The sequence below is a fragment of the Gorilla gorilla genome, chromosome 3 (assembly GCF_029281585.2).
Source record: "Gorilla gorilla gorilla isolate KB3781 chromosome 3, NHGRI_mGorGor1-v2.1_pri, whole genome shotgun sequence".
Lineage (NCBI taxonomy): Eukaryota > Metazoa > Chordata > Mammalia > Primates > Hominidae > Gorilla > Gorilla gorilla.
This window is the reverse complement of record NC_073227.2, coordinates 118,749,716-119,038,073: the sequence shown is the minus strand read 5'-3', so window position 1 is coordinate 119,038,073 and position 288,358 is coordinate 118,749,716. Positions and strand designations below refer to the sequence as shown.

The window sequence follows — 288,358 nt, the reverse complement described above, 5'->3', positions numbered from 1 at the left end:
TCTGACCTCTTGGAGATTTGACTGGTTAATATCATGGAGGCAGCACTGCTCATCTGGAGAGTTTTTAAAACTAGGTGATTTGAGTGTGTCCTGGTTCCAGAGCGCCCTCTTGGGGAGTGGATAGTAGATTGGGAGATCTCAGAGAACATATGCTTTAGGGATAAAAGAGGAAACAGGACATATGTGCAGTTACTCAGTCAATCTTTACAGGTCATTGCACCTAATGGTACTAAACACCCTAGTTCTCTTACCCCTGGTGTAAAAGAAGGTAGCTGGGCAGACATGAGCAGGGTATGAGAGGTCCCCACAAGGAATGTCAGGTGACCATCAGGTGATGCTCAAGTTGTTGTTAACTGTCACTCTAAAATAATAATTGGACACAGCTGGCACCAGAGAAAGGCGGTCTCCCATTAGATAGAAAACACCTGAAGTGGGTGATCAGCGGCTTCCTGATAAGATCTCAGGAGCTGAGTAAGTGGACTCAAGCATGTGCCCTAAAAGGCAAAATGGTGGTGTTTAATTGGTATATGAACTTCTTCTAAGAACATTCGGCTGATGTATTAGTCTGTTGTCATGCTTCTATGAATTATACCCAAGACCGGGCAATTTATAAACAAAAGGGATTTAATTGACTCACAGTTTCACATGGCTGGGGAGGCCTCAGGAAACTTATAATCATGCCAGAAGGGGAAGCAAACACATCCTTCTTCACAGGGTAGCAGGAGACAGAAGTGCTGGCAGGGGAAAGCCAGACGCTTATAAAACCATCGGATCTCATGAGAAGTCACTATCATGAGAACAACATGGGGTAACCACCCCCATGATTCAATTACCTCCCACTGGGTCCCTCCCATGACACATGGGGATTATGGGAACTACAATTCAAGATGAGATTTGGGTGGGGACACAGCCAAACCATATGAACTGGTAAGGGAAAAACACCTCAAATGAACATGCACAAAACTTTGGTAAGCACACTGCACATGTAGCCCCTCCTAAGTCCTGGCAGGCCACCACATGCAGACAGCCTGCCCCAAGGAAAAAATCAAGGGAGAGACACAAACCCTGGAACCATGCCAATGTATAAACCCCCAAGTGAAGGGCTGAAAGTGCACTTGGATCTTTCAAGTTGCCTGCTTGGCCCTCTTCCAAGTATACTTTACTTCCTTTGGTTCCTGCTCTAAAACTTGCTTTGGTCTCTCACTCCGCCTTAGGCCTCTCCAGTGAATTCTTTCCTCTGAGGAGGCAAGAATCGAGTTGCTGCAAACCCATACGGATTCACTGCTGCTAACACTGGCACCATCTCATTCTCACCAAGACCCATCTGAGATGAGTTGACTCCACATAAACAGTCTCTGGGCCCCACACCTGAAGCTCCCACCAGTAGGAATTAGGAAGGCAGGTAGCTGTACTATAGGTAAATGGATGAGGTGGAGGAGAAAGGGCCTGCAGAATGAAATGACTTTTCAGAGATTCTGGAGAGGCATCTGGGCCATGGGTAAGGCCATCTGCAGACAGGCTGAATATGATGGACCTCCTCTGTACCCAGAAGCTATGGTCTGAACATTTGCGTTCTCTCACCCATAGTCTATTATTGAAACCTAATCACCAAAGCAATAGTATTAACAGGTGAGGGCTTTAGGAGGTGATTAGGTCATGAGGGCAGAGCCACATGAATGGGATTAGTGCTCTTATAAGAGAGGCTAGAGGGAACTTATTCTGCCCCTTCTGCCACATGAAGACACAGCTGGAATGCATCATCTATAAGGAAGGGGCCCTCACAGGACACTGAATCTGCTGGAGCCTTGGTCTCAGAATTCCCAGCCTTCGGAACTGTGAGCAATAAGTTTCTACTGTTTATAAATGACTAGTCTAAGGTATTTTTGTTAGAGGAGCCTTAATGGAAGAAGATAGAGCTATTTGGTTGAAGTCTCTTGACCTAGAATGTAGCCATAAAAGAGCCACAAAAACCTCTTTAGGTCAAATTCATGTATTCTGCCCCACGCGGTTTGCCATCCCAAGCACCTAGCTCTACCCTGTAAGTCATTATTTATGTGCCCATCTTCTCTATTAACATGGGTTCTCGTTTTGTTTGCCCTGTCTTTGCAGGAAAGGATAAGCTTCTTCCTTAAGTTTCGGGCTCAGAGTAGAGCTCCATGCACAGAGAGGGCACAGGGAATGCTAGAAGCCTATGTTTACAACAAACATGGTCTTGCAACTTCTTCTTCTCTACAGCTTATCCCAGGTCCCTTCCACAGTGGAAGACCCTTTCGGGCTTTACTTGAAGTTTTCACTAAAATGAAAAGCAAATGTGGTTTATTACAATTGGTCTTTGTTTAGGCAAAATGAAGTATATTTTACCCTAATTAAAATGGAAAATTTGGAGTCAACCTTAGACACTTTTAAAATAAGGGACTGTGCCTGTCCATGTGCCTGTGTGTGTGTGTGTGTGTGTGTGTGCTTGGTCCTCACTTAATGTCTCTAGTTGCTCATATGTTCTTGAACTCCAGATAAATATAAGGGAAATTATTTGACTTGGTCTGCATATGGAGTTGGGATTGTTCAATCTGGAGACATGAAGTCTAAGGGGCAACAGCCTGTGGGAAGTCATTGTTAAATAATAACTTTAAAAAGAAAAGCAAAAACAGGCAGGGCACGGTGGCTCACACCTGTAATCCCAGCACTTTGGGAGGCCAAGGTGGGCAGATCATTTCAGGACAGTTTGGTCAACATGGCGAAGCCCCATCTCTACTAAAACTACAAAAAAAATTTGCCAGGCATAGTGGTACATACCTGTAATCCCAGCTACTAAGGAGGCTGAGGCACAAGAATCGCTTGAACCTGGGAGGCGGAGGTTGCAGTGAGCCAATATCATGCCACTGCACTCCAGTCTGGGCAACAGAGACAGATTCTGTCTAAAAAAAAAAAAAAAAAAAAAGAAAAACAGCTTAGATTGCTGCACGAGAGACTTTTATATTAACGAAAATCATTTAATGTTGGAATAGGTTACATCAAGAAGACATAGAATTTTCTCCAAGGGTCACTAAAATAAATCTTGTAAGTTACTACATAGTTTGGCACTGGTTCTAACTGAAGGAAGGTGGGACATCTTTCCTCACATTTTTAGCTGAAGAAAATAATCCTGATAATTGTTCCTCCAGCTTTAATTTAGTTTTCGATCTTCTATGCATTTATAACCAAGGGCAAACTGGTTCTACTAGACAAATCCTGCTTAATAATACATTTTCATGAGACAAGATAGTGTGGACTAGTACAGAAAAATAATTTTAGGCTGGGCGAGGTGGCTCACACATGTAATCCCAGCACTTGGGAGGCTGAGGCAGGCAGATCACCTGAGGTCGGGAGTTTGAGACCAGCCTGGGCAACATGGTGAAAGCTCCTCTCTACTAAAAATGCAAAGGAATTAGTGGAGTGTAGTGGAACAGGTCTGTAATCCCAGCTACTCGAGAGGCAGAGGCACAAGAATCGCTGGAACCCGGGAGGAGGAGGTTGCAGTGAGCAGAGATGGCGCCACTGCACTCTAGCCTGGATGACAGAGCGAGACTCCATCTAAAAAAAAAAAGAAAATTAAATGCATGTGTACTTTATGTATTATTATATTGAGATCAAATTTTTAAAAAATTGTGGAAAAGAATATGCCTCAGCATCCTTTAAACACTAAAAAATAATAATCTACAATAATCTTTTAGGGTTTTTTTTTTTTTTTTTTGAGATGGAGTCTCACTCTGTCACCAGGCTGTAGTGCAGTGGCGAAATCTCAGCTCACTGCAACCTCTGCCTCCTGGGTTCAAGCGATTCTCCTGCCTCAGCCTCCCAAGCAGCTGGGACTACAGGTGCGTGCCACCACACCAGGCTAATTTTTTGTATTTTTAGTACAGATGGGGTTTCACCGTGTTAGCCAGGATGGTCTCGATCTCCTGACCTCATGATCCACCCACCTCAGCCTCTTAAAGTGCTAGGATTACAGGCATGAACTACTGTGCCTGGCCACATCTTTTATCCATTTATTTCTAGTTCATAGTTTAAAAAGTTACAACTGCTATTGATTAAACATACACACACACAAAAATACAAGATAAACGAAACACTAGGGAAAATCTTTGCAACATGTGAAAAATGCCTATTAAAATATATAAATGGTCTTTCAAATTTATTTTTACTTTTTTATTTTTTACTAGGCAAAGAACTTTATTAACCTTTGTTTCAAACTTTATTTCCCAGCTTCTGCAGCTTAATTAGCTAAAAAGAATGATTATGTATAAGCGAAAACTAAAAAGTGCTACAGTGTCCAAGGGGCTTGGGCTTAGAAGTATAGAGATCTAGATTTTATCAGATCCATGAACAAAAATTTCTTAAAAAGCAGTCATAATAGAAAATAGCAGCTCCCAGTAACTTCTTCAAGTTTTATCTTCTTCAGAAGTCGACTCAATTCAGCTTGCCTCATTCCTGGAAGCCTCATCAAAATTCTCCACAATTCTGGAACTCCATCATCATCATCCTCTCCAGTAGCAAGTGGTGCTTTTCCATCCGCAGGTTGTTTGGGCAGAACTTCAGCCAGTCTCCTTAAACTAGTCAGACTGTCTGCACCAAGCTGGCTTAAGACACTGGGTAGCATTTCTGTCACCTGCTTTGCCTCAGCATGACCTGTTGTGGTGAAAGTGTTCACTGCCAGTGATGCCTGAAATTTAGGGTTGTTAAAGTGGATCACTGTTCCTTGGTTTGTAAACATATTCACCTTTTCAATACCAGAGATATTGTTTACCTGTAACTTCTTTAAGGAGAATTGAAGCTTTTTATCATCGGCTGTGGCTGTTCTACGGACGACCTTCTTCTTTCTGTGAGCAGTTCCTTTCCCACCAATGCGCACTTGTGCCTGCAGTTTGGCGAGTTTTCCTGGTTCATGATCATTTCTTTCATCTTGTTGGAGCAGATAAGGGGCTGCTAGGGGGACTAGGGTTGGTGCTCAGGTTATCTCGGGTGGACCAGCTAAGATTAGGCACACATATTCGGGGATGCAAGATGGCAGCTAGAGGGAGGATCTTTCAAACTTAAGGAACTTACCGATCAGAAAACGGACAAAAGGCATAAATGGACAGTTCTCAGAAAAAGAATGTCAAAGGATGAATAAAAATATGAAAAAATATTCAGCCTCACTATTTATAAAAATTTGTTCCTTTACGAAGGTATAATTGACAAATACAAATTATATATGATGTGACATTTTGATATATGTATACATTGTGAAATGATTAAGTTAAGCTAATTAACATATCTATCACCTCTTATACCTTTTTTTGTGGTGAGAACATTTCAGATATACTCTCAGCAATTTTCAAGTGTGTAATACATTATTATTATCATCGTCATGCTATACAATAGATCTCCAAAACTTTTTCATCCTATCTAACCAAAACTATGTACCCTTTGGCCAACATCCTTCTCACTCTTCTACCTGACCTCCAGCCCTTGGAAACTATTGTTCTACTCTCTGTTTTATAAGTTTGCTTTTTTGAATGAGATCATGTTCTTTGTGGGAACATGGATTGAGCTGGAGGCCATTAGCCTTAGCAAACTAACACAGGAACAGAAAACCAAATGCAGCGCGTTCTCCTTTCTAAGTAGGAGCTAAATGATGAGAACTCATAAACACAAAAAAGGAAACAACAGACACTGGGGCCTACTTAAGGGTGGAGGGTAGGAGGAGGGAGAGGAGCAGAAAAAATGACTACTGGATACTAGGCTTAGTAACTGGATGATGAAATAATCTGTACAACAAACTCCCATCACACGAGTTTACCTATATAACAAGCCTGCACATGTGCCCCCAAACCTAAGATAAAATTTAAAAAAAAAAAAAAAGGAGCACACTGCAATTCAAGACTCACTTCTCAAAAGAAAAAAAAAGCCATGTTCTAAGGGAAGCTCAGACTTTCAGACTCTGTTCCTGGTTGTAATCAAATTATCTTTGTGTGTAAACAAACACCTTCTCCAGGGGAAGCTATAGATAGATCATATCATATCACCGGTATGTCTCCAACTTTAATGATCAGTTGTTTCCATTCCTTAAAAAGTTTGCATTTTTTAGATTCCACATAAGAGTGAGATTGTGCCATATTTGTCTTTCTGGCTTATTTCCCTTGTCACCTATTTATCACAATCAGATTTCCTTCTTTTTTTAAGGGTGAATCATATTCCATTGTATATATACCATATTTTCTTCAGTCATCTGTTGACGGACACTTAGGTTGTTTTCACCTCTTGGCTATTGTGAATAGTGCTGCAATAAACATGGGAGTGCAGAGATCTCTTTGATATACTGATTTCATTTCATTTGGGTATATACCCAGGAGCAAAATTGCTGGATCACATGGTAGTTCTATTTTTAATTTTTTTTATTATACTTTAATTTCTGGAATACATGTGCAGAATGTGCAGGTTTGTTACATAGGTATACACGTGCCATGGTGGTTTGCTGTACCCATTAACCCATCATCTACATTAGGTATTTCTCCTAATGCTATCCCTCCCCTAGGCCCCCACCCCCCGACAGGCCCTGGTGTGTGATGTTCCCCTCCTTGTGTCCATGTGTTCTCATTGTTCAATTCCTACTTATGAGTGAGAACATGTGGTGTATGGTTTTCTGTTCCTGTGTTAGTTTGCTGAGAATGATGGTTTCCAGCTTCATCCATGTCTCTGCAAAGGACATGAACTCATCCTTTTTTATGGCTGCATAGTATTCCATGGTATATATGTGCCACATTTTCTTTATCTATTTTTAATTTTTAAAGAACACTTTATACTGTTTTTCTATAATGGCTGTACTAATTTGCATTTCTACCAGCAGTATACAAGAGTTTCCTTTTCTCCACATCCTTTTCAACACTTGTTAACAGCCGTTCTAACAGATACGAGGCAATATCTTATTGTACTTTTCTATTGCATTTCTCTTGTCATTCATAATGTTGAGCATTTTTAAAAATACCTGCTGGCCATTTGTATGTCTTCTTTCAAGAAATGTCTATTGCCTTAGTATATTCTCTGTTGCTACAACAGAATACCACAGACTGGGTAAATTATAAATAATAGAAGTTTGCTTGGCTCATGGTTCTGCAGGCTGACAAATCTAAGAGCATGGTGCTGGCATTTGATGAGGGCTTTGTGCTTCAATATCCATGGGGAAACAGCAGAAGATAGAAGCAAGCACACAAGACTGAGAAAGCAAGAGGGGCCAGGCTCACTTTTATAACAACCTGCTCTCTTAATAACTGACTTACTCCCGTGACTACATTAATTCATCCATGAGGCTCTGCCATTGTACCTAGTCACCTTTATTGGGTCCCATCTCTCTCTCAACATTGTTGCATTGGGGATTAAGTTTTCAACCTGTGAATTTTGGGGAACACATTCAAAACAGTATTTATTCAGGTCCTTTCACCATTCTTTTAATTGAGTTGTTTTCTTGCTCTTGAATTGAGTTTCTAATATATTTTTTATATTAATCTCTTATCAGATGTATTGTTTGCAAATATTTTCTTCAATTCTGTAGGATTTTTTTTTACTCTGTTGATCATTTCCTTAGCTGTGCAGAAGTTTTTTTTTCTTCATTTGATGCAATCCTATTTGTCCATTTTTGCTTGTGTTTTCTATGCTTTTGGAGTCATATCTAAAAAATCTTTACCCAGACCAATGTCAAGAAGCTTTGTCTCCATATTGGTTTCTAGTAGTCTTACAGTTTCAGGTCTTACGTTTAAGTCTTTAATCTGTTTTCAGTTGATTTTTGTATATGGTGTGAGATAAGGGTTCAGTTTTATTCTACTGCATGTGGATACCCAGTTTTCACAACACCACTTACTGAAGAGACAGTCCTTTCCCTACTGTGTGTTCTTACTATCTTTGCCAAAGGTCAGTTGACTGTAAATGCATGGATTTATTTCTGGGCTCTCCATTCTATTCCATTGATCTATGGGTCTGTTTTTATGCCAGTAGCATGCTGTTTTGATTACTATCTCTTTGTAGTATATTTTGAAGTCAGGAAGTGAGATGTTTTCAGCTTTATTATTTTTGCTCCAGATTGCTTTGGCTACTTGGGATTTTTTTGTGGTTTCCTAAGAATTTTAGGATTGTTTCTTCTATTTCTGTGAAAAATGTCTTTGGAAACATGGAATCAACCCAAATGCCCATCAGTGATAGACTGGCTAAAGAAAGTGTGGTACATATACACCACTGAATACTATGCAGCCATAAAAAGGAACGAGATCGTGTCCTTTGCAGGAACATGGATGGAGCTGGAAGCCATGCTCTTCAGCAAACTAACACAGGACAGAAAACCAAACACTGCATTGTTCTCACTTATAAGTGGGAGCTGAACAATAAGAACATGTGGACACATGTAGGGGAACAAAACACACTGGGGCCTGTCAGGGGGTGGGGTGGGGGAGTGAGAGCATTAGGAAAAATAGCTAATGCATGCTTGGCTTAATACCTATGTGATGGGTTGATAGGTGCAGCAAACCACCATGGCGCACGTCTACTTATGTAACAAACCTGCACATCCTGCACATGTACCCCAGAACTTAAAAATAAAAATTTAATTTAAAAAAAAGTCTTTGGAATTTTGATAGGGATTACAGTGAATCTGTAGATTGCTTTGGGTGGTATGGTCAGTTTAACAATATTCTTCCAATCTGTAAACACAGGATATAATTTCATTTATCTGCATCTTGAATTTCTTTAATCACTATTTTATAGTTTTCAGTGTACAACTCTTTTACTTTCTTGATAACACTTTTTCCTAAGTATTATTTTCGATGCTATTGTAAATGGGATTGTTTTCTTATAGTTTGTTGTTACTATACAGAAATGTCACTGATTTTTATATGTTGATTTTTGTATCCTGCAAGTTTACTGACTTTGTTTATTAGTTCTGACCGTGTGTGTGTGTAGGGGGGTGTGGGGGTGTGTGTGAAGTCTTTAGTGTTTTCTTTTTCTTTCTTTCCCTCTTTCTTGCTCTCTCTTTCTCTCTCCTTCTTTTCTTTCTTTCCTTCTTTTATTTTATTTTATTTCCTCTTTCTTTCTGTCTGTGTGTCTGTCTCATTCTGTCACCCACCTGAGCTGGAGTGCTGTAGAGTGATCATGGCTCACTGTAGTCTCTATCTCCTGGGCTTAAGCAATCTTCCCACCTCAGCCTCCTGAGTAGTGGGGACTACAGGCATGTGCCTCCAAGCCTGGCTAATTTTATTTATTTATTTTTTAATTAAGACGGGTCTCACTGTGTTGCCCAGACTGGTCTTGAACTCTTGGGCTAAATTGATCCTTGTTCCTCAGCCTCCCAAAGTGCTGGGATCACAGGCATGAACCGCCATGCCTGGCCAGGTTTTCTATGCAAAAGACCATGTCATCTGCAACCAGAGACAATTTTACTTTTTGCTTTCCAATCTGGATGCTTTTTATTTCTTTTTCTTGCCCAATTTCTCTGGCTAGGACTTCCGGTACTATATTGAGTAGAAGCAGAGAGAGTGGGCCTCCCTGTCTTGTTCCTGATTTCAGAGGAAACGCTTTCAGATTTTTATCATTGACTGTGATGTTAGCTGTAGGCTGTCATACATGGCCTTTATCTTGTGACGGTACACTGGGTCTGCTGGAGCCTGGGGTGGTGGGGACTGGTCTCAAGCCTGGGTCCACAGGGGCTGACCAGTGTCAGGGTCTGCAGGGGTGATCCTGGCCCTGGGTCTGTGGTAGTGGGCCTTGAGCTGCAGGGGCTGGCCTAGCAGCTGGGGCTGTGGGACCCAGTCTGGCACCAGGCTTCCCTGAGGTGGACCTCGTGCTGGAATCTGGGACACAGTCCAGAGCTCACTTCCTTGCCCTCATGAAGGGTCTCTCTCTCAGTGTTGTGCTGCACAGGCTTGAGGGAGGGGCAACACAGGAAATGTGAAACTGTCCTTTCTACCTTCTTCAAGGCATCTTTTCTTATTTTTATGCTGTATCCAGGTGCTATAACCTCTCACCTGCATTCTTTAACTCATGTGATGGTATTTTTGTGTGGGAATAGTTGTCCAAATTGATGTTTCTTGTGAGGGATGAATGCTAGAAAGTCTTATTCCACCATCTTGCTGGTGTTCCTCTAGAAGAAATTTTTAAAAGTATTTCAGTGAGCTACCATTTTCAAACCCAATACATTGACTAACAGTAAAAAGAATAATATGTCAGTGGGAAGAATATGGGAAAACTGGCATTATAGGAGAGAAAAAGTAATATCTTTTCCTCACCTATTGCAAGGTTCATGGGTGACATTCTTATAACAAAAGACAGATCACAAATATACAGCTAGGTAGAAAGAATAAGTTCTAATGTTTGATAACTAAGTAGGGTAACTGGGGTTAACAACAATAGTTGAACAACTATTTTTCAAAATAGTTAGGATTTGAAATGTGCCCAACACATAGCAATGATAAATACTCAGGTGATGAATACCCTTAAATACCCTGACTTCATCATTACACATTCTTTGCACGTAACAAAATGTCACACATACCCCATACATGTGTACAAATATAATGTATCCAAAAAACCAAAAACAAATCTAGGATATTAAAAAAGATAGATTAATAAGAGAAGATTACAATAAATTTATTTAATCAGTTTTATATGACACAGGATCTTTCTGTAATGAAGACCCAAAGACCCAGGGAAACTTAGTCTGTATATGTTTATGCTTAGGCTCAGTGAAGAGTGGACAGTGTGTAAATGTATCATTGGGCAAAAGGGGCTATAATCTAATGGTAATAAGCTGGTGGGGGGAGCTTAGCAAAGTCTATTTGTTCAGATTCTTCTTGGCTTCTTATGTAACATTTCTTCCCTCTGAGTATAGGAAGGACACCTATTACTTGAGGGTCTTTAGGTGAAAGAAAGTCAGAGAGACCTTTCTGCTTCTGTGGTTTTCATGATTTCCTTCAGCTTAAAATACACAGTATGCCACTGTGCCACAGTTTGTATTGTCAGTTTCTGAGATGGACAGCATTCATCTATCCGACAGGCAGAAGCAAAATGGGTACCTTTCTGGATGGAAGTTAGGTGGTGTAAACCAACAAGCTTCAAATATACTTTGACCCAAGAATTTCACTTTTATGGATTTACATTATAGAAACAATTAGAAAACAATAAAATAAGATTTATGTAAAGATCACTATTCCATCATGATTTAAAATAGTGAAAAAATGGAAATAAATGCCTAAAGAGAAGACTGGTTATACTAATAATTTGATATCTATAGACAAAAACACTAGTTGCTAAAAATCACACTGCAGACGAATACTTATTCGCATGAAAAATGTTCAATTTATTGTTAAGGCTACACATTTTATGTGAGGTGTGATGTTATGAAATACATTCTTGTGTGTATGCTGCAGCATATACAACAAAGTTTTTCCTGATAGTGAAATTGATTTCTTTTGATTATCTTTTGCTGTTCCTTTCATTCCAGAAATTCCATTTGTCTGCATGGAGCATATATTACATAGTAGAAAGAAAAGATAATTTTTAATAATGATAAAAAGGAACAAAGTAACCCCAATTCAGTACACTAGCCAACTAGTCAGAAATATACTAGAGATCCCATAGTTATTTTAGACTATAAATTTAAACAGCTTTGAAATAAAAGGTAAGTTCTTGAGCTTACCACAAGGCCCTGTTCTCCCTTCCTCTTTGAGCTCTCTGTTATCTCTGCATCCCTTTCCAGGAGATGTGGGTGACTCTCCTCTGTTCCATGCACCAAGTGCTGGTCCTGATGGAGAGTTAAAGTCTTGACAACATAGCCAATCAAGCACAGGAGGCACCTTCAGCCACCTGCACAGAGATGACAGATTGCCCTACTTTAGGCCTTCACATTTTGGAAGCTCTATGTTTAAAATCTGTGCCTGCTTCCCTGCCCTGTTATTTATAGGTATTGCAGGCAGAACCTTTCATACTGTAGCAAATGAAGAATTATTAGAGTCAGTTAATTAATAGAATTTATATAACTAGCTGCAAGAAAAAATACTGAATGAGAAACTGCAAATCAACAAAGAAGTGCTTATTACTTGTAAAGAAACTGATTACTCAAAGTCAAGATATACATCAACTTTTAGAGGAGATTTCTCAGGTAAGAGGGAGGAAAACATCCCATTCTTTTCCTCTCCCTTGGAAGTGTTTTTTTTTTTTTTTTTAAGGTTTTCCTAGAAGATATTTTTTAATTAGTAACTTCATCAAACGGTCAACAAGCATTGTCTTATTTGTTAGGGTCACTAGTTTGCGTCTTTGTATTCTATGGTCTGGGTACAAAGGATTCCCTAAAGCCACTTGCAATGATATGTTGTTATATACAGCAAAGGAGTACAATGGACGAAGAATAAACAGAGGAAGTTTTCTTCACTCTGAATTGTTTAGTGTTAAAATAGCACAATAAATAATAGCAGCTGGTCCTGCAGTGATAGGAATTTACACTTTTATGTTGTGCCCCATTTTCAGGTCTATGAGAAATCTGTGTGTAACTGGGAGATATGGACCTGGGTACTCTTGTTTGCTAGGCACTAAGGATGGCTGGCACAAAGTCCTCTGGAGTGTTACATGGGGCTCCTGAAATCAGGGTTAAAAATTGCTAGCCTAAGTTATGCAAAAAATATATTCACAATAACAACTTGAGTTTGTTTAAGGAGGCAACATGTAAAAAGAAGAATCTGGAGCTAGCCGTGGTTCAGATCCTCACTTTCTTATTAGAAATGTAGCCTTAATCTCTACGAATTTCAGTCTTCTCAGCTGTAAAACTAGAATAAAATTATGTATAACAAAATATTTATAAAGTGCGTTGAGTTTTATAATGCATTTTCAAATACATTAGCTTATTTATTCCTTGCAATTATCCCAGGAGGAAGATATTATCCCTAATTTACAGTTGAGGAAACTGAGGCTCAGAAATGGAAGTGCTTTGTCCCTAAATCACACAGAATAGGGACACTTATCTTCTGATTCACAATCCTATGCCATTTCCACAAAATCATGTAAAAAAAATTGCTAAACAATCAATAGAAGAAATGGATTAAAAGAAAGATAGGTAAAATGCCCATCATCCAAGCACGCTCCTACTGTTGACTACACTTGTAGGTCCAGTCTGGCCTGTCATTTGCCCACCCCTGGGCTGCAATGCCTGTAAACTGAGCCATTCTCATAAACATCCCAGAGAAAAGTAGTAGTTAGCACACTGGTAAAGGCCTCTCTCTGCTTAACCCCAGCAGCAAGTCTGCCTGGACTGAGCTGAGAAGATGGTGGGAAGACTGCACAGGATGCCTTCTTCCTCCATGACCATGAAGGTGGCTCTCTACTTGCAGATGTGAATCAACTTAATCTAAATTGGTCAAATCAATTAGGAATCTCTGATTCTACCGGTAGGGAGCAGATTTTACACATCAGCAGTCGAAAATGCTCTCAATTAACTTGTGAACAGAAACTGGATATAACATGAAACTAAGGTTTTAATCTGAGCTACTGTGAAATTTAAACAAAGTAAGAACAGATTCCATGAAATTGACTCTGTCTTTGTGTACTTCTGGGCAGTTTCATGACGCTAGTCTGGATCATTAGCTCACTTTATTCCCTGTGGGTTCTTCTCACCCTCCACTGGATAACTTTTCTGAAAGCTCTGCCTGGTATTATAATTCAAAAGCTTTGAGAAACATGAAATTTGTGATCTGAGATTTTTCTAGTTATATAATGATAACCCTCTCATTTCCATTGATAACCCTCTCATTTCCATTAAAAAATGTTCCAAAAAAACTTGAGGGATAAATTTTGTGACATGAGATCACATAAAGACTGGATTGTTCAAAGAATTAAGTGTTCATATCTCATGTCTAAAATTCCTCTACTAGAAGTAATCCTCTAGATAGCGTCACAATCAAAAGCTTGAGTCTCAAAGTAAACGGAACCGGGTTTTAACCTCAGCTCTAACTGTGGGATCTCAGATGAGACATTTAACTTCTTTATGTGCTCGGTTTCCTCATCCGTAAAATAGTGACAATAATTGTACTTAGAGTTATTATGAGGATTTAAATGAGATAATTTATATAACATGTTTAGTAACTCCTGGCAAATAGTTATTCAAGATTGTTACTATTGTCATATTCATCAAGTTCTTATTCCCTCTCGTGTGCTAGACACTGCACTCACCAACAGGATTGCAGCTAAGGGTAGACATGGTTCTTCTCAGGAAGCCAAGCTGACTAGTGTCTGGCAAGTAGTAAGTGCTGAAGAACAATTAGCTTTTTTTTTTTTTTTTCTCTGATAAAACAGACCTTTTTTTTTTTTTACGCTTTAAGTTTTAGGGTACATGTGCACAGCATGCAGGTTTGTTACATATACTTGTGCCATGTTGGTGTGCTTTTGTTAATAAACAACACAATGAGAGGAGTAACTAAGGAACCCAACTTTAAGCAGGGGTCTTCACCACAAAATGAGCTCCCCACCTTAAAAGGTCAATTGATTTGGGGTCATATTCTTAATTTATAAAACGTTCCAACGATTTCATTATAAAGACAATCATCAACAGAAAAACAGTTAAAGGCTTTGGACACAAAATTTGTAGAAGGAAATATAAATAGTGAAAAAATGAATGCATAAGGATGATGTACAAATAAGTTTCCTATGCTTTCTAATTTTATGAATTTTTCCAAAGTTTCTGAACATGTGTTACTTTAACAATTATTTTTAGATTATTATTTCCATAGAACTAGGACTTAAAATACCTATAAATGAAGAAGACAGGATCCTCCTCTACAATCCTCCAGTTATAAGCGTCTGTTGAAGTTTTGTCATAATCTTGCTGCAAAAGAAAAGACCTGTAGGAGTTATTTCAAAAACTAACTCTTGGTAGTGCTTCTTGTAGGTAAAGAGAAAGTTAAATCTTCCTTGTTAAACAAGAAATGGAAAGAGAAGTTTTGGTTAATGGCCACAAGACTCTTCACTGACAGTCAACTAGGTAGGGATGTCAGTCATCATCCCTACCTAGAGATGATGAAGTCATCATGACTGCTTCCTAGAACAAGTCTTAATTCTATTAAAGTTTATCAGATAATTGCTTATCCATTTTTATCAGAGAATGCATATATTTCTTCCCAGAATGAGGTTGTAAATTAAATCAGACCCAGAAAGAGTTTGGGACAACTTTTCTTTCCACATCTTCCAATTTTCCTTTTCTTCCTCTAGTTCTTGATTTCTATGATGGGTCTTCCTTCCTAGTGAGCTACCTGATCCAGAAACCTGGAAGTTAATCTCTCCTTTGCACTTTCAGGTCCAATCACCAAGTCCTGGGTCCCATTTGTTAAATAAATCTCTCAGTTCAGTTCCCTCCTTTCCAAAGCCCCCAACCACAACTTTAGTCTAGGCCCTAACCAGTTATTTCACCCTCGGACTCCTGGGATTATTTCCTAATCAGTTCCCAAGCCTCTGAGTGAAAACAGCCTGGACAAATATAAATTCATTTTTTCTATATTATCAAAAATACCTCTGACATTTATTCTGTATTTCCCGATTTCCCAGTTATAAAAATTGTCACTTCATGCTTCAGTCACATCTGTATTTAATATTATTTTTCACGAGTTCTTTTAAAAGATGACTTTTGGGCTATGCATAGCGGCTCACGTCTGCACACTCTCAGCACTTTGGGAGGCCGATGTGGGAGGGTCATTTGAGGCCAGGAGCTTAAGACCAGCCTAGGTAACATGGCAAGACTCCATCTCTACAAAAAATAAAACAATTAGTTGGGCATGGTTGCACGAGCTTGTATTTCCAGCTACTCCAGAGGCTGAGGCAGGAGGCTTGCTTGAGCCCAGGAGTTTGAGGTTACAGTGAGCTGCAATTGTGCCACTGCACTCCAGCCTGGGTAGCAGCCTGGGTGGCAGAGTGAGACCCTGTGTTCCAAGTTAATCTTGGTTAAGAGATTCCTCATTCTCTGACTGATGAGATTCCCAAGAAGGGGATTCAGGACAGCTGAGCTCCTTCTGGACGATCTGTCTTTAGGTAGATAAGGGGAGCTCAGAGAAAGCCTCTGCCTGCGTCTTCTGTTCCCCAAGTGCCCCCCAGTTTGAAGTAATCAGCATACCAAAGCAGCAGGCATATTCCGGGGTGGCATTTCTTGAACTCCTTCAGGCCAATAACTTTGTTTTTACTTACAACTAAAATCATCCTAATTGATATACTCTCTCTCCAGCTTCCCTCCCAATGCATAACCTGAATCCCAAAAATAAATTGAACATTTTATGGAAGCCCATAAAAGCAGAGGTTTTTGAGATTTTTCTAAGGAAAATAGGAACATCAGTTAAAGCACTTAATAACATTTATTAACCAAAACTAAATTATTGCTACAATCATAATGGCAAGGGAGTAACCAGAAATTTTGAGGTGCAGCTCTTGCAAAATACAAGGAAATTCACAGAGAAGGAGCAGGATGCCTGTTGCATATTAATGGCTCTTTCTGAGCTAGGAACCTGCAGTAAACCGCCTCCTGGCTATATGTGGCTTATCTGTAAGATGTTGTCAAATACTCCCTCTACCCCTAACCCCAGCTCCAATCTCCACCCCTTCCCTGAGCTTCATCCTAGATGCAGGAGCTGGCATGAGGTGGGGTTCTGTGATGAGGTGAGATGAGTGTTTTGCACATGACTTGGTAATTTTTAGGAGTTGAAAATTAAATTACTTTCAGGCCACCTCAAAATATCCCTGAGTCAAAACACCTGCATCCAAGTAGCAGCTTCAAAATGCCAGGTATTCTTTGCCTTTTTCTGGCTGGCCTTGCCTCATTAACTTAGTTTCCATTCAGCCTCCTGAGGAATTTTTATAAGATCTGATCTAATCATGAATTTGTTTAAAAATTCTTCTGGCTTCTGTTTTCCTTCCTCCCACCCCATCTGCTGGCTTCCTAGCTCTGGTTATACCAAGCTACACACAGTTGCCCAAATGAGCATGAGTCATGCCTCCATGCCTGTGCAAACCCCTTCCCCTGCTCAGAGGCTCATTTCCTGCACCCGGCCTGATGAAGCCCTTATCTCGGGTGGTATCCTCTGGGAAGTACTCCATGTCTCGCAGGCAGGGGTTAGTTAGCCATTTCCTGCTCTGGGCTCCCACAGCATTCTGTGCTGATCCTCTAATATCACACTTATGCCTTCAGTGGAATTACTTACTCTCATATTTGTCTCTCTTGCTAGGCTGTGAGTTCCTCAAGGGCAGAAGATGTGTCTTCTTTATCTTTATAGCCCTTGAACTTGGCGTGGTACATCACAGGGCAAGTATTCAATAAATGTTTGTCGAATGAGTGAATGCATGGATGAATAAATGAATAATAAATTGATAAGAGAAGCCAACTATAATAGGATGATAACACTGGAGCCTCTTTCATAGCTACACAATTTTCAATTTGTTCATGTGAAATTTCATGTTGCTGTGGTTTTCTGCCTTCTACTTGAGGAAAAGGGAAGTTTGTGTTGTCCTTTCGGGTTTGGGAAGAAAGTTCTGATCTTTAGTCGTACTTGTATGTCATGATAGGTCATTGCCAAAACTTTAAGGATTTCAATCTGATTTAGATGGAAATTTCCTGGATACTAAATAAGAGAATCCATGGAAAGTGCATGCCACACATAGGCATTAGAAACATTAGCTCTTATCAGCCGGACGCAGTGGCTCACGCCTGCAGCCTCTTTTTTGGTTCCATATGAACTTGAAAGTAGTTTTTTCCAATTCTGTGAAGAAAGTCATTGGTAGCTTGATGGGGATGGCATTGAATCTATAAATTACCTTGGGCAGTATGGCCATTTTCACGATATTGATTCTTCCTATCCATGAGCATGGAATGTTCTTCCATTTGTTTGTGTCCTCTTTTATTTCATTGAACAGCGGTTTGTAATTCACCTTGAAGAGGTTCTACACATCCCTTGTAAGTTGGATTCCTAGGTATTTTATTCTCTTTGAAGCAATTGTGAATGGGAGTTCACTCATGATTTGGCTCTCTGTTTGTCTGTTATTGGTGCATAGGAACGCTTGTGATTTTTGCACATTGATTTTGTATCCTGAGACTTTGCTGAAGTTGCTTGTCAGCTTAAGGAGATTTTGGGCTGAGATGATGGGGTTTTCTAAATACAAAATCATGTCATCTGCAAACAGGGACAATTTGACTTCCTCTTTTCCTAATTGAATACCCTTTATTTCTTTCTCCTGCCTGATTGTCCTGGCCAGAACTTCCAACACTATGTTGAATAGGACTGGTGACAGAGGGCATCCCTGTCTTGTGCCAGTTTTCAAAGGGAATGCTTCCAGTTTTTGCCCATTCAGTATGATATTGGCTGTGGGTTTGTCATGAATAGCTCTTATTATTTTGAGATACATCCCATCAATACCTAATTTATTGAGAGTTTTTAGCATGAAGGGCCGTTGAATTTTATTGAAGGCCTTTTCTGCATCTATTGGGATAATCATGTGGTTTTTGTCTTTGGTTCTGTTTATGTGATGGATTACACTTATTAATTTGCATATGTTGAACCAGCCTTGCATCCCAGGGATGAAGCCCACTTGATCATGGTGGATAAGCTTTTTGATGTGCTGCTGGATTCGGTTTGCCAGTAGTTTATTGAGAATTTTTGCATCAATGTTCATCAGGGATATTGGTCTAAAATTCTCTTATTTTGTTGTGTCTCTGCCAGACTTTAGTATCAGGTTGATGCTGGTCTCATAAAATGAGTTAGGGAGGATTCCCTGTTTTTCTATTGATTGGAATAGTTTCAGAAGGAATGGTACCAGCTCCTCCTTGTACCTCTGGTAGAATTTGGCTGTGAATCCGTCTGGTCCTGCTGGACTTTTCTTGGTTGGTAGGCTCTTAATTATTGTCTCAATTTCAGAGCCTGTTATTGGTCTATTCAGGGATTCAACTTCTTCCTCGTTTAGTCTTGGGAGGGTGTATGTGTCGAGGAATTTATCCATTTCTTCTAGATTTTCTAGTTTATTTGTGTAGAGGTGTTTATAGTAGTCTCTGATGGTAGTTTGTATCTCTGTGGGATCAGTGGTGATATCCCCTTTATAATTTTTTATTGCATCTATTTGATTCTTCTCTCTTTTCTTGTTTATTAGTCTTGCTAGTGGTCTATCAATTTTGTTGATCTTTTCAAAAAAACAGCTCTTGGATTCATTGATTTTTTTGAAGGGTTTTTGTGTCTCTATCTCCTTCAGCTCTCCTCTGATCTTAGTTATTTCTTGCCTTCTGCTGGCTTTTGAAGGTGTTTGGTCTTGTTTCTCTAGTTCTTTTAATTGTGATGTTAGGCTGTCAATTTTAGATCTTTCCTGCTTTCTCTTCTGGGCATTTAGTGCTATAAATTTCCCTCTACACGCTGCTTTAAATGTGTCCCAGAGATTCTGGTATGTTGCGTCTTTGTTCTCATTGGTTTCAAGGAACATCTTTATTTCTGCCTTCATTTCATTGTGTACCCAGTAGTCATTCAGCAGCAGGTTATTCAGTTTCCATGTAGTTGAGCAGTTTTGAGTGAGTTTCTTAATCCTGAGTTTTAGTTTAATTGCACTGTGGTCTGAGAGACAGTTTGTTATAATTTCTGTTCTTTTATATTTGCTGAGGAGTGTTTTACTTCCAACTATGTGGTCAATTTTGAAATAAGTGTGATGTGGTGCTGAGAAGAATGTATATTCTGTTGATTTGGGGTGGAGAGTTCTGTAGATGTCTATTAGGTCCACTTGGTGCAGAGCTGACTTCAATTCCTGGATATCCTTGTTAACTTTCTGTCTCGTTGATCTGTCTAATGTTGACAGTGGGGTGTTAACGTCTCCCATTATTATTGTGTGGGAGTCTAGGTTTGTTTGTAGGTCTCTAAGGACTTACTTTATGAATCTGGGTGCTCCTGTATTGGGTGCATATATATTTAGGATAGTTAACTCTTCTTGTTGAATTGATCCCTTTACCATTATGTAATGGCCTTCTTTGTCTCTTTTGATCTTTGTTGGTTTAAAGTCTGTTTTATCCAAGACTAGGATTGCAACCCCTGCCTTTTTTGTTTTCCATTTGCTTGGTAGATCTTCTTCCATCCCTTTATTTTGAGCCTATGTGTGTCTCTGCAAGTGAGATGGGTTTCCTGAATACAGCACTCTGATGGGTCTTGACTCTTTATCCAATTTGCCAGTCTGTGTCTTTTAACTGGAGCATTTAGCCCATTTACATTTAAGGTTCATATTGTTATGTGCGAATTTGATCCTGTCATTATGATGTTAGCTGGTTATTTTGCCTGTTAGTTGATGCAGTTTCTTCCTAGCATCGATGGTGTTTACAATTTGGCATGTTTTTGCAGTGGCTGGTACTTGTTGCTCCTTTCCAGGTTTAGTGCTTCCTTCAGGAGCTCTTGTAAGGCAGGCCTGGTGGTGACAAAATCTCTCAGCATTTGTTTGTCTGTAAAGGATTTTATTTCTCCTTCACTTACAAAGCTTAGTTTGGCTGGCTATGAAATTCTGGGTTGAAAATTCTTTAAGAATGTTGAATATTGGCCCCCACTCTCTTCTGGCTTGTAGAGTTTCCACCAAGAGATTTGCTGTTAGTCTGATTGGCTTCCCTTTGTGGACAACCTGACCTTTCTCTCTAGCTGCCCTTAACATTTTTTCCTTCATTTCAACTTTAGTGAATCTGACAATTATGTGTCTTGGAGTTGCTCTTCTCGAGGAGTATCTTTGTTGTGTTCTCTGTATTTCCTGAATTTGAATATTGGCCTGCCTTGCTAGATTGGGGAAGTTCTCCTGGATAATATCCTGCAGAGTGTTTTCCAACTTTGTTCCATTCTCCCCGTCACTTTTAGTTACACCAATCAGATGTAGATTTGGTCTTTTCACATAGTCCCATATTTCTTGGAGGCTTTGTTCGTTTCTTTATATTCTTTTTTCTCTAAACTTCTCTTCTCGCTTCATTTCATTCATTTGATCTTCCATCACTGATACCCTTTCTTCCAATTGATCGAATCGGCTACTGAAGCTTGTGCATGCGTCACGTAGTTCTTGTGCCTTGGTTTTCAGCTACGTCAGGTCCTTTAAGAACTTCTCTGCATTGGTTATTCTAGTTAGCCATTCATCTAATTTTTTTTCAAGGTTTTTAACTTCTTTAACATTGGTTCAAACTTCCTCCTTTAGCTCGGAGTAGTTTGATTGCCTGAAGCCTTCTTCTCTCAACTCATCAAAGTCATTCTCCGTCCAGCTTTGTTCCATTGCTGGTGAGGAGCTGCATTCCTTTGGAGGAGGAGAGGCACTCTGACTTTTAGCGTTTCCAGTTTTTCTGGCCTGTTTTTTCTCCATCTTTGTGGTTTTATCTACCTTTGGTCTTTGATGACTGACATACAGATGGGGTTTTGGTGTGGATGTCCTTTCTGTTTGTTAGTTTTCCTTCTAACAGTCAGGACCCTCAGCTGCAGGTCTGTTGGAGTTTGCTGGAGGTCCACTCCAGACCCTGTTTGCCTGGGTATCAGCAGCGGAGGCTGTAGAACAGCAGATATTGGTGAGCAGCAAATGTTGCTGCCTGATCGTTCCTCTGGAAGTTTTGTCTCAGAGGAGTACCTGGCTGTGTGAGGTGTCAGTTTGCTCCTACTGGGGTGTGCCTCCCAGTTAGGCTACTCGGGGGTCGGGGACCCACTTGAGGAGGCAGTCTGTCCGTTCTCAGATCTCCAGCTGGGTGCTGGGAGAACCACTACTCTCTTCAAAGCTGTCAGACAGGGACATTTAAGTCTGCAGAGGATCCTGCTGCCTTTTGTTTGGCTGTACCCTGCCCCAGAGGTGGAGTCTAGAGAGGCAGGCAGGCCTCCTTGAGCTGTGGTGGGCTCCACCCAGTTGGAGCTTCCCCACCGCTTCGTTTACCTACTCAAGCCTCGGCAATGGCGGGTGCCCCTCCCCTAGCCTTGCTGCTGCCTTGCAGTTTGATCTCAGACTGCTGTGCTAGCAATGAGAGAGGCTCCATGGGTGTAGGACCCTCCGAGCCATGTGCGGGATATAATCTCCTGGTGTGCTGTTTGCTAAGACCGTTGGAAAAGCACAGTATTAGGGTGGGAGTGACCCGATTTTCCAGGTGCCGTCTATCATCCCTTTCTTTGACTAGGAACGGGAATTCCCTGACCCCTTGTACTTCCCTGGTGAGGCGATGCCTTGCCCTGCTTTGGCTCACGCTTGGTGCACTGCACCCACTGTCCTGCACCCACTTTCCGACACTCCCCAGTGAGATGAACCCAGTACCTCTGTTGGAAATGCAGAAATCACCCGTCTTCTGCGTCGCTCACGCTGGGAGCTGTAGACTGGAGCTCTTCCTATTCGGCCATCCAACAAAAATTATTTTAATTACATAAACGTAAACACGTTTTAATCATAATATATAAACATGTGTATGTGTGTGCATGTGTGTGTGTGTGTGTGTGCTTTAATAAAACCATGTGAAGGTGAGTGTTTGGGGGTTTTGTTTTGCAAAGCCCTCTTTCCTCTTCCCCTGGTGCACATATGGCTGGATTTTGTCTTGATAGGGTAATGATATACAAACAAGCGAGAAACCATTTAAGAATAGAATCGATTCTTTCATAATGTCTGTTTCTAACCAGACCTGACAAATGAGGAGTGCTCAGATCTAGGTTGTAAAAATAAAATTAAATGTTTGTACTGATTACCTGTAATACCATTGAAGCAGAATATTTTGATGTGACTGTTTAAACATTTCCCTGTCAGTATGTAAAAACGTGTTTGTTACAATCAGATGTGGCAGGTTTCTCTCCCATCTATTCTCTTGTTTTCTGGGCCATAACAAACTAGATTAATGAAACAGGGGTCCTGGTAAGAGTAAGTAAAAGAGACTCTTTTAAAAAAAAAGGATAAGACTCTTTAAAAAAAAGTAAGTAAAAGAGACTCTTTAAAAACAACAACAACAAACAACTCTGCCAAGTGGTGGCAATTCTGGAAGTCTTTGATAAGGCAGAGGAAAAAGATGGAGATACTAAGTAGTCTACTCCTTAAGACATTTTAGTACCAGACTATATTGGACTTAGCTAAGGAGTTACACAAGGCCTGGGCTCAGTGGACATTTCTGCCCCATCTCTAAGATTTAACCAGGTTACCTGTTTTGTATACTAATAATTTTAAAAGTTGAGTTGTTAATATTTTAAAAGTACATTGACATATGCATGTACGTTTAGAAACATACAGTTTGGAGATACCTTTGTTTTATATAAATGTCATATTTTCAGCAGCATATTTATAATTTTATAATATTCATATGTGATTGCTTTATTTTTGAATAGCATCCCTCCTTGCACTAAGCTCTCAGTGAGCAGAATCTGTGTTTGACTCACTGATGCAGAGTGAGTATGCAGAGTTCCTAGAACATAGCAGGTAATCAAATATTTGATAAATGAATAAACTAGAGATGGCCTGATGATAAAATAAATTTATGCTGACTAAGCACTTCATACACTGTCCAGTACTTAGTCAGCATTGAAAACATATTTATTCTTTGTACTGTTATTTATTCAGCATACACCTTCTCTACAATAAATCCCTCCTGTGCCAGTTTTACACATAATCTATCTCTGAAGCTCATCTGCAGCGTCTGTTTTTGGGGAGCCTTCCCTGAATGCCCCTTTTGGACTAGGGGTCCCACTCAGGTACTCCCATAGCATGTTGTGTTTCTCTCTATCACAAGATTCGCCAGTAATGTGTCTCTTTCCTCCCCAGATTGTCAGCTCCCAAGGGCAATGACATGTCATATTAGGCTTGGAATCTCCAGTGCCTGGAACACTCTTTGAAACATAGCAGGTGTTCAATAGATGTGTAATGAATCTTATTAAATCTCAGTTTCTCTTAGATTTGTTGCAACATGGTTTCTATTAGTCCATTTATGAAATTTGGGAAATACTAGCTTTATTAATAGCTTTTGCAAACCATCTCTTAGAGTTGTATGACTTTGGCATATGGCTAATATTCATTTTGTGTTGAAACTTTCTAGCTTCAGAATGAAAGATGATATATTCTGGTCACCTTTTACTCCTCTTTGGGAAATCTGTTCTCTCCTATACACTGACTAAACCTATTAATTTGGCTTTTGAGAAATCAAATACATGGAGACATAGAGTTGAAAGGGATTTCCTCCTCCAGTGACTTGCCTAAACTACCCATAACTAATGGTTGCTGAGCACATTTTCAAAGCTCTCCGGTGATGGTAATGACAGAGTTTAATCACCTTTGCAGCTGAGTTCTGCCTTAGGTCAAAGAATTCTCTGGTTGCATTCTAATCCAATTTTGTCTGGTTTTCATCTCTATAGAGACAGAGAAAAGCCAGCTAGCATCCTCCTCAAAATAAACCATCCTGTTCTTGAAGAAAGTTATTAAATCAATCCTTGGCCTATAATTTTCAAGGTGAAGGTAGTTCAACTTCTTTCACCTTTCCTCCTAGGTCTTATCCTTCATCCTCTGAATGGTTTCTGTCATTTCTCTCTGGATCTTTTCCAACTTCTCTGCCACTCTCTAGAAATTCAGAAACCACAACTTGACTCAACATTAATAAGCGGCTGACCAAAGTTAAATATAGAAAAAATTATAGGTTCTCAGCTTTGTGTGTCGTGCTCTGTCAGTACATGTCAGGGTAGGAGAATGCCATTAATCTAGACATTACTAAAGCATCATTTGTGATATCCTAAAACAAGGTTGAATAAGGATTTACCACTTTAAAAATAATCTTCTCCATAAATACAATAAAGAGAAGCACAGGAAGATATTTAAAATGCTTACAACAGTATACTATTTCAGGAATTTGTAAGTGAAAAATAACCAATATCACACATTATAAGCTGTTTTCAACTTTTCACTAGACCAGTTTGCCTAAGGAATTCTTTTAACGATTGGTTTAGTAAATCAGATTGTATTTCTGTGGGTATTTGAAAATGATACTGCATTTTGACACTGAAATCATTTTGTTCATTAGAGGTTTTATTAATTCAATTGCCTTCCAAGTTTCTCAAATTTAGTATTTTTCTGTATTTTAAAAATAATAATGACATATTTTTTAAATTGCTGTATTTTTTTAATTTTAACTTTTTAAGAGACAGAAACAGTCTTGCTCTATCATTCAGGCTGAAATGTAGAGACATAATCATAGATCACTGCAGCCTCAAACTCCTGGGCTCAAGTGATCCTCCTGCCCCAGTCTGTTGGGTAGCTAGGACTACAGGTGCATGCCACCACATGCAGCTAATTTTTAAATTTTTTGTAGACATGGGTCTCACTATGTTGCCTGGGCTGCTCTTGAACTGCTGGCCTCAAGTGATCCTCCCACTTCGGCCTCCCAAAGTGTTGGGATTGCAGGCATGAGCCACCACACCCAGCCAATAACTGTATTTTCTTTTATTATTATTATTATTATTATACTTTAAGTTTTAGGGTACATGTGCACAATGTGCAGGTTAGTTACATATGTATACATGTGCAGTGCTGGTGCGCTGCACTCACTAACTCGTCATCTAGCATTAGGTATATCTCCCAGTGCTATCCCTCCCCCCTTCCCCCACCCCACAACAGTCCCCAGAGTGTGATGTTCCCTTTCCTGTGTCCATGTGTTCTCATTGTTCAATTCCCACCCATGAGTGAGAATATGCAGTGTTTGGTTTTTTGTTCTTGCAATAGTTTACTGAGAATGATGATTTCCAATTTCATCCATGTCCCTACAAAGGACATGAACTAATCATTTTTTATGGCTGCATAGTATTCCATGGTGTATATGTGCCACATTTTCTTAATCCAGTCTATCATTGTTGGACATTTGGGTTGGTTCCAAGTCTTTGCTATTGTGAATAATGCCACAATAAACCATACGTGTGCATGCGTCTTTATAGCAGCATGATTTATAGTCCTTTGGGTATATACCCAGTAATGGGATGGCTGGGTCAAATGGTATTTCTAGGTCTAGATCCCTGAGGAATCACCACACTGACTTCCACAATGGTTGAACTACTTTACAGTCCCACCAACAGTGTAAAAGTGTTCCTATTTCTCCACATTCTCTCCAGCACCTGTTGTTTCCTGACTTTTTAATGATTGCCATTCTAACTGGTGTGAGATGGTATCCCATTGTGGTTTTGATTTGCATTTCTCTGATGGCCAGTGATGGTGAGCATTTTTTCATGTGTTTTTTGGCTGCATAAATGTCTTCTTTTGAGAAGTGTCTGTTCATGTCCTTCACCCAGTTTTTGATGGGGTTGTTTGTTTTTTTCTTGTAAATTTGTTTGAGTTCATTGTAGATTCTGGATATTAGCCCTTTGTCAGATGAGTAGGTTGCGAAAATTTTCTCCCATTTTGTAGGTTGCCTGTTCACTCTGATGGTAGTTTCTTTTGCTGTGCAGAAGCTCTTTAGTTTAATTAGATCCCATTTGTCAATTTTGGCTTTTGTTGCAATAACTGTATTTTCTAATTGATTTTTTTTTCTATTTCCTTTTAAGTTTTTATTTGTGAAACACTGCTCCCCAGAATAGATTTTCACATTCTCTGTTCCCATTTTACCTGGAAATATGCTGTAGTGCAATAGTGTTGCTAGCAGTTGTTGGCACCTCTCTGAAAAGAAGGTTGGCTCTTAAGGTGTCCCTGGTTTCCTTTCCATGTTCAGTTGCTCCTCATCTACTTTTGACTTTTCCAGCTGCCAAGTGGATGAGAAATGGGTTCAGAGACAACAACCCTCTGTTCTATAAGATTGATAAATTTCACTATTAATTTGTAAGTTTTGACCTCAATTTCTTTTGTTCCTCCAAGGACTAGCTGTACTTCCCCAAGTAGTTCTTTTACCAAACTCCTTCCTATTCTTTTAAAAACATTTGTATATATCATATTGAAAAGACTTTATTTGGATTCATGAAATAATTTGTTTAGTTATTTTTTTTCCTAAGTCAGTTAGATTCTGTTAAGTTTAGATTCTCTTTTATTTAATAGTTTTCCTAAAAGCCAAATTGCATACAAGGACTTGGGTGCAGATACTCTGTTTGAGAGGTTATCTCAAAGATTAAGAAGGAGGGAAAGGGTCTGGGTGCGGTGGCTCATGCTTATAATCCCAGCACTTTGAAAGGCCAAGGCCGGTAGATCTCTTGGGGTCAGGAGCTCGAGATCAGCCTCGCCAACAGTAAAACCTGGTCTCTACTGAAAATACAAAAACTAACCGGGCATGACGGTGCGTGCCTGTAATCCCAGCTACTAGGGAGGCTGAGGCAGGAGAATCACTTGAACCTGGGAGGCAGAGGTTGCAGTGAGCTGAGATTGCACCACTGCACTCCAGCCTGGGTGACACAGCGAGACTCAGTCTCAAAAAAAAAAAAAAAAAAAAAAGGAGGGAGGGAAAAGGAAGAGCGAGAAAGGGAAGGAGGAAAAGCAAATATAGTACATTACCAAGGTCTAGCCATGGACAGTGGGGATTCAATTTCACCTAGAGCTCTGAGAAGCATATGGTGTTCCTCCCAGGACTGTCCCCTGAACAACAGGAGGCCAGAGCATGTGTCCATCAGTTCCCATCCTTCCTTACTTGAGGATTGCTCCAAGAGATGTTAAGTCTCTGACATCTCTGGTCTTCCTTGTGCATAGGCAGATGCTTGTGGCAGGCATTGGGACAGGCCCTGAGGCTGAAAATGGAAAGATATCACAGGCGGGTACCTGAGGGGAGGCCTAAGACTGCACAGAACTGTCCATTACCATTGCTCTGTGATTAAAAGTGAGATGAGGGAATGTGGCATGGAGCCCAGATACCTTACCTTAAGCTTTCATATTGTAAACATATATGATTCATAAGAGCCCTCAGAACAAGTAGAGCTCATGATTGGCCTCCTTGTGAACAACTAATTACACTGAAAATTGGAATTTGGGAGCAATTTCTAATCTCTTTGGAATGTAAAAAAAAAAATCAGCTTTAATAAGAATCCATATCAGTACCAGGTTACTTACATCAGCAAGGCCATGGAAATAAATCTCCTTTTTCTCCTGCCCCAAAGTTACCATAAAAAGCAAAACTCAGGCAGAAACCAAATACAGCTTTCCAAAGAGACCCTGGGAAAGAACCCGAGAGTAAACTACACCAAACAACAGGGGCTCCAGGACCCAAGGAGCCCACAGGGGCTCAGGTTGGTGTCCTGAGCCCCTGTTGATTCATGCGTCTGGGGCATCGTTTTTATTTGAGAAGGAATATTTTATTACATCACACAGTGAGAATAATGTTCATTAGAAAAGATGTTAGATTTATTTATATAATTAAAGGAAATCAACCAGACAGTGCTAGTGATTTAGAGTGTCATTATGTGTAAAGAGGAATGGTCAGTGCTTCAATTTATTCTTAGACAGTATTTCTCAAACCCTTTTGACCATGATTGACCCAGAAGAAGACATACATTTTACACAATGACTCAGAAGACACATATATACATGTATAACTGATACAAAAGTTCCACAAGATAATCCTTCCTACATGCTGTGCTTTGTACTCTGATATTTTCTATTCTATTTATTCTATCTTATTTGTTCTATTCTTTTTTTAAAATGCTAGTCTAGACTCACTAGATTGTTTCTATGACCTACTAGTAGGTCACAAACTGCAGTTGGAAAAACACTTCCCTAGGGCACCATAGCTTTGCACTCACAGTTCCACGACTGATTTGTTTCCTTCCATGTCATAAATCAATGTACATATAATTTATTGCCTACTATCACCATGGAATTGTTTTCTTATCCAGCCTTTTTTCCCTACCAAATCTTTTTCCTTCAACTAAGAGTGTTATAGTATAGGAGCTGCTGTTTTGGACACTTTGGAAACATTTCTAAATCCTTTGGTACTTCACTCTAAAAAGGACAAGTGATAAGACTTACAAAAGAGCATCCTGGAGTAGGATGGTTCAAGGTGCAAGAAACAGACATCCCATCACCAGCTATCCTAAATAATACAGAAATACACTATCCTACAATGAGAGAGTTCATAGACAGGCTTGGTTGCTTCAGTGGCTCAGTGATGTCACCTAGGACCCTGGTTCCTTCCATCTCTCGGCTCTGCCAACCTCCCTGTTGGTTCATTCTTAGGCTGGTAACAAGATAATTGCAGATGCTCCGGGTATCACATTCAGGCACAACTACATCTAAAGGAGGGGAAAAAAGAGTGACTCTCTTCTACCAGTGGTTCTTTTATGGAGAAGCTCCCAGAAGATGCCTTGTCATATCCTGTTGGCTATAACCAGGACACATGCCTATTCCTAAATCAATAACTGGTAAGGAAGATATTACCTTTCAACCAACAAGTTTATGGAGAAGAAAGAGATACCTACACAATTAAGTCAAAAATCTTTGAAGTTATCATTGATTCTCCCATTTTTTTTCATATTCCACATCTAATTTGTCATCAAATCCTGATGATTCTACTTCTAAATATATCCAGAATCAGACTACTACCCACTGTGTCCATTGCTACCACCCTGGTCCTAGTCACCATAATCTTCCACTTGGATATTATTGCTATAGTCTCCAAATTGGCTTCCTTCCTTTCTCCACACTGCTCCTCAGAGTACTCTCTTCTCAACACAGAGTAACCTTGCTACTCAAACAACATTATCAGGAGCCTGTCTTCCCCACCTCTCCACAGTGCTTGTCTCCACATTGCCCATATTCAGACATACTGTCACTAAATGGGACAGCAATGAACATCAGGACTCCAACTAACATCTTATTATCTTAGCAACCTGCTGGAAAGAGATCCTATCCCAAAAGTCTAGCCACATTTCCAACCACATGTTGTAAAACATGGCCCCCACAAATTATTGAGCTGAGTGTCAGTTTTCTTTTCTGTAAGTTGTGGATAATAATAATAATACATATTTCACAGATCACTGTAAGGAAATTTTGCTTGATGTATCTAAAGGCAACTTGCATAGGATTTGGCCAAAAGTAGCCACTTAATATTTATTCATTGTTAATTTTCAGATATAGGTGAGTTGATTGTAGTTACTGCTTTAGAGAGCTATTAGAAATCAACATCATTTATCAATGCTTAAGAGTAGCACTCTTTGTATATTATCTTGCGCTTTGATTGTTTTATGAGAATAATTTCTTCAGTTATATTGCCAAGTTTTCCCTGTGAAATAAGGTAGATAAGAGATGGTTTTAAAATTTGGAAAACCTAGATTCAGAGCCTGGTTCTGCCAATAAAACGTGTGGGATCATATGCAACCGAATTACCTTGTATGAGACTCAACTTACTTATTCGTAAAATGAGGATAGTGATACTTACCTTACTGGGGTTACTGGAAGGATTAAATGAGATGATATTTATTATTTACCTGGCAGCATGTCAGGTTTAATAGACAGTGACCATTGTTATTATCAGCCTAGCATGATGTCCCCCACACAGTGACTACTCAGTAAATGCACACTTGGGATTAGATTAGACACACATTCCAGACCATCAGGTTTGGTGGTTCACACCTGAACTCTTGGGGCAGTTCTGCCTCCATAGGTATTTCTACAAACTCATTCTTCTTAAGAATTTCCTTGGACACAGAGTTCTGCACAGTCAGGTGTACAAGACACTTCCTTGGTTTAATAACTACCCAAAAAAAGATTTATTTTATCATAGTTTTTCTTAAGCTAAATTTTATTTCACATCAATAATTATTCTTGTATGTCATTTTCATCCTATACTAATCTTTTTTCTCAAGACTATTTCAAAGGGGCTATGGGGCAAAGAGGAGTCAGGAGAGAGTGCACCTGTGCCCTGACTTCTCCTAAACATTTGGTTTAGGAGAGATGTGTGTGTGGATCGAGTGTGGAAGGGGATAACCAGGTAGAGAAAGAGCACTGATATTTTGGCACCAGTTGGTGATATTACCATCTTCATTCAGTAGGTTTCTCTTTTTGTCCGTGATATGGTTTGGCTCTGTGTCTCCACCCAAATCCCAAATCTCATGTTTAATTGTCATTCCTATTGTTGGGGGAGGGACCTGGTGGGAGGTGATTGGATCATAGGAGTAGATTTCTCTCTTGTTCTCATGATAGTGGATAGTGAGTGAGTTCTCATGAGATCTGATAATTTAAAAGTGTGTGGCACTTCCCCCTTCACTCTCTTCCTCCTGCTCCACCTAAGACATGCTTGCTTCCCCTCACCTTCCACCATGGTTGTAAGTTTCATGAGGCCTCCCAGCTATGCTTCCTGTATAGCCTGCAGAACTGTGAGTCAATTAAACCTCTTTTCTCCATAAATTACCCAGTCTCCAGTAGTTCTTTATAGCAGTGTGAGAACAGACTAATATAGCTCACTTTTGGTTTATTACAAAAAAATGTTTGTTGAGCTCATTTAATATACTGGGCTGCCTGGTTGATTTAGAGCAATGCAGAGGCTGCAAGGCACAGCCTAGGCCCTGAAGAAACATGAGAGCTGTGAGAGAGACGGTTGCAGAGTGGATGTGGGTGGAAGGGATTCTAGTGGAAGAAAACTTGAAGGAAGAGTGCTGGGGACTACAGCAGAAAGGAGAGTATAAGAAAGCAGCAGAAAGGGGAGTATAAGAGAGAAGGCTGGAGAGTAAGGTGGGACCATATCATGGGTCCAGGAGTTAGAATTTTCATGTCACAAATCCTATCACAAGGGGCATCAGAAAGCAACTATTACCTCACCATGCCACCCTGGCTGTCTCCATGGTGATGCTGGGCAAAGAGGCAAAGCAGAGGCTGCAGTAACTTTTCAAGGGCAGTCAATTTTCCATCTGCTGGGGCTTTATTCATCTCATGACTTACCTGGAACTAAAGAAGGGTATAGAGCCTGGGATGTCTGAACCAATCGTTTTGAGCCTGCTTTGGAGATAAAGGACTATTTGATCATCTGGATTTGGAAGCCATCAATGGACAGGAACAACATGGAGGTGTGCACTCTGATGGGGATAAGAAATGGGGCCTCATTCAAATGTTCCCTAATTGGCCAGGCATGGTGGCTTACACCTGTAATCCCAGCACTTTGGGAGGTCAAGGCAGGTGGATCACTTGAGCCCAGGATTAGAGATCAGCCTGGGCAGCAAGGCAAAACCCCTCCTCTACAAAATATACAAAAATTAGCTGAGCCTATAGTTCCAGTTACTCAAGAGGCTGAGGTGGGAGGATTGCTTGAGCCTGGGAGGTTGAGGCTGCAGTAAGCTGTGATGGCACCACTGCACTCAGGCACCTAGCCTGAGTGACAGAGCAACACCCTATCTCAAATAAATAAATGAGTATATTTCATGGTTGAATGGCACACGACTCTTCATAGAGGCATATGTGGCAGAGTGGAAGCTCTACTGACTTTATGTATCAAAATGAATGTTTTTAACAATGAAAAAAAACATATCTACCTAGACTCTCCACCTTTGGCTAGTAAAGAATTATCCCTATTTGGCTAAAGAAGGAATAAGGTTTGGAGAGGTTAAGCGACTTTCTCAAGGTCACACAGTTTCCACAGACCCTTTTTGGCATGAAGCAGATCCCAGAACCACCCCTTTAATATGTCTGTGTTCTAAAAGGGGAGTCAATGTGAGTTACGAAAGATTTTCATAACCTAGTTGACCCACGAACTTCATAAATAATGACAACTACAAATATTTTGGTATTTATTTTAATCTATTTTCACTCAGCTCAGGAAATAATAATTTAAATAGAGGATCTGCTTAGATTTTATTTATTCATGAAGCAACCACTACATAGAAAGCACAAGGCTAGGGCTCTTCAGTGAAGAATAAACAGTGCAAGCTTTCTCTTCTACCAGTCATTTTCATCCTAAAATGAGTTCTGTGCTACATCAAGGTAATAAAGCCAATCCATTTTGACACTGAGTTATCCATTATCCAATGCAAAGCAAGTTTTAATATAAGAAAAAACAATACATATCAGATGGCTCAGTGGCAAAAAGATAAATGTAGGAATCTGACTGTTAAGGATCCAAGCTCCATCACTTCCTAGCCACTTGGCCTTCAGCCGATGATTTAACCTCTCTACTTACTTTTTTATAAACAGGTCATGATAATGGAAGGCTTCATAGCACTTTTTTTTTTTTTTTTTGGAGATGGAGTCTTGCTCTGTCCCCCAGGCTGGAGTGCAGTGGTGTGATCTTGGCTCACTGCAACCTCTGCCTCCTGGGTTCAACTGATTCCCCTGCCTCAGCCTCCTAAGTAGCTGGGACAAGCATGCGCCACCACACCCAGCTAATTTTTGTAGCTTTAGTAGAGACTAGATTTCATCATGTTGGCCAGGCTGGTCTCGAATTCCTGACCTCAAGTAATCCACCTGCCTCAGCCTCCCAAAGTGTTGGGATTATAGGCATGAGCCACCATGCCCAGCTGCATTTTGACAATATTGTATAAAACAACATACATAAAGCACTTAGCAATGTTCAGTCACCTAGCAAGCACTTAATCAATATGTGTTCCCTTCTCCTCTCACTGTAAAACATAAGCTTCAAGTAATCTCTCTTTATTGTGATAACACTTCTTTATAATCTTTCCCTTTGCAATCAATTACTAAAATGACCATATTAACTTTCTGAAGTTTTAGGTTATACTTTTTATCTTTTTTCACAGAATAATGGTTAACTTAATCTAAGCTACTTGCCTTTTATTTTACTAGTAGCTGCATGGCACATAGGCTGTAACTTAAAGCAATATAGAGCCTAATATTAAATGCTCATTTCATGTAGTATTCTTTTAAATGAATCAAATCCCCTAATTTGTTAGATTATTTTAAAACCAGCTAAGCAAACACATAGTCTTGGCACTCTATAGATTCCTGCTTACATCACCTATCCTTGAACATATTAGAATTCAGATTTTTTAAGTTTCTGTTTCTAACTTTGGTTTCCTTCAAAGGAATATAAGTTCCTTCACATAAGGCACATACTACATAAATAAGTTATGCCCACTTGCAGAATGCTGCTCATACAAGAACCACAAGAAACCTACCAGAAAAGATAACAAAATTTCTCTAACCGTTGGAACAAGCAATATTTGTGGCATAGAAAAGAGGGGGAAAAGAAGGAAACAGAACTTACTGAATCCCATTCAAGTCTCAGCCAAAGGAATTAGAAAACTGTAACCTTGATGGTACAAGCAAATTTGCCTTTATTTCTCAAATAACAGTAAAGGAAACCATGAACAGTGGGAGAGTTCCTTCTATTTTCCCAAATAGACTTCTCTTTCCTTTGGAAATAGAAGGGATATAGGAAGGGCATCACATGCCTTTACAAATAACAAACTGAATTACTTTACAGCCAGTTTTACTACCATGAAAATGAGAGGTTTTTTTTCCAAATGTGGCTAATGCTGGGCATGTTGGGCTAGGACAACTTAATTTCTAATTCCAGAACTAACACACATATGCTTGGTTTCCCTCATCCTGGCTTTTCTGATGCTGCCATAAATTATGTTAATAGTACATTTTCTTCTTTGAGAGGAATAACAGAGTGACTGTTTATAGTTTGTTTTTTAATTATTTTGTTAGTTTTGATATATTTGACCAGAGAGGAATCTGCCAAACATAATAATATGTAAGCAAGTCAACATGCATCCTGAAGCTGGAAGTTCCTTCAGGGCAAGGAACGTTCTTGAAATTTTTTTCACATCCTTTAGGGCTGTAGCTAGTGGATATGGGTGAGGTGTCCATAGACCACAGCATTCAAAAGAGATTCAGGGCTGGGAAGATGGCAAAGTAGGAAAGACCAGAAATCTATCTCCCTATCTACACAACAATTACACTGGAGGAATTTGTCTAGTAACTATTTTAGGTCTCTAGAGTATATTGAAGGCTTACGTATTACAGGGGAAGACATGTGTGGTAAATTGTAGTTAATTTTGGTAAATTTAAGTTCCTGGCACAATAGCAGCTACCCATCCTCTATCCCTAGCCCCATGGCAGGCAGCTGTGCATGTGTTCTTGAAGTAGTTTGCACACACTTTACAGGAGCCAGGATGGGCAAAAAGAACACTGTTCTCCAAATATCAGGCATCTGTGTAATGATTGCTGATTGCTACTTCTGATCACAGAAGGTCCCACAAAGAGGTAAGTGGCCATTGTTATTTTACCTCCCACCATTGTTGCAAGCCCCTCCAGCTCAAGCTGAAGTGACTCCAGAGGATTTAAAGGGCTGCCATCATTTTACCCACCCCTTTTATTTTTCTGTTTTTCTCCTTTTGGGAGATAGACATTAAAGACTAGGACATTCAAAAGCAACTGTATACATGAGATAAATTAGAGAGTGATTGTGCTTGTCCAGGGAAAGGTTCAGACTTAGAAAAGATTTGAGAAGATCCTAAGTTTATACCTCAGGTTGATCCTTGGCACAGGGACAACAGTCTACAACAATAAAAGCAAACAAAAACAATCAACAAAAACAATAACACAAGAGAGTGAACCCTGGAAAAAAGGAAGAACCATATTTCCAGAGCTACTATATTAATAGATTTGAATGCCCACTTTTCAACAAAAAACTACAAGGCATACAGAGAAACAAGAAAGTTTGGCTCACTCAAAAGAAATAAACTAACAAAAGTTATCCTTGATAAAGACTTAAACAAAACTTTAAAACATTGCCTTAAAGATGCTAAAAGTACTAAAAGAAGATTTAGAGAAAGTAAAAACAAAAAAGTATGAACAAAATAAAAGTATCAATAAAGAGAAGAAATCTAAAAGGAAACCAAAAAGAAATTCTGGAGCTGAAAAGTACAATAAGTGAAGTGAAAAATTTACTAGTATGATTTGATGGCAGATTTGAGTAGGCAGAGGAAAGAATCAGAAAACTTGAAGATAGAACAGTTAAAATTATTAAGTCTGAGGGATAGAAAGAAACGAGATTTTGAAAAAAGTGAATAAAGCCTACAGGGCCTGTGGGATACTATCAAGCAGACAACCATATGCATTTTAGAAGTCCCAGAAGGGGAAGGAAGAGAGAAAGGGGCAAAGAGAATATTTGATAAAATAATGGCTGAAAATTTCCAAATTTGATTAAAGACATAAATATAAATATCCAAGGAGATAAACAAACTCTAAGTAAGATAAACTCAAAGAGACCCACACTGAGACACACTATAATCCAACTTTTGAAAGACAAACACAGAAAATCTTGAAGGCAGCAAGAAAGAAATGATTCATCACATATGGGAGATCCTCAATAAAATTATCTGCAGACTTCAGAGACTTTGGAGGCTAGAAGGCAGTGGGCTGATATATCAAAACTACTGAAAGAAAAGAAAAAAACTTGCTAACCAAGAATTCTATTTTGAGCAAAACTAAGCTGAAGAAGTTTATTGCCACTGGACCAGACCTGAAAGAAATGTTCAAGAGACTCCTGCAGGGTGAAATGAAAGAACACTAAACAATAACTTGAAGCCATATGAAGAAAGGAAGATCTCAATAAAGGTGAATAAATGAGTGATTTAAAAAGCTACTATTATTGTGACAAGGATTTATAACTCCACTTTTTGTTTTCTACACGATTTAAGAGTCTAATGTATATATATTTAAAAGTATTAGCCCTGGCCGGGGACGGCGGCTCATGCCTGTAATCGTAGCACTTTGGAAGGCCGAGGCAGGCGGATCATCTGAGGTCGGGAGTTTAAGACCAGACTGACCAACATGGAGAAACCCCATCTCTACTAAAAATACAAAATTAGCTGGGTGTGGTGGCGCATGCCTGTAATCCCAGCTACTTGGGAGGCTGAGGCAGGAGAATCACTTGAACCCGGGAGGCGGAGGTTGTGGTAAGCCGTGATCGTGCCATTGCACTCCAGCCTGGGCAACAAGAGCGAAACTCCATCTAAAAAAAAAAAAAAGTATTTGTCTAAAAGCTAGTATTATCGTAACTTTGGTTGCAACTCCACGTTTTGTTTTCTACATAATTTAAGAGACTAATGCACTTAAAAGAATTATTTATTTGGAAGGCATACAATGTGTAAAGGTATAATTTTGTGACATCAGTAAGAAACAGGTGGGGACAAAGCTATAAAAGAGCAGAGTTTTGTATATTATTGAAGTTAAGCTGGTATAAATTCAAATTAGAATCCTAGAATTTTAGGCTATTAAATGTGATCCCTATAGTAACCATAAAACATAGGTGTAGAATAGAATATGTGCAAAAGTAAATAAGAAATAAATGTCTACATTTTACTATTAAAAAATCAAACACAAAAGATGACAGTACTGCAGGAAATGAAGGACAAAAAACTATAAGGCATATAAAAAACAAATATAAAAATGCTATAAGTCCTTCTTTATCAATAATTACTTAAATATAGATGGATTAAATGATCCAGTCAAAAGACAAAGATTGACAGAATGGATAAAAATCCATGATCCAAATATGCGCTGTTTATAAGAGATTCACTTTAAATCCAAAGATAGAAATAGGTTTAACATAAAAGGACGTAAAAAGATATTCCATGCAAATAGTAACCAAAAGGTGGCTTTACTAATATCAGAAAAAATAGACTTTATATCAAAGAAGGTTATAAGAACAAAGAAGGACATTACACATTAATAAATGGTTTGATACAGCAGGAAGATAATTATAGACATTTACATATTTAATAACAGACCATCAAATATAGGAAGCAAAAACTGACAGAATTGAAGGGAGAAACAGACACAATAACTCAATGATATAGGTGCAATTATTCACATTTCAGAAATAGGAAAACTATGGCTTAGAAAGAAAGAGAAAGTCATTTGCCCAAAGTTGTGCAGCTAGTAAATGATGAAGCCAGGGTTTGGATTCAGGAATTTTGATTCTTGAATGTAGACTTAATTACTTAATTACTATACTGTATCTCTTCCTTGAAAGAAAAAAAAAGTACAATTTTTGCTTTATTCCCCTAAAGTTTCAGTATTTTGTGCTCAAAAGTCTTGTCACATCGATTTTTTTAAGAACCATCTTGTGGACTTCTATGAGCCTGAAAAGTTGTCTCAAAGTCCTTTAATTATGAAAAATCCATGTTTGAGGATGCAATTCTGTGACTCTCTTCAACAAGGTTCTTTGACTCAGCTATCTTGTTTTATTTAACTAAACATCTATAATGTAATACTCTGCTTCAGCTTCTCCTAAATGTCCCATAAACTGTGATAATCATTAGGGCAGAAGCAGGAAGAAAACTCATGATCTTAAGATTATTTTCTTTGTAACATGTGATGAATCAGACTTGCAAAGTTAAAAGCATAAAAACTCCTAATGAATGCTAATTCTGTGGAAGATGTGCATATCACTCTCTTTCAAAAACAAAACTTTTTTTAGGTGTTCTGTTTGTGGCAGATTTTCCAAGTTTAGACTTGTATTCTCATTCTTCATCACTATGTGGATAGAACCCAATTATTAGGTCATAAATACAGTGAGAATCTAATATCTATCAATGACATGAAACAAGTCATTTAATTCTTTGTGTCTGGGATGGTTAATTTCAGGTGTCAATTTGACTGGATTCAGGGACATGCAGATAACTTCTGGTGAAGCCTTGTTTCTAGATATGTCTGTGAGGGTATTCCAGAAGAGACTGGCATTTGAATAACTGGACTAGGAAGATCCCCCCTCACCCAGTGCAGGCCTATACCATCCAGTTGACTGAGGGCCTGACAGAACAAAAAGGCAGAAGAAAGGCAAATTTGCTCACTCTCTCTTCTGGAACTGGGACACCCATCTTCTCCTGCCCTTGGACATCAGAACTCCCGGGCCTTTGGACTCCAGGACTTGCACCAGATACTCCCCAATTTTCAAGCTGTCAGCTTAGGACTGAGAGTTACACCGTTGGCTCCCCTGGTCCTCAGGCCCTTGGATTTGGACTGAGCCATGCTACCATCTTCCCTTGTTCTTCAGCTTGCAGACAGGATATTGTGGGACTTCTCAGCCTCCATAATCAAGTGAACCAATTCCTGAAGTAAATCCCTTCTGATATATCTATATCTCTGTCTATCTATCTGTTTATCTATCTATCTCTCTGTCTATCTATATTCTATTGGCTCTGTTTCTTTAGAGAACTATGACTAATACAGGTTCTGAGTGCTTTCACTTTTAAAATGAAGTTTGGTATAAGGCCACCTTCAAACCTATTCTCTACCCTTTCCCTTCTACTCAATGGTCTGGGGTCCTATGGACTACATCAACAGGTTTTCTTGCCCTCTGACTTCCAGTCGGGTTCATCCAATGGGAGGCATCAGCAACAGAAGACCAGAAGAAGGTACACTTACTTGACCAGATACCTCCTTGTTAGCAGTAAATGCACAGCAACATTTCTCTACCAAAGATCGCTGCATCTTGTACAACCACAGCTCTTCAAGTTCCAATGACCACTTCCTCCCCTTCCCCTCAAACAGTAGTAGTGGCTTTCTGCTTATCTTAACCTTATCTTCACCCTGACTGATACAGAAGATATGAGTTTAAGTAAACTCTAAAGTTTACCTTTTTGATATGTCCTAGAAAGGTATTCTCTGCTGGGAGATCACATTATTATAATGCTCAGCCAATAAATGATACTCTGAGAGGAGCCAGTATGTATAAATGAGAGGACATCAGACTGGGAGGCAGGAGATCAACAGGGCTACTAAGTAGTTAGATGACTTTCTTCCTGATATGGTTTGGCTGTGTCCGCACCCAAATCTCATCTTGAATTGTAGTTCCCATAATCCCCAGGTGTCATGAGAAGGACCTGGTACGTAATTGAATCATGGGTGTATTAGTCCATTTTCACACTGCTGATAAAGACATACCTGAGACTGGGCAATTTACAAAAGAAAGAGGTTTAATTGGACTTACAGTTCCACATGGCTGGAGAAGCCTCACAATCATGGTGGAAGGCAAGGAGGAGCAAGTCGCATCTTACATGGATGGGCAGCAGGAAAAGACAGAATGAGGATGATGCAAAAGCAGAAACCCCTTATAAAGCCATCAGCTCTCATGTGACTTATTCACTACCACAAGAACAGTGTGGGTGAAACTTCTGCCATGATTAAATTATCTCCAACTGGGTCCCTCTCACAACACATCGAAATTATGGGAGTACAATTCAAGATGAGATTTGGGTGGGGACACACAGCCAAACCATATCATTCCACCCCTTACCCCTCTCAAATCTCATGTCCTTACATTTCAAAACCAATCATGGCCTCCCAATAGTCCCCCAAAGTCTTAACTTATTTCAGCATTAACTCAAAAGGCCACAGTCCAACATCTTATCTGAGACAAGGCAAGTCTCTTCTGCCTATGAGTCTGTAAAATCGAAAGTAAGGTAGTTATTTCCTAGATACAATGGAGATACAGACATTGGGTAAATACAACAGTTCCAAATGGGAGAAATTGGCCAAAACAAAGGGGTTACAGGGCCCATGCAAGTCCAAAATTTAATAGGACAATCAAATTTTAAAGCTCCAAAATGATCTCCTTTGACTCCAGGTCTTACATCCAGGTCACATTGATGCAAGAGGTGGTTTCCCATGGTCTTGGGCAGCTCCATCCTTGTGGCTTTTCAGGGTACAGCCTCCCTACCCAAGCTGCTTTCATGGGCTGGAATTGAGCGTCTGCAGCTTTCCCAGGGACATGGTGCAGCTGTAGGTGGATCTACCATTCTGGGGTCTGGAAGATGGTGGTCCTCTTCTCACAGCTCCACTAGGTGGTGCCCCTGCAGGGACTCTGTGTGGGAGCTCCAACCCCACATTTCCCTTCTGCACTGCCCTAGCAGAGGTTCTCCATGAGAGCCCCATCCCTGCGGTAAACTTCTGCCTGGACATCCAGGCATTTCCATACATCCTCTGAAATCTAGGTGGAGGTTCCCAAACCTCAATTCTTGACTTCTGTGCACCCACAGGCTCAACACCATGTGGAAGCTGACAACGCCTGTGGCTTGCACCCTCTGAAGCCATGGCCCAAGCGCTACATTGGCCCCTTTCAGCCACGGCTAGAGTGGCTGGGACACAGGGAACCAAGTGTCTAGACTGCATACAGCCCAGGAATCCTGGGTCCTGCCCACAAAACCATTTTTTCCTTCTATACCTCTGGGTCTGTGATGGGAGAGACTGCCACAAAAGTCTCTGACATGCCCTGGAGACATTTTCCCCATTGTCTCAGTGATTAACATTTGGCTCCTCATTACTTATGCAAATATTTGCAGGCAGCTTGAATTTTTCCTCAGAAAATGGGATTTTCTTTTCTATCACATTGTCAGGCTGCAAATTTTCCAAACTTTTATACTCTGCTTCCCTTTTAAAACTGAATGCCTTTAACAGTACCCAAGTCTCCTCTTGAATGCTTTGCTGCTTAGAAATGTCTTCTGCCAAATACCCTAAATCATCTCTCTCAAGTTTAAAGTTTCACAAATCTCTAGGGCAGGGGCAAAATACCACCAGTCTTTTTGCTAAAATGTAAGTAACAAGAGTCACCTTTGCTCCAGTTCCCAACAAGTTCCTCATCTCCATTTGAGACCACCTCAGCCTGGATTTCATTGTCCATATCATCAGTATTTTTTGTCAAAGCCATTAAATAAGTCTCTGGGAAGTTCCAAACTTTCCCACATTTTCCTGTCTTCTTCTGAGACCTCCAAAATGTTCTGACCTCTGCCTGTTACCCAGTGCCAAAATTGCTTCCACATTTTTGGGTATCTTTTCAGCAATGCCCCACTCTATTGGTACCAATTTACTATATTAGTCGATTTTCATGCTGTTGATAAAGACATACCTGAGACTGGACAATTTACAAAAGAAAGGATTAATTAGACTTACAGTTCCACATGGCTGGGAAAACCTCACAATCATGGCAGAAGGCAGGGAGGAGCAAGTCTCATTTTACATGGATGGCAGCAGGCAAACACAGAGTGAGGAAGACGCTAAAGAGGAAACCCCTGAAGAAACCATCAGATCTCATGAGACTTATTCACTACCTGAGAACAGTATGGGGGAAACTTCCCCATGATTAAGTTATCTCCCACCAGGTCCCTCCCACAACACATGGGAATTATGCAAGTAAAATTCAAGATGAGATTTGGGTGGGGACACAGAGTCAAACCATATCAATGGGGGTGATTTCCCCCATGCTATTCTTGTGATAGTAAGTTCTCACGAGATATGAGACAGGTTTTATAAGATGATTCCCCCTTCACTGTGCACTCATTCTTCTCTATCGTGCTGCCATGTGAGAAAGGATGCGTTTGCTTCCCCTTCTTCCATGATTGTAAGTTTCCTGAGGCCTCCCCAACCATGCTGAACTATGAGACAATTAAACCTCTTTCCTTTGTAAATTACACAGTCTCAGGCAGTTCTTTATAGCAGTGTGAGAATGGACTAATACACTTCCTTTCCTTCTTTTAAAACTGTGGTAAAATACACATAACATAAAATTTACCATTTTAACCATTTTCAAGTATGTAGTTCAGTGGTATTAAGTATTTCATACCATCACCACCATCTATATAACTTTTTTCATTTTACAAAACTAAAACTCTGTACCCGTTAAACAATAACTCCTCATTCTCCCTCCCCTCAGCTCCTGGGAACCACTGTTCTACTTTATGTCTTTATAAATTTTCCTACTGTAGGTACCTCATGTAAGTGGAATGACATATTATTGCTTTTATGCAACTGGCTTATTTCACTTAGCATAATGTCCTCTAGGTTCATCCTTGAGGGTGTGTCAGAATTTCCTTCTTTTTAAGGCAAAATAATGTTGCATTGTATGTATATATCACATTTTGCTTACCCAATCATCTGTTGATGGATACTGGGTTGCTTCCACTTTTTGTCTATTTTGAATAATGCTGCTATAAACATGGGGGTACAAATAGATTTTCAAGACCCTAGTTTCAATTCTTTTAGATATATACCAAGAAGTGGAATTTCTAGATCATATGGTAATTCTATTTTTAATTTTTTGAGGAACCACCATATTGTTTTCCACAGCAGCTGCACCATTTTACTTTCCCACCAGCAGGGTTCCAATGTCTCTACATCCTCACCAACGCTTGTTATTTTCTGTTTTTTAAATGGTAGCCATCCTATAGGTAAACAATTTCAACAAAGTTGTTTCATTTAACACCTATTCCTCCATTCACGGAATGAGGCTCTGGGAATACAAGAAACAGACCCTGCTTTAGTGGAACAGACAAAAGCAACAAAAGAGAAATAAAATATTTACAAATCATGATAAATGCTATGAAGGAAATAAGGAGATGAGGCTGATGATAATGGGAACTACTTTGAAAACTTTTTATGAAGCCACATTTAGATAAATGGAAGGAAAATATTGTAGAAATGGGCAGTCCCATGGGGCAAAGAACATGCAAGGCCTTGGGGCTAGAAAGAGCTGGGGTGTTCCAACTGCAGAGAGAACAACAGTGGGACTGGAAAGAGTGTAGCAGGAGGGTATAAGGATGGAGAGAAAGGCAGGGGCCTTGGTGTTCAGGGCCTTATGAGCCATTTTTCAGATCTGGGGTTTATTCAATGTTCTGTAGGAAGTCAGTGAAGAGTTTTATTTGGGAGAATGGCATGTTCTGAACTCTGGACTAAACACAGACCTTTTAAGCCTCGGTTTAATAAGTGTCTTCTCAAGAGCTCCTTTGCAGCTTCAAGTCTGCAGATCAGAAGTTCAACAAGGCTTCAGAGGTTCCTAGAAGCCTTGTTGCACAGTGGTTAAGAACTCATGCTCTGAGGTCAGGCATACTTGGATTCAAATCCCAGCTCTACTGCCTACTAGCTATGTGACTTTCAGCAAGTCACCCAAGCCCTCAGATTTTCAGTTCCTTCCACAGGAAAATGAGAGAATAATGGTGCTTTCCTTACCAAACTGGTTAAGCATAAAATGAGAAAATGTATACGAATTCCTTAACACGGTGCCTAATGCACACTAAAGTCTAAAAACCCTCAGCCATTATGATTACCAGAGCAGCAAGGGATGCTGAAGGCATTGGCACTGCGGCATAGACAACATAGTTTAAAGGAAAATGTATGGATTTTGGAGTTAAAAAACTCATATTCATTCATTCATTCAGCAAGCTTTTACTAAGGGCCTATTATGTCCCTACTTCTGAAAGCATGAGAACACTGTCCTGGCTTTCAAGAATCAACAGCACAAACACATCTAATTATAACACAGTGTGCTAACTGCAATGGGAGATGTATGGATAGGGTATCATAAGTGCAAAGAGAAGGGGCACCCAACCAAGACCGGGGATAGGGAGTTAGGGAAGGTCCCTAAAGCAAGTGACAACTGAGCCAATTTTTATAGGATAAATTGTGTGTGAAGTGAAGGGCATCTACACAGAGAGGACCACATGAGCTCCGGCGTGGAGGCAAGCAGCAGCAGAGTGCGAGGGGAACGAGAGTCAAGTAGAGGAGGAGGCTAGTATGTTAAGTGTTGTGAGCCAGCTAAGTGGCTGAGGAGGGCTAGACAGGTCTCAGATCAGAGAGGCCTTTTATAATAGGCTAAGGGACTTGGAGTTTACCCTGTAGGCAATGGTTAACTATTAGAACATTTCTAGCACCAGAACACCGTGTCCAGATTTGAGTTTTGCATAGTTTGTTCTGTTACATACATGGGAAATCGGTGTAACTCGGGAAAAAGTGAAAGAAAGGAGAACAGGTAGGAGGCAACTGCAGTAAACGAGTCAAGAAAGAGACAGTGTGAATCTGAATTAGGACATTGGACATAAGGATGGAGGAGATGAGGCAGATTTTTAAGTATTTTTAGAAGAGTAAATTGGCAGGACACGATGAGTTATCAGATGTAGAAGTGCTAAGAAACAGAGAGGAGTCAGGGATGACTAGAAGCTATTGACTTGGGTGCCTGGCTGGATGGCACACACAGAAACTAGAACGAGAGCTTGAAGTGGATTCTGTGCTGCTCTGCTTCAAGACAGAAGCCATCATTTCCCCAGCCTCCAGGAAGGATGGTTGCTGATGGCTCACAGCTGAGCCCTCTGTAGCCCAGGGGAGCTGCTTTGCTCAAGGTTATACTCCCATGACAGGGGCAGCCCACATTCAATGGCTGGTTGATGTAGGGGCGCAAAAGCCAGGCTGCTTTCCTTAATTCAGGAAAACTCTGATGGGCCATTCCAGCCCCAGAGCTCCAAGGGAGGAGCTGATAAATGGTGTCCCATTGATAAATATCTTGTACACAGGTATGTGCTTCAGAGTGTTTCTTAGAGGACCAGACCTTAGATGGGAAGACATTCAAGTTTTGGGTGAATTGAGCTGGATATATCTGTAAGACTTTCAGGTTGAGGTATCCAGCTGGCTTTTTAGATACCTAAACCTAAAGCTCCAGGGAGAATTATGATCTGGAAATACAAGATTTGGGAGTTATCAGCATACCAGTAGTATTTGTCTATAATCCTTTACCTGTAGTTTCCAAATTCAAAAGAAAATCTAAAAAGCCAAAGTTTTTTAAAAACTTATTTGGTGGCAAAGCCTGATCAGATTTGAGCCCCTTTGACTCCAAAATATGACCTGAACATATGAGAGGAGTATTTGCAGCCCCTTTGAAAAATCCTACTTAGTGTGAATATTTCTGTGTTTTGCTACAGAAATATCCATTTGTTTAACTATGGGTGCTGTCCCAAACTCTACTGGGACCAGTACGTAATTTTTACTATATGTTATATTACCTTTCCAAAATCTAAAAATCCTAAACCCTGAAGCCATCTGGCTCCAAGAGTTTCTGATAAAATATCTGTAATTGGGAGCATGAAAAAAATAAGATTACCTAGGGAGAAAGTATAGACAAAATGCAAGCAATAGAGAGATAACAGCAGCATTTTGGACTAGACACAGGAGGGGTGACCAATCAAAGACAGAGAAGGAATATTCATAAGGTATGGCCAATCAGGAGAGTGCAGAGTCCTGGAGGCCTAGAGAACAGAGAGCTTTAAGGAGGAGGATGATCCATGGACTCAAGTGCAGCAGGGGTTTAAGAGCTCGGAAGTAGAACTTATCCTCCAGAGTTGGCAATTGGTGGTTGATGGATGATCATGGTGAGAGCAGTTCTGAGGAAAAGTGGGAACAGAATGCAATACACTCTAATGCAGTGGATTGTGAAGTGAATGGGAAATGAGGAGAGAGATTATATAGTTGTTAGATGGAGAAGGGTATGTGGTTTTAGCCTGAAGAAAGCCTTGGGTGTGTTTATAGGGAGATAGGGAGAAGCAAAGAATGACAGGCTGAAGATAAAGCAGAAAGTGAGGCAGGCTAATGAGATAAGATCCAGGGGGAGGCAGAGACAACTCAGGAGTGCATGAGGTTGGGATCCAAGTACAGATGGGGATGTTGGGGGCTGGTCTTGACCTGAGGAGGAACTCCTTATCTTCTAAGATTGGGAGAAAAGGGATCAGAAAGGGGTTAGATAGAGAAAATGGATAGGTAGTGTAAACCAAGTATCTGAGATAGATCTCAATCAGTTTAGAGGTTTATTTTGCCAAGGTGAAGAACCACAGCCCGTGACACAGCCTCTGGAGTTCCTGAGAACATGTGCCCAAGGTGGTTGGGCTACCACTTGGTTATATACATTTTTGTGAGACAGAAGTTACAGGCAAACACATAAATCAATATATTTTAGGTTTACATTGGTTTGACTTGCAAAGGTCGGACATCTAGAAGTGGGGGCTTCCAGGTCATAGGTGGATTCAAAGATTTCCTGATTGGCAATTGGTCCAAAGAATTAAGCTCTGCCTGAAGAATTGAAGCCAGCTTGAGTTAAGATAAAGGGATTTGTATCACTGATCATTAGAGAAATGCAAATCAAAACCACAGTGAGATACGATCTCACGCCAGTCAAAATGGCAATTACTAAAAAGTCAAGAAACAACAGATGCTAGCAAAGCTGCAGAGAGATAGGAATGCTTTTACACTATTGGTGGAAATGTAAATAAATTCAACCATTGTGGAAGACAGTGTGGTTATTCCTCAAAGACCTAGACCAGAAACACCATTTGACCCAGCAATCCCATTACTGGGTATATACCCAAAGGAATATAAATCATTCTATTATAAAGATACATGCACTCGTATATTTATTGCAACACTATTCACAACAGCAAAGACATGGAATCAACCCAAATGCCCACCAATGATAGACTGGATAAGGAAAATGTGGTACATATACACCATGGAATACTACGCAGCCATAAAAAGGGGTGAGTTCATGTCCTTTGCAGGAACATGGATGGAGCTGGAAGCCATTATCCTCAGTAAACTAATTCAGGAACAGAAAAACACCACATGTTCTCACTCATAGTGAGAGCTGAACGATAAGAACACATGGACACAGAAATGGGAATAACACACACTGGGGCCTGCGGGGTGGGGGAGAGCATCAGGAAAAGTAGCTAACACATGCTGGGCTTATTACTCAGATGATGGATTGATAGGTGCAGCAAACCACCACAGCCCACATTTACCTATGTAACAAACCTGCACATCCTGCACATTTACCCCAGAACTTTAAATAAATAAATAAATAATTATCAGAAAACATTCCCTTGAACTCTCTGGAACAGGTCCTCTTTGATCTTATTACCCAGGTATTAAAAGTAGAAAAAGAGAAGCTGAGAGTATCCACCTAGACAACAGCAAAGCTGGATTATCTTTGTATCATTCTTAAGAATAATAAAAAGAACAACAACCCATAAAAAAAGATAAAGGGGGTTGTGGAAGCCAAGGTTCTTGTCATGTTTATGTCACCTCCAGATAACAGGCTTCAAAGAGAATAGATGGCGAAGGTCTCTTATCAGATCTTAAAAAGGGATGGAGATTCTCTATAGAATGCAAGAATTTCCCCCACAAGAGACAGCTTTGCAGGGCCATTTCAAAATATGTCAAAGAAATATATTTAGGGGCAAAATACTTTGGGTTTTTTTTTTCAGGGCCTGCTATCTGCTGTGACAGACTGCCACAATTACTACTTGAGACCGTCACTATGACAGTTACTTCTGTTACTACTTGAGACCCTCATTACTGCAGTTACTACTGTTACTGCTTGAGACCGACCCTCATTACAGCAGTTAGTACTGTTACTACTTGAGACCGACATTACGAGACTGAACGAAGGGGGACGAATGAATGCAGAAATTAAAACTTAAAAGAAACTGTTTTAAAGAAAGGGGCCAGGGGACAAAGAAGAGGGCTCCTTGCTTCTAGTGAGCAAAGGCAGCAGCCATGAGCTTCTACAGCCCTTCCTATTTATTGGGTAGCAAGAGCAGGGAGGAGGAGGTAACTATTGGTCAGCTGCTTGATTGATCACATTATTGCTAACAGGCTTCAGATGTGCCTAATCACAAGAAATACTTGTGCCTGGGTTGTGACTGCCCTCAGCATTCCTTCTGGGTGGCAGACAGTTTGTCTGTTTGCCAACATTCTGCACTTATGAGAACAGTTTGCTGTTTACTCATATAGCCTCCAGTGGTATACTGAGTTGATCACGACCCTCACTCTGTCGGCCTCCAACAACCTGCCATGTGATGCTCTACCAGAGTCAGTTTGGAATTTTGTATCTTATTGCTACAAAGAGTCTTCCCAGTCTTAAGGTCTCTGTTTTAATGTTAATGCTGGTCAGTTGCCTAAACTCCAAAGAGAGAAGTGTATAATGAGGCATGTCCAACCCCTCCCCTTCCTGTCATGGCCTGAACTAGTTTTTCAGGTTTCTTTAAGAGCCCTTTGGCCAAGAGGGGAGTCCATTCAGTCATTTGGGGGCTTAGAATTTTATTTTTGGTTTACAGCAGGAGAACATGAAGTTGAGGCTGATTGTCTGCTGACCTCCGTTTTCTCACTGAAGCAGATTAGCTCATCGGCTAAGAGTAAATGGGATGCAAGTTGAAAAGAGATTTGCGGAAAGAGGTGAAAGTTTGGCGTCAAGAGAGGGAGCTAACTAAGGAAAATTAGAAAGATGAACAATTGGTGGCCCAAAGTTAGAGAACATGCAGTGACATTAACTGACACCACGGTGTGATTTTTTTCTTCCCCTAGCTCTCAGCTTGATGCGCAGAGATGTTAATTAAACAAAATAAAATACCTAACCATTAAAAGTTGTCACAGAGAGAATTTAATGACAAAGAAAAATGCTTAAGATATTTGTGCCAGTTACTATTGGTACCTTCCTCAGAACCCCATGGCATTCATCTCTGTGCAGAGCTCTGTTGCTGAAAGGCTGCTTGCTGTGAAGACCTGAAACTCTCTGCCTGAGGCTTTCCACTGGCCAGCAGTATGCTAGAAATCAATGCCAGGGAACTTCTCCATTCCCAGGGCAATTAATGCTCCCTCTTCCCACTCCCCAGCCTGACCAATTATTAATGGGAAATTGATGGTTGAACACCTTAGTTTTCGCAGCCTTCCATTGGGACAATTTGAGATGTTTTTTATATTCAAATTTTTCTAGATTTCTCCAGCAGAACTCAGCTCCTGCTGCCACACAGTGCCAACTGGATTAACTACATACAATTTATTGGCTTTCTTTCTGTGGTGATTTTTTTTTAATAGGCTTCAAGTTCTACAGCGCTCCTCCCATGAAGTGGTAGGATCTATGTCTCTTCCCTCATGGGCTTGCAACTGCTTTCATAAAAAACGATGGCAGAAGTGACACTGTATGATTTTTCAAGGATAGACCATAAAAGGCCATTGGCTTCCATCTACTTCTCTTGGGCGCTCACTCTTGGGGAAACTAGTCACAGACTAAGAAGTCTGACTAAACAGAAGTTGCTATGCTGGGGTGCCCCATGCAAAGATCTGGATCCCCTGCCAGCTATGGGAATGGCCATCTTGAACATCCAGCCCAACAGAGCTTTCAGATGCCTGCAGCCCTGGTGGACTTCTATAGCTGAGCCCTTCTTGAGTTCCTGATGCACAAAATCTTATGCAAAATAACACTGTGGTTGTTTTGTATCACTCAGGAGTAATTTGTTACACAGCTATAATGACTGTAACATTTCCCTTCCTTATATCTCTTTTCCACTTTCCTACTGGTGTTTCCTGGGATGGTTTTAAAGATAAATTATGTGCTCTTGAATTTTTTTTTTTTTTTTGAGACAGGGTCTCACTCCAGTTGCCCAGGCTGTAGTGCAATGGCATGATCTCAGCTCACTGCAGCCTCAACCTCCCAGGCTCAGGTGATTCTCTCACCTCATCCTCCCAAGTAGCTAGGATGACAAGCACACATGACCATGCCCGGTTAATTTTTTTGTATTTTTAATAGAGATGGCATTTTGCCATGTTGCCCAGGCTGGTCTCAAACTCCTGGACTCAAGCAATCTGCCCGCCTCAGCCTCCCAAAGTGCTGGTATTATAGGTGTGATTGCGCCCAGCCTGGAATCCTTATTTCAGAATTTGTTCCTGGAGAATTCAAACCGAGAAAAACTATGTTACAAAATAATAGTTACAATATAACCTCAAAAATGAAAAAATACTAGAGAAAAAATAAATATAAAAATGTTAACCCAGTTAATCTCTAGATTGGAAAAATAAGGTTGATTCTTACTTTTAATATTCTTTGTGTATATTTTCCAAAGGTATAAAATATGTATGTATTACTTTTATCAGAAAGAAGTGGTTTTATGAAACATGAAAAAATGAGTAATGTTTTATGAAAAGATTTTTCTATGAAATTTAAAATTTAACAGTTTCCATAGTTAAGGTAAAATTTGTCTTCTAAAGTTTTTTTATGGTAGAAGTCCTGTTTTTAGCTTACTGGGCCCTACCTGCCTCCCTTGGACAGAGTTATTCCAGTATCATGTGACCCACACTCACCAATCACAGCAGACTGAACCAGGGAGCACCACATCTGAGTCCCCCAAAAAATCAATCCATAATGTGGCCAAAATTCCATCAGCTTCTCTCTAGAATTTGACAGAAGAAATGCAGTGCCTGTGATTACAAGACCATGAAAATTACATATTCAAGGCCCCTGGCTGGCTCGCACCACATGCAAGTTGAAGTTGTACGGAGGAGCAGAAACCATGAGAAATAGAGGATGCTGATCTGCTATGGAGAATGGGGCAAACGCAGGGAGAGAAACGATGAAGAATTCTCTGTGTGTGTGTGTGTGTGCGCTGCCCGTGCATGCTTGCATGCGTGGAGAGAGAGAAAGATAGATGCCCTTCCAGTTCCTATGAGGCTTGGTTATACTTCTCACACTTCATTAACCTGAGAATCTCTCATACCTCTTCATAATCCCCTTTTACTTGACCTTGTTTGGGTGATGTCTGTTCTTTGTAACCAACAGAAACTGATCTGAACAAGTTCATTTCTGAAACCTAAAAAAGCTGAAATAATTCTAATGCTGATATGAATATTAACACAAATGCTTAACAACAAGGAAGTATTATTCATGTCCCCATTTCACAACGAGGCCACTGCAGCATAAGAATATTTGGCACCGACCGTCCCACGGCTGGCAAGTGCAGGGCAGGATTCTCACACGGGCAGTCTTGCTCCAGGAGCGGAGCCCGTCACCTGGATGCAGATGGCGTCCCACCCTCATCTTTGTGATTCCTCACGCTGTAGGCTGGAGGCCTCAGGCGTGGCTCTTCTGTGATGACTGGTCACACGGTGTTGAGGAGAACCAGTGTCAAGACTCCTATCCTGCACAGCAAGTCAGGGGCCACATTAAGAAACTAACGTGCCTAGGTGAATGATTGGCAAAACCAGCCCGGACGTTTGATTCCTCCTCCCAACATTTACATTTTTCAGCCATATTTATTAATTTTCTACCCATAATCTGACTAGCAAACTCAAGTACATTGAGAATAAGAGGGAACTACAAACTGTAAAATACCCTAGGCTGAGAGAAAGGTGGAGGAAAGCTGAGTGGGATGCAGCTTGCCTCAGCAGGCTAAAGTGAGATCACAGCCCCAGTTTAACGGAGCTAGGTGGGGAGGCATCAGTGCTTTCACCAACAGTCTTGAATTTGACCCTTCCCACAATCCTGTGAAGTGAATATTATTACATTTATTTTATTTTATTGTTTTGAAACAGAGTCTTGCTCTGTTGCCCAGGCGGGAGTGCAGTAGCACCATCTCAGCTCACTGCAACCTCTGCCTCCCGGGTTCAAGCGATTCTCCTGCCTCAGCTTCCTGAGTAACTGGGACTACAGGTGCCCGGCTAATTTTTTGTTATTGTTGTTTCTAGTAGAGACAGGGTTTTGCCATGTTGGCCAGGCTGGTCTCGAACTCCTGACCTCAGGCGATCCACCCACCTTGGCCTCCCAAAGTGCTGGGATTACAGGCATGAGACACTGCACCTAGCCTAAATATTTTTTAGAAATGGGAAATGTGGGGCTCGGAGAGGGCAAGTGACTTGCTGCAGGACCCACAGCAAATAGTGGCAGAATCAGATTCTAAATCTCATACAGTTTTCATCTCAGGATACTACCTCTTCAGTATGGTCTAGTCTATATTTGATTTTTCCCTACCACTTAACCCCCAGATTAATAACACTGTGAGCTGGAATAGCAAATCTAACTCTAACAATACTAATACTTGGCCTCAAATTATGCCATCTAGTGACCAGTTGCCTCACTCAGTAACATATAAGGCTAGTTACATCAGTTTCTCACGTAGACACATATTTTCTGAACTCAACTGCTACCAATTTTCAAATTTCTAAATTGAGAGCCACAGCTCTCCAAATCGGATGTTAACAGAGCTTCCCTACACATAAGTTGCTGAGCAAACCCATCATTATATCCTGGTTCTTACACACACACACACCAAACAAGAAAGGGCATAGTAGGCAAGGAGGTTGATGAATTCATATCCAATAACACTTATTCTGTAACTAGTTAGAATCATTTATTTTTTTCAGGGTAACCATAATACTTCATCTGGAAGCTAAATTTTTCTTTGCAGATAACAGAAATAGAATCTCAAAAATATGTAACATGAAAGGGTGAAGATAGAAATTTCTCTCCAAGATTTATAATGAGGGGATAGGTAATCCACATAAATAACGAGCCCAGCATTTTTATAGACTAAATGAGGCCAGTCATTTGTAAAGATATTTCATTTCATACTTCAGCAGCTCTCTGGGCCTTTAAAAATGCAGTGCACAGCCACGAGTTAATGCTTGTACAGGACTGCATACCTTTTAATCCAGCTGGAGAGTCAGCCCTGAAAGCAATGCATTTAACAGGAAACATCAGTGGCTCACGAATGTTCAGGAAGAGAGCCTGCTGACATGAACGTTCAGGAAAGAGAGTGCAAAAAGGGCCTTTCTGATTTTTTTTTTTTTCAGACGGTGATAATGAAGGGAAAAGATTGGCTTGAGGACTGTGGGGAAAGGGGATTCACTAGCCCCTTAGAATATGGTTTCCACATTCCCATCGCTGCAATCTGCTTTAAGGCTGAAGAGTTTCTGAAGTTCTCTGATATCCACAGCCAGCTCAATTCACATAAGCGCAAATTTTAAGAGCCGCATTTTGGGCCTTCGGTAACACGGCCCTCACCCCTGAACTCTCAAGACCCTAACAATACGGAGAATTTTCTTGGGAATGGGTAATTATGTGGAATAAGTATGAAATACTGGGAAAAGCATGAATTTAGCTACAGAGAGCCTTGCATGGAGATCCTGACTGCACAACTTACTAGCTGTGTGGTGATGGGTAGGACGCTTGAACTTCCCAAGCCTGTGTCCTCATCTCTAAAGTTCACTCAACAAATACTTATTCAACACCCACCATGAGCCACCATGAGCTGTTCTAGGTGCTGGGAATACGGAGCCCTGCCCTCATGGAGTATCCAGTCAGAGCTTAAATCCTCACAGCAAAGTGTCCCTGGAGAATTGTGAGGATCGGAGCTTCTGTCAGGGAGTTCCTGGAGCATTGTAGGAGGGCTTAACAGACATCAGCTCCTTCTCTATGAGAAGTTGATACATTCTTGAGGGTCCACTCGAGAATTCCTGGAGCCCACTCAATGGGCAGAGTCAGAGCAGTTACCAGGGCACTCACGACCAAATATGGAGCTTAGATATCTCCTGTTTCCCGAGAAGGCTGCAACCAGCTCTGGAATCTCTGCATTATCAAACTTTAGACACCTGACCTTGTCATGAAATGTGGCAAACTCCACCTGGCTCTACGAGGTGAGCTATTTAGAGTTGCATCTCTTGACCCAGGCGACCAGGTATAGATTACTGAATTTCAAAATTCATTTGTCCATCTGTTCTCAGGAATTCAGAGTCAATCCATTCATATACCTACTTTGTAGCAGCCACTGGGTTGGGGAACATTAGGGACAAGTTAGGCTTGAACCTGTTGGAGCCTACTGTCTAATGGTTTGTTTGTGTAGGAGGTGGGAGGGTGGCTGATAAACAGGTACTATAAGAGTGCCTATTCAGGCACATAGACCCTGAGTCAGACTGCCTGGGTTCAAATGCCTCAGTTTCTTCGTCTGCCAACTGGGAGAACCCTGATAGGATTGTTGTAGGCATTAAATAAACAAATATATTATATAATCAAATCACTGGGATGCCATGTTAATGATTACAGCAGTGTTAAGTCTTATTAAAGGCGACATCAGTGTGATCTAAGGGCTTAGGGAATGGTCTCTGAGAGAATGTCGCTTAAGCTGTGACCTAAAGAATAAATAGAAGGAAACTTGGGTGGCTTCTATTCCAGGTAGGGGAACTGTCAAGTGGTGGCATTAAGGGGAAACAATGGAGACATTTTTATTGTTGTTTTGCAGAAACACTGTTGTGACTTGAGTCCCCTCCCTGTGCTGGGCACTATGCTGGACAATGCAGGTACAGAGGTGGTGATCTTGCCACCATTCCCTCCAGGTGAGATAATGACAGATGAGGCAGCAAGTGTGATTGGGTGATCCAGACACCAAGAGAGCAGCATGAACAGATGGCTATAGGGGCACCAGCAAGCAGCAGTTGATTGCTTGGGGGCGTGATTTAGCAAGGGGTTCACAGAGGAGGTGATGCTAGAAAGGTGAGGTGTGGTCATGAGGCAGGGAGGCAGAGAAGGGCATTTCATTGTAGGCCAACGGATCAGGGTGGGCAAAGGCCCAGAAATATGGTGCAGCTAGGCGCATTTGAGGAGGAGTGAGGAGTTTCGGGTGACTAGAGTGCATAGTTCCCAGCAGCGGCAAAGGGAGGTGTGGGAGAGATGTGGCTGGAGCATGAGGGGGGCTTGGTCATCCTGGAGGGCCTTGGAAACCAAGCCAAAAGTTTAGATTTCATCCTGAAGAGCATTTAGAAATAGCTGTCTGGCAGCAGCGTGGAGGGATGAATTGGAGGTGAGTGGGACAAGAAACTGAGAGGAATTAGGAGATAGCTGCCAAAGTCTAAGCAAGATAATAGGAGGGATCGAACCATGATTAGGACATGCAGAGCAAAGAAGAGGGAATGAAAACCAGAGGTATCTCCTACAGCACTTAGTAACTGGTGGATCAAGGCAGGTCCTGATGGGGTGACTGAATGAATAGTGGATTAATACACAGCATAGAGCAGGGTCTCAGTGACCATGGGTGGGCTGGACAAGTGCAAGCAGAGAGAATGCATGCGTTCCAAAGGGCACAGCTGTGCTCAGCTCCAGCTGATCACTAATGGTTACTGCAATGGTTATCTATTGCTGGGTAACAAATTACCCCAACATGTATTGACTTAAAACACAAACATATTTTCTCACAGTTTTTGTAGGCCAGGAATCCAGGCATGGTTTAACTGGGTCCTCTAATCCATGGTCTCTCACAAGACAATAATAAAGGTGTCAGCTGTGTCTGTGGTCTTGGCTTAAGGTTCAACTGAGGGAGGATCTACTTCTGAACTCATTCATGTGGTTGTTGGCAGGCCTCAGGTCCCTGGTGGCTGGTGGCTGATGGAATTGGTTCCTTTTCATATGGGTCTCTCCTTAGGGCAGCTCATAATAGGGCAGTCAGTGCCTCTCCAGAGCAAGCGAAGAAGAAAGATGGAAGGCAGTCTTTTTGTAACCCAAGCTCAGAAGTGACATCCTATCATTGTTGCTGGATTCTGTTAATTAGAAGTGAGCCAAGTTCACCGCACACTCAAGGGGAGGAGATTTGACAAAGGCATGCAAACCAGGAGGTAAGCATCATTGGAAACCACCTTAGTGACTACACTACAATATTCGTCTTTGAGAATACAACTCAGCGTTGGGACTGCCTGATTTTTCAAGAAAAATTGGAGATCTGATTTTTATGTGAAATCTTCCAATTTGAAAATACTGGCCCTTAATCCCAACAATTTTTTTTATATGCATTTGGTCAAATAAAACTCTCTCAAGCATGACCCATGGGAGACCATTATGAATCCTCTGGTACAGGGACCAGAGAAATAGGAGCAGAATTAGAGGAGAGGGAGCAGAGGTTAGGATGTTTCCTTCGTTCTTTTACTTGAGGAAGTTGGGAGAGCCAAGTCATTGTTAAAATGATGGGAGCTTGAAAAAGATGAATGCCAATCATTCAATCCAGATAACTGTATTCGTATAAATTCTACAGTCATGTTGGTAAAGATGACTTGTTTTCATTAAAGAGAAGCCTTTGATCTCTGATCTGACAGCTGCACATCTATATAAAATGAGACACTTTGACATCTGCAGCTCTGATCTCAATTGGACAGGTGGTTTCCTGCACACTAATGGAACAGAAAGACAATTGAGCATTATTAGATAAGAGAGAATGTTCTCACACACAGGAAAACAGCTTTTTCCTTTGAAAAAAAAACATGATAAAGAACAGAAAATGACTGACAGAATCAGAGCTTCCTAAATGTCAGAAGAGCTGCTTCAGCTACACTCTGGCCTCTGTTAGGGGAGATTAGGATAGTTTTCAGAAAAGTATTGAACATACCTTAGCATTAGCTGACTCAGGGAGGAATTTGCTGGTAAAATAAGCCTGTTCTCGGAGTATGCCAAAGAGCTAAGATGCAGCTTGGGTTTTTCATAAACAAAGCAAACACTTTAGTGAAGCCTAATTTATACACATTCACTGAAAAGTTTAGTAAGAGGAAAACTTCTTAGTGGAAAACCTTTTTTGCATCTTCATTCAGCAAATACTTATGGAGTACACACATGGCTAGATGATGGAGATACTGTAGGAAAGACAGCCAAGGTCACTCTGCCCCAGTGCCTTACAGACTAGAGGACAAGGCGGATATGGAATAATGATAACAAAACAAAACTCTGAGTCACGTTTTGTCAGAGGAAGTAGAGGTGCCATGGGAGCTTCACCCCAAGGTGTCCTATCTCAAGCCAGTGACTTGGGGAAGGCATCGAGAGAACTCAAAGATGAGTAAGAATTGCCCAGTTCAAGGTGGTGAGGTGGTGGGGTATTGGGAGAGGCTTTGGGCTATTTACTGCTTAAGTGGTAACACAGGAAATATTTTTTATGTATTTCACATTCAGCATTGGATTTTCTCTTCAACACTCAAATTATTATAGTACATCCTGAAAAAAAAGTCAGCTCACATTTGTACTAGAACTAGAAAGTAGAAAATAAGCATTTCTTAGAATATTAATAACAGTGGGTTCTTTTGCCTAGAAAGCAAATCCTATATTTTTATCTCATTTCTCTTGTCACATAGAAGAAGCTATGTAAAGCCAGAAGATGAGCACACATGATAGATGAGGTTGTAGAGAAACCTTATGAGCTGCTGCTGGAATGTAAAATGGTGCAGGCACTTTGGAAAACAGCCTGGCAGTTTCTCAGGCAGACAGTTGCCACATGACCCAACAATTCCACTGCTAGGTACATACACAAGAGAAATGGAAACATATGTCTATACAAAAACCTCGACATGAATGTTTGTTCAAAATATCCACAATAGTCCCAAAGTGAAAACAACCCAAATGTCCTTCAGCTGCTGAATGGATAAGCAAAATGTGGCATAGCCACACAATAGAATATTATTCAGCTATAAAAAGAAATGAAGTACCGATAGACACTGCAGCATGGATGGACCTTGAAAACACGATGCTAAGTGCAATAAGTCACAAAAGTCGCATTTTCCTTTATAGGAAATGTCCAGAATAGGAAAATCTATAGATACAGAAAGTAGATTAGTGGTTGCATGGGCTGGGCGATGAACAGGAGAATGGATGAGAGTCAGAGCTCAAGGGTACAAGGTTGCTTTCTGAGCTGAAGGAAACGTTCTAAAATTGTGGTGATGATTGTACATATCTGGGAATACACTAAAAACCACTAAACTGCATACTTTAAATGGGTGACTCTTCAGGCATGTGAACTTTATCTCAATGAAGCTGTTGAAGCAAGCACACAACAAGCACCCCGTCCTTCCTAGCTAGGTAGTAGACCCCGCTAGCACAGGTGGGTGTGGGGTTTGGCTCCTGATGCCAAAGCACAGCCCTGCTCTTCCAGGGAAGGTTCTTTGGTCTTTGCCTTCTTTTCTTTCTATTCATTTTTTTCTTCATCCTCAATAAACATCAGGAATACTTAGGTGTTATATTTTTTCCTTCTTTTAAATCTTTATTTACTAGCCTCTGGTAATGTATTAGAGGTGCAATATCTTTAATTTTGTTTGGAATTGTGATGCTTTACCCTCTATACCGTACCTAAGACCTTCATTTTCAAATGTTTACCACTGTTTTTAACCATCCCCATGTATCATTTCAGCCTTTTCCCCAGGACTTTAAGCTTGCCAGTTCTGCATTAATCTATGAGACTCAGCTTCGTGGAGTAGCTGATAACTCATGAGCCAGCCTTGATTCCATTAACTCTTCTCTCCAGGGGCCCAGGAATGGGACTGAGGTTAGACATTACTGATATGATTATCTCAACTGAACCAGTGACAGCAAACATTTTAGATGCCAGAAGAGCTGTTGGGTGAAAATTAATATTGGTGTTTATACACGGACATGGTCTGAGAGTTGCAAATAAAAAGAAAAATTAAAATTTACAAAACCACACAATTATTTGGCCACACAATCCTGTTCCCCCTTTTAATACAATAAAATTAAAAATTTTCCATCTGGCTTATTCAGCAACTTAGCAAGTCATTGCTAGTTAGAGAATTTCAAATGTCATACACGTTAGGTTTTTTAAATGTATCTTATTTGTGGACGCAAATTTACCTTTCTACAAAAGTAACACATAGCTTAATATTAAATTGTTTGCATTATATAAACACACATGAGATTGGTGGTGGAAAGTCAGCCAAGAGTAAATGAGGAGTTCATGGGAAAATCTACTTACTTCAAAAATGTGCTGGAGCTAATTTGCAAAGAGAAGAACCCACATGTGGATTATTGAGGGTTAGCTGTGTAATCCCCAAAGAGCAAAACACTGGTTACTGATTCCTATTGAGAGAGAGAGAGAGATTTACTGCCTATTTCTGTGCTTGAGGCATTTTACATATATTATCCCAAATATTTACGATACCCTTACAAGGTAGGCATTATTAGCCTCATTTTCTAGATGAGGAAACTGAGGTCCAGAGAAGCTAAGTGGCCCAAAGCCATAGAGATATAATAGATGGAGCCAAGACTTGATAGACTTGGGCTTATCCGCCACACAACATTGTACCTTTTGTTCAGTCATTCATCTATTCATTCATTATTGTAATATACAAACAACTGCCTTGATTGTGCAACAGCATCTGTGTATCATAATTAGCAAAACAAAGAAAGAACAGGATAGTGGTTAATGTCTTGATTGTAAATAGTTTTAATGGAAAAGCATAAAAAGGATAGGATTACTTAGCAGAGAGTAACATCTACATAAAAACATAATTTTAAAAATCAAAGATCTCCAGTCAATAGCGGACAGTCTGCCAGAAGATCTGTTAGGTCTTGAAGTCAATTGCAGCAGTGGCATCTGTCTCTTTGTGCACGCTGAGCTGCTTTAGATGTTAGTCTAAGAAAGAGTGATTTTTTTCTTTGATATGTAAAGTTCAAAGAAGCTTTGTTATACAACAAGTTGAATAATAGCATACAGGGAAAAGAATTCTGGGTTGACTGGTAAACTGTGGCCCCCACCCAAATTGCAAATATTTGTGCAAAATCAGGAAAGCACAAAATGGCAAAGGAGCAATGAAAGGAAATGAGCCTCTCAGGAATCTGGAAATGGACTTTGATGCCCTTTGATTTTATTGTGGAATCAGCAGTTTAAATCAGGCCAAGACAAATAATAACAAAAATAGTAGTATTTTATCTCTTGATTGTGTGTTCAGGTTAGATAGTCACTCAACTCATGCAAAACACAGCACTCGAAGTTCTTAAGAGGAGAGATTTTACCAATAATCTTTATTATTATTATTAATTTTAAGGAGAGGAGCCATTCTCACCCCCCTCATTCTCACATTACCATGTTGGAAAACCTCTCCGGAAGGCTACACATTGGCAATATTCCATAAAATGTCCCTTGCAGTAGAGTAGGAAGGAGCCGGGAAGGCTGCTGACCACTGTGCCTCCCCCAATTCTGTTTTAGGCTAGGGAAATGTGGTAGACAGTATAATGGCCCTTCAAAGATGTCCACATTTCAATCTCTAGAACCCATGAATATGCTACCTCATGTGGCAAAAGGGACTTTGCAGAAGTGATTAAGGACCTTGAGATGGAGAGATTATCTTGGATTAGCCTGGCAGGCCCAATCTAATCACGAGTCCTGAAAAGTGAAGAACCTTTCCCAGCTGTGGTTAGAAAAAGTTGTGACAGTGGAAGAAGGGTCAGAGTGATCCTATGTTGCTGACGTGAAGATGGAGAGTAAGGGCCATGAGTGTGGGCATCCTTCAGAAGCCAGGAAAGGCAAGGAAAGGAATTCCCTGCCTAGAGCCTCCAGAAAGGAGTGCAGCCCAGCTGACAGCTCGATTTCAGCCCAGCCAGATCGAAGTTCGACTTCTGGTATAAGAGCTATAAAACAATATATTTGTGTTGTTTAAAGCCACCAAGTTTATAGTAATTTCTTACAACAGCAACAGAAAACTAACACAGGAGAGATCAAGTCAAGGCAGTTAAAGAGCCTGAGGCTTTTCATCAGCATGTCCTTTCTCCCTACTGCTCCATGTTAAACCAGGCGATGGGTACGTCGTGGTTAGGGAGGACACCTAAGTAATTTTTGACCAAAGTCAAAGCCTGTTAAATTCCTTGTTACTTTTACTGATCTGTTAGATTGTGATTTTGTTTTTATATTCACTAAAGGATATGAATTGTATATTAATGTCTTTGAGATCATTTCTTTGCCTTTCCTCTATCTGAAGACCTACATTTAATTATTAATCAAAAGAGCACCACCTCTTTTACTATAAAGAAATCTACCCTATAGCCAAGGGCGATTTTTACCTTAACACTGGTGGCTTCAGTTGGACCAAACAATGTAAAACCAAACAGTATTCGCTAGGCCCACAAACTAATATTATCATTATTATCACTATGACAAATAACAAAACTTGGGCATATTCAAATATATTTATCACTATTTCTCAAAACAACCCTTGTGCACATTCTATTTATAAACAAATTAATTAAAAGCATTTGGTCTTAGGCCCACATATGAATAAGGTATAAAGTAATAACTCAAATTAACTTTCAATGGGTAGGTCCTCAATCATAGACCTTTCTGGATTTAACAAAACCAAGTCTTCTGACTCTCTTTGTTACATAAGCCAGGCTAACATCTCCTCTTTGAAGATTATCTTCTAACCTTTTATGTCAGAAGTTGAAGAGTCAGAAAAAAATGCTTGTATTTTACACTCACAACTTATTATTTCCATCCATATTACCACTTTCCAACTCTTATAACCATTCCTCTCTCATTTACGCACTGTCTTTCCCACTCATCACAGCCTCCCCTTACCCCAGAGGGATGGTCTAAATTTCATTCCCTGTTGCCAAAGCCTAAATGATAAAAAATTAAATATATATAGAACTTACCTGGCTGGGCACAGTGGCTCACACCTGTAATCCCAACACTTTGGGAGGCCGAGGCAGGTGGATCACCTGAGCTCAGGAGGTCGAGACCAACCTGGCCAACATCTTGAAACCCCGTCTTTACTAAAAATACAAAAAGTTAGCCAGGCATGGTGTTGGGCACATATAATCCCAGCTACTCAGGAGGCTGAGGCAGGAGAATCGCTTGAACCCGGGAGGTTGGGGTTGCAGTGAGCTGAGACTGCGCCATTGCACTCCAGCCTGGGTAACAAGAGCAAAACTCCTTCTCAAAAAACAAACAAACAAACTGTGACAAAGCTTCAGATCATTCATTTAGCATCGTGAAAGGCAGGTTACTCTGACGTATGAATGAAGGTTAAGCTTCAGGCCGCTCTCATGGTGGGTCGTCTCATGCCTGGGCTCCTTACAAGGTCCTAGGAAGTATCCTGACACATGCATTCACATACTTGTAGATTTTTGCAAAATTTGCAAAAGTAAATATTTTTTTCTTTTCTTTCTTTTTTTTTCTTTTCTTTTTTTTTTTTTTTTTAAGAAATAGGGTTTTGCTCTGTGGCCCATGCTGGAGTGCAGTGCCATGGTCATAGCTCACTGCAGGCTTAAACACCTTGCTCTGCCTCCCAAGTCACTTGGATTATAGGCTTGAGCCACTGCACCTGGCTCAAAAGTAAAATATTTTTATTGCAGTTGGTTATGACCCTTGTCTCTTTCCACTTTGACTTCCCATCTATTACATTGCTGTCAGGTGGTATTACTGGGGACGTAAGTGTTTTGGGGAGCTGGCTAAGAGGAAGTTGAATTGGGGAATATATTAAATAAATTGTGGTTTTAGCAGGATATATTTATGAGGGTCAAGTCACTTCCTTACATAGTTAAGCTATTACTGGCTGATCTGCCATAGAAATGGCTTCTGGATTCTCCTCCTGCCCTTGAGCCGACATACCAGGCATGATGTTGAAAGGACTAGGGCCAGAGGCCATATCAGGATAAGAACCTGCCCTGTAGTAGGAGTATGTGGGGAGAGAGATAAGCGAGGTCTGCAATGTGCAGAGCCAGAAGCAATTCTGTGGAAAATTCCTTCGAACATCAGACATGTAAACTTGTAAACAAAGAATTCAATTCTCATCAATGCCCCATCAAGACAGAAATTCTCTCCTGTTTAGGAATGTACATTATACATAATTATAAACCCAAAATACATTTTCATGAAAATCATCTAAAGTAGACTTTATCAGAATTCTTGGGTTTCTGATGCATAATCCTGTAGCAGTGAACACATCTATGTGTGAGGTTGCATGTTTTATGCGTCCCGTCTATCAATAATAAAACACAAATTTAGACCAACCATGCTAGAGGAAGGCTATTTTCTATCCTTAGAAAGCTGTGTTACAAAATTGATGTTAAAGAGGTGATCAAAGAATATGCAGCCAAAATATGCAGAAAAATATACTATAAAAAGCTGTCAGAGAATTAAAAAAAGATTGGGTTCTAGATGTATGGGTATTCATAGTATTTATCATCTTTCTGATGTTTGTAATTTATGTATTTCTTTTTATTCTAAATAAATATTTACTTTTGTATCTAATTTTATATTTAAAATTTTATACCCTTTTTCTTAAAGAGAAGATTAAATAAACTTCAAGCCTCCCAAAAGCTAGATCCTCTCCTCCTGCATCCAATTCTAATCACTGATTACCCAAATTTGTCAATTCATGGTAAAGGCCTTCATTGCCCATTGGCAGTCTCTGGTTTGCTCGGTTATCTTTCTTTGTTTTAAATTAGAGACAGGGTCTCTGTCTGCCACCCAGGCTGGAATGCAATTGCAAGATCCCAGCTCACTATGGCCTTGAATTCTTGGACTTAGGAGATCCCCCTGCCTCAGCCTGCAGTGTAGGTAGGGCTACAGGCACATGCCACCATGGCGGGCTATTTTTTTTTTAATTTTTTGTACAGAAGGGGTCTCACTATGTTGCCCACGCTGGTCTCAAACTCCTGACCTCAAGCAATCCTCTCACCTTGGCTTATCAAAGTACTGGGATTTACAGACATGCCACCACCGCCTGCTTCATTATCTTTTATGTCTAAAACCACAGGGAAAATAAGAGAAAACAAACAAAACATCGTGATACTTTCGAGAGTGAGATTTATATCTGAGCATGTGTCAAGCATCAATTACCACCCAACTCATTTGTAAATCTCTGCTTCCAGTGGAACCCAACTTAAGAAACATACCTGTATTGGTTTAATAGGGCTAACATAACAAAGTACCACAAACTGGGTGGCTTAACCTACAAGTGTATTGTCTCTCTCTGGAGGGCAGAAGTTGGAGATCAAGGAGTTGGCAGGGCTGGTTCCTTCTGAGGACGTGAGGGAGAATCTGTTCAGTGCCTCTCTCCTAACTTCTGGTGGTTGCTGGCAATCGGTGTTGCTTAGCTTTTAGTTGCATGACCCCGATCTCTGCCTTCTCTTCACATGGCATTCACAGGGAGAACAGTCAACTGGGGTCGGGACCACTTTAATGATTTCATCTTAACTTGTCTACATCTGCACAAGCCCTCTTTCCAAATAAGGTCACATTTCTGAGGTACTAGGGCTTAAGACTTCAACATATCTTTTTTGGGGGGACACAATTCAACCCATAACAATGCCTTCATTTTTTTTGTACTTTCCTTCTATAAAAGCAAGTAATGATAGTACTCACTCTTGATGAGAATACAATATGCAATAAAGTGGTCATTCCCATTGCTATTGGAAATGTCAATTAAAACATTAGAAACAATTTAAGTTCATTTTAAGATGTAAATTCCAGAAAGTCAGGGACCTTGTCTGTTTTCCTCACCACTGTTATCTCAGCTGCAAAAACACAGCTTATCACACAACACACACTCAATGAATACTTGTTTTGAATTGATGTATTATCTTGAAATGCCTATACTAAATGGTTATGGTTTGGCATTGTTAGAATAACTAGACAGAAGAAAGTGATGTTAAATACCATACTCTTTACTAAATAGATGGGAAGTTTCCTCTCAGCCTAAGTATCTATTCAAAAGAATAATTTAGGTCTTTATAGAAATAATAGAATGTGTTTGCTGGAATTCATACAATGGTATAAAACCTATAGTTAATATTTAACTCTATAGAAAATATATGTATATTGTATATTCAGTAAACTACAAATAGTTAAGTTTCCATTTCTGTCCCCAGTAAGGAATTGGTAAAAATGATTACCTTAGGTAAATATCTTTCACCTTTAAAAGTTCATTAAAAATTTCAAATCTCTTAGAAACCCCCAAATGAATTATCTGATCCCCTGATTAGGTTAGGTTCTCCTGTCACTCACTCTCACAGATTTCAAAACTTCTTTGTTGTTAGTACTTATCAATTTGAACTTAAATAATTTTTTTTATTGTTTTAAGGCCTAGCTTTGCTGCTATTATACAATCCATGAAAGAATACTTTTCTTGTCTTTTTCACTAAGGTAATTTAACCTCCAATATTTGCTTAGTGTCTAGCATATATTTGCTGCTCAATAAATATTTGCTACGTCAACACATAAATTACTGAAAGAATGAATGAGTGAATAAATGAATGCATGCTTGGAGTGTGAAGTCTGAGCCTGATTCCCCTGCTTTGGACTTTACCTAAGTTCTGCTGATGATCTTCCTCAAGAGCCTTGTCCTAAGGCAGTATTTTCAGGAATGTCATTTTCTTTCATTTTTCACCCTAATTTCTCTGCAGAAATTCTGTCTTTGAGTTTGCTCAAAATAATAGCCTATATCGATTTTATTGCAAAGGAGACATTGTTTTCCTTCAATAAACTCTGCAAGAATGCCTATTGCTGCTTGTTTGTTATCAGAGGAAGCTTCCCTTTCTATTTGCATGATCCTGTAGTTTTCCAGCCCTTTAATCTGGTTCTCCATGTTCCCTGGTCAGCAGCCTGTAGGTTGTGCCCACATTGTGTGGATGGAAGCTAAATTCTTCTTCTTTTGGTGGGCAAAGTAACTTACTGATTGGGGTCAGGGCTACAAAGAGATCCCCACTGGGCAAAAGAATGCATGCAGTGAAGCTTCCTTTGTAACGTTATTAGAAATTATTTTCTGGCTCCAACAGGAAAGGCTGTTTTCTAATTTAACCATTTCAGGTCCACTGTATCTGCAAAACTTTCATTTCCATTTGTAGGTAATTATAAATAATGGGATATGTATTTTTATTTATTTTTATGAAAAGCTTTATATTTCTTTAAGATAGTCTACAAGTGGAGATGCCAAGTCACCCACTGAATACAGACTTTACTTTTTGAGGGATCTTGATACAAATTCAAATCGCTTGTCTAAATTTATATCATCAGTACAAAAGAGAGTCCCCTTAACTGAACCTTTCCCAAGGATGTATATTATTATTTTTAAAAACAAATCTTTAGGGCTGGGTGCAGTGGCTCACACTGGTAATCTAGCATTTTGGGATGCCGAGGTGGGAGGACTCGTTGAGGTCAGGAGTTCAAGACCAGCCTGGGCAACATAGCAGACCCCATTTCTACAAAAAAAAAACATTGTTTTAAATCATCAGGGAGTGGTGGCATGTGCCTGTAGTCCCAGCTACTCAGGAGGCTGAGGTGGGAAGATCTCTTGAACCAAGGAATTCAAGAATGCAGTGAGCTATGATTGTGCCACTGCACTCTAGCCTAAGCAACAGAGTGAGACCCTGTGTCAAAAACAAAACCAAAACAACAAAAAAACTAACCTTTAGTAATAGTATTAGTGAAAAATGAGCACGATTTTTTTGTGTTGTTTCTTTGGTTACTATCAAGGATCAACATGCTTGCATATATGTGTTGACTAGATGAATTTTCTCTTTTGGGTAATGATCTCTTTCATAAATATTATATTGGCCAGCTATCAACAGGGACCCTACCAGTTTTCATATCTGTTTGCCTGAGGTCTTTATGTAGAAACTACATTAACTTTGACATTTTATGGAAAACATTTTTCCATTTTAATGTTTGCCTAATAGTTGTTTTGTGTATAGAATTTCTCATTTTTATAGATCTGCTGGTCTTTATAGTTTTTTCTGTTATTTCTAGTATAGGAAAACTTCCCCCTTGTAGAAGTTTTATAAATAAATATCCATGTTTTCTTCAAATGTTTCTACTGTTAAATTTTTAAATATTTAAATGTTTAACCAATCTAGAATTCACTTTGGTGTGTGGAATGAAGTGAGAAATCAAAGTTTTTGTATTTCTAGGCATTCATCTCATCACCATTTATTGAATAATTTGTTCCTGCTCAAGGGTTTAATAAGCTTCCTATGGCATAATAGATTCTTATGTAAAATAGAGTCAATTTATGAATCTCAAAAACAAAATGTCCTAGACAAATTTTTCTTCAAGCATGTGCTACATTTTATTAATTTGCTACAAGGGCTCCAGGAAAGTGACAGAAACATGTGTGCCCCATATAAAAGTCGAGGGGTTATACGGTGAGAGACAGAAGGCTTACATAAGTAAGCAGTTTTTTAAAAAAAAATTAGATTCCATTTTTATTTTACAAAGTCATGAAAATATCATGTTCATATCAGCTGTGAAAAAGGAACAATGTGACAGAATGATCCATTATCCTAGGTGTGAATTATACTTTTCAGGTATGTTTTAGAATCCTTTTGTCAGTTAACAAAAATAAACCACAAATGCTTTGATAGGGATTATATTAAACCACTTTCTTGGCCTCTAAGACTCTGTGCTCTCCAGGTTCTCTCCTATTTCATTAGCTGCCTTCTTTCAGTCTTCTCTGCTGGATCTTCTTTCTTGTCCCAAATTCTTCATGTTGGTGAGCCCCAGGATCCTCTCTGCATTCTCTCTGTGGATGACCTCATCCAATCCTCTGGCTGTACATTCCATCTATCTGTTGATGGCCCAACATGTTTCTATGAGTTTCATGATCTTTTAGCAACTGCCTACTCAACATCACCACTTCCACTTGGAGTCTAATAGACATTTCAAACTTAACATGTCTTAAGACTCCTGGTTTCAATCTCCAGCTCCTGCTCCTTTCCCAGTCTTCCCCAGTGAAGTAATTAGCACCATGATCTAACCAGTAACTTCAGGACAAAAATCAAGGGACCAACCTGGATTCCTCCCTTGGTCCCACCCTTCATACCCAACCCATCAGCAAATCTTTTATGTCTATCTCCAAAATCTATCTGAAATCTACTTCTGGTTCTTTCCACCGCTACTATACAAGTACAAGCCCATCTTTTCCAGACTGAATTACTGAAATAACCTCCTAACTGTTCTTACTGCTCTCTTTTCGCCTCACCTGTACCCTGTCTATTCTCAGCATCAAGACCAGACAGCTCTTTAAAAAAACCTTATTAGATCACATCCTCACCTGGTCAAAACAGCTACCACAAGACTTACACCCCAAAGTCCTGTTCTACAAGGGCCTGCACAATCTGCCCTCATATTACCTCCATCTTCATCTCCCACAGGTCTCCACTTTACACACTCTGCTTTAGCAACACTGCATTTCTTTTCTTTCTTTCTTTTTTTTTTCTTTTTGAGATAGAGTTTTGCTCTTGCTGCCCAGGCTGGAGTGCAGTGGTGTGATCTCGGCTCACCGCAACCTCTGCCTCCCAGGTTCAAGCGAGTCTCCTACCTCAGCCTCCCGAGTAGCTGGGATTACAGACATGCACCACCATACCCGGCTAATTTTTTTGTATTTTTAGTACAGACGGGGTTTTTCCATGTTGGTCAGGCTGGTCTTGAACTCCTGACCTCAGGTGATCCTCCCGCCTCGGCCTCCCAAAGTGCTGGGATTACAGGCGTAAGCCACCGTGCCCAGTGCAACACTACATTTCTTGCAGTTTCTGGACTATATCAGGCTGGTAGCATGTTGGGGCCTTTGCATTTGCTGTTCCCTTTGCAAGAAATACTGCTCTCCCAGATAGCCACATGGCTCTCTCCCACACTTTATTCAAGTATCTGTTCCAATGTTACTCCCTCAAAGACCTTCCCTGACCACATCCCCCTTCTTTCATTCTCTATCCCTTAACCCTATTTTATTTTTATTCAATGCACATATCGTTACCTGACACTATATTATATTAAGGTTTATTTGTTTGTTGTGCCAACTCCGCAAGAATTGAAACACCAGGAGGGCAGAGCCTTTGTGTTGTTCATGACTGTATCCCTAGTACCTAGCATTTTGCTTGGTATACAGTGGGTGCTCAATAAATACTTGTTGAATGTCTTGGTTAAACCTACATTATTTGGAAAGTATTTAAATATTTATATCAACATCTTTCTGCCCAGGAACATAGTGTATTTTTCCATTTTCTCAAACTTCAATAAATATATCTTAATAAAATTTTGTTCTTTTCTTTGACTATTTGAAAGACATTATGCATTAAAGCTACTTCTAGATGTTTTATATATTTTTTCTTCTTACTACTATATGAGCTTTTTTTTAAAACCATCTCAAATCTGTTTTAGAAAAGGTAAACTATATATATATACATACATTTAAAAGTTTCTAGCTGATTATTACAATTATATTGGAATGCTTTTGATTTCTGCCTATCTTACTTTCAGCCCCTTGTGTTTAAACAATTTTCAAGTTATTTATTTGGACTTATAGTTGTACAATAACTGTCACAAAATAAGTATCATTTTATCTCTTCTTTGTTAATAGTATATCTTTTGTATCATGTGTTATTGCATTGATCACAGCTTTCAGAACTATATTAAACAATATTCCTTTTTTGTGCATATTTTAATGGAATATCACTAATGTTTTGCTATTAAATATAATGATGGCTATTGGTTTTAATCGAATACTTTTTCTTATATGTAGTAAATATTTTTTCTACTTCTCCTCTTAAAATAATATTATCAGGGATTGCTGTTGATTCTTACCAAATATGTTTTAAGCATGTATAGAAGCAAGTCTATTCTTTTGTATTTGACATGATGATTGGATGTATTATGTTAATGGCTTTCCTATTATTTGATAACTTCTACCTCTCTGAAATAAGCTAGCTGACTGTGGTGAATTATTTCTTTATTTACTACATTTGCAACTTGATAATATTTATTTTGGAAGGTTTTCAGCTTTTTTTTTTTTTTTTTGAGACGAGGTCTCACTCTGTCAGCCAGGCTGGAGCGCAGGGGTGCAATCTTGGCTCACTGCCTTGACCTCCCCAGGCTCAGATGATCTTCCCACCTTAGCCTCTTGAGTAGCCGGGACTACGGGTGCATGCCACCACCCCCAGTTAATTTTTGTATTTTTTGTAGAGATGAGGTTTCAGCATGTTGCCCAGGGTGGTCTGGAACTCCTGGGCTCAAGCAATCTGTCTGCTTTGGCCTCCCAAAGTGCTGGGATTACAGGTGTGAGCCACCACACCCAGCCAGTTGTGGATATTTTATGTCTCTCAGTAAGTGCTGAATATTTTAATTTAGAGTTTTCTTGCTGCTCTTTCTTCCTGTTCTTGTCTACCTGTCATTTCACTATTAACACCAATCCTTATTATTACTGGCAAACAGACAGATAATAGGGAGGAAGCTATTACTTCTCTGCTTCAGAGTATTGTCTCAAAAATAAAAATAGCCCTGTAATCTTCTTAACAGGTAAGAAGGACCAGGTGGTGAATATCTACAGAAAATGGTTCCATCAAGCTGGATTAGTGGGGTGTCACCTTCCAATATAGATAAAAGCCCGTCAAGCCTCTGTTTGACATTTATTAATGGGAACTACCATTTGTTGAAAGCCTTTGTGTGTGTGTCAGGCACTTTACATGCATTATCTCAGACTTCATCTTAATTCTAGGAATTGGATATTAATATTCCCATTTTACAGATGGAGAAACTAAGGCAGGAAAGGGCTAAATAATTTGAACAGTTCAAATAATTTAACAATTCAAATGGCTGTTTGTTGGTAGAGCCTGGAATTTAAACACAGGGATCACTGGCTCCAAAGCCCACTCTCTTTCCATACAGCGACAAGGCTCACAGGGCAGTGCTCTGAAGAAGCAAGACCTCAGCAAACGAGGAGAGAGAAGATAAGCATGCTGCAAGACAGGATGTTATGACTGCAGCGGAAGAGTCAAGCACAATGTTACTGCCATTCAGATTCATTTGGAAAGAGCTGGAGAGCCATTGGGAAGGAGGTGGCTTACAGAGGAGAGGAGGGTATTTTAGGTGGAGAGAGGAGTAAGGGCAAAGGCATAGGATCTGAAAAGCCTAGGACATGTTTACAGAAGAAAGGGTAATGCTCTTTAGATGGTGGATTGTGTTCATGCTGCTATGTAATCAAAGATAAACCTGGAAACTTAGATTGGGTTCCTATTGTGAAATCTAAGAGATAGATGAAGGGGTTTGTTTTTAAAAGATAGTCAGCGGGGAGCCATTGCAGTTTTGAATAAGGAGCTAACAAGTCAGATTGGGGTGGATCATAATGGGTAAAGATGGGAGAATGACACTCTGATCACATGACTGTAAACAATTTATCAAGTAATAAAGGGAGCCTGGTTTGAAGAGTGGCGGGAGGAATGGAAAGCAAGGACCTGGTTTAGGATCAGATACAAGGGTAGGTTTACTATGTTTGTGCAGATGGGATTCTGGGGCACGGGGAATGGCAGTCGTGGATGCCTTCAAGTCACTGGGAGCCTGAGTCACTGGAAGAAGGGTTGGGCCACTACAGATAAGAGGATCTTGGAAGGCAAGACTGGTTGTTGGAAAAAAAGTTGGTGAGACACCCGGATAGAATGTGGTTGTTTATAGAGGATTAGATTTGGAGTCATCTACCTAAAAATGATAACTGACATTGTGGGGTGTCATCAATGATCAATGTCTTTTTTTTGAGATGGAGTCTCGCCCAGGCTGGAGTGCAGTGGCGCGATTTCGGCTCACTGCAAACTCCACCTCCCGGGTTCATGCCATTCTCCTGCCTCAGCCTCCCGAGTAGCTGGGACTACAGGTGCCCACCACTACGCCCGGCTAATTTTATATATATATATATATTTTTTAGTAGAGACGGGGTTTCACCGTGTTAGCCAGGATGGTCTTGATCTCCTGACTTTGTGATCCTCCCGCCTCAGCCTCCCAAAGTGCTGGGATTACAGGCGTGAGCCACCGCACCCGACCATCAATGTCTTTTAAGAGAGCAGTTTTATTAAAGGTCGAAGGGCTGACGCCAGGCAGAAATTCTCAATCCTAGTTACACGTCAAAACCACCTCTGGATCTTAAAAACCACGTCTGTTGAGTCAGAATCCCCAGAGTGGCAGATCAGACCCTTCTATCATTTAATACCACCACAGGGGATCTGCTGGGCAGCCAGAGTTGAGCACCACTGGAGAAAGGGTAGAAATTTTACTGTGAGAAAGCAAGAGTGAGACAGCCTCTTACCTAGCCAGGAAGGGAGATGTGCCATCTGGGTTTCTCTTTAAGTTTCCTCTTTCACATCTTTCAAGCACCTCTTCGTTTTGCAGATTCTATTGATATCTAGTTAATACTTTTTACTGAGAGCCTTCTGGTCGCTTTAGCAGGCATTCATCTCCTCTTATCATAGACTGTTAAAAAAAATCAGAGGGTGGTAGAGCTAGAAGGAAACAGATGTTTTAACTTTCTTTAGCATCGGATACCTTTCAGAAAATGAAATCTTACATGAAATCCTGATGTGTAAACAGACCAAAGCAGAATCATTCTGAGAGAACCACAGCCCAGAGCCCACTTACTTCCCCACTTGCCCCAAGCAAGGACTTTAGAGAGTCCTTCCAGATCTCAGGATCTCTATCTCACAGGTTCAGTGCCACCTTCTCTCTTTCAGATAGGGAAATTAAGATTTTTGAGTAGTGAAATAATCGATCTTAGGTGGCATATTTCAGTTAAATCTCCTAAATCCTTACGCAGTTTTCCTTCCTTCACAGGGTGTTGTCTCCGCTTCTGCCAGTCTGACATCTCCCTAAAATTCACTCTCCATTCCGACAGAGAAAGGTACACAGGGAATCAAATTACCCACAGCAGCCTTGGTACAAGGTTAAGCGAGAGAAGAGGCTGCAACTCCTGACTGCCCTGAATTATGTGGTTTATCTACAGGGATCTCATTTATTTCTGCTGCTCCAGTTTCAGCTCTCTCTGGTAATTCTGAGTGGCCTGTAAAATCATTATCTGGCCAACGGAGGGAGATAAAAAGCCTTGTTAGTTTTAAAGGGAAAGTTTCAGTGATTGAAGTTTTATCAGCAGGATGAGCACGGAAGAACTTTTTTCCTTATACTGATCTGAGGAAAAAGTAATGAGACCTAAGGCATTATAATTGAAAATGAGAATTGTTAAGTATCTTTTTTGCATATTTTATGTGACTGTCAAGGGAAGCTACTATGAGGCATATTTGGCCCTAATATACTTTTGGCATCTAGTATACTCCCTGGTTGTCCCAAAGCTTTGTCCTGGCTGCATCTCACTCTTTGGGAAAGTTTGTCATAATAGAAGGAACCACAACTTCTAAAGAGAGTAAGATAAATTTCTGACATGAGGATACTTAACTTTAAATTCCTATATTTAAGAAAAAAATTATTCAGACACTTGAAGGATTCTTACTAAATAATTGCATTTAGAAGATTTAACCTCTTTTCTCATACATGCTATTTTCTTGTACAATGTGCCTTTGCTGAGGTTGCATTCATTGTTAATATTTCGCTGTATAATCACAGGCCTAGATGGGATGATAAAAAAGCTAGTCCATTGCCTTGTTGCTATGCAGGCACATATTTCAATCACAGAGACTGTGTTCATCTTTTTTTAAGGAGACATGGAGCAAGGTTTTCCTTGTATTAATGCCAGGTGATTTTGCAGGCTACTATTTAGCTCACAACTTCTTGTTCAAGTCTGAAGAAAAGAGTAGTTGTTATCTCCAAATTATCTTCCAGCACCCTGCAACAATACTCATTTCTTTCATTTCTGGCATCATTGCAAATTTTCTTCATCCATATTGTAGGGAACGTCCTGATATTTGTGTCTGTGAGGGGACTATGCTGTAACTACATCCCTCTGTAATTCATGGTGTAAGTCAGCAGCAAAACTGGCAGGATAGAAATCTTTTCCCAGAGTGGCAATCAATAAAACTTATGAGTATCCCTTCATACAGATGCTTATCTTAGCACCTAGTTGAGTTGAGGAATCCAACTCAGATTCATTTACATAGCAGTACTAAAAACTAAAATTGGAAGTTCAATAAATAAATGAATAACTTTGCTAAGATATTCGTTCTTTAATATCTGAAAATTCATGTTTAGCAGAATGCTGCACTTACCTAGCTGTTTACATTTTTTCCCTGCATCTCCCTCCTTCTTCCTTTGATTTGTATCAGCAGCCAAAGCAACTGTGGATTGAAATACATATGCATTGATTTCCAGATTTCAGGCTTTGCTCCTCCTCCCTCTCTCCACTGCCTTTGGCCACTCCTTGTCCTACTCCATCTTCTAGGTTCTCAGTCACTTAGCTCTGTGTATTGAGAAGAGGCTCACCCAGACTGTGCTTAGTGTCCTGGTGGCTGTGGCTAAAGGTATGTAATCATGGTAATGGTAGCATGCCTTGGATTTACATAGACTTCCCAGCATTCTCACTTTAATCATCTCCATAGAGGACAAGGTTTAAATCCACAAACAGCAACTCCCCTCACCAAGAGACTAGGGTGAGCACTTTGAAGAGTGCTTGAACACAGTATTTTCCAATATTCCCAGCTGAAGAGTATTACCTGGGCACTTGTTAAACATTCAGATTCCTGGATCCCAAATAGACCCACTATAAATATGAATGCTTAGAGAAAGGTCCTGGGATCTATGTTTATATCAACAGCCCTGGAGGATTCATATCACAAGACAAGGTTAGAAAACATTCTGCTAGAAAAATGCCTATTGCTCTCATAGGCTCAGTGCCAGCAGCTCTAGAAGGACTCAGTGACCAAAGTGCTGGGCATTTATATGGTGCCAGATTTATAGTGTCAGATGTATACCAATAGCAGGCTGTAAGGGGAGGCTGGGTGCTAGAGATTCTACTCAGGCTACTTTCTTGATCCTAGAGAGGTGCTCCAGGTGGTGGTGAATCCTAAGGGACTGCAGAGCTAAGAGGAAGGGACAGAGTGTCTTTTAATAACAGCCCTTGGGCCCTCTTAATTGGCTTGGCCCAGACCTGGTGTAGTCTGACCCAGGTTTGCAGCTTGGATGTGTTCTTCCTCCCAGGACCGTTGCCTGATCCGTTAGTGCAACAGTGTACAGAGTGTTTGTCTGGTTCCCAGAGAGTCTTCCCTGCCCTAAACCAGAGTCTTGGAGAAAAGAAGGTGGGGATGGACCAGCTAGAGTAAAGAGGCAGGTAGGAGGTGAAGTTATGGAAACTGCAACCAGGAAGCTTGCACATTTCTGGGGCTATACAACTCAGCAAGGTGCTAGGATTCAACATAGTACTTTCATTTATAGGAATTAATCATACTGAGGGATAAGAGTTCTTGTTCTATACCTCAAACTTTAGTTTCCCTTAGTGGTAGTAAGTATTTATAGAGCTAAATTCAACATAAAATCTTAGATTTTCGGCCAGGCGCAGTGGCTCATGCCTGTAATTCCAGCACTTTGGGAGGCCTTGGCGGGAGGACCACTTGAGGTCAGGAGTTCAATGAGACCAGCCTGGTGAACATAGTGAAACCCCATCTCTATTTTATTTAAAAAAAAAAAAAGTCTTAGATTTTCAATGATCTTGTACTGTTTTTACTTTTAGAGGATAAATGATCATTGAATTAAAACAAAAGTTAGTTTTCAGTTATAAATCATTACTGTGTATTTTATGCCTAATAACTTAATTATGTCACTCTGGAATTGATGAATTTGAAGAAACATGGAAAATTATATTGGTTATGGCTGTGAATCTAGTGATGTGAAGATGTTGGATTTATGTATGTTAATTTGATTCATATGCAAGTCAAAACACGCATATTTTTAATCAGCAAATGATTTAATATGCTTTCCACACTTATAAAAAATGAAAAGTACTGCGAGCTATTTTTTGCCTTGTCATTCATTCTGTCAACAGTACTTATTATGAATGTGGTGCATTTGGGTACAAGGCAGAGTTACAAAAGCAATAGAAAATATATCCCTTTTGTAACAGAAGATAGAATAAACTTAAACACAATTTTTTCTCACTCTATGCTTTGAGGAGTGTTTCTAAGGAAAATCGTGTGGCTCATTTGAACTTTTATGACTCAAAGATCTAAATATTAAAAATTCAGAGCTGATTTATAACCATGTTGTTGGACCTTCTGTTGTCATTTTTTATTAGTCATTCATTAATTTATTCACTTTTTATAAAATAATATTATTCACCCAGCATGTGTGAAATACTTGCAAGACAGCATGCTAGAAAGAAAACTTGATCCTTGACCTCAAAGGGTTCACTGTTTACTAGAAAAGGTAGCTGAACTATTAAAATGAAAACTCGGGTCATCAGCTTGGAAGGCAGCTGTGCTTTCTCACCGCCACAGCCCAACTCACCTCAGCTGTGTTGAATTCTCATGCGAGGCTTGAGAGGGGCCAGTGCCTCCTATAAGAGGACAGAAGTGAAGGTGGGCTGATTTCTTGCCCAAGACTGTGTGCTGGACAGTCTTCCAGCTTCCTGAGCTGCTTCTCTAAAGCTTCTTTGTACCTCCTTCCAATTAGCCCAGAAACTGGTTCCAAGCCAATCCCATAACCTCCCGACTCTCTCGATATTAGTAAAATTATTACATAACTTTTTCAAAGTTAATTTATAGGTTAAATCCAAATAGTGTTTCTGCTCTCAACAGCTTTTGTTGGGGTGTTAACGATCCATTAGTGAACAATTAAGTTTATGAGGGAAGCAGCTGCCTGTTTAAAGGGATGCTTGGATAAATTCCTCAGCAAAGTAGATCCTTTTATATGTAATAATGTCTTAATTTATTTTTACAATTAGATTTTCTTTTAATTTTATTTTAGATTTGAGGGTTCATGATTCAACTTATATGAGGTACCTGGAGCAGTGAGATTCATGAAGCAGCAGTCATGAATCTGACTGCTCCAGGTACCTCATATAAGTGGAATCATACAATATTTGTCCCTTTGTGTCTGGTTTATTTCACTTGGCATAGTGTTTTTGAGGTTTATCCATGTTGTAGCAACTATCAGAATCTTGTTCCCTTTTAAGGCTGAATAACATTCCATTGTAGCTATATATCACATTTTGTTTATCCATTCAAACAAAATGTGAAATATGTTGATGGCCACTTGGGTTCTTTCCACCTTTTGGCTATTGTGCTGCTATGAGCATTGGTATACAAGTATCTGTTTGGATCCCTGCCTTCAATTCTTTGGGGTATAGACCTAGGAGCAGAATTGCTGGATCATATAGTAATTCTATGGTTAATACTGTAAGGAACCACCAAACTGTTTTCCACAGCGGATGCACCATTGTGTTTAAATTTTAAAACTTATTCTCTCAGTCTTGATGTCATTCAAATAAATGATTCAGATATAAGGCATTAAGACTTGGTTAATTTAACTAATTTTTATTCCTACTAACTGCATTTAGTAAATGCTACTAGTACAGAAAAGAAAAATGAAAAAAACAAAAAAATTAATTGGAAGAGGTGTTTTTTTCACAATCCCATTTTGAATATTTATCATACACATATCACACTTTGTTGGAACTATAGCACTGAAACCATTCTAACCCATGTTCTTACTTCTGTTTGTCTACTTTTTTCCAGGTACAATCTTAGGGCAGGAACCATGGAAACAGGTGCATTAACAGGAGATGTGTTTTTTTTGTGTAAGATGTGTAAGTTTTTGTTGTTGAATCAATTGATTCTTTATAATAAAACCTAAATGAATATCTGATTAATCTGCTAATATCTATTCCTGTTTCTGGACATTAAATTCAATGTTCCAGTAATTATAGTTCCATCAGAAAGGCATATATCACAGAAGTAAAGCTTTTAGAAGGTAAAAGAAACCAAACGGTGACAGGAGAAATTATTGGATATGATTAGCATGCCCAGTTTAAATGGGGCAGATTTCATAAAGGTTGAATTATGCTTAACTCTGCAAAATACTTAGATTTTGGTGACAGATGGAAGGGTGGAGTTTGTGGACTGGGGCATGGCATTCTGAAATTGTTTGGAGGTAGGAATGTAAGGGACCGTGCAAGTATTTCTGCCTTACAAGAATGAAACAGGCCAGGCATGGTGGCTCATGCCTGTAATCCCAGCACTTTGGGAGGCCATGACGGGTGGATCACCTGAGGTCAGGAGTTCGAGACCAGCCTGGTCAACATGGTGAAACCCCATCTCTACTAAAAATACAAAATTAGCCGGGTATGGTGGCACAGGCCTGTAATCCCAGGACTTGGGAGGCTGAGACAGGAGAATTGCTTGAGCCCAGAAGGTGGAGGCTTCAGTGCCCTTGACCAGGTGGTTGGTAGACTACATCAGGCTGCTGCTGAAGTCACAAGAGTGTATGCATTAATTAACAGCTATGGACAAGGACACAGGCCTGTTGTTTGCCTACCCTTGCAGGGTGGCTGACCAACAGCACATCATCGGGGCATTGCAACACTTACATGCCCTGTATGGTTGCCCTCTGTCCATTGAGAGTGATAGGGGAACACATTTCACTGGACAACAGGTACAACAATGGACACAACAAATGGACATAAAGTGGGGATTCCATGTGCCATACAAACCACAAGCTGCAGGTATGACTGAGCAATGTAACGGGTTGTTGAAGAATGGGTTACGCTTGCATGTTATACCACCTCTTTGCGGGGCTGGAGTTCCAGGCTGGACCTGGTGCTCCAAACCTTGAATGAACAGCCATGGAAAGGTGGCCCAGCCCTGGTGGAGGCTTTGTTACACTAAGCCACCACCCCCATGCAGTTGCAGATACATACCAAGGATGACCTCCTCCAACCAGGTATGGGGATGAAAGGTAACCTGTTGTCTGCCCCAACACCCCTGATGGCAGGGGAACAGAAAACCTGGCTGTGGCCATGGACCCTCCAAGCCCCCCACTGCTGGTGGTTGGCCGTCGGAGCTCCCTAGGGGGAGGGCCTACAGTATGACTCGCATATCACTCCTTGGGTGTTCAATACATGGCCCCTACAGGAGGAACAGCCAGGGAAGGAACCCTCCTCTGGGGGACATATGTACTGTCTGTTTGGCCTATTGTGAGCTCTCCTGTGACGTTGGCACAGATACAGGACTCAAAGGAACCATGGGGAGTTGAGAAGGTGTGGTACCATCGCCCAGGGCAAAAGCCCTTGGTGGCTGCATTGTTATCCAGGGATGAAAGGTTAGCCTGTATTTTGCCTGAGGGATATGATTTACCTCTGTTAGTACCTGTACCTGCTCTGTCATTTCAACTGTAGGTTAACATGCTCTAACTGCATTTGGACTAGGCCCACACCTACACTGAGGTGACCAAGTTTCCATCTGTTGGATCTGCACTGCCCTTCCAACAGCAGCTGCAGATGGCTTGCCTTGGCACATACATTCAGTATCTGCAGAGAACTGGACATGGCTAGAGACCAGGGCTCCCACGGCTGATGCCTGTGAGGCAACATGGCAAGCTTTGAAAAAGGATGCTGTAAGACCCACAGCACACTCGCCCCCTGGCTGGCCTGTAGTGTTTATGATGGGTGGGGCTGGCTAGTGGGGGAACATGCAGTACCCCAAGCCCAGGTACTGTGGTACATAAAGCCACATTGGGGCAACAACCCTGTGGGATGGGTACCCATCATGGCCTGTGCAAACATAATACATGTCACCACACTGAAGTTATGGTGGAACAAGCGGCCTCACCAAGTTTGGGCCCCAATGGATTTTGTGTCCCCTGGGAGTTTATGGGTCTGTGGGGACACAGGCTGGCCTTACCTACCAGTGAACTGGACTGGACATTGTACCTGGGGGTGGCCTTACCTGCCAATGTTCTCCCCAAGTTGCCCAGATAGCTCGCTTAACTGGGAGGTGCTATGTTCTTGGTTTGTGCAAGTGCGACGAGTCCCCTGGTGGTTCTGCCTCTTGGCAGTGACTATCCCTGGAGTGGGTGTCATAACCGTAGAAGCACAAGTTACCACTCTTGCACAGCACACCACTTGGGCTCTGAATTACACTTGAGTGGCCCCCCTCCTGTTAACCGATGAGGTCGATCAGATTAGAAAGGTGGTATTGCAAAATCAAATGGCCTTAGACATAGAAACTGCTGCCCAAGGAGGCACCTGTGCACTTTTAGGAACACAATGTTGTACCTTTATTCCTGACAATCGGTAGAACATAACAGCAGCCCTGCAAGGGGGTCTCATGGCAGATTAACGCAGTTGAGAGCCTTACTGATGATCCCCTGTGGAGATGGTGGGCATCCCTAGGCTCTGGCCTACACTGGGCCCTAATAGTCATAAGTGGCATAGCTGGGATCCTAGTAGTGAGGTGTTGCTTTCTGTATTGTTGTTGTGGGTTATGGATTCAGGGCTCTGCCCTATGGGCACATGTCCCTGCCTGGAGGATGCCCTAGGCCTAGGGGGTGGAGTGTAAGGGAAATGGCTGTGCTTTAGTCAGGAGTAGGCTGAGGCAGGCTTCCAGCACAGCATAACTCAATGGGTTTGGAGCGCAGGCGCATAGCTCTGCACATTATGTAACCAAGCCATGTGAGGCACATTAGGTGATCACCCATGTGAGCTTGTGCTGGGCTTGGAGCCACTACTGTCTGTAAAAGGTATAATTACCCTGCTAATGCTGTACATATGGCTTGCTCACACCCAGAGAGAGGGTAAAGCCATGTCAAAACTGTCTATGATTCCTTTAGTGTTTTTCCAGCTACCCACCACTCATCCACTGATTCCCGTTGGACCTCAATTAGAACCTGGCAGCTAGCTTATGGGAACTCGGACATCAGTTAGAACCTGACAGCTAGCTTATGGGACCAGAGGGAAGGCAGAAGAATCAGGAGGCTCCCGAAGGTCTCAAGGGCAGCTTCAGGCTTGTCCAGGGGCTGCAAGAAATGAACTCCAGGTGGCTTTTGGTCTCTTTCTTTGCTCTGCTCAGTATCAGGAAGTAAGCTTCTAATTGGCTGAACTTGTGTCATGTGCTTGGCCCCTGGTAAGGTAACATCAGGGCCTAATGCCTTGATCCACACAGGTCTAGCTATCTCCAAAGCAGCAGGAAGTTGAGGTGCCATAAGAAGATGGAATGGCCGAATTAAAAAAAAAAATCAATTACTGCTCTGTCACATTGCGTGAAAGAATTCATTTTATTGTACAAATGATTATAATTGATTTTTAAAAGTGAAACAACTGTGCTCTACATATGCTTATTCAATCATATTTACGAGACAGATATGCCCCATTTTATGTTATTCCTGGGGATCTGAAAACTGGTCTTTAGTAGGTATGTGTGGGCACAGGGCAAGAGGGTCACAGTGGGCGGTAAATCCTGAGGAATCAGTTAATTGTTTTGTTAGAGAAATAGACCATTTAACTGCTCACTTTTTGACTAAGGAACAGAAGATACAATGTTAATTCATTAACTATAACAAAAATATAGTTTAATTGTATATCATAGCTAACTAAAAAGTATTTTAAGTTGACCTCATTTCATAAAGGATTTGAGGTGAGAAGACCTTTTGTTTTAATCAAGGTTCTTTGATTTGAAAATTTGAGATACTCACTTCAAAGTATCTAAAGCCCAGATAGGATGTGATGAATGACTCCATCTAAAAATCTCATAGACCTCAAAGACAGAGTCCTCTTTAAGTCTAGAAGCAGGCCTTTAGCAGGGATGGGAGCCTTTCAGAGCACAAAATGCACAACCATACACAGCACCCAGGCTGTCAGACTCTGCTACTGTTTTTCTCTGTTTAGGCTTCCTTCCTCTTTCTGCAGAGGATGAGGGAGAGTCTTGGCTTCCTCCTGGAAATGCGGACCCACCCCCAGCTCTCAGGTAAACATTGCCTGCACTTCAGGCAGGGTTCCCTTTGTTACTGAGACAGACTCTCAGGTTGGCCCAGCCTGAATCTACCGGGACCCCATCAACTGTGAAGTACAAACCTGGCTGGAGGTGGGAGAGCAACTTGTGGTTGAGAAGGTCTGAGAAAGGGGTGGGTGTGATCTGTCAGACACCCTAAAATGTTTCCCTGTATTGTTTGAGACAGAAACAGCTGGGGAAGAGACGGGGTGGGGGGTGTGGGGAATAGAAAAAACGTGGTACTAAGAGAAATGCAGAAATGCTGGTGGTGATTCAAGAGGAGAAAATCAATAAAGGCTTGGGGCAGAACCTCAAAAGGTGTTTAAGTCAGGATACTTTCAGTTGTATGAAACGGAAAACCCCTGTCAAAGTATCTTAACCAAGAAATTTGTCTCATCTGACAGGAAGTCGTGAGTAAGACGACCTTCAAGGTTGGTTAAGTCAGCCATACAACAAAGGCTGGAAGGCCCTGGTTCTTTTTATCCTTCCACTCTGCCATCCTTGGTGTGGTCTTTGTCATCAGGCTGTAGAGGATCCAGGCATCACATCCAAACCCAACCAAGTCCAAGGGCAGAAGAGACCATTTCTTAGATGCAAGGAAACCTCTAGCAGATTCTTCTCATGGCTTGTTGACCAGAATTGGGCCACCTGCCCATTCCTGAACCACACATTAGCAAGAGGAATGGGACTGCCAGATGTGACGCAGAGGGCCAGTCTTCCCAGAGCATGTGGCTGCTTTAAGAGGGGCACACTGAACACAGCTGCTAGGGTTCTGAGAGGAAGGCGGCAGGAGGGGTGTGGAGGCAACCAGCAGGGCGGCTACAGAGAAGCAAAAGAAAAACAGAGAGGAGCAGAGAGGCAGACAATGACAGAGCCCAAGAGGAGGGAGGCAGGAAGGTGGGCAGGAACAATAAAGCACAGGTGGAGACAGACAAGCTCGTTAAGTTTGGTGTCTTAGGTTAAAACGCTGTTGTCATATCTTGCTCCTCAGCCAGGCAACTGTTAGAAGAACACGCTTTACCTGTTTTCACTGCCACTTGAAGAGCTGATTAACTTGTCAGTAGTTAAACTTATTAACCATTTTTCAACCTCAGAGTTATAAGGGAGGTGGCCTTAGCAGTATTCAGACAGAAAATTTTTCTCCTTTTCTCCTTAAAATAGATCAGCATTTATTGAGTTGTGAAGGAGTTGCGTGAAATAAATATGATTACTTAGTTACTTTCTTACATCTTTATGTATAATTTTATCTTCTTAATGGTAAAAGCAATATAACCACACTTAAAAAATTGCAAACCAGAAACATGAAAACAAAATCACCCAGTCTTATAACTGTTCTTATTTGGCAAAAATTAACTCCTAACTTTTTTCATACAATTGCATACCATTTTGTAGACTGCTTTATTTTTCAAAACATGTGTATCATATACATGGTACAAATTTCAAAAACAAACTAAAGGGGTTATTTAAAAATAAAACAGGTCTCCTTCCTATCAGTATCTTTAGTCCCTCAGTTTGCCCCCCATTCCACCCTAACTTGCTGTTACCAGTTTATTTCGTTTTCTTCCATAGATAGCCTACCCATTAACAAGGAAATATGTGTATGGATATTCTTTTGCCAACAGATCTTATCTTTTCACAAAATGACAGCCTACTGTGTACACTGTTTTTGTTCCTTGTTTTTAAAATTTAACAATATTACTTGGAGATAATTCCATATATAGTGCCTTTAAAATTTAACATTATAATGTATCCATATATTGTCACATACTCTATAAGCAGTATCTTCAAGAGCTGTAAAAAGTTTGAGCAAATGACTCATTCATTCCTTTAATAAATATTTATCAAGCACCTGCCATATCTGCAGAGCTCTGGTGATTCTAAGATTACCAAGGGTTAGGTCACACCCTAGAAGGAGTCACAGCAGATTGAGGAGACAGGTAGGTAAACAAGTTCTTACAGGCAGCCTTTAAGTGCCGGGATGGAAGAACACAGCGGGTGTTGAGGGAATAAAGGAGGAGCCTCCGAGACATTGAACAAAAGTAGTGAAGAATAAGAGAAATCAGCTCACAGACAAGAGACAAGGAGAATGCCCCAGGCAGAAACTCTAAATGACATGTGCAGAGGCACAGAATGTGAAGGAACATTGTGGTCCAAGTAACTACAAGGAATTGGATATCACCCCTACTCTTTGATCTTTAATTTCTGGCCAAGTCTTCAATATGAATAATGCTATGATATACATCTTGCAGTATATAACTTTTTCCATCTGCTGGGGTATTTCTTTGGGTAGATTCCCAGAAGAGGGACTGCTGAGTCAAAATGTAGGAGCACTCTGACCTGATATATACAGCCAAAATGCTTTCCAAATGGACATATTGTTTCATAAGGACACCAACAATGTATGTGCTAACCAGTGCTCATTATTTTTGTATCTTTATTAGTTTTAATGTATACTTCATTGATTACTAGATTAATTTCCCCATATATTTTATTTCTTATATGATTTATTTTCTGTTTATACTCAATCACTGCGATTCTATATTTTACTATAGCTCTATGAGCCCTACTTATAATATAGACATTCAGGTTTTTATTTTTCATGTTTGCTGCCAATTTTTTTTCTGGTTTAGCTTACACTAAAAAAAGCTGGACATGTAGAAGTGTTTAAGATATTACCCAATCATATCCATTGATTATTTCCTTCTATTGCCTCTAAGTTGAGAAATACTTCTATACAGAGGTTTGACAAATATTTTTTCTTCCGGTCTGCTTTAAAATATATTTAACTCCTTAATCCTCATAGAACTTTTTTTGGATATATGAAATGAGATAATTCAATTAGTTTTTCCACCCCCCCTCCAAATTACTGATTAGTTATCTTACCTTTCCCTTCTCCATTGATTTTTCTTTTTAAGACTTTATTTTCTTAGCAGTTTTAGTTTCACAGCAAAACTGAAAGAAAGACTGCATACTGTATGATTCCTTATATATGGCATTCCGGAAAAGGCAAAACTAAGGAGACAGGGATACAGTAAAACTTCAGTGGTTGCCAGAGACTGGGGGGAGGAAGGGATAAATAGGTGGTGTACAGAGGACTTTTAGGGCAGTGAAAATACTCTGTATGATACTATGATACTATGAGGGTGGGTTCATGTTATTCTATATTTGTCCAACCCTATAGAATATACAGCCCCAAGAGTGAACCCTAATGTAAACTATGGACTTTGGGTGATAATGATCTGTCAATGTAGGTTCACTATTTATAGCAAATGTGCTACTTTGGTTGGGGATGTTGACAATGGGGGAGGGTGTGGGGTGGGGTATATGGGATATCCACTGATTTTTATTTCAAAGATAAATCCACTTAGAGATCAACTCAGTCATCAATTGCATCTAATTTCTGGTCCTTTTGAAATGTGTCACATCAGCTTAGGACAGACCTTTCTTCTGACTCATCCAGTATTCCTGCAGCGACTGTTCTATTTATATACAGAATTACAACATAGCTCCAATAGGCTTAGGTAAAGCTTGTCAGTGCCTTCCTGTTAACAAGGAAATCTGCTGCTGAAAGACCTTACTTTTGAAGTCTACCAGATTGGTGGTAGTATGGCCTGTGTTTTGAGTGGGTGGAGAGCACTTTTGAGGGAGTGAGGATTATTTCATCCAAAGGGCTGAAGCCACTGTTATCCCGTGTCATAGCTTCTGAGGTACCGAATGAGTAGGATCTCCTGGCCCTCCCATCTCTGTGGGTACCTCGTTCATACTTGTGACCTCAATATAGCCTCAATCCTGCTGAAGCCCAGGACTATCTCTAAATGTGGTTTATTGCAGGAAAAAGTAGCTTCTTGACTAGCCAAAACTTGACTGCTGGTTGTCAACTAGCCAGTTTTTGAGAAAAGTGAGAGGTTGTTACGTAGGAAACCTTATAACTACAGGCTCTCAAACTCAAGTATTTAAGTATCATCTTTTAGATTTCTGTGTCCAGGATGGGGTTGCACTGGGTGGTGCTGGAAAAATTTTTTGATCTCACCTCCTTCTAGTCTTTTGAATCCTTAAAAATATTCCCATAGACATTTATACACAGTCCTGGGACATTTATACACAGTCCTGGGCGGTTCTTCCTTCTCCTTCCGTGAAATACTGGTACCTGCTTTGCCAACACCTATGAAAGTGCTCCAGGAGGAGGGCAGATAAGCAACTAATGAGCACACCTGCTCAGGTAGGGTTCTAAAACAATTTCCAGCCACCTGTTCTATTCTTCCCCAGAGTTCAAAAGCTTAATGGTTCGTGATCCAAAAACCCAATTCAGATTCCCCAGAAGACCTCCCTGGAATCCGTTGTGGATTCCTTCCTAGAGTTAGGAGGCAAGCAGGTTTCTTAGGCACTATTCTGTCGGGGTAGCGGGGAGCGTGCGCTGTCCGGGTTTGTGTGGTTGCAATAGACCCTAGGGCGAGGATCGCATCCCGGGCCAGGACTCCCTTGAGCCATCTCTTTTTCCTCGTCCCCATTTCTAGGATAAAACCTATTTCTCCGGTAGGTGGGGAGGTTGGGTTAGAGTCACACAGGGATTCAGGAAGCTTTCCTTTGCAACGTCCCATCCCTTCATCCTTTCCTCCCACTTCCCGTGGCTCTTTTCTCCACCTTCCCCAACTATGCCCTTTTCCATTCAGCGAAGTCCACGACGACTTTCCTTCCCTGTCCAGTGGCATCGCATCTTCTCTAGCCACATAAGCCTGTTGTGGAGGAGGGGGCGTCCCTGTGGCTACCCTGGAAGGGGTGTGGGGGGTGGCTCGCAGGTCCTCACTCACCCAGCCCTCTCCCCGAGGAGCGACCCTCTCGCCCGCGTCCCTCCAGAGCTGCGCCGCTCATCAATCCCGGTCACTCTGCCAGCCTGCTCCCCGGGCGCCCTTCCTTCTCCCTCTCGCCTGCGGTACTCCACCCTCCCACCCCCTACCTACCCCGCAGCGACGTTCGGGGTCAGCGGCGCTTGGGGTTGGCCCGAGAAGGGGCGGGGATAAAGCGAGCGGTGGAAGAAGGCGGCTACGTGGTGCCACCGCCACCCGGGAGCGCCCGACCCCGTGCGCGCGCGCGCCTAGCCAAGGCTTGGGCGGCGGGCGGAGCTGCGGGCGGCGCGGGCGGAGGAGCACCCGGCCGGGCGGGCGGAGCGAGCGGCGGGCGGAGCGAGGGGTGGGAGGGCGCGCGCGAACGGGCGGGCGAGCAAGCGAGCGGTGTCTCCACCAGCATCTGCCGCGGCCGCCTTTGCCCGAAGCCCGGGGACGAACCGACGGACCGACCGCCTGGAGCACGGACGCGGGCGCTCGCTTTGTGTTCGGGGCTAGCGTCGGCGAGGCTTGGGCTTGCAGCGCGGGGCTTCCCTGCTTTCTCGCGGCCACCCCGGCTCCGGCGGCCTCGGCGCGCGAGGGGCTGGAGGTGCGGGAGCCGCTCTCCGCCGGTCGGTCCCCGCGCGGCTGAGCCCAGGCCGCCAGCGCCGCGGCCCCGTGCGGTGTCCCTGAGCTCCTGCTCCCCGCCGGGCTGCTCCGAGCAACGGTGCTTCGGCGCTCCAAACTCGGGCTGCCGGGGCAAGTGTCTTCATGAACCCAGAGGATGTCCGGGAAGCACTACAAGGGTCCTGAAGTCAGTTGTTGCATCAAATACTTCATATTTGGCTTCAATGTCATATTTTGGGTAAGTTGGAGCGCTCCTGGGATTCCAACTATTGTGGCCGATCGATTCGCGACGATTTCCCCCACGTTGTTCGTTGCCTTTACTTTTCGCAGCCCCGCAGGCGCTTGCCGGAGCAGCATAGAGGCATTCGCCTTCCGCCTTTCCAGCTTGCGCGTTGGAGAGATAAACATTTAATCCTTTCGAGGAATGGGAAGAGGTAAAAAGAGAAATCGAGGCGGAAAGGGGGCACCGAGGCCTTCTGGTGGCTTTTTGAGGAACGAATAGCAGGGATGCAGATAAAAGAAAGGGTTCGGCAGTTTGAGAAATGAGCAACCACACGAATTGGATTTGCTCTCGGTGGGATATGGATGTTGGGCAGAGCGTGGTGTCATAATAGGGAAGGCTAATCGGGCACGGCCGACCCTGAGGTCCACCTTCTAACAACGATCTGATTGGACGAGGGCTTGGCTCCGTGTTGCCGCGGCTGGTCTGTGCCATGCTCAGCGTGTATCTTCTTGCACCATCTCGGGCTTTGTGTAGGATGCAGATGCCGTGGTATATGGTTCTGTAATGTGCACGTAAATAACGTTTCCTGCACGCTCTCCTCTTCAGCTGGAAAGCGCTCCCTGTGCGTAATGGACTGGCCAGTGGGGGTGCGGGGTAGAGAGATTTATTTATATGTATATATCATCGTCAGGATAATAAGTCACCGTCAACATATATTTCAGTGTGTTCGTGCCCCACGTCCTCATTTTTAAAGGAGTGACACAGAGCGGGCCGTTTTGGGGGAACCTTTGCAGAAATGCAAAGGAGAAGGTGTGCGAGGCATGTTTTATTGGGGAACCGAGAGAGCAAATGCTTTAACACAAGATTCAAATGATGCTCTGCTTGGGACTGCAATGTGTTGGGAACCTATTGTAATTAGGCTGGGACGCCTACTCTTTTTGTTTGTTTGTTTGTTTTGATTCTTTTCCTTGATCTGGCAAACGTGTTCAGCAGCCAGACAAAGAGTTCTCCAGGACAAGGGGAAAACGTTGGTTCAAAGACCATGTTATTTTTCTTCCCCTTCTCATCCCATCTCATCCTCTTCCTCAGTGGGCACCCGCATTTCCATAGAAAGTAAAGATGGTGGCTGTCTGGGTAGGGGGTTCTCTAAGTTGCTGTTCAGTGTGAGGTAAACAATGCTCCAACTGCAGGATCAATAATTATCCACAGCAGTCTGAACACGGAATGTATTTATTTGGATTCTCCTTTAATTTGGGCTGTTTGCTGTACGTATATACATCTGTGAGAATAGTTGTCAATACGGCTGTTCATATTCTTTTTTTGTACCGCACTCTTACCAGGTTATTTTATTTTCTGTTTTCTATAATAGTGCCTTGCATTGGTCATGTATGTTTTGTTAGGGGAAATGCAAGGGATTGGAGACCACTTTCCGTGTCAGCATGTCATCTGTCTTCAGGACTAATAAAGATAATGAGGGGACACATGAATGGATGTCATATCCGATCATTCCACAGGCAGTTTTTTGCCAGTGTTGTGCATGATTCCCGGGAGCAGTCACCCACCTCCCTGCAATTAAACACTGCTACAAATACAGGAAGAAGAAATTATTTTCTTTCTTTGCCCCTTCTCCATTTGTGAAAATGTTTAAAAGTGGTGGGTAACCACGGTTTTGAGTAAGATATTCCGATTTGGTTGGAACTTGAAACTTTGTGACTTGGAGAGGCACGGACTACCGAACTGGGACTGGTTCTTTTTGGGGTAGTGAGTTCAGGCCTCTTGTTTCTACTTGAACATTTCTAAAAGTTGCACATTTTAGCTACCCAGCAACAAAAAGCACCCAGGGACTTTCTCTGCCGTTTCCTAGCAGGGGGTGGTAAGGAAATAAAAGGATTTGGGTCTGTTTCCCTGACAGTTTGCTGTAATTTTGTGGAGTGCACAGAGACAAATTTAGCCCTTTCTATGGATTAGGTTGCAGCAAAACCCCTGGAATTGTAGAGAGCTTCAAAGAATTGCAGAGTGCTTGCTTGGAGAGGTCCAGAATAGAGCCGCATGTTTTCTGATTGTGAAGGTCTTCATAGGTGGGTGGGTGAGTATGGGAAGCCTGAAAGGAGACCTAGGCTATGGGACTAAACTAGCTGCCCCAGGCAGAATTGTTAAGTGAGTGCCTTCGTTATGAGGGCCCTTCACTTACCCTGCCTCTTGCCTTCCCTTCCTCTCCTCTCTGTGCCCAAAGCCTTCCTCTCAGATACTCCCTCGTACCTTTCCTATCCTGCTCTCTGCTCCAAAATTACCCCATATTTAAATTTCCTGCTTTATTGTACCATGGTCTCTAGTGATGATCAACAGAAAGGCAACCATATGGTTTTGGTTAAAGTAATTCAGACTAAGATGTTAGTGACTGAAAAGCTGGGGTCAGTAGCTTGGCAGCTTGCTTCTGAAAAGTTACACACCTCTGCTCTCTACAGAGTCACCAACCTGTCTGTGATTGCCAAAAACAGCAGACTTGGTGCTACTCCCATACAATTATGAAGAAGAGATTGCCAACAGCATGGTTTCCTAATTTTCATTTTCACACTGAACTGCTAGACTACATTTGACATACACTGGTGACATTCAAAGGTATAGTTCTGGTAAAATAAAATTGAACATATGGTGGCACCAGCACTGAGAGCTTGGTTCTTTTCCTGATCAGCAGTTGGCTCTTCATCAGTTAACTGCCTGGGCCTCAGTTTCTCAGCTGTTAAATTGAAGGAGGTGGATGAGTTATAACGTTCTTTCTAGTTCTTACACAGAATGAGTTTCTTGAGTTCCAATATGCTGGAGAAGAAAAATAGAAGAGTTTGGCCACTAATTTATAACAGAAGTAGTATATACCAGGACACTTGATAAATTATAGACATTTTCTGTTAGGGAGACTTGTCTGAAGACTAGTTTTATTACTTTCATTTCTTCCTCAAAGATCCTTTCATAAAAAACAAACCAAAAACAAAAAACAAAACAAAACAAAAAAAAAACAAGGCTGGGCGCGGTGGCTCACGCCTGCGATCCCAGCACTTTGGGAGGCTGAGGTGGACGGATCACAAGTTCAGGAAATCAAGACCATCCTGGCCAACATGGTGAAACTCTGTCCCTACTGAAATACAAAAAACTAGCCAGGTGTGTTGGCGGGTGCCTGTAATCCCAGCTACTCGGGAGGCTGAGGCAGGGGAATCACTTGAACCCAGGAGGTGGAGATTGCAGTGAGGCAAGATTGCACCACTGTACTCCAGCCTGGCAACAGAGCAAGACTCCGTCTCAAAAAAACAAAACAAAGCAAAACAAAAAACCTTTCACTAATTTCTTCTTGGCTTGTTCAGTTCCTGGTATAGTGTCCGTGCTTCTCTCTCCCCACTGTGAATCTCAAATGTAGTCCTGTGAGTCATTAAATATATTTTTATTATTAGAATTACAGCTTCATGTATAAAATCTGAATCCTTTTATATAACAGTTGTAATGACATTCTGAGTAACAAAGTCAACATCTTGTACAGATTCCTTTCTCATTAGTTATCGCAGGCTGGTGGGGGAAAACTTGTTTCCTCTGTTATATATTGGAACAATTCAAGACAGAAGGGAATTGATTTTATTGAGGGTGTCACCGTACTGGGACATTTCTCAGAAAACCCTGAGACTGCTTTGGGTTTGGGGGAGGGAGAAGAAAGAGGATTTTGTTTTAAAGTCATTTCTTTTGGGTACCGAACCCCACATCCCATCACTCATCATTAATAGATGTTTTGCCCTTTTGGATTCTGGCTTTTAACTGTTTTGGATTCTGGATACTTAACTGTTCCTAGGCAAGTAAATTGATCTCAATATTCTGGTTATTTATTGCTACATAACCTCCAAGCTTAGTTGTTTAAAACACAGTTGTTTATTATTATAGTTCACAGTTCTGTGATTTGGCCAGGCTCATCTGGACAGTTCTCACTTGGGGTCTCATACAGTTGTGGTGAGATGTAGTTGGAGTTGGACTTACCGGAAGGCCCTTTGGGCGGGATGCCTGAGATGGTATACTCATATGACTGGAAGCTGATGCTTGCTGGGAGCTTAGCCAGAGTTGTCGCTGGAGCACCTACCTACACGTGGCTTCTTCCTGTCTCTAAGTCTTAAAGAAGCTTCCAGCCAGTTAAGGTTCCACTTAGAACTGGCAGTGCCACTTTTATCTATTCAATTGGTTAGAGCACTCATGCAGACTGCTGAATTTCAAAGGGTGAAGAATTAGAAGCCACCTTTTGATGGAGAAGTGTCAAGGTCACATTGCAGAAGGTCATGTAGGTTGTGGCCATCTTTGAAAAAATATAGTCTACTGTATTAAGGCACTGAGCCTTAATTTCTTGTTTATAAAGGAAAGATAACATTAATGGTGTTGTAGTTTTAAAGATTCAGTGAGATAATGTTTTATTCGGCATAATATCTCAATATTTAACAAATGGTGAATATCATTACTGTTGTTGTCTCCAGATTTTATACTGGTTCCATACAGGGCTATAGAACTTCTAGAATGCCTTAGTCTAGTACTTTGGCATCATTACTACTAGGTAATGATAATACCCTTAAGATCTGCCAAGAAGATGAGGCAAATGGATTCAATAGATTTTATAGTGACTTGTTAGGAAAGAACTCAATGGAAGCGGTGGAATGATTTGGGAGAACCAAGTCATTTTTCTATTTTCTTTGCTACAAAGGATTAGAAAAGCCTCAGATACTTGAGGCCAACTTTCTCTTTTGATATGCTTTCAGATATTACCTTGTGTCTTTAAGTGCAGGTTTATCCAGGGTTGATGGCAGGATCTTGCCTCTAATTTGCTTCCACAGGGCTTAATTCAGAGAGGAGGGAGACTCAGGAAACCTTGGGGCGGTGGGGGAGGGGGGGCATCAAGTAGGAAGCCTTATCTTATGATTCACTATAAATTGCAAGATGTTCTGGAATGATGATACATCAGCAGTTTATAAGTCATAATTTTTGTTTTAATTTGCTAGACATCTGTTAGCTTCGATGGCAACCATATGGGAATCTAAATTGCGTTTTGAATTACAGGGAGATGGTAGGAAGAAAGCTAAATATGATTATGAAAGTGTCATATGGGAAAAGTGTAAGAAAGGTATAAAGTGGGGAAAGTAATTGAATATAGGCTTGCTTAGTGTGGCCACTCCCTCTGTGGGGCAGTATGAAGGCGCAGAAGCATTCTCACTTGATATACTCCGCAGATTGAAATGAAGCCAAGTGGGGAGAAGTTGGAAAACCAAATCATGTTTCACCCACCATAAAATTGCCAAAATGTTGCACTCATTTAGATGGGTCACTTTGTTTTAATGTCCGCAGTAACAGGTGGTCCCTGGCAAAAGGTGAAAGCAATCTGCATTTTTAACAGAGCTTTTCACTAATGATGTTTTTCTTGTAAGCACTCCAAAGAGTCTTCCAAGAATATTATATCTTTGTGACAGATGAATAAATTGGAGTACAGAGATGTGGAGTAACTTTTGAGGTGTTAAAGAGCATGTCAAGGTTCAGTTTCAGAGTGTTAAGTCTCTTCCGTAATGATAGCCCCAGCTTTTTGGGTGGAGACTTATTTTAGAAGATGCTTGTTATTCTAAAATAAAACATCAAGTAAGTCATTTACATCTGTTCATAATCGAAAAGTGATAAAGTTTTTGCATATGCCACAATTAACACCACCCACAAGCACAAAAAGTTAGGATGAAAATGTTCTTCAAGAATATGGTAGAATAATTGTAGCCTATTGAAAATTCATAAATGAAAATTGGAGTATTGTAGACAGCATTCTTGAATCACATGTTTCTTTCTGTGTGTAATACTGATGACTGTCTTAAAATTTCTAACTTCCAAATAAATCATACTCCACTGGATTATAAGGGCTTCAAGTGTGGGGGCTGTCTCACTTTCATAAGCCCAGTGTCTTGCACATTGTCTGAAACACAGTAGATGTTTTGATAAACGTTTGGGCCAGGCTTGGGGGCTTACACCTGTAATCCCAACACTTTAGGAGGCTGAGGCTGGAGGATGGCTTGTGCCCAAGAGTTTGAGACCAGCCTGGGTAACATAGTGAGACCCTATCTCTACAAAAAAAAAAAAATTAAAAATTAAAAATTAGCTGGGTGTGGTGATGCATGCCTGTAGTCCCAGCCACTTGGGAGGCTGAGGTGGGAGGATCACTTGAGCCTGGGAGGTTGAGGCTGCAACTGCACTCCAGGGTGACAGAACAAGACCCTGTCTCAAAAAAAAAAACAACAAAAAGTATGTTGAAGGAAAGAATTACAAAATCATCAGAAAGTACATAGGAATCATCTCCTCTAACTTCCTAGTCGGTGAAGCATTCTCCATTGTATCCTGCCTACCTTTCTAAGCATGGATCTGTTTTTGGACCACTTTAATTGTAGAGTTTCATCTGTTCAAACTAGATGTTATCTGTCTCCCCATAATTTCCATCCTCCTAATTTACTGTTCATTTTAAATTTTTATTTGGAAACATTAAACCAATAGGAAAATTGCAAGTAGTATAGAGAACCTGTTTTTATCCTGTTTGAGAAAAAGTTGCCGGCATGTTGGCTATCACACAAACAGTTGAGTATGTATTTTCTGTAAACTGGAGTGATCTCCTAGATCACCACAGTACAACCATGAAAGCCAGGAAATTACCAATGATACATTAACACCATTTAATCCTTAGATTTCATCCAAGTTTCCCAGTTGCTCCAATAATGTTTTAAAGCGAAAGAATTCAGGTCAGAAGCACACTTTGTATTTAGTTACATGTTTTTAGTCTCTTTCAGTCCTTCACTATCATGCTCTTGATACTTTTGACAATGATAAGCCAGTTATTTTGCAGAATGTCCCTCAGTTTGTGTTTGTGCCATTTTCACAAGCTTGGATTCAGGCTGTGCATCTTTGGTAGGAATAGTACAGAAATGGTGCTGCGTTCTCATTGTACCCTATCAGGGTGGCATTGATTTCTGTTTGTCCCATTACTGATGATGGTCACTTGATCAAGGTGTTGTCTGCCAGGCTTCTCTACCATATAGTTACTCTTTTCTCATTTGTAATTTATAAATATTTTATGGCAAATTACATTGAAACCATGTAAATAGCCTATTCCTCATCAAATTTTCAATCTGTTATTTATTTATATCAGTAAGAACTTATGGTCTTCCTTTTTCAGTGTGTTTTAATGTTACTGTCATTACTTACTTTATTTAAAATGGCCCTAGGTTTGGCCAGTGCAGTCTTTTCACATTGGCTCCTGTGCTCTTTTAACTCCCATCAGTCGTTGAGCACCATCTTGCTCTCTGGCAGAATAAGATGTTCCAAACTCATTTTGTGATTTACCTGTGTCATCTTTTGTATCAGACATTTCTCCAAGGAGCTATTGAATGGAGAATGGAATTTAGAAGCCAAGATCTGGTTGCTTGGTGTGCTCATTGCTATTAGGGTGTTGCTACTCTGTGTATATATAGACACACATGTACATCTGTATTTCTGTATCTATGTACTTTTAAAACCATGAGTTTACAGTCATACCTTAAATTCCTGTCTGATACCACAGGGTTTATTTTTTCCTCTCCATATTTTATAACTGCTTTCTTTGACAGTGAGATTCTTGGTTCGCATTATTCTTAACAGTTTACTTATTTGGTAAATCTCCCCATATGTAACCAGTCTTCTGCAGCTGCCACCACCTTTCCTCCTGGGGCTGCCCTCCTCAGCTGTTAGTGCTCTAGCATCCTGTGCCACCACCCCCATCCCCATATGGATACCTTTCTCCCTGAGATACCCTGCTCTGGGCTTCCACAGCATCCCTCTTCCTACGTTTTTGTAAACGTAGGAAGCCTACCAGATTGGACCTACCTAATGGCTTTGAATTTTCAGGAAGGAGAAGGCAAAGAGCCTCGGCTACTCTTGAATGATGTAAAATAAGACTTATCTTCCTTCCCCATGGTCCTTCATTATTTAAAAATAGCCATTATGTCATTCCTAAACATTCTGTTTTCCACCTTTAAAAGCTCCTAGTTCCTCCATGTGTTTACACTAATGATGTTTTTCTTGTAAGCATCTCAAAGAGTCTTCCAAACATATTATATCTTTGTGACAGATGAAGAAATTGGAGTACAGAGATGTGGAGTAACTTTTGAGATGTTGAAGAGCATGTCAGGGTTCGGTTGTAGAGTGTTAGGTCTACATATACTGTTTCCAGATTGTTCTTTGCCCTGGTCACGGTGCTCTGCCTAGGGTCCCATTTGGACACACCTCTATTAATGCAGCAACCAGAATGAAACACGTTGTTCACAGGCTTTTCTAACCATCCGAAGAGCAGCAGGCTCTTGAACTCTCCCTTCAGTCCCTAGGCTGTGCTGTGCCTGGTGGCAGGAGCCTCTGCTACTGTCTGGAATTGACTTTGAGTAAGTTACTTTCACAGATTAGTTCCTCAGTTGCTCATCTAAAAAAACCGGGAAAATACTTTTCTGCAAAGTTGTTATCCAGTATTATGTGAGATCATGCATATCAACGTGCTTCATAAATGGTAAATCTCTAAATACAAATACTAGTTATTAACCCAGGCTAAACTGCACTTGCTTTCCCTGGCAGCCAATGAACACTTTGGCTTGGATTGACTTTTTAGTGAAATAAAACCTTCACTTTTTCAAGTGAACTCTATTAAACCATCCCCCTAAGCTATATGCTAATCAGAAGCCCTAACCCTCCAGTTAATTATTTGAATTTAGATTTATTTCTGTTTATGTCTCCCATTTAAATGTCTTATTCTGGCCCATTGGATTTCAAACCTGCTACCAGCAATCCTAGGCCTCCTTGAGGCGTATGTGGGTGGGTGGGTCTGTGCTGGTGGGGTGTGGACTGAGCAGTACCTCTCTTTCCTCCAGAAAAGCTTGGTTATTAGTTTGATATTTGGGGATACTAAGAAAGATTTTGCTTGAAAAAAGGGGTCCCACCACTTAAGAAAGAAAAGAACCAGTATTCTAGCCTTTAGATGTTTTTGAATCTTGATGGCCAAAGTACATTTTTAAAAAAATTACTCCTCGTGTGGGTTTTTATCTCTTGGAATCTCTTCATGCATGGGAAGTCCCTCTCACTAACTAGGGGTCACTTCTGTAGGATTAGTTGATATTTCACCCCTTTATGCATGTAGTGTGGCAGCCTGATTAGTAAGTTAGGAAATTTCAGTCTTCCCACTGGGAGATCTGGTTCAGTAGGTCCGTCCAGGATGGGGTCCTGGAATTTCTGTTAAGAAAAAAATCAAAACTTCCTGCAGGTCATTGTGATGCCCAGCTGAGTTTGAGAAGCTTTAGCTTGTTTTTCTTGGGAAGATGTGGCCTCTCCTTCCCGTTGCTCCCTGGAGGGGATGTGTGGGAGAGCTGGGCGTGGGTGGTGTAGAGTGGTGACCATTTCACCAGCACACGAAGCTAGTGTTCTTTGCTTACGAGAAAAAAAAGGTGGCCTATTTTATCCCTCATGGAATTTTTTATTAATCCAAAAACGCCAGTTTATTTTTAAACTTGAAAGCCCTAAAAACAAAATGAGAAAAATCTCTTGAAAGAGAACCTCTAGTGCTGCAACTAGTTTGCTAACAGTTAGCATCATATAGGGCTAGAAGCTAGCCATTTATTCGATAGGCACAGTGAAGAGCTAGACTTCTGGTTCCTTTGCCCTGCTTGTCCTGGACCACTCTGCGTGTGTCAGTGCAGTTGAGTAGCTCTAACTACAGACACTTAACAAGGGCAGACCACCTTTTCCTTCAAAAAAAATCAGCCTCCCCGTCCACTGTTGCTATTCCTTTCAGCCTCCATTTTCTGGGGCTTTCTCGTTGGCCTCCAGCCCTGACTATGCTCAGTTTGTAGGAGGAGAGTTGCTTTCTGCATCAAGGTCTGCATGACAGGTTCATTGAATTCCCTCTGCTGTAATGCTGTGGAGGGGACATTTCTTTTCCCATATCCAAACTTGCAGCACTGTCACAAAGACAGTTGACAATAAAGCAAATGCGGAAGACCCAGACATGATATTTGCCAGTGTTCTTTAGAAAGCTTCAATGTGGAATATCCGGGTTATGCCTAGTGTTTTCCTGTTATTTTCTTAACTTTCTTTTTTCCTTCACCCCCTTTGAAAGTTAGATCTTTGATTACGGCTGGGTTCCTAAAGTAGAAATCTTGAAAAATAAAATTTTGAATAAAACCCTGTATTATTTCTCTGAGCTGTTTTACTGGGTCTAACACCACTCCTTTTTTTTTTTTTAAACAAAACAAAACAGAAAAGCCAACCAAACAAAACCAAACCAGAATGGTATGCAAACCCAATGGTTAGCACTGTGATATTATCCATATGTACATAGAGGATTGTTAATTATGAATCACAAAGTATAATTTTTAAGTAATATAATCACTAAGCCCAATTACAAAATGGTGTTTTTGTGGATGGCAAAACATCTACAAATGGCAAAACATTTTGGCTCTCTTCATTGGAAGGGAAAAGTGATGTTCTATACCACTTCCAGCTACTATTTACTATTTTGATGAGTATTAGAAGGCATAGGGCTCTTTTTACTTGTTGGAAAATTTTTCTAAATTACACTTGGCACTAAGGCTTGAATTTCTAAAAATCTGGAGGGAACAGCTGGTGCTCTAATAAATATTCAGGCCAGCTATTTTAATGCATTGTACTCAATTAAGTAGTCCTAATAAAAGAGGAATACTTGACTTAAGCATTTCTCAAAGCATAATGTTGTGCTTCCAACAAAAATTTCCTCCAACTGTTGATATTTCCCCCCAAGCAGCCTTAACATTTAATTCTGCCAAGTAAGTAATCTAATCATGGATGATGCATTTAATGCCAAAAGTTAGTTCTCTTTTAAGGTATAGTTGTATCAATATGGCCTAGCCCTTTAACTGGAGACTCCATAGGTCACTGACCTTTTAGAAGAATTCTTCGTCTGGTTCAGAGTGAGAGAGTATTGAAAGATTCATCCTAACTTGGGCATTCTGGTACCCTTGTGGTGGGAGGGCAGAAAGTCTGCTGTTAAGGAGTTTAGACTTTGAGTGTGTCTGGATTTTTACTCAGCTATGTTCCCAGGCTTGTGACCTTAGACGTTACTTGCCCACCTTGCAGTTAAGTCTCCCCTTCATCTGCAAAATGGCACGTTTAGTAGTATTAATATTATTAATGGTAGTGTTAACGTCTATCTCGGAATCCTGAGGATTTGAGGAGTTAATATGTGTAAACTACTTGGAATAGTCAATAGGTATTAGCAATTATTATACTGTTTTCCTCATAATTTATTTTGATTGTTTTCCCTTCTTTCAGAATCATTAAAATAATCTTACATTGTAACATATATTTTTTGTTCTCTGTAATATTCTGCCTACATAAGTGCATTCTCAAAATAACTTAAAAGGAAAAAAAGATCTAACAAATGTTCACAGTGTTCTTTTCATTGTAATGAGTGGCACGCAGTTCTTATCATGGATACCAGACCATGAATTCGCTTCTATTGTTTGTTGTTAATTTTCCCTTTTTTCTTTACCCAGTTACATTCACTATTTTCTTTGCAAAATCAAAGTGTCTCCTATTAGTATTTTGTACTGGGAAGTTGAGTTTCTGATGGATAGCTGTGGTGGTGTTAGGCCTAACACCTGGGTGGGGTTGGGAGGATAGATACCCTTTATCAACATCTGTTGAATCTGGGGATTCTGGAACTATCTAGGTGGCTGTAACTAAGTGTCTTTAGTTCTTTATAGTATCATAAATCCTGCATATTTTGGTCATTTTTTTACTCTATTTCAGACAAATTCTTTAGGTTATGAAGGTGAAACTTGAGTCAGTGATCCAGATAACTTGGGTTTTCCCCTTATATGTCCTTCCAGCTGATGCAGAGCTAGGATTTTGGATTGAACTACCTGGATCATTGACTAATCATCTTGGTGAATGAGAAACTCACTGGCTTCTCCTTAGGGCATAATGGGATGCAATGAGAGCTTGTGCTTTTTATTGCCACCTGTACTGTCCCCTGACACAGGAGACACGGGCTGTCACATTTCCAAGTTTCCTCTTCCATATAACTGGGCTCAGCTCTGAGAGGAACGCCAGGGCATGCTAAATTAGTAGGTGCATGTCACTCATTCCCATGCAGAAGGCATGCTGAAAACCCCAGCCCTTCAAGGGGAAGCAGGGGATAAAGGGATAAGTCTAAGTAGAATTTTTACTGTGGTTTTTATTAGTAAAAAAGAATGATATATGTAGCACAACAGGAACAGAAGCATATTTAAAGTCATCTCTAGCTTACCAGAAACACCCCTAAAACTGCTGGTTTAGATTCATTAATCAACCTCACGGTCCTCAGATGGGTTGTGACTCCCTGTTGCGTAAACACTAACCATGTTACTTCCTGGTCCTCCTGACCTCCACTAGCTGATTTCAGCGAGGATCAGGAGTTAGGTCGCCAGCTGATCTAAAGCAGCGAGTCCCAAAGTTCAGCCATTTGTAAACTACCTGCATGGTTTTGGACCAACTCTTGTGTCACCCCATAGTTTCTCAGATTTTAATATGCATACAAGTAGCATGGGATATGTTGATCAAATGCGGATTCTGGTTCAGTAGGAGTGAGAGGGGACAAAGATCCAGTACCTTTAACAAATGCCCAGGTGATGCTGATGGCTCTGGCCCACTGATCTCACTTTGAATCTCAAAGATATAGTCCATCTGAAACAATCTTTTCTTTTAAGTTGACTCATTTTAATCTTAAATACATATATTTAAAAAGGAATGTAAAAAGTATCACTATTCAAATGCATATAATGACAATAATATGACTTATTAACTTCTAGGTAGCTATTATTGGTGCCTGTTGGTAAGCCTGAGTCAGAGGCCTCTTTTCTTTTGTTATAATGGAGGTTAACAAGTGTAGCAAGTGTTTGACATTCTGGCATCAAATGGAGACTTTCTCCTTAACTAGACCAGCGGATGAAAAGATAGTTGAAAAGCAGTGACTTTATATTGAAGGATATTTAATGCCATGTTCTAAAACTTCTTTTCTGGTACCCCAAGTCACTAGGGAATCTCACTTTGGGGAACACTTGTGCTTAAGTAATTTGCAGCAAGGCATGCATTTATAAACTGAAATCTATTAGTGAGATGGATGGATCCCTAGAGGTAAAATGGTTGGGGAATGTGTTTAAATGTTTGCATACTCCATGTTCTGTTTTCTGTTGAGAGTGTGGGAGAGAAGAGGGGCATCCCCCATTTCTGAAAAGTTGCTAACCCTAGGCCCAGTGAGTAGTTACATCTTAGGTATGAGAAGGAAAATTCTTTGGGAAATTGTATCTCAGGCTAGCAGGAAGTCAACTTTAAATGCTTAGTAACTGTATCTCAGTGGGCTTCCTCCTCTCCTCTTTCAAGTTACTATAGGTATTGCTTATGGTCAGCTTTGGAATGAGTCTATTTACATAATGCATTTTAAAAATAGGGTGCTTTTCATTGTTCAATGACGAGTTAGTGGGTGCAGCACACCAGCATGTCACATGTATACATATGTAACTAACCTGCACATTGTGCACATGTACCCTAAAACTTAAAGTATAACAATTAAAAAAAAGGGTGCTTTTTTATTCCAAAAATACGGGAACATCAATATTGCTTTTTTAAAGGAAATTTGCCACAATAATATTTTCTTTCGGTTCAACTGTATTAAAAGTGGAAACTCTTCGTCAAGTGCTCCGAGAACAGTGAACAAACGCTGCAAATGAAAAAAATATTTTAGAGTTTCAGTTGTATTCCCCTATGAGGCCTTGTATTTAGCAAACCTTAGTTAATTAACTTTTTAAAGGAAAAATGTGCTCTTACATTAGTGGCTTTTAAGCATTTCTTCTGACTTTACCGGCCTTTCCCCCTTAGGACAACATTTAAAATAAGTGTTTTCAACAAACAGAGCAAATACCTTGTGAATAAACATCAATTTCACACAACCAGAAAAAAAAATAAATCAATAAATCTCCTTTAGGCATTTGAAAAACTCTATACTTTTTAAAAAGGGAGGAGTTATAATTCAGTAACAGGAAAACTAAACCCCAAGAAACCAGGCTGTTAGTTTTAGATGTTTTTCAGCATGACCTTATGGAGGCAGAAGACTGGGGCTGGGAACTTCCTGAGCACCTGTTTCGTTATTGGTGCCCTACTTATCCAAGGATGGGCAACAACTGCCCACAGGGCAACTCCTGTGAGAAAGCCTACTCTGTTTTTGTTTTTAATCTCATAACTGGAATCCTAGGGAAAATAGTGTTTTCTTTGGTACCAAGTTCTTTTGGCTTCATCTATTGGGTTTTGAAAGAATAAACTGAATGAAGAGCTGTCTAGATGATACAACTATATGTGGCATTTTCATATTTTTTCCTGACCCTGCAAGATTAATAATCCCTAATATTCTCACTATATGCTTTGAGAGTTTTGCTGTCCAGTGAAGATTTGAAACAATTGCACAAAAATTTGAAAACGGTGTTTTACTTGTCATGTTTAAAGATACAGAGTCACTATTTTAGAAGTGAAGGGATAGGGGTCTCAAAACAAATTGAAATATATTTTGTGAAATATATACATATGTATTCCACTTAAATATTGGTATACTTGGTTTTTAAAATATATAGTACCAATATATATCCTTGATGCTTATTAAATACTGATCTATACCCTTGGACTTTTTAAAAAAAGTACAGTCATGTATCGCTTAACAACAGGGGTATGTTCTGAGAAATGAGTCATGGGATTTCATCATTGTGCAAACATTGTAGAGTGTACAACACAAACATGGACGGTGTGTAGCCATACACACCTAGGCTGTATGGCATAACCTGTTGCTTCTGGACCACAAACTTGTATAGCATGTTATGGTAATGAATACTGTAGGCATTTATAACATGATGGTATTTGTGTATCTAAACATACACAAGGTACAGTAAAAATATAAAAGATAAAAAAGTGGTACACCAATGTAGGGCACTTACCACGAATGGAGCTTGCAGGACTGGAAGTTGCTCTGGGTGAGTCAGTGAGTCAGTGGTGAGTGAAAGGGAAGGCCTAGGACATTACTGTACACAAATGCAGACTACATTAACACTATACTTAGGCTACATTACATTTACAAAAAATATCTGTCTTCAATAATTAACCTCAGCTTACTGTCACATTTTATTTTATTAACCTTTTTTTAGCTTTTTTACTCTTTTGTAATAACAGCTTAACAGATTGTACAGCTGTACAGAAATATTTTCTTTATATCCTTAGTCTATAAGCCTTTTTTTAAAATTTTTTTTTATTTTTAAAACTTTTTTGTTAAAAATGAAGACAAAAACACACACATTAGCCTAGACTATACAGGATCAAGATCATCAATACATCACTAGACAATAGGAATTTTTCAGTTCCATTAGAATCTTATGGGACCACAGTTATTCCATCATTGATTAAAAGGTCGTTATGTAGTGTGGGACTGTAGATATGTGCTCTCTTTGGAGAAAAAAAAAAGAGAAACTACCTAAATGACCGTATCACCTCTAAATATTTTCATTCATAAGAGACTAAAATTTCTTTACCGTAGTATACTATAAATATGCAAACTAAATGAAACTTGTTTTAAAGTTAAAAGCTAGAGATCCATTTTAGAATCTAACACATAAGCAGAAAAAAAAATTTTGTGGTTATTAGTTGGAGGCTAGAAAAGAAACTCTTTGAACTATGAAATTACAAAGTCTTAGCTAGAGACCCCAACAAATGATTAATTATTGCTAAGAATCTTTTAAAATCCAGTTTTAAAGTTTAAGTGTTGTTTCTGTGGAATTTTTCCCTCACCTGCCTCCTTCTTTCTGTGATTCTAATTCCAAAATTGAGAAGACAGAGCTTTTTACTTTTAGGGAAGCTAAACCTCTTTCTTGCTTTGAGAAGGTTGACCTGCTGATGAAAGAACAGAAGGTTGGAATTCTTTTGAGCAGGAATAGCTGTGCAAATGCTTATTTCATTGTTCTTTGGCCAATCTTTTTAGCACTCAAGTATTAGAACTATGCTTTAATTGGTCTTTTGCAGCCCTGATTGTATAATCTTAGGATTTATATGTTGAAAGAGACCTTACAAATAATTTGGGTCCTAGTTTTTACTACTCACTGTTCATCACTTTGCCTACCCTTTTCATAGTGGAATCCTTTGTTTTCCTAACCAAAATTTTAAGCAAAGACCCCAGTTTATAAAACAAAGAACAGAGCTTCTCTTCTGGGAGCCCAGCATCTCAGGTGCCTCAGCTGTGTTCTTGGTATCACTGTGTGGGAGCAGTGTGCAGAGGGGCTAGTGGGAGTCCTGGTGGATTTTACCCATGGGTGGAGTTTGAGCTGAGACTGGTGGAGAAGGCATCTGCTTACCGTTTATATGTTGAATTAGGATGAAGTCGGCACTTGGCCTGTGTTCTTTGTAGGATGTGTGCACGCTGAATTGTCCAAGTTGCCAAGTCCCAGCACTTTGACTCCATTTGGTTCCACTAAATGGTTTTGGTGCAGTCGTTTTGATTAACATCAACCTTGCTTATGTTAAGTAACTATTCAGGTTATTTATTATGCATTACTCTCATGCTTTGGAATGAGCAGACTCAAAAACTTCTGCTTCATATGGATTCCATATGTGGCCTTTAAGTTAGCAGAAACACAAAGGTTTCCAATTAATTTGCACATAAAATTGCATATTGAGTAAGTTGAGCTTGATGGCATAGGCATTATTTGAAATTCTTTGTCATCTTTAATATTTTTATATTTCATTTAAACAAGTTATTAGGTGTTTGAAGGTTCTGTGGTGACGAACATAACCTACACATTCACATATGTCCTGTTTGGTTTTTTTGTTACAGAATGCAGGTATCCATGGAATTTATTTTATTGTTTTATACTGATGAGCTCCAGATAGTAGGAGATTATATAAAAAGAGGGGATATTTACTTTTTATTTCTGTGATTTAACTTTTTCTCCCCTCCTCTTCCCAATGCTAGGCAGAGAATATTACAACATGTAAGACAGTGGTTAAGGGTGAGACTGCCTGGATTCAAACATGGGCCTTGATATGTCCAAGCTGTGTGACCATGGATGGTTACTTCATCATTTTGAACTACTCCTTTTGGGGAAAAAGTGGGTAATATTAGTGGCGACCTCTAGGATCATTGTGAAGATTCCATGAGATGATGTACATCCAACCCTGAGCACTCAGTGAATGCTGACGTGATAATTGAGGGACCAGCAGGTGACCCACTCAGGGGAGTTGCAGGCTTTTGGTTCACTGTCACCTGGGAAAAGGTGTTGTCAGTGTCCGGACCCTCAACTTTCCTTGTTAGAAAAGTGTACCCTGTATAATAGAACTTGTCACTAACGCCAGGCTTTGTTTCCTTTGTCCCCCACCCATTGGAGGAGAGTGTATCTCCATGCTTTCCTTTGGCAGCTGGATCTGAGGGTTTTCTCATCAGGGCAGCTGCCATGTTCCTCTCCTCCTGGGCTGTAATTTCCTCTCCTGTGTAGCCGTAGCTGTCCACCACGTCCATTCTTGGCATGGCCTGGCCAGTCCTTCCTTTCTGGATAACAACGCCAACATTTCTTATGTCTTACCTCGGGGATCATTTTCAGGCCACAGACCTACCTGTTTTGTTTTGTTTTTTTAAAATGGTAGTATCTACAGAACATTACAGTTTCTGTAAAATCATGTATGTAAATATGCCTAGAAAACTACCTGAAATATAGCAGCTATCCCATAATTACTAATTGAAATACGTTAGTTGAATCTGAAGTAACTTTCTTAGCCTAGGAACAAAATTAGCATCCATCTGGGTCTCTGCAAAAATTTGTTATGTGTAAAAATAGGCATGTTTAGGAAGTTGCTTAATTTATTAATATATACTTCATTTTTATGGCAGTTACAGATTCTCTAATTGAATTTATATTTGCATGATTACAGTTTTTTTTTGTTGCAAATGATTTTTATGGGCTGCTGAAGTTTAAGGAGTCTGGCATTTTAAATTGTTCTTCACTGTCTGAGAAGTAAAAATATGTCTTAAAAAATCATTGATGTTATAGTAAAGGAAAGCTCCCTCCCTTCCCTAAGTTAGTGCCTTTCAGAATGTGAGCATTTGTCAAGTGGAATTCTGTCTGATCCTTTTTCATTTTCTGAGCTATTATAAGTGCTTTCTTTTCCTTTAACTATCATAAATGGTTTTTCTTCCCTTAACTAAGTAAAGATTTCTGGAACAATGTTTTGACCAGATTGAAACCAGCTTCTGTCCTATCTACTATTCATTCATTTCTTGATTTCTCGTGCATTTCTAAACATAGATAAGTTTCTAATGGTGAAGAAGGTGAAACAGAAAGGAAGGAAAGAAGGAAAAGCTGGGTTGGGTCACCATATTGAGCGAAGGATATGCTTGTGGGGAATCCTAGACTGTGATCTTGGAGTAAACAGTTAAATTATGGGGTGAGACCAGGTGAGATGGCTTATGCCTGTGATCCCAGCACTTTGAGAAGCTGAGGTGGGAGGATTGCTTTAGGCCAGGAGTTCAAGACCAGGCTGGGCAACAAAAATGAGACCCTGTCTGTACAAAAAAGAAAAAAAATTAGCCAGTCACAGTGGGGTGTGCCTGTTTTCTCAGCTACTCTGGATGCTGAGGCAGGAGGATTACCTGAGCCCAGAAGTTCAAGGCTGCAGTAAGTTATGATTGTGCCACTGCACTCTGGCCTGGGTGACAGAGCAAAACCTTGTCTCGATAGATTAGATTAGAATAGATAGATAACATAGATAAGATCGGTGTTTCAAAATCCTTTTCCAGTGAGAGGCATGTACTGCTGCTTTTGTAACCCATGACATGGAGAGTGTAGCAGGGGGTTCATGTGGAGGAGTTGCTGAGACCAAGAACCCCGTAAGGATAGTCATCTAAGTTTGGGAATACACACAAATTGTTGGGAGACACTTCTCCATGGGTCTCTTGTGCTCCTGCATGTATTACTGAGTATATCAAGAACGTTCTTTACCTGGGCCATTTCTTAGTGTTGTGTTTGCAATGAGCAGCCTTGAGGGATGAAGTAGTGTCTCTTTCTGGGACAAAGACTGACCTACTCTCACTTACTGCTTACTATAAAGCAGCAGGTTTCCCAAGCATAGGTTCCTCAGCTGGATGCACACTCACTGCATGTGCAGCTGCCATCTGGGCCCCTCAACGCTATTTCCACTGGACTGATGTAAACATGATGCTGGTGTTGTCTGAATCGTGCTGTGAATAATAAAGTCCTTTGTCCTTGACCCAGGAATCTCATGTCTTCTGCCAGCTTCTATGAAACAGTAACAGGCCAACTTACTACCTTGCGAGTAGGGTAAAATCAAACAAGACCAGATACAGGTGGAGCTTCCAGATGAGCTGAACATGTGGAGGTTCCTGTAGGGTGGTGCTCTAGAAAGGGCATGGAAGTGCCATGTCCCTTGCCCCATACCTTTACCTGTGAATCTCTTCATCTGTATCCGTTGTAATTTTTTTTAATAATAAACTAGTAAATGTAAAATAACCAAAACAAAGAAACCAAATGCCGGTGTATTACATATAAGTTGATACCTAGCCAGTTAAATGCGTTCAGGTGTGTCTTGTTTAGGAGGTAATCACCCGGGCCTCCCCCACAAAGTATGGTTCAAAGGGTCATGGTGGGTGGCTCCTCAGAGCATCTCAGCTCTCTTTGACCTGATGAAGGCTTCACAGGCATTTCATATCTGTGCCTCTGGCCAGTATATCTCCAGGGAACTGAGTGCCAAGGGAGACCAAGGCATCTTTACTGACATTGTTGTACCTTAAGTGAGGCAACATGTAAAACTGTGACACATGGGAGTGCTTGATTTTTGAGCGTGCGGAGCAACAGGGTCCAGTGTTATGGTGGCAGGGGCAGGAGAACTCATGGCATCAGGAGCCTAGACAGCCCCACTGGGCACGAATTATAACCCAGGCAGAGGCAAGGCGCAAGGGTGGTCAGACATCTGGCCCTGAAATAAGAAGAGACAGGTGGGAAAGTCCAGGCCAAGACCGTGGAGCAGAGTTAAGAAGGAGCGGGAAGAGGCAATCTCAGAAACAGGCTGGCTCTGTTGAAATTGGACTGAGGCAGATAATTTCTTTCTTTCTTTTTCTTTTCACCTTTCAGCTCTGTTGGACGTGAAGGAAAGATAATTTCTAAGTTTACTTTTTGATATTTATAGATAAAATGCTTTCAAGCAGTTAACCAGCCTATTGGAGAGTGACACTTAGATCATCTTGAAGTTGGTTTGGGCGATTTAGAGAAGGATTTATAATTAAGTTATGCAGTTAATGAAAGCCAAGTGGGGACATTTGTTCAGAACAATTGTTTTTGTACCTTTTCTTTGTGATAGAACTGTAAAAGTGTATTTACTTGTAAACTGCAACAAGTTTTTGCTCCTTCCCCCATCAAAAGAATAATATATCTATATAGTAATTAGGCCTGAAATTAAGATTCTAGATTTAAAGAGGACTCCCAGGGCTCAAATATAGGAGATAAGATGTTGAAACGCCACTCCTGTTGTTTGCAAAATGAATCTTAATGACATTTAGTCAAAACCAAATTCTAAATAATATTTAATAATATGTGAAAATTATTAACTGCCTGTGGTCATCAGTTGAGACCCATAATTACTGCTGGAATCCAGGGATACAGGGATTAAAAAAATGATGGATCAAGAAGTAGATGTTAATGGGGAAGTATCTGTGGGAGAGTGACCTCTTATCCCTGAGGGCTGCCATGTACAGCTACACAGGAGGCGAACTGCACAATTCCCTGGAATGTGCGTGATGCTCCCTGGCGTTGTGCAGTGTGGCAGTGCTGTGTGCATCAAGGGCAGGAGCAACGGCAGTCCTTCAAAGGCTTAAGTAAGTGGCATAGAAAGTGGACAGTCCTTTTAAGTTGCATGGCTTCAGACACTTCTGTTAGTGTGGTAACTACTGCCTGTGCCTCTCACTCTTTGAAGAGGAACTTGCTGGTGATGGGGCTTCTCATGGGGAAGCTGGGAAGCTCCCTACCAAGGGGGAGGGTTCCTAAGCCTGACAAGGACTGCTCATCAGGTGCTTTGGTATCCTGTAGACTGGGCTAAGAAACCTCACACCAGGGTCCACTCTCCAGCTGGTCTCCACTGGGCCTAGGGAGACCAAAAGACCTGCAGTTGCTGAACCTCTCTTATTGTACCTGTGAAGCCAAGTAAACCATTTGTTCACTTATGTTAAAGAATAAGCTTGATCATTCATGTTCAAAATAGTTAACTCTTGTTTGTGAATTAATAGTCTGGCTATAATTACATTTGACACTTCAGTCCAGTATATTTGTCATCCAGATGAAGAAGCTGCCAGCCGCATTTTTTTCCAGCAGTTTTACTTGACTTTCTTTTAATTTTATGTACAAGGTGTTATTTAAGTGCACAGATTAATAGAGATAATTTTTATATGTAAAATTATTTTTATTGCATACCTCTATGAGTAATTTCTCACTTGCATTGTTATAATACCTCCCATCCTTCCCTAAAGCGCCACTCTCCCCACTCTACTGCAGGAGATTTCTCTAGCAGCAATTCCGATTATGTCATACTCCCCTGCTTTAAATAGCTAAATATTCTTAATTTGGAAAAGATTAAAGCTAGGCACCATTATAGGAACCTTGCCTACTTGTCACCTCTCATATTTTCTCATCCATATTCTGTTCCACAGTCTTACCTGTATGGAGCAAAGGTGTAGGGCGTATTTGATGTGCATTATAAAATATTCAGGCTCCCTCAGTTCAAGGGTCCTCCGCTGGAAAGCAGTCCACTATGTATGCAGGTGTCAGTCCTTCTCCACCACCTTGTGGGAATTGGGACTTGGAGAGCTGCCACATTATGCCCTTATTTACATTTCTTGACTCTGTAGCTTTGCGCTTACCTCTGCTTTAAATGATATTTCTGCCATTTCTGTCTACCTTCCATCAAAGGTATGGTGTCTACCTTTACAATAAGATTGTAAAGAATAAAGAGGTAATGAGTACAAAGCACTTAGCTCAGGGCTTGATTAGCTGCTGCTGCTGTTATTGTTACTCTTGCAAAACTTGGTTCCAGAATTATACCCTTTGGGTGCTCTTTCCTAAACTTCTTCTATCCCTACCCTATTATTTAGGGAGACCCTATTTAGCAGTTCAGTCTTTATATATTCCTTATAGCTCTTTGTTGGCAATATTTTTAAATCATAAAGAATACCTAAATCTATAATGATACTAAAAAGGAGTATTTGTCTAATTTTCTTCTGGCCAGTTGGATGGCATCTATAAAGAGGGGGCTGTGGAATGCTCTCAGCCAAAGAGTGCTAGTCTGGCATGTTGTGCTTTTTCAGTTTGAATGGCTCTGGGCAATCTGTTTTGCTGTAGTCTCTTTTTTTCTCCCGTTCAGCACCTTATTTTCCACCTGATGGTCTTTGATTCACAGCAAATTGTTTGTTTTCTAAAGGATAAATCGAAGGTGGGTTTAAATGGTTCAAATACAAGCTGGCTATTAAACTGTGAGTTTTACAAGCTGTCATGTCATATGGGCTGAGTTCTATCTAGCTAGATCCACCATTGGAACCATTCTAAGCCATGGTGAAAAGATAAAAGACATCAGCCAATAAATCCCTTCCTCATGTAGGGGATTCATGGTTGGGATAGTACCTCCACAGGGTGTACTATCAGGCCCAGGCTTGTCACCATGACCTCTTTGGTGCTGAGTCAGTTAGAGGACCCATTTCTCACTGGTCTTTGAGTTCCCCATGGGATAGGACCTGAAGGGGGTTTTATCCCAAGCTTTGCCAGGGCCTGGCTTCTGGAAGGCATTCCATAAATTGTTTTGAATGCATGAATGACTAAATAAGAAAATGTGAGAGTGCTTCGTTAACTGTAAAATTAGCTAAATGTCAACTAATATTTTTTCCCTTCTGTGATGTGGAAAGATATGCAGGTGCAGGAGCAGGCAGCTGATGGTGGAGACTGGGGCGAATGGAAAGTGCCTGTTATAATTGGCAGCCTCCTTACCTGTGCTTCTGTCCAGCTCTCTTGCCTCTCACCCTGAAAGGCTGTGGTCTGTCAAATCACTCACAGGTCTGTCTGTGGAGAAGTCCTAAGTAGTATAGGGTCCCCACTTCTGTGATCCATTTCAGTTCCAACCCAAAGGACTTTCCAAAGAATGGACATCTTTTGTCTCTTCTCCCACTCTGTCCAGTTGGGTTTATAATCCCTTTCATTATCTTCTCCTCATTCTCCCCACTCTGTTCTGGTCTTCATCTGTAGAAATTTATCTGTCACCATTTTGGGTGCTCAGGATGCTATCGTTTCTCAGATCCTTCCTTCGTGTTTCATGGATACCTCCTGGAACGCTTTTTTCAGTGAGCTGGGAATATGTCTTTCAAGAAAAGGAGGTGGTATATATTATAAAAAATTTAATTTGGGACAAAGCATCTGACAAAGCATTTTTTCCTCCTTATGTGTGGACTTATAGCAAGTGTTTTATAATAGCATGCAAAGTAAACCACATTTGATGGGTTTTATTGAAAATAATACATTTACCCCAAAAGGGGAAAAAGTACATTTTTGTGCATGTCAATTGACAGTATTTGAAATGGAAATTTTTCTAGAAAATTTGGGAGGTAACAGTCTCAGGAAAGGAAACTTTATATGCTATAATCCAGACATTGGTCACAGACAGATTTCCTTTGGTGGCTTAGGTAGGGCAAGGCAAAAGGCCCATTGTACCCATCTGCTGTAGAGATAGCATATGGAAGAGCCCTGCCACTCCCTGCCAGTCAAGCCCTTGTGATAAATCTTGATACTCCCATGTGTATTTGCCTGCTTGTGCTGCCAAGGCCACTGAAAAACATCAGTGCTTTGTGAAATGGAGAGTATGATACAAACATAGAAGTTGTTAGTAATTTATATTGTGATTGATCACTTTTTTTTTCTTTTCTTCCCTTTTTTTATTTTTTTTTGAGACAGAATTTCGCTCTTGTTGCCCAGGCTGGAGTGCAGTGGTGCCATCTCCACTCACCGCAACCTCTGCCTCCCGGGTTCAAGCGATTCTCCTGCCTCATCTTCCTGAATAGCTGGGATTACAGGCGTGTGCCACCACGCCTGGCTAATTTTGTATTTTTAGTAGAGACGAGGTTTCTCCATGTTGGTCAAGCTGGTCTTGAACTCCTGACCTCAGGTGATCCTCCCGTCTCGGCCTCCCAAACTGCTGGTATTACAGGCGTCAGCCATCGTGCCCGGCCGTGATTGATCACTTTTAAGTACATGAGAATTCTTGGCATGACATACAAAAGAGGATGGGCAGAGTTCCTTTTCCTGTCTGTGATATATTTCATGACGATCCAGTCTTTGGGGGCAGTGGTTCAGGGTAGTGCAGCCATTGTAACCTAAACCATTCCTGTGTGTTTACTTATCAGATTTTCCCAAAGGGTGAGTGCTGATCATTTTAAATTCTGTTTAAAAATAAAATTGTTCATCGAAGTGATGAAATAAATAGGGGTCAGAGATGATTTTAGAGATTTCGAATCCTGAAGAGGGTTTGAGATTTGAATACCATCTCTGTACACTCAAGGCAAACTTCCTGTATCACTCAGGACTCATAACTTCATCTGCAATTTTATTATTGGGTGACATAACTGAACAGGTCGCTGCAAACACTGAGAATTATTGAGTTGTTTAGGTGAGTCTGTCTTGTTTAAACTGTTGAAAGGTTCATTGATTTGTGGGTGAGGGAAAACTATTGTAGTGTAGTTTTAGTGTTTGCATTTCATTTTAACATTACCTTGCAAGGGATTTTTCATGCTGTACTAAGGAGATTACAAGGCCACCCTAAGGCATTTCAGGGTTATATAAGGAACTGGCTTTGCTGTTTTATGTACCGGCCTTTTTATTTTCTGGCTAAGCCAGAATCTTGGTAACCCTCTCACCTATCACCTTTGGGTATTACCTTTTCAGCTCTCCCTTTGCCCTCATGAGTCCAACCAGTGCCCTGGTCTGAGCCTCCATCCTCCCAACTGCCCTGGCTTCCTGCTGTCTGCCTTCCGCGTTCCTGCCTATGTATGGTTCATGCTTTGCCCTGGACCTCAGTGGTCCTTGATGTCTGTCTGATCACGACACCTCATGCTATGAGTGACCTCCACAGCTTCTGCTGCTTTTGGTGTAGCATCAAATCCTCCCGGTCTGTGCTTTCTCCTTTAGGGCCCACCTGCAGCCTTATTCCCTTCTCCTCTTCCTTCTCTTCCACTCCAGTCCTCCTCCCCATCCCCAGTCAAGTTAACCCTTGGAATATTCTGTCATACCACCCAGGACTTTTCCTTCAGAGCATACATCATAATTAGGTGAGGTCATTATTGCATATTTGGGTGATTATTTGATTGTCTATATCTTGCGCTAGGCAGTCAACTTCCAGAGGAGAGTGGCTGTCCCTTTAATGCAGCATTGATGGTAGCACCCACACTCAGGGCAGGGTTTTCGAAGTGCTCCATAGGTCCTGGTTTTCCGTGACAGTGCTGGTATACCCCTGAAGTCCCCATGTAATTTATTAATAGTGTCCCCTTTCACTTTCAAAGTTACTCTCATTTTGAATGACAGCATATATGATGGTCCCTTCTAAAGCCCAGTGATATGTAGTCATTCAGGTAAAAGGTTTTATTGTCAGGCTCCCAGAGTGGGAGAGCCTGGTTCCAGGGTCGGGGGGTCAGAGGGGAGCTGTTGCTGAATTTTGATTCTGGCTGAAGATAATTTATCTTCTTGAAACTCTGGCAGCATATACAGATGTGCCTGTTTTTAACATTTTAAGAGGTAAGAACATTCTCTGTGCACCTGGGATTTTGGAATATGATAGTGGGAGGCACCAAGACTGTTACAGAAATGGAAAATGAACACAGGGTGGCAGAGGGTAGGTACTTCTGCCAGTCAGAGGCAGACAGACTTTCAATTGGAAGGGGTCAAGGACACTATTGCATTGTGTTTGGCCAAACAAACAAAATGCATTCTAGGGGAGAGCTGGTTTTAGTCGTGTGTTTAGCGGGGGCTCAGTGAGAGGCACACAGATGATCTGTGCATCCATTTCTCTACTGATCTAAAGACTCAAAGAAGGTAGTGTGCACGGTGCCAGGGGAATCTTGTTGAATTACTAACAGTGAAAAACTAAAAAGTGGCCTAAGATCTTGGTTTCTAAGGCCTATTATGGCCGAGTCCCCAGAGACAAAGTTTCCTCCTGTCTGACTTGGAGCAGATGCTCGTCTGCCTCAGGAAAGGCTCTGAAGAATCTAGGAGAACATGCTTTGCAAGGCACTTTCAAATTGCTGGGTCCCTTCAGGGGAAAAGGGGTTTTTATGACACCACTAGTCCGAAGATAATTTTTATCAGATCCTATAGCCTGAGGTCTTAAAACAGAACAACAGTAAAGAGCCCCTCTCAGGCCTGGCTTCCTAGCAGCAGTTGGATGGGACCTTGAAGTGGTGGCTGCCTTCATGTTGGCCCTGCAGGGTCAGGCGTCTAAGACTCGTGGAGGCCCAGGCAGTCTGGAGGGATGCCAGAAGACAAAGCAAATGCCAAAAAAAAAAAAGATCGAGTGCTATGTTTGCCTGTGTGTGGGTGTGTTTGTTTCACAGGTACAGGTGCACTCACCCGGAGTCAGGGATGGAACATGTGCAGTGAAGGCTACATGCTTCCCAGATATTGGGGTGAACTTGGTGAGAGTCTGGTGGTGGACTCAGGGACCTGGAATTGTCTTCCTCATTTTCTTGCCACTTCTCAGTGTGAATGTTGTCTGTAAGGGGTGCTCTCCTTGCTTGCCGTGGGTCTCAGAGCTACCAGAGCATTAGAATGTAGGAGATGCACAGGCCTTGTGGACGTTTTGCCAGTCGAGCGATTCAGCAAAGTAATTGCAAGGTTTCTCTAATTGTTAAATATCTACAACAGGCTGAATTTGGATTGGCTGAAAAGAAAGGTGAAACAAGGTCATCAGAATTACATGATTTTTTTCAAGTTCTGGCATCTTGTGTTCTTTGCCAACCAGAAATATTCCAGTAGAACTGTGATAATGCCTTTCATCTATCTGCTGAGCCTTCCAGATGGCAGTTTCTCAGCCAGTGAGCAAAAGAAAGGGTGTTGAGATTTATGAGTAAGTTGATTCCCTTCGTTTGTACTTCCCAGTGAACTCTCATTCGCTATTTGTGCTAAGCACCAGTGGCAAGTTATCCTCACATCTTTAGCTCTGCAGGGCCCTTAAGCCAGTAGGCCTTACTTCAAGGGGAGGAGGGCTTCAAATTCAGAGTAATAAATAACTGTCTAAATAGAGCCCTTCACATACTTTCTCAGAGAACTTTTTGTGATCTAAGTGGACTTAAGTTTCTTGAGGACAGGGGCACTCCTTTCTCCTGGGTAGCACCAATGCACAGGAAGCTTGGCGTTGGATTCCGTGGGCCCCTCCCTTTCTAGTTATGTGCACAGTCTCCTGGGTTGAGAGAATCCCTCCCTTTGCTAAGGCATCTTCATTCAATCCAGGGATGTTTAGGGAATACGCGTGCCTCGGATGACAATACAAGATGGATTAAGGTGATTCTTGTGCTTTGAGAGCTCTCAGTCCAATGGAGGAAAAACATATAAATAAATACACACATAAACGAGAAGTGGTGTATAAGCCTAAAGATCAGGTAATGAGGGAATGTTTTAGAGGAGGTGGTGCTGCTGTGTGTATTGGAGGCAGGAAGGGATTTGCTGAGCAGAACGTGTGCCATGTTGTTTTCTCCATCAGGCCTCGTGGCTGGAACAGCTGCAGTGCTTTTCCTTTGGTGCCTCCTCTGCTTTGCCTTTGTCCTGTTCTTGTTCACTTTGAGCACCCTTGCAGCCTACCCTGGGCATAACCCTCCAGGAACTCTGATGCTGTTTAGTAGATACTCAGAGGTTACCACTTAATCCCTGTTGGTTAGTTTTGTTCCCCAACTCGAGCGTGAATTCAGGACAGGGCCCATCTCTGACCACACCAAATGCAGTCAGTGCATATGTCAAGATTTAGGGAAAGCGTTTGGGTTGGTTAGTCGAGTATTTTCATAGATTATTATTACCTGGTTATGTAAGTATGACAAGACAGTTTAACAATGACACAAATATAAGCAGAGGATCTGATTAAAAACACTTTTTTTGAAAGGGAAGCATAAGTTTGTGGTCAGCAGCAAATAACCCATTTGATCTTCATTCATTTATTCTTCCATTTATTCATTCACTAACAGTCTGTACCTTTGTGAATAGCAACAGTCTTTTTCTTCATTGGTGTTTTTTGAATGCTGGGTTTTTACTGCCCTGGGGATTTTCTTTAAACCTGATAGTTGTTTTGATAAATCATCTGGATACCAGCTTTGAGCTAATTCTTTTCTATTAAGTACCTCTTAGAGTGGCTGACCATAAACCGTTTGAGAAATCACTACATTTTATTAATGACTTTTGAGATTTAGCAGCAACTTAAATTAATAATACTGGAGTGTGCTTTGGATAAAAGACCAGGAGACAGTGCTTCATTCTGCAAACCAGAGCAGAGATGAGAATGTTTGCATTAGGAGAACGTAGTTTATCAGCATTTTAGGCTAGTGTGTCGATTAATACAAGGTTGGGCAATAGTGGTAGGCAGTGTTATAAGTGCTGTTTGTATGTATCAGCTCATTTAATCCTCCCAGTAACCCTTTAAGATGTCTGCACTATTATTTTTCACATTATTCTGATGAGGAGATCGAGGCACAGAGGGGTTGTGTGACTTGCCTGCAATCTTGGTTGTGTGCTCAGAAATAGTCTTTTTGAGACTGAAGATATTCTGGTTGTGTGTAATACACAGTACGACTCAAAGACTGTGAAATAGTTCATAGACAAATTATAATATCCATTCTTTGCTACTTTAGAATTATGCTTATTGTTTCTGTTTCAGGATAATATGTGTGTGTTTATAAGTGTTTTTTTCTTTTTATTTAATTGCAGTAATATATACATAAATAACTATGGTGGCTAGTTTTGAACTCATTGAAAAACAAGTAAATTTATGCTTTGATAAGCTAAGGTACATTCAAAGCATTCCCATTTCCAAAGCAAAGTGTTTTCAGTTAAAGATTATAAATGTTGCCTTTTGCCAGGGATGCTTGTGAGAATGTCATTTAGAGAAATCTTAAAGTAATTTATCCATAATATTAACTTAGCATGCCTTCTCTCTGCAATGTACAACGTGTCATAGGACAATGTATGATACAGCTCAGTTTTGATATATCAGCAAGTTGAGTAGTAATTTTTGTTTGTTTGTTTTAGTTGTTTTAAAAGCTGGTGTTGCAGATTCCTATGCTTAGAAGGACCAGGCAGAAAATAAGCCATTAAGGGTGCTGGGAATGCAATAGGGAGTGATGGGGAGTGTGGTAAAGGGGTCAGCAATGCTTCTGCCATGCCTATCAGGGAGCTGGTTTCCATTAGCTGTTGGTTGACCCGGGAATCTGTACCTGTGTTGCCAGATCTAACCATTTTCCAGGAGAGGCTGGAACTTCATATTTAAAAAATGAGAATTTGTCAACTTTAATAATTTGGAAGAAAATTCAAATTAAACCGATACCAGGCAGTGTGGTGTACCCCACATTACAGAGGAAAGTAGGGGACCTGGGAGGTACATGAGTCAATCTATAGGCACTCCTGTTGTCATGTTAAACTTGTGCTTGCTTTCAGTTGCTGTTAACATTTTGGGTCCACTGCATCTAGACATGTCCTTCAAAAGTTGCATGTAAGTTAATTTTTTTTTCTGTGTTTAAAAAATGGCCCCACAAACACTAGTCTAGATGTTGAAAAAAACCCTTATACCTTATTATGGAGACTTCTGATGAGTCCTTTTGTACAGTGAACAATCACTTGCTGTATTTACGTTTGTACTTTTGTGTTTAAAATGGGGAATGGTGTTAGATATTGCATACTGCTTGAGTTAAGGAGGTCGTTAACCAGGAATGCTTTGGATTACTCAGATTATTATTGCACTGGTGTTTGTTGTAATGGAATTTGACCTGTCAGGGGAGCTGTAGATGCTTGGATGAGTGTTCAGTCCTTAATACTGTTATCTAAATTCTAGGCATGTTGCCTGTAACTTCCAGTTTCAAAAAATCTATGTCAATCTGTTCTTTTATAACCTAGTGCTGTTGCTTTTTTCCCCCTTGTTTTATATTTAATCATTCTCTTTGGCTCACAACAGCAGTCCAGTCCAAAGATTTACTTTTTCTATTTTCAACCCCATCATTATTTTTGTGTAAAAAGTATGTTTTGAGTTACAGCAATTCATGGAGATCAAGCTTCTACTCTGTAGGGAGAAGAGAGATGTCATTTACTACAGAGTTTATACAGACAAATGTTCTGCTGCATGCTGTGTTCCCACTGAAATCCGGGGGGTTTATTTGCATTTATACTTAAAGGAGAATGACCATATTTGGCTGACTCTAAGCCAAGATGATACAGGCCCAAAGTTTTTCATGGAGGAATGGGGGAGTAAGGGAAATAGGAACATTTGGAAGAAATAGTTGTTGTTTTTCCCTGTTTTATTCAGTGGGCATTTTATTCACAGATCATTTGATGCATTGCATTTACTCGTGTTATTCTGGTTCCTTTTGTGTGTTTTTTTTTTCCTTTTGAAACAACTTCACACTTACAGGAATATGGCAAAAATACTAAAATAAGAACTCCTATAAACCTTCACTGATAAAATCCCTTCAGATTTCTCCAGTTATCCCAGTAACGTCCTTTATAGCAAAAGGATCCGGTTCAGGATCACTCATACCCAGCTGTCATATCTTTCCAGTCTCCTTCATTCTAGAAGCATTCTTCATTCTTCCTTCATCTTTCATGACACTGACATTTTTAATTACAGGCCAGCTGATGTGTAGAATGTCCTTCCTTTTCTTAGGAGATGTTTTCTGTCCTTCCTTGAAAACCCCACTAGTGTTACCTGCCATGAGGAGAGCTAGGCACTCTGCCCCCTACCCCAAGCTGGTTGCTCTCTCTTACAACTCTTCATTAATCAAGTACCCTTTTTTGGAGGATTGATGATATTCATTCATCCTTTTGGCCAGTAAATATTTTTTGATGTCCATTACGTGCCAAGTGGGATACATTTAAGAACAAAGCAGACCAAAAAAAAAAAAAAAAAAAAAGGCCTGCTCTCATGAAGCTTACATTTTAGTGGAGGGTAACAGATAACCAACAAGAAAAAATAAGTAAAACAGCAAGTACATTAGATTATGAGATAGTGATAAACGCTAAAGAGGATCGAATCAGGCAGGAAAAGGGATGGGCAGGTTCTTGATAAAGTGGCCAGGGAAGGCCTCCCACACTAGTGATTGTGGAGCAGGAACCCCAAGGAAGGGAGGGAACAGGCTGTGGGGCTAGCTGCAGGAAAGCGGTCCCGGCAGAGGAAGCCTGTAGGGGTGAAGGTTCTGCTGCACCAGGTGGGCCAGGGGTGAGGAGGAGGCGGTCTGGTGGCTGGAGCCAAGCAGGAGCGGAGAGGAGAGTGGTAGGAAATGAGTCAGAAAGGCAGAGCAGGGAGATTATTCTAGGCTTGTTGCCATTGAGGGAGATGAGAAACTCTTGGGGAATTTTGAGCAGAGAAGTTACATGATCTGACTTATGCCTTAAAAATCCTTTTGTTGTTTACAGAATAAGCAGGTATGTAGGGATGGGGTCAAGGGTAGAAGCAGAGAGATCAATTTAAGATCAATTATGGGAGGTTATGATAAGCCCTTTGCGTATCTGTCTGTCCTATTAGCACATAAAGGGGACTCAGTGGTCTTCAACCTTTAGAATACATAAGATGTACCTGGGCTGTTCGTGAGTGATGCAGATTTATTCACTGGGAAACCAGCATTCATTAGATCTCACCTGTGTTGTCAACAGCCAGCCCCAGGTGATTCTCATGTGGATGGTCCTTGAACAACATGTTGATGTTGATAAATATAGTAACAAGTGAGGAATGAGTGAATAATTGGTTTATGGAAAATCCTTTAGAGATACTTAGTTATGAAGTGTTTCCACTCATTGCTTTATTTCTTATAAACATAGTACTCAACTTAAAAATATGTGGTAGTATAAATTTTCTCTTAAAACTTACCTGGCACAGAAAGATCTAATAAGCAAAGTGATTTTTTTTTTTTTCCGAGAGAAGATGTGTATTTGATGAAATAAACATACTACTCTGACATACTATTTTCTTGCTTTTAAACGTGGTTTTCAGAAGGAATGAATAAATGCTACTAATAGGGTTCATTCATAAAGAAGCAATTAAATGTATTCAAGAGGAAATTGGTTTCAGGGAGTAGGTCGGATGAAGCCATTTAAAGATAGTAATAGCAAGTGAGTCGTATTTTAGAGTGGACCAGATCTGGCTTGACATTTCATTGCACCAGAGGTTCACAGGAAGGAAGGGGTTTGGCCCTCTGGCCCTGGAAATATGTAAAGGGCAAAACATTAACAGACTTTCGTTTTTTCTCTTTGGTGAAGTAACGTCAATCTTGCATGGGTAATCTTGAGTTGAACATGAAAATAAGTCTTACCTTGATTAACTGGGTAAAATCTTGGTCAGTTTCATGGGCTTTGGAACCAAAGTGGCTCCAAATTCTGCTCGGAACTGTCAGTGTGACTGGGCAACTCACATCACCTTCATTTCCTCATAAGCGGGAAATAATACCTGCTTCACAAGCTCATTGTAAGGATTGAGAGTTAACCCATTTATGTCTGAGGTTGCAATTTTTTGAATTTTTGCAATCAGACCTTGGCAACCACCTTGAGCAGAAGGATATAAATAACTCCCACATGCTTAGCGTTCCAATAATGGAACACTAGGCATAAATACTGCCCATAGGACTCTTACAAAGTCGTCTGGTGTATTATAAGCACTCAACAATTATTAGCTTTTTCTCCTCCTCCCTTTCCTATTATTGTTGTTGTTATTATCATTATTATGTTTCAGTGCTTTCAAATCGTATTTTGCCTTTTGGAATCCTGAAAATTTTCAATGATTGTTTTTTTGGGATTGGTTGTGTCTAAAAATACGTTCATTAATGCCTCTCTGTATAGGAGGAATCTAAAGTCTTAAGTGTGGCATTAGTCTTGTGTATTTATGATCACTTCCTGGAAGTAGGCTGCCATCACTTATGTAACATTGACTTTCTTTCCCTCTATCAAAGAGAAGCTCAGACTTGCTTCAGGGAAGTATGTTGAGAATTAATGAATAAGTTAGTGTTTTTGGCTCTACCCCATTAACTACTAATTAATGTAAGTTACTGCTCTTATAGTTCTCCAAGTACTATCGTCATACTGATTCTCTGAACTAGGGACAGGGACATTGAGAAGACTTTTTCTTATGTGCTGTGGGGAAGCAGTGTTTTGTAAAATTTTTGCTCTTGCTTTTACAACAGAGTATCACTCCGTATCTAAAATTTTACACCTCCTCTACAAAACAAACAAACAAAAAACACAGAAAAACCCAACCTAGATTAAATCAAGTAACTTCTTATGGAGCTCTTAGTAATGAAATGTTACTTATGTTAATACATATTTTTTTTTCCTCTGGGAAACCATTACTTTCATTCTTGACTTTATCTCCTCATCATTATGCTGTGCTTAGTCTGTACTTGGCAATAATGTTCTAAAAGCTGTCATAACAGTTCTATGAAGGCATAGTGTGGTAGAGGCAGTCCTAGCGTTGTGGTTTGTTTTTTTTTTAAAAGGTTTGTATTTCAATTCTGTGTTTCTAGAGGTAAGATTTGGATCTTCTGCCCCTGAACTTTTGTCTGTAAAACAGGGATGGTAATAACTTCTATTTGGGTTTTTGTAAGGCTTTGGAATAACATATATGTCACATACCAGGCATGAATACCAGCAAATGTGGCTGATTGTGACTAATGCAATGATTTTATTACTTTTTTCAATATGATTCAATTCAGTAATATAATTAGAACCGATTTCATAGTTTCATATAAAGCAAAAGAAGGTATTTATAGGGTCCTAACATCAGTCATATTTCCACCTGACATAGGCTTACCTTAAATAACTAATTTCCAAACTTACTCTGGGAGGACACCTCTTCTGTAAATGGATAAAATTGAACTTTTCAAAGTACGTGAATACAGAGGAAACATGGAATTGTATATATGTATGTGTGCATGTGTTGTTTTCAAATAAAGTAACTCACTGTAATGAATTACAGTGAATTTTAAATTTCCCAATTTTGTATTAATGTTGAAAGCCACCAAAGGAGTAAGGGATGGGTTGTATCCCAAAAAGGCCACCGGCCTGAGCTAAAACTGTTTCCTATACTCTTCTAAAGGCAATGTTTATTTAATCCCAAGAGTCCTTTGTTCTCATGATTACAAAGTTAAAATTTAATTATTTGCATTGTAGACTTGAAAGGATTAGCTACACTCGTGACTGATATGTAAAGAGAGTTTTGTAATCTCTGGAACTATGGCTTTTGAGGAACAAAATAATTTAAGCTATAATTTTGAAGTGGGACAGAGGATATTATTACAGGTTTATTCATAGGATTCTCATCTTTTGATTGGACTCTAATTAAATACCTTCTTGTCAGCAGGGAGGGTGTGTGGAGGAATTATGATTCTCCTGCTTTAATCATTGTTGATTTCTTAGTGATACTTTGAAGTGGTATCCAACTGTCTTCTCCAGCTTTCAGACCCTTTGATGAAACAATAGAAACTTGTTAAGTACATGACCAGATTCTTTTCATGCAGTTCCCTTGGGGGAGGTCTGTTTTAAGTTAGATAGGTTTGATGTCCAGTCTGAAAAGCATTTATTCACCAGTTCTGATAACAGGTCAAGTGGTTTAACCTCTTACACATAAGACTAAGGGAATTAAAACCTTTCCTTTCCACCACCACTACCCTCCCCTCCCCTAAAAAAGGAAAGGAATTTTAAAAAGGAAAAATGTAGAAAGAAGTAAAATGGTGTTTATCCTTTTTCGTTAAAATGTCACAATTTAGACCGTTTACAAATCTGTTTCTTATTACAAAATGATGAGTCTCTTTTGTCTTTGCTCAGTCTCCTTCCTCTTAGTCCACCAATTTTATAATTTTGTTAAATTCTGCTTATCACACTCCTTCCTGCAGACACGTGTTCTTCTGTCCCACCACTCATTTTCAGAGCTCCTAAAAGTTCAGAAGCCCCTCTTTTCTATACCTTGCACTTTCTCTCATCGAATCTCTTCCATGCCCATGACCTGCTGAGTCTCAAAGTTTAACTCCAGAGCTGACTGACCTCATTTTTAAGCCTCAGACTGACTGTCCTACCTGACATGTCCTCCTGAATGTTTTAAAAGTCATGTCAGACCCATCGGTTCAAAACTGACTGAACTCATGTTCTCTCATGAATGCTGGTTTCTATGACTTTTTTTCTAAGCATAACTCTGTATCTCATTTGCTTGAAGCCCTCCAGAGAACCCTCAGACATTGCTGATGGGAATGAAAATGGCGCAACCACTGTGGAAAGTGTTTTGGTGGACCCCCAAAAAAGTTAAAGAATTACCATATGACTCATCCGTTTTACCCCTAGGTATACATTTCCAAAAGAATTGAAAACAGGCGTTCAAATAAAATGTGTGCATGAGGCTGGATGCAGTGGTTTATGCCTGTAATCCCAGCACTCTGGGGATCTGAGGAGGGTGGATCACTTGAGGCCAGGAGTTCGAGACCAGCCTGGGCAACAGGCTAATTTGTCTCTACGAAAAATACAGAAATTAGCTAGGCATAGTAGTGGGCATCTGTAATCCCAGCTACTTGGGAGGCTGAGGCACGAGAATCATTTGAACCTGGGAGGCAGAGGTTGCAGTGAGCCAAGATCGTGCCACTGCATTCCAGCCTGGGCAACACAGTGAGACTCTGTCTCAAAAAAAGAAAGTGTGCATAATGTTCAATAGCAGCATTACTCATAATAGCCCCAAAGTAGAAACAGCTCAGATAATTGTCCCTGATGAATGGGTAAACAAATTGTGGTATACCCATACAATGGTATAGAAAGGAATGAAGTAATGATACATGCTACAACATGGATGAACGTGGAAAACATTATGCTAAGTGACAAGCCGTACACAAAAGGCCACATATTGTATGATTCTATTTATATGAAACGTACAGAATAGGCAAAATCATAGAGACAGAAAGCAGATTAATGGTTGCCAGGGGCTGCGGGGGGTGGGAATGAGGTCTCCTTTTGGGATATGAAAATGTTCTACAATCAGATAGTGGTGCTGGCTGCACTATATTGTGAAGTTACTAAAAGCCACTGAACTGTGCACTTTAAAATGGTGACACCTGGCCGGGCGCGGTGGCTCACGCCTGTTATCCTAGCACTTTGGGAGCCTGAGGCGGGCGGATCACGAGGTCAGGAGATCGAGAGCATCCTGGTGAACGTGGTGAAACCCCGTCTCTACTAAAAATACAAAAAAATTAGCCAGATGTGGTGGCAGTCGCTTGTAGTCCCAGCTACTTGGGAGGCTGAGGCAGGAGGATGGCATGAACCTGGGGGGCAGAGCTTGCGGTAAGCAGAGATCGCGCCACTGCACTCCAGCGTGGGCGACAGAGCGAGACTCCGTCTCAAAAAAAAAAAAAAAAACAGTGACATATTGGTTCCCTAGGGTTGCTGTAATGAAGTTCTAGAAACTGGGTGGCATAAACTACAGAAGTGTATTGCCTCACAGCTCTGGAGGCTGCAGCTCTGAGATGAAGGTGTAACAGGGTTGGTTTCTACTGATGGTTGTAGGGAGAATCAGCTCCGTGGCTCTCCCCTAACTTATAGTGGTTTGCTGGCCATCTTTGGCATTCCGTGGTGTATAAACCTGTCACCTGACCTCTGTCTTCATTTTCACACGGTGGTCTCCTTGTGTGTGTGTCTGTGGTCCAAATTTCATCTTTTTATAAGGACACAGTCATACTGGATTAGGATCTACCCTGAACGACCTCTTAATTAAGTATACCTGCAATGATTCTATTTCCAAATAAAGTCACATTTTGAGGTGCTGGTAATGACTTCAATATGTGAATTTTGGGGATATGCAGTTCAACCCATAACAGTGACTTTTATGTTACGTGAATTTTCAATTTAAAAAATGTATATAAACAACCCCTCCAGGGACTTCTAAGTGCTGTCAAGCACCAGACCAGCAAAGCACCCAATGTGGTCTGACTCCTGCCTACCTTGTCAGCCTTTTTACTCTCCTCTCACTCTGTGCTGTTTTTTCTGTGCCAGCCACACTCCCTCTGATTGCAGGGCCTGTGCCTACAGCCTGCTTCTCCCTCTCTTTCCATTAATGGAGGTCTTTTCACCCTTCAGATCGCAGCCCTAATGCTACTTTCATGGAGAGCGCTCGCATGACTTCCCGGCACAAGGCAGCCTCTGTTATATGCAGCACCTTTGTTCTCATTGTCGACTGCTGTGTGACAAAGCACTTCTAAACACTGTGGTGTTAAACAGCAACCACTCTTAGGCTTGTGGACTCTGCAGGTCAGGAATCCAGACGGCCTAGTGAAGAAAGCTTATCTCTGCTCCATGATGGGAGAATGTGAACAGCTGGAGGCCAGAATCATAAGGGAGCTTCCTCAGGTGTGTATGCCTGCTGTCTGGACTGGGATGACTCCAAGACCAGCCTCAGCGGGGACTGTTGACCATGGCTCCTACTGTGGTTTCTTCATGTGGCTTAGACTTCCTCACGACTGGGTGGCCTCTGGGTGGTCGGACTTCTTACAGGGTAGCTCAGGGTTCCAAGAGTGAGCTAAAGAAGCTGCATGGCCTCTTATGACCTAGCTTTGAAGTTACATAGCGTCATTTCCAACATGTTCTATTGGTTAAGCTGTCATAAGGCTGCCCATATTCATGAGTGAGGGGACATAGACCTCACCTCTCAGTGGGAGGAGTTTCAGAATTTGCAGCCATGTTTAAAAACTGCCCAAATTCTCCATGCTACGTCTGAATGTTTGCGTCTCCCAGAATTCATGTGTTGAAACCTAGTACTCAATGCAATAATATGAGGCTTTTAGGAGGTGATTAGATCCTAAGGGTGAAATTGGATTAGTGCCCTTATAACTGAGGCCGGGGAAGCTTGTTTGCCCCTTCCAACATGTGAGGATGCAGTGAGAGCACGCCATCTGAAAAGCAGAGATGAGCCTCGCCAGACCCTGAATCTGCTGGAGCCTTGATTTTGGAACTCGCCACCTCCAGAACTGTGAGAAATACATTTCTATTGTTTATAAGTTACACAGTTTATAGAGTTTTTATTATAGCAGCCTGAACAGATGGACACTTGTCAATCTGTGTTCCTTCATGGTGCTCTTTTCTAATTACTCACTCCTTTGCATCATTATTTGATTGACTTCTGCCTTTTTAAATAGGCAGTAAGCTTATTTTGCTCACTACAGTATTGCCAGCAGCTAGCACAGTAGCTGGCACATAGATGGTTTGTAAGACTTTGAAATGAAAGTTGACTGGGAAGAATTAGAAAAGGTAGAGCAAGGAAAGCCATTTGCTTATATCATAAACATCACAAGCTTGTGCAGCTGATCCAAGCATGATCAACAGCAAATATGCCCAATGGCCTGTAGGTTTATTGTTTCATGCTCATGATCTCAGTTTAGCAGTAAATCTGAGGCTGCCTTGTGAATATCGATACTGCACGAGATGTCTGAGAGCTGCCACCCAAGAGACAGTCATATTGACGCCTGCAATAAAATAACAGCAACAGAAGTATAAGCAAAGCCAAATGTTTCCTGAATGAATTTCCCAAAAGAGATAAGCAGAATTAAAAATTTAAGGTTTAAATAGGCTAATACTGATAGAGTTTGTGTTTGTGCTCATGGATTTTTATACTTGTTGGGTGAAGAATGAGAGGTAGTAGGAGATACAGTTTTTTATTTTTAATGACTGACTTTATCAGAGCTTTATGGGGCTGATCATGTTTATTTAATACTCTCTGTAGAATTTAGAAAAAGATTATCTTCCCCTTCTCCTTGGCTCCCCAGTTTAAAAAAAAATTTCAAGTCTGAGACAGAGGCACGTAAAGCCTTGCCTAGCACACGATTCACTTGTCCCCCCGGCTTCTGCACAGCTGCTTTACAGCTATGCTATAGACTTGTTAGATGAGTGCCAATTTCCCTGTCTTTGCCTGTAAATTTTCAGGGCAGTCAGTTACACAGAATCTCTTAAAATGGAAGGTGATTGCTGCTTACCAAATTAAAATGCAGTTTTAGTTTTTGCTCCTACACACTGAAGACCCCAAGGCAGTGTGGTATAATATGAAAAACACTGGCTTTAGAGTCCCGTGGACCTAGGTTTGAACCTTGACTCTGCCCCTTTTATTGATATGACCCTAGGCAAGTTACTTATCCTCCATATGCCTCCTTTGCTTAAAAAAAGGAGGAGGTAATAACAGAGGTGTTAGAAGAATTTAGTGAATCGTACATATAAAGAGCCTAGTGCAGTTTGCCACATAGTGAAGCTCAATCAATATTAGTTATTACGACTGCTATTATACAAATGTAATTGCTTGGGGTTTACTTAGAATTTGTATATAGTAATACTTGAATGGCTTTCAAAGAATGCTTGATTTTATTCTGGTTTTGCTCTTAATTGGAAAGTAAGTTCACAGTGCCTTAGGTCTGAGGTATTAGTACATTAATAGTGTGATTATTCCTACTTTGTCTTTGTTTTATACTGGTGACTTTTTTTTTGAAAAGCATTTATTAAAGAATAAATATAAATTGAAAAGGGGAAATGGTCCAGAATTCTAGGACTTTAGAAAATTGAATGCACTTTTCTACATTTTTCTAACATCTGTGGGAGTTAAAGCTGCCAGATAGAATGCATGGACCTGTTTGCTTCAGGATGTTTGATTTAAAACAGTGGTTCTTCCCTTTCCGGACAGGGTCAGAATGACCTGGGTTCTCTCCAAGGTTGTGTACAAGAGCTCCACACCTTCTGTTCAGAAGACCAAGGACAGTGGCAGATGCCATGGCCTGTTGTGAAGTGAAGTTGGAGGAGGGAGAATTCTAGAACAGATGGTTTCTTGGATATCTGGGGCCTGTCCAGCTCTAGCTTTGAAAATGATGGGCCAGACCTTGAACTGGCATGGATACAGGCTTAAGTGCCAGAACAGGAAGTGAGGTCCTCGGGTGATGTCTTTAGGGCAGCTGCTGCTACTCAGCTGGTGGGCTGGCACCGCTAGCTTTGGCTTCCTATGGTTTGGTGAGGTGATTGTGTGTGGTACAATAACAACAGTGAGGTGGGAAACTGGGCCTGCAATCTGAGAAGGCCATAACCACTTTGGAGCTGTTGGCCTATTTTAGAAGGGGTGTCAGCTACTGTGCCTTGAAGGACATGTGCTACCTTTGGCATGACGGAAATGCATGAATGTGGGAGCCAAAGATACATGCATCCCCTACACTGATCAGCCTGAGTTCTGGCTTGTGTAGAGCAGTAAGCAGTGCTTTGTGGGAGGGCTTGGCTGTCCCCTTTGACATTAGCCTCCAAAGACTAGGAGCTTATCCCAGACTTTGCTAACATCCTCTGATACCTTTTTGGAATAATTAAATCATTCTTGGCTAGGTTCTGCTGTTTGTCCTGCCTCTCACTAGCTGGGTGTCCTTGGGCGAATTACTTAATCTCTCTGTGCCTAGCTTTCTTTATGTATAAAATGAAGAGGCCAAACTAGATGATACCATAGATGTGAGATGATCTCTGATGTCCAAATCTGATTAAATAATTTTTAGGTATACATGTATTTTGGTATTTGCTTTTTTTGAATAGTGAGTCCCACGAATATTACTTCTGTGTAAGTGACACCTACACCCTTTCTTTTGTTCATAAATTCTTTCTTAAAGATTTCTGTGAGCTCTAATCCCAGTATTTTGGGAGGCCAAGGCAGGTGATTGTTTGAGCTCAGGAGTTCAAGACTAGACTGGGCAACATGGTGAAACCCAGTCTCTACAAAAAATAAAAAGAATTAGCCAGGCATGGTGGCGCACACTTGTAGTCCCAACTACTCGGGAGGTCGAGGTGGGAGGATGGCTTGAGCCCAGTAGGTCAAGGCTGCAGAGCAAGACACTGTTTCAAAAAAAAAAAAAAAATTTACGTGGAGCTTCTCAATATCTAGTATTCAAGAATTTGGAAATTGGAGTGTATTGTTATTTTATGGAGAGAAGGACCCATTAATTCCCTCTCTCTTGTAAATGATCTTGTCCCATTTGTTGTTGGAACAATACTGGTTGCAACTGTTGTTTGAGAGGCAAAGTATGAAAAGCATGGTGTCGAATTATAGAAACATATTATTACAGTGGCACTAGAGGCTCTTCATACTAAGAGGAGGAGATTGAGGCCCAAAAATGTTTCAGGTTGAGTCTGAGGCTGTGCGCTATGCTCCTGTTGAGAGTGGAGGCTGTGCTTTGTTCATCTTGCCATCCAGCGCCTCTTGGGCTGGTTTTGTTTTGTTTTGTTTTGTTTTGTTTTTAAACAGCTCTTGTCAGAGTGGCACTGGGTAAAGGTCTCTCTTTAACTTCCCCTTGACCTGTTCGGTGCTGAAATGCCATCACCCATGTTTCTAAGCATTATTTCAAGATAGCACAAACTCCCGGAGCCGTGGGTTTCCTTTTCAGCACAGTCTGTGTAAACATGGGCTGTTTCTCAGAGGCTGGGCTGAGGCCCCAGAAGTTTTCTTCATAAGAGGTCACCTCTTACCTCTGCCCCTACAATTCCTTTTCTATGAGGTTTTAATCTCCAAGAGGGAAGCAGAGGTATGGTTCTGAGGAGTGATGTGGATTCTGGGGAATGCAAGGGAAGCAAGGGCCAAGTGGGTTGAGCTAATGTGGGGACTGAGAAACCATAGTGAGGGAAAAGGACAAGCAGAAGGAAGGGCCTTGTAGAACCACCTAGTGCTTGGATAAGATTCTTCTGCAGAGCCCTGGGAAATTGGAAACACTCTCCGGGGTGGTGTGTGCACTGGCAGTTGAATCTTAGCATCTTCGTTGTTTCCTTTTGATTTCACTTGTTCTGCTTCTTCTCTTGCTGTAGTTGCCACATGCCCTGACATTTCGCAGAACTTTGTTGCCATCCATCCAGATTTGGCCATTTCTCCTTTAATTCCACCTGTTGCCCCTCATTGTAAGTGTGACACACTTATCTTCTTTGGTTTATTCTAAGGCATTAACTAAACATGTCTGAAATTCCGACGAGTCTAAGAATCAATATGTGTGTGTGTATACAAAAAGCAATTCTGCCTCAGCCTCCTGAGTAGCTGGGATTACAGGCATACATTACCACGCCCTGCTAATTTTGGTATTTTTAGTAGAGACAGGGTTTCACCTGTTGGCCAGGCTGGTCTCGAACTCCTGATCTCAAGTGATCTGCCTGCCTTGGCCTCCCAAAGTGCTAGAATTACAGGCATGAGCCGCCATGCGCCCGGCCATCAACGTCTGTGTTTAATGCCAGGTTTTTTCTTTTCCCTAAAAGCGTTGTTCGGAAATCTCTGCATTTGAGAATCTAGAAATAATGATAGTCAAACACGGGACATTTTTAGTGAAGAGAAGCTGAGTGATTGAGAACAAAATGATTGGAAAGAAGGGGCGATGACAGCCTTAAAGGTGGGAACAATTTGCTAAGAGAGAGGGAAAAGTACTGTATTGTCATTGCCCCTGAGGTTTCCAGGCTTGTGTGAATTTTGAACAGGGGCAGCCTCTCCAGTTGTAGGAAGGTTGTAGCATTAGGCTCTCTTGGTCCCAAGGCACAAAAACTCTGTAGCAGGGGTTTTCATAGCAGGTTACACGTGGCAAGGCAGATGGGAATCTTGAGAATATCTGAGGATATGAACTGTGGCTCATGGCTGGGCCACACAGGTATGGGCTGTCACGTGGTTCCAGATCCAAGGCAGCACTGGGGGGTTGGTGATTCTTTCCTCCTTGAAATTTCTGCTACGGTGACTGTGATGATCCTAGCTAGTTGGCATCATCTCTCTTGAAGTAGACACTTGAATTAAATATGTTGCCCTATGTTGTTGGCCAATAGGGCATAGTGTATATATCAGGGAGGATGGCAGCAGCTGTTGGCTGCGATGGCATTTAGCTTGGGCCTCACATTCATGAAGGGCCTCAGACTTATTACTTCATGTTGTCTCCACATGAACTTGTACGTTTAGTCACAGAGACAAACTGGCAGGATTGAAAGAAGATGGCATTCGTCATCCAGATTTAAATATGTTTCTCATTAATAGACATTCTGCCTGTAGTGCACTATGAATTAATACGTTTTATAAATCTTGTAACTGCCTTATGAAGAGCATAATTAGTTATAAGTGTTTGGATGTTAGAAATGTTAATTTGTTCAATATAGGCGTTAAAATGTTTTGTCATTTTCTTATTTTTAATGTTATTGGGAACTTTAAAAAACAAGAGTGGCTCAAGCCCCTCTTGACCTCTTGGAAGGCCCTGCTGAGCTGGGTTTGCATCGGCTGTTCTGGGTCATATGTTCACTTTGGGTCCAGTTGGCTGGGCCTAGGGTTTCACAAGGTGTGGAAACCTTTGTCCCCCATATGTAAAATAGCCTGGCTCCATTTCTCTCAGAAATGCAGCCCACTCTACCCGCCACGGCCCAGGCAAGGGGATGGAGCTGGGTCAGTGGGTGTGACAGGCTGATGACGGAATTGAAGAGGGGGAGCCTGGGAGTCTGACTTATGGGACTAAAGAATAAGGCCCCAGGCAGAATTCTTGATTTAGACTTGAGACTCCAAAGTTTTAGGCAGTTCATTTCAGTTTTCTGCATCTACACTTATAAACTACAGATGAATAACACCAAATGACTTTTGAAAACTCTGAAGACTGTAAAACTCATTTGTGCTTTGAGATACCAAGCCACTGCTAAACTACTTTCTTGAAAATGAAATCATTGTTTAGGCAGTTGGTGGTTGTTTGGAAAAATTTCAGAGTGAAGGGCTCTAGGAGAAAAAGAGTTCCAGAAATAAGGAGAGGATAAAGTGATGCAAGGGACCATTTAGCCGGCTAGATAAAGGCTGGAAGTGATAATTGGTTGTGCTTAGGGAGGGATAAAATTGGAAAGCAATGTGAAAATGCAGCGTGAGTCATTTTGGGGGGGGAATCTTTGAAATGAAAAACTGGTATTTAGTAGTAACAGCGACCATGCGTTTTAAAATCCATCAACCAGCATCTCTATTCCCCACCCTCAATATCAACCTGTAATAATTTATGCTGTAACCACCACCAAGAGATAGCTTAGGACTGGATTACATCAGTCACTTTTTTTTTTTCTTGGTTGTATGGCAGATATTTTGATGTTTACAATAGGGACTAGAAAATTTTATGGGGAAAGGTTGGCATATTAACAGTCATTGAAGTAAGCAGTCTGGGACCCTGTTGCGTTATAAGGGAAGGGATTTTGGACCTTGGTGTTTTGCAGAGGCCATATTTGCGTAATTGGAGAGCACAGGATTATGGGTAAAATGGTTGCAACTACTAAACTAGCCTAGTATATATGGATTCTTGTTCATTTGCAAAATACCTTTTCTGTGTGCTTGTTGAAACCATAATATCCTGGGTAGGTTTTATTACAATAACTTATGGTCTAGTAAACATATCTGGAAATACCATAAGAGAAAGCATAGGCAACATTTGTAAGCCTGCTGCTTTATGAAGAGATTGTGCTTATCAGAAATTGTAGCATTACTGTAAATTTTTTCTTTCATATGGAGTGATTTACTTGGTATTTCAGTATATTAATTTGCTAGGAAAATGTCAAGTTAGTACTTCTCTCAAAAGGGCATTGTGCATCTGAATCACCCGTGGAATTAAAAAAAAAAAAAAGGTTTTGCCCTCAACCCAGATGTGTTGTGACTTAATCTCCAGTTCTGGGCCTGGGCACCCATCTAAAATGGTGAAGAGGACAGAAATGATTCTTGACTTCTTGGTGTGTACGTCTGTGAGGAAGCCAGATGATAAACACTGCAGGGGGAAAAAAAACATAATTGTAAATTGTGATAAGTGCTACGGAGAAAAAATAAAACACGGAGTAAGAGACTGGCAGAAAGAATGTAGTTTTGATGGGCGGGAAGGCTGCTCTGAGGAAGTGAGACCGCAGCTGAAAACTCAGGGATGGAGAGGTTAGCCCTGTGGGGGGAGGGAGGAAGGAGCATTTCAGGCTGAGGGGACAGAGTAAGGGAGGCCTGATGTGGAGAGGGCTTGGTGGGTTTGAAGAGCTGAGATGATTGGGACTTGTGGCCAGAGATAGGGGAGAGGGGGGGAGCCCCGCGGGGAGCGGGAGAGGATGGTGCTCCTGGCAGAGATGGCAGGTGGCCTGCTGTTTCTATTGTGTGCTCCTTAGTGTCTTGGTTATGAAATGACTTGCCAAAATGTCCCTTTAAAAGAAAAGGGGTCCTTGCCAGTTACAGCAGTGTCACTGTTTAGGTCTGCTGAGCAAATTCTAGGGTGTCTGATGGCTTTGTGTTGGGAGTTGTAAATGGATTTCATTTGAGAACATGACAAGAACTGAAAGATTAGTTTAAGCAAAAGAATTTAATTGAAGGATACATCATTGTTCTTGTAAATCCTTTGATATTTGGCTGTTGTCTTCCAGCCTTTTCATTCCTTGCATCCTGTCTGCTGCTTGCAGGACTGGGCTGTAAGCCTTCATTCACCTACAACCCTTTTGTATTGCTTGGAACTTGCTTGCTTCTTCCTCCTGCTCCTCTTGTTCCCCACTCCTCTTCTCCCTTCACCTCCCCATCCTCCTCCCCCTCCTCTTCCTCCTGCTTCTCATCTCTTCAGATGGAAGAGAGATGGGAAAGAGCATTCACTTAGTTATTCTTTGGAATAAAATATACCTCAGTTTCCAGCGAGGGAATTCTGGCAGATTTACTGACAGGTGACAGTGTCTGTGTAGAATTAGGATTCCTAGGAAACATTAGTTCTAACTACATTATTGATAATAATGCCATGTGCGTTGTAAATTTGGGACCAGGCCCTGCATGCAGTTGTGTGGTGGTTCCCTACACAAGGGCTCCTGGCTGAAGGGCAAATGAGGGTGGAATCCACTGAAATGCAGCCCACTCGCCACCCTCCACGGCCCAGGCCAGGGGATGGAGCTGGGTCAGTCTGGAGGAAGAGGGTGTTCTTTTCTGTTTCTTATGCAAGCAAATCACCAGGCCCATTTCTTGACTCCTTCAGAGGTGCCAAAAGGGCTGGTGATAGCCCTGCCTGGGACAAACCTCAGTGACTTCTGGGTCGCACATTCTTGCCTGGGAAGACCCTGTTCTTACCTGGTAAGACACAATTGAAACTATGATTGGTCCACTTCACAGATGAGGCAGCTTGTTTTCTCCCCTGGCGTGTTATTAGTTTTCATGGACATATTTGTGCAATCAGTGTGTACAGTTCATGTTGGTAAGCATCTGGCATATTTTCATTATTTTAGAATAATGCTATGCTGAGCTCACATTTCAGCTTCTTGTCAAAAATAGTAATATTCTGGTATGGCAGATTTCCTTCTGGGGCAGTATTTCCCACCAGTGTGTGCTGCCTGGATATAGTTTCATTCACAGAGGCTGCTTCACATCACATTGCAATGCACTTGTGCTTTAATAGTTGATTCTTAGTATTAATAAAATTAACCGGGCGCTTTCATCTCCAGTTTATAAAGGAGGAAATTGTGCAAGGGGGAGGCTAACTCACTTGCCCTAGACAAATTAGAGGCTTGTTTCAGGGTTGGAAAACAGGTTCTCATATTCCTTCTGGAATATGTTAGGGTGTGGACTAATCTCCCCTGTGACAAGGACATCCCTGAGTAGTACAGTGCGTCCTCAGATCATAGTCCAGAGTTAAGAAGTCAGGGTTGGAGGAGTTCCTCTGCCTTCCTCCATGCCTGGCTGTCCAGATGGCTCCATTTGTCACCATGTCTTAGCCAGTGGTGCAAGTGGCTGTGTCTTTAAGAGGGTGACCTCAAAGTTGGACACATTACGTTGAGTCATATCACATCACGGTATAGTCACAGGAACAAACCTAGTTCCCAGGGAGCCTAGGAAATATAGTCTACACCTGGGGAGCGGGGTGGGGGGGAAATCACATGCCTGACTAGAACTAGGGGAGTTCAGTACTAAAAAGAGTATGGGGGAGGATGCCGGGGCACTGACTACCACATTAGTCCTCGTTCCTCCCTGAACAGCGTTAGGGTGGGTGAGCAGCCCTAAGTGAGTTGTTAGCTAACAGAGATGTATAGTGAAGGGGCACCACGGAGCATTTTATATTCCTACTGTAGCCCTAAATGAATAGGCAGCTCTTTGTACATACGCTTGAATATGCTTCTTGGAACCAGTTCATTCACTCGACAGATACGTGCTGAGCGCCAGTTCTTTGCCTGGGTGCTGTGTGGTCTAGTAATTGAAGGTACCTGTAAGATGGCCAGGGCCAGCCTTGCTCATCATGAAGGGCCTACTTATGTAGATAATTTTGAACCTCAAATAGGAGGGAAGTTGGAGTTGATTTACCTGTCATTAAGTTGTTAAAGAAAGATTTTTCCTACTGGTAGCAACTGAATGGAGCTCTACTATGGTTTGAATGTGTCCCCCAAAGGGCATATACTGGAAACTTAGTCCCCAGTGTAACCGTGATGGGAGGTGGAGCCTAATGGGAGGTGTTTAGGTCATCAGGGCTCCCCCTCATGAGGGGATTAGTGCTGATTATAAAAGGGCTTGAGGCTGAGTTCGATCTCTTGCTGCCCCTCATCTTTTGCCTTCCACTATGGGATGATGCAACAAGAAGGCCCTTTGCAAATGCCAGCTCCTCGGTATTGTGTTTCCTAGCCTTCATAACTGTGAGAAATGAGTTTATTTCTTTACAAATTACCCAGTCCGTGGTATTCTGTCATAGTGACACAGAATGGACTAAGATGAGCTCAGAGGGAGAGAAGGCTGTCTAGGCCCGGGGCCTTTGCTGTACAGCAGCTGGGCTAATGCCTCTGCGAATTATATTAACCTGTTTGTGTTAAATGAGGAGCCCTCCTGCTTGAAAGAGGCAAGGCATTCTGCTTATGAAGCCAGAGAAATCAGTCAGGCAGCCTCTGACTTACCTTTGTCCTCCCCTTCTGCTCAGAATCCTTCAACTCACTGTCCGTCAGGCTCAGCCCTGTCTCCCCTGGTCTCTCCCAGACCTGCGTTTCTGGGTGTGGGGTCTTCTTGCCTCCCTAGGTAAGGGACAGATAATGCCTTGACCACCCAGGGAAGAGGAGTTTGGGACATTACCCCTGAACTGAGAGGTGGTGCTGATGAGAGTAATTAAGCACCCAGAGACATTGTCCTTCAATACATGGCAAAGGAAAGCTTGCTCAGAGTAGACCTGCACCTGGACACGAGAGGCTGGAGACTGTATTCAGGACAGTGCTCATGGGGAGCTTCCTTCACTGCTCCACTCTTGTGTCCTGTGTTACAGGGGCTGCTGGCTGTTGCCACTGTTTTTCAGAGAATGGGCTGCCTGTGCACACCTGACTTGGGTGATCATGTCTACCCAGGAGGACCAGCAAAAAGGGACAAGCAGCGATGCCATCTGGTTTTACCATCAGCATTCCGAGCACTGCCCTGGCCCTCTCCCCCAGCCAGTGGTCGGGGTTGGGTGTGCCCCACTCTGGCTGCACAATAGAGTAACGCAGGAGCTTTAAAAACTCCCAACACCCAGGGCTCACCCCCAGCAAATCCGACCTAAATAGTCAGGCATGGGGCTTGGACAGCAGTATGTATATATATTTTAAGGTTTTTTAGTTGAATTTAAATGTTACAGTTGGGATTGAAAATCTTGGTCTTGTGGTGGTAGCTGTTGGGTTTTTTTTCTTTTCATTTTTTTTGCATCCATTCCTGTTACTACCCTCTAGACCACTGTGATTTCTTAGTCTAATCCTGACTTGCTACCTGAAACCCTCTAAATGTAAGTCTTGTGCAAGAGAGTGAGAAGTAAAGTTTGGTTTTTATGATAAGAGATACCTTGCTCAGTAAGCAGAAATAAGTGCCATGTGTTAGTATACAGTTTTGTTTTGTTTTTTTTTTTCCTGTGGGAGTGACAGAAAAGAGTTTACAGGGTGTGGTGGGGAAAAGAAGAAACGAACATCTCTCTGAGGGCGAGTATAAGGTTGTGGACTTAGTGGGAAAAGTCCTCAACTTCAAGTCAGAGAGAACTGTCGAGGAGAGAGACTGATGAAGAAGACACAGTGAGGTTTTTAGTGGTTAAAAACACAGCACTGCGTTTACATAGTCTATTTCCCCCCTAACAGTGGCAACATGTTGTGGATTTTGTTTTTTTTCTTTTTCCTGGAGAGAAGCATGCTGCCTCTGAACAGTGGAGAGGAGGAAAATCATCAGCATCCTCATTGGGGTCAGGTGACCTGGGCCTCGTTCTTCCACTGCCACCTGCCAGGGTTGGGATTGTCACAGAAGACTGTTCCTCTCCGTGGTGACTGATTGCGGAGAGATAAGGGGGTTAGGAACATGTAGCTTGCTGTGCTGGGCTCAGAAGGGACTCCATGTGATTGACTCCAGTGGAGACTTATTTTACCTGCCATTTCTATAGCAAGAAGGAACCCAGATGGGGCCAGGGGTCTGTGAATGCCTGGAAAGTATATGTCAAACATTGTGTGAGGGTACACATCCTTTTCTGGGGAAGAAGTTCCATGGCTTTTAAAAATCAGAGTCCTAAAGGATCCCAGTGACTAAAAAAAGGAAGTGAAGAATTCCTATCATAAGTATCTTTATCTGTGATAGGGAACGGGAATGTCTGCCTGATGTAGTCTAGAATCCTGTGAATTCAAACAGATACTTTGTTCATTCACACTCCCGCAGCTTATGTCTAGCATGTTATGCTATAACGAATAGGGTTCTAACATTAAACTTATTTTTTGAGAAATCTTCAGGAAAAAATACCATCTTATGAATAGGTATAGTATATATAAATTTCATGGCCCGGAGCAGTGGCTCATGCCTGTAATCCCAGCACTTTGGGAGCCCGAGGCAGGCGGATCACTTACGGTCAGGAGTTTGAGACCAGCCTGGGCAATATGGTGAAACTGCCTCTCTACTAAAAATACAAACATTAGCTGGGCATGGTGGCGGGCACTTGTAATCCCAGCTACTCAGGAGGCTGAGGCAGGAGAATCGCTTGAACCTGGGAGGCGGAGGTTGCAGTGAGCTGAGATGGCGCCATTGCACTCCAGCCTGGGTGACAAGAGTGAGACTCCATCTCAAAAAAAAAAAAAAAATTCATTTAAGGCATCACAGATTGTTTCTTTTTTTTCCCAACTGTGTACTCTAAATACAGGCAAAAAGCATGTAAGGAAGGTTGTAACAAAATGTATATGTAGGCAATAGGACTGATAAAATACAAATAAATCACAAAAACTATATGGAGGAAGGGGGAAATCATGCCAAATAACTTAGGCTACTGAGGTTATTTGAGCATTACATTTATAATGAGCTTCCTGGAAACCAAAGTAAAAAGAGAAACACAGTGGATGTTAGAATTTCTATTTAAAGATAGCAAATTCTTTCATTAGGTAAGACACTCTTTCTGGGGTTCATGTCTAAGACTTTATCACATGTCGCATTCCTCAACGCTTTCACCAAACATACAGAAATGCCTCTCTTGTGATTGCTTTCCACTTCCACAAAACTAGTTGTGTGGGATACCCATCTCCGGATGTGTGGTTCTTTGATGAACTCTCTCCCCTGTTTTTCTGAAAACTCAGTTACCTTAGCTGCTGGGAATCGCAGTGCAAGATTACACTCTGTGGAACTGCCCAGAGCAGGGAAAATGAGGAGGGTGACAGGTGCTTTCCTTCAGGAAATGACAACTTAACAAGCGCAGTGATGGTTTTTTGCTATGGAAATGGAGGATGCTGACCAGAATGTCTGCTGGGATGGCAGGTCCCCCGGCTGCTCCCTTCCCCCCACCGCCTCACCACCTCCCCCTGCCCCACCCACCCCACTATGGGGAGTTGAGCTGAGGAGGCCCTTTGCAGCCATCCGTCTGCACCTCGCCTCTTTAGGAAGTACTCTTTCTTTCACCTTCTTGCACATAATTTACTTTGTGACTACTCATAAATGCCCCCTAAAGATGAAAACATATTTTTAAAGTTGGAGTGAGAATCACAGTAAAGCCTTTATAGAACCAAATGACGTTTCTTTACCAAACTGCAGAGCTTTCTTTTCTGCTCCTTTTCTTCAAAAAGAGTCACAAAAATTCAGGAATTTAAAAAACCTCTGCATTTAATTCCTCATTGCCTTTCATATATGTTCAATAATTGCATAAGCTGTCTCACTTAAGCTATTGCTAATAATAGCTTTTTTGTTGTTTTGGAAAACTATAACCAAGTACCCTAATACATAAATACTTCAAAGTATGTTTTCTTAATAATGGTGTTTGATGTAGGGTGGAGGATGAGGGGAAGTCAAATATTTAGACACTTACATAGTTTATGTTTAAGAATTATCTACCTGTATATCCATTATAGTTTTATCCAGAAATAGCATGTAGTGTGGAAAGATGTTTCCGTAACCTTCCTGGAGTAGCTCATAAAGCGAACCTAAGAATGCTTTGGAAGTCTTTATGGTATGAGTGTTTTGTGTTTGTCCTGTTTTCTTTTGAAAAGTACAGATCCAAGGGCAAACCTTTCAGAATGGGGTAAGACAACAATTGAACTTGATGAGTTGCCTTATGTAGCAAAGATGGCTTCAAAGATAAAGGTAATCTGCAGAAATAAAATCAAGCTTCTTTTGCTCTGTGACTGCATCACATGAAAATGGCTAGGTAGATTTTCACTCGATTGGAGTTTGTTTAGGGTGGTCTGATTTAAAATGTAGGCTCTTGTGATGTGCATAATTTTAGATGGTCTTGATTGCCCAGAGCAGCTGTTACTGCTGTGCAGAAACATGTGTTCAGTGTCCCTTTTGGAGAAATGTGCCGTGTGCATACAGATGCCATAGACAGAGAAAACAAATGGTGGTGTCAACATGAGCCCCACCTCAGGTAACCAGGACAAGCTGGATTCCAGAGGCAGGGTTGTGTGGGGACAACTCCGTGAAGTCCACACAGCAGAGAGGAGCTACAGGGAGGTGTTTATTTCACAGTGGTTCGTGATTTTTTTGAGCAATGCTGGATGGGCAGCTAAGATATAGTATCAAAAACACATTAACTATAAATGGGTGAATTTTAAATAGCCACATGTACACCTCCATTTTTAGACTGTTGAGAAGCCATTAAAAATTAGTTCCTCCTGTGATTATTCACAGGGATGAAGTATTCCGAGGGATTGACAGTTTGCGGCTGAGCCATTTAAAAGGCTGTATAAACTGGGTATTTTAAATTAGTCTTATAAGTGAACTTCAGTATACTGTAGAGTATTTTTCTTAAAAATTGTATGCTTGTCATCTTTTGGGTATTCTTTGGGTCAGAGACTCAAGTGATTCGTGCAGGAGGTCACAGTGAGTAGTGACTGCTGAATTAGGAGGTGGGGCAGGGCAGAGGTATGTTTCTGCTCTTCTCAGCTGACCAGTTGTGTGTTGGTTACTTTGTCCACCAAACAGTTCTGGCACCAGCTTTGGAAGGGTGATGCGATATTATGCTCAGTGAACTGATTAGTGCCCCCACAATTGAACCTTAGCCAAGTTGTTGGTTGATAATTGGCACATTTTTTTCTGATATGCTGATAATCCAGTTACTGCTTCAAGTTTGTATTAAAATGTTTGACTCTTTCAAACCTTGCGGTTTTTGATGATGTCAGTAGGTCACCAGACTTTCTGAAAATAGTTTTTTGTTTCAACAACAACAACAACAAAAAAGAGAAAAGAGATAACACATAAGCATTAACTTACCATTATTGTTTTTTAAACCTTCACAAACTGACTTCTTTCATGGAAATACTGAAATATTTATTTTATATTTAATTTATTATATAATTTAAAATGTAGAGCGAGTGAATTCAGTTTGGGATCTACTGAGTCACAGTGCCTGGTAGCAGTTGGATGTTGTAAGAGTGAAGTCTGAGTGGGAGAAAAGGATTGAGGAATCTCAGCTGAGTGTCCTTGAGCAAGCTGCATAATATCTCCAAGCCTTGGTTTTCGCATCTGACAAATGGCATGAGACCTGCTCTTTAGGGTTGTATTAGAGATTAAATAGTCACATAAGGAGTACTAAGACTGTAGTATGTGCTCAGTAAATATTCTCTTTTCTCTCTCCCTCTTTTTGGGTATGAAGGTAGTTGTAGTTGTAAAATTTTCTTCCACACTTAGGAACAGATATTTCTCTAAATATAAGCCCCCTGGGCTTATTCTAGTTTATTCGTACATCTTAAAAATTGAAACCTCAGACTAAATATAGTATTCAAGTATAAATCCCACTACTGCCTAGATAATGGTAAAGAGATTACTTCATAGTCTTTGTGTGCCTTGTTCCCATTAATACATATCATGTCATGTTAGCTGTTTTATAAGACAGTTCATTGCTGATTCATCTCACCAATTCAGTTCCAGAACAGCACCATGTCAAGGATGCAGTGGCTCTGTCATTTTGATGACGAGATGTTAGAACAGTTTTCAGTGTAAGAATCTGCTTAGCATTACAAAGCATTCATTTCTGTGGAAAGAAGTCTTCACAAAGCCCGGGAATTGACTAAAATAACCACCCCTTTTTTAGGGGTTTGGTGTAAAGAATAGAACATATTTGAAGCCTGGGTGATTGGTGATGGGGAAAGTTACATGAACTGAGTTTTGGCTTCATTTCCCGGAGTGATGATAATGAGTTTACTGGGTGCTGCAGTACTACGAGATCACAGAGTGCCAAGACCTCAGTGCAGTGCTGCGTGATTGAAATGACTGATACTCTCTTTTTTTTTTCATGCTAGTTCAGCCTGTTTTCATACACTCCAGAGGTTCAGTAAGCATCAAACAGGGAAAAGGAAATGGCAGTCCAATAGAGCGGTCGTTCAAAATGACCAAAGTAATTCCAGAAATTCAAGAAAGTAATTGTTTCTCAAGTGCCCATTAGGATCGGGCTGTCTTAGAGTCTGCATAACTCGGAAGTGATTAGAGGGGTTTTGTGGCTTTTCTGTTCTCTGATGACCGGAGCTGGTTTCAGGCTTCAGAGTAAGTAGCCAGAGAGTAAGATAAGAAATGCTGAGGAGCTGAAGTGGGCACCAATTTTATTTTCCATTGTGAAGGAGATGAGCATCTGTAACCCACAGCAAGATCAACCACTACGTTAAATTTATATTGTTTGAGACAGTTCTGATCCACTTGAATGTGTGTGTTCCACTAACACTCTGAGATGGTTGCATAGGCCACAACTGTTCTGTGCAGTTCCTGCCTGATAGGTAAGCTCTCTGGGTAACTTTATTCCCATGAATTGAGATAGCAGAAGACAAACACCACAGTGGCATTGGTGTATCCAAGGCACTAATTTTGTTTTTCTTCCATGCGCTAGTTTGAGCTGGCCAACTAATCATGGTATTAGCCTCAAAATGTATTGACAACAGACTTGTTTTGATGGCAAAATTGCTTTTATACTTGAGAAATGTGATCTTTTATAAAACGCCCAGGGTAAATGTCCTTTAGCAACATCATGAACATGTGTGATATCAGTGATATGGTGGGGGGATGTTCCTCAGCAAAGGATGTCTGTATTTGTTCCTAGGATTGACAAAGCTGTAAAGCAAAGTGCCTGGTAGGGGGAAGTCTAATGGAACTAGTAGGTAAAATGATTAGAGAGCTTACTGTAGTACAGATGGCGATATGCAGTCTACAAATGACATCTCCTTGCCACCACTGTTACTATGGGTTCTAATGAAAAGAACCTGAGACTTTTGAGAATTTTTGAGTTCAAAAGTATAGAAGAAGGAAAGAAGCTGTGAAAAGCAGACATAACATTGAGGGACAGAGAATTTGGCTAGGTAGGTCTAGACTGTAAATACAGTAAGCTTCCCACACTACAGTGGTAAAATAAATTTTTCCCCACTTTACAGCATACAGCCACCTTCTCACCATATTCCATACTTTTTCATTGCTATTATACCTGGTATTATTTCACTTCACTTTATTGCATTGCTGTATGCCATACGTGTTAGGAGCCTGTTTGGAAGAAGAGCAGCATTGTAGAATTATGGAGACAGCCATCTCTTGCACCCGTGTTTGAGCATCTTCATTTAAAGGGGTTACCAATCCCTTGCATAAATGTCTATTTAATCAGCTTGCTTTCCTAATCTTCTGCATGAGCAATTCTGTCGCAGGGCAAAAGCGTTGATTGTAGGAGAAGAAGAGAAGGAAAGGAGAAAAATGTAGTTTTGGAAACAGAACACTTCAAATGAGGGTAGGCCAGGTTCTGTAGCTTCCTCAGGGATTTAGAGTAGGGTTGATATGAGGGCTGTGAGTACCTAGGCATCTGGAGAAGAGGGAGTGGAAGAGAGGTAAGTGAGGCTTTGTCAAAAAGAAATTTTGAAATGAGGAAAGTGTTTCTGGTTTTGCCAAAAAAGGAGAGGAAATTCTCAATAACCTTCTTATACCACAGGCTTCCTCCTTATCAGACCAATAGTGATCATATCAGACATGCTGCAGATTAAAAAGACATTTGTGGGTCAACCTTTAATCTTTACCATTAATCACAGGAATGCTTTGTTTTATTGTGCTTCACTTTATTGCTCTTCACATATATTATGTTTTTGGTTTTTGGGTTTTTGCTTCCTAACAAATGGAAGGTTTGTGGCAACCCTTCATCGAGCAAGAGTATCAGTGCCATTTTTCCAATCGCATGTGCTCACTTCATGTCTCTGTGTCACATTTTGGTAATTCTCACGACATTCCATACTTTTTCATTGTTACTATATCTGTTATGATGATCTGTGATCAGTGATCTTTGATGTTACTATTGTAATTGTTTTGGTGTGACATGAACCACGCCCATGTAAGAAGGCAAACTTAATAAATGTGTGTGTTCTCACTGCTCCACCGACTGGCCATTCTTGTCTCTCCTCCTCAGGCCTCCGTATTCCCTGAGACACAACAATATTGAAATTAGGCTGATGAGTAATGGTTTCTCAGTGTTTAAGTGAAAGGAAGAGTCACATGTCTCTCACTTTAAATCAAAAGCTACAAATGATTAAGCTTAGTGAGGAAGGCATGGTGAGAACTGAGATAGACCAAAAAACTTGTGCCAAACCATTAGCCAAGTTGTGAATACAAAGGAAAAGTTATTGAAGGAAATTGAAAGTGCTATTCCAGTGAACCCATGAATGATAAGAAAGCAAAACAGTCTTATTGCTGATATGGAGAAAGTTTTAAATAGAAGATCAAACCAGCCACAACACTCCTTAAGCAAGAGCCTAATCCAGAGCAAGGCTCTAACTGTCTTCAATTCTGTGAAGGTTGAGAGAGGAGAAAAAAACTACAGAACAAAAGCCGGAGTCTAGCCAAAGTTCGTTCATGAGGTTTAAGGAAAGCAGCCATCTTCATAACATAAAAGCGCAAGGTGAAGCAGCACGTGCTCATGTAGAAGCTTCAGCAAGTTATCCAAAAGATCTAGCTAAGATAATTGATGAAGGTGGCTACACTAAACAACAAATTTCTGATGTAGGTGAAACAGCCTGCTATTGGAAGAAGATGCCATCCAAGACTTTCATAGCTAGAGAGGAGAAGTCAGTGCCTGGCTTCAAATGACAGGCTGACTCCCTTGTTAGGGGCTAATGCAGCTGGTGTCTTTAAGTTGAAGCCAATGATCATTTGCCATTCTGAAAATCCTAGGGCCTTTAAGAATGATGCTGACTCTATAAATGGAACAACAAAGCCCAGATGACAGCACATCTGTTTATAGCCTGGTTTACTGAATATTTTAAGGCCACTGTTGAGACTTATTGCTTATAAAAAAGATCCCTTCCAAAATATTACTGTTCCAGTGTGATAATGTACCTGGTTAACCAAGAGCTCTTATAGTACAAGGAGATTAATTTGCTTTCATGCTTGCTAACAAAACATCCATTCTGTAGTCCATGAATCAAGGAGGAATCTGACTTTCAAGTCTTATTATTTAAGAAATACATTTTCTAATGCTGCCATAGAATATATAGTGATTCCTCTGATTGATATGGGCAAAGGAAATTGAAAACCAGGAAAGGAGTCATCATTCTCGATGCCATTAAGGTCCTTCATGATCCATGGGAGGAGGTACAAATATAAATATTAACTGGTGTTGGGGAGAAGTTGATTCCAACCCTCATGGATGTCTTTGAGGGATCCAAGACTTTCGTGGATGTGGTACAGCAGATGTGATACAAATAGCAAGAGAACTAGAATTAGAAGTGGAACCTGAAGATGGGCCTGATTGCCACAATCTTATGATAAAACTTGAATGGATGAGGAGTTGCATCTTATGGAGGAACAAAGAAAGTGGTTTCTTGAGATGCAATCTACTCCTGGTGAAGATGCTGTGAACATTGTTGAAACGACAGCAAAGGATTTAGAATATTCCATAAACTTAGTTGATAAAACAGGGTTTGAGAAGATTGACTCCAGTTTCAAAAGACGTTCTACTGTGAGTAAAATGCCATCTGACAGCATAACATGTTACAGAGAAATCTTTTGTGAAAGGAAGAGTCAATCAATGCTGCAAACTTCATTGTTGTCTTATTTTAAGAAATTGCCACAGCCACCCCAACCTTCAGCACCACCACCGTCATCAGTCAGCAGCCATCAACATTGAGGCAAGGCCCCCCACCAGCAAAAAGATTACGATGTGCTAAAGGCTTAAATGATTTTTAGCATTTTTGGCTATAAAGTATTTTTAAATTAAGGTATGTACATTTTTTAGACATGATGGCATTGCACACTTACTAGATGCAGTATAGTATAAATATAACTTTTATGTGTACTGAGAAAAACATTGTGTGACTCACTTTATTGCAGTATTTGCCTTATTACTGTGGTCTAGAGTGGAACCTGCATATCTCCAAGATATATCTGTAGTGTGATTATTTTGGAAAACCATTTAGTAGTTACCCAAGATAAGTTAAAACATGTCCACAAAAAAGACTTGTATGTGAATGTTCATAGCAACATTATTCACAGTAGCCAAAAACTGGAAACAACCCAAGAATCCATCACCTAGTGAATGGTTAAACAAATTGTGGTATATCCATAAAATGGAATACTACTCAGCAACAAAAGGGAACAAATTTACAGATACATACAACAGCATGCATGAATTCCAGAAAAATTGTGCAGTCAAAGGCATAAAACTCAGAAGACCACATACAATGTTCATTTATATGAAGTTCTGGAACAGGCAAAACTAGTCTGTAGGTACAGAAAGCAAATCAGTGGTTTTCTGGAGTTTGACATGGGGGTACTAACAAGGGAACTTTTTGGGGTGGTGGGAATGCTGTATATTTTGATTGTGGGGATGGTTACATGGTTGGATGCATTTGTCAAAACACACTTAATGGTAATGCAAAATGAATATATTTTATTTTATGTAAATTATACCTCAAAGTTGAGTTTTTTTAAAAAGTTTCTTTTAAAAAGTAAAGACATTTGTGGTGCTTCTTGTAAATTTTACTGCTGATTATGACCTTGTTTCTATAGATTTGACTTTCCAAGTTTGAAAAGACCAGTTTAAAAATGACTTTTGCTGGGCATGGTGGCATGTACATGTAGTCTTACCTACTCAGGAGGCTGATGCAGGAGGGTCCCTTGAGCCCAGGAGTTGGAGGCTATAGTGAGCTATGATTATGCCACTGCACTCCAGCTTGGGTGAAACTGTGAGACCGTGTCTCTAAAAACAAAAATAAAAAAATTAAAATGGCTTTTTAGATTATAATCTATATGAAATTGGGGGTTATTTTGCACTTTTATATTATTTGTCCATTTTGCTTCTTTCTAAGTAGGCTCTGGATTGTGTGTTATTTTCAGAAAGCTCTTGGAGATTTTTTGAAGTGTATGTTTTAACAGGATTTTCCTGTTGCTCTTTGGCAAACTTTGTCCTTTTATTGTTTAAGGAGTATAAATAACAACAGAACAGAATTACTTTCTGGTGCATTTTCCTCTTGTCCTGAGTCTTTTATGTTCAATAACTCTGAAGTTCCTGTTATTCCTGCCTTCGAACGTAGAAAATGAGACTCTCTCTCAAATACCTGAAACTAAGGCACATAAAAAATTTAGGAGGGGCCAGGCACGGTGGCTCATGCCTGTAATCCCAGTACTTTGGGAGATTGAGGCTGAGGCGGATGGATCGCTTGAGCTCGGCAGTTCAAGACCAGCCTGGGCAACATGGTGAAACCTTATCTCTACAAAAACAAAAATTAGTTGGGTATAGTGGCACGCACCTGTAGTGCCAGCTACTCGGGAGGCTGAGGTGGGAGAATCGCTTGAGTCCGGGAGGTGGAGGTTGCAGTGAGCACAGACCGTGCCACTGCACTGCAGCCTGGGTGACAGGAGTGAAAAGAAACACTGTCTCAAAAAAAAAAAAAAAAAAAAGGAAAAGCATGGCAGGGCAAAGTTGCTCATTTCTATTGGGCTATGACTGGGAACCAAGAGATAGGGAAGTTGGTTTCCTACTTGATGTACACACCAGTCTTTGAGGTTTACTGATTACAGGTACCCAAAGTGTGTGTTCCTGCTTGCCTTCTCAGGTTCTTGTGTGGATGGATGGTTATCTTAATGCTGGTAATTAGGCTAAAGGAGCCATTTCACCCTTGTGGGGTCTTAGCTGTTAATAGACTAGTCTTGGAGTTCAGCTGACCTGTGTTCAGAACATGACACTGATCAGCACTGTGACTTTGGACAAGTTAATTCATCTCTCTCTCTCTTTTTTTTTTTTTTGAGACAGAGTCTCGCTCTGTCGCCTAGGCTGGAGTGCAGTGATGCAACCTCGGCTCACTGCAACCTCTGCCTCCCGGGTTCAAGTGATTCTCCTGCCTCAGCCTCCTGAGTAGCTGGGACTACAGGCACATGCCACCACACCCGGCTAATTTTTTGTGTTTTTAGTAGAGACGGGGTTTCAGCGTGTTAGCCAGGATGGTCTCGATCTCCTGACCTCGTGATCTGCTCACCTCAGCCTCCCAAAGTGCTGGGATTACAGGAGTGAGCAACCACGCCTGGCCAATTCATCTCTTGAGCCTTAGTGTCCTCACCTGTAAGATGGGAATATCCACTTTACAGAGTTTTCTGGAAAATTAGATGAGATGAAATAAGTGAGAGTCATAGGTGTTGTGCCTGGCACATCATAGGCACTTGGTAAACCTGAGTTCATTTCCTTCCTTTATTGGGCAGCTTCCTGGCTCAGGTCCATATTTCACATAAATTGTATGCCTAGCAGCACCCTATTCATTTTATAAATTGAATATGAGAATCAGATGATAAGAGTTTGGGACCATCTTTAGCAGATGGTTTTTGTTAAAGGTACCTTTTGAAGTGGGGGTGGTGCCATTTCATTTCATGGTCTGTGTTGTGTACCTTTGCAGCATGTCTTTGTGATATGCAGTGATATGACTGGAATTTCGTACAGTAGGATGGGATACTGAAAGTAAATCTGATCATTGGTAGCACCTTTCCTGTAATTACAGCACAGGAGAGAGGTAGTGTGACTATGTAAATAGAGCTAGAAGTGCTATTGAAATAACTCAGCAGATTCTTAAAAGAGAAAAAGGGGAGAAAAACCCCACCACCTTCCACAGAGACATTCCCATGCTAGGCCTGCACTGACATTGCAACACCAGATAGACGACTCAGTTTATTTTGCTCCAACATTTTACGCGTTGGTCAGAGAAAATGGTTTTCATTAACACAAGGTAATGAAAAATTTTGTGCCATGGTATCATGTTTGTAAAAAGCTTAATTACATTGTTGCTGTTTCTGTTTTGAACCTAATTGTGGTAGTCTGTGCATAGCTGGCGTGCCAGTTCCGGGTTGTGGGTCTAGGCAGTTGGAGAAAAGAAGCAATTATCCAGCTAATGTAAAGAATCCTGCTAAGGAGGAAAGAAAGGTGCCCCTCATGCCCTCATCAGTCACTCCAATTGGTGTTTATAGGGAATTAAGTTCTCTGGTAATTGCCCTCCTTCCCTTTCCTTTGTCTGCTAGGGCCATCATCACAGGCCTTAAGTGAACAACTCTGGGAGTATTTCTGGCCTCTTCTCTAAGTCAGGCCAGTAATGCAGCTGTTAAGCACTGACATCTGGGTCTCAGTCATGCTTCCAGACCAGGATTGTTCTTAGTTCCAGGAGATTAATTGACCCACAAGAAATATTATAATGCAAATATATGTTTGCGCCAATTTGCTGACCAGTGCTTGCTATCCTGGAATTCACAGTGTGGCAGAATACAACTGTCTGGCATTAAGGATAACCTAGGTCTTGTTTCCACTTGTTTCCAGCATGTACTAATCTAGGGTGAACTTCCTTCACACGTAGAGAGCACCAAAGAGGAAGGTGTTGAAGCAGGAGCCCTGGATTAGGGATCAGGAGTGTGGAGTCTGGTCCCAACACTGTCACATTTCTGCTGTGTGTCCCTTTCCAGGCCCTTAACCTGTGCTGGGCCTCAGTTTTCTCATGTATAGAATGCAGTAATCATAGCTTAATTTCTAGCCAGCTTTCTAGGGTTGTTAATCTATCCTTTTATCAAAAGGATAAAATGATATGTTATAAATGAAGACACCTTAAAAAACAAAGCACTCTGCAAATGTAAGATGTTATTAAATGTAAACTCAATGACATTATTTCAACATTCACATTAGAGAAACAACATTTGAAGTCTTCTAGGCCACACACAAGTTATTGTAGAGCTTAAATTTCTCTTTGGTGAAGTTCTTTTAGGACAGATAAATATGCCTCAAGGCCAGCTTATCTCTTTGAACATCGTAACTGGATATTCTTTGGCTTCCTTTTTCCATTATTTAATCTTACTAAATTTCTCTTTTATTTTGAAGCATTGGGAATAACGAGAAAACTGGAAGATTTCAACAGTAATGAGTGGAAATAATATGAAGGACCTATGGGAAGAGAGAATAACTTATATTAAATATATTCAAAGCAAAAGATGAGAAAAGACATTCTTTAAAAAATAGTGATAATGTTAAAATTTCTTTTTTAGAAGTAATAGACTTGGGAACAGAAAAGGGATGTTGTTAACTTTTTTTTTTTTTGAACCGAAGTTAACACCCAACACTGTCCTTTCTTTACTTAGCGAGACATACGGTGGAAACAGATTTCTGTGATCTTCTGCGGTCTCTGTTACTGGCCACCCCATTCATGTGACATCGGCACACTTGGCTCATTTAAAAGGCTTCTCAGTGATGTCTTGAAAGCCTAATCCTTTTTCATTTTATCTCTTTCATCCTGCAGGCCATGATGAAGTTAATTCGTTTTAACTTTCCGAGACACAACCACTTTTACAAAACAGGAAAATGAAAGGACTCTGAAAAGTGTGACACAGAATATCTAGTTTGCAGAATAGACTGTGCAGGGCGGGAGGATGGCCGACGATGGGTTTCATTTAGGAACTCAAAGTGAAAGGACAGGGCAAGAAGTGTAGTGAACACCTTCAGGGAAATGCCGAAGAGACCAACTGTTATTTGAAAACTTGGATAGGTTTTGGGGCCCCAGGTCCAAGCACCTTGTTTTTTTTGTTTTTTTGGTTTTTTTTTTTTTGAGACGGAATCTTGTTCTGTCGCCAGGCTGGAGTGCAGTGGCATGATCTTGGCTCACTGCCACCTTCGCCTCCTGAGTTCAAGCGATTCCCCTGCCCCAGCCTCCCGAGAAGCTGGGACTACAGGCACGCACCACCAGGCCCAGCTAATTTTTTTGTATTTTAGTAGAGACAGGGTTTCACCATATTGGTCAGGATGGTCTCAATCTCCTGACCTTGTGATCTGCCCGCCTTGGCCTCCTAAAGTGCTGGGATTACAGGCATGAGCCACTGCGCCCGGCCAGCACCTTGGTGTTTATGGAGATGGCGATGTGCCCTGCTTCACTGGGGTATGGATGGGCAGAGTTTCTGTTCCAGACTTGCTTGTCTTCCCCAACCCTGCCTACCTTCTTTAGAGGAGGAAATATATGTTCAGTCTTCATGGAGCTGAGAAAAAGCCAGACAGCCGAGGAAGAAGCTAATAATTAGGCTTCTTTGGAAGGTATGAGACAAATTGGCAGCATGGTCACCCGGGAAAACACAGTGGGGCTTTGTCTGCAACTGAGAACTCTAGAAATCATGGTGTCTGGATACCACGGGGTTTGAGCTGTGGAAGCCTCAGCCTGCGTGTGGAAGCTGGGCTTTCTAATTGGATCACTGGCACACACAGTGCTGTTGCTTCTTCTCTGCCCATGTCCCCCAGAGCATCTATCTGCTTTTGTTACTGCATTGTTATGAATGCCCTTCTTTGGCGCCCTCCACTTTTCCTGAAGGCAGGCTGGGAAGCAGCCCTTGGCATGTGTGATGGCTGCGCTGCATGCTGGCCATCGAAGGATGTCCATCCAAGGAAAAGCTACTCTCCCTCAGCCCTCACCCTTGGCTTTTGCCCCACCCTGCCTCCCAACTGCCAGTGCATTCAATTCCCTGCCTTTGTCCAAGGGGCAGGACAGGGCACGACCACTTTGGCTCCCCTTTTCCCTTTGGAAGCCAAAGTCACTCCTCCAGCTTCAGAACTGTGAGTTTCTTGTGCATGCCGCTGGCTTGGTGGGAATATGAGAATGGGAATTCTAACTCTCGCTGTGTGAAGAGTTGGCAAGGGTGCATGTGCTGCGCTATTGTGTGTTATCTGTAAGAGAACTGCAAAAACAAGTGTCTAGAATTAGATTCAGTGCTTCAGGACCCCCTCTCCTTTCTCCATTTAGATTCCTCAACAGAAGCTGCTTTTCGCTTGATTAACTGTAACAAACTCTCTTTGGAGTTTTGTATTTTGGAAACTGCATTGCCAAAGGAAAATCATTACGTCTGCTGTTAAAAGCCCCAAATAAATTCCTCCTAGGGTAAATGGAGGAAAAAGAATAGAAGGGTTTAATCTATCATCTTGCCTATTAGTGAAATACTACTAAGTGACCTAGTTCATTTACATATTAAATGTGCTAGACCTATTTGTGCCTTCTTTTTTTTTAACTTGTTACCTTGGAAACCATGCCCTGGCTCAGAAATTACACAAGGCCAACAGCAAATCTGCAGTCTGGTTTCTTCACACAGACAAGTCAGTTAATGGGGAAAGGTTAGATTTTCCCAAAATGTCTTCAGTCGTTAGTAGAAAAAGGAGAGGAAGGAGAAAAAGTGAGAAACATGTATTATTTTGGTAACATTTTCAAAATACTACTTTTAAACTAATTGGAAGGGATTTTACCTAGATTTAAGAAGAAAATAATAGTGTGGACTCTTATAACTTCAGTCTGCTTTTAAAGAACTTTCCTGGTACATTTGGCAGCACTGGCATGAAAAGGATCAGCTATCAATTGACATTGAATTCCAAACCTACATTTAAGGAATCTTGACTCTCATTGCTTCGTTGTAATAGCACTGGTTCTTCCAGATTGTTTGGTGGTGTCTTATGTTCTCAGGCCAACTTTTCAAGAGTCTGAGAAGCAGAATTTAAAAATAGGATTTAGTTAGCAGCTAGAGAGCAAAATTTCAGCCCATCTTCCCACCTGAATATGTAGCCTGCAAGTTCTGGGAGAACAAGGAACTTTACTGATCTTCTACAGTGTCTCATTTCACAGTGGAGGAGATTGGCACCCAGAGAGGTGAAATAAATTGCCAAGGGCATCCATCTGGTTTGGGGCAGTCTAGACTAGAAAACAGGCTTCTTAACACATCTTGCAGCATCATGGATGGAACTGGAGGCTATTATCCTAAGTGAAATAACTCAGAAACAGAAAGTAAAATACTACATTTTCCCACTTACAAGTGGAAGCTAAACAATGGATACACATGGACATAGAGAGTGGAATAATAGGCTGGGCGCAGTGGCTCATGCCTTTAATCTCAGCACTTTGGGAGGCTGAGGCAGGTGGATCACTTGAGGTCAGGAGTTTGAGACCAGCCTGGCCAACATGCTGAAAACCTATCTCTACTGAAAATACAAAAAATGACCAGGTGTGGCGGTGCATGCCTGTAATCCTAGCTACTTGGGAGGCTGAGGCAGGAGAATTGTTTGAACCCCGGAGGCAGTGGTGGCAGTAAGCTAAGATTGCACCACTGCACTCCAGTCTGTGTGACAGAGCAAGACTCTGTCTCAAAAAAAAAAAAAGAGAGAGAGAATGGAATAATAGACATTGGAGACTACCAAAGGTGGGAGGCTGAACGTTGAAGTATTGCTTGTTGGTTACAGTGTTCACCATTTGGGTAATGGGTACACTACAAGCCTAGAGTTTGTTGCTATGCAATATATGCACACCAGAAAATATGCACTTGTACCCCCTAAATGTATAAGAATTTTGAAAAAACTTTAAAATATTAGGTTTTTTGACTGCAGATCTAGTGCTCTTTCAACATTAGTCCTGACACAGATAAGTCACTTGCTTTGAGTTCTGTCAGAGGTAAAGCTGGGTGAAGAAATTGTGAGAAGAATGCTATTCTCTTTAAGCCAGCCACCAGCCAGCTTACTTGGGAAGCGGTGGAAGGAGGACACAGTGTATCCTCAAATGTTAAATCCCTTCTTAGTGGTATTTGTTGTGGATAGAAGGAATTAGATTGAATGTGGAACTTTGAGCACTCTGAGGATAAATTGTGCCTTCTCATTCAAGACACATTCAATTCTCTTGGTCACTCCATCTTTTCTGAAGTTCCTTTTACCATGCTTTGTAGTGGCGATAGACCTATTGCATGAAGAGATAAAATGTCTTTTAGGCTTTTTCCTCTTAAAAACTTGGGATAAGAACAAGTTAGCCTGAGGCAATCACAGAGTCTTTATAAAGAGACTTTTAGCAAGGAAATGATTTTTCAAATACAGTACAGGATTTTGGACATGACTTTGAACTGGAAAGTCTACATATAGAAGTAGAAAATGGTGTGTAATATCTTTGCAAATACTTTTGTGTATTCATTCCTCATTTGTAAATATGTTTTCTTACCTGCTGACTCAAGCACTGACAGTGTATTTGTTTGCTCATTCAACTATGGACTGTGAAGGTGCTTGGGAAACAGAGTTGAGTATTGTACGCAATCTCTGACCTCAGTAATACTTAGGCATATATGCTTATTCAGTAACTGGACATTTTAAAATAAAAAGAAATGAGTATTTTCACTGCTTGCATATAATGGGAATGATTGAATAACTTTCCCATAAGATGGCATTAGTTCAAGTGTCCTTATTTTAGTAAGAGTATTTCAGGCCAGGTGTGGTGGCACACACCTGTAGTCCCAGCTATTCAGGAGGAAGAGGCAGGAGGATCCTTTGAGCCCAGGAGCTAGACTCCAGCCTGGGTAACAAAGCAAGACTGTATCTCTTTGAAAAAATAATTCAGAAGGTCTCCGTAAAAATCTCACCTCTTATTTTCCTCAAAACAAGCTCTGGTGCATTAGGGTATATAGTAGGGTCCCCTGGCCTTTGGAATGGGCGGTTATTTGAGACTGGAAGGTGGGAGTGGGAGAGGGAGGGGGAGCCAGGGACAAGCATGGCAAAGTTCCAGATTCTCTGTATTTGTGTGAAAAATCACAAAACCCTACATTGACTGTGTAGTGGATGTCAGATGGGAAGAGGGAGTGGGGAAGCAATGAATAATAGCAATCACAGGGGCAGGAGCCACGTCTCCTCCTGGGCACTTTACATGCATTCTCTCACTTATTCTTCTTTCTCACCCTGTGAGGCTTGGTCCAGTTGCTATTCCCAAATCACCCATGAGGAACCTGATGCTGTGAAGATCAGCAGCATGGCCAAGGCCGTGTAGTGAAGTGATGAGCAGGAGTTAGTCCCGGTCTTTCTGTTGTCTGAGCTTAGCAGCTCTTGCCTTCACACAGTGCTGTCTCCTCTCTTATCAAACTGAACATGGGTCAGGACCATGAAGTTAATTTTCTTCCTCCTTTTAATCATCAAAATGGAATTTCTGTTTTGCCTGTTAGAGATTATTGATATAAGAAAGGCTGGGCGTTAAATGCTGAGAACACATGAACACATAGAGGGGAACAACCACACCCTAGGGCCTGGTGGAGGGTGGAGGGTGGGAGGAGGGAGGTGATTAAGAAACAACGAATGGGTACTAGGCTGAATACCTGAGTGATTAAACAATCTGTACAACAGACCTCCATGACACAAGTTTACCTATGTAACAAACCTGCATTTTAAAAGTTAAAAAAATGAAAGGCTTTGTATCAATAAATAAGTGGGCCTAAAAAAGGGAGACAAAATGAAGGAAAATTATTCTGGATTCTTAAGAATAAAAGTGAAAATATCGGACTAAACTGATAAAATGAGGTAGAAAATAGAGGAATCACATACACAATTTTGACTTCCAACCCACTTTGCCTTAAGTTATTTCAGTTGACAAGTTGAAGTTGGGTTGAGGGGATGAGGGTAGGAGGTGAGTGATGTATGGATAAATACAACATTCTATTTTCTAATGGTAAGTATATCTGCCTTCCCTCCCTCCAGTGCTTTTATATGGTACCAAGGAATATGTTTTGCTTTTTGTCTGACAAAGGGAATTCACAACTCATAACAGCTATTTGACATCTTTTGTGGGTACCAAGCTCCCTTTTCTTCTTTCCAGTGATTAGTGCCTTAATAAAACAAAGTCAACATAATCCTTGCCTCCAGGGAGCTTGCAGTTTAATGAGGGGGGCACATGTTTACAATATAGTGGGGTCAGTGCTGGGGAGGCATTGAGGAAGAACTTAGTGTATGAATCCATCTCCGAACTTCAGTGATGTGGAAAATAAGCTATTAGAAAGATACCTCGGACTTCATTTTTCAAGCAGCTTGAATTCCTCAAAAAATTGTTCTGCAGACTTATTTGCCACAAGATTTGTGACTTGAAGTCTAGTGTTTAGATCACAGTGAGCTTTTTGGAGATGAGATTTGTGCTCACATCTGTGGCAAGTCAACGTGTGGCAAATGCCTGTTTTGACTGTCAAAACAGAAAGCAAATCTCTTTGCATGATTTTCTATGTCATTTTCTTTATTAGTGCACATGTCATGGGCGTTTCTTTTCCTTGCAGTTTTGTGTGAACTTAGTCCTAGACAGAACCTCAGTTTGAGTGGTTAGGGCTCAGCATCCTGGTCAGCATCTGAGCTGCTGTCCTCTGGGTCCCTGTTGTGCCGTCAGCTCCAGTGGGGATGGCACCAGGTTCAGGAGGCTGAAGAAGTGACCCAGAGCCAGCAAACGCAACATGCGGTTGCGTCGGGGGCTTACATACAGGGGAGAGGGCCCAGCGGCTATGGGCTGGACAAGAGAACCGCAATCACTTGCAAAAGGTATGCAGTTTATATTGCATTTTCACTTAGTACTCTGTTTAACAATTCCACCTGGCAACTTTCATTCATGCCAAAACTCGGGGCCTCCATTTCCCTACAGCCCATGTCCCACAAGAGATGGGCCGGGAGCTCAGATGTTCCTCATAGACAAGGAACAGATCTCCGGGGTGGCCACTTCCAGATCCCTAGCTCAGAACTCTGAACACATTCAGGGGCATCTGCCATACAGAATCATTCTTAGAGTACGCTTAAGTTACTGCTATCAGGTGCATTTACTGTATACCCCTAAGTGACTTCAACTTCTAGTCAGTCTAATGAAATTTGATTTCATGCAGAGGGTCTCTTAGACAAAAATTACATCTATAAGCAAATTACTGGCTGCACAGGTTACTTTGAAATATTTCTGGTGTTTTTTAAAAAAAATCAGTTAAGCTGATCAGAGACAAAGGGAAGAAATTACCCTTTTCTTTTTAATATGCAGCAAAATGTGTACTAATGGTGCAATCACAGAATATTAGGTTGTTAATACAATCAATAAAAAGTTAATCCGTTTTGGATTTCATTGTATTATGTTTTTCTTGTTTGTGGAATAATGTAATTGTGACAGAGTAATTAATACCCTGCAGAGGGATTAGCCGTCAAGATTGAGATAAAAGAACAAGGAGACAAGAACAGAGTAGCCTAGAAGACAGGCGCGTTTAGAAAGTGCTGAGGCATAGAGTTTCCTTAAGGTGATTTTTTACCTTTCCTGACTTTAATTATACATTTTTGCATCTAGTAGTGATACAGCTGGGTTGGTAAAACATATTATTAATAGAAGTGATGGAGTTCTGAGGTGGATCAGATTTTTCCCTTTAAGCTTGGTTTCCAGCCAAGCCACCAGTCCTCAATTGGTATTTTGCTGTGTGTTCAGAATGGCTTTTTCACTTCTGTAATTTACTTATTTCTTATTATTTGTTATTCAAAGATCTTTTGGTCATTTATTCTGCACAAATCCTAGAAAATGAAAGCCAAATAAGGAGGGATTCCCCCAAATGAGTACTTGTTTTTATATCAGTGCATGGTGGGCCTCTCAGTGCCAACAGATTGTTCCAGTTAATTTTTTTTTTCCCCTTTATATTGACTCTGGGGTTTCTAATGGTCAGCCTGTGCTTTCAGATTGGAGTTATTAACTTTGACCAAAACAGGAGTGGTTTGAGAAGAGGCAGTAGAGAGGAGAAAGTGGAGATCTAGCCAGAATCTTCTGTTTTCCACAGAAATTAGAGATGGAAAAGACTATAGGAATCAGACTCTGTCAGCCTTGTCCTTTGTAGCCCCTACCCAGGCAGCAAAGAGGAAACTGTCTTCTTCCTGTACGGGTCTCCAATTGGCTGACATTATAAATAGTCTCAGTGGCAGGTTTCTCATTTTTGAATTAAAAAACAGGCTTTCATGCTAAATTATTAAACATTCTGTGGTTTGGCTTTAAAATCAAATAAATAACTCTCTTTATGAATGGATTAGACACCCTCCCTAGTTTCCTTTTAATTATTTGTTCTCCCCTGTTCCTCATCTTGGACTTCAAGGCCATCATCTTGGTATTCTGGTGTCTGCTCTTCTCTCGCTGACTTCTCTCTGGGAAACCTTTTCCAGGTCGGCTTGTTCCACTATCACCCACCTCCCTGTGAAGGAAGATTGAAGGTGGTGTAGATGGGGCTTCCTGCCTGCCCTGGAAGTCTGAGCCAAGAGTAATTTTACCCTCATCTTTCCACAGTGTGTATAAGAGTATAAAAAAGGTCAGCTGGACAACTTGCCTCGCTGGGATAGAGCAGTCAGAGTCAGATGATGTTTCCATGAACTGTTTCGTTGGGGTCAGATGGACTCAACTGTGCAGTCCACATCATCTGCCCCCATCTGCACTGACCTGATATGGTGGGTGGCCACATCCTAAAATAGTTTCTCAGAGACTTTGTGTGTGAAACCTACATATAAATGTGTTCATGTTTATAATTTTGGTGAGCAAGAGCTTATTTTGCTTAAAGAAGATAATGGAAATTTTGGTTTCAACTAACATATCTATTTTCTCTCCACTAATGAGTATGGAAGGTTTTCTCCTAGATGAAAACATGGAGAGAATCACTAATAAGAAGAGAAAGCTGTTGTGTACTGTTAAAATATCACAAAACAGTTACTATTATAGTCATATATATGATATGTTCATTCTTTTAGAGGATAATTTAAACATTATTTTGGGTATATAGGGTTTTAAAAAAATCTATTCAGCATCTAATATGAATGTGTGAAAAATTTCACATAAATTTTCATATAGTAATTGGGACCAAATTATTTGCTGTCTTTTGTCTCTTTCACATTGTTTATGAAGATCTGGCTTGAATAAAGGAGTCAGGAGCTTTCGCCTTCCATAGCTAAGCCCAACTGTCCTAATGCTGCATAAGACAGCTGGGATTAGAGAAACTCTTGAAAAGCAGGATTGGTAATGGGAAGTGATAGCTGTGTGTGAAAGCCTTAATGCTGAAGTGCATTCTTGTAATGCAATTTTCTTGTCTGCCTTGTTATCTTACAATTTTAGTGGGAAAAATAATAACAATGTTATTTCAAAGAAATGGTTAAAAAATAGTCAAACTTAATAGAAAGCGGAGCCCTGTCCTTTGGTTAAACACTCATTTACTCAGCTCTCTCTCTTTTTAAAAAACAGAACCATGAATCCTTCCTGTACAGTTGCATGGGTTGATATTAACTCTCTCTCAGCTTATTCACTGTCCACCTAAAAGAATAGTACAGGGCTCCAGAAATGTACCTTGCTCTGGTTTATAGGTAAAATGCTGCACTTGGGCATAGGTTTGTGGAGGGTGAGTATTGTTTCTCTTCCTGTGATGAAGATTGATGGCATTCCTGATAAAGGAAGAAGAGCGTGTTTGAGGATGCTGGAGGATGCTGAAGTGAAGCTGAGAACGTGATGGCCAGCCTGGGCTCTTGGGGATGGAGGATGGTTGTGGATGCTGTGTTGCAGTTGACTATGCCCTTTCTGGAGGTGTACAGGTAGCACCTGTTCTGCTCTAACAGCTTTGTGGGGAGGACAGCCACCCACCAGAGCCCCCCATCCAGCACGTCTTCCTATTTCCTTGGTATTAGTAACTACATCGGAGATATTTATCTATGTTTTAATGCACACAGGCTAGTGCAGTCAATGTTGTGGGGCATACAAAGGTAAAAAATAGATCATTGTTACCCTCTAGAAGCTTTCAGTTGGCATGTGTAGTGGGAGGTGTGCTTTAGGGAAGTGTCATATGTAGCTTAGAGGAAAGAATTCCCAAGGTGGCTGAGAGGACTGGGGAGGTGGGAGAGTCTGCTTTGGATCTGGAGGAAAAGTGGCACTGTCTACCTAAGAGAATAGTGCCAAAGACAATTTGCACAGAGTTTGGCATATAATAAGTACTAATAGGCTAGGCACAGGTGGCTCATGCCTGTAATCCCAGCACTTTGGGAGGCCGAGGTGGGCAGATCACTCGAGGTCAGGAGTTTGAGAACAGCCTGGCCAACATGGCAAAACCCCATCTTTACTACAAATACAAAAATTAGCTGGGCGTGGTGGTGTGTGCCTGTAATCCCAGGGGTGGCTGAGACAGGAGAATCTCTTGAACCCAGGAGACGGAGGTTGCAGTGAGCCGAGATTGTGCCACTGCACTCCAGCCTGGGCGACAGAGCAAGACTCTGTCTCAAAAAAATAAAATAAATACTAATAAATACTTATTGAAAGAAGGAGAAAAGTCTAGGGAAGTTATTATTTGGGGAAGAGCTAAGAGGAATTCATCTGTGAATAGACAAACTGAATATCATTCCACGATTACTTTCACTTTAAGTGTAAGTATTTAAGGGTACCGTGAATGAATTCCTTCACAGATGTGTTGGCTCTGCAGGGATAAAGGTGATGGGGTTTCCAGTTCATGTTGCAAGTTCATGTCTCAAGGGGAGGTTCTGTGAAACTTGGGCTGTGTTCTGACCACACAGCTTTGCATAATTGATTAATTCTGCGTAACTGCTTGCATTCCTTTCCTAAAATAACTTTCACTTTCTAATTAACTCTCCAGAATTAATAAGTGCCAAAAAATAGGATGTGTGTTGAATCTTGTGATCTAATGTGATGCTGCCAACTCACACAGATTTAAGGTATAATTAATAATGCTGAACCTCTGAGGGAATTCTTAATTCCTGAATTGGTAGACAGATCTCTAAAAAGTAGCTAATGCTTATTGTGTTTACCATGTGCCGGGCACTGTGCTGAGGACTTTACCCGGTTTACCTCCTTGATCTGTTTTCATTATCACAAACACCCTAAGAATTAGTATTATGGGTATCTCCATTTCTAGAGAGGTAAAGTCACTCACACAGCCAATTGACACAGCCAGTGAGTAGTAGAACTGGATTTGGGCTGAAAGAGTCAGGCTCTGGAGCCAGTGCTCCTAAAGGCCATGTGACATTGCTTCTCTTTTCTTTCTCTGGGGTGTTCCAGTTTTCCTCAGGGCTTCGTCATTGCTGCTTTCTACTTGCTGACACTTTTGTCAAATGTGATAAACAGCAAAAATTGATACAGTACAGGTCCAAAATAAACGGACCCTGATAGGTACCACAGGTAAAGTTGTTGGCAAATGACATCACTTATGTGATGGTAGGTCCTTCACTGGAGGTCAATTATGGAGCGATGCTGTGAGGGAAAGGTATGTAGATGTCTCTGGGCTGGGAGAAGGCAAATGATGAGGGGACTTGGAGTTTCAGGGGGGAAAACAATAAAGATTCTGGTTGGCAAGTTTCTTGGCAAATTTTAAGGGTGGCAAACATTTTAAATCAGTATGTCAGTAACTTCTGCATGAGAAGTGCCAGGTACTTCACAAAACTTTAATATAATGTGTGAGCCTTAGGGTTGAAAGTAGGGATGGCACTGCTTCTGGCTTCTCTGTTAACAGAAATATGAGAGAGAAGTATGAATAATTTTTTCTCAAATTGAGTTTTAGATTGGGGTTTCATTTTTCAGCAGAATATAAAGCAGTTATTTTCTATTTCCATGAATACCAGGAGGGGAGACTTAATAAAATGCAGTAAATATGGCTGGGTGCAGTGGCTCACACCTGCAATCCCAGCACTTTGGGAGGCCGAGGTGGGCAGATCACCTGAGGTCAGGAGTTCAAGACCAGCCTGGTCAACATGGCAAAACCCCATTTCTACTTAAAATACAAAAAATTAGCCAGATGTGGTGGCGGGTACCTGTAGTCCCAGCTACTCAGGAGGCTGAGGCAGGAGAATCACTTGAACCCGGGAGGTGGAGGTTGCAGTGAGCTGAGATCGCACCACTGCACTCCAGCCTGGGCGACAGAGCAAGACACTGTCTCAAAACAAACAAACAGAATAAAGTAATAAATAGGTGTATGCTGAAAGAAAAATCATTCTGAGTCCTGGCCTTTTTTTGAGACAGGGTCTTGCTTTGTTGCCTAGGCATCATCACAGCTCACTGCAGCCTTGACTTCCTGGGCCCAAGTGATCCTCCATCCTCACTTTTCCAAGTAGCTGGGACTATAGGCACATGCCACCACACCTGGCTAATTTTTTAGTTTTTTGCCCAAGCTGGTCTCGAACTTCTGACCTCAAGCAATCCTCCCATCTCGACTTCCCAAAGTATGTTGTCTGGGATTACAGATGTGAGCCACTGCTCATGGCCCCATGACATTTTTTTAATCAAAATGTCTAGATAAAAATCAACATATTCAGACAATCTAATTTGGTTGATATACAACTATGTTTTTAAAAATTTTCCCTTTTTGAAAAAGGCAATATTTGTGATTGTAGACTTAGCAATGTAAGTTTAAGTTTTGTAATATTGCAGGTTGATTTTGAGTTAATTGAAACATTTGAAGTTTAATATGTTGGCAAAGTGGATTGTGTACATGAATTGAGGGGGAAAGAAGAAATTAATACTGTTTGTTGTTTTTTTTAAATTTTCTTGTAAATAATGTGAATATCCAGAAAGCAACAGAATAACCTAAGTTATCAGAGGCTGAGAAAGGACATAAAATAACCTTTATTATTATTATTTTTTTAGATGGAGTCTCGCTCTGTCCACCAGGCTGGAGTGCAGTGGTGCCATCTCAGTTTACTGCAATCTCTGCCTCCCAGGTTCAAGCAATTCTTCTGCCTCAGCCTCCCAAGTAGCTGGGATTACAGGCATGCACCACCACATGCAGCTATTTTTTGTATTTTTAGTAGAGACGGGGTTTCACCATGTTGGCCAGATGGTCTCGATCTCCTGACCTTGTGATCTGCCTGTCTCAGCCTCCCAAAGTGCTGGGATTACAGGTGTGAGCCACCACGCCCAGCCACTTTTTTTTTTTTTTTTTTGGTGGGGGGCAGATGGATGGGAAATGGCATTGAATACAATATTCAGGATATTGTAGATGAAAGAGGAAAAGTTTCTAGAATATTATGTGACTGTTGTGGGAGGTGTTGAATATTATAAATAAGGAGATTTTGCTGGTGTTGTTTTTGTTTCTGAGGAAAAGAAACCCTTGGATTAGCCCCAGTGGCTCTGGCTGGTGAAATTACCCAGTAAATAATCACAGACGTCTCGTTAGCAGAAAGAGAAGGGAATCAGCAGAAAGAGAAGGGAATCAGCAGAAAGAGCTGGGGAACAAGGTTCACTGGGGGCTTTCAAACTTCTCAGGTAGTATGTGTATTGAAGAGCTTAGATCTGAAAGATTAGGAGTTATATTGTCTCATTGAAAAGAGACTGACAGTATAGGCTTTAAAAAAAAAAAAAAAAGCCCGCCAGCCTGTTAGGGATATACTATGTGCTCAAATACTTTTGTGAAAATTCAGAAAGCCTATGTATAAATCTGAGAGAGAATGTGTGTGTGAGTAGCGATTATCTCTGATGACTTACATATTTTAAATAATTTTCTATATTTTTTGTTTTCCAGATATTTGTATGTATGGATCCATTTTGTTCATGTTGAGTTTGTACTTTATTTTTAAAAATTTACCACTACACTGTAAGCTTTCCCTGTGTCATGAGGTGTTCCTTGCAGAGGGGATTCACAAGACTCTGTTTCCTTCTCCACTCAGCGCGCTGGCCCTGGCCCTGGCTCTGGCTCCGGCCCTTGTCTGCACCTCTCAGCTCCTACACTCTGGGTCTGTGCTTTTCCTGTGGCCCAGAACATTCCAGCTGCCACCCTCTTCACCTGGCTAGCTCTTAATCTTCGTGGTGCCCTTTTCTTGTTTAGGAGGACTTAAATGCATTGGACAGTGGACAAAGACCATTTAAATGGATTACAAAAAGCAGACTTCACCAGGCAGAGCGGTCTCTAACTTCTTCAGTAATGTTGCCATTTACCATGTGTCTGTTGGGGATCAGGTCCGTCGCTAGGCACCCTTCGTGCTTTTATGTAATAGTCATAGCTACCCTGAATAAGGGTGAGGAGATGGCGTTCCCATTTAGAAAAGTTGAAACCAGGATTGCAAGTAGTGTATGAGCTGGGATGGGAAGCCAGGTCTGTCTCTCTGTCCTTAGATCACGCTGCTGTTCCTTTTCTTTGTGACACCCTAGGACATTGCCGTGGAGGGAAGGGGAGAAACCTTGATAGGGCCCTTGGATGAAGCACTGCAGCTTATGCTAAAGAAGATCAAGGCCCTGTTAGACTGGAAACATTCATTGTAAGACCTAGTGCCATAAGGTAAGGAGGTCTCTAGGAGAACGTTCAAGATCTCTGAGGGATAACTGTTAAAAATCCTGTAAGAATTAGGCTTAAATTATACACATGTGAGAAAGGTAACTGCTCTCAGTGCAGGGGGTAAAATAAACCTTTAGTGAAACTCTATGACGAGGAACCCTGCCCATCAACTGTTGGTAAGTTTAGAAAAAATGAAGAGATGCAATTCAAGGTCAGTAAGTAGGTGAAATATGATATGTGCATAAACCTTTAAAGGTTTGAGAGGTTGGCTGTTTTTGGTAACACGGGTTAACTTGAGGATTAATGAGTCAGGATATATGGAAAGTTAAAATTCCCTTCTCTGCACCATTCAATTCAGTTCAACAAATACTTTCCCAGGCCAAATGGGATCATTAGCCTTGTAAGAAACTCTTGGCCTTTTTAAAATGATGACATTGTGGCCAGTTTTGTAAATACAGTTGATGCGTGAATCTGTAGACCAAGGATCAGATTAATTTTGTAATGCCCTCAGGGAAGGCAGTTGATGAACTGGGTTCTCTGCATCATAAGAGCAGTGTTAATGATTCACTTGTACCATGAGATTCTAACATTCTTGAGTTACCTAAATGCTTCAGTGTTCCCTGCCATATAATTTTAAGCTGTATGTACATTTTTGGGATAATTTTTATCCATATTTTGTTTAAAAAATGAACTAAACCAAACTAAAATTCAGAACATTTTGTACTTCTGCTTCTTATTAAGATTGTTTAGTCCTTGGTGGGTGATGTGAGAAGATCAGTACTTAACAGTTTGAGAATTCTTGCTCTCATAAATCAAAATAGTATTCGATGACAGTTTTCAAACAGTTTCAAGTGATGATTTAGATTCTCTTGTAGTTGTTATCTACTTTAGAATAGTGTTACTATGATTTAAAAGTTGGTATTTTGGCTGGGCCATGGTGGCTCAAGCCTGTAATCCTAAAACTTTGGGAGGCCAAGATGGGAGGATCACTTGAGCGCAGGAGTTCGAGACCAGCCTGGGCAACATAGACTCTATCTGTACAAAATACAAAATTTAAAAAGTTGTTATTTCATGAGTTTGCATTTTTAAATGCAATGGACAATAGATAGAATTGTTTATAAGATATATTTGCTTGTATGTTTTTCTCTTCATATTATGAGGTCAAACCACAGAGGAAAAATAAAATTTGGCGGCCCTAAGCCTATTTACCCAATGTCTCCTAGAAGAGCCCCCTTCAGAAACTTCTAGCAATTGTTAGTGTTGCTTGGGTTAATAGCCATGGTCAAAGCATGAACAGAACAAAATAAAAATTTTCTAAATATAAAGGAAATATGGTAATAACTGAGAAGCCAAGCATTAATAACTGGGAAGCCAAGCATTCTCTCAATATCCTCTTTCTCCATAAGAAACGTGTAGCATTTTCCTTGGAGAAGGGTCTATGTTACTTTAGTTCAGCCCTTGATGAAAACAACATATGGTTAGTTTTATGAGGACTTAGAGACAGATGGTGACCTATAGGCTAATTATGCAGTGGGCAAGATTCTTTAAACAAATCACTGTGATTGTGACATGGCCCTTTCTCATGAGTTAGACAATCTGGACTGTTTATTGTCACACTAGGTAAACATGTTCCAGGTGAATGAGGAAGAGGTGCTATGTGAGGGAAATGTATTTACAACATCTTTTCATCTCCGTATTTACTTTAATGGGTAAAAGAGAAAAGGAAGTCAAGAAGGTAAAAGGGGAGCACACTAAAACCTCAGCTAGTGCTAGGATTGTGTTATTTTGGACAGCTAACTTTTCAGATAGCTGAGGGGTTCCCCCATTAAGCATAAACGTTTTTCTTTTAATCACTTTGAATGAATTCTTTCTGAAGTCTTCCTTGCCCTCTGAAAACAGAATGTCTGAGACGTAATAGGCTTTATAGTGTTTATGATCTTACTTTACCTCCTTTCCCAAATGTAAGCTTCATGAAGGTAGCGGTCTCAGTCTGTTCTGTGCTGTGACCCTGGCCCCTAGAACAGTGCTGGTACACAGCCGCATTAAATATTTGCTGAAGTAAGTGGGAATTAATTAAAGCTCTTTAATCTTCACAACTGTGTCACTGTCCAGGCTTTGTTCTCCCTGTTTGTAGATTGGTCAGGGACCCTAGAGTGCATTGTGCCTATGCTTACGGTCTTAATGTCCCTCTGCCCCAGTGTGGTGGCTCATGGCTGTAATCCCAGCACTTTTGGAGGCCAAGACCAGCGGATCACTTGAGATCAGGAGTTCGAGACTAGCCTGAAAAAAATTGTTAATGGGGAAACCCCGTCTCTACTAAAAATACAAAACTTAGCCAGGTGTGGTGGTAATCGCAGCTACTTGGGAGGCTGAGGCATGAGAATCACTTGAACCCAGGAGGCAGAGGTTGCAGTGAGCCAGGATCACACCACTGTACTCCAGCCTGGGTGAGAGTTGAGACTGTGTCTCTAAATAAATAAATAAATAAAATGTCTCTCTCATTATATTGTAATTGCCTTTTCTTGTCTCTCTCCACCACCGGACTGTAATATCATTGACAGCAGAAATTTTGGAGGTTCACTGTTATATCCACAATGTCTGGTAGTACATATTGTTACTTGTTTCTTGAATGTGTGAACAAATGAATTCACCAAAGGAAATGGTCACTGCCCTGGGTCCTTTCCTTTACAAAATCGTATGATGTAGATAGTTTGATGCCCATTTTACAGACACACAGCTGAGAGAAGCAGCCGTGATTTGCATCCAGGTTTGTCAGCCTCAAGGCTAACCTTCCACCGTATGGGTAGCTCCTCACCTTTACACACACAAGTGCCCCCTTTCTGATGTCAAATTTTCCTCACCTTGCACAGTATGTGTATTTTTTACTTACCTCACCCAGAATGGTATAATAAAAATGCTATTATCAGTTTAGTAGTGCTTTTAGTTACTGTTTTTAGTCATTATACTAACATTGTAAATTTGAAAAAAAAAAAAAAGCCAGAACGGTTTGTGGGAGAACTTCTTGTTGGTTGCAATGCTCCAGGCTGCCTGGGATTTGCCAGCCACCCCCCCACAGTAACCCTGTGCACTTCCCCTTTCCCCAGACTCCCTCCTCCCTGCCAGCAGCCCCTTCTGCGCTCCCCCGTGCAGCCTGCCCTCCATGAGTGGCCACGGACTTCAAGGTCCACGCGTTCTTCACACCGCCCTTTATGTGATGTGTGTCCCCTCCTTGGCTGTCTGGTTTTGCTTTTGTCAGTATGGCTAGTGGCCAGCCCATCTCCATTTTGAATTTGCTGTTTTATAATAAGCCTTTGATTTGAAAGCCAGATGATCAGGGCTGCTAGAACTTGCAAGAATGAGGAAAATAGACAGGGGGTCCATTGACCTCTGAGTGAGTTACAGTAACTTTTACTACATGGATTTCTTTTTTTTTTTTTTGAGATGGAGTCTTGCTCTGTCACCCATATTGGAGTGCAGTGGCGCGATCTCAGCTCGCTGCAACCTCCACCTCTCAGGCACCCTGAGAGGCCCTGTTCTCAGGCCTTCTCAGGGTACTGGTAGGTGAGGCCCCAGCATGCGTTGCTCAGAGCCAATTTGGCTCAGGTCTGTAGGAGGTGCGATGTGGACATAAGGGGGGTGGAGTATGAAAGAGGAGAGATGGCAAAATGGGAGAGCGTTTACCTGGTCAAGGGCTTAGGTCACATTAGGTTCTCAAAGGCAAAGATAGCTTCATGTGGATACTTTCTTGAGTCCATCTCTCTCTGTTTCTGTTCCTCTCTCTGCCTAACCTATCCTGGCTCTAAGCTGGCTCAGACACTGCGTTTGTGTCTTTTCGCGTGGCATTTTTCTTTTTTCCCTCCACCTTGCTAAGTGCTGAAATTTGCAGTCAGCATTTATATATGCCCTATAGACAAGGCAAATTTCTCTAATTTTACCTTTCTTGTCATTTGTGATCTTTTAAATTTTCAGTCAATGGAAAGTAATTGTTAATATGAATTGCGGTTTGGAAACTTTGTGCCAGATGATGAAACTGAATGAATGTGTGGTCTTTACGTAGGCAGTGACTTACATATGGTTTGGTTTTTGGCCCATGTACTAGATGTTTGCCTTTCTGTGGGCTGTCACAGATCTGGCATGTACCTTTATTTTATTGGGAGTTTCTACATGTGTTGCTGCAATCTCTCAGCTAAGAGTATTTTTCAGTCCTCTTGCTATTTGTTTTTTACCACTTATAGGGTGAAAGGAAGTAAAATTAGATAGGATTTTGATGTTTGATTTAAAAATCAACATTTCCATGAATTCAAAAATTCAAGAAGATAAAAGGATAACATTGATTCTTCTGTTTAAAGACAATTGATTTCCTTTGGCTGAAAAAGTTTTGTTCTCTCTCTCTTGGTGTTCATTATTTTAGATGTTCCCTTTGGACTCTGTGCACATCCCCATCATAGAACCTACTATATTTACTATGATAGTAAATTGACCTCTCTGCCAACACCACTGGACTATGTAAGTTCCTTGAAGGCAGGGGTCCCTAGTGACAGGCAGAGTAATATCTGGTACATTGTAGACACTCAGTAAATGTTTGTGAAATGAATAGAGTGACCAAGCAATCTAATGAATATGGTCCTATCATGGTCCCAACCAGTCATTGGACTGAGTATAGTTTTGATAGTGTCATCTCAAATGAACATATCTCAAATCACATCCAGGTTCAGCAAATTTTCTTCTCTGTCTTGCCAAGGTGGGGGCCCCACTCTGAGTCCCAGAGATAGAAACTCCAGTCATCTTTGCATTTCTTTTACTTCCTTAGTGTCTCTTGTATTTTCCTCTGTTCTTCTCCATTCCTACTGCCTCTACTCTAGTTTACACTGTTGGCCACCTTATGTCTGTAGCCTGTGAGCTAGCTTGCTGACACGAGCACCCCCAGCCATCCTGCACTCTGCCGCAGCCAGATCAGGCTGCCTCCCACATCCCTTCTAGTAGGACGTCCCTGCAGATGGTCAGAGTGGGTTTTCCCAAGGAGTTCTGCAGGGCAGTGTGTTCCAGTGGACATCCTTGGTCCCCTGAGGACCAAGGCTTAGAAACTGATTTTATGAGCATAGCCAGAGCTAATCTCTCCATCGTGTTATCCCAGTTCAGGAAGTGGATATATAAAACCAGATTGTCTGCTTACTGCCTTAAAATGAGAATAGAACTGTTTCTATTTCCATTTCATGGCCTGGGATTCTGGTGTGGGAACATCTAGTACACATTTTCTTCCTGTAGTCAGGCCTTCGTGGGAAGCCAAATCATAATCAGATGCTTACTTGGCTGGTATGGAATAAAAACAAAGAGAAGTGAAGTGTCAGATGGCATCAGGTTAAGTCCGAGGCATCCATTTCACAGTCAGGAGGCTTGCCAGTGGGAATACCCCAAGTGAGTTGGCTTCAGCTGCCTGCATCCTTCTCCACAGTGAGGCTGACTTTGCCAGTGGGTCCTGACCCTCCAAGGCTCAGGAGGTTGCCTCAGGCCCTTTCTCACTACGTATTGCTGGGAGTGGCAAGGCCATTGCTGTTCTCTTTGACTATCTGCTTTCCTCCACTTTCAAATCTGAACAAGCCCTTCTGATTGACATTCTTACCCTTAGATATAATACTTTCAATTCTTTAGGGCTTGGAGCTGTTTCTCTTGGATGATTTTGCATGTCTTGGCTTTTTAAAGTTTAACTCTAAGAGCAGTATGCTATCTTTATTTCAAAGCCTTTGTATCTTCTCTCCCTCACTCACCATCTCCTTTCCTCAAAACCCTTTTAAGCCCTAACTGTTATTGGTGGGAGTCTAAATTTCTTTGCCTAGCCTCTGAGGTCCTCTGTCTGCCTCCCTGAGTGATCCAGACTTCTTTTTTTTGTGGTGGGTTGGTGGTGGGCTGGGGGTGGGGGACTGTCGCCCAGGCTGGAGTGCAGTGGTGCGATCTCGGGTCACTGCAACCTCTGCCTTCCGGGTTCAAGCGATTCTCCTGCCTCAGTCTCCCAAGTAGCTGGGACTACAGGCATGTGCCACCACGCCCAGCTAATTTTTTGTACTTTTAGTAGAGATGGAGTTTCACCTTGCTAGCCAGGATGGTCTCGATCTCCTGACCTCTTGATCCGCCCGCTTTGGCCTCCCAAAGTGCTGGGATTACAGGCGGGAACCACCATGCCTGGCCTCCAGATTTATTTTCTACTTGTTTCCCTGTGGAATAAGAGGACCGGGTCAGAAGCCCCAGCATAAGTCATTCTGTCTGTCTGCTGGAGTTTCCTGAGCTCTAAAAACCCATCTTGCCTATCTCATAGGATTGTTGTGAGGGCCAAATACAGTGACAAGTGTTCATTTTCTCTATTGGTGCAAGATTCTGCGTAGGTGATGTGACTCCTTTTTTTTAAGCTATCACATATTGAGCCCAAGCAGTTTGCATGTATTATTTCATTTAGTCCTTTCAAGTAGATCCTGTTGTCATCCCCATTTTACAGATGAAGAAAGTGAAACTCAAAGAGGCTAGAGAAGTCTCAGGACTGATGGAGACCCGATGAGTCTGTCTAATCCCATTAGTCTGCTCTGAACTTCCAGTACCCACTGCTATATTGGACTGAACACTTGCCTGACCAGGCCCCCCCGCCCCCGCCACCGCCGCCAACAACTAACTCAACTCGTTTCTACTTCTCTGACCCACTGCTCTGGCCAAAGTCCTCCCTGCCTTTCCAGGCCCCTTTCAGGTTTCCTCTCTCTCCTTTTGTGTCTAGCCCTCATTGCTCACCATCATCTTCTCTGACCTCCTGTGGTACTTGAGGACATACTGGAGGCAGACCCATCTGCGATTACATCCCAACCGTGCTGTGTTGCTTTGAACAAGGCAGCCACATCTCCGAACCACTGAAAAAAGGCATAATAATGATAGCTGGATCCTGGGATTTCTGGATTCTGTAAAACCAATTGTGTAAAAGTTCTTTGTAAATGGTTAGATGTGCCTGGTTTCTTCAGTAATCAGTTATTTTTGAAATTATTTTTAATTTATCCCATAGTAAGGAATATATTTCAATGTTGTGATGGGCACATACATTTTAATTAAGAGTTCCACAGGAACATTTTCTTCTTTTTTTGTGTGTGTTAAAAACAGTGTTTATTTTGATCCATTTAATTGATTTTGACTATCCACTGTAGAAGGCAACCCACAATTTGGAAGGAACCATCGGGCCTAGATGACAATAAACCCTTTGAGGGCAGCGAATGTATTTTGCACTTCTGCGTCCTCATAGGCCTAACAGGTTACGAGAAGATCCAGTCTGTTGATGGATTTTGTGCTGGGATTAGGCAGGATGGAGAGACTTATTCAAATTTCAAATTATTTATTGAGTGCCCCTTTGCAAGAATTGGCCAGTTAAACCGTGGGGGGCAGCTTTGTAGCTGCACTACTCGGGAGCCTGCACCCTCTTGAAGACATCACGCCAGCGTCTCATGCACTTGGCCATGTAGGCTGCAGCACAGCTGTTTCTGCTACAATCAGCTCCAGTATTTGTATTCCTCCTCTTGAGGCCAAGGCTTGTTCGTTGGCCCCAGGGAATGTGTTGTGTTGGGGTTTGAATCTCCTGTCCTGCGTGCTGTGCCCCTGCCAAGGGCTGTGCACCCACCTGTCCCAGATGGGTTTTGCGTCATGTTTTCCCTGCTATGCTGGTGGTGACAGCATCCTGCTGTCTCAGAGTAAAGCTCAGCTGCATATATGCCACCCGCCCTCCTCCACAGCATCCAGGCTTCCAGTGTAAAAGCCTCTTACAACATCAGGCGGGAGAAAACAAGCCTGCCGCTTGTGGTGCCTTAGCACCAATTTGTCACCCACTTCACTCAGCCCTGGCCCCCTGCTTCTCCTCTGTATGGTATCTTTTTTTCCCATGGCTGCTCCAGCTGGGCTCTGGCCTGACACTGGAATCACATGTTTTGGCTCTAGCCTTTGGTATTATTCTCGAGGTTGTCAGCATACATCCCCACTGCCATCTTTTTCTAATGCAAAGGCCTTTTCATTAATGGATATTTTTTCCTATGAGACTTGTTTAGGGGAGAGATGCATCCCTCATTTCCCCACCCCCACCCGCCATAAGGTTTTTACAAGCCAAGCTAGAGATTGCTTTCCAGCCACTTTCAGAAAAATGCTGGGGCTCCACTTTGTGTTTAGCACAATCAGCACACATAATTCTTGTTCTGCTTGGGCTCTGTTCAATGTCACTTGCTCCTCCTGACCCTAGAAAGAGTTGAGAATTATAAGCACGGATTATAAGGACTCATAATCTCAGTTGCCAGAGTAAGGGAAATAACGTTTTCACCCGTTCCCTGAAATAGACCTGGCGGACAGCTGTTGCCTCCCCTCCCCTTTCCTCTCATTTCCCCTGGAGATGTACTCTGCCTGTTTCTTCTCCTCGCTAAAACTAAGGAACTTTCCCTTGTGTTTTCTTTTGGCTTCTAGATTGTTCACTTGGCTTTTTATCTAAGCTTGTATTAAATTGCTTCATGATCTGTGCCTGCAGAGGCTTTGGCATAACATGGCTCACAGAGAAGTGTTGTTTGTTGTGGTTGGACCACTTTGTTGCAGCAGCATCTGTTCTTGTCTGAATGGGGCATGCAGGTGAAGCATGTGCTCTAGGCCACTGAAAAAGGAGGGAACACAGGCACCTGGACTGACCATTGGCAGCTGTGATCTACTCAGCAGGGGTGGTTGCTTATGTGACTCTCAGACAGCCTCTCAGCTGCTTGTGATAAAGGCTACAAAATTCCAGGCAGCTTTTTGGTCCCCATAACAAGTATATATAACTCCTACTTTAAGCAGTCCAAATTTAATACAGAGCAATGGGATGAGATGTATGTGGGTGGTGTCACATCCACAAGAATATCTTTAATCATTATTCTTTTCAACAATTCAGTTTCAAGAGGAATAAGTGAATTTAGGAAATTTGTATATGGGAAAACATTGTCAATCAGTAAATGCGTGGTCTACTGTGTATATTTTCTCCTCAGTTCTTTAAGGCCCCCAAAATGGGATGAAAATTTGCTCAAAAGCTCTCATGCAAAATGATAAGAATATGGAGATATATTAGGAAATGGACAGATAAATATGCTTTCAAGAATCTTATTAAAGTGCTCAACAGTTATATGAAACATGCAAGTATAAGTTGAAAATTTAACTGACATGTGGACATTGAATGTTTCTGTGATTTTAATGAAAAAAAATTCAAGGAACAAGGGGGAAAAACACCAACTGTCAAAAGGAAAAATGCCCTCTATCTACTCATGCAAATAGTCCCCTTGTTCATAGCCGTCACAAAGGACATGACGAGCCATATTGTGCAGGATCCAAGGTTCATGAGAAGTAGGTTTGTAAGTGGCAGGTAGTGGGAAAGTGATTTATGTCCCATGAAAACCCATTCAGCTGTTGTAGCACTTCCAGGGCATGTGACGTGTGAGGGAGCCATTGTCTTAACACTCAGGGTGAGGACAAAAAGGCTTCAGTTGCTGAAAGGTGCTGGTTTGAGATGGTGATATCCTGTCTCCTTTTCCAGTAGAAGCAGGAACATGATGTCTAGGGTTTTTAAAAGAAAAAGCTTTTGTTCTTTTTTATTTAGTGACAGTAGAAATTAAAGTAGAGCCTTAAAAATTAGAAACACACGTGAACCCCAGGGGGCGGAGCCTGCAGTGAGCCGAGATCATGCCACTGCACTCCAGCCTGGGCGACAGCAAGACTCCGTCTCAAAAAAAAAAAAAAAAAAAAAATTAGAAACACAGTCAATTTTAATGTCAAGACCCAAGCCTCGGCAGTTAAATCGGATGCCTCCTTAAAAAATGTGTGAAAGTTATTTACCCTCATTTAAATTTGGGGGCAACAAATGAATGGCTACTTAGGTTAGGTGTGGGAAGCATTAATTAATAATGGGATAAAAGGACTCAGTGAGATTAACTTAGATCATCTATATTTAGCTTCTGATTTTACTTCATTCTGTTTGCTTCTTTCATTAATCTAAATTAACTGCCAGAATTGCATTTATTAGTATGTAGGAGAACAATAATCAAGAAGTGTTTTTATTTATATTCGTAGGAGGCTATGTTGTTATTCATGTGATTCTTAGAAAATAATGGATTTTACACAGGAAAAGATGTTTATGCTTTTCAAAGATCTTACTCATTTGGGGTAAGAATTTGATAGAAATGCTAGGATTTGGTGTATAGAAAAGCATGTAAACTGTATGTGTCATTTAGGTTTCTAATGCCTATTATTGGCTTTCATGTAATTTGGATTGGGAGTCTAGAAGGAAGGCAGTGATAACAGGAGGGGGTGGGGAAAAGTGAAATTGTTGCCCATTTCTTCAATATAGTGTGATAACTGTCTCCCATTTAATTTTGTCTCATCACACATTTTGTGTGTGTGTGTCTGCTTTTTGCCAAAAAGTACTTACTGGTTCTAGGCCTCAAGGAGCTTATGATTTAGCACAGATTTTCTCAGCCTCAGCACTGTTGACATAGTGGGCCAGGTAATTCTTTGTGGTGGGGACTGTCTTGTATATTATAGAACATCTAGAGACTTCCCCAACCTCTACCCACTAGATGCCAGTGCACCCTTCCCCAATAGGGTGACAACCAAGATGTCTCCAGATGTTATCGAATGTCCTCTCAGGGAGGCCCAGAATTGCCTCCATTTTGGAACCACTGTTTTGACACAGCACGTCTTGCTATAGAAACTCACTAGCATTCTTTGCCATTACAGCTGTTCAGTTACTTATGCTTATTTCTAGTTTTGGAAAAGCCATTTGAAAATGCCCTGAAGTGATTTTTATTCCATTCTCATAATTCTTGAAAAGTGTGTGGAAAGCTAGAGGAGAACTGTTAGCTGTGTCTGTGTGCATGTGTATGTGTAGGGGTGTTTTCATCATTGTCATCGTTATTTTATGAAGAAAATGGAGGCCTCAAATGTATGAGCCAAAGGACAAACACTGAGATGTCCATGAGAAAGCAGGGCGAGGACTGCTTTCAGGAAGTTCCTGATATTTCCTGTGTTAACGGAATCTGTTAAGACCCTGAAAGCTTAGGGCTTAATAAAATCATTGAGATCTTAAATGTAGAAGATGTAAGATTTTTTATAGATCAGCTTTAAAATGAAGCCTAGGCAAAAATGAAGTAGATTTGCCCCTCTTCACCCTCACCTGCCTTCTCCCAGTTTCTTCTCTTTCCCTCCTCTCATCTCTGCTTGCTCTGGCAGTTCCTTTAACAAACATATTGTTATGTGATGACTTTGATGAATTACAAAAAGGTACCACTCTTTCAAGATACATTATATTCATCTACCAAAAAATGGTCGTAATAGCTGTACAAAGCTGCAGTGACCCACGGTAACTGGAGCCCCAGGAGTTGTGCAGTGCACAGCTTGCACAGCAGTAAGTGGTGGCTATGTTTGGGCAGTTTCATTCCCTGCCATGACATTAGCTTTCACCTGAATGCTGTTCTGTTTTTGACCCTAGACCAAACCTTTTCTGGGAACATCATGCCTATGTAAGCTACCTTTTGGACACATTCTTCCTAGAATACTCTAAAGCATCCCAAGTGCAACATATGCAAAATTGAATTACTGTTTTCCCCAAGCCTGGTTTTTCTTAAATTTAGGAGTCATCTTAGTCTCTCTTTCTATATACTTATATACACACACACTATACATACACACATGTATGTATCACAAGCCTTCTCAGTCCTCCCCGTATAGTTCTTAAATCCTGTTTTTTTGTTTTGTTTTGTTTTGTTTTTTGAGACAGAGTCTCGCTGTGTTGCCGGGCTGGAGTGCAGTGGCGCGATCTCGGCTCTCTGCAACCTCCACCTCCCAGGTTCAGGCAATTCTCCTGCCTCAGCCTCCTGAGTAGCTGGGACTACAGGCATGCCCCACCACGCCCAACTAATTTTTGTATTTTTAGTAGAGATGGGGTTTCACCATGTTGTACAGGATGGTCTTGATCTCCTGACCTTGTGATCCGCCCGCCTTGGCCTCCCAAAGTGCTGGGATTACAGGTGTGAGCCACCGCACCCAGCCTGTGATTTTCTTTCTACCCCTGCTTTCCTCCTGTTGTCTTATTTCAGTTTTCGTCTCCTCTCTCCTGAGGCCTGGGCCATTGCAGTCGTCTACTACCTGCTTTTCCTGTCCAGGTATCACACCCCTTCAAGCATGTTTCAACTAGAATGCTCTCGTAAAACACAAATCTGGCCTTACTGTTTCCCATCAGAGCTCTTTGAATTCCTTCTGTTATGCAATAGTTTATGCCTCCTTTATAGCCTTATTTATAACCTCATCTCCTCCCCTCAAATGTCTAGGCATTCAAAATCTGCGAAGTGCAGGGCCTATTCTAGGCACTGGAGACTCAGCAGTGAATAAAACAAAGTCATTGCCATCATGGAGCCTACTTTTGAGGGGGCTGGACTATTCGCAGTTCTGTGAGCTGCCATGCTGTTTCGTACCTTTGCTGGAATGTGCCTGCCCACAGCTAATCTTCCTGGACAGTGTCTGCTGGAATTTCAGGACGCAGCGACGGTGTAGTGACCCCACTAGCATTACCACTCTTCTTTTTATGTCTTCCTTGTGTTGTGTGCTTCAAGCTTCCTCTTCACCAGGGCCTGGCCTTACCAGGCTTTGTGTTTCCAGCACCTATAGTAGTGCTCAGCGCATAACAGATGCTTCTAAATGTTTATTGAATGAAAAACACACAAGCATGGAAACACTTTGGGATCCGTGTCCCTCAAATGTGTCATGTATTTTCTTCCTTTCTTTGCTTATACTCTTTCCACTGCCAAGAATATCCACCCCAACCATCCTACCAGGCCCTTATAAGCCACTTGCCCCATTCTTTAAAGTGTCGCTGTCATGAACCCCTGCTGAACCCTTGCCTCAATTACTTATTGACCTACTTGCTTTTTTCATGCTTTCAGTAGCATTTATTCAATAAATACTGAATATCTACCATTTTCCAGGATTTGTGCCAGGTCCTAGGGATATGACAATGGAAAAAGATCTGCTAATATTGTATTTTTAGTAGAGACAGGGTTTCTCCATGTTGGGTCAGGCTGGTCTTGAACTCCCGACCTCAGGTGATCCGCCCACCTTGGCCTTCCAAAGTGCTGGGATTATAGACGTGACCCTGGATGACTGTCCTTTTTGCAGTGATGTATAGGCCCAGGCCCTTTCCACGTTATGGCTCTGCTAGCCCCATTGTGTTCCATTTTATGTGAAAGGGTAAAAAAGAGAGCATGGAGTAGATGTATTTGTTTCTTAAAGCCTTGCCTCAGAAGTGACACCTACCACTTCTTTCACAGTCCATTGGTAAAGACAAGTCACAAAGCCACTCAAACTGCAAGGGCAGCTGAGACATGTGGTCTAGCTGGGTGACCAGAAAGACAAAATGGAGTTTTGGTAGACAGCTACCAAACTTGGCCACATACCTCATTATACTAGCTGCAAACTGTGTTATCGTTAGTTGCCTGCATATTAATTAGTTCCTTCTGCTTAGAACACTTTTATCTAGAATATTTGCAACATTTGCCACTCACTTCATTTAAATCTCAGCTCATCTGAAACTTCTTCCAAGTGTAAGACCACTCAGTCTGGAAAAGCTCCCCATCTTCCTACACTGCCTTTTTTACTTTAGAGCCCCTGTCACACATTATATTATATATATAGTTTAGTTTATTGTGCTCCCCTGCACAGGAATGTAAGTGTCATGATGGCACAGCATTTGTATTGCTCATTGTTCTATCTACAGAATTAGAAGAGTGCCTGGCACTTGTCTTCAAGGATTATCCACATCCTGAAGGCAGAGCTTTGTTGTTCACATTTCAGTGAATATTTGCTGAGCAGAGCCTCATGCTAGACAGGCCTTGGAGGCACGTCCTAAACAAGGAAAACACGCCCTCTGCCTCCCTCAATTGAAGATATTAGTCTCTTCAATCTCATTCAATTTTATTTCTCTGTGCTTAGCATTTAGAAGCAATTAAATATGTTTGTGGAATGAACAAACTAATTAACAGCATATTTAGAAAATCTCCCTGTAGTAAATATATTAAAGTTTTAGAAAATCATGATAATCTAAGTGAAATATTTTACAGATTATGGGGAAAACATGAGGGATGAAAATTTACCCTGCTCTGCTTTAGCTTTTGAAAAAGTCTGCTTATGAGCCACTCTCTTCATTGCTAATAATAACACCAGTGGGGGAAACTTGAAGAAAGAGGTATTTGTCACCAAATGGTGAGTTAGCAGCTTGTCTTGTTATCTGGGTTGGAACACAAAGTCATTAAGTGGCATTTGGACTAAATCTGATTGGAATTTAGAATCTACTTGGAGACAAACAGAAATATACTTCTGCTTAGAAAAATTGCATTTTCCACTTTAAGATGTTGTGGATTAGAAAATGATAAGAATTAATTTTAAGAGAACGCCTGTTTTTTGAAAGGATTGGTTATATGTTGGTGGAAATTCTTCAGGGAAGTGACATCTCTGGAGGGGGAAACACAAAAACAGCTCAATACAGTCAGTCAATTTATTCTACACTTAAGGAAAAAATAACTAAGACTGCTTGCTGGTTTTCGGTGGGCTGTAACAGCTGGTTGACTCAAATTTCTGCTTTCTACCAATTGTGAAAATTAAGCTTTAATTTAGAGGAGCACCTGGATGTTGAGACTCTGTCTGAAGATACAGGGGCTAAAAATGTTCAGATTCTGTCTGAAGATACAGGGGCTATGGTTTGTCTATGGTTACAGTTTTTGCAAATGCAGAAAAGCTTTTGGAGCCTACTTATGTTATGGAGTATTTCCAGTAGTGATTATTAAAGTAATTCAAGGAAAATCAGTAACTAATGATAGTAAAAAAGTTGCCTTAAAATAGTGTTCAAGAAAATAGAGTGTGTATGTCATATTTTAGCACATAGAAAGGCTTAAACCCTCTTGTGAACTCCTACTTAACAATTTCTTTATCATCCTCTTCTTACTCAGATTTATAAATTTTCCTTCCTTTCTGCAAAAGGACAGAGATAAATAAAGATACTAACTTTTCCCCGTCATTATATCACCCCATTACCCTGTTATGCCAGTAATATTCATGTTGAATATCCGGTCATGTTTAGCCATTTGTATTGTGTTTAAAGTTATTTTTTATGATTTCCAAATTTGAAATACTGGAAAGGAAGATCCCAGCCTGATGGAAATTTTTACCGGAATAGTGATTCCTTTTTGCTGTAGAAAACATGGGAGGGAAATTGTCTTAGTGTCGTTACTGTCTTACTGTTTGAATTCTTGAAAGGCTTGTTTCCCATGGTGTTTTACTGCATTATATTCATGGAAGGGAACATGCAAGCCAGAGACTGTACAGGTTTTAGGCAAAGAGGCATGGGTTAGGATTCTGCTCTGCCACTCTGAAGGGAGTTATTTCTTCTGGCTTATTCCGTGTCTTTGTTATTTAAGTGAGGGCATTTACAGGACCTACATCATAGAGTGCTGGGAGATTAAACAAGAAGACATTCACAGGTTATGCCCTGCTGCTAAAGAAAAGGAATTACCATTTTCAATTTGTTGTCTAAAGACCATCTGAAAATCTTGCTGTCCCTCAGTTAGACTCTGGCCTATCCACAGTCAGGTCAGCTTGCCCACATGGGTTTCAAGCAACTCCACTCTGCTCTGAGGCTCGCTAAGGGTGAACAGGTGATCATGAATGTGGAAGGCTGAAGAAGAAACTGGAAAAAGCTGAAACTGAATATCAGCATTTAGAAACTGCATTTGGAGTGCTGAGATAATAGAAAGCTTTCAAGGCACTTTGGAACTCTACATATGTTAATCAAGAGCCTCAAAAGCAGCCCATCGATTGGCAAACTGATCTCTTCAAGTGCCACTGCATTAAAGTCCCTGGGGAAGCTGTGGATATTAGCTAGCAGCGGTGCACAAGCCGTTTACCCTCCCTTCTCTGCAACTTTAAAAACTTTTTGCCTAATAATCTCTGTTCTAAATTCAGTATGGATTTACTTAGCCAGCAGATTGAGATCCAGGGGGACAGTGTGAGACTTGGAAGAGTTTTATATTTACAGGAAAGTTGCAAAGATAGTACAGTTTCCATTTACTGTGCACCCATTTTCCCCTGTTACTAACACCTTATGTTAGAAATGCTTGTTCCCTGGTGCTGCAGAGAAATAAATGTATGAGCATTCGAACATACATTTAATAAAAATGGCCTTGCTAAGATGATTAAATTTATGTTCGAGTGCTGTTTCTTTGCGTCACCGGGGAACAAGTATTTCTAACACCTTACATGGTAATATACTGCATTTGTTACAACTAATGAGCCAATATTGATATATTATTATTAACTAAAGTTTGTACCTTATTCAGACTTCGTTAGGTTTTACCTAATGTCCTTTTCTGTTCCAGGATCTCACCCTGGGCACTACATTACGTTGTTCATGGTTTCTTAGGCACCTCTTGGCTGTGACAGTTTCGTAGACCTTTTTGTTTTTGATGATCTTGACAGTTTTGAGGAATACTGTTTAGGTATTTTGTGGAATGCTCCTCAGATTTGTCTGGTGTTTTTCTCATGATTAGACTAGGGGAAGACCCACAGAGGTTAAGTGCCATTTTTGTTGTATCAGGGGTACATCCTGTCAACATGACTTATCACTGACGTGATCATGTCAACATAATCTTGATCACGTGACTGATGTAATCCGCTGCCAGATTTCTCCACTGTAAAGTGACTCGGCCCACCTCCTTTGGAAGGAGGCCACTACGTACAGCCCTTGCATAAGGAATGGGGAATTTTGCCCTTCCCAATTGTGGGCAGAATATTTACATAAATTATTTGGAATTCTCAGTTGTATTTCTAAGTGTGTGATTTTAAAAACTACTTGGATGTTAAAATGGTTACTGTTGTATTCATTATTGAGTGAATACTTACGAATGTGGTCTGATGAACATTTTATTCTACCTAAGGGAAAAAAACGGCTTCCCAAATTGCAGCCACCCCGCCTAGTTCAGAGACTGTAGAATTTGTATTCCTCCCCGAATGTGTTCTTAGTAGCACGCCAGAAGTGCCAGATGCTACCCTCTCTTTTTCTGTGTCATGATTTAATACCGTTTGTGCATTTTCTTCTGCTTCAGCTGATTTAGTGTCATTTTTGGAGACCACAGACCTATTTGTATTTTATATGTTACTATACAGTGTGTATTCTGTTTAGAAAAATAAAAACGCTAGTATGATAACATGTACTATTTTAATATCTTTATTTTTAAAGTGTTACTATCAAAGACATCCTTTGGTGTCTCATAATTGGCTTTGACTTTGTTGCTCTCAATAAGAGTATATGATTCCAGATTTTCTGTTTAGTCAATGTTTAAACTACTTCATGTTTAACATTTATGCACATTATAATACAATGTGGTAATAAGGGTCATTTTGCTTCTTGGCTCTTTCAAAATATTGGTATAATTTTTAACAAATTTATTTTGAAATAATCATTTCACTTTTTGATGAGTATAAACTTGGTGAGAATTAGAAACTTCTTCAAAATATAGAAGTCTATTTTCCTTATCTTTGGCAAAGAATGATAATAATTGGACTTCAAAAGACCCAGCCCAGTAGTCCCACTGCTAAAAATGAATAATGGCCTATCTCAATCCACAGAAGGAAAATAAAATGGGCTAATAGAAACTTTTTCAGTTTCATGTTTTTCTCCTGTCAACATTTCATAAGTGTTTAGCATTTGCTACCACATCTCTTTTGGTGAGTATTAGTGAAAATGAATGAATAAGTAGTAAAAGAACGTTAACAGAAAAATTTGGACACAACCAGTTAGTTTAATAACTCTATTATTTTATTGAGAACACGCAAGTTTAGGGTATGGTGTTTTTTTATTCTTTCTTAGGGTTGAAATAATCTCCCCTGCCAGGTACGTATAAGCTGTGGTTTTAGATGGCATTCATATACTGCCATTTCTGCCAGAAAAATTATTCCTCATTCATAAAAAGAAGCAAAGTATCTCAGTGTTTCATATTTTTCCTCAATGGGCAGCTCTGCTTCCCAGTGCTTTATCATCAGAGCAAGTTTGAAACCCACCACGTGGGTGAATGAGATGCAGTTAGGGAGTCTCTGGGAGCTTCCTGAGACAGGAAAGCATGGGTCATCCTAAAGCTGTATAACAATCATCTGTGTATCCTTCTACAGGAAGGATGGAATTGACTTTCCCACCCACAAATTTGGCATAAAATGTCTCTGCATCTGGGGCCAAGACAGTGTGTAAGGATTGTGAAGTCCCAGTGGTTTGGGTAGTAGGTGAAGATGCCAGTTCAGTGCTGAAGAGCCATTCCTACCTGTGTGTGTGTGGGGGGGGGGGGGTGTGCTGTGTGTGTGTGGGGAGGGTGTGCTGTGTGCGTGCGTGTGTGCGCACGTGTGTGTGGAGTGATTTTTCAGTCTTTTTGCAGGGAGGAGAAAAGAATGAATTAGTAGCTTTGCTTTTGCTAAGGATATCCTAACAGTGTGGTGGATCCTTTTTGTTTAACAGGGTAGGTCAGATTATTGAGGAGCTGTTGGTTTATTGTTTTGTCATTAGTGCTATGAAGCTGCTACCGCTGGTTGTGGGTAAAGCAAGGCACATGAAAGCAGTCTGAAAATGTGTACTCAAGCTAATTTTTAATTGTTAACTACTTGTTTACTTATTTCTATATTTACCCTTTTAGCATAATACCTGAAAACTTTAGGGGTTGGGAAATATCATTCATACAGCCAATTTTTTTTTAATACCTTCTGTATTCAAGGCACTGTGCTAGGGAAACACAAGTGGATAGGATGGACATGGTCTCCATTCTCATGATGCATACAGCCTACTAGGGGAGACAGCTGAAAAACAACTACAGATATAATTAGAAGGAATAATTTCAGGAAGTGTGGTTAGTAATATGAGGGGGGAATAAATTCGCAAAGGTGGCCAGAAAAGACTTTACTGAGTTATCATCTGAAACAAACCCTTAGGGTAGGAGTACCCCGTCTTTATAAAGGAGAGAAGAAAGAGATGCAATTAGCAGGATGATTGACGTGAAAAATTGCTTGATATAGTCAAGGAATAGAAAGTAGGCCTGTGTGACTGGAGAGAGTGGTATGACATGAAATTGGAGAGTTGGTAGAAAGGAGAGCACAGAGATCCTTAGGGATTATGAAGTATCATATGGTGCACATACTGATGGATTTTCACAAACTGAAGAAACTCTGTAACCAGCACCCAGATCACAAAGCTGGACATGTTCAGTACCATTGGGGCTGCTGGAAGCAGTAACCACCCACGCTGTTAGCTCTCTTGTGTTCACAGTTCAGGGCCTTGCTTTAGGAAAACTTCTGGTGTTCTCAGGCTATTTCTTCTATTACCATCCAAGGCCTAACACTTCCAGCTCCATGCAGAGTATCTTTCTGTGGGATTTTTATACTCATGTCACTTCCTCTCCCCAACCCCCACCTTGAACATGTATTATACATGGAATTCTTTGGTAAATAGAATGCAAATTTGTTTTCAAAGCTTGTTTGGCACATACTCTCTCCTTTAGAAAGCAAAGGGTGTCCTTTCAGAAGGTTCTTATAATATTTGTGCATCTGGCCTTCAGGTCTAAGCTGAAGCTTTTGTTTTCATTTGGACTTTTATGCATGTATTAACAGTTTATATTTTCTGTGGTAATGGAATATTTTAGGGGTTGTTTCTTCATTATGTTTAGATTCTTATATTAAAAAGCGTGCAAAGGCATTTAACCAAATTTAATCTAGAAATAAAGATAATATGGTAATTTCAAATAGCTTTTTGTTCAAGATGAGATTTTAAAAGTTATTATTCCACAGTGAATTTTAATGATGATTGTGTACAATGGCATTTATGGATGTGCAGCAATTGAATGAGTATGATTAGTACGTTAGATTATGGATTTGTAATGTGAAATGAGAACTTTTTAATAAGCTTTCTCCATAATGGTTCATGCTGTGAACAAGCAAAGTATGAGACACTGAGCTTCACTAAATCATTGCAGGGCTTTTGGAATCAGTAGGTTCATGTTTTCAAATAGTTTCCTATTTTTAAAAACACCACTAAAAAGTTAAGAGGCAGCTACATAACTAGATATCTTATATTTTGAGGAGTTGGAAGAACATGTTTCTTTTTATAATAAAAGGAAAATTTTATTGTTGAAGTATATTTACTGTTTAAGTATAAAATGGAATTGAAGTTACGCTTTGAGAAAAACTTGATTGCAAGACCTTATTAGGATTTAACACCTCATCAAGACTGCTTTTTACATTTTTTTTTTTTTTTAGATAGAGTCTCGCTCTGTCACCCAGGATGGAGCGCAATGGCGTGATCTCGGCTCACTGCAACTTCCGCCTCCCCAGTTCAAGCGATTCTCCTGCCTCAGCCTCCTCAGTAGCTGGGATTACAGGCGCCTGCCATCACGCCCAGCTAATTTTTGTATTTTTAGTAGAGACAGCGTTTCATCATGTAGGCCAGGCAGGTCTCGAACTTCTGACCTCAAGTGATCCACTTGCCTCAGCCTCCCAAAGTGCTGGGATTACAGGCGTGAGCCACCGTGCCCAGCTGCTTTTGACATTTTCTTTGGGAGGTTTCTGGGGTACAATTAGCTGAAATCTGAAGTTTGGTTTTGCATGGTCTTGCCCAAGCTGGTGGTTGGTCATTGTGGCCTTCTGATCTGGTGATCCTAAGAAACATTCTGAAAACATACCCAAAAACACATGAAAGGCGTACCTTACCATTTAAAGGTTCTTTCAGTAAAGGCCTATGAGTAATTTTTCATGGAGGGAGCCCATTCTTACGAAGTTTTAATGGACAAACATATCATTATCTTTAAATTGTATTATTACGTTGTCTTTTATTTTTAAAAGCTCATTTTTCCCCATTATTAAGATAACATGTTCTAGACAGACAATTTAGGAAATGCATATGATTATTTTTGTTCTAATTTTCTGTAATACCACCACCTAGAGATAGTAGTTTTTAAAAACTGTGTGATATTTAATGTATTGTTTTCACTTCCTTTAAGATGCAATTTAGAGTTTTAGCCTTGAACTTTAGTTTTCCTTCCTCTTGGAGATTTACTTTGATGCTAAAGTGCTATCTTCTTGTTTCAACTTTTGCTTAATTTACTCCAACACTTTTAGACAGCAAATTAGGTAACTTTATACTAGTGTTATCTAACAATGTTTTGCTAACTTCCATTTTAAGATGTTAGCTCACAAAAAAGCTTTTAATTTAAATACATATAAAATTTTGAAAATGTGACTTTAATTAAAGACCATTGTTGGCTAGCATCATGGAGGTGTCAAGAAAATTAATAGTAAATGGGCCAGTCATCATTTCGAAACTTTCATGTTACTTGACAACTGAAATTCCAGATACCCTTTAAGAGGTAAACTAGTTATGGAGAAGGGATGGAGAAGCACAGAATCCTAAATTTACTGTGGTTAGTCATGCACTCTGTGAGATGGAGGTTATTAGCCTCATATACCTAAAAACATATCCAGTGACCAAACCATGTCATAGGGCTCTGTCCATTTCTTGCCTTTGCTTTCTCTTGGACTGGCTTCATTCTTAGGGTATCCTCCTGTGGTTTCAAGGTAGCTACTAGCAGCTCGTATTGTCTTTCCCATGAGTTTAATAACTGTAGTAAATGAGTCTCTCTTTGAAAATACTTGACTAGAAATCCCAGGATGAGTCTTACTGGACAGGCCTTAAGCACCCACTATTCCCAAACCAATTGTTAATGTGAGATAGGTGGAATGCTGTGATTGCCAGGATTGGGTCACATCCTTACCATCCTACTCTAGAACACCAGCTTATTGCCCAAAGAAAGACCAAGGTGTGGTAATTGGAAAAAGGGAGGCAGACTACAAGCACACAGGAAAACTTCCTGGGTGTTCACTAAAAAGGTCGATGAAGAATGAAGCATAATTCCTTGAATGAAAATGAAAATACAGCATAGTGAAACCTGTGAGATACTGCAAAAGCAGTACTAAGAGGGAAGTTTATAGCACTAAATGCCTACATCAAAACAGTAGATCACAAGTTACCTAACATCACACTTGAAGGAACTAGAAAAATAAGAACAAACCAAACTCAAAGTTACAAGAAAATAAGCGACAAAGATCAGAGCAAAACTACATGAACTAGAGACCAAAAAACAATACAAAGGATGAGTGAAATGAAAAGTTGGTTTTTTGAAAAGATAAACAAAATTGATAAACCACTAGCTAGACTAACCAAGAAAAGAAGAGAGAAGATCAAAATAAACACAATCAGAAATGAAAAAGGAGACATTACAACTGATCATGGAAATATAAGATCATCAGAGACTATTATTATTAACAACTATATGCTCACAAACTAGAAAAGCTGGAAGAAATGGATAACCTCCTGGGGACACAACCTCCTGAGATTGAAGAAATAGAAGCCCTGCACAGACCAATAATGAGTAGTGAAATTGAATCAGTAATAAAAATCTCTCAACAAAAAAAGCCCAGGACCAGATGCAGTCACAGGCAAATTCTTTCAAACATACAAAGGAGGCCAGGTGCAGTGGCTCATGCCTGTAATCCCAGCACTTTGGGAGGCCGTGGTGTGTGGATCACGAGGTCAGGAGATTGAGACTATCCTGGCTAACACTGTGAAACCCCATCTCTACTAAAAATACAAAAAAAAAAAACAAAATTAGCTGGGCGTGATGGTACCCACCTGTAGTCCTAGCTACTTGGGAGGCTGAGGCAGGAGAATCCCTTGAACCCGGGAGGCGGAGGTTGCAGTGAGCCAAGATCGCGCCACTGCACTCCAGCCTGGGTGACAGAGCAAGACTCCATCTCAAAAAAAAAAAAAAAAAAAGAAAAGAAAAAGGAAAAAACCATACAAAGAAGAACTAATACCAATCCTCCTGAAACTATTCCAAAAAAAAAAAAAAAAAGCGAGAGGATTCTCCCCACCTCATTCTACAAGGCTAGTTATAACCCTGATACCAAAACCAGACAAGGATACAACAAAAAAGAAAACTAGAGGCCAATATCCCTGATGAAAATATATGTAAAAATTCTCAACAAAATACTAGCAAATTGAATCCAGCAGCTCATCAAAAAGATACTATACCATGATCAGGTGGGATTTATCCTAAGGATACAAGGATGATTCAACATGTGCAAATGAAGAAATGTGATACATCATGCAGACAGAATTAAGGACAAAAACCATATGATCGTCTCAATAGATGCAGAAAAAAGCATTCAGTAAAATTCAGCATCTCTTCATGATAAAAGTCTTCAACATACGAGACACAGAAGGAATATACTTCAACATAATAAAGGCCATATATGACAAACCTACAGCCAACATCATACTTAATAGGAAAAAGTTGAAAACATTCCCCTTAAGAACTGGAACAAGAGAAGCATGCCCACTTTCATGACTCTTATTCAACATGGCACTGGAAGTTCTCACCAGAGCAATCAGGCAAGAGAGAATAATAAAAGACATCCAAATTGGAAAGGAGGAAGTCAAATTATCCCTGTTCACTGATGATATGATCTTATATCTAGAAAACCTTAAAGACTCCACCAAAAAACTCTTAGATTTGATAAATCAGTTCAGTAAGGTTTCAGGATACTAAATTAACATATAGAAATCAGTAGCTTTTCTGTACACTAGTACAGTAATGATCTAGCCGAGGACCAAATCAAAAAGTCAACCCCATTTATAATAGCTACCAGAAAAAAAAAAAAAACCAGCTGGGAATATATTTAAACAAGGAGGTGAACTACAAAACACTGATGAAAGTAATCATAGACAACACAAACAAATGGAAAAATATCCCATGCTTATGGGTTAGAAGAATCAACATTGTTAAAATGACCATCTCCCCAGAGCAATCTACAGATTCAATATAATCCTTATCAAACTTACCAACATTATTTTTCACAGAATTAAAAAACCCAATCCGAAAATTCAGATGGAACCAAAAAAGCCAGAATAGCCAAAGCAATCCTAAGCAAAAAGAAAAAATCTAGAGGCATCATGTTACCTGACTTGAAATTACACTACAAAGCTATAGTAACCAAAACAACATGGTACTGGTATAAAAATAGACACATAGATCAGTGGAATAGAATAGAGAAGCCAAAAATAAAGCCACATATCTACAACTGATTTTCAACAAATTCAACAAAAATGTACACTGGGGAAATGACACCCTATTCAGTAAATGGTGCTGGGAAAATTGGATGTATGTTGTAGAAGAATGAAACTGAACCCATACCTCTTATCATATACAAAAATTAACTCAGGATGGATTAAAGACCTAAACGTAAGACCTGAAACTATAAAAATCCTAGAAGAAACCTAGGAAAAACTCTTCTGGACATTGGCCCAGGCAAAGAATTTATGACCAAGTCCTTAAAACCAAACACAATGAAAATAAAAATGGAGAAATGGCACTTAATTAAATTAAATTAAAAAGATTCTGCACAGCAAAAGAAAAAATCAGGAGAGTAAACCTACAGAATGAGGAAAAAAAAATTCTCAAAGTATGCATCCAACTAAGGGCTGACATGTAGAATCTACAAGAAACTCAAACAACTTAACAAGAAAAAAACCCCAAAGAACCCCATTAAAAAGTGAGCAAAAAACATGAACACACATTTTTCAAAAGAAGACATACAAGTGGCCAACAAACATGAAAAAAATGCTCAACATCACTAATCATCAGAGAAATGCAAATTAAAATCACAACGAGGCCAGGTGCGGTGGCTCATACCTGTAACCCCAGTACTTTGGGAGACTGAGGTGGGCAGATCACAAGGTCAGGAGTTTGAGACCAGTCTGGCCAATATGGTGAAACCCTGTCTCTACTAAAAATACAAAAAACACTAGCTGGGCGTAGGCCACCTGTAGTCCCAGTTACTCGGGAGGCTGAGGCAGGAGAATTGCTTAAACCCGAGAGGCAGAGGTTGCAGTGAGCCGAAATCACACCACTGCACTCCATCCTGGGTGACAGAGCGAGACTCTGTCTCAAAAAAAAAAAACAACAAAAAAAAAACAACCACAATGAGATACCTTCTCACACCAGTCAGAATGGTTGTTATTCAACAGACTAAAAATAACAGATGTTGGTGAGCATGTGGAGAAAAGGGAACGCTTATACACTGTTGGTGGGAATATACGTTAGTACAACCTTAGTGGAAAATGGTATGGAGATTTCTCAACTAAAAATAGAACTACCGTTGGATCTAGCAATCCCATTTCCGGTATCTAACCAAAGGAAAAGGAATTATTATATTTAAAAACACCTCAAGTCATATGTTCACCACACTGCTGTTCACAATAGCAAAGATATGAAATCAACCTAAGTGTCCATCAGTGGAGGATCATTGGATACAGAAAATGTGGGTTACACACACACACACACACACACACACACACACACACCCCTTGGAATACTATGCAGCGATAAAAAGGAATGAAATCTTGTCTTTTGCAGCAACGTGGATGGAACTGGAGGCCTTTATCATCAGTAAAATAACTCAGAAACAGAAAGGCAAATGCCACACATTCTCACTTGTAAACGGGGGCCAAATGATGGGTACACATGGACAGACAGAATAAAATAATGGACATTGAAGACTAAAAATAGTGGGAGGATGGGAGGGAGGTGAGGGTTGAAAAATTATGATTGGGTAGAATGTTTACTATTTAGGTGATGGGTACATTAAAAGCCCAGACTTTACCACTAGGCAATATATGCATGTAAGAAATCTGCACTTGAACTCCCTACATGTATTTTTAAATTTTAAAAATTAAAAAAAAATTGCCACTGTGCCATTAGCTGGTACCATGTAATTTAGCATATAACTGTGTACGGATCTCTTTTCTCCATCATTGCTTCATCACATTAATTTTGTTATGATGAGGGACTGTCTTTTACTTTTTTTATATTCCTCTTAGCACTAAGCAAATAACAGGACCCTAAACACTTAACTGATTTTTCATTTCTGAAGTACAATAAAGATAAGTAGGAAATGTTAATATCATTGTTTTATTTGTTCGCTGGTTTTGTTTTTCAGTAGGTGTTTGAGAGAAACACTTAACTCTCTAAGTGAACTAATTTTTTGCCATGAATGTATTCGGCACTAGGAAAGGTGATACATACTAGAACTGAGGATCTTAACTGGGGTTTCATATGCTTTCTAAGAGACTGTGGGAGAGTTTCTGGGCATCTCTGCACCCCTAAAATCCTAGCAAAATTGTGTGTGTGTGCACGCTTTTGTGTATTTGTCTTTTTCTTTTTCTTTTTTTTTTTTTTTTTTTTGAGACAGAGTCTCGCTCTGTCGCCCAGGCTGGAGTGTAGTGGCATGATCTCGGCTCTCAGCTCACTGCAGCCTCTACCTCCAGGGTTCAAGGGATTCTCTTGCCTCAGCCTCCTGAGTAGCTGGGATTACAGGCACCCACCACCACGCCAGCGAATTTTTATATTTTAGTAGAGACGGGGTTTCACCGTGTTGGCCAGACTGGTCTCAAACCCCTGGACTCAAGTGATCCGTCTACCTCGGCTTCCCAAAGTGCTGGGATTACAGGCGTGAGCCATCACACCCGGCTTCTTTGTGCATTTTTCCTGAGTAAGGATGTGTAGCTTTCATTAGATGCTCAAAGGAGATCCTTAATCCACAGAAGGTTCAGAGCCACTGATAGGAAATATTTAACACTGACAGAAAATAGTTCTGAACTTTGCGATTAAATAATTTATTGTGAGTGGGAGGAGCTAAAAGAGTGATGCCACTTAGGAGAAGCACAAAGGAATCTGAGCTCGAGGATGAATTGTTAATCTATGTTAATAAATTCAGTCTGTACAGGGTTCAAACAAAATATATTATGGATGAGCCTCTAATAAAATGGACTTCCTCTGCCCTGCCAGTCCGACAGTTAATGATGGCTGGCAATTTTATGCCGGCTGATTTTGGCTCAGTGCTTTGGAGCAGGCACAGGCCCAGTTCTCGCCACTTGGAAGGAAAGGGAAAGTGATAGTTTGTTACTTTGCTCTCATAAGCAATTTATGACAACAGTTTAATAAAAGCTTAAGAAGTGTCCTCTCCCTGGGCGGGGAGAGGAGCCGAGGAGCCTCAGTGGGAGCACCGCGTGGGATGTTAAGCCCCTCAGCATCTCCTGGGGCCGCCTGACGCTGCCACACAAGAGAAGAGCGAGGGGGAGCCAGCGAGGTGTTTCTTTTAGCCCAGGCAAGGCTACTGTTATGCTTGCCAATTTGACTTTTCCCCAGCAAACTCAAGCTGTCCTGTGAGTTTCCACATCAGCCGTGTGCCTGGGAAGCTGCTCCGAGCTTGGGCTCTGGTGCTGTCTGCTGCATGGACCTCATTAGCGCTCACCCAGCAGATTGCTTTCATATCGCTGCTTCACCCTTTTCAGTTTTGAATTACCACATAAACATCAGATATTGGGGGTTTTGTGAAAGGATCCTTAGTCTCTAATATTTAGTTGAGGAAAAAAGCCCTCTTAGGGAATCAGATAGATTCGCTTAGAGGATTTCCTCAGGAAAATACATTGCAGTATGGGTCAGTTCTAATTTTCCTCAATTCCTGAGGCCATTTAGTTTTCACTTCTCTTTCTCTCTCTCCCCACCTCAACCCTGTGAGTCCAGATTTAGGGGATTTTACAGCCAGCCTTCACACAACTTTCTGCTCTACATTTGTGGCTTTAAAACTTTATGATTTATAGGAAAGTATATTTCATGTCATGAACTGGGATATAACTATGTATGTATATATGTATAAGCAAAAAGGTTTCACAAGGCAATATTTGCCCTTATATACCATATTCTGATATTTTCTATTCTGTGGGGGAATACTGCTGGTCTTCACTCATTAAATCATTTTCATGGCTCACCAATGGTTTGCACCCTGCAGTTGGAAAACACCTCTCAGGGATACTCAGGGATCCGTCCTTTCTATCACTGTGGTGAGGGATGGCTCAGGGCACCGTATAGTGGCTGTACCTCTTTATGTGGCACAGCAGAACCAACTTTATGTATTTTCAGTAACACTTCTGATATTCTGGAGGGAGTAGAGCATAGTGATTTAAGAGCGAATGTTCTAGTTAGAATATGCTCACTTGGTCCTGGGTCTCTGACCTACCACCTGCTCTGGTGTTGGGTAAGTTTCTTAACCTCTCTGAATCAGTTTGCCCTTCTTTAAAATAGATATAATTCGAATACTTATAGCGAAACATTGTGAAGATTGAGATGTATATTATTAATACATTATTAATATATCCTAATGCACATCTATTATTTTAAGGCACAATACAGAATTAATATTAATAGCAAACATTTGTTCAATGTTACTATGTGTCTGTGGTAAATTTAACAAATGTTTGCTATTAACATTATTAATACTGTATCTTAATATTTATGTGTATCTCCAGTTGGATTACATTTTCCTTCTGCCCTTTGAAATAACTTATATTGAGCCTATTAAGAATATGTGGGTTGGGTGTGCTGGCTCACGCCTGTAATCCCAGCACTTTGGGAGGTTGAGGTGGGCATATCACTTGAGGCCAGGAGTTCTAGACCAGCCTAGGTAACATGGTGAAACCCTGTCTCTACAGAAAATACAAAGAAATTAGCCAGGTGTGGTGGCACACGCCAGTAGTCACAGCTACTTGAGAGGCTGAGGTGGGAGGATCACCTGAGCCCACAAAGCAGAGGTTGTAATGAGCCGATATCACACCATTGGACTCCAGCCTGGGTGACAGAGCAAGACCCTGTCTCAAAAAAAAAAAAAAAAAGTCTTATGTGTAGAAATAATCCCTATGTTCAAAAGCATGAACAGTAAGCAGTGTGGTTAAATGAAAAAATATATATATTGCAGCTAGATAGTTACATTTTGAATTAGGACATTTTCAGCTCTAAGTGACAGAAACCCCAATCAAACTGGCTCAGGCAAAAATAGGAATTGACTGATTGACATAACAGAAACATCTAGGGATATTGCTTTTGGCATTGGCCATTTCCAGTTGCTCTGAAGGTATCAGCAGGTTTTCTCTTCATTTCTTGCTCTACTTTTCTCTGTTGGCTTCTTTTTCAGGCAAGCTTGCCCCCAAGCAGTGGCAGAAACAGCCACCAGCTGCTCTAGGTTTCTTTTCCACTAGCAGGAAGAAAAACCCTCTTCTCTGGTAATTTCAGCTTAGTCTTGCATCTGATGGACATGGACTTTGGTGGGCTAGGCTCAGCTCACCCTTCCTGACTCCTTGCCACTGTCGGTCACGGAGCCATGAGAGGCACTGGTCATTAGATGTCCTGGGTCATGTACTTGCCTTGTAGGCTCAGCCCTGTTCAAGCCACAAGGTCAGAATGGAGGAGGGCTGCTCCATGGGGGCATCTCAGCAGATGCCCATCACACACTACCACCATCCCTCCCCTGAACATAAGACTTCCTACATAGATGTTTTCTTTGAATAGTTCAACTGAGAGTAGTGTTAACACCTAGATACTTCTTATTCCAAGCTATACCTCATTTCCACTCTTAATTTAAATTATAGCTATGTTCAAAGATGTGTCATCCCTTCCTTCCTGATCACTGCTAAGATGTTCTTTTTAGCCACCCCGTCTTTGTATTGCCACTTAAAAGTCATCATTTCCTTCTATCTCATTTTATGCCTCCCTCTCTAATCTGCTTTCACACACCTTTAGTACTTGTTGCCTTCGTTATGAACAGCAAAATACAGACATGTGACACCCCACCTCCTCAGCAGTCTATCCTTTTCATTTTGTGCTCTAGCCAGCCCAGGGGTCAGAACTGCATTCTGCAGCTTTTCTTTCATTCTCTGGCTGTGAATGAGGGTCCCTGATTTACCAGACTACATGAGGTTGGGACTGTGAGTTGTTGGACAGGTCATGGCTTCCCCTGTACACACACACACACACACACACACATACACACACAGATGAAATGGTTGACAGTGGACAGTTTGGTTGCAGCAGGGACTCCAGATGGTGAAGTGTGTCTGCCAGGGAGTTAAAGAGAATTGTGGGTCTGGAGCCTGTGAAGTTGAGGGCACATTCCAGAGCTTACGTCTGCCATGTGCAAGATATGTTTAGCTTCCTAATTAAATTAGGAACAAGGTAAGCACTTGTTCGTTCATTCATTCATTCATTCATTCATTCATTCAGAGACAGGGTCTTGCTCTGTCACTCAGGCTGGAGTGCAGTGGTGTGATCATAGCTCTCTGGAGCCTGTGAAGTTGAGGGCACATTCCAGAGCTTACGTCTGCCATGTGCAAGATATGTTTAGCTTGCTAATTAAATTAGGAACAAGGTAAGCACTTGTTCGTTCATTCATTCATTCAGAGACAGGGTCTTGCTCTGTCACTCAGGCTGGAGTGCAGTGGTGTGATCATAGCTCACTGCAGCCCTGAACTCCTGGGCTTAAGGAATCCTTCTGCCTCAGCCTCCCGAGTAGCTAGGACTACAGGCGTGCACTACCACACTTGGCTAATTTTTAAAAATTTCTTGTAGAGACAAGATCTCACTATGTTGCCCACTTTGGTCTCGAACTCCTGGCCCCAGACAATCCTCCTGCCTCGGCCTCCCAAAGTATTTGGGATTACAGATGTGTGCCACTGCACCTAGCTGACATTTTTTAAGCCCAATACTGTGATCTAATATTCTATAACTGTATAGGATGGATAAATCAAATGTCGCGAAGTTCACATATAGAAAAAGGTATGGATTCAGATAGTCTCAAGGTATGCATTATTTGGGGGAAAATTAGGAAATTCCCTAAAGACATTTAAAAATTCTAAAGTAGGCTGGGTGCAGTGGCTCACGCCTGTAATCCCAGCACTTTGGGAGGCCAAGACAGGTAGATCACTTGAGGTCAGGAGTTCAAGACCAACCTGGGCAACATGGTGAAACCCTGTCTCTGCTAAAAATACAAAAAAAAATTAGCCTGGCATGGTGTTGGGAGACTGTAATCCCAGCTACTTGGGAGGCTGAGGGAGGAGAATCGCTTCAACCAGGGAGGCGGAGGTTGCGGTGAGCCAAGATCACGCCACTGCACTCTAGCCTGGGCGACAGAGGGAGACTTCATCTCAAAAAAAAAAAAAAAAAAAAAAATTCTAAAGTACCAGAATTGTTATGTATGTATTTATGGATGGGTGTATACATATGTATATTAAGAAATGCTAGTCAAAGTGCAGATATGATTTACACATTATCTAATGGAAGCTTTCTAACCCCCGACCCCATAGGCACATCCACCATGTGAGAACACAGGCTCACGCAGAGTTGAAACGCTGTTGCCAAACTAAATCAAGACTGATAATTGGTCAGTTAGCTCAAAGAGTCAGTGAAAATGATGAGGGTGTGTGTAAAATGACACATACTTTACACATTTTATTTTAAATGAAAATACGATTTTGAAGTAGTATATTGTCTAGCATTTTGGTTTTTTCCCTGCTCGTGCTGTGTGCATGGAGACCCTGATATTTTTCCCCCAGTGGTATGTCACTTGCTATAAAATTTTGAGTACTAGGAATGTTTTGAGATAGGCCCAAGGTCTTTTTCTTGTCTAAGTGTCCTCTGACTGAAGTATCTTCCTTGTGTAAACTTCAGCCATAATTTGTCAGCCACAACTTCCATTTACATTTTTTTAAGGTGGACCTAGAACTCAGCAATACTTGCAAAGTAATCTAAGTTGGGAGGTTTTTCCAGAATTTTTCCAGTGTTATGCAGTTGTCTCTGTCACACCTCATTCAACAGCAAACTTTTGTCATGGTTTGCCTTCATGGAGTCTTTTTTTTTTTTTTTTTTAAAGAGATGAGGTCTCACTGTCACCCAGGCTAAAGTGCAGTGGCACGATCATAGCTAATTGTAACCTTGAGCTCCTGGGCTCAAACGATCCTCCTGCCTCAGTCTTCTGAGTAGCTAGGATGTACCACTGTGCCTGGCTAATTGTTAAGTCTTTTTGTAGAGAATGGGTGTCTTGATATGTTACCTCGGCTGGTCTTGAATTCCTGGCCTTAAGCGATCCTGCCACCTCTGCCTCCCAAAGTGCTGGGATGACAGGCATGAGCCACTATGCCCAGCCTGCCTTCATGGAGTCTTTACAAGGCATTTAGCTTAGTTTTTATAGAAACAACTATTTCTTGACTTCCATATTTAATTGATTTTATATAATGCTTGCACAGTATGCATGCAAAGCAAGTACACTTGGCACAAAAAGATTTGAAAGGAAACATAGCTCACCTGGAATAAGCACACAGCTCCATGGGTGGAACGGATGTGAGCAGATGTGTTGGCACTATGACCACTGGTAGCTCACACTTAGGTGGGGCTGTGTGTTCTAAGTTCTTTGTATACATTGACTCATTTCATCTTCACAGAACCCCGTCAGGTAAGATATTATTATCCCTTTGCACAGATGAGGGAAGTTAGGTACAGAGAGGACAAGAGATTTGCTTCAGAGTGGCCTACTAGCTGCCAGCATTCAGCCTGCATTGGGCTTTAGACAATATGTTTTGCAAAGGAAATGAGAGCATTTTGTGTGGGGGTAAATTAAGAGCACAGAGATACTATATAGAGATAATCCCTTAATAAAACCCACCATAACACATAAAGACTTCTGAAATACTCTTCATATCTCTCTAAAATTAGAGTCTAGGCTTTTAGAGGTAGAAATGACCTTAACGTATCCCCTACATATCCCAACAGGATAACCAAGACCCAGACGGGTGAGGTGATTTGCTTCACAGGCACCCAAGAAAGTGTGGCATAAAGTTTAGTTTCCTGATTTAACCCCCATTTTCCTTCTCTCTCTCTTTTTTTTTTTTGAGACAGAGTCTTGCTCTGTCACCCAGGCTGGAGTGTAGTGGCATGATCTCGGCTCACTGCACCCTCTGCCTCCTGGGTTCAAGCAATTCTCATGCCTCAGCCTCCTGAGTAGCTGGGATTACAGGCATGCCACCATGCCTGGCTAATTTCTTTGTATTTTTAGTACAGATGGGGTTTTTCCATGTTGCCCAGGCTAGTCTCGATCTCCTGGCCTCAAGTGATCTGCCTGCCTCAGCCTCCCAAAGTGCTGGAATTACAGGCGTGAGCCACCATGCCCAGCCTATCCCACATTTTCTTATGGAAGAAAAGGATGCATTGTAGTGTATATATAATCTTCTGAGAGAAACATTCAGGAAATGAGCCTCTCAGAGTTTGCCAAGAGAGCAGGAAGGTTGGTGGATAAGGACCACCTTAGTGTTATCAAATCCACACCTCTCTCCTGCAGTCGGAGTAAAGCCTGTACCAGGTAATCTTAGGACTAGAAAGGGTCTAGCGATGTGGTTTTATCCACCCCTGTCTAGAGAAGGAGGGAATGAGGCCAGCTGAGCACCAACAAGGTAGATGGTTTTGTCACTATTTTATGGGTAAGGAAGTTGAGCTTCAAAGAGAGAAAATGATTTATCCGAAATCACACTGCTAGAAGGAAATGGAACCAGGACACAAGCCTGGTCTTGCTGAAGCTAAGGCCCGTGTTCTTTATGCCGTGCTAATTGTTCATCCTGTGCAGTTGTTTAACCACAGTTTTCTTGGCTAGAAGTTCTTCCTAAAGTTAACCCTAAATATCTCTTGAATTTAAATGTGTATCCTTCTGTAGTCCTCAGTCAACAAAAGAAGCGATTGATCAGCCTATTTGAGAGGGTATAAGAAGACACAGATTGGCAGTGTTTGAATGTCAGTAGTACTCATCAAATAATCCCAGGATAGAAGGCATTTTGTTCAACTCCCCGTTATCCCTGCTCACATTTGCTCTGTAGCATCCCCACCAAGCCTGTGCTGGGCAGTTTTCAGTCCGGGAATTAAGAGATATAAGAAAGAGGGGGGCCGGGCACGGTGGCTCGCATCTGTAATCTCAGGACTTTGGGAGGCTGAAGCAGGCAGATCACCTGAGGTCAGGAGTTCAAGACCAGCCTGGCCAACATGGCAAAACCCCATCTCTACTAAAAGTACAAAAATTAGCTGGGCATGGTGGCACGTGCCTGTAATCCCAGCCACTCAGGAGACTGAAACAGGAGAATAGCTTGAACCCGGGAGGCGGAGGTTGCAGTGAGCCGAGGTCGCGCCACTGCACTTCAGCCTGGGCTACAACAGTGAGACTCCATCTCAAAAAAAAAAAAAAAAAAGAAAGAGGGAAGTCACCATCTTAGCCCATCCCTTCTTCTTCCCAGGAAGTCATACACACATATGCCGTCTTTGATTTGTATTTGCAAAAGTAATTCATGTTTATAGTAGAAACTTGTATCACTGAAGAAAGCTCAAGAAAGAATTTGAAAATCTATGTGTATGAGTTCTCTATTGCTATATAACAAGTTACCCCAGAATTTAGCAGCTTAAAACAAACTTTTATCTCCCATAGTTTGAGAGTCATTAGTCTGGGAGTGGCTTAGCTGGGTAGTTCTCTCATGGAGTTGCAGTCAAGCTGTGAGTTGAGGCTCTAGTCACCTGGAGCTTTGTCTGGGGCTGCAGGGTCTACTTTCAAACTCACGTGAGTGTTGGCAGGAGACTTCAGTTCTTGCCATATGGGCCGCCTCGTGGAGCTGCCCACAGCATGGCTTCCCACAGAGCCATGTTGATGAGAGAGAGAGAGAACACGCACTAGAGAGCAACCAAGACACAGCCACAATCTTTTCTACGCTGATCTTAGAAAGGATGTTCCTGCACTTCTGTTGTATTCTGTTGGTCACACAACCAACCCCGGTATAATATTATAGGAGGGGACTACACAAAGGTGTGAGGACCGGGGATGGGAATCATTGAAGGCCATATCGAAGGTTGCCTACCACAGCGTGTAAATTAAAATTATGTTGCAATAAATTACATAAGTTTTTGCCCACAGTTCTCCTATTTTTCCCCCTAGAGTATTGCAAAATACAAAAGATCACCAGGAAAAAAAAAATCTAAAGGGAATGCAGTGTTGAGGCATGAATGTGCCAGTAAGCTGTTTATTCCTTTCTCATTCTAGAGGAGCTTCTTGATTTTATTCCAAGTCTGCCATGTCAAAATTGTGGTTTGGGGAAGAGGGGAGTAAGGGCAATAGAGTGGATAGAAGCATGTGGATGCGCCTTGGTCCTGACATTTGTGTTTTGGTGAACCTGCTGCCTCTGAGAAAAGATAAGGAGTTTAGGATTTGGTCCAGGCTGAAACTTGGGAGAAGCTCATGGCTCCTGGACCTCCTTATTCTGCTTTTAGATGCAAATAAGAAACAGATTTGTAAATGATATTCTAATTTTTACAAATAATTATTTAAGGAAAAGATTTGACTACTTCAAACATACAAGCATTGAAAGTAACATAAAAGGTTTTTTGGTTTTTTTTTTTTTTTTGGTGGGGGTGAGGGGGAGAAGCATTTTGTTTATGCAAATACAGGGTACAGAGATCCAGAAGGAGATCATAACATCTGGACAAGCAGTAGCATTCCCCAGCCTCCCACCCCCAACTGTTACAGATAACAGAGGAAACTTGTGGGTAAATAAGTAGTAGGTAATACAGTCATTTATAGATAGGGGACGTTTTCATATCAGACACGGCAGAGCTTTTTTTGAAAAGCACATACCTTTATGATATTTTGATGAATAAAGGTAATGCAGAAGCAAACTGTAATATCAAATAAATTTGAATGAATTCTTCTACAGTACCTACAGTCAAAGGAAATTTATCAGTGAAAATCAGTATACAACAAACAGCAAAATGGAATAAATTTGAATAAATTCCTGCACAAGCAGTCACAGTACATGTTGATAAATATTTCAGTATAAACTGATACAAAGTATAGCATAAAATATTAATTTTGAAGGAATTCCTATGTCATGCCTTGAATAAAAGCTAATATTTCACTGAATAGTGTGTATGTACCAAGCAACGGGAAGAAAACTGAATTAGTTTTCACAAAATGGCTCTAACCTAATGTGTATAACCATTTTTCAGCTGGCTTTGAGCCACAGGTTGCAGTAGTCATATGGATGTGACTCTTAGATGTCAGAGGAATGGCCCTGCTCTGGTGGCGGGTTGGCTGTTGGCCTCTGTCCGTGTCCATCCTGTGGACTTTTTGTGGACTAAGGAGCTGATGTAGTGAACTGGTACTGCTGGTATGTGGCTTTCTGGACCTGCCTCCCTCAGCCAGAGGAGACCCTTGGATTTCTCCATCCTAAGCCAGACTTACTGATGGCCAAGAGTGAGGAGCAGGCAGAACAGCCACAAAGTAACTGCTTTGCTCTTTGGCTATGCCCTGAAGTGTCCAAAGTCATTGTTCTAAAGTGGAGCAACTACATAACTGACAGTTAACCTCTAGAGCCCTGTACAAATCCTTTCTTTTAGTCCAGATGCTATATGAGTTTGGGGAACCTGAGCCTTCCTGTGTGCACGTATTCCCCTATTGCTGCTGATGCAGGGAAAACTGTGCCCAGTAGTGACACCATCCAGCACCTCAGGTGCCAAAGTCCCCAGGCCGTGATCACAGAGCATGGGGCTGAGCCCCTCATAGGTGGTCACATCACCCTCTTTGTCCTGCTGTCGGCTGGAATGTGTCCAGCCTAGCTCAGCATGGAAGAAGGTGAACCCCACCACCTACCATGAGCAGCACCTCAAATGACAATGCCACAGAGAAAATGGAGCAAAACCAGGATGACCTTGCCAGCTCTTCATTGTAGGATCAATGCATTTAGGTGCAGAGGGGTGTGGATGGAAGCCATGGCCTAGTTGGCTTGTCGCAGACCTCTGTGCTAGGCCCTTGCCACCTCCTAATGCAGACAGCAAATACTGGAGGCCTGAGCATCAGCTCTTGAAGTAGCTTTCTGGGAGGGCGGTGAGGCATATGTTGAGAGCATGGGATTTGCCAGCAGAAAGATCTTCAGTGAATTACCTAAGCTCATTACACCTTAGAGTCCTCATCTGTAAAATGGGGCACTTGCCTAATGAGGGTGTTATGAAAATTAGCATATTTAAAGGTCCTAGGGCTGTTTCTGGCACATTGTCAGGGTTCAGTAATTCTAGTTAAAAATAGAAAAGTGGCTTCTGGCTGGCAAGATGGCCGAATAGGAACAGCTCCGGTCTGCAGCTCCCAGCGAGATCGACTCAGAAGGCGGGTGATTTCTGCATCTCCAACTGAGGTGCCCGGTTCATCTCACTGGGACTGGTTGGACAGCGGGTGCAGCCCACAGAGGGCAAGCCGAAGCAGGGTGGGGCGTCACCTCACCGGGGAAGCGCAAGGGGTCGTGGAATTTCGTCCTCTAGCCAAAGGAAGCCGTGAGGGACTGAGCCTGAGGAACTCCGGCATAGATACTGCGCTTGTTCCACAGTCTTCGCAACCCACAAACCAGGAGATTCCCTCCGGTGCCTACCCCACCAGGGCCCTGGGTTTCAAGCACAAATCTGGGCGGCCATTTGGGCAGACACCGAACTAGCTGCAGGAGTTCTTTTTTTCCATACCCCAGTAGCACCTGGAACGCCAACGAGACAACCATTCACTCTCCTGGAAAGGGGTGCTGAAGCCAGGGATCCAAGTGGTCTGGCTCGGCGGGTCCCACCCCGACAGAGCCCAGCAAACTAAGATCCACTGGCTTGAAATCCTGGCTGCCAGCACGGCAGCAGTCTGAGCTCCACCTGGGGCACTAGAGCTTGGTCGGGGGAGGGGCGTCCGCCATTGCCGAGGCTTGAGTAGGTGGTTTTCCATTCACAGTTTAAACAAAGGCACTGGGAAGTTCGAACTGGGCAGAGCCCACTGCAGCTCAGAAAGGCTGCTGGGGCCAGACTGCCAGATTTCTTTTCTCTGGGCAGAGGATCTCTGACAAAAAGGCAGCAGCCCCAGTCAGGGACTTATAGATAAAACCTCCATCTCCCTGGGACAGAGCACCTGGGGAAAGGGGTGGCTATGGGCTCAGCTTCAGCAGACTTAAATGTGCCTGCCTGACAGCTCTGAAGAGAGCGGCGGACCTCCCAGCACAGCGTTTGAGCTCTGGTGAGGGTCAGCCTGCCTCCTCAAGTGGGTCCCTGACCCCTGTGTATCTGGGAGACACCTCCCAGTAGGGGCCGACGGACACCTCATACAGGAGAGCTCTGGCTGGCATCTGGCAGGTGCTCCTCTGGGACAAAGCTTCGCGAGGAAAGATCAGGCAGGAATCTTTGCTGTTCTGCAGCTTCCGCTGGTGATACCCAGGCAAACAGGGCTGAGAGTGGATCTCTAGCAAACTCCAGCAGACCGGCAGCAGAAGGGCCTGACTGTCAAAAGGAAAACTAACAAACAGAAAGGAATAGAACATCTGCTTAAAGACCCCATCTGAAGGTCACCAACATTAAAGACCAAAGATGGATAAATCCACAAAGATGGGGAGAAACCAGCTGAAAAAGGCTGAAAATACCAAAAACCAGAACACCTCTTCTCCTCCAAAGGATTACAACTCCTCACCAGCAAGGGAACAAAACTGGATGGAGAATGAGTTTGACGAATTGACAGAAGTAGGCTTCAGAAGGTGGGTAATAACAGACTTGAGCTAAACGAGCATGCTCTAACCCAATGCAAGGAAGCTAAGAACCTTGAAAAAAGGTTAGACGAATTGCTAACTAGAATAACCAGTTTAAAGAAGAACATACATGACCTGATGGCACTGAAAAAACATCACAAGAACTTCTTGAAGCATATACAAGTATCAACAGCCGAATCAATCAAGCAGAAGAAAGGATATCAATGATTGAAGATCAACTTAATGAAATAAAGAGAGAAGACAATATTAGAGAAAAAAGAATAAAAAGGAACGAGCAAAGCCTCCAACAAATATGGGACTATGTGAAAAGACCAAATCTGTGTTTGATTGATGTACCTGAAAGTGACAAGGAGAATGGAACCAAGTTGGAAAACACTCTCCAGGATATTATCCAGGAGAACGTCCCCAAATTAGCAAGACAGGCCAACATTCAAATTCAGGAAATACAGAGAACACCACAAAGATACTCCTTGAGAAGAGCAATCCCAAGACACATAATCTTCAGATTCACCAAGGTTGAAATGAAGGAAAAAATGTTAAGGGCAGCCATAGAGAAAGGTCAGGTTACCCACAAAGGGAAGCCCATCAGATTAACAGTGTATCTCTCTGCATAAGCCCTACAAGCCAGAAGAGAGTGGGGGCCAATACTCAACATTCTTAAAGAAAAGAATTTTCAACCCAGAATTTCATATCCAGCCAAACTAAGCTTCATAAGCGAAGGAGAAATAAAATCCTTTACAGATAAGCAAATGCTGAGAGATTTTGTCACCACCAGACATGCCTTACAGGAGCTCCTGAAGGAAGCACTAAACATGGACAGGAACAGCCGGTACCAGCCACTGCAAAAACATACCAAATTGTAAAGACCATTGACGTTATAAAGAAACTGCATCAACTACCAGGCAAAATAACCAGCTAGCATCATAATGACAGGATCAAATTCACACATAACAATATTAACCTTAAATGTAAACATGCTAAATACCCCAATTAAAAGACACAGACTGGCAAATTGGATAAAGAGTCAAGACCCATCAGTGTGCTCTATTCAGGAGATCCAACTCACATGCAAAGACACACATAGGCTCAAAATAAAGGGATGGAGGAATATTTACCAAGCAAATGGAAAGCCAAAACCAACCAAACAAACAAAAAACAGGAGTTGCAATCCTAACCTCTGATAAAAAAGACTTTAAACCAACAAAGATCAAAAGAGAAAAGAAGGGCATTACATAGTGATAAAGGGATCAATGCAGCAAGAAGAGCTAACTATCCTAAATATATATGCATCCAATACAGGAGCACCCAGATTCATAAAGCAAGTTCTTAGAGACCTACAAAGAGGATTAGACTCCCACACAATAATAGTTGGAGACTTTAACACCCCACTGTCAATATTAGACAGATCAATGAGACAGAAAATTAACAAGGATATTCAGGACTTGAACTCAGCTCTGGACCAAGCGGACCTAATAGACATCTACAGAACTCTCCACCCTAAATCAACAGAATATACATTCTTCTCAGCAACTCATCACACTTATTCTAAAATTGACCACATAATTGGAAGTAAAACACTCCTCAGCAAATGCTAAAGAACGGAAATCACAACAAACAGTCTGTCAGACCACAGTGCAGTCAAATTAGAACTCAGGTTTAAGAAACTCACTGAAAACCACCCAACTACATGGAAACTGAACAACCTGGTCCTGAATGACTACGGGGTACATAACGAAATTAAAGCAGAAATAAAGATGTTCTTTGAAACCAATGAGAACAAAGACACAACATACCAGACTCTCTGGGACACATTTAAAGCAGTGTGCGGAGGGAAATTTATAGCACTAAATGCCCACAAGAGAAAGCAGGAAAGATCTAAAATTGACACCCTAACAACAAAATTAAAAGAACTAGAGAAGCACAGCAAACAAATTCAAAAGCTAGCAGAAGACAAGAAATAACTAAGATCAGAGCAGAACTGAAGGAGATAGAGACACAAAAAACTCTTCAAAAAAATCAATGAATCCAGGAGCTGGTGTTTTGTTTTTTTGTTTTTTTTTTTTTTTTAGATCAACAAAATGGATAGACCGCTAGCCAGACTAATAAAGAAGAAAAGAGAGAAGAATCAAATAGATGCAATAAAAAATGATATAGGGGGCCGGGTGCGGTGGCTCACACTTGTAATCCCAGCACTTTGGGAGGCCGAGGCAGGCGGATCACGAGGTCAGGCGATCGAGACCATCCTGGCTAACATGGTGAAACCCCATCTCTACTAAAAATACAAAAAATTAGCCAGGCTTGGTGGCGGGTGCCTGTAGTCCCAGCTACTCGGGAGGCTGAGGCAGGAGAATAGTGTGAACCCGGGAGGCAGAGCTTGCAGTGAGCCGAGATCGCACCACTGCACCCCAGCCTGGGCGACAGAGCAAAACTCTGTCTCAAGAAAAAAAAAAAAAGATATAGGGGATATCACCACCGATCCCGCAGAAATACAGACTACCATCAGAGAATACTATAAACACCTCTATGCAAATAAACTAGAAAACCTGTAATAATGGATAAATCCTGGACACATAACACCCCCCGAAGTCTAAACCAGGAAGAAGTTGAATCCCTGAATAGACCAATAACAAGTTCTGAAATTGAGGCAGTAATTAATAGCCTACCAACAAAAAGTCCAGGACCAGATGGATTCACAGCCGAATTCTACCAGAGGTACAAAGAGGAGATGATACCATTCCTTCTGAAACTATTCCAAACTATAGAAAAAGAGGGAATCCTCCTTAACTCATTTTATGAGGCCAGCATCATCCTGATACCAAACCTGGCAGAGACACCACAAAAAACGAAAATTTCAGGCCAATATCTCTGATGAACATTGATGCAGAAATCCTCAATAAAATACTGGCAAACAGAATCCAGCAGCACATGAAAAAGCTTATCCACCACGATGAAGTCAGCTTCATCCCTGGGATGCAAGGCTGGTTCAACATACGCAAATCAATAAACATAATCCATCACATAAACAGAACCAGTGACAAAAACCACATGATTATCTCAATAGATGCAGAAAAGGCCTTTGACAAAATTCAACACTACTTCATGCTAAAAACTCAATAAACTAGGTATCAATGGAACATATCTCAAAATAATAAGAGCTATTTATGACAAACCCACAGCCAATATCATACTGAATGAGGAAACACTGGAAGCATTCCTTTTGAAAACCGGCACAAGATAGGGATGCCCTCTCTCACCACTCCTATTCAACATAGTATTGGAAGTTCTGGCCAGGGCACTCAGGCAAGAGAAAGAAATAAAAATAAAGGGTATTCAAATAGGAAGAGAGGAAGTCAAATTTTCTCTGTTTGCAGATGACCTGATTGTATATTTAGAAAACCCCATTGTCTCAGCCCAAAATCTCCTTAAGCTGATAAGCAACTTCAGCAAAGTTCAGGATACAAAATCAGTGTACAAAAATCACAAGCATTCCTATACACCAATAACAGACAAAGAGCCAAATCATGAGTGAACTCCCATTCACAATTGCTTCAAAGAGAATAAAATACCTAGGAATCCAACTTACAAGGGATGTGAAGGACCTCTTCAAGGAGAACTACAAACCACTGCTCAACGAAATAAGAGAGGACACAAACAAATGCAAAGACATTCCATGCTGATGGATAGGATGAATCAATATTGTCAAAATGTAATTTATAGATTCAATGCTATCCCCATCAAACTACTAATGACTTTCTTCACAGAATTGGAAAAAACTACTTTAAACTTCATATGGAACCATAAAAATCCTAGAAGAAAACCTGGGCAGTACCATTCAGGACATAGGCATGAGCAAAGACTTCATGACTAAAACACTAAAAGCAATGGCAACAAAAGCCAAAATAGACAAATGGGATCTAATTAAACTAAAGAGCTTCTGCACAGCAAAAGAAACTATCATCAGAGTGAACAGGCAACCTACAGGATGGGAGAATATTTTTGCAATCTGTCCATCTGACAAAGGGCTAACATCCAGAATCTACAAAGAACATAAACAAATTTACAAGAAAAAAACAACCCCATCAAAACGTGGGCAAAGGATATGAACAGACACTTCTCAAAAGAAGACATTTATGCAGCCAACAAACATATGAAAAAAAGCTCATCATTATTGGTCATTAGACCACAAATCAAAACCACAATGAGATACCATCTCACGCCAGTTAGAATGGCGATCCTTAAAAAAGTCAGGAAACAACAGATGCTGGAGAGGATGTGGAGAAACAGGAACGCTTTTACACTGTTGGTGGGAGTGTAAATTAGTTCAACTACTGTGGAAGACAGTGTGGCGATTCCTCAAGGATCTAGAACTAGAAATACCATTTGACCCAACAGTGCCATTACTGGGTATATACCCAAAGGATTATAAATCATTCCATAAAGACGCATGTATGTATGTTTATTGCAGCACTATTCACAATAGCAAAGACTTGGAACCAACCCAAATGTCCATCAGTGATAGACTGGATGAAGAAAACGTGGCACATATACACTATGGAATACTATGCAGCCATAAAAAAGGATGAGTTCATGTCCTTTGCAGGGACATGGATGAAGCTGGAAACCCTCTTTCTCAGCAAACTGTCACAAGAACAGAAAACCAAACACTGCATGTTCTCACTCATAAGTGGGAGTTGAACAAGGAGAACACATGGACACAGGGAAGGGAACATCACATACTGGGGCCTGTCGTGGGGTAGGGGGTAGGGGAGGGATAGCATTAGGAGAAATACCTAATATAGGTGACAGGTTGATGGGTGCAGCAAACCACCATGGCATGTGTATACCTATGTAACAAAACTGCAAGTTCTGCACGTGTACTCCGGAACTTAAAGTATAATTTAAAAAAGAATAAATAAAAATAGAAAAGTGTGCCTGTAATCCCAGCTACTCAGGAGGCTGAGGCAGAAAGATTATATAATACCAGGAGTTCGAGGCAGCAGTGAGGTATGGTCATGCCAGTATACTCCAGCCTGGGCGACGTAGTGAGACCGTCTTTTAAAAAAATTTTAACATTTGGCCGGGTATGGTGGCACATGCCGCTAGTCCCAGCTACTCAGGAGGATGAAGCAGGAGGATGGCTTGAGCTCAGGAGTTTGTGGCAGCAGTGAGCTATGATCTTGCCCCTGCATTCCAGTCTGGACAATGGAGTGAGATCCTGTTTCTAAATATATGTGTGTGTGTGTGTGTGTGTGTGTGTGTGTGTATAATGTGTGTATATGTTGTGTAATCTTAAGTGAATCTAATAACTGCTCTAGTTTACTCTGCAAATGAAAAACTTAGACTAGACAACCTCTAAAATCTTTGTTGATTCTAAATATCTGTGCCTCAGTTTAGCTCCCATTCCCTTATTCCCAACTCCAATGCACATCCCGTCACTTTGTTTCAACTTTCATGGCCGAAGTGCAGGTGGGGTGGAGTGTGCCTCTAGGAAAGTGGAAACGGCTGTGGCTTTTCCACTGTGGCTTCAGGGAGCCCTGGCCTTAATCAAGCTACTTTCTAGAGCTGTGTTGCCTCTGAGCCTGTTTCCTCATATGTACGATGGGGACATCATTGTCTCCTTCACAGTGTGATGACAGTTAGTCATGTACAGAAGGCACCTATAGCTCCTGGCACAGGCTGGTGAGCAACAAAAGTTCACCATTATCACTTTCTCAGTGTCTAGGGGACATTTCATCCCTGAGCATCTCTGGCCATTTCAGGATGTGCTCACTGTCTCTCGTTTGCTCTGGTCCCAGTGACCTTGTTAGCTCCTGGCAATGTGTGTGCAGGCCCTTCTGCCTACCCAGTCAGGTGATGGCCTGGTGAACAACAGCAGAGTAGGCCCATGCCTGATGCTCAGTCATTTCACCATCTTTTTCCTGCCAGGTGCCATGTCCAAGATACAACACCTACATCAAGGAACTCAGAGTCTGAAGTCAAGGCTGCAGAAACTGTGGTCTAGCTTTCTGACCAAAGCTGGGTTTTGTGCTTCTATGGCAGTGTAGATTCTTTTGCTTGAACATACTCAAAATCTTAGTTTTTAATTGGTGATTCTTTTTAGGACTACAGCAGTTTTTGGTCTCAAAGCCAAAAGATTCTGTATTATTACAGATCTTGTGTTATTTTGTGGCAGTATAACATCTCTTAACCAACCAAACAAGATGAGTAGGTTAGAGATTAAACTGGCTGCAGAAGTCTAAATGAAACTGAATCCCCAAGTTCTGAGACGCAGTGAGGAGAAACTGTATTGCCAATAGATCTTCTCATCCTGCATTTGGAGTGGTCGGGATTCTGGAGTCAGATGCCTGTGTTTGAATCGGGGTTTTCCCAGTCACTAGGTAGGTAGCAACTCTAGTCCAGGCTACTTAATGTCTCGTAAGCTCAGTTTCCACAATTGGAAAGTGACGATATGGTGTTTACTTCAGTGGTAGTTGTGAAACTTCATTGAAATGACACAAGTTCGTAACTGTGCCAGTTCCATTGTAAGGATGCAATAAATGTTAGCTCTTGTTTTTATTAATGACGAGGATATAATGTTTAAACTCAATGCCCACTTTGGGCAGTTTTTTACCCTGTAGAAGCAGTTGTAATCATTTTCAAATCAGGCTTACTACACCCTTCCAGCTGGAAAGAAAAGTCTCTAATTTCATTGATTTTCGAGGGCACATGCCTTAGTTGAATGAGTAGTAACCAAATGGAGATATGTAATAGGCAGTTAGAAGTGTTAGCATCTTTGGGATCATGTGGTCAACCACACTATAAATGAATGCTTGGATGTAAGGGCAGACCTGCGTCTGTGTGTGTGTTTTCAGTGGGTGGATGGGGCCATGTGGTATCACAGCATGCCACACAGGGATTTACGGTGGTCAAGAAGCATTTGTGGTACAGAGCTTGGAGTTTGGAGTAAGGCTTGTTTTGCATCCTGGCTCTACCACTGTCAATCTGTGTGACCTTGGGTGAGTCACTTAACTGTTTCCTCACCTGTTAAATGTGAATAATAACAGTACCTCTCCCCTTTTGTGAAGACTGAATGAGATAAATGAAAAGCTGTTTGCAGTATGGTCATACTAAAATGGGAGCAGTCAGTACCCTCCCCCCATTTCCAGCAGAGTGGTGGGCAGGTCTAGCTAGCCCTTTTACATACACCTTGCAGAATAGTTTATAGTAGTGAGCATAGCTGGTAAATGTACAATAAAAAAAGTTCCTGTTTTTCATTTCTACCTGATTGAATGAGACACTCATTTAATGCAAATTTCAATAATGCTCTGATACTAACTCTGTTCAAGTTAGTAAGAGAGCTTTGTAGAGTTATTGTGACACCTGGGTTAAGTATGGCTGACTTTGGGTTAAGTATGAGGTCTGATTATCCCAGTCTGTCCTCTAGATTTTTTGCTGTTTTGTTCAATATAATTATGTAAACAGGTATTCTCTATGTAAACATTTGTGAAAGTTAAAATACCAAAGCAGATTAAATATAGAACTAGACTGGATGCCTACATCAGTGTTTTAGTGACAGCAAAAAAAAAAAAAAAAAAAAAATCATGTGTTACATTTAATTATTTTGGCTAGTTTCTGTTCTGTTGGTTTGATAGTATTCTTTTTAGTTGATATATAAATTTGCTTGGGGTTTTATACCAGTCTTCTATTTCTGCATATTTAAGGAATATTTTAATAAATAATAACTTATGTCAACCTTGAGGATCTATGACTTTTTTCTTTTAAAGAGGGTTCATATATTAGTCCATAACCATTGAATAGATCGTTCAGAGTGTATGAAGAAGAGCATAATCCTGTGCACAGCTGGCTTCTCTGATTTGCAGGGTATTTAGTGTACATTTCTCTATCCAGCTCATATGCCGGACAGAGGAACACTTTACCTTCTGGTCTCTCTGCCTGTTGGGCAATTGGGTTATTCTGGGTATGTGGAGGAGCTTTTTTGATTCTTGTTGTGAGGGATGCTTTCAACAGAAAAGAGAGGAAGAATATTTGTCTTTCATTGCTCAATACCCAGATATTTCATATTCATCAGAAATAGCTACTTCTGAATTCTTTTTTCGTCTTTAAATTAGACACAACATTATCCCGTCTACTGTTATTTCTTTTTTACATTTTTATATTAGCAGTCGACTGTTGGCATGTTCTCTCAGCTGCCTCTAGTGATGACATCCGGGCTTTTAACAGCCATGCTTTTCCAGGGAGTCCTGTGCACTTCACAGATTACACCATTAGGCCTCACAGTTGTTCCCGGAGGTAGGTAGGATCAGACAGATCATGTAGGGGTGAGAACAGAGGGCTGGAGCGAGTCAGTCTGAGAAAAGCAGTGGGTTACTTCTTTTATGTTAGCATTTCTGCTTTAGGCAGAGTTCTGCATTTGCACCTATTTTCATATTTTCTTCAAAGCATTTTTCAAATGATAAGTCATTAGCTTCATGGCTGCAGAATGAAGTAAGGTGATATTAATATAGCTATTGAGAAATAAGAACCTTCACTGAAATATTTTTAGGGTCGTTAAGAGCAGTTTTAACTCTTGGTTTGGGTGTGATTTTTGCCTAGAATTTGGAGTGTATTTAAATTGATTTTATATCTGAAATTGAGTGATCCAAAGAAACCTCTCTAATGATATAGTTGTCTAATGTCTATTCAGTGTAACTCTTTGAAGGTGCAAGATTAATATTCCTAAAGCCCAGCTCTGATCATTTCATAATTTTCTTTTGTGTCCTTTTTAACATTATGAGCTTTGGATTCAAAAGACCTGGCTTCATTTTATGGGCTGGTTATATAACCTGTCTGATTCTCACTTGCCTCCTCTATAATGGAGGTAATAATACCCAACTCAAAGAGTGGTGGTTACAATTAAGTGAGATCATGTGTGTGCGATACTAAGCACAGTCGATGTCAATAAAGCTTTAAAAAGGCAAAAAACAGTACAAAATCCAGATTCTTTGATGCTATGTTTTAGATGCTGCCTTGGAATCACCTCATAACCGAGTTCTTATTTTCCAGCCAAATACGAAACCTCACTCTTCATTTTTCGTGAAGCAGAACAACCAATACAATTTACATGAGGCTAAAAAGCTTCATGAAATAGTACTTTATCTTGCCACATGCTATAGCATTCTATTCCATTTCATTGAGGAAGAAAATGGCCATTAAACTGTGATATCAAGCAAGTTGCAACCTGTTTAAAAAACAGTGGTCTAGAAGGCCTTCCATCTCCATTTCTTAGAATTCTACCCTCCACCCCCCTTGAGACCTGTACCCCCTCATGAAATCTTCCCTCATCTTGGCATCTGGTGGCCTTCTCTGAACTTATTTTTTCTCAGTCTCATTTATGGCATTTACTGCAAATTGGCATTTAGGTTCATTATTGATTCATAACTTATCTCTATGGTGAGATGATAAGTACCATCAGGGCATGAACTCCATTGTGCCATCATTTATCAACCTGTGAACATAGCAGGATGTCCTGCCCACTGAAGCCTTCAGAGGTATTTGTTAGGAAATTGCCTGGTGTCTTGGATGCTTCCTTACCTTTGTGCTGACATTTGAAAGCCATAGAATTAGAGTTTGTGTGTTTACCCTTGGGAGCGGGTTGCCTCTCGCCATGACTACTATCTAGTTCAGATGTTTTCACCTGGCCTGCCTTGGATTTCTTGTGTATGTGAAAAAGAATGACATTAGGTTGAGATTGGTATTCTGGCTTCTAAATGGAGATTCTCAATTTTCCTGTTTCCTGACTTGATTTTGTTGGGCCTCAGAGGCTCCTTTCAGTTCTAACAGTGTTTGAGCAAAAATCAGCCTCCTTTCTGATGAGACCCAGCCTGATATCTTTAAACCTTGGACCTTTGCAGCATGTAACAGTTAATGATTTTAGCCTATGAGACCTGCACTTTATAGCCTAGGACACCTTTGATGTTTCTGTGTATGTACACGGTGATCTGTAGATTTTATATGTGAGGATATTTATATGCAGTATTTTATTCATATAGAGCCTTTCATCTACAATTAGAAAATAGTATACAGACAAGAATGGAATATTTATATCTTAATTATACAGATACAGTAAGTCCTCACTTAATATCATCTATTTGGAAACTGTGACTTTAAGCAAAATGACATGTATGTATAAGAAATCTAATTTTACCATAGGCTATTTGATACAGACAAAAGTTGAAGTTGCTAGGACATATTTCTGGTCACAAAAACATCAGCAAACTTCTAAGTGAAGATTCAAAACACTTTTAATATTAAACATTGAAATAAATGTGAGCTATATATACAGAACTCAGGAGGTGGAGGTTGCAATGAGCCGAGATCTCACCACTGCACTCCAGCCTGGGGGACAGAGCAAGACTCTGTCTCGAAAACAAGAGAAAGGATTAATAAAAACAAAATAATTATTTACTCAATGATTCCATGATTTTAGTTCAGGGTTGAGAGTGGCTGGAGTCTGTCCTGGCATATCAGGGCACAAGGCAGGGACCCACCCTAGACAGGACACCATTCCATCATACATCCACACTCACTCAGACAGGGACCGTGTGGACACTTCAGTTCGGTTCACCTAATGCACACATCTTTGGGATGTGGGAGGAAACCAGAGTACCCAAAGAAAACCCGTGCAGACGTGGGGCAAATGTGCAAACTCTACACAATGGCCCCGGCCTCTCATCAATGTTACTGAAGGAAACGACATTGAACAAAATGACATTTCTCAAAGACCTGCTGTACACCACATCTCACATTTGGAGCCCAGTTTTGAGAATCTAGTGATAAGATTTCAGGAAGAGCAGGACCCATTTTATGTTTACACAAATTACCTACTCAAGGGTCAACCTCATTTAGAGGAACTGATTTAATTTAGGAAAGCTGTTTCTTTCCCTTTTAAATCTAATTTAAGAAGCTTGACTGAAATAGTAATAGATACCAGAGAAGTGGCTGTGCAGCTACGTAAACTAACAGACCTGGCCATAGAAACATCTCTCTTGGGACAATATCTTGATAAAATACATATCAGAAATATCTAGGAAATTATAGATAAAAAACAGATCATTAACAATTTAATGACACACAGTAAAAAGATTTTTAAAAACATAACTGCATAGTAAAGTCTGGGAAAAGTTACTGGTACACAGGTGTAGGCAGTAAATCTATTCATAGTCAGATTTTTCTCTTTTGAGTATTGAACAGTTAATAGGGACTTATGAAATGAGTTTTGTTAATTCAGTACTCAGAATTCGCAGACAAGCTTCCTTATTTAGATTCCTTCCCATCTAGTCTGCCATTTACCAGAGCTAAAGTGTGTGTCAAAGGAAGCAGGATTTGTTTTAAAGGAGATTTGGAGGAAATCTTCCTTCAATATTTAAGTGTTTGGCAAAGTCATGCTCACGTGGACGTCAGTTTTGAGAGGAGGAAGTTTAAAATCAGGTGGCTTATTTACGTTACTGGCTGAAAGCCTGTCTGATAGGATTGACATGGAGCACTAATTAATCACCTAGGGTCTCCTCATTTACTAATCATATTGCACAAAACTTCCCTGCTGACTGAGGCTCAAGGGCAAACCGTGGGCTTCCAGCCAGCTTATTTTTCATAAGCATTATGCTACCGCTGTAAATTAATGTGAACCTAATATATTCAGTCAGCGGTTTACTTTCCCATGGTGACCCTCTCTGGTTAAACAGCTTTAAATGAAATCTTGTATCAAAAATGAAAAGAAGTTTCTTGCAAAAGGAAAAAAGGATTTTAGGTCTTCTTTGCAATCTTTTTTCCCAATAATATATGCTATTTCAGTTCTGATACAAATCTGCTAGATTAACTGAATAATGCACAGATGATGTGATAGTTTCTTTTTGTTATCTGAAAAGTGAACTTATATTGTGCTTAGGTAAGAGACTTTTTAATTACACTTTTAATGGCAATAATAGTGTGTTTATTGAGTGCCTACTATACATAAAACACATACCTTAACTCATCGATCCTCATATCAATGCTATGTGAATGCTAGGCAATAGTCTGTATTTATGGGAGAGAAAATTGAGAGTGTCAGCTTGCCCAGGCCACATCCATTAAATGCTGGGGCCCAGATTTGAACCGAGGTTTGTCATCAGAGGTCAGGCTCATTTGGCTGTGTCACTATAATTTGTATGGTCCCTTTATACTTTCTGTTTTAACTTCAGGAAATTAGCAGTCCTCTTAATTTTTAAAGATAAAGGCTGGGCACGGTGGCTTATGCCTGTAATCCCAGCACTTTGGGAGGCCGAGGCAGGTGGATCACTTGAGGCCAGGAGTTCATGTTGACCAGCCTGGCCAACATGGCGAAACCTTGTCTCTACTAAAAAATACAAAAATTAGCCAGGTGTGGTGGTGCACATCTGTAATCCCAGCTATTCAAGAGGCTGAGGCAAAAGAATCACTTGAACCCGGGAGGCAGAGGTTGCAGTGAGCCGAGCACGCGCCTCTGCACTCCAGCCTGGGCGACAGATGGAGACTCTGTCTCAAAAAAAAACCATAATTTTTATTTCCATGTTGATTTTTTAATATTCATCTGAATTAGTAAATCATTTTAGAAGCTTGCTGATCTCTAGCACATGCTTTTATATCTCCAACTCACTTTAATGTCATGCCACTTTTATTCAGAGAACAAAAAGTTATGGATGTCTTTAAACCAGAGGAAATAAGGGACGCTTATTCACATCCCTCATGCTGTTGTTCATCAGGAGACTCTTCCAAACAATTCTAACAGAAAAGGAAAATTCCAGAGTGCACACACATGGATAGTTTCCAAGGCAGTGCTTGTTGAGAACCCAGCCTTCTCTCCTGAAGCTGTGAATAGTTTGTCTTATATGTAAATTAATTTCCAAGAGTCTGTGCAGTAAAGTCTTATATAAAAGAACATATAAAAGAATGATTTGTCAAAACCCATTTTCCTTGTTAAAAATACCTAACTAAGGAGAGAGGTTGATATTCGGTGGCTTCTGTGGGCTCTGTGTTAAGCCAGTACTTTACTTCTTAGTATGCAGTGCTGATGTTCTTGGTTGAAAGGAATCCATTCCATTTCTTTTTATAGTGTCATGAAAAGTTGGAAAGAGAAAAACTGAGCTGAACATACAGAATAAATAACTAAATGGTGTCGTCAGGCTGCCCTTTTGTTTTCAGACATCCCCCCTCCTTCCTCCTTTGTGAGTCACTGAGCCAGTAAGATGGATCAAAGATGCCTCAGTATATAGAACATTTTATGTGGAGGTTATTTGTCATCGACAACAAAGGACTAATTGCCTCTGTGCCTTCTTTCACATGATAATCAATGGATTGGGATCTCCTGATTATGCCCCATGCATCCTGCATTCATCTCTCAAGATTTTTTAGGTTTTGATTGAATTTATAAAGCATCAGAAAGATAACGTCAGTTCAGTGCAACTATTAAGGGGATTTTAAACATGGGTATGGAAATATGAAAACAGAGCTTGAAGTGAAGGCACCTGTCATCATTCTTTTTGTAAATGGTTGATTTGATCAGAGGTATAACTTCTGTGATAGCTATTAAGAAGGGTCCTGGCATTTTTAAGATGTAGCATTTATTTCAAAAGGCCCACCAGGAGAAAATTCAGTTCCTGTTTCAGCGTGGACTTGAGGTTCTCAGAGATGACTTCTTGGATGACTTTGTTGCTAATGTTATCAATCAGGTTTCATTTTAAAGAAGCTTTCCGAATTCTAACAAGAAGTCAGTGTACTCTGAGTATAGTTTTCTGTAGTGGATTTGCCTAATGTGGGGGTTGGGCACATAGGCCACGGGAGCGTGTAAGTGTAGGAAACACCATTCAGCTCATTCTGTACAATGTCTGAAGCTTTGAAGTTACATTCTCCTGGCATTTCAATTATTTCAAAGGCAAGATGTTTACTAAAATGTACCTGAAACATGGAGTTATTTCTTAGGAACTTTTAATATTTACAGTTAAATTAGAACACTTTAAAGTGAAAGAATGATATATTGACTGTAGCACAGACATCTGTTTAATAACAGTCACTTTTCCCCTCTTTAAATGTATAAATGTCCTGTGTTTCTTAGAAAAGAAAGATTTCATCAGTGAAACAAACAAACAAAAAAAAACAGAACCCACAAAAACAAAATAAAATTCAAAAACACACACAGATACATAGGCATAGAGAGAGCATTTGTGATAAGTGTTTTAAAAATAGCTATTAATATCTCAGCAGCCTGCTCAGCTCTGATGGCGCTGACATCCCACAGGGCAAGCTGAAGCAAGCCAGGGAGCTGGAGAACAATCTAAGACACCAAACTCTTCTGTGGAACAATAACACTGAGTGTCAAGGACTGTGAAGGGTCTGAGATTTCACCCTGCATGCCAGCAAACAAGTTATCCTGCCACAGTGTCACAAATCCTGGCAGAAGGCATCACACTGCTGGGGCAGACACATAGGACTTTATTAATCACAGCAATGCCAGGAACCAGAGGATCAATATTTTTGTACACTTTCCCTGAGCCCTAATTCTTACAGGGTGGTGCAGAGAGGGCCAGGTGATACATAGTGAGTTGTATTCTAGGAGAGGAACTCTGAACTTAGGGAACTCCGATCTTTTATAATGGGTAGTAAGCCTCCCTGACCCTTGCTCTGTAAAGAAACACTGAATCTTTCAAGGCTATCTGCTGTTCAAATTTTCTTGAAAAGATAGTAATGAAGGACTCACTTGTAATGTCAGTGCCTTGCTGATAAGGTGGCTCACACCTGTAATCTCAGTGCTTTGGGAAGCCGAGGCAGGTGGATCACGAAGTCAGGAGTTCAAGACCAGCCTGACCAACATGGTGAAACCCTGTCTCTACTAAAAATACAAAAATTAGCCAGGCGTGGTGGCACGCACCTGTAATCCCAGCTACTCAGGAGGCTGAGGCAGGAGAACCGCTTGAACCGGGGAGGTGGAGGTTGCAGTGAGCCGAGATTGCGCCACTGCACTGCAGCCTGGGTGACAGAGCGAGACTCTATCCCCCCCACCCCGCCCCCCAAAAAAATGTGGATATGAGAATTGTCTCCCCACACAAACTATTCTGGAAATAGGCACCAGACAAGTACCGATTCCATGAATGGCTAATCTGTGCTGCCTTCAAAAGGCAATGCAGGTACCAGATGACACAGCCATAACTGCAGCATTATATCTCTGTTATTTTAACAAATGGATAAAAGGTGGTATTTTAATTTATCCTGTATCTATGCAACATATTATTTTCCAAATGTCTTCCCTGTGTTTGACAGTCACAGTCTTGTGACATTGCAGCAGGTGTTATTACCCATTTACACTTGAGGAGACTATCATTCAGTGACTTGACCAAGGTCACACACAGTTACTCTGCAGCTCGCCACTACACCTGGGGGCTCCTGACTCCCCGTCTGATGGTCTTTGGAACACATTGTGTAACACTGCCTCCCTTTTGTCTCCTACATAAGGTAACGGATATTTCCAGATATTACAGAGGTGCCCCCAGGCCAGTCCTGAGTTCCTTTTTGGCAGTTTCCGTGCCTCCCAACTCATCTTACCTAGCCACACCATGCACAGTGTCTGGTGGTCATGCTGGACTCATTTGAGTTGAGGGAAGTTACTTTTTTAATGCTTTCTTGTTGCTCTATATTTTAATTTTCACTTAACGGAACACAAACAGTCTCCACTGTTGCCACCCCTTTGCTTAGTAGAGCTGGCCCCTTCCCCTACTTAATGTGTAATTGCTCTATGGGCTTTGGTGGCACCTCTTTCTTGGTTTCCTGCTGCCCTTTTATCTAATTCTTCTGAATCTCCCCTTTTGGTCCCCTCTGTACACTGCCCCATACATCTTCATGCTCTCTAAGACAATGCCTTGATCCTCTTTCCTCCAGACTATATGTGGCCTTAATGATAACCACAATCAGTTATTTATTGAGCCAGGCATATGCCAGGCACCTTTTCATGTGCCACACACTTTAAGCACATTATTTGAGCACATGTGTTATCTCATTTAGTCTTCCCAATGACCCCATGAGATAGATTCCACTTGTCTCTGTGTTTTGTAGAGGAAGAAATAGAGGACTGACAAGTTAAATTACTTGTCTAAGGTCACACAGCCAGTAATGGTGGAACCTGAATGCTAAGCTAAGTTTGACTCGAGAGCCAACTGCTGTCCAGCCCCCAGATTTCCTTGTGCAAGAGTCAGAATCTTTCCACATCAGTGTCTGACATCTGTCTTGGTAATAACGCCTAAAACTGAAATCTAAAACTGATATTTCTCTCAAAATATTCTCCACTTCTAGTATTCCTAACTTTGTAAATGACACGAAAAGCCTGCCAAGTTGTTTAAGCTAAAAACTGGGACGTTTTCTTAGACTGCACTCTTTTCTTCACCTCCCAGGACATTCCCCTTCATCCATTCGTTTTTTTCCTTGCCTTTCCTCTTGTTTTTCCTTTCCTTTCCTTTCTAACAGACTCACTGTCTCACTCAGGCTAGAATGCAGTGACGTGATCATACCTCAATGTAACCTTGAACTCCTGGGCTCAAGCGATCCTCCCCCTCAGCCTCCCAAGTAGCTGTGACCACAGACACATAGCACCACGCCCAGCTAATCTTTTTAATTTTATTTTCATATTTATTTTTTATATTCACTGTGTTGCCCAGGCTGGCCTCAAACTCCTGGACTCAAGCAATCCTCCCACATTGGCCTCCCAAAGTGCTGGGACTACAGACTGAGCCATTGCACCTGGACCTAAAGGCCCATAATTTTAACCTTGTACCCTGCTGCTTCCTGCCACTGAGTCCATAGAGTCTCTGCCTTTTCATCTGCTGTCTCCATCTTGCTGCGGCTGCCTCTTCCTTTTTCAGCTGATGTCCTTCTCACCAAATTAGTAGCCTCCCAATTTGTCTTGCTACCTGCAGTCTCATCTCTCTTCAATTCATTCTTTGTACTGTGCTGGAAAGATGTTTCTGAAATGCAAATCTGATAACTTGTTTTGCTTAAAATCCTTGGTTGGCTTCCCATGGCTTGCTGGTCCCTTGGTACCCATAACACATACAGCTATGCTGATCAGGCCTTAGCCCTTCTAGCCCAGAGGTTCTCAAACTTCAACACATGTCAGTTACCTGCAGGGCTTGTTAAGAAGACAGAACTTGCTGGGCCCTGCCCCCAGAGTTTCTGAGGTAGTAGGTCTCGAGCTGCCTCAGAATTTGCATTTCTGACAAGTTCCCTGGTGCTACCACTGGTGCGGGGACCATAGCCTGCCTAGTGCCTTGTTTGGCTCTCTCTGCTCCAGCCCTGGAACCACTTGCAGGTTCCTGAAGGGACATGCTGTTTCAGGCTTTGATCCTTTTGGATAAGCTGTTGCCTCTACAGGAGATAGTCTTTCTATCGCCGTCTCTTTAAAATACAGTTCGTGTCACTTCCTAGGAAGCTTCCTCTGACCCCTGCAGTGATCTCATAGTTTCTGTGGCAACCCATGTGCATCTCTGGGAATGCTCCATTTCTGTAACTGAGTTGTCATTTTATTTATGTATCTCCCACCCACTCCCACCAGACCATTAGCTCTTTAAGAAAAGATATCATCCATTTTCTTTTTCACCCTTCTATCCCTGGCACCTAGCATGGTGGCTGGTATATACTGAAGATATTCATTAAATAAGTTGAATGATATAATCCTACTTTTACCTTAAAGAATAATTCTATTTTGGTTTTTATTTGCATTAACCTTTATCATACCTTGTTTTTAAATGTCAGGATAGGCTGGGTGTGGTGTGGCTCACGCCTGTAATCCCAGCAATTTTGGAGGCTAAAGTGGGGAGGATCACTTGAGCCTAGGAAAAGTTAAAAAAAAAAAAAAAGTCAAGATGTTTCAACATAAAAACAGTGTGCATCTGACAGTATTAAACTTTCGAAGCTACCATTAGAGAGAGCTTATAACTCAGCTGTCTAATGCAAACCGCAGTTTATTCCTACAAAGGCTGATGTTTGTCTATAGATAACTTACTTCTCATACCTCTGATTTGAAGTGCTTGAGTTATTCCTCAGTCCTTCTCAGCCTTCAGAACATTTCTCTGGTATGTTTTTCAGCCTTGGATTTATCTAATCAGGGAGTTACAGATGGAATAGTGCAAGCCTTTCTTTTACTGAGACAAGCAAAGATTAGTGGGCTGTAAACTTGCAGCCTCCATGTTTCCATCCAAAAGAGGATGGCTCATCCCTCACTTTCCCTTTTACGGGCTTGCATTGCTTGGGTAATTTCCAAGAAGAGTATCAGTTTGATTGCTTGCACAGCCCTCCCTTCTCTCCCCTCCCCATCTCAGATGACTAGTCCTTGCCAAAATGTCAAGTTCCAAACCCTAACAAAAGAGTTTCCAAACAAGACTGTCCCTGGATTGTAGACATTTCTTCAAGGGGTGCCTGGCCTTCTCCTGGTGTAGTGCAAGTTCAAAGGCAAAGAGCCCTTTCATCCTCTGGGAAAACAGAGAACACAGTTCCAAAAATGCTTGGATACCTCCAAATAGACCTCCTCCCCTGCCTCACCCCTTTCCCAGGCTCTGCTATGTGGTGTTTTTCAGGAACCATTCTGTGGATTTTAGCCATATCATTCTGCTTCCATAGTTCAACAAGCAAGCAGCAGACAGCTCTTTCCTGCAAGTGGATGTGTGGCTGAATTATATATTCCTTACACAGCAAGTAACAACATCTTGCCCAGTAGTTCAGAACAACTGGTATCTCCATTCAGTTATTTGGAAAGAAATTTCCCTTTGCCAGAGCATGATTAGTCTCTGAGCACCATCAGTCTCATGCCTGTTTTGCATGTCTTGTAGCTCACTGTAAGCTTGTCACAGGATTAAAGCATGAAAGCAATTGATCTGGTCTCTTATTTATGTCTTAGGACCAGTCTTAATCTGTTTTGTGGTGTTGCTACAATAGAATACCCGAGACTGGGTGATTTATAAAGAAGAGACATTTACTTAGCTCATGGTTCTGCAGGCTGGGAAGTTCAAGGGCATGGCCCTGGTTTCTGGCAAGGGCTTCTATGCTGCATCATAACATGGTGAGATGCACAAGGGGAGACAGACACGTGCAAAGAGGGATCAAACAGGAGAAGGAACCTCACTTAATGCCAACCAACTCTTGTGGGAAATAATTCATTCCCAGAGAACTAATCCAGTCTCAGGAGAGCAAGAACTCACTACTGTTAATACAAGTGTTCAGTTACCTCTAGAACAGCTGCAAGCCATTCATGAGAGCTCTGCCCCCATGACCCAAACACCTCCCACTAAGCCCCACCTTCTGACACCACCGCATTGGGGATCAAATTTCAACATTCATTTTGGTGAGGGCAGACAAACCGTGCCCAAACCATAGCAGAATGCTTTTGGCTGCATGTAACAGAATGCCCCCAAAGTAGCTTTAGCTAAGATGAGAGGCGCTTACTTAAAATAGGAGCCCAGGGGATTGCATGGAACCCAGCATAAGGAGTGCAACCACAGGTCCCGGGATAAGAAGCTGGAAGCAGTCAGGAACATAAGCTACTTTGGATCTCTTTTCTGCTTTCTATATCTACATAATATCCCCCAGTCTATTCTAGCATGAGGGAGACTAGGCTGAGAAAAATCACTTTGTCCAATACCAGACTCTTGGGAAATGGGAGACTCTGGCCCAGCCTGGTATTCAGTGGAACAGCTCTTCCTGAGTCATATGTCTGACCCTAGTGACTCATCTGTCCAGAGAGTGGGAGAAGGCCCATCCTCCACAAATATGCCTACAGGAGCCCCTGTTGGGGCAGGGCCAGTTTTCAGAAAGGGGGATGTAGATAGAGGAGCTAACTCGATTAATATTGGTTATCATTTGTATCCCACGTTCTTCCGAAAGGATTCTGTAAAAAATAGGTACAATGAAACCAAACCCATTCACACAGGATATCATGCAAAAACCAGGAGCAATAAGGTTACGGAGAGGAAAGATGCATCTAGAAGCCCTGATGGAGAGAAACTTCTTTAATGCGGAAATTAAATTAATCAAAATTAGTGGATTTAAAAGTTCTGAGGCTAGTCATCCAGAATTCATGAACTAGGTTGCTAAGAAAAGCAATGGAAAAGATGTGAAATTAAGTACCATATGAGTATCTGACTAGAGTGTGTTAGTTTCTTTTAAATGCATGGGATACTGTATACATTTTTCCTGGAATGACCCTCAAGCTGAAATTGAGGAGAGAAGATAAATGTGAGGCCGGATGCTGCCACTTCCTGTGAGCACATGCTCTCTGGTTAGCACAGGCCCCATCACTGATCTCTGTTATCTGATCCCAGGTCACATCACTCCTCCATAATCCTCTGTGTTTGGGTGTGTGTGTGTGTAAATGTCAAATAAGGGCACATGCAGCAAGTGATACAGAAGTTCAGGAGAGAGAGAGAGAGAGCCTCTGATCACTGTGAACTAGTATATTTTCTTGTATTTGGAGGAGGCAGGATGTGAAGCTGCATTTCATTTTGACCAGTTGTAGATGGCAGGGATGGAGGGGCAGGTTGACAAATGTGTCAGGAGGGGGGCAGGAACTGATATTAATGACAATACTTGCCAAGCACTCAGTGCTCACGTGGTCACATCAACACACACAATTGCTTTGTGCAGTTCTGAGGTGCCCTTCTTATCTCCATGTGACAGGTAAGGACACCAGAGCTCTAGGAAGTCAAGAAACCCTCCACTGATTCTTTGTCTCAGGAGAAACCAGTGTCCTCACCACAGCCTGCAAAGCCCGACACAACCTGGCTCCTATCATCCTCTGTGCTGTGTCTTGCAGCAACTTGGTGGCTGTGCCTCCAGACTTTCCCTGGAATGCTGTTCCCCTGACACCTGCCATTCACTCCTTCACCTCTTTTGTGTTTTTGCTTATATGTCACTTTCTTAGTGAAGACCTCTGTTGTTTGCTCTGCTTTCATATTGCAGTGCCTCCTCTGTCTTCTGCCACATGACAAGCCCCTGACACTGATCTCTTTCCACAGCACTTGCCATTTTAAAAAATTCCCTGCATCTACTCACTTATGTTTCTTTATATTGCCTTTCTCTTCCTGCACACTTCAACTAGAATGTCAACCCCACAAAACCAGTCACTTTGTTTTGTTTCCCAGTTTATCCAAAGCCCCTAGATGACCTCCTTGCTCATGGTAGATGCTCAATAAATATTTGCCAAATGAATGAAGACCCTTTCCCAAGATCATGAAACTACGTAGCACTGGAGTCAGGGTTCAGCAGGCAGAGTGCACTCGGGCCACACTGAAAGGAGGCCGTCAGGATGAAGTGACATGAGAGATGGTGACCCTGGCTGGATGGGACATGTCCTGTTTACAGTTTGAGCTTTATCAGTCACGCCATCTTACCATGAGGACTCCGGACAGTTTGAATGTACAAACTGGGACACGGGGACCCAATGGGAAAACTGGGATTGACTTTCTGCATATTGAATTTTCCACCAGCCCACAGTTACTCCTTTGACATGGCCAGAATTATCCCCAGAGGTTTTTTTATTCCTGAAATAAGTCCCTCCCCTATAAAGACATTTATTTTGTTATTATAAGTATTTAGCACATTTGTGTGGACCCTGCTAAAACGAGTGTTGTTCAGACTAAAGTATCAGAAAATATATAATACAGAGTACAGGTGCTGCAGCTTCAGGAAAATACACCTTTCCTAATGGCACTTCTCCCCTTGCCTCCCGTCTATGCTAAATTTTTAAATGCATTTCTCCTGTTTATTCAGGCAGGGATTAACATTTTCTTAAAGACTTCATCAGAATGTTGGGTTTTTTTCCATTCATTGTTATTTAGGATGATATTTTTGTGACTCCAATTTAGGTAAGAAGATTGACTTGATCTTTATTTTCCTCTATCATATTTACCTTGTGTGCTGTTATTTTGAATCTGTTCACAGGATCCTGGGCAGATGCCATCAATGTAATTGCTATGTTTTCAAGCAAAGAGGATTGAAAGTGTCAATTTAAGAATTGTCTAGGAACTTGATATATACTATCTATCTATCTATCTATTTGCTTTTTATGAATAAAAGTAGCAGGGGTGTTGGAAATATATGTATATTTTTAAATAATTTATTTTTTAAAAGTATACAAACTGAAATTTATTTCAAAGAGAATTCAGATAGCAGCCAAAATACACAGAAAAGAAAACTGTCCTTCAGAAGTGCCACTAGATCAAGCTAGTTATGAAATTGGCACCTGAGAATAACTTCTGTCAGAGAGGATATAAGTCTTTGGAATTTTGAAGAGCCATAGTCTCTGTAGAAGATGCCAGAAATGTAGGCATTATCCTTAACACTTCCTTTTCCTTCCCCTTCCTCCCACCCCCACTGAAAATGTCAGTTTTACTTCTCAGTAGCTCTCAATTCCGTCCGTTTCACCGTATTTCAGCCCAGGACATGATCACATCTTGCCTGTATTACCAAAGTCACCTCCTTTTGATCACTGTAGATGCACTCAGACTCTAATCTTTTCTGCGGCCCAGATCCTCATTTTTCCAAAGCCCAGATCTGCAAAGACCTGCCTGCCTACCCCACACCTGCTCACCACACATAGCTGGCCTTTAAATGGCTTCCTGGCACTTGTAGGAGAATGACTGGATTCCTTAAGGTGGGCTATAAGGCCTGCATGGGCTGGTCCATGCTCGTGTCTCTAATTGCAAACCTGCCGTACCTTCCCCACTTCCCCCATTCTCTGTGCACCAGCCACAGCAATTGCCTTTTAGACCTGTTTACTTGTCATGCTTCTCTCTCTACTGGGACTTTGTACATTCTGCTCTGCCTGAAACACTCTTCCTCCTCTCTTTGCTCATTAACTCCTTCTCATCCTTTGGACTACATGTACGCATTTCTCACTCAGGGAAACCTTCAGATGCCCCTCCAGGTCAAATCCCCCTGTTATAGTTTCTTTGGCCTTCTTTGTTTCTCCTTTGTAGCACCATTAGGAATGATTTTACGTTTTACTCTTTATTTGAGGACTCTCTCTCTCTCTTACTGGACTGTATGCTTATTGGAGGCAGGAACTGTTTCTGTTTTCTTACCTTTATTTATCCCAAGAGAAAAGTAGTGTCTAGTACAAAATAGGAACTCAAGAATATTTGTTGCAGATTATAAATGAATGGATGAATGGCTTCTTGAAGTATCCATTTTTATACCAGTTAGAATAAGGCACTGTACCAATTTCAAAATGTTGGAGGTTCAGCAAGGAAGAAAACCACCAGATAGGGAGGAAAGGATCTTCCTTTTGTAGAATTCAGAGAAAAGTGGGGCAGATGTGTCCCTCCAGAGGTAACTAATCGCCCTCATCACATGCTGGGGCCATTTTCCTCTCCAGCTGTTCCCAAGGGTCAGCTCTGCCGGCTGTCCTTCTGCTATGCCTGAAGGCTTCCATCAGCCTGCCTGAGGGCTGTTCTCATTCCTAGGTGGGAAAACATACCTTTGATGCCTAGAAATTAAAAGAGTAATTTAGAGACTTAAGGCATGAGTTTCATTACAGTTCTCCGTCCCTGAGCTTGCTCTGTGGACAAACATTCTGTGCATATTAGGAAAGTATAATAGTTTTGGTCTTGGGCTAAGGATTCAGATTTTCTGAGCAATGTAGCTCAGGCACCTTTATGATCTTGGGAGGAATACTTAAAATTTCTTTTTTTTTCTTTTTTGTTTGAGACGGAGTCTTGCTCTGTCGCCAGGCTGTAGTGCAGTGGCGCCATCTCGGCTCACTGCAACCTCCGCCTCCCAGGTTCAAGCAATTCTCCTGCTTCAGCCTCCCAAGTAGCTGGGACTACAGGTGCGCACCACCACGTCCAGCTAATTTTTGTATTTTTAGTAGAAACAGGGTTTTACCATGTTGGCCAGGATGGTCTCGATGTCTTGACCTCATGATCCGCCCACCTTGGCCTCCCAAAGTGCTGGGATTACAGGTGTGAACCCCCGCACCTGGCCTTAAAATTTCTAAGCCTCAGTTTCCTTATCTATAAAATGGGGATTAAAACAATATCTAGTGCCTGGGATATTGTTGTGGGATACCTTGTACCAACATTATTCTATAAAAATATAATGCAAACCACCTATGTAGTTTACGTTTTCCATAGCTATCTTTAAAAAGTGAAATGAAATTAATTTTAATATTTGACCCAGTATATCCAAAATGTTATCATGTCAAGATGTAATCGATAATAAATGTTAATGAGATATTTTACATTCCTTTTATTCATATTAAGTTTTCAAAATTCAGCCTGCACTTTACACTTACCAGTGCAGCTCAGTTTGAAACAGTAGTCATGTGCCACATAATGATGTTTCAGTTAACAGCCAACTGCATATACAATGGTGGTCCCATAAGATTATTATATTGTGTTTTTACTATGCCTTTTCTATGTTTAGATACGTTTGGATGCCAGATACTTACCATTGTATTACAGTTGCCTACAGTATTCAGTACAGTGACATGCAGTATAGGTTTGTAGCGTAGGAGCAATAGGCTATACCATATAGCCTAGGTGCGTCATAGGCTATACCATCTAGGCTTGTGTAGGTACACTATGATGTTTGCATGACTACACATTTCTCAGAACTTATTCCCTTTATTAAGCAACACGTGGCTGTAGTTTAGCCATACTTAGCATTCAACAAATGCTGGCAAAATGATTGTTATTTATTTTAAAACATCAAAATTTGGGTTGACAAACATTTGTACTGCACATTTGCATATATTGCCATGTGGGAAGATGCCTCAGATATATTTTTTTCTATTTCAAAAGAATAAAGGGTTGACTTTAAGAGTTCTCAGCTATTTCCTGCAAGTGGGCCTCCCTGGGTTTCAGAATGAGGTCAGTTTGGTGGTTTATCGTTGTCTTTTCTTTGGGAGGTGGGAAGGGGAAACTGAATGTGCCTCAAGTATTGCATGCCTGTCTCTGTTTTTTGGCTCTTCTCTGTTTAATTATTGGGAACTGGAACAACTTGATTTTAAAACAAAACATATGGTCTGAGAATAATTGGGAGGACATTTGCTAGTGATGTAGCACTGAAGGTATGTATCAAGTTGAGGCCCAGGCTTGCACCACTTGCTTGCTTAGGTATTGAGTGTTTCCCTTAACTTCAAATTGTGTTCTTTCCCAGTTCTTAAACCCTTGTTTGGAAAGTCACAGTCAAAGCAGGAAATATGGGAGCAAGATTATAAAGGAAATGTCTGTGAGTCTTCTTTAAATCCCTACTTTTTTTCTCTCTCCTCTTTATGGAAAACCACTGGTTTCCAAGCTATTTATATGGCTCGTGAATGAAAAAAGTTGTCTCAAAGTGCCAAGAGGAGAGACGAAAACTTTATTTAAAAAGGAGAATGTGGACCCACCACTGAATTTCTCTGTTCTTTTGCTTAACTCCATTGTGGACACCAAAGTTGGGAATTTCTGTTCCACAGCCATTCTTATGTGAAGGCAAGGTTTTTATCTCTCTTTACCTTTTCCACAGCCCTTTGCTTGCTGGGGGAGGAATATATGATACGCTGATCATGTACCATGTAATTCCAGCCTGAATGCCTCAACTTTTTATATCATGGGGGCAAAGGGGAATTTATCAGGACTGCTAAGAACATGTATTTCTCTTGTTCAAGTCTCTGCTCCTCTGCTTAGAAGCTATGTGCCTCTGAGCAAGTTATTTAAACTCTCTAAGCCTCATTTTCCTCTTTCCTAAAAAGGGGATAATAATAGCACCTATTTCAGAGTAAAATTGTTGTGAAGCTTTTTTTTTTTTTTTTTTTTTTTTTTTTTTTTTTTTCTTTTTTTTTTTTTATTATTATAATTTAAGTTTTAGGGTACATGTGCACATTGTGCAGGTTAGTTACATATGTATACATGTGCCATGCTGGTGGTATATCTCCCAATGCTATCCCTCCCCCCTCCCCCCACCCCACACCAGTCCCCAGAGTGTGATATTCCCCTTCCTGTGTCCATGTGATCTCATTGTTCAATTCCCACCTATGAGTGAGAATATGCAGTGTTTGGTTTTTTGTTCTTGCGATAGTTTACTGAGAATGATGGTTTCCAATTTCATCCATGTCCCTACAAAGGACATGAACTCATCATTTTTTATGGCTGCATAGTATTCCATGGTGTATATGTGCCACATTTTCTTAATCCAGTCTATCATTGTTGTGAAGCTTTAAAGAGACATTGCACACAAAGCACTAAGCACAATGCCTGGAAAGTAATAAAAACAAACCTTAGCGATCAGGCAGAGGCCTTCGGCAGGAACATGTCCACCCCATCAGCAGCAGGAAGGACAGTGAATACTGCATCAGGGAAAATAACCAAACATTTGTCCATGAGGAGCTTCAGCATTGGAAAGTCAGCCATTTCACTGGGTTGTGTTTGATGTCAATGTGTTGAAGTCAAAGCCTTAACTCTGTGCTTCTGTGCTTCCTCGGTCTCATGGGAGCCTGTACACTCACTTCTCAGTGGTCGTTCTCTTTTGCCCAGCACCTATAAATATGAGAGTAACATGCTGAATTGTTTTATTTTTGTGCTACAGAGTCCTAAGTACCTTTGAGTCATTTGGGGATTCACTTGTTTTTGATCTGAAATGTAAAATGAAATAGCTCTCTGACCAGGGCTGAGCATGGTTTTTCAGTTGGGATAGTGAAACGAGAAATCTTTCTGAACACTTTCCAAGGAGTCCCCTATAAGAGCAAGGGGTAGGAAGAAAGGGGTTTTCAGTTCTTGCCAAATCAAAGACATGCTTTTCTGTATAGGGCTCAGAATGTATTGCGTGTTGTCTTGCTTCAATGTCAGATGAGTGTCGAGAGCTTCGGGAAGGTCTGCTTTTAAAAACACCACTCTGTTTTCGGAGTAGCTAATTGTCTTTTGTCAGTCCCCTTTTCTTTCTGCTCCTGCCATCTGTCCAAGTCCCGTTTGGATTTATTAGTGATTGCTTACAAAGTATCAGGAACTCCCTGCTGAGAACGGTGAAGCCCTCGCCCAGTGGGCAGGTCTCAGATTTCCCTGTAACTGTAAAAAATAACCACGCTCACTCATTTTTTTCTCTGCATACCCCTCTCAGTGGACCACTTTCTCCACATTAACTTAATCAAGATGTTAGTAAAATAAATGGTGTTCTGCCATCACACTGAAACTTCTTGTCTCTTTTCAGTGTTTGGAAAGGAAATTGAGAGTTGCTATTGATAATAAAGATAAAGCATATCTTTACTCATGGCCAATTACACACAGTCCTGATCATTGGATTTTTAGTGGGTGGACAGCTCTGTACAATGTGTCATCAAGTCTGTGTCACCCCAGTTACAAAACACTCCATTGTTTTCTATATCAAGGGGGAAAAAACAAATTATGAGATACCATGGATTTTAAGATACATCCCAATTTCAGATGTGTTCAGATGTGGGGAAAATATATGTATCTTATAGCAGGTGGAATACAGTGAGAATTAATTAAAATGGAAAGCCCTAGTCCAGGAGTGGTGGCTCACACCTATAATCCCAGCATTTTGAGAGGCCGAGGCGGGAGGATTGCTTGAGCCCAGGAGTGTGAGACTAGCCTGGGCAATATAGTGAGGCCTTGTCTCTACAAATAATTGAAAAATTAGCCAGGCATGGTGTCATGCCCCTATGGTCCCAGCTACTTGGAAGGCTGAGGCAGGAGGCTCGGTTAAGCCTGGGTAGTTGAGGCTGCAGTGAACTGTGATTGAGCCACTGCACTCCAGCCTGTGTGACAGAGTAAAACCCCATCTCAAAAAAAAAAAAAAAAAGAAAAAGGAAAGAAAAACAGTAAAATGGAAAGCCCTCCTGCTTATCACCTGTTCCTCTCCTGGCATTCCCCTAGTCCTCAACACAGCTAATTGACAGAACGGTGAGATTTGTGGGTATGTATGAGATGTGCCTCTGCCTTAGGGCTGAATGCGTAACTCAGTCCCATGTGTTGTATACTCTGTGTATGCATGAAGTTGTGGAACTGAGTCGAAACCAAGAAGGGTGGTGGGCGGTCCTCTGAACTAAAATTTACACAATCGAAGTTTCTGAAAACAGAACTTAGGAATTTTCTTTGGGTTACATTGATAAGATTCTTGTTACCTTTGGAAGGCATGATCAAAGAGGGACATCCAAGGCTCTACATGCCCCTCGCTGACCTGGCCCATTTGTAATGGCTCAATACTGAAGAGGAGATCCCAGTTCCTCTAAGTTAATGCCTCTGCTTATCCATTTTCTAGTGACCACAGGCCTCAGATCCATGGGGAATCCGTTTCCTCCCCTACCCTAAAAGGCAGCATATTAAATGTTATTGATAATTTCATTGTACTCAGGATTCTACCTAATTATTACTCTTCGTAATCTGAATGACTTCTAACCAACTGTGTGTCTCCATCCCTTCTTAATGCTGTAAAAATTTTAAGTAGGGGGATTATGGTATTTATTTTCCTGGTAAAGATAAGTGCTCACACTTTAGGAAAAGCTATTTCCCAGCCAGGTAAAGTGACAAAAGAATTGATTGAAAAGTTTCTTCTTTATATTAGTGGCATTTTCCCTTATATTTACACTGCTTTCTTTCTTTTTCAGTTTTTGGGAATAACATTTCTTGGAATTGGACTGTGGGCATGGAATGAAAAAGTAAGTTGAATATCATGACAATGCACACATCATGGTTGTTAGAGGCTGCACATCATATTATGTATTATCCCCCTTTCTCTTTGACAACCACAGAGTATAAACACGGCTCTTTAACGAGAAAAAGTGTTGGTGGAAGATTAATGTCATATTCTCAAAGACACTTTAGGAATTGTGCCTAAATTGATGACTGCATCAAAATAATTACTGAAGTAACAATACAAGTGCTCAACAGAGAATGTACCTTGGAATTTGATCAGTTAGCCAAAGATCGATGTTCCTATGGGATATTTTCTCACTCAGGCACAAGAATTCCAGTAATGATTATAAACATCACTAAACCACCTGTAGCCTTTTTTTTCTCTTCTGCTTTTTTTCTTCAACCCTTTGGAAGATAACTCAAGATAAAAACGATTTTTTTTAGTGTGTTATATGGTAAACAACTATTAGCATGTGGATTGAAGGAAGTGGGATATAACTTCACGTTTGAGTATCAAATACACTCATTATTAATGTAAATAATGGGGATGTTTGGCTGCTGGTGGCAAGTATTAAGAAATATTCAGTTTATGATCAAATACAGTATAATAAAAGGAAAATCTGGAAATACAGAGTAATCTGTGTGACAGTGAAGATACAACGTTCTGGGCAGTTTCTGCTCTAAGCAACACACTCATGCAGACGCCGCCTGTGTCCACACCTCTCCTTCCCATCGCACCTTCTAATTTTTCTCTACAGCTCCCCCTACTGAGGCCACCAGTGGAATTCAACAATGAATATAAACACCCGCCCCTCCTCCCAGCTTTTTTCCTTCCTTCTTTGCAAGTGAAATCACCTGCAGCTTTTCATCTATCCTTGTATCTGGCTATACACAAAAGCTTTATTATCTCCCACGTAAGGACAAGAGGATGTATAGAATGGTTAAAAGTTGCCATAAACTAAAATCTAGCTGAAAATTTCCCAGAAGACCATTCTTTGATCCCGTAGGTGTTTCACCCTCTAGCCTGACCCTGGCCTGAAGCTGAGAGTTCCTTTGAAGTGGTAAATGCATTAAGAAAGGAGAGAAAAACTGGGAAGGTCCAGTCAACAAAAGCCCCTCAGAGGCCAGTAGGCATTTCCACAACTAAAACAATTTTCAGACAGACCATATAAAACAAAACTCAAAGCAAATCCTGAGTTTTGCAAATGAACCATCCTGTATTTATTTACAAAATTCTTCTACAGAATGTAAAATGTTTTATGGAAAACAAACTACTTTTTAGCAACAAGAGTAACTGAGGCTACCTGGAGTTTTGAGGCAGGGCAGTGATTATGAATGAGGGGAGACAAATTAAGTTCCCAAAACAGAGATAATTTCATCTCTAGAAACTTTTACATTGAATATCGGTTGATCTTGTCTTGGATTATGGTTAACTTTTGCCTGAAGCCTATTGTGAGCTTGGAAATTTGTGGAATCTGGGAAGTTGGTTAGATGCCAGATAACACAGCTTTTTATAACTCCTTTAATAAGAGTCCATTTCTATCTGCTTTGAAAAAATGCTGGAAGGCATTAAATGAACTAATTATCTGTTCTAGCAATAAACAGCAGTTGGTAATTTTGAAGTTTTTTAATTTTCTCTTTATGAAATATAATTATCTTTTTGTTTCATCAGTTGCCTCAAATGTCTCTTCTCTGATAAAATCACGAACTTCTAAAACTGGCAGTGTCATACAAATATCAGAGCAAGGGGTTGATGCGGTCTTTAGGGAGGGATGAAATAGGCAGTTCCTTTTTTGTAAGGGCCACCATCAAGATTTCTCTTGAGATCCGAAGTTAACCTGGCCAAGGTCACCCAGCTCTATGTAGCAGAACTCCATAAGCAGGGAACAAATAGAGGCAGCAGAGGGTGAAGCGGGTGTTAGCCGTGCACCAGCCCAGTTTGGTGAGTGCTGGCCATGTGTCTGGGGCCTGAGTGTGGGGAATACGACAATGAGGGATGCAGAGTCCATGCCTCATGGAGCTTGCATTCTGGTGGGTCACCAGTGAGAAGCAGTTACTGCCCAAGTATGTTTGTCCAGGTACTGGTAAGTTCTGGCAGGAAACATCAAGTTAGAGAGTGGTGGGAAAAGGAGTCTCTTTTAGATGAAGTAGTTGCCAACAGCCTCTCTAAGGAGGTGGCATGGGAGCAGAGACCTGGATGAAGGAAGAAGGATCTGCAGGGTATGGGGGAAGAACATTCTAGGAAGAGGGAATAGCAAGTGCAGTGGCCCTGAGGCAGGGACTTTGGTGACTCCAGGGAACAACAAGAAGGCCAGTAGGCCTAGAAGGGAGAGAGCAAGGACAAGAAGAGGTGGGTTGTGTTGCCAGGCAAAGGCCAGACTGGGCAGAGTCCTGCAAGAAGTTTGGATATATTCTAGGTACAAGGGGAAGCCACTGGAGCATTTTGAAAAGTCTAATATGACTTTTGTTTTAAGATCACTCTGGTTGCTGGGTGGGAAAAGAGCACAGCTTTGTGGCTTTGCTATGGACTGAATATTTGTGTCTCCCCACCCTGCCAAATTCATATGCTGAGGCCCTCATCCCCAATGTAATGATATTTGGAGGTGAAGCTTTGGCGGGGAGGTAATTAGGTCATGAGGGCAGAGCCATCATGAATAGGATTATTAATGCCCTTCTGATAACAGAAGAGACAAGAGAGATTATTTCTCTGTCTGCCAGGTAAGGACATAGCCAGGAAGAAAGCCCTCACTGGACACCGAATCTTGGCGCCTTAATCATGGACTTCCCAGCATCCAGAACCATGAGAAGTAGATGTTTGTTGCTTAAGTCACCCAGTTTATGATCAGTGTTATACAGCCGACTAAGACAGGGGTAAACAGACCTGAGTTCAAATACTGGCTCCTCCAGTATTTGACATGTGTGGAATACACACATCTTATCTGTGTGATGTTGGCCAACTGAGTTAACTTCTCTGAGATGCCATTTCCTTGTTTGGCAATAGGTATACTGTTCTCACCTTATAGAATTGTTGTGAAGATTAAATGAGACCTCCCTCAGCACAGTGTCTGCTCTAAGGCAGATGCCCACTGGAGACATGGCTCCCTCCCCTGGACACATGACCATAGGCTGTCCACTCTTAATATGGGGCAAGAGCACAAAGGTAGTTTTGAAAGGCGGCCTCAAATTTTAGGAGAGTTTCAGGCTCCAATCCATGGACCAGAGAATTGGGTTTGTTTTGTGGTCTCTTGAGGAGGATGTGAAGTGTGTTGATCTCCTTGGTAACTGCAGAGACTGCTCTCTCAAAGCCCTTTGGATTAATTTCTGAATTGGGCCAGGCCTCTGCTGGAGTGAGTTTTCAAGGTGAACCCCAGCCTGGTAGACAGTGTGGTGAACACTGCACCTGCTGAGCTGACACCGTCAGGCCATGAATCAGTACATCCCCTAGACCCAGATGTGGCGACATTTACTTGTAAGAGGCCTGGAGGGTAAATCCCCAAACCGGATCATAGCTGGAAGGATGAGATTTCCACTGGAAGAAACACATTTTCTTAGCAGATAGGACTTTCAGCATATTCATGTGAAGTACAGAAGCATTGAAAGCAAAAATGATTACCCCACACTTAATATCAGTCTGAGTTTTAAACCTAGGGCTAATATTGCAGTTCAACATTAGACATAATAATTTAAAGAATTCATTTTGTCTGAGTTTTAAATCAACTGTAAAAATGCAAAGGATGAGTGTCTCCAAGGGAAGCTGATTTATGTGCAGTTGTTCAGAGATCATAGGATCTGCTGTTTGGAAGGAACATTAACAATTATGTGACATGAATCACCTCCAGAACACCCTTGACAACATCCAGTGATAGTCAACTCATTCATTCAGATAACATTTATTGAGCACATAGCATAGGCAGGGCTTGTGCTGAATTCTAGGGAAATGTGGATGAAGTGACCTAGTTTCAGTCTTCATGGAGTTTATCCAGTTGTAGGAAGGGTGTGTGCATATACCTAAAATAATACATTGCAATAAATGCTACTTAGGGGTGTATATATGTTTAATGGTTCCCACAGCAAAGTGCTCAGCATTTCTGTCTCTTTAGGTTGCTCTTCCTGTTGGAAAGACTTTCGTTCCACCAAATTAGAATCATGTCCCACTAGTTTTCACTCATTGATTCTGGATCTACCCTGTTGGATCCCACGGAATAAGTCTTTCCACATGTTAACCCGGGAGGTATGTCAGGGTGAGGGCCTGGTTCCTTCTGAGTTTCCAGGCTAAACATCTGCTTCTCTCTAGGTGGTCCTCACAGGATGTGGGCTGGAGCCCCTTGTCCATTTTGTTGGTGCTCATCTGGCCCTGCTCTGGTGTGTTTTCTGCACCATGGAGAGGAAGCTTTAGGGGCTGTAGAGAGTGTGGCTGGATTGCGTCCTTTCTCCCCTCATCAATCTAGCTTGGGATCCACTGTAGATCACGGTGTCTGCAGCTCACTGAGAGTCCCAAGTAGGTTGCAGACCCAACTGGTTACCCCATCCACCTCACCTATGGCTGATTTTCATAGGCAGTTGCAGGATTCCACAATGACACAGTGATATTTCAGCCCACCTGTCCACCTGCTGAGATCACTCCAGAGCCTCCATCTAGCATCTTCCCCATTCTGCCCAGCTTGATTTCAGCTGTACATTATGATCAACCTCCTCCCTCTATTCCTTCTGCTAAGGCAGAGTGTCCTTTTGCCCCACCATGCCACCTGGGAAAATTCTGATTCAGTAGGTCCAGGATAGACACTGCGATGCTCTATTTTAACAAGCCTACTAGATTGTTGTGACTGCAGTCAAGTTTAGTTATCATTGATAAAAGCCAGTGATATGCTGTTGAGCAGGCCAAGGACAGAGCCCAATGACATGTCACTAGAAATTTCCTTTGGGGTTGACACTCATTCACTTATGTGTGCCCTTGGGTGTCATCAGTCAAGGAGTTTCTCCTCCATCTACTTGTCATTACATCAGACTATATTTCTGCATCTTGTCTTTGTAGATAGATGGTATCTTTCACTTTTTCACTGGTTAACTGGCCTAGGCACTTAACTGAACCTAGCACTTTCTTATTGAACCCATGCTGGGTCCTGAAGCACATCATTTTCTCATCCAGGTACTTGGGAACCTTTATCAGCAAAGCCAGGACTAAGGCATAATACATCACTCCTCAATTCGAGAAACATTTTCCTCACTTGGCTTCCAGGATATCACACTCTCCTGGTTTCCATACCTCACAGGTGGTGCCTTCTCACATGTGTTTGCTAGTTCCACCTCATTTCCCTGACCTCTAAATTTTGGAGTGCCCAAGGCTCAGTCTGAGCTTTGACTCATCTTAAGAAATCTCATCTAGACTTGGGGCTTTACATGCCATCTGTCACTGATGACTTCCAAATTAATATTTTTGCTTCCAATCTCATCTGAATTCTAGACTTGCATAGCCAGTAGCCTACCCAGCATCCACACTGAAATGCCTGGTAGGCTTCTGAAACTTAACACATTCAAAACAACACACCTGATTCTCATGCCCTCCCAACCTGCTCTTCCTAATTGCGGTAAAGAAACAACTCCACTCTTCTACTTGCTCATTCCTGACACTCTGCTTTCTTTTCTCCTCATACCATATTCAGCCCATCAGCAAATACTATCAGCTCTACTTTGAAACTATATTGAAAATCCGATTTCTTCCACCACCTCCGCTGTTATACCCTGGTCTAAGTGGCCACAACTTGCCTGCATTTGTGCAGAAGCCTTCCAATTATCTCCCTGCCTCTGCTCTTGCACCCTGACCCTCACCCTAGGGCTGTCTCCGTGCAGCAGCTGGAGTGATCCTTTGGAAATGTAAGACAGATCCTTTTACTTCTCTGCTTCTAGCCCTCCAGTGAGCTTATCTTCTCACTCAAAGCCATATATGGTGCCCATGGCCTGTGTGACGTTTGCTTTCATACTGTGTGCTTCCTCACTGTGTCCTATGGTCCTACTTATCAACTTACTATTCCTCCCACATCCCAAACATACCCCCACAACCCCAGGGCCTTTGCACTTGCCCCTGCCTGGCATGCTCTTCCCCAGAAAACCACATGAGTGCTACCTTCTACTTCCTGGTTTCTTCTCAAATGTCACCTTTGACCTAGCCCTTTCTTCCCCTTCCTTGTGTTTTTCCTTCTCATGCAACTCATCACTTAGACGCTAACAAGTTTATTGCCTGGACTTTTTATCTATTACTACACTCTAGTACCTAGAACGTTAGATGGCACATAGCAAGTATTCAAGAGGTATTGCTTATGAAAGAATGAATGAGCAAATGAGCAGTGACAGCATTCTTTAAAACACTGGCTATATCATGGAGTTATAGAAGTCAGTACTTGCCTCACATCTCCAGTAAGCATACTATATTAGCTATTCTTACAAAATAAAAGGAGGTAAATACATGTGGTTTCTGAAGTCTGATTTGAGAATAATACGGGGTTAGAAACAAAATATATATATTGTCTATATCAGAAAAGAAAAAAATTACTTCTGTCGTAAAAGTGGAAATCCATATATGATTATCTCATTTCATGGAAAAATTAGGGATGCCATTCCTTTTCCATTTTGCTCAACTCTTATGCTTATTACTTAGTTCTTAAGTGGGAGCAAGAGGGAGAGTGATCACTCACAATTAGAAATAAAGGTATTGGGGCGAGGGAGGACTCAGCTTTTCAGAGGAGGGAAAATGCCTTTCCCTGGTCCTTAGTGTGAATTGAATGTTCCCATTCTGCCCCTGCCTCCCTAATACAGCACCTAGCCCACTAAGCAGAGTGGATACCTACTCCTGGCTTGTCTGGCCTGGAAACTCCTTGAGGACAGGAGCCTGTCTTTGCCCTTTATTCTCAGTTCCTAGCACAATGCCTCCTACACAATGGATGCCCAGAAGCTGTTTGTGACTAAGCCAATGAGAACATGCAAAAAGAGCTTTACACATTGTAAAATGCTACACAGGAAAAAAATACCACTTTTTATAAAGGAGTTGCATTTGCACTTCCCTGACTTCTGGATCCCCTCAAGTTAACTTTAAGAGAATGACATTCTATTTCATAGGTGGGGAAACCGAGGCACAGAGATGTCAAGCTGGAAGTCTGGTCCTTTCCCTCCCAGTCCTCTGGCCAGTCCCCTATCATCCTCCATTGCACTCACTAGGCTGGGTTCTCTAGGGGTGGTTGGAAGGAAAGAACTGGTGCCCAGTGCTGATCCCAGTAGGGAGAAGGGGGAATTGGAGGAGCTCTAGCCCCCATATTGCTTTTCTCCTTGGCTTTGCTGTAGATGATGTTTCTTTTTCCTGGAGGGTTTTTCCCAGCCCACTGTCTGTGATTTTAGGTCTCAATGCAGAACACTCCAGTTCTTCCTGTCACAATTATACAGGAGACTCACCTTGGAAAACCTTTCCCTATTTGCCGAGGAAGGAAAATTCAGTGAGATTCATTGATTCAGGAATGTCATAGCAGTACAGGCCAGTTTCTGTTGCCTGAGGGAGGCAATAGAGGAAAATGGTTACTCAGATGACTTGAGCAGAAAAAAATAGATTTCTTAACATTGAAACTTCTTTAAGGAGACATTACCGAGATGCTGAAAATACTTCTATGAAGACTTGGTTTTATCGACTGAAAGTAGATTGTGATTCTTTTCCTCAATTATCCCAATGATTCCCTCAAGTTCTCTGTTGTATCTAAAGAGCTGGAAACCAGCCGGGCGCGGTGGCTCACACCTGTAATCCCAGCACTTTGGGAGGCCGAGGCGAGCAGATCACGAGGTCAGGAGGTCGAAACCATCCTGGCTAACACGGTGAAACCCCATCTCTACTAAAAATACAAAAAATCAGCCAGGCATGGTGGCAGGCGCCTGTAGTCCCAGCTACTTGGGAGGCTGAGGCAGGAGAATGGTATGAACCCGGGAGGCGGAGCTTGCAGTGAGCCCAGATCACGCCACTGCACTCCAGCCTGGGCAGCAGAGTGAGACTCCATCTCAAAAAAAAAAAAAAAAAAAAGAAGAGCTGGAAACCAAACAGCTCGTGGTCAGTACCTGGAAGCTATGTGATCTGATGTGCTCTAATCAGTAATGTTTCACACACACATGAAGTATATGGGAAGAAAATTTAATGTTTCTCTATGTATTCCCCTTTAAACTGTATTCAGTGGGGTTTCTTAGGGATGAAAATTTAGTTGGGTCAAAAATTCAATGACTTTGTTGTTCACTCTCAGATATCACAGTCCTTCTCTCACTTTGAGGCACAGATCCAGGCCCAGTGATTAGACAGGGCTGGATAATAAAACTCCAAACCTAACTTTGCATTAAAATGTTCTCCCTGCCAAACCCATGAGCCTTGGCCCCTGAGGAGGGAAGGGAACATGGCCCCTGGCCCTCCCCAGATGCCTCTGCCCACCGCCTGCCCGGGCAGAAGCTGGGGTGGGCTGTGCTCTCTGGGCCTGGTGGAAGTTAAAGAGAAGAATATCCTGGTCTTTGTGAAGCTCCCCTGCTGAGTCCCTGTGCCTAGTGATTTCCTTGAGCTTGGTAGCCATCTCAATTCCAGGTGACCGCCTGGCAGCCCTGCTCATACCTGGCCACCTTCCTCAGCCAGTGCACCTCTGAGCTCTGCCCTCTGACGTCACTTCTTCGCACGCCTGCAGGCAGCCCTATCTGACAGCGTCCAGGATGACCTCAGGCCACCTCTTCCGTGCTGTCCCCGTGTTTTCTCCAGGACATACTCATCTGGGAGCGAGGTCAGTCCCCCCAGAACAGCCCATGCCTGTCCTCACCTACTTCTGATACCAGAGCAGCCGGCCGGCCCTTCTCTCTCTAGGTTGCAAGGGCAGGAGGCAGCCCACAGGCCCTTCCTAGGCAGAGTCGGGCCCTAATGGCTGTGCGGGTCAAGTGCAGAGAACCACTTCAGAGCTCCCGGGAGGTGCCCTTGGAACTCCTCCTGAGGTTTAGGGTGAGAAAGAGGCTATCCACACCCCACTCCCAGGCCCTGGGCAGTGGTGTCACAGCACAGCAACTGCTTTCTCCAGAGAAACCTTGCCTCTCAGTCCTCCTCTGACCCCTTTTGTCCCTGCCAGATTTCACCGAGGCGTACAAAAGAAAGATGTCCTTTGTCGGCGGTGGTGGAGGTGGGGTGTGGTGGGGAGGTCTTGTCTCCTACTCACTTTGGTTTTCAGATAGTGATCAGTGAAATCAGAGGCAAGAATGTTATAACATCATATTGTGTATATTTTTCTTAAAATTTTAGAAACATATGTATGATGTTACGTTGGAAATAAGAATCCTCCTGCCCGCTGCTACCCCAGCTTCCAGCAGTAGATCACAGGGAGTGGTGTGAACCCTGCTCTTGGGTCAGGCGGCCCAGGCTCAGAACCCTGCTCTGTCACTTCCTGACCTGGGCTACCTGGGCATGTTAGTTCCTCTCTGTGTCTGTCTCCTCACATGGGTAAGAGTGCCTGCCTGGCTGGTTTCTGGTGAGGGTGAAGTAGTCCAGGTAGCCCAGTGCCTGGCTGGAGTCACTGCTGAGAAGAGTAGTTCTTTTGGTGCTGCTTTTATTCAGGCCTTCAGCAGATCTCACCTGGATCACCCCAGAGCCTGCTAGCTGCTTTCACAGCACCTGACTGCCACCTGAGCGGGCTTCTAAGTTCAGAAATGGCCTGGAGCTTCCTCTGCTCCAAATGCCTTCAGATACAAACCCAGCCTCGCCCAACCAGCCTCTTCATCTCTTCTCACCGCTTGTCACATAGAGGCCCCACTGGGCCAGATCCTGTCACTTTGTCTGCACTCTTACTGATAGGACCTTCTGCCCCTCCCCATGCACCCCCATAACACCCACTGCTTGTGCCTCTGCTCCATGCACTCTGTTCTTAACCCTCTCCCCTCTAGACTCAGCTCCTGAGGGTGTCACTATGTTTTGCTAGAAATACCCTTGACTAACATAATACCTGGCAACTCACAGGTGATCCTCATGAAAGTATTTGCTCAATAAATGAACGAGTCTCATATTTTTGAGGTCCCAGAAAAGAGGATCACCTGCCGCTAGTCCAGACTTCACCTTTTTCCACTTGAGTTTAGGGGCACCATGATCAGAGCCTGTTTTAGCTCAGGCTGCTGTAACAAAATACTATAGACTGGGTGGCTTAAATAACAAACATTTCTCTCTCACAGTTCGCCAGGCTGGGAAGTCCAAGATCAAGGTGGTGACAGATTCAGTTCCCGGCGAGGGCCCTCGGTTTGCAGCCGCCTTTTTGCTGTGTGCTGGCATGGCAGAGTGAGAGAGGGAGGGCCCTGGTCTCCTCCTTTTCTTTTCTTTTTTTTTTTTTTGAGATGGAGTCTCTCTGTGTCGCCCAAGCTGGAGTGCAGTGGCACGATCTCGGCTCACTGCAACCTCCGCCTCCTGGGTTCAAGCAGTTCTCCTGCTCAGCCTTCCGAGTAGCTGGGACTACAAGGCGCACGCCTGGCTGATTTTTGAATTTTTAGTAGAGACGGGGTTTCAATGTGTTGGCCAGGCTGGTCTCGAACTCCTGACCTCATGATCTGCCCGCCTCAGTCTCCCAAAGTGCTGGGATTACAGGTGTGAGCCACTGTGCCCAGCCTCTTCCTTTTCTTATAAAGACACTAATCCCATCATGGGGGTCCCACCCTCATGACATCTTCCAAACCTAATTACTTCCCAAAGGCCCCACCTCAAAATACTACCACACAGGGGCTTAGGGTATCAGAATGTGAATTTGGGGGAGTCACGAACATTTAGTCCATACCAGAACCTCTATTAAATCTTTCAGCTTAAAGTTTACACCTAGGCTGGAATGTTTCTAGGTATGTCTCCTGTCTTCTGAATGTAAATGAAAATATCTGGGAATGGCTGAGAACATGGGTGATTTCTGAAAGGCTGCACTTTTGCATGTGGCTGTTTCCACGCTGATGGGGCAGTGGCTCTCACCAGAGTGTGTAGAGATGGTAGTTTCCCTGCCTGTGAGCAGTGCCACCTGATGGAACTTGGTACCGCTGGCCTCCCCAGCAGCTACTTGATTGCAGGATTGTATGGAGACCTAAAAGATGACTACCCCTCCTCCTCCTCTTCTCCTCAAAGGCAGGTCATGGCCACTTTTTAATCTGCAAAAAAAGGGTTACTTGAGTTTCACTGATGACCTTTTTTGACAAGAAAAAATGGGAAGGAGCCATGCACCTTTGAAGCAGCTAGTCGTCTTTTATCCTTGTATCTCTTTGCCAGGCATGAACTAAGCTGCTCTTGCTCCCTTACATCTCCCTGGACTGTTCAGGGCCTGACAAGCTTTCTTCTCATTCCTAGTCGTCACTCTGGCCTCTGCAGCAGTTCCTTAGATAGATGGATGTTTGGAGTTTTACAGAGTGGCGGAGCATCTTTGACAAGTTTTTATAGGGGCAGGTTCCTCTGTGGCCCTGTGGTCTCTATTTGTTCTTACTGTGTATACTGTTTAGAACCACATTTCTAACTCTCCAGGATCACCCCTCGCTGAGTAGCTGTATTTTCTTTGAAATGTCATTCCTTGTTACCCTTTCTCACTAGGGAAATCCTTCTCTATCTCTTACTCTAGGAAAACTGTTGTCAGTAGGATCTGGTTTATGGAGGGGTTGGTGAATCAAGAGCTAGTCTCATAAATCTCAAAGGGGTCCATCTGGCCCAGCTTTGGGTACACATTTCATAGGCCTGTCTCTCTCTCTTTCTTATCCAGCAGTTGGAAGGAATGTGCTTGTATATGCAAAAGCAGAAGAGTCCCAGACCTTGGGGTTTATTAATGCTATTTGTGTATTTCTTTTCTGTGTGGGTTGCGAGAAGAAGCTTGCCAGGTGGCACACAGAGGCTCCTCTGTGTTGGTGATGAAAAAAAAAACACAGACACTCCTGAAGTTTATTGGTGTGGAACCCTTCTGGAGTTTGTTTGCCTTTTCGTTTCTGCATGTGCATAGAAACCTCTTTCAAGAAGAAATAGTTACTCAGAGCATATTCCTTTATTGCAGAAGCATGGGGAAGAAGCTGCTTAAATTCCAGAGACAGCTGAATGAATAAGGCACTAATGAGGAGAGGGAAGGTTGGCTGGTTTGTCTTTTTTTTTTTTTTTTTTGAGACGGAGGCTCTCTCTGTCTCCCAGGCTGTAGTGCAGTTTCGCAGTCTCAGCTCACTGGCGTGTGCAAGGTCCACATCCCGGGTTCATGCCATTCTCCTGCCTCAGCCTCCCGAGTAGCTGGGACTACGCCCACCACCACACCTGGCTAATTTTTTGTATTTTTAGTAGAGACAGGATTTCACCACGTTAGCCAGGATGGTCTCGATCTCCTGACCTCTTGATCCACCCGGCTCGGCCTCCCAGAGTGCTGGGATTACAGGCATGAGCCACTGCGCCTGGCCGGTTGGCTGGTTTTTCACATTCTTACTGAGACATACTGTGTTCATCAAACCACTGAACAGCCAGATCTAACGGGGATAGAACATAGTTCAGCCACTGGAAGGTCACTCCAGAGTGGTGACTGACAACCAGTGTGCCAGTCAGCACCCCAGCAACAGAGGTATCCTTGCTCCTGTTTCCATGTGCCACCATCGTGGCAACACCACTGCTGTCTTACCGCAGTCACTGACTCCTCCCTGCTCTCTTCTCTGCTGCACCACTTCTCAGTACCCTAAGCTTCCACCACTCATGGCTTCTGCCTACTCCTGGCTTCAGCTTCCTCATGGCCTCCCTCTTCTGCCTTTTCTCTCCATGTCTTAGATTATTTCCAGTTCCCCCCAAAAGAAGATCTTATTAACAAGTTAGTGACTGTCACCTCTGTTAGGCATGATCATCAACTGTGGCCATGGCTTTCCTTAGAGGGGGTCAGGCAGGGCAAGTACCCAGAGCAAAACAGTTTCTTCTCCAGTGCAGTTGGGTTAGACACTCCTCCTGGGTGCCTCTACGGTGTCTGGTGTCTTCTTCTTGTTCTAATAATTATATTATTAATATAATAGTGATAACAGTGATGATGGCAATATACTTTTATTTAATTCTTATTATATTCGAAGCACTTCACATCGTGTTTGGATTTACTTGGATTGTTTCCATCATCCTCATAATAACCTTAGGACGTAGAGTACCATTTTCACAGATACAGAAATTGAGGCTTAGGCAGATGAGGTAATCTGCCTAAGATGACACAGGTAGTAAGTGCGATCTTAGGCAGGTTACTTCATCTGCCTAAGCCTCAATTTGGTTTAGGATTGGGATTCAAGACAAGCTAGTCTGTATTAGTGTCTGTCTGTTTGTCTGTCTCCCCCATTGTCCAGGCTACCCACTTTCTGAGTTTTGGATTTACTTGGATCCCAGGGGATACTGGAGGTGAGCCTCATTGGCTTAAGTACATACAGTTCAGGATGGTTTGTTCAGGAGGAGGTTGATTCTGGAATGCTCTCTCTGCCCCACTCTAGAGCAGGCTAGTCTAAGTGGCTGGAATATCAGAGTCTCCCATGTACCACGATGGGTGCAAATGGATACATTGTTGCTTGTTGGCTCTCTAAACTTCTGTTATAATCCTATTGCCTCAGACATGGACCACTAATGTGTCTTATTTTTTCTTAGACATATACTGGTCTCTTTGCTAAGTTATGAGAGATGCTGTCTGGTACCTAGTGGATAATGGAAATCTCCTATTGCAGAATCATCTCTTAAAGGCTTCAAGTGGATATGCCAGAGTTAGTTGTCCAAAAGCTAATTTGCAGAATGGCCAATTTGTTGAATATATTTTTTTCTTTCAACTTTTTAAATTGACTGCTATTCATTTTGTCTTTATAGCAGCACTTTATGTTATGGTCAATTTGTTTTTTGCCTCTGCTGCCTGCTGCAACAACAGCTGTAGACTTCAGAGGCAGGAGAAGAGAAGATTAAGGATCCTAAGAAGAATATTGACATAGCATATAGTCTGCATACGAAGAATTCTTATGAATATATTCATTTATATCAGTTCTTACTAATAAAATTTTAATGTATTAATAAGATATATGTAGAGGAATTCTTCCCACATAGCATTCTGAATCGATAATCTTGAATATGTTTTTCTCATCACCTGCAGTCTTGGTCTCTGGCTCTCTCTCATTCTGAATCTTTCTGTTTCTGCTACTACTGCTCAGAATCTCACTTTCATATGTCAACTAAAACGGATGGAAATAACTGTGTGTGGCCCGTTACTCTGCTTCTCACTCATTTATCCTTGTTCCAGTCAGGTTCAGCTTCATGGGATATTTTCTGATGTTATCTGCAAAGTCTAGTACCCTTGACATCTTTAGTCCCCAGGGCTTGCTATGCTTGTAGGATTCAGGTAGGAGAAGGATGAGAACTTCCTATGGAATATAGATGCCAAGCTCTGTGTGTGCACTTCTGGCATAAACAGGTACAGAAGAGAGTAGTCAAATAACATTTTGTATTTATTTACTTATTTATGTTTTATTACTTTTTGAGATGTGATTTCACTCTGTTGCCCAGGCTGGAGTGCAGTGACGTGATCATGGCTCACTGCAGCCTCCAACTCGTGGGCTCAAGTGATCTTTCTGCCTCAGCCTCCCAAGTAGCTAGGACTACAGGCACACACCAGTGTACCTGACTTACGCTTAAATTTTTTCTAGAGATGGGGTCTTGTTTTATTGCCCAGGCTGGTCTCAAACTTCTGGCTTCAGGCAATCCCCCTACCTCGGCCTCCCAATGTATTGATTTTTTTCCGTGTTTGAGGTTTTAAAAGTTGGTATTTAAACTCAAGGGCTGAACATTCAAGTTTACATGCAGAATTGGAGGTTAAACCATGTTATGCATTATTTGTCAGTAACATAGACAAATCACCTAAAAGTTCCATAAAAGTTCCACAGAACTGCTCATTTCATTGATGATGCTGAATTCATAGTGAGTTAACATGAATGAGACTGTTTACACCAGCTTAATTACTACGTTGACTTGAAATATCAGCCAGCTGGGGAAAATGACCATTTAAAACCTGGCACATCCCTGTGCTCTCTATACCCACATTTTTCCCAACTTCGACCACGTGCGTGTGTCTGTCTGTCTATGTGCATGTCTGTGTGTGCGTTTACATGCATGGAGGACTGAAGCATAGTGTATTCAAAGCTTTTGTGTTGTGCAGGACTTCGCAGATGCAAATGAAGACCCAAAGAGAACCAGCATAAGCAATCAAGGGAGTGTATCTAAGGCTCCTGGAATGATACATAGAGCTCTAGGGCAGGCCTCAGGAACCACTGGACTGGGGATTTATAATCTGTCTGAATTTTCCCTCCCTACTCTTGTTCTTTGTTTCTTCCTGAGCGCTGGTTTTCTGCTTCTCACTGCAGTCTGACTTTCTCCACGTGGTAAGAAATATGACAGGCTTCACAAGGCTCTGGAGTTTGGCATTTTAGAGTCTCAGCCACTAGAGAAAGGTGCCTGTTCTAAATCCTGGCATTTTAGGAAGGGAATCCAGGCTTCTCAGCCCTCACCAGGCCAGCAGGATTGTATGAGATCTTGGCAGCTCTGAGGGGTCATGGAGTGAAAGGAGGGGCGAAGGCATCTTTACAAGGAGGAGGTGGTGCTGTTCCCAGAAGAGACGGGGGCCTCAGGTTCCCAGAAGACTAGGTGTCTGCTGGTAGTGTTCTTGCACATTCCTAAGGATTTACTGTGAATCTGGTGCCTGTTTTAAATTGCTTGGCAGACTTAACTGTAATCTTAGATTTTTTTTCTTACAGCTTCTTGTCAACTACAAGGTTTAATTATAATTACTCTGCAGCAGGCATATACTAGCACTTCTTACTCATCTGTCAAATTGAGCTGAATGAAATTAAAAAGTCCAGAAAGAGAACCCATCTTTAGGACAACAGAAGACTGAACAGTCAACTCCCTATCATTTTTGTAATCCAAATCACTGTTGTCAGGATTATGTTCCCCCTTTTTTTTTTTTTTTAGACAGAGTCTTGCTCTGTCACCAGGCTGGAGTGCAGTGGCTCAATCTCAGCTCACTGCAACCTCTGCCTCCTGGGTTCAAGCGATTCTCCTGCTTCAGCCTCTCGAGTAGCTGGGATTACAGGCAGGTACCACCACGTGCAGCTCATTTTTGTATTTTTAGTTGAGACTGGGTTTCACTGTGTTGGCCAGGATGGTCTCGATTTCTTGACCTCATGATCTGTCCGCCTTGGCCTCCCAATCCCTCTGTGTAGTCAAAAGCAATAAAACTGCTGCTCTTCAGTGAATGCTGGGAAATTGTGCACAGATGAAAGAATAAGTCTGTTTTTTTCTCCTGCTAGGTAAGTAATCCCTAATTTTCCCTAATCCCAAGGGGAAAAATACTGGCCATTGGGCATTGACTTCCACATTCACTTCTTGTGTTTCAAGATTTGAGGTAGTGATGATGGTTAATAATATATTCTTGAAAAATGCTGAGTGGATGTAAAGTGTTCTCACCACAAAAATGATAACTATGTGAGGTAATGCACATGCTAACTAGCCAGATTTAGTCATTCCACTATTTATATATACACGCACCTCAAAACATGGACATGTACAATACATACAATTTTTTTTTTTTCTGAGGCGGAGTCTTGCTTTGTCACCCAGGCTGGAGTGCAGTGGTGCGATATCGGCTCACTGCAAGCTCCACCTCCCGGGTTCACGCCATTCTTCTGCCTCAGCCTCCCGAGTTGCTGGAACTACAGGCGCGTGCTGCCACGCCCGGCTAATTTTTTGCATTTTTAGTAGAGACGGGGGGTTTCACCGTGTTGGCCAGGATGGTCTCGATTTCCTGACCTCGTGATCTGCCTGCCTCGGCCTCCCAAAGTGCTGGGATTACAGGCGTGAGCCACCAAGCCCGGCCAATACATACAATTTTATGTCCATTTCAGTTTTTTAAAATTTTAAAATAATTTTAAATAAATAGATAAAGGATATATTCTTTTCACCCAGGAAAAAAAAGATTTGAGTTAGTTTTCAACTGATAACTACGTGGGTATATTCTGAATCCATTAAAAATAAAGTTCTTGGTAGTCTTTCCTATGCTTTGTGGGAGATTAGTTCCCCCCAGCACGCTGTAGTATCTGTTTGCAGCTCTATCTTTGCCAGAATTTAGGATTAAATAAGTAGAATCTGCAGTCCAGCTCAGCCCCCCAATGATTGTTGTTTCCGTGGAAACAGTTGAAGGCTCTCAATTAAAACTGCCTCTGAAGGCTGGAGAGAGTAAGTATTAAAATGAGTTTGTCTGAGAAGCCAATTTTTATCCTCCAAATTAAACCCAGAGAGTGCAGATGATCTAGGAATCTCCTGACAGTTGGGATCATACTTCTTTGTCTTTGGGGGAGGGATTATTTTGCTATTTCGGGCATAAGTATGTTTGCTAGCTTGTTGCTTGCTTTGCTGAGTTGCTCAGATCATCATCTTTGTTACCCACTGAGCTCTTTATGTACAACCATGGATCATGGGCAAGGGTTTGGGAGCAATCTCATCTTTGTTCAGACTTGTGAGCTGCAACTAAAAAGCCCATTAAAAATGGATGAAATCATAGAATGGTCTTAAAGTTGAAAGGAATCCTAAAGGTCATTAAGGCCTAATTTCCCATCCACTTTGGGAATCTTTCCTAGAATGCTGTTGACAAAGGTTCACAGCATCAGCTCCCCTGTTGGGGAATCCCGTATTTCTCAGGGCAGCCTTCTTTGGTTCATTGAACAGACTTGGTGGTATTGTTACCGGGGGTCCTTGTTCTTAGAGCTCCCAAGATGGTGGTGGGCCGCTTCCAAGGTGGCGGCAAGCCTCTTGTTCTCTGACCTGAGGTTCTTGGCCTCACGGATTCCAAGGAATGGAATCTTGGGCCATGCGGTGAGTGTTATAGCTCTATTCAGCTCGATTAGGATGAACCCCGGGCACTTAGCCGGCGCAGGAACAATGGCGAGCCTCTAGCCTGATTAGGAGTGGCAGTGGGCACCTCGCTGGATCAGGAGCACAGCGGATACCCTGCCGGATCCGGAGGGGTGGAAGTCAGTAGTGGCGTCTACAATGACAGCAATCAGCAGTGGTGGACAGCAAGTGAAAGCTCAGTTCGAACCAGAACAAACACAGACCAGAGAGTGTGCAGTTTGCAAGATTTAATAGAGTGAAAACAGAGCTCCCATACAACGGGAGGGGACCCAAAGGGGTTGCCCACTCCCTGCTTGAATGCCTGAGTTTATATCTCGATCATTGTCCCTCCCCGTGTGCTCTCAGGCGATATATGATTTGACTATTTCTTTACCTCCTGCTTTAGCCTAATTTGTATTTTAGTGAGCCTATTTACTACCTGATTGGTTGGGTGTGAGCTGAGTAGTTACAAGCCCCCTGTTTAAAAGTGGGTGCGGTCACCTTTCCCAGCTAGGCTTAGGAATTCTTATTCGGCCTAGGAAATCCAGCTAGTCCTGTCTCTCAGTATTAGAAATGCCTCTTTATGATGGAACTGACATTTCTCTCTGTCAATTCTGCTACTGCTACCTCTTCTTTCTGGTGCCAAGTTAACTGTGTCTTCTTCTCCCATAATTAAGCTTAAAGTCTTTTAAGAATGTCTTCATGTATCCCCAAAGTCTTCTCTCTCTTCCCGTGGCTGAGAAGGTCCATAACCTGAAAACTTCAGGTACTAACATCTGTGGTTAAAGGCATTGTCAGGGGAGAGGCTGGTTTCCTAACAACCCTGGGCCTTTAGCACTGTTGCTTGGATTTTTTATTTTAAGTTTATTTTTGTAGAGAAAGGGTCTCGCTATACTGCCCAGGCTGGTCTCAAACTCCTGGCCTCAAGCGATCCTCCCACTTCAGCCTCCCAAAGTGTTGGGATTACAGGTGTGAGCCACTCCACCCAGCCTGTTGCTTGGATTTTGTCCGACTTCTCTGGCAAGTTTTTTCTCAGCATCATTTGTATAGGTGGAGAATTGGTTTGAGTATTTCTGTTTTCCTTCAACCTTTTCCCCCTGGAGTAAATATTCGTAGTTCACTGCTTGGAAACCCAAGAAACAAAATTGGATCAAACCTTTGGTCTGTGCAGACTTGTGAAGGGTGTGGTTGCCTTCTTTGATGTCACCTCAGAATTTAATGAATACAACCTCAATCCTAACTGCTTTAATAGCCTTTCAACCATTTGTCTGTGACATTAAACCTTAGACTTTTTAAAATTAGGTTTAAGTTTTACATTATAAGAGTTCTTTATTCCCCATATACATTCTGTTCTTAATATCCTATTATTGTTCGTAAGTTGACACCCCCCTAAAGGAAGAAACAGACAGAAAAATAGAACAAACGAAATACGCTTCTCCAAATGTTCCTACCTACAACCTTTAAATGGATTAAAACTTAAAACTCCTAAGTTCAGATGTTGGTTAGTGCTGACTGGGAAGTACTGGGAAGCAAGTGTGTGGCCCCTGCTTGGTACTGAAATAGACACTGTGTACTGGTTTCAAAGAAGCGATGGCGTCTGTCACCTTCAGCCCATCACCAAACTGCTCTGAGTTCCATTTTCCTCAAGTATAAAATCAGATGATTGCTTCCTGTTCTTACAGATTATTGGGAGTGATTTGAAAACAATTTTTTTTTATTATTAAGGCTTTACAGCAAACTATACTGTGATTCTCTGGAGGTATTTTGATTTGAGAGTACCAAACAACTTCAATAAAATTAAAATATTGGTGATATTGGCTGTTTAAGGCCCATGCACATCCACAGTTTCAAAATAATCTTGTAACATAGGTTCTGGGTGGTATTTGATATGGTATCACACATAAGGGAAGAGGGGATTTCAGTAAAGAAATGTCATTGTTTGTGGAAAAGTGAAATTACTCGAGGTCCCTTTGGTGTTCTTGTGGAAGAAGAATAAGAGTTGAAAGTGAGGAAGTAACCTTTGATTTGTAAATCATTTAAATTTAAACTCAAAGGGGGTAAGAAATACCCCAACAGCAAGCCGCAGAACAGCCACCAGAGCAAACCACACAAGGCTTTTGGGATCTCAGCCTAATAAAGGTCTCCCATGGAGCTCAAGAGTAGATCCTGAGGTACGATATTTTCTTGGGAAAAAAAAAAACTTGTAGGTGTTTGTAGCCGGGACTGGGTGCTGTGTTAGTTTTCAGCTTCTAGCTCGACCCTATTTCCTGAGAAATGCCAAGGGCTTTGCAATAGGCATTTGTCTAACTTCTGCGTGAACTGGGTCTTATAGAAGATGACCTCCCCCCTCTCTGGGGGTCAGGGGGTGTGTGTGTGTTTTATACATCTGTCTTTTTTTGTTTGTTTGTTTTTACTGAAGACCTTATATTTGCAGACACTGAAACCAAAGGTAACACCACGTCTTCTCCTTACAGGGTCTAATGACAGTTTCTTGGGCTCTTCTTTTCTTTTTTTTTTTTTTCTACATATAGTTTTCCCAAAAATATGAACACGTTTAGACGTTGGAAAGATAGCAGTTTCCCTCCCTCCTTCCCTCCATCGCCCCTCCCTCCCTTCCTCGCTTCCTCCCTTCCTCCCTTTTGTTTCTCTCTTTTCTCTTTCTCTCTCTTTCTCTTTCTTTCTCACTCTTTCTTTCTCTTTCTCTTTCTCTCTCTCTTTCTTTCCTCTCTTAAGTATTAATCACATACCTGATAATCAGATGCCCTCTGAAGGTTTTCTTTGGGAGGGGAAAGGACAAATGCGATAATCTTTACATGTTGGAAAACTGACCCCACATCCCGGTGCCTTGTTGTGTGTTCTTTTCTGCTCCCAGGGAGTTCTGTCCAACATCTCTTCCATCACCGATCTCGGCGGCTTTGACCCAGTTTGGCTCTTCCTTGTGGTGGGAGGAGTGATGTTCATTTTGGGATTTGCAGGGTGCATTGGAGCGCTACGGGAAAACACTTTCCTTCTCAAGTTTGTAAGTATTCCACTCTCTACTCTCAGATTGAGAGCCAAAACTTTACCTTCCATCAGGAGGTCACCCTATCTACAGGCAAGACAGTGAGCTGTACCAAAGGCACTGGCCAAAGTAGGGCCCAGGTCATTATTTTCTTTTGAGAGAGCTCTCTAGTCCTGATTCCCAGTTGTGCCTCCTTAATAAGTACAACACCCCCCCACCGCCCCACCATGCCATCCATGGAGGTTTTGTGCATATATATCACAGACTTGGATTCCATTTCCTAAGATGTCTTTAGGACTAAGGTAGGTATATATATATATTTTTTCTTCTAAGTGATTCCTTCCCACCGTTTTAATGCACATAGTAAGTGGGGAGCTGTGCAGGCTGTTGGTTTGGAGAAACCAGGCAAAAGCACAGTGACTGTGGCCTGTCCAGATTAAATCTGTTAAGCAGTAGGTTTTGCTAAATATGGAGAAACAGTAAAAGGTAAAGCTTCTTTGTCCTTAGCTGGTACAAAGTTCTCCTTTGTAATTTTTAGATGTGGTGTGGTTGGCGTGATCACTGTCTGAGTGAATGTTTGTAGAGGAGAGGTTTCACCAGGGGGTTCATTGGTATTTAAAGTTAAAATAGAGAATGAAAAGTGAAAGCCTTTGTGTTGGGGACTCCTTTCAAAGGAGAAGAAAATGGCATGTGCTGTTTATGTATCTTATACAGGGTTGTTGAATGTAGCCAAATGTGCCTGTCAGCATGGAGCCTGGCACTCTGATGGGCGTCTGAATCATAGCTCTCTATACGAAGCATCCATTCCCCTTTCTAAGAACAGAGAAAGGATCCAAAGCACCCACCTTCATTTGCTGAGGAAGGATGGGGATGGAGATTTCTACAGAACAGTTGTAGTGTAATATTTCCTGTTACCACAATTATTCCCAACTTTTGTTGACACATCATCATCCAGGGACATTCTCATTAAAAAAAAAAAAAAAAAAAAAGCATATCCAAGAAGTAGCCCAATAGTCATGTAATGTGTGATTCTCTTCCCCAGCATTTCTGCCACATCATCCTCCTGTGTCTTTTCTTAAACATCCCTGAGAAGGGTACACGGTGTGCCCCACCCAGGGCAGCCCATTTCTGAGCAGCTCTGTCTCGGAGAAGCTTTTGGAGGCTATTTAACCTGAAAATTAGAGTGACTTATTCTAACAAGGAGAACCAAGGGGTACCTGGTCTTACAGATAAGTTCACAAGCAGCTGGTTCTCTCTTGTGGATACATGGGACCACAGTGGCTGTAGCTAGTTTCCTGAGACTCCATCTGCCTTATCTGCCAGATCCCTCCTTTGCCACACACACATACACACACACACACACACACACACACACAGTGTCTCTCTCTCTCTCTCTCCCTCTCTCTCTCATACACACACAACCAAATGCTTCATTCTTCACCTAGTCAGAAACCTGGGGAGCCCCCAGGAGAGCTCTGTCCCTGATTGCCACCTGCCAACCTGCCAGTCTTCTTGGCTTGAGGCATCTCAGTGCTCCAGTGCTCAGCTCACCTTGCCAGCTTTCCTGTAGCCTGATTGGGTCCTGGTCATACTCATCTGTTGCCACTATTTCATCAGTTTCGGCCTCCATGCCCCAAAATGTGGGATCCTTTTTTTTTTTTTTAGATGGAGTTTCACTCTTGTTGCCCAGGCTGGAGTGCAATGGTGTGATCTCGGCTCACTGCAACCTCTGCCTCCTGGATTCAAGCGATTCTCCTGCCTCAGCCTCCCGAGTAGCTGGGATTACAGGAGGCTACCACCGTGCCTGGCTAATTTTTTTATTTTTAGTAGAGATGGGGTTTCACCATGTTGGCCAGGCTGGTCTCAAACTCCCGACCTCAGGTGATCCACCTGCCTCGGCCTCCCAAAGTGCTGGGATTACAGGCGTGAGCCACCACACCTGGCTGGGATCCTCTGAATTGCATTTTTTTTTTTTTTTTTAGTAAAGATGGGGTTTCACCATGTTGGCCAGGCTTGTCTTGAACTCTGGACCTCAAGTGATCCACCTTGCTCAGCCTCCCAGAATGCTGGGATTACTGGCATGAGCCACTGCACCTGCTCAGTCCCCTTAATTGTGATTTACTTTAATATAGTCTCATTTATAGTGGTGGCCCCTTTAATATAGCTTATCATTTCTTACAGTTGAAGAGTCCAGTGTTAACTGAACAGGCAGAAAACTACACATTTCTCTAAATCAGCACCTTAATTTATAAAGTCTCATGTTGGAAATGAAGAGAATTGTGTTGTTTCTTGGCTTTTAAGACTTGGAAAATATCTTAAATGGCCTCTCTCCATTTAGGACAAACAATAAAAACTTGCCTGGAATAATCTTCGAACAGGAGGTATGAGATAAGTAGTAAGTAAACGTCCACAGGACTCCAAATAGCTCTAAAGATCTGATTCCCCTAGGAGACTTGCTGAGGGAAAATCTAGGAACTAAGATACTGCAAAATGGAAATAGACCTTCTTGGTTGACCGAGGCTCTAGGGTGAAGCCTGTGAGTCAGTGTCTGCACCTTTGGAAATAGAGGAAATTAGCTCAACAGGGCCTGGGGCATGTAGGTATCTGCCAAATATTTTATATGAATTGAATTTGGACTCAATTTTTGGTATGTATATTATGTAACATGAAGAGAAAATTTACCAGGGGAACTGGAAAATGCACTTAACTTTTATGGAGGTGAGAACAAAAACTGAATTAAAATCTTTCCCTGACTTGGTGTTTCCTGTGTATGCTCATGCATGCTAGCTATAATTTTGTCATTTCTGAACTGTGATAATTCATAATTCATATTTACATGCTTAAGGTGGGGCCTAATACAGGGCAGGGAGTTATTTACACTGTAGGGTAGGCATTGAGCAGAAGTGGTGTGATATTTTTTCTGTTCATTTTTCTAGATTGGGGAAAGTTTAAATTGAAATTATTGGCATCACTGATGATGATGATAATTAAGAACTGTTTAAATTCCATTTCTGGCGAATTCCTGAAGGATATATAATCAGGAACTCTAGGGAAACCTGAAGGGCTGAGCTGGAGGGTCTAGAATTGGGGCCTTAACCTGGGAGTCCAAAAACTTTGCCAAACACTTATTTCCACCTTCCACTCCTCCTCCCGTGCCCACCCTCACAGAGCAGTACTTGGCACCCTAGACAAATACTGCCAGATCTACAGACATCTAATGTCTGCAGATACCCACTCCCTGCCTAGCCTCTCTAATCACATAAGACTGGGACATCTTTGAAGGCAAGGATACCCCTTGTTCTTACTCATCCTTGTTTCTGCAAAGCCCACCTACCTCAGGGCCTGACTCATTGTGGGTCATTCAGTAGATGTTTGCTGAATGAATAAACGTTTTTTGTCTTTTGTTCTTTTAATGAGTAACTGCTGTTTCCTTTGCACCCCTCCCCAATACATTTTTCTCTTGGCTGGCAGCTCCTTGTCTGCTTGCTGAAGATAGAACCGCAGACCACCTGAGCACCCCCTGCCTCCTCAGCTGCTCACTGTTCTGCACGTGGCCTTCAGGACCTCTGCCCAGCAGTTGTGGCCCATGTCACCCTCTCTGCTGTTGTCACCAGAAATTTACCCGCAGTGTACCCTCTGGTCCTTCACAGCTCATTTCTCATAATCTATTTTAACAACAAAGTTTGAGAAAGTTAAGAATACAGGATGGTAGGAGGTGGAAAAAACAGTGGGCGTGAGCAGTAAGTCGATATGACTAAGCTGAGACTCTTCTGAGTCTTCTAGATGGAAGGGGAATTTCTCCAGAGTTACGGGCACTTACCACGTTGCCTCATGGTCTTGAGCCCCTCTTTTAAAACCCTTGTTGTCTACATTAAGCGGAAGTCTCCCCTTGGCTGCATTTTGATGTCACTTAAAATGTTGCTGGGGCCCATGCTTCCTAGAGGAAGGCAAGCACAGCTAGCATTCCCAGGAAAGCCCTCAACTCAGGGGTTTCATTTTGTTTTTATGATGGGAAATAACTTTCATTTCGCGGTCACTGCCCACCCCACTACTTCCTCTTTGACCCCTTCATCTAAGATGAACATATCTGTTATTTTACCCTGTACAGCAGGTGCAAAAGAGAATTAAAATGGTGTCTGAATCCATAAAAGGAATATATTGCATAGAGAATCAAGGCCACAGTAACAAATGACAGGCGATCTTAAAATATTGGAATAATCTATCTTTCAAGTTACAGAAGCTTACTAGAGATAGGGGCAGGTCATTGTTACAAGCATCTGGCAGTACATTAATCATGAGAAATTAATTAGGCCTTAATGTGGGTCTAATGAGAAATTCTTATTATCCATGTTTGCTTATGGGCTTTGTTGGTTAATTATCAAATGGAACACTAGAGACCCTAAAACGTGATTATAAAATGATTTTTAAAAGTCCTTTCTTGGAGTGTAATATTCTATTAATGAATCAGCAGAAACTGAAGATTATCTGCTTTGGAGATGTGTAACAATCCAATGTAATTACAAACCTGTTTAGAGAGGAACCATTTAGCTATATATGATCAAAATAGCCCTTATAACTGTTCTCTGTGTATGTGTCTTTTGTCTTAGTTTTCTGTGTTCCTGGGAATTATTTTCTTCCTGGAGCTCACTGCCGGAGTTCTAGCATTTGTTTTCAAAGACTGGATCAAAGACCAGCTGTATTTCTTTATAAACAACAACATCAGAGCATATCGGGATGACATTGATTTGCAAAACCTCATAGACTTCACCCAGGAATATGTAAGTTTAAAGTGGTTTGTTTTCAAGTTGAAAGTTCTCTGAACGATGACCCCGGTGAATTTCATCCCTCCTGGTTTCTGCATCTGCCAGCTGGAAACTACCTGACTATTCTGCATGGGTGTTTGTTTGTTTGTTTGTTTATTATTTTCCGACTTGCTCTGTGACTTACAGGATTTGTATTCTAAATGGAAATGTCCTATTTTCACTTGTTTCAACTTTTGTTAAGTTAGAGGAACAAAGAAGAAAATGCTTGAGCAAAACGTTATAATCATGGCTGTCCTTTCCTATTTGCATTTGAGGAACATTGTTTTGCTCCGGGTTTAAAGTTTTCTTTGGTTATTAAATATGGATTCTTTCTTATCCCTTGCCCCCTTCTTTGGTAATCCTTGATATTTCACAGCTCATAATAATCTGCTTATCAACAGAATAATTTGCCACAAAATTCCTAAAATGTGCCTATCCAAATATTATTATTGCACATGCAGTTAAAAGCAAAAGCTTAGAAACTCCTAAGTCCTAGTGGCTTCTAACAAGTGAAGAATCTGTGCAGTGGAATCCGGGCCACTCCCTCCTATCCCTGAGCATTGGAGTCCAGGCCACTCCCTCCGGTCTCTGAGCATGCCTGTGAAATGGCTCTTTCAGTGCCAGCAAAGCAGCAGATGTCCCGTTTCACTCAGAATACAAGGGACCAAAAGACACAGGTCTAGTGCCAAAATCTGATAAGGGACCCTGGGCTCACAGGACCTTGACCTATTTCCCCAATAGCAAAATGGAAATAATACTAGCTACTGTCTAACTCACAAGGATATTATGACACTAATGAGACATACATGTTTTTATATTAGGCTAAGGTGTTAGGGTCCTACAAACTTGCAGGTCTTTATATACCTGCACTGAAAAGTCGGGTAGGCTGAGCTTGGACTTGGACAGTGGTGTCTGGGGCATTCATGTATATGGCAGGACCGGAGGGCAAGCAGAAGCCCAGTGAACGGTAGCCTTCTTGGGGTTGGATAGTTGTCTGCCTGTGATGAAGGGAGGCAGCAGCCATGTTGACACTCTTTATGAGGGAGGCCATCCCCTTCCTTAGGCACTCAGGACTGAGCCGGGTTATGTGGTTTTGTTCAGTGGCAGCAATATTTCATCCTGGAGTAAGCTGCCCCTTAAGTGGGAAATTGAGCCCTGATTCATGTCCTCAGTCGATTTCACTGTTTTATTAGGTCCTAATGGGTGCAGGCTCCCTAATAATCCCTTTCCTGGCATTATTCCTGACTGGTTTGCATGACACATTGATGGAGCTTTGTGGACACACCTCGAAATGCACGACCCAAGCCCTGGAAGGACCATGTTGTCTTGGGATGCTGTGTGCTTTAAACGGAAATACTACAGTTTCATGTGATTTTCTTTTTGCATCATGGAATGTAATGTTTAGAAGTAGCTGTTGGTCCAGAAAGTCTTCAAATGGTTGAGGCTTGATATTAACTCAGAGAAGGAGAGAAAGTGCATCCCAGGGAAGTGAGGAAGGGGCTTGTGTAGTAGCCTTTGACTCAGGCCCCATTTAAGAACCACTGAATTTAACTGCTTGTTTTAATATATTTTAATTGGAAGACTGACTTTTTAAAGTTGAAAATGTAAAACACATGCACTTGTTTTTAAACAAACTCAGAGTAGAAACAAATACGATGAAAAGTTAACCTCTAAAATTTTTGGTGGTAATGGATATATCAACTATATATCCATTGATTGTGGTGATGTTTTTGTGATGTATACAGATGTCAAAATTTATCAAATTGTATACTTTAAAATGTGCAATTTATTGTATGTCAGTTGTACCTCCGTTATTGCGGGATCTGGCCAGCAGCCTGCAATGCAACAGGGCTTTCTCTGTTCCCAGGCGGATCGGCAGGTCGAGAAATAATAGACACACACAAGATAGTGAAAGCTGGGTCCAGGGGGGTCACCGCCTTCTGGTCACACAGTGCCAACAATGCACTGGATATACCAGCATTTATTATTAAGTTTAGTGAGGGCGGGGGTAGGTTAGTGAGGGATTTAGGATCATTTGATTATGAGGTGAGACGGTCACATGGGGATGAAGTAATTCTTTAACATAACATCTGTATGCGGAAGTACAGTATACACTGATAAGAATTTACAATATAGTGTGTGCATCAGCAATTTCTAACAGAGCCTTAAAACAGAAACACAGTCTTTCCACAACCTATGATTAGCAAGATATTAATCAGCAGTAACAGTTGCAGCAAAAGCCAGTTACAAACAATCCATAGAAACAGGACGTGAAGCTACACAACCAGTTAGACCAGAAATTCTCAGAAGGGAGTATGCCTTAACCCTAAAGAGGTCTAGAAGAGCCGTGGCAAGATGAGGGCGTTTATAGCCCTGTCTTATACATATGGACAGGTGCCCCTCATGTGTCTGTTTATAGGCTCTCCACAAAGGTCGCATTCTATTCCCAGAGCTATGAACATCTGCTTTTCTGGGATAGGAATCTTGGTGATGTGAAACCTCCGCGACTGCACGTCCATTCATAGGCTCTCTGCAGGAGGAAGCACATCACGCACTGTTGGCTCATTCTGGCAGTCCAACCTGGCATTGTCTTTACACAATCCTGCATGCAATTTTGTATTTACAATAATCAGGAGCATTTCATCTTTTATTCCATAGCAATAGTTTCAGGGGGTCTCCCTGCACTCCATAAAACAAAACAGATCTTTAAAAAACTATTAGAATGTAGAGATCAAAACTTTGAAAAAGTAAGCCTATAGGTAGCCCACCCATAACCCCAGTTGCCTCCTTCAGTCACTACCACTGTGGTTAGTGTCTTATTTACCCTTCTAGAATGTTCTTGTTTCTCCTTCTAGAATGACGTGCCCAAGCCAAACAGATCTTGTTCTAACTGAGCCCTGCTGTACAGCTGCTCTGCCCTTCTTCCACCTAACACCACAGGTCTCATCAGTTGTTTAAATCACGTGCCAACACATCCCTACAAACCTTCAGCCCTAATTAATTTGGAAGATTTTATATGGGCCATTTAGGTTCAGTTTGGCTTAAAAATAAAGTCTGGGACAGAAAAGAAGGTCAGAGCTGGCAGAAGCTGGTGTCGTTCGGCGGGTGTGAGTGTAGGTGCCTGCTTGCCTCCAAGTTGGGATGTTCTAATTCTTTCCTGTTTGCTCTAGTGGCAGTGCTGTGGGGCTTTTGGAGCTGATGATTGGAACCTAAATATTTACTTCAATTGCACAGATTCCAATGCCAGTCGAGAGCGATGTGGTGTTCCATTCTCCTGCTGCACTAAAGATCCCGCAGTAAGTGAATGCCAGCGAACTATTGGCCTACTCTGTATATCATGCCGAGAGTGTGCATGGGACGAGCAGAGTGATTTTTTGGTTGAAACCTCTTCTTACCTGGTTACTCCTATTTGTAGCTCCTGTAGGGGGTTATAGTGCTCAAATCTTCCTAGTAGGAGTAATAATTGCTGGCATTAATTTAGCAGTGTGTGCTGGTTCCTATTCTAAGCCTTTATGTGCGTCGGCTCATTTAAGTTGGGCACATTCCTACTGGCAGATACCACCATTACCCTCCCTTTTCAGGGGAAGAAATCAAGGCACATGAGGTGTAAGTGACTTTCCCAAGCTTGCACTGCTAGCAGGCAATGGAGTAGAATATGAGACCCAGGCAACTTGCCTGTGTCATCTGTTAGCCTTTCTTCATGAGAAGGGCAGGCTCATATGAGAGCTCTCTGCATTGGTTTAGGGTTAGTAACCCTTTTCTTTTTGGCTTAGTTCTAGGGGAACTATTAGGAGTAGGAGGAGAGTTTGAGACAAGATAGGCCTGGACTGCTGTGTAGGAAGACCACAGCTGCCCGGACTCCTGAATGTCATCATGACTATAGTCATGCAGTTTGCATTTTATTATAAAAAAGAATAAAATATAAAATCTATTTGTAAGTCACTCACTTTTGCCACAGGTTTGATTATATTTTGTGTCAAATCGTGCCTGGTATATAGAATGACTTAAAATGCAATTCTTAAGCCAGGCATAGTAGTTCACACCTGTAATCCCAGCACTTTGGCAGGCTGAGGTGGGAGGATCCCTTGAGCCCAGGAGTTAAAGACCAGCCTGAGCAACATAGTGAGACCCCATCTCTACAAAAAAATTAAAAAATTAGCCATGTGTGGTGGCACACACCCATGGTCCCATCTACTCTGGAGGCTGAAACAGGATCACTTGAGCCCAGGAGTTTGAGGCTGCAGTGAGCCATGATCATGCCACTGCCCTCCATCCTGGTGACAGAGTGAGACCACAATTCTTAAAAAAAAAAAAAGGTAACTCTCTAGTGTTAGAATGACAAACATGAGAGGTTACTCCACGCATCTCTGTGTGCTCCTAGCTGCAGAGCCCTCCTGGGACTCCTCAACTGTTCTCTGGCCCTGCAGTCTCCAGATGTACTCCCCAAGGCTCGCCCTTACCCCTCAGAAGCAGAGCCGAGTGGGTGCTGATGAGCTCAGTGGGGATGCTCCTTCTTATGGTGGAGGCTGTGGGGCTCTTAAAAGGAGCTATGGTCTTGGACTGGAAAAGCAGAACTTCCCTGCGGGCTTCCCCCAGGGGACCACCTCAGCTGTTTCTCTTGGTCTGAAAGAGGAGACAAAGTCACTAAGGACTGTGCTGCCCCGCCAGCTGCCCTTCCCACCAGCTCAAACCTCCTCTCCCTTCTGAGGAGAGCCACATGGAAGCAGAGTGCCCACTCAGAGCTTGAGGGGCTCATCCTGGTGGCCTTGCACTGGCCAGCGGGTGCCGCACAGTGCGCCTCCTGTCGCCAGTTCCTGTCCCACATTAACACTCCTTTGGGAGAATTCTGTATTCTCAGAGGCATTAATGCTTCCCCTTTCACCTACAGATCCTCTGGGCAGAGCTAGCTCATTCCTTGCGCTCTAAGCTAATAAAATCTGCCCCACACCCCGCAAAGGAGGAAAATAAACAACCCGAAAAAGTGGAACCATGTTTCTGATCAGACCCTGTGAGACGTCAGGTTGTCTGTGTGATTATGTGGTCGGGGCATTGTTTTGTTTTTTAATTATTAAAAGCTCATTGAAAAACAATTTAAGTAACATGGAAGTACATAGATTAAAAAGTAGCAGTCCATCCAAAAGAGCATACATGAAGATCTACTGTGCCCTTTATGTTTTTTATCTGTGTCTCCAGTTCCCTAAATCCCATAAGCTTCTTGAGGTTGGCACCACTTTGAATCTTGAGCCTCCTGTGTGATAGACTTGCTGTCTTTTCTGATATTCCCCAAGCCTTAGTTTTCCTTATTTGTAAAATAGGGCATATTTTAATACCTACTTCTCTACTTCTGAAGATTGTCACAATAATGACATGGGATCATGTATATAAAGTGTTTAACATAGTGCTGCAGTCTTTGTGCCCAGATACACATTTTATTACTAATGTGTAACAGAAGTCTTCTGCTCATTTCTAGGTGGGCTTTCTGTCTAATGAGTAAATTTCACTTTTCTCTTTCCTTTCTTCACCAGGAAGATGTCATCAACACTCAGTGTGGCTATGATGCCAGGCAAAAACCAGTAAGTGGAATCTCATGTTGTTGCTTAGCACAAAGGGTGTTGGAGGAGCTTTGGCCTGTGCCTGGTGCTCTATCTGTGACAATGTGCTCTCCTCTTCCCTTGTGAAGGAAGTTGACCAGCAGATTGTAATCTACACAAAAGGCTGTGTGCCCCAGTTTGAGAAGTGGTTGCAGGACAATTTAACCATCGTTGCTGGTATTTTCATAGGCATTGCATTGCTGCAGGTAAGATAAGGGTCCTTTATGGATATCACAGGGAAATAATGCCCTGGGAGAGCCCTTGCCAGGATCGGAGCTTTGCTTAAAAGCCTTGATTGTCATAGTTTTTAAGACACATTGGAGGGCTGAGGAACAGACCTAAACGATTTGGTTTGTGTTTTATTTTATTCATTTATTTATTTATTTTATTTATTAATTTTTTTTTGAGATGGAGTCTTGCTCTGTCGCCCAGGCTGGAGTGCAGTGGCGCGACCTCGGCTCACTGCAAGCTCCGCCCCGCAGGTTCACGCCATTCTCCTGCCTCAGCCTCCCGAGTAGCTGGGACTACAGGCGCCCGCCACTACGCCTGGCTAATTTTTTTGTATTTTTAATAGAGACGGGGTTTCACCGTGTTAGCTAGGATGGTCTCGATCTCCTGACCTCGTGATCCGCCCGTCTCGACCTCCCAAAGTGCTGGGATTACAGGCGTGATCCACCGTGCCCAGCCTGATTTGTGTTTTATTAAAGCTCTGAGTTTAGATGCTACTATCATGAAATACTTTAGGAAACCTTGTCTTTTTCTAAGATGGAGACATTAATTAGATCAGTAGTTGCCTGCTGGCATTCCATCGTTTACATGGGCTCAATAATACTGCATTGTGGCAACTGAGTCAAACATGCATAGTTAGAAGTAGATCTCAGTGGTGACGTTAAGGTTTTGGGAAGTTTCACAGAGGTGTCATACCCCTTTCTCTCCCTAAACTACCTTGCCAAAGTGCTAGTGAAGGAAGGGAGCACCCACTTTTCCTCCTGGCCAGTCTTAAGAGCTGGACTCTTCATGTTGTTGGTGTGACACTTTCCAAAGAGCACATAGTTGAAACAAATTAAAGAAGACCTAAGTAAATATAAAGATATCCTGTGTTCACAATTGCAAAACTTCATATTATTAAGGTAACAACACTCATCAAGTTGATCTACAGATTCAGTGTAATCCCTATCAAAATTGTAACCACCTTTTTAGCAAAAATGGACAAGCTGATCCTAAAACTCATATGGAAAAGCAAGGGACCCATAATAGCCAAAACAAATTTGCAAAAGTAAAACAAAGTTGGAGAATTCACACTACCCAGTTCAAAACTTAGTACAAAGCTATATAGTAATCAACATAGTGTGTACTTGAGTAAGATTAGCCATATAGAGAAGTGGAATAAAATTGAAAAATCAAGAAATAAAACCAGGCCAGGTGTGGTAGCTCATGGGTGTAATCCCAGCACTTTGAGAGACCAAGGCAGGAGGATGGCTTGAGCCCAGGAGTTCAAGACCAGCCTGAGCAACATAGCAAGTCCTTGTCTCTACAAAAAGTAAAAATAAAAAAATTAGCCAAATGTAATGGCACATGCCTGTGGTCCTAGCTACTCAGCAGGCTGAGGTGGGAGGATTGCTTGAGCCCAGAAGGTTGAAGCTGCAGTGAGTCGTGATTATGCAACTGCACTCTAACCTGGGTGACAGAGCAAGACCTTGTCTCAAAAAAATAAGAAAAAAATATATATAATTAAAAAGAAGAAATAAGGCCGGGTGCAGTGGCTCATGCCTGTAATTCCAGAACTTTGGGAGGCTGAGTCAGGTGGATCACTTGAGCTCAGGAGTTTCAAAACAGCCTGGGCAACATGACAAAACCCTGTCTCTACAAAATATACAAAAGTTAGCTGGGCATGATGGCGCATGCCTGTGGTCCCAGCTACCTGGGGGGCTGAGGAGGGAGGATCACTTGAGCCTGGGAGGTTGCAGTGAGCTGAGATCATGCCATTGCACTCCAGCCTGGGTGACAGAGCAAGATCCTATCTCAAAAAAGAAGAAATAAGCTCGTACGTATATGGTCAGTTGATTTTTGACAAGGGAACCAAAACCATTCAATAGGGAAAGAGCAGTCATTTCAACAAATGGTACTGGGAAAACTGGATATGCAAAATAATGAATTTAGACTAACTCACACCATATGTAAAAATTAACTCAAAATAAAGCAAAGACCTAAATATAAGAGCTAATGCTATAGAACTCCAGAAGAAAACATAGGCATAAATATTTGTGACTTTGGATTAAGCAGTGTCTTCTTAGGTATGACATCAAAAGCATAAGCAATGAAACAAATGTAAATAAATTGGACTTCAAAATTTAAAACTGTGCTAAAAATGATACCATCAAGACAGTGAAAACATAACTCCTAGTATCTAGAAAATATAAAGAACTTTCAAAAGTCAACAATAAAGAGACAAACAGCTTAAAAATGGGCAGCCAGGCATGGTGACTTGTCCCTGTAATCCCAGCTGCTTGGGAAGCAGAGGCAGGAGCCTGCACTGAGCTATGATCACGCCACTGTACTCCAGCCTGGGCAACAGAGCAAAACCCAGTCTCTTAAATTATTAAAAAACAAACAAACAAACAAAAACACGGGCAGAGGATCTGAACAGACATTTCTCTAAAGATTATAATGGCTAATAAGCACATGAAAAGATGCCAACGTCAGTAGTCATTAAGGAAATGCAATTCAAAGCCACATATTTCATACTCGTTAAAGCGGTTAGAATAAAAAAGACAGACAATAACAAGTATTGGCAAGGATGTGGAGAAAACGAAACCCTCATATGTTGCTAATGGAAATGAAAATGTTGCAACCTCTTTGGGAAACAATTTAGCAGTTTCTCAAAAGTTAAATATAGTGCTACCATATGAGTCAGCAATTCTACTCCTAGAGGTGTACCCAAAAGAATTGAGAACGTGTTTACCCAAAAACTTGTATGCTCATGTTCATAGCAGAATTATTCATAATTGCCAAAATGTGAGAGCAATGCAAACGCCCATCATCTGAGGAGTAGATAAACAAAATGGGGCATATCCATGCCATGGAATATCATTCAGCCATCAAAAGGAATAAATTAATAGTACATGTATATGAACCTTGAAAATATTTTGCTACATGAAAAAGACAGTCACAAAAGCCCCATATTATATGATTCCCTTGATATGAAATGTCCAGAAGAGGCAAATCCACAGAGGCAGGAAGTAGAATAGTGGTTGCCAGGTCTGTAGGGATGGTGGGATGGGAATGACTGCTCACAGGTACAGGGTTTCTTTTTGGGGTAATGAAATGTTCTGTGATTAGATAGTGGTGATAGTTGCATAGCTTTGTGAATATACTAAAAGCCCCTGAATTATACACATTACAAGGATGCTTTTTACCACATATGAATTACATCTTAAATTTCAAAAATCAATGGTTTAAAAAAATGAGACACAGTGGCCAGGGAAACAAGTTACGAGTGTCACTGTTTCACTCACATTTTCTTCCTTTCTCAGATTTTTGGGATATGCCTGGCCCAGAATTTGGTTAGCGATATCGAAGCTGTCAGGGCGAGCTGGTAGAGCCCCTGCAACCGCTGCTGCAAGACACTGGACAGACCCAGCTTTCGGGACCCTCCCGCGTGCCGAACTGATCTTCAAGCTGCATGGACCTAATCACAGATGCAGCCTGCAGTCTCGCCTAATGGAGCTGCCATTAGGGGAGTGTAAAACTGGGAAATGCTGCTCACTGACAGAATTAAAAAAAAAAAATAACCAGTATGAAAGTCGTTGCGCCGTGAATCTCTACTGTAGCCATGAATTTATGGACAGTTGGATGCTTACCAAAAAAGAAAAAAAGGGAGGGTAGGGGACCCAGATGTACTTGAATGTGCAGAAAATACATTCTTGTCCTCATCTTCCGTAATTGGAGGGCTGGGAGAGGCAGGTTTGCTCTTCGCCACACCTTGGACGGACCACCTTCTGTTCCATGGCCTGAAGGAGTGCATCTCCTCAAAGACTCAGCCCCTCGCCTGGGAGGGCAGTGGTTTGTGGGCATCCCTCCATGTACATTTTAGGAAACACTTGCAACTCTCATCTGAAGAAGAAAACAACTCGTCTTTGGGTTCAGATTTTGTGATGGTATTCAGCAAGTCACTTGGGCGAGCACACTTGGTCTATCCTGGAAAGTCTCCTTATAAGAGAAGTTGTGTATTTCATGTGCACCGAGCAAGGGCATTGGAAGATGTCATGAGGCTTTTAGCAGGACTGATCGTTTTTCTAAGTAGACCTAAGCTTTGTTTGTCAGTGAAATTCAAGGAGAAAATGAGGTTAATGAAGACGTATCAGTTAAATATCCCCTTCTTCTCACCCTGCCAAAATTAGCAGTTGGATTTTTGGAAACTCTGGAATACTCTGGGTCATTTTGTTTTGTATGTTTGTTGGTTTTCGTCTTCCAAAGGTGAAAGCTATGATACGGTTCCACTTAAATTTTAGTGTTTTCTTACTCAGCTCAAGCATTAATTTTTGATTAAGTCTTAATCTGCATGACCTGTGAATCTGAATCCATCATCTCCCTTTCCTGCCAGCTTTTCTACAAACATTGAAATATGTTATTTGGTCAGCACTTATTTCCTAGGTTCACAGCCTTGGGAGGTGGTGGCATGTCCTCCCAGTCTGGCTGGGAAGAGACCAGCTGTACCATCCAAATGCTTCCCTGGTCTTGATGATCTCTTCCAGAGTCGATCTGAGTGGCCTCTTCTGCACCCTCCCCTTCTTTCTCTTTGAATGGAATTAAACCCAATTTGGAAACAACATTGACCCAGTCAAAAGCTTCTAATGGTTTCTTTTTCTTCCTCCAGTTTTAGTTTGCTTTTATTAAAAAAAGAAAATAGTGCATGGCCATAGCTCCTTCAGTTCTCTTATTGCAGACTAACCATCAGGGTGGTATCAAAGCACAAATACTTTGGAGGGGAATGCGTTGAACTGGGGCAAGTACTCTGTAACACAAAGTGGGAAACCACTTCCTGGTGCTGCCGCTCCTGCCCCCACTTTAGGTGGGAGGGACGAGTTTTGCCCTCTAGATTTTAATCCAGCTGGTGTCCACCGGATGTTGTCCTCCTGGGGAGCAGATATCAGTCTGTGGAACGCTGGGAAAACCACAGGCACATTTTTCGGTGCGGACAGATTTGCCAGCACATAACTGGGCAGCCAGCTAGAATACTTTGTGGAAATTAAGCGAGGTTTTCCATTTCAGCCCCATGGTGCATGGTGGTGGCCGATGAATGTGTCAGTCTGCTCAGAGAAAGGACAAAAAGGAAATTATTTTCAAAACTGTGTTCACTGTTTGGGTGTGTGTATGGCTCTGCATGTGTGTGTTTTTGTCTCTGTATAGGTAGAGGTGTTCACATCTTACTCCGACTGTAAGGTTGTCTTACTTCATCTCTGCCCCCACCACAGTTGCCATTTTGTAATGTCCTTCCAACATGGAGAAGACACGAGCTCTCTCCAGTTGGCATCATTTGTCTTTTTTGTTGATTGCCTCATTCTCCAGTGAACTCCATCTGGCCAGTTGATTCAGAATCAGGCAAGATCCCTGCCCTTTGGCACATCCACTGAAAGGCCAAACAGCAAGTCCGAGTGAGTTTTAAATATTAATTAATCACCCTTTATTTTTTACACTTGAGAGTGATTGTAATAAAGGCTGTCATTAATAAACTTGGTTCTACCTTACATGGTGTTGTGCCTTTCTTCATTACTTCTTTCTTGAAATTGTGAAATTTTCGAATCCAGTAGTTCTCAAACTTTAGCAGGTGTCAGAATCACTGGGAGGACTTGTTAAAACACATGAATGCATTTGCTCCGTGCCCATAATTTCTAACTTAGTAGGTCTGGGGTGGGGCTGAAGAATTTGTATTCTGATAAGATCGTAGGTGATGCTGTTTGCGGCTTGTTTGGGGACTACACTTTGAGAAGCATTGTTCTGATCCAGTTTTCTAGGAGGGGAAACAGAAAGGTAAGATTTTGTAGTTGGGAAGGGAAAGGTTCCTTTGTACTTAAAAATGCTGACTGACAAGACACAGAGGCCAGAGCCTCATATGTAGGAAATCCCTGCCCATGAGGTCATCTGCTGGTTACAATCACTTGGGGACCATGTGAAATACAGATTCCCCAGACCTTACCCCTAGCAGTTCTGGAGTGGGAGACAGGGTAATCTATGTTTTAAAAGCTCCCTTGAAAATTTAATGCCTGGTGGGATTTATGACTTATGGGCTTAGATAAATGTTGATAATATTCACAACCTTTTTTATAAGAAAATAATTTCTCACAGTCCCTTGGAGCTGGAATCTTAAAAACCCATTAGAGAAATGTCAGCTTAAATGTCTTTCATTGTGAATTATCACTGCAGAAGAAGACTTCCGTCGTGAGAACTGATTAAAGACTTTTTTCAAAGATCAAATGAAAACAAATTTTAAGGTTCATATAGCACACTTAGATCCTGACAACATAGTGTCAGACTTGTTCAAGAAACATTTTGCCTCATAGCTCAGATATTTGAAACAACGTTATTTTGATTTTAAGGAAATTTATCAGTGATGATTGGAGATGGCCAATCCCTGCTTCTTGAGTTTTCTTATTGTCTACATTGGCCCTCTTTGCTTGTTGCAAACTATAAGCCAACAAAGGAAAAAAAAAATGACAGCTCAGAAGTAAAAGGATGCTTTGTCTATAAAACTCAAAAACTTCGAGGAAGTTTCTTCAATGTGTAGAAGGTAGACTTTAGGGGAAGCTTATTAAATTTCTCTTCTGTTGTTGGGCTGGTTACCACTAACATCATTGCTTCTATAATTTAAAAATACACAGTTTTTAAACGTGAACTCAGGAATTTAAAAATATTTTGCGTCATGAAGTACTTAAAGAAGTGCATTTCCTTTGTTCTTCCTCTTCCTTCTCCCAGGGAGTAATAAACCTGGACTTTTCTTTCAGCCTTCTTCCTGCCACAGGTCCCAGTTGTCCTTTCCTCAAGGGGATCCTTAAAGTGTCTCTTGGAGGTTTCTTGTGCAAAGTGATCATTCATTTCCCCATGTTTGTGTGGGCAGGAATGGAGTGATTTTGCAGTTTCGTCTGTTTCCGGCTGGCTTGGACAGGCGCCCTGGGAAGCCTGTGGGCTGAACAATGAGGAGCTGGAGCCCAGTGACCTGGCAGGCCACCCCAACTCCCTTTGTCATTTATTCCACGAAGCCCTCCTTCTCTAGGGAAATCCTGTTTAGACCTCCAGTGAAGAACTGGGAAGCCCTCTATAAACGCTGGCCAGCAGGGTTTCATGGCCAGAGCTCTCTACAGTGAGGCCATGGGGCTGCTTCTAGGTGCTGCCCAATTCCGGAGTGAGAAGCCTAGTCTTTGAGTGAGGAGGAAAATGCGGCATTTGCCTGAAAAATACATTAACATTGGCTTTATCATGATGACACAATAAAATCCATAGAAAATCTACACATGATGACAGACAAGGCAGTCAGATGGGGGTGGGGGGGTGGGTGGGGGCAGGGAGCACGGCGGAGAAACCAAACTCTGAACTTGGAGCAAAGCCATCCTTAGACTCACCCGAGCCTTTTTGTTTGGAGGGGTTTGCCACAAAGAGTTTATAGAATTACAGTTTTAGGCCAGACAAGGTGGCTCACACCTGTAATCCCAGCACTTTGGGAGGCCAAAGCAGGATGATTGCTTGAGGACAGGAATTCAAAATTAGCCTGGGCAACATAGCAAGACCCCGTGTCTTAAAAAAATGAAAAAAAAAATTTTTTTTTAATTAGCTGGACCTGGCGTCATGCACCTGTGCTCCCAGCGACTCTGGAGGCTGGGGCAGGAGGACAGCTTGAGCCCAGGAGTGAAGTATGATCGCACCACTGCACTCCATCCTGGTTGGCAGAGGAAGACCCTGTCTCTAACTCAATAAAATTACAGTTTTTAGGACTTCTTGAGGGATTAAGTGCAGCTTGCTTCGGCGTTTTCATGCTGAGTGGTTCTCTTGTAAACTTGCCACTGGTGAGAGGAGGCTGATTTAGTCCCTTCCTGTTATCCATTAGCCGGGGCTAAACCTCTGGGGACCCGCACTGGCCATTGTGATTTATTTTTCCACTTCTAGGAATTCCCAAGTAAAGTAAATCTAAGGGAAGAGCAGGCGAGTTCACGGGCTTTCACTGTAAATATGCCCCGAAAGGAAAGCAGTAGCAGGCTTCCCACGCTCTTGCCCCATACCGAACGCACGCTTGCATTCTCCGTCGGGGAAAGCTACTTTTCAGATATGGAGCGGACATTCAGGTGCGGTGTCAGCCCTTGCATTTGCAGAGCAACTCGTTTGAACGAGAACGTTTTAATGGCCTGCCCTCTAGTGTCGACCGCGTAAAACCACTCCGGACTGGAGTTGGAATAGTTCAGGGATAAAAACACTGTATGTTCAGAGGCGCTTGTGCTTTGGAGAAACTTGAAGGTACACAGCTTGTGTTGCCTGCTTAGGGCGGGTAGGTGTTTTATTGCCTTTACACGCTCCTGAAAATGGCAAGGCTTGTTTTGGAAAGATAAGAGAACAGGACGTTTTGCTCCCATCACCATCTATCCTGCCTGGGATCTTGCTGCTGGGAGTTTATCACGGCAGGATGGAGCTGGGCCTTGTCCTCCCACCAGTTTTCAAATGTGGTTTCTAGACGACGATGGTGACTGCCTAAAGCTGCTCATCTTCCAGGCAGAGGCACTGTCCTAAAGGTGTCCTCAATGTGGCTGGGAGGACAATGCTCTGCACCCTCCCTCCCGGGGACCACCACCCTCCATTGGAACTTCAGAGGTTTTTGTGACGAAAGGCCCCAGGACCCTGGTTTGCACTTCAATTCCTCTTCAAAATGAGCAACTCTCCAGAAACAAGGAATAGAACATCTTTATATTTCTTCTAAAACCACCAGTGTGTTACTTCTACACACTGTACTTAGAAATACACACATATATGCATACATACCACCAGTGTGAATCACCTGGATTTTGCTTTGGTCTTGTCAGAAGCGTTTGAACCAGAACAACTCCATTGTGAATAGGACCTGAGTAAAATGAGGCTGAAACCTACTGGGCTATATTCCCAGATGGCTAGGCATTCTAAGTCACAGGATAAGATAGAAGGTTGGCACAAGACACAGGTCATAGACACCTTGCTGATAAAACAGGTTGCAGTAAAGAAGCCCACAAAAACCGAGATGGCGATGAGAGTGACCTCTGGTCATCCTCACTGCTACACTCCCACCAACGCCATGACAGTTTACAAATGCCATGGCAATGTCAGGAAGTTACCCTACATGGTCTAGAAAGGGGAGACATGACTAATCCACCCCTCGTTTAGCACATCATCAAAAAATGACCATAAAAATGGGCAACTGGCAACCCTGAGAACTCCTCTGTCTATGGAGTAGCCATTCTTTTATTCCTTTTTTTTGTTAATAAATTTGCTTTCACTTTATAGACTCACCCTGAGGATGGCTTGAGCCCAGGAGTTTGAGACCAGCCTGGGCAATATAGTGAGACCATCTCCCTACAAAAAATTTTTCTAATTGGTGGACATGGTGACACAAGCCTATAATTCCAGCTATGTTGGAGGCTGAGGTGGGAGGATTGCTTGAGCCTAGGAGATGGAGGCTGCAGTGAGCCATGATTGCACTGCTGCATTCCAGCCTGAGCAACAGAGCAAGATCCTGACTCAAACAAAAAAAAAAAATACGTAAAAAAGAAAACAATCAGCTGGGTGCGGTGGCTCACGCCTGTAATCCCAGCATTTTGGGAGGCCTAGGCAGGCAGATCATGAGGTCAGGAAATCAAGACCATCCTGGCTAACACAGTGAAACCCCGTCTCTACTAAAAATACAAAAAATTAGCCGGGTGTGGTGGCGGGCGCCTGTAGTCCCAGCTACTCTGGAGGCTGAGGCAGGAGAATGGGGTGAACCCAGGAGGCAGAGCTTGCAGTGAGCCAAGATCACGCCACTGCACTCCAGCCTGGGAGACAGAGTGAGACTCCACCTCAAAAAAACAAAAACAAAAACAAAAAAAGAAAACAATCGACATTTTGTGGGACATTTTAAACATAGAGAATGCTTTATTATGATTAAGTCATGGTCTGCATTCTGTATTTATTTGGAGTAAATTATCTTAAATTCAAGTTGTTAGAGTGACTCAAGTTTTATAAAGAAAATAGCCATATTTCCACACTTGTGCTGTCTTTAGTCTTGTTACTTTGCAACTGAATCAGCCCACTAGTTCTCTGGCTACCTGTTGCAGGCTGGGTACTAGGGGTGAATATATCATCTATCCCTTGAAATAACAGGTCACATTTATTGACTAGAAGTTTACTGTGTTCCAGGCAGTGTGTTATAATCACGCTGCATAAGTTCCTGAGGAAATGTAAACTGATGGAGGGGAAAACCCCACACGTGGAAAATTTCCAATTCATCAAGAACTAAACTGACATCTCTCAAAATGGTGCCTGGTTGAGATACAGGAAGAACACAGGGGTTAATGGAAGATGGTCTCAAGAAGGAAGAGAGGTTTGGTCTGGGCGCCTGGGGAATGTGGAAGGGGCCATAATAAAGCCTATGCTGCTGGGGAGGTTGGGAAGGGCCCAGAACCTCCAGACAAAAGAGTGGGGAAAAGCTCAGATAAGCAGCAAGGTCCAGTATAGAGAGTCTTGGAATTGTGGCCCAGTACTTGGCATATACCAGGCACTTGAAAGTTTGCTGAATGACAGCAGTGGTAATTGAGGTGATCAGTAACTACCTCATCCACGATGAAGGTGTGTTAGTCTGTTCTCACGCTGCTAATAAAGACATACCCAAGACTGGGTAATTTATAAAGGAAAGAGTTTTAATGGACTCACAGTTTCACATGGCTAAGGAGAACTCACAATCATGGCAGAAGGTGAATGAGGAGCAAAGTCACATCTTACATAGCAGCAGGCAAAAGAACTTGTGCAGGGGAACTCCCATTTATAAAACCATCAGATCTCATGAGACTTATTCATTACCAGGAGAACAGTATGGGAGAGACCACCCCCGTGATTCAATTATCTCTACCTGGCCCTGCCCTTGACATATGGGGATTATTACAATTCATAGTGAGATTTGGACGGTGACACAGCCGAACCATATCAGAAGGTGATGTGAAAAGTAGAATTTTTTTGTAAAATTGGACAACATAGGTACAAGCTCTGTGCTGTTAGGGTTGAAACCTAATCCCCACCGTGGTAGTATTAACAGGTGGGGCCTTTAGGAGGTGATTAGATCATGATTGCAGAGCCCTCATTAACGGAGTTAGTGCCCTTATAAAAGAGGCTTGTGGGTGCTTGTTTGCCCTCTTCCGCCATGTGAGGACACAGCGAGAAGGAAGCAGTCTGCAACCCAGAAAAGAGCTGTCACTGGAATCCAGTTACGCTGACACCCTGATCTTAGACTTCCTAGCCTCCAGAACTGTGAGCATATTTCTACTGTTTATAAATTACCCAGTTTACAGTATTTTGTTATAGTAGCCTGAACAAACTATATTACCAGCTGTTTTCTCCATCTAGTTCTGCTGTTCCTGTGAAATTCTAGGACCCGGGAACTGGCAGGGAGGTCACTACATGTTGCAGTGGGAGGATATTGTATGAAAGTAGGTAGAGATTGGGGTAACAATCTTGTTCTTTTTTAGATTCAAGCCAGGCCCCTGCATTAGAGCAGCAGTTTCTCAGCCCTAGATGCACATTAGAATCACCTGAGAGCATTAGAAAAGACAAAAAATAGCCAGGCGTGGTGGCTCACACCTACAATCCCAGCACTTTAGGAGGCCAAGGTGGGTGGATCACTTGAGGTCAGGAGTTGGAGACCAGCCTGGCCAACATGGTGAAACCCCGTCTCTATTAAAAATAGAAACAAAAAATTAGTGGGGCATGGTGGCACAGGCCTCTAGTCTGAGCTACTAGAGAGGCTGAGGCAGGAGAATCGCTTGAACCTGGGAGACAGTGTTTGAAGTGAGCTGAGATTGTGCCACTGCACTCCAGCCTGGGTGACAGAGCGAGACCCCGTTTCCAAAAAAAAAAAAAAAAAGAAAAGACAAAAAACATGTGCTCTCTTCCACACTGTTTCTAAAATTCCCAGGTCATTCTAACGTGCCCCCATGGTTTCTCAAATTCTGTTGTGCACACAAATCATCTGGGTCTTAATGCAGGTCCTGATTCTGTAGGTCTTGATTGAGGCTGAAGAATCCATGGTTCTAGCATGCTCCCAGGTGATACTGATGCTGTGGTCTGCAGACCACACTTTAAGAGGCAAGGACAATCTACAAGTAGGCCTCATTTAGAGCTGTGCAAAACTAATACCTTGTATTAATATTTTTTAGTGATACATTTCCTAAAGCTACTAAGCTGAAATTTTCAGGTCTGGGAAGGAAAATACAGGTGACTGTAAATAGGCATTAAGTATATGTTTGGTAAATGCGTTTTATTCTAATTACAAAAGAAAAATCTCAGCCAGGCACAGTGGCTCACACCTGTAATCCCGGTACTTTGGGAGGCTGAGGTGAGAGGATCACTTGAGCCCAGGAGTTGGATACCAGCTGTATTAGTTAGGGTTCCCTAGAGGGACAGAACTAATAGGATATAGATATATATGGGGAGTCTATTAAGTATTAACTCATATGATCACAAGGTCCCACAATAGGCCATCTGTTGGCTGAGGAGCAAGGACAGCCAGTCAGAGTTCCAAAACTGAAGAACTTGGAGTCTGATGTTAAAGGGCAGGAAGCATCCAGCATGGGAGAAAGATGTAGGTTGGAAGGTTAGGGCAATCTCTCTCTTCACATTTTTCTGCCTGCTTATATTGTAGCCATGCTGGCAGCTGATCAGATGGTGCCTACCCAGATTGTGGGTGGGTCTGCCTTCCCAGCCCACTCACTCAAATGTTAATCTACTTTGGCAACACCCTCACAGACATACCCAGGATCAATACTTTGTATCCTTCAATCCAATCAAGTTGACACACAGTATTAACCATCACACTAGCCTAATCGACAAAGCAAGACTCTGTCTCAAAAAAATAAAAATAAAGAAAAATCTCAATGCAGAAAAAAAAACTAGTATTTTCACCATCTAGAGATATATACTTGTAAAATATTACAGTGTGTCTTTCCATTGCTTTTTAAATTTGTCTTAAATTGTATAATCCTGTTCATACTGTTCTGTGGTCTGCTTTTTTAAAAAGTGGGATTTTTCAGTGTCAGTGAATGCTTTATACAACATTTTTTTGGTGGAATCTTATTTTATTTTATAGATCAAGGGTTTCCCTAAGATGCCAAGGGTTCACAAGGTCAAAACTATTTCTTAATACTAAGACATTATTTCCGATTTTGTTCTTAATTTTGGGTTTGCTGATGTGGTGATGTCATCACTCTGACAGCTACATGATGTGATGTCATTACTCTGACAACTAATGGAATGTGTGCTTGTGTATTTCTGTGTCTTAAACTTTTCTCCCTTTTCATTTGTAATATGATAAATATTCACATAGATAACCCACATAAACCAAAGCTCTTCAGGGGGCTCAAACATTCTTAAAATTGTAATGGAGTCTTGAGACCACAAAGTTTGAGAGCGGCTGGTATAGATAAACCACAATTTTACTAGCCAATTCATCACTGAAATGGTTTGGCTCTGTGTCCCTACCCAAATCTCATCTCGAATTGTAATCCCCACATGTTAGGGGAGGGACCTAACCTAACCCCTAATCACCTAACACCATGATTGGATCATGGGGGTGGTTTCCCCATGCTGTTCTCGTGATAGTGAGTGAGTTCTCACAAGATCTGATGGCTTAAAACTGTGGCACTTCTCCCCTCACTTGCTGTCTCTCCTGCTGCCTTGTGAAGAAGTTGTTGCTTCTCGTTTGTCTTCTGCCATGATTGTAAGTTTCCTGAGGCTTCCCCAGACATGTGGAACTGTGAGTCAATTAAACCTCTTTTCTTTATAGATTACCCAGTCTCAGGTAGTTCTTTATAGCAGTGTGAGAAGGGACTAATACAATTACTGTTAGAAACTTGGGCTGTCTTGAATTAAATACAGTTGCAATGACCTTTTTTTAAAAAATTTAAGTTCTGGAGTTTGTTACATAGGTATACACATGCCATGGTGGTTTGCTGCACCCATCAACCCGTCATTTACATTAGGTATTACTCCTAATGCTACCCCTCCCTAACCCCCGACAGGTCCTGGTGTGTGATGTTCCCCTTACTGTGACCATGTGTTCTCATTGTTCAACTCACACTTATGAGTGAGAACATGCAGTGTTTGGTTTTCTGTTCTTTTGTTAGTTTGCTGAGAATGATGGTTTCCAGCTTCATCCAAGTCCCTGCAAAGGACATGAACTCATCCTTTTTTATGGCTGCATAGTATTCCATGGTATATATGTGCCACATTTTCTTAATCCATTCTATCATTGGTGGGCATTTGGGTTGGTTCCAAGACTTTGCTGTTGTGTACAGTGCCTCAAACATACATATGCATGTATCTTTATAGTAGAATGATTTATAATCCTCTGGGTATATACCTGATAATGGGATTGCTGGGTCAAATGGTATTTCTAGTTCTAGATACTTGAGGAATTGCCACACTGTCTTCCACAATGGTTGAACTAATTTACAATCCCACCAACAGTGTAAAAGCATTCCTATTTCTCCACATCCTCTCTAGCATCTGTTGTTTCCTGACTTTTAATGATAGTCATTCTAACTGGCGTGAGATGGTATCTCATCGTGGTTTTGATTTGCATTTCTCTAATGACTAGTGAGGATGAGCTTTTTTTCCTATGTTTCTTGGCCACATAAATGTCTTCATTTGAGAAGTGTCTGTTCATATCCTTTGCCCACTTTTTGATTGGGTTGTTTTTTTCTTGTAAATTTAAATTCTTTGTAGATTCTGGATATTAGCCCTTTGTCAGATGGATAGAATGCAAAAACTTTATCCCATTCTGTAGGTTGCCTGTTCACTCTGATGGTAGTGTCTTTTGCTGTGCAGAAGCTCTTTAGTTTAATTAGATCCCATTTGTCAATTTTGGCTTTCATCGCCATTGCTTTTGATGTTTTAGTCATGAAGTCTTTGCCCATGGCTATGTCCTGAATGGTATTGCCTAGGTTTTCTTCTAGGGTTTTTATGGTTTTAGGTCTTACATTTAAGTCTTTTTTTTTTTTTTTTTTTTTTTTTGAGACGGAGTCTCGCTCTGTCGCCCAGGCTGGAGTGCAGTGGCGCGATCTCGGCTCACTGCAAGCTCCGCCTCCTGGGTTCACGCCATTCTCCTGCCTCAGCCTCCCGAGTAGCTGGGACTACAGGCGCCCGCCACCACGCCCGGCTAATTTTTAGTATTTTTAGTAGAGACGGGGTTTCACTGTGTTAGCCAGGATGGTCTCGATCTCCTGACCTTGTGATCCACCCGCCTCGGCCTCCCAAAGTGCTGGGATTACAGGCGTGAGCCACCGCGCCCGGCCACATTTAAGTCTTTAGTCCATCTTGAGTTAATTTTTGTATAAGGTGTAAGGAAGGGATTCAGTTTCAGCTTTCTGCATATGGCTAGGCAGTTTTCCCAACACCATTTATTAAATAGGAAATCCTTGCAATGACCTTTCTTATGCATTTCCTATACTTTGCACATAACTCTAGTTATTTCCTTAAGATAGATTGTTAATAATGGAATAACTGGATCAAAGGATTAAAAACATTTAATTTGTGACACCTAGAGTTAAGCCTTATTTAAAGCTGTGCAAAATTAATACTTTATCATTGATACTTAGGTTTTAAATTGAAAATTGTTAATTTTGAGTCAAGATTTGCGCCTAGATTAAAAGAGGAAAAAATGTCATTAATGTCTTTTATCTGTTCCAGATTACCATTTCTGCTAACTTAATAAGATATTAAATGCCAGTTAAAGAAACCAAAAGTATAGTGATGGAGGTATTTAATCGCCACTGAGACATTTAGAGCAAGGAAGTACCTGTACCCCAAACCTCCCCCAAAATAACTTGATTAGAGGGAATGAAATAAGAAAATGACTCTCAGCTGGGCGCAGTGGCTCAGGCCTGCAATCCCAGCACTTTGGGAGGCCAAGGCAGGTGGATCATGAGGTCAGGAGTTCAAGACCAGCCTGGCCAACATGGTGAATCCCCGTCTGTACTAAAGATACAAAAAATTAGCCAGGTGTGGTGGCATGTACCTGTAGTCCCAGCTACTCAGGAGGCTGAGGCAGGAGAATCGCTTGAACCTGGGAGGCAGAGGCTGCAGTGAGCTGAGATCACGCCATTGCACTGCAGCCTGGGCAACAGAGCAAGACTCCATCTCAAAAAAAAAAAAAAAAAGAAAATGACTCTAAAGGGTATGTCATAGCTTTTTAGGAAAGATCATCTCAAGACTCTGGCTGCAGGTTCTAATTTAATTTCTACTGATATTTTATTCTGCTTTTTTGAGCAATTGCTAGCACTGACTCTCAACACAGAGGTCTCTTGAGCCTCATGTATAGCAAACATTCTACTAAGTTCTAGGGTGGGAAAGGGAGGTATTAAATAAGAAGAGACAGAGACCACTCATTTATCTGCAGTGCAGAGGATGCTTTGACAGGTGTTGATTCCATTATTGACTCTGTCATGAAAGGAATTAAAGTCAACGGACTGTACATTTGAATGTATGCCTTACTTGGTATCTATGAAGGCTCTAGGAGGTTGTTCACTCACTAAGCCTGAAGAATATTGCACAGACTTTACACAGGGAAAAAGCTCCTTTGGTAGCTTTAAGAAAAAAGGAAACCCATTTGTGGTATATGAGGTGAGTATCCCTAATCCAAAACCCCAAAAGCTCCAAAATCCAAACCTTTTTGAGTGCTGACAATGATGCTCAAAGGAAATGCTCATTAGAGATGTCAGATTTTGGATTTTCAGATTATGAATGCTCAACGAAATGGCAAGAATAATGCAAATGTTTTTGATCCTTCAATAATGCAGAAGGTAAAGATGCCAACCTCCTTTTTAGTCAAAATGCCTGTATAACTTTAGACTTCCCCAAAACTTAACTACTGTTGGCCAGAAGCCTTACCTATAACAGTCAATTAACACACATTTCATGTGATATATATATTTATATATTTATAACACACTACATCTTACAAGGGAGGGCACCAAGGATGGGAAAGATAAAGTAACTTGTCTAAGGCCATGAAGTAAGCAGCGGCCAAGCTCTAAGTGTCACTCAGGTCTAACTGGCACACAGATTAGTCTGAGACTTTCTTAGGACCAGAACTGTTTTCGATTGTTTTGAATTTTAGAATACAGCTGACCCTTGAACAACACGGGTTTGAAGTAAATGAGTCCATGTGTACATAGATTTTCTTTCTTCTCTGCCATCCCTGAAACAGCAAGATCAATTCTTCCTCTTTCTCCCCTTCCTCAGCTTCCTCTACATGAAAATGTGGCACTTGCCCCTTACTCTCTTTCTCTCTCCTGCCACCATGTGAAGAAGGTGCTCACATCCCCTTCACCTTCTGTCATGATTGTAAGTTTCCGGAGGCCTCCCAGTCATTCTTCCTGTGCAGCCTGTAGAACTGCAAGTCAGTTAAACCTCATTTCTTCATAAATTACCCAGTCTTAGGTAATTATTTAAAGCAGTGTGAAGACAGACTAATACACCCTCCTAGGGCATCTCCACATTCCTCCACTCCCTAATTACGTTTAAGCATCAAATAGAAAAAACAAATGTGTGTAGAGATTCAACCTTTGAATAAACTATTTTGCTAATAAATTCTGAGTTTCTCCCAGGCTTGAAGGATTCCTTAAATGACCATATTTTGGAATAGCTATGTTACTAGAAGGGGGATCAAGGTTAAGCTGAGAAAACTCTTATGATATTGCCAATAGAGATTCTTATCAATCTCATTAGTTTAGGTTCGAATGGTAGTAAAAATATGTGTGCTGAACTACATGGCTACCCATCAGGGGCCCTGCAAGGGAAAGGGAGAACAAACTTTTCCCTTTAAAACTTTTATTTTAGGTTTTGGGGTACATGTGAAGGTTTCTTATACAGGTAAACTTGTGTCATGGGGGTTTGTTGTATAGATTATTTTGTCACCCAGGTGTTAAACATAGTACGCAATAGTTATTTTTCTGCTTCTTTCCCTCCTGCCACCCTCTACTCTCAAGTAGACCCCAATGTCTATTGTTCCATTCTGTATTCATGAGTTCTCATCATTTACCTCCCACTTATAAGTAAGAACATGTGGTATTTGGTTTTTTCAGAGAACAACCTTTTGTTCATTTTTAAAAATTTCAGTAGGTTTTTAAGGAAGAGGTGGTGTTTGGTTACATGAATAAGTTATTTAGTGGTGATTTCTGAGATTTTGGTGCACCCATCCACCCGAGCAGTGTACACTGTACCCAATGTGTAGTCTTATCTCTCACCCTGTCCCACCTTTTCCCTCCGAAGATGGGAATAATACAAAGTCCATTGTATTATTTTTATGCCTTTGCATCCTCATAGCTCAGCTTCCACTTATGAATGAGAATATACAATGTTTGGTTTTCCATTCCTGAGTTACTTCACTTAGAGTAATGGTCTCCAATTTTATCCAGTTTGCTACAAATGCCATCATTTCATTCCTTTTTATGGCTGAGTAGTACTTCATGGTGTGTATGTATACATACATGTGTATATGTGTGTGTGTGTGTATACACCACATTATCTACTAATTGATGCACATTTGAGCTGGTTCCATATTTTTGCAACTGTGAATTGTGCTGCTATAAACATGCATATGCAAGTATCTTTTTCATATAATGACTTCTTTTCTTCTGGGTAGATACCCAGGAATGGGATGGCTAGATCAAAGGGTAGATCTACTTTTAGTTCTTTAAGGAATCTCCATACTGTTTTCCATAGTGGCACTAGTTTGCATTCCCACCAACAGTGTAAAAGTGTTCCCTTTTCACCATATCCATGCTGACATCTATTATTTTTTGATTATGGCCATTCTTGCAGGACTAACATGGTATTGCATTGTGGTTTTGATTTGCATTTCCCTGATCATATGTGATGAGCATTTTTTCATATGCTTGTTGGCTATTTATATATCATCTTTTGAGAATTGTCTATTCATGTCCTTAGCTCACTTTTTTATCGGTTTTTTTTTTCTTGCTGATTTGTTTGAGTTCCCTGTAGATTCTGGATATTAGTCCTTTGTCAGATGGATAAATTATAAAGATTTTCTTCCACTCTGTAGGTCATCTGTTTACTAATTATTTCTTTTACTGTGCAGAAGCTTTTTAGTTTAATGAAGTCCCATCTATTTGTCTCTGTTTTTGTTGCATTTGCTTTTGGGTTCTTGAAGTCTTTGATACATAAGGACTCAAATAAACTTAAGGTAAAGTGGCAGAAAAAGATGTCCCATGCAAATAGACACCAAAAATGAGAAGGAATACCTATCCTTATATCACACGAAACAAATTTTAAAGCAACAGCAGTTAAAAAAGACAAAGAGGGACATTATATAATGATAAAAGGACTAGTCCCACAGGAAAATATCACAATCCTAGATATATATTCACCTAAAACTGGAGCTCCCAGATTTAGAAAACAATTCCTATTAGACCTAAGAAATGAGATAGACAGCAGCACAATAATATTGGGGAGCTTCAATACCCCACTGACAGCACTGGACAGGTCATCAAGGCAGAAAGTCAACAAAGAAACAATGGACTTAAACTATACCCTAGAAGAAACGAACTTAACAGATATTTACAGAACATTCTACCCAACAGCTGCAGAATATACATTCTATTCATCAGCACGTGGAACATTCTCTAAGATAGACCATATGACAGGCCACTAAACAAGTCTCAACAAATTTAAGAAAATCAGAATTATAACAAGTACTCTCTCAGACCACAGTAGAATAAAATTGGAAATCAACTCCAAAAGGAAGCCTCAAAACCATGCAAATACATGGGAATTAAATAACCTGCTCCTGAATGACCTTTGGGTCAACAGTGAAATCAAGATAGAAATTAAAAAATTCTTTGAACTCAGCTGGGTGCGGTGGCTCACGCCTGTAATCCCAGCACTTTGGGAGGCTGAGGCGGGCAGATCATGAAGTCAGGAGATCAAGACCATCCTGGCTAACATGGTGAAACCCCGTCTGTACCAAAAATACAAAATATTAGCTGGGTGTGGTGGTGGGTGCCTGTAGTCCCAGCTACTCGGGAGGCTGAGGCAGGAGAATGGTGTGAACCTGGGAGGCAGAGCTTGCAGTGAGCCAAGTTCATGCCACTGCACTCCAGCCTGGGCGACAGAGCGAGACTCCGTCTCAAAAAAAAAAAAAAATTATTTGAACTCAATGATAATAGTGACACAACCTATCAAAATCTCTGGGATACAGCAAAGGTGGTGGGTGATAAGAGGAAAGTTCATAGCATTAAATGCCTATGTCAAAAAATCTGAAAGAGCACAAATAGAAAATCTAAGGTCACATGTCAAGGAGCTAGAGAAACAAGAACAAACCAAACCCCAACTCAGCAGAAGAAAGGAAATAACAAAGAGCGGAACTAAATGAAATTGAAACAAACAAACAAAAAAATACAAAAGGTAAATGAAACAAAAAGCTGATTCTTTGAAAAGGTGAATAAAGTTGATAGCCCATTAGTGAAATTAACCATGAAGAGAGAAGATCCAAATAAGCTCAATTAGAAATGAAACGGGAGATGTTATAATCCATACCACAGAAATACAAAAGATAATTCAAGACTACTAAGAACAACTTTATGCACATAAACTAGAAAACCTAAAGGAGATGGGCAAATTCCTGGAAATATACAACTCACCTAGATTAAACCAGGAAGAAATAAAAACTCTGACAGACCAATAGCAAGCAGCGATAAATGGTAATAAAAAGTTACCAAGAAAAAAAAAAGTCCAGGACCATACAGGTTCATAGCTGAATTCTATTAGACATTCAAAGATTTGGTACCAATACTATTGACACTATTCCAAAACACAGAGAAAGAGGGAATCCTCCCTAGGTCGTTCTATGAAGCCAGTATCACCACAATACCAAAACCAGGAAAGGACATAACAAAAAAGGAAACTACAGACCAATATCCCTGATAAACGTAGATGTAAAAATCTTCAAGAAAATACTAGCTAACCAAATTCAACAGCATATCAGAAAGATAATCCAACATGATCAAGTGGTTTTCATACCAGGGATGTATTCTGCATCCCTGCATACTTAACATATGCAAGTCAAAAAGTGTGATACACCACATAAACAGAATTAAAAACAAAAATCACATGATCATCTCAATAGATGCAGAAAAAGCATTTGACAAAATCCAGCATCCTTTATGATTAAAACCCTCAGCAAAATTGGCATAGAAGGGAAATACCTTAAGGTAATAAAAGCCATCCATGACAAACCCACAGTCAACATTATACTGAATGGGAAGAAGTTGAAAGCATTCCCCCTGAGAACTGGGACAAGACAAGGATGCCTACTTCCAGTACTTCTATTCAACATAGTGCTAGAAATCCTAGCCAGAGCAATTAGGCAAGAGAAAGAAATAAAGGGCATCCAAATTGGTAAAGAGGAAGCCACACTGTTGCTGTTTGCTGATGACATGATCATATGGAGAGAAAAGCCTTTTCAAGATAGGAGGAAGTCATGCCAGCACATGGAAGGGCTATGAGGCACACCTGGGCACTTGGAAAGCTAAGGAGAAAGGCTATGAGCTAACCAAGCACACAACCATCCCCTCTGCCTTCTCTAAGAGCTCAAAGTCTCAGACTATCAGCAAAAGACTTTGGATGTCTGAGAGAACATGCTTTTCATAAGGATGATAGGGGTAGGGGATGGTTGTGTCCGGGGCTATGCCCCATATGCTGGGCATGAGGGTATCCTGATGATTAATCCAGAGAATGTGTCAGGCAGGATTTCAGAAAGTTTAGGGGAGCAGAAAAATCTCTGAACCATTCTGGGATATAATGTCTCCTTTACAGCAACTTCTGGGAGCTGGGTGGCTCAGGATATCTGATCTCTTTAAGTATGGTGCTTTACTTGGCAAGTGATGATTAGTCTCTGAGTCAGAACTCAGTGGCCTCAAAAAGGATGGATGTTGAACAAAAATCCTGGGGTATCAATTCAGGAAATGGCTACCTACTTGACCAAACAAGGTGAGGACTCTTGTTGGCCAGGCCACACTCTGAGGACTTTAAGCAAAGTATCATTTCATTGCCCTTGGTTCTAGCTGGCATTTTTCTACTCTGGCTGCAGATCAGAATCACCTTTGGAGCTTTAAAAAAATTCAGATACCCAGGCCCCAGCTCCAGGGATTTGATTCCCTAAGTGTTAGGAAAAGCACACTTTTTTTTTTTTTAGACAGGGTCTTGCTCTGTCACCCAGTCTGGAGTATAGTGGCGTGACCACGGCTCACTGCAACCTCTGCCTTTCAGGCTCAAACAATCCTCCCACCTCAACCTTTCATATAGCTGTGACTACAGGCACACACCACCATGTCTGACTAATTTAAGCAAACTTTTTTAAAAAATGGATCTATTGTTGGTGTTTCCTGGGGACCCTGAGGCAACACAATGATGTGTGAGTTTAGGAAGTGCCAAAGGGAGAACTGAGGCCTGTGGGGCTCAGTTTGTTTATGGAGCATCCCCTGTACTCATGGCTCAGCTGGAATAAGAACGTGTCCACTTGCCTGTCTCCTCCTCAAGATCCTCTAGTCATCTCCAACCAAATGTGTCAAAGCCAACTCATTTTACAGGAACCCACTTTCCTTTCTGTGTTCCTCCTTTTAGTTAACATCACCACAATCTTCTGCCCAGTCACCGAACTCAGATACTTCAGAATGATCTTCTTTTCCAATCTCTAGCTCCATAAAAGTATCCCAGACCCTTCCTCTCTAAAAATCCTAGTTTAGGCATCAAAAATTGTGAAGTGTTTGAGATTTTACCCTCCTTGCAAGCTAACAAGTTAGCCTGCCACAGGTACATAGATGCTGAGAGAAGGCCTGAGACTCCTGGGTCAGACTGAAAGGACTTTACTATGCATGCACCCCTGGTAAAATGAATCTCATGTTTGCAGTAGTTTCTCTTGCTTCCCAAGTCCGACAGGGAACAGCGGCCCAGATGGATACTTCACACACAGCGGGTTTATGCCCCAGGGAAGGAACTGAGTTTAGGAAACCCCAGTCTCATAAAGGGGCCTGCAAGTGATCCTGACCAAACTTTGCCCCCGAGGGAGACCTTATCTTGATTTCTGTACAGTAAAAATAAATCTGCCTGTCCCAGGGAGACACTGTCTCTATCTTACAAGGCTATTTGGCATATAAAGATCCTTGAAAAGGTAGTTAAAAAGAAAAAACTGAAGCTGTCTTTCACAGAGGTATGGAAATACAAGATACCCATCGAGAATTGTCTCTCAACATCAGGAATTCATCACAATTACCTATTAATTTCCTTTCTGCTAGCCTGCCCCACCCCCATTAGCAATAATTCTGATTCTAGAACAAAACATAAAGCAAATATGCCCATCTTTTATGTAGAAACCTTGGTTTTTCCATTATATAATACAAAGTTAAAATGGCTAATATCTACTCCCTGCTCCTGCCATCTCTTCTGCTCTATTTTCCCAGCCTTTTCTTTTGCTCCCACCCTTCCTTCCTATGTACCCTCTGCCCCAAGATGCCCAGAGCACCCAGAGTCACCTCTACAGAACCCCATAACTCTGTTCATGCCTTGGTTAAAGCCTTACTTGTTTGCTCAATAATCAGGTTCATGTTTATCTTCTTCCAACACAGTGCCTGACATAGTAAGTGTTTAGTAAATCTTTGGGTAGTGAGGAAGGCTGTTGAGTTAGAGAGTCAGGCTTTTTGGTGTATTTTTGAACTTTGAGGGTTAAAACTGGTAGCCCCAGTTGTTTAAATCCTTTGGATTATGTTGTCATGAGTTCTGTGGCCACGGCCTTTAAGCAGAACAAATTGTCCTAGGGGAGATTTTGATACATTAACGACTAGCTTCATGAATCAAGATTTCATTCCATTTGAAATAATGGAAAACCCTGCCTGAGGGATTTCAATGTCAGGTGTGTGTCTCCTGCCATCAGTATGAGAGGGTTCTCAGCATAGGGCCGCTACTCCAGCTTATTGATGCTCCTCTGGACCCAGGCTGTTTTTACCTTTCTGTTCCACTGTCCTTAAGGTACAGGCCTTCATCCTCAGGTTTCTACCTAATGGTTGCTGAAGGGCTGCATATTTGAGGCAAGAAGGAGGGGAAAAAAAGGAAAAGGTGAAGGGACAAAACAGCATTTGCCCAGCAGGTCTTTTCCTTTCTATTTACTAAAGGATGCCATATCTGGGGATTTCTATGGAACTGTAGCACTAACTTGGAAAGCTGGAAAATGGGACTATTTGAAGCTTGGCGTACTAGTCTCTGAACAAAATCAGGGTTCTGTTAATAAGGAGAGCTGCATATTGAAGAAATAATTCATATTTGCCACAAAGACTTTTTTTAACACTTATTGATACTATATTCTTTTTTCAAATATGGTAGGGATGTAAGAGTTCTGGCATGTTTTTGGCTATGGGTTGGCCATCCAGAGCGAACGCAAGGTTTGGCAACTATTCCTCTGCCATTGCCATGCTCTAGCTCCTGGTTTATGTAACCCTTGTTAGCTTAAGGCAAGGAGAATTATCTGGTCTTTCTTTGAGCCCACTGGGGCTTACTCACTCTGGGGTATATAGGGAACATGCTGTTCTTCGGTACATGCTGTCGTGGAAACATTTAGGAGCAGAATGTTTCTTTTCACTGGAATCTTGGCTGGAATGGAGCAGAACTTCTAATTATATGAGCCCTTTAAAATGAGGAGGCTCATTTCTGTGGGGTTGGCTATAAAGAGGAAATTGTGGTTGATCAGGTTAGCCTGGGAGGTTGGCAGGTAGAGTCTGTGTTAGGAATTCTCCAAAGGGAGGCCTCCAAGAGCAGAGTGCAATAAGCCTGGGTGAGCAGGCTTCCATATTACATAAGATCCCCTGACTCATGGGATAAAGAAGATGATGAAGATGTCTTTGGCCTGAGGAGAAGGGCTATATTCGTGATCCAGCTAAGGGACTTTCTAAATCCCTGCAGTCCCACAAGCTGCTGCCAGCCCTGTGAGAGGAGAGGGAACAGGAGGGCCAGCACCAGCTCCCTCCTATCAGCAGGATGTGGTGAGTGCAGGCTTGGGCATGGCTTGCAGCTGTTTTCATGTTCCTGCCACTTGTCAGACTGCAGCTGTCACTGACTCTCAGGATGGCAAGTCTTCTCTGGGGGACTAAAGGCAGTGCAAGTTTGCACAGGTCATATAAATGACCTTGGGTCAAATATTTGGATCTTCCTTAAACATGGCCTTTCCCATAGTGCTGTTCTCTGTCCCTAAAAATCCATTTCCCTTTCTCCTGCTCTGGAAGCAGACAGCCTCCATCCACAGGGTCACAGATGCATAGGCTTCCAGGGGCTATGCAGTTTAGGCGAATGGCCAGGTGGGGATCTAATCCAGCAGAGAGACATATCCTGTCCAAAGGGGGCCCCACCCACATGCTCTTCTCCTGAAATGTAGAGTCCCTGGTTTCCAGATCTCTTCATTTTAAAAGAAAAGCCAGAGAAATGGATTTTTATGCAAAATCACTTACATTTTAAATGTTTAAAGCTATTCATTTTTTCTCCTTTTCTTCTTCCTTTTTTTTTTTTTTTAAAAATACCAGGCCGGACGCGGTGACTCATGCCTGTGATCCC

The 288,358-nt window shown here is 41.6% G+C and overlaps 1 protein-coding gene, 2 long non-coding RNA genes and 2 pseudogenes across 5 annotated transcripts; 3 read left to right on the top strand and 2 right to left on the bottom strand.

The window, feature by feature from the left end:
- Window positions 1-4,451: 4,451 nt before the first annotated feature.
- On the bottom strand, window positions 4,452-4,938 carry LOC101135028 (transcription factor BTF3-like; annotated as a pseudogene).
- A 26,688-nt stretch (window positions 4,939-31,626) lies between these two features.
- Window positions 31,627-39,007, top strand: LOC101134675 (mitochondrial import receptor subunit TOM7 homolog; annotated as a pseudogene).
- A 28,306-nt stretch (window positions 39,008-67,313) lies between these two features.
- LOC134758345 (uncharacterized) lies at window positions 67,314-74,428 on the bottom strand. 2 transcript variants are annotated; one of them, XR_010133432.1, is made up of 3 exons: window positions 74,231-74,428; window positions 72,328-72,520; window positions 67,314-67,827 (listed from the first exon to the last, which is right to left on the bottom strand). It is a non-coding gene; the product is annotated as an uncharacterized lncRNA (long non-coding RNA). The 2 variants fall into 2 exon arrangements; XR_010133431.1 differs by having other exon boundaries at window positions 67,324-67,827; window positions 72,328-72,491; window positions 74,231-74,425.
- On the top strand, window positions 74,366-77,812 carry LOC134758346 (uncharacterized). The gene is made up of 2 exons (XR_010133433.1): window positions 74,366-74,482; window positions 77,690-77,812. It is a non-coding gene; the product is annotated as an uncharacterized lncRNA (long non-coding RNA).
- A 9,287-nt stretch (window positions 77,813-87,099) lies between these two features.
- On the top strand, window positions 87,100-268,233 carry TSPAN5 (tetraspanin 5). Of its 2 annotated transcripts, XM_004039146.5 has the most exons (8): window positions 87,100-87,622; window positions 231,154-231,204; window positions 251,965-252,111; window positions 256,701-256,871; window positions 260,066-260,191; window positions 262,421-262,468; window positions 262,576-262,692; window positions 266,020-268,233. In XM_004039146.5, exons 1-8 carry the CDS (start codon window positions 87,542-87,544, stop codon window positions 266,083-266,085), a joined length of 807 nt encoding a protein of 268 aa, XP_004039194.2. In that variant the 5' UTR covers window positions 87,100-87,541; the 3' UTR covers window positions 266,086-268,233. The 2 variants fall into 2 exon arrangements, with proteins under 2 accessions (XP_004039194.2, XP_030866059.1); XM_031010199.3 differs by lacking the exon at window positions 251,965-252,111 and having other exon boundaries at window positions 87,120-87,622.
- Window positions 268,234-288,358: the final 20,125 nt, after the last annotated feature.

What these genes read in the sequence shown, in the direction of transcription:
- TSPAN5 (XM_004039146.5), top strand. Translation starts at nt 87,542, where the DNA reads ATGTCCGGGAAGCACTACAAGGGTCCTGAAGTCAGTTGTTGCATCAAA. An exon ending in GCTTCAATGTCATATTTTGG is followed by an intron (nt 87,623 to 231,153) that starts GTAAGTTGGAGC and finishes TTTCTTTTTCAG; the next exon opens with TTTTTGGGAATAACATTTCT. An exon ending in TGTGGGCATGGAATGAAAAA is followed by an intron (nt 231,205 to 251,964) that starts GTAAGTTGAATA and finishes TTCTGCTCCCAG; the next exon opens with GGAGTTCTGTCCAACATCTC.